General features: G+C 45.1%; 2 protein-coding genes and 1 long non-coding RNA gene across 18 annotated transcripts; 1 reads left to right on the top strand and 2 right to left on the bottom strand.

Annotated features, from left to right (window-relative positions):
* Positions 1-22,089: 22,089 nt before the first annotated feature.
* Positions 22,090-130,743, bottom strand: ADD3 (adducin 3). 12 transcript variants are annotated; one of them, XM_075423707.1, is made up of 17 exons: positions 130,710-130,728; positions 123,567-123,664; positions 88,117-88,161; positions 49,702-49,925; positions 36,777-36,915; positions 35,152-35,303; positions 34,948-35,028; positions 33,728-33,877; positions 32,683-32,826; positions 32,496-32,594; positions 31,265-31,447; positions 30,185-30,442; positions 28,958-29,077; positions 27,549-27,638; positions 26,215-26,338; positions 25,174-25,269; positions 22,090-24,469 (listed from the first exon to the last, which is right to left on the bottom strand). In XM_075423707.1, the coding sequence occupies exons 4-17, from the start codon at positions 49,894-49,896 to the stop codon at positions 24,171-24,173; spliced, it is 2,130 nt and encodes a 709-aa protein (XP_075279822.1). In that variant the 5' UTR covers positions 49,897-49,925; positions 88,117-88,161; positions 123,567-123,664; positions 130,710-130,728; the 3' UTR covers positions 22,090-24,170. The 12 variants fall into 12 exon arrangements, with proteins under 12 accessions (XP_075279822.1, XP_075279820.1, XP_075279821.1 ...); XM_075423705.1 differs by lacking the exon at positions 130,710-130,728 and adding an exon at positions 130,447-130,534; XM_075423706.1 differs by lacking the exon at positions 130,710-130,728 and adding an exon at positions 129,022-129,042.
* Positions 130,744-133,601: 2,858 nt separating this feature from the next.
* On the bottom strand, positions 133,602-142,350 carry LOC142361661 (uncharacterized). 3 transcript variants are annotated; one of them, XR_012764292.1, is made up of 5 exons: positions 142,186-142,350; positions 141,707-141,884; positions 141,312-141,433; positions 136,317-137,030; positions 133,602-135,344 (listed from the first exon to the last, which is right to left on the bottom strand). It is a non-coding gene; the product is annotated as an uncharacterized LOC142361661 (long non-coding RNA). The 3 variants fall into 3 exon arrangements; XR_012764291.1 differs by having other exon boundaries at positions 133,602-137,030; XR_012764293.1 differs by having other exon boundaries at positions 133,602-137,030; positions 142,208-142,350.
* On the top strand, positions 139,618-185,721 carry XPNPEP1 (X-prolyl aminopeptidase 1). 3 transcript variants are annotated; one of them, XM_075423702.1, is made up of 23 exons: positions 139,618-139,777; positions 144,687-144,830; positions 146,179-146,260; positions 153,466-153,561; positions 156,279-156,409; positions 162,085-162,152; positions 163,889-163,989; positions 164,281-164,373; positions 165,295-165,438; positions 165,820-165,915; positions 168,161-168,242; positions 169,201-169,411; positions 172,938-173,027; positions 174,354-174,404; positions 176,457-176,515; positions 177,206-177,283; positions 177,824-177,895; positions 179,669-179,729; positions 180,939-181,008; positions 182,206-182,379; positions 183,250-183,326; positions 184,033-184,131; positions 185,161-185,721. In XM_075423702.1, exons 5-23 carry the CDS (start codon positions 156,293-156,295, stop codon positions 185,287-185,289), a joined length of 1,872 nt encoding a protein of 623 aa, XP_075279817.1. In that variant the 5' UTR covers positions 139,618-139,777; positions 144,687-144,830; positions 146,179-146,260; positions 153,466-153,561; positions 156,279-156,292; the 3' UTR covers positions 185,290-185,721. The 3 variants fall into 3 exon arrangements, with proteins under 3 accessions (XP_075279817.1, XP_075279816.1, XP_075279818.1); XM_075423701.1 differs by lacking the exons at positions 139,618-139,777; positions 144,687-144,830; positions 146,179-146,260 and adding an exon at positions 151,862-151,963; XM_075423703.1 differs by lacking the exons at positions 139,618-139,777; positions 144,687-144,830; positions 146,179-146,260; positions 153,466-153,561 and adding an exon at positions 151,912-151,963.
* Positions 185,722-217,433: the final 31,712 nt, after the last annotated feature.

The following is a 217,433-nucleotide window of genomic DNA, read 5'->3' as shown; positions in this document are numbered from 1 at the left end:
GAAAATTTGGAAGCCGGGGGGGGGCATGAAGCATCAGCTGGATTTGGAGGTGGCTTGGAGAAGAGCGGGGCAGGCAGCGGAGAGAGCTGGTGTGCCGGCAGCGGAGCGGGACGGCACGCTGCTGCGGGGCCGGGGCGTGCGCGGTGCCTGTGGGCATCCCGGCACCCACGAGAGCAGGATTTCGCCTGGAGGAGCGGGGCCCGACCAGAGCAGGGGTGGGAGCCAGGCTGAGCCAGAAAGCCCCCCAGGCAGGCAAAGAACTCAAAATCTGCTCGGCTTTTATTAACCCCACCAACTAGCAGAGATAAGGCACCGTTCCCGCTTCACAAAGCGTGTGCCGGCAAACACACCGTCAGGCGGGAAGTCTACGGCTTCCCAACCGCCCAGAGACCGCGCCGGGGACGCGGCTGCACCTTAGCCAGAAACGCGGGCGTGAGCGGCCGCCCGGCTCGGCGCAGTGCTGAGGGCGTCCCTCTGCTGCTCACCCACAGGGAGAAGGCTCTCTGCCGCCTTGGCTCAACGCACCAGAAGTCGTCGCTGAAAACGCTGCGCAGGCAGCAGTCAGGCAGCATCGGGTTGCTCAGCCGCCGCGTGATTTAAAAATCTCAGCCCCTCTCCCAGGAGAAGGCGAGGATGCGTGTGGTCACCCGGGTCCATGCTGCGGCTCCTCTGCCTGACGCAGCACCCGCTGTCCCCTGCTGCACCTCGTGGTCCTCCTCCCGCACCCGCACAGCCCTGCCGTGATTCTTTGGATGCTCGGTGCCGACGCAGCCCTCGGTAGCGGGTGCTGCTGTTCCCCATGTGACGTCCCCAGGCCTGAAGCCGGAATAATCATAATGTTGGTTCCTTTCCCTTCTAGCTTAGTTCCGGGATATTTTTGCTTTAAAGTTACTTCCACAGAGCAAAGCAGTCTGAATTAGAAGCCTCCCCGAACAGCTTGCCCTGGAAGGGTCCCAGCAGCTCTGCCGTCTGCAGGATGTCCCAGACTCTCCCAAGAACCATGGTGGGTCTGGTCCAGCTCTGAGCCCAGCTGCCAGCCCCAGAGCCCCTGTCTGGGCGCAGGCCGTGTCCCAGACCCTTTGATGCTCTGTTTCTGCTAATGTTTCTTCTCCGGGCATCCATCCTTGGCTGCAGTGGCGGACGCTGAGTCGGGCTGGCTGTCCCTGCGCCGCGCCGTAGCAGCCCCAAATCGCAGCTCCCGTCTGACCCCTGGGAGCCCGCGCACGGCCGGGCCTCTGGCGAAGCATCAGAGGCTGGGGGTGCACTGCGAAGAACAGGGGTGGGCAGGGGAAAGCACGCGGACAGATGGGAGAGGCGACACAGACAGAGCGACACGGGAGGGGTCATGCAGCATGGCCAGCTCTGCGCACCCAGCAGCCGTGGTCCCGCGCCCCCACCCACGGCACCCGTCTGAATGCAGCCGGTTAAGGGTGCGATATCTTTATGTGCCTTCCCTTTCACTTTCTCTAACCTTTGAGCTCACCCTGCAGTTTGTTGTCCATTTTTTCTCTGCAAGGCAGTGGCAGAGCTGCTCCTCGCACAGAAGTGGACGTCTTGCTTTTGGGCTTCATTGCCGGCTGCTGGGTTAAACCGCGACGGCGGAGGGTGCAGCCCCGTGGGCCTGTGGGAACGGGAGACGGGGTCAGCCGGGGCGAGCAGCCGGCACATCCCCTCTGCCCACGCCGTCGGCACGGCCACCGCCACCTGGGCTCGCTGGCAAAGCGTCGCTCAGCACGTGGGAGATCCCGGACCTCTTAAAAGCGACCCGCGGCCACGTGCTGCCCTCGGTGCGGCACGGCAGACCCTGGGGTCCAGGGGTCGGCTGGCTGCGGTGCTGGTGCCAAGCTCGTACTCGTGGAAACCGGAGCAACACCCACCCTGTCGCTTTGGGATGGGGCCAGGTCAGCGGGAAGATGGCCAGAGCGCTTTTGTTTCGCAGCGCTCCGCAGCACAGCCAGGTGCGGGTTTTGGTGAGAAGCTGCGCGGTGGTGGGAGTTGCCCCGGTCTGCAAAGGCTCCTGGAGGCATCTGCTCGCTCTCCTGTTGCGTTAATCCCATTATAATCCTTTTACAAAATGTCACCTGCCTTTAAAAGTCTGCTGCTGCCCTTTTGGAAGGACGAGCCTGCGTTCCAAGAGATAACTGCCCTGCCCGTCTGCCAAGGGCAGGCATTTCTCACCACAAAGAGTGAGATCAATACATTAAAAAAATGTTTGGAGAGCTATCACCTCTCTCTTTCTTTTTTATCAACACGGTTGTTGTGGTGATGGGCTAGAGCTGGTCTGGAGGAGTTGTACCCTGGAGGGGGAGCAGATCTCTGACAGGTCTTGGGGGACGCTGAGCAACTGATGTCATCCACCTGGACTTGAGCAAAGAATTTGACACTGTCCCACATGACATCCTTGTCTGTAAATTGGAGAGACATGGATTTGATGGACAGACCTCTCAGTGGATAAGCAATTGGCTGGATGGTCGCACTCAGAGAGTTGTGATCAATGGCATGATGTCCAAGTGGAGACCAGTGATGAGTGGTGTTCCTCAGGGGCTGGTATTGGAACTGGCACCATTTAACATCTTTGTCAGAGACACGGACAGTGGGATTGAGTGCACCTTCAGCAGCACTCAAGCACAAATACAGGCTAGGCGGAAAATGGATTGAGAGCAGCCCTGTGGAGAAGGACTTGCAGGTGCTGGGTGACGAGAAGCTCAATATGACTTGCCAATGTCCGCTGGCAGCCCAGCAGGCCAACCATACCCTGGGCTGCATCCCCAGCAGCATGGCCAGAAGGTCGAGGGAGGGGATTCTGCCCCTCTGCTCCTCTCTGGTGAGACCCCCTCAGGAGTCCTGCATCCAGCTCTGGAGCCCTCAGCACAGGAAGGACATGGACCTGGTGGAGTGGGGCCACAGGAGGCCACAAAAATGATCAGAGGGCTGGAGCACCTCTCCTGTGAGGACAGGCTGAGAGGGTTGGGGCTGTTCACCCTGGAGAAGAGAAGGCTCCAGGGAGACCTTACAGCAGCCTTCCAGCACCTGAAGGGGCCTAAAAGAAAACTGGAAAGGGAGTTTTTACAAGGCCGTGTAGTGATAGGACAAGGGGTAATGGCTTCAAGCTGAAAGAGGGTTGGTTTAGATTAGATACAAGAAAGAAATTCTTTGCTATGAGGGTGGTGAGGCACTGACACAGGTTGCCCAGAGAAGCTGTGGATGCCCCCTCCCTGGAAGTGTTCAAGGCCAGGCTGGATGGAGCTCTGAGCAGCCTGGTCTAGTGGAACGAGTCCCTGCCCATGGCAGTGGGGTTGGAACGAGATGATCTTCAAGGTCCCTTCCAACCCAAACCATTCTGTGATGCCGTGACTCCTAAATGCTCAACTTTACAGTTAGTCCCGGGAAATTTACGAGCTCAGATTCGAGCCAAGAAGCTGCTGCTGCTGCAGCTGTCGGGATGGTGATCCCAGCAGTGCTGGTGGGCTCCGTTAGCCCTCGCAGACCCTTTGGGTGCCCGTGTGGGATGCCCAGCAGTGCCCCAGAAACTGCTCTGTGCAGGCTGGGATCTTCCTGCACCACCACCTTCACTAGGACGTGCTGCGGGTTGCAGCAGGGAAGAAGAAAGCCTCCACCCCTGCTAAGAAGCATGGCTACAAGGAACAGCATTTTGGTTTTCAGCATTTCTTCCCCTGCTTTGATACGAACCTTTCTGCTTCCAAATATCCAGGTGCTCATTTTTTCATTTGCGACTCGGTTTGCAGAATATCAGCCCCTGGGCTTGGCACTCAGTGGTGTGTCGGGCTGCAAGAGTTTGCTTCGCAGATGAGCCCTGTCCCGGGAGGGGTGTTGTTGGCATTGCTATTTGTGGTCAGCCAAGAGGTCCCAGCCCGATGGCGAGCACAGGTGGGGCCCAGCTCCTCACCTGGGTCCACAGGCGCAATTTCATCAGGGTACAGAAACCTGCCACCACAGAGCAATGCACAGAGGTCAGTGAAATCTTGTCTTTCATCTTCTCAGTTTCCCAACTTTCTTGGAGACAATTGGTGATTCTGCTCGGGCCATCACTGAAAGTCTTCTCCATCCTCACAGGTCCAAAGCACGGTCTCTATCGGGTAGCCAAAACCAGCCTTGGGGTCTGGCTGCCAGCAGGTTTGGGCTTCAGGAGGTCAGGGAGGATGTGGTTACCAGCACTGGGCTTCCCCGCCAGCCTCTGTCCCCCGTGCACCCGCTGCAGACCCGTGGCACAGCTCCCAAGCCCCGGGTGCGGGTGTGACGCTCCCTCCAAGCACCAGCGTTTCTCCAGGTGCTGGGGACCAGCTCTCGGACACTTCCCAGCGCTCCCTCCTTCCCGGTGACACCCATTCTGTCGGTGGGTTATTTATGGGGAAGAACCCAGCGTTACTGGTCGAACATTTCCCTTGTTCAAAGGGAAAAGGGAACAGGCTCATGGCAAGACAGAAGACTTGAGGAGAGGTTTAAAGACGACGTATTTCTTGATGTTGCAATCAGGCTATTTTTTTCACTTTTTCGACGCACAGGTAAACCTCAAGGGCCATCAAACGCCCATCCTCCTTTTGAAGAGGAAGGGCAGAAGAGGAGCAATGTTGCCATTTTCCTTTCCTCTGTGATATTCCTTTGATTCGTTTCAGACTTTCAGGGGAAACTTTCAAACTCAACCTGCGAATTTTGCTGAGTCAGCCGGGAAGTTTTGCAGGCAGCGTTTGAACGGCCTGTGAGTATCCCCGCTCCTGAGCATCCTCCGTTAGTGAGAAGCCGACAGACCCAACCCTCCCCAGCGCTGGCTGCAGGCTCTCCCGCCAGGCCCCTGGCTGCCACCCGCTATTGCCGCCTGTTGTCCCTGGTCCCTGAGGGTCAGATGGGACCGGGACTGGCAGCAGGGCCACACGTCCTCCCGCCAGGCAGGCGGATGTCTGGAGCCAAGGGCTGTGTCCTTGCTCGGAGATGCCGTCAGCAGCGAAGTCCCACCCGGCCAGACCTGGGGGGAAGGGGTGCACCCAGCCCTCTGGTACGCAGCCATCACTACCACGACCTCTTGCTTCCCCAGTTGCTCCCTAAATTTGAACTGGACACCAGAGCGACTTGGAGGCAGCCCGGGAGCAGGTGTATCCCGCGCTGCCCGGCGCGGCAGCCAGCTGGGAGGGCGCAGCGCCTCGGCGAGATGTCCTCCCGTGCTCTCCTTCGGCGCGTGCTAGAAATAGCTAAGCTGGAAGAGGTGGTGGTGTTCCCACTGGGCTGCTCCCCTGCCCAGCCACAGCCACACCGTTCCTCTCAGATCCATCTACACTGCTGCTATTTAAAGTTTCATCCTCCGAGCACCTCTAAAGCTTCCACTTTATTTCCTTCGACGTCCCTCCCTACAAGCCCCCAGCCTCCCGCTCTCCTCCAGCATCCATTAAGCCTCCTGAGCCGCGATCTCTCCTTTCACAACGGCATTTTTTTATTTCCCCTCAGCCTGCGACTTCCCCCCCGGCCCTCCAACTTCACAGTAGTGTTTACCTGTAAGTTTTCTGTCTCGGAGGCTGGGAGCTGGCACCAGCTCTTCTTGGCTCTTTCTAGTTCTTCGCTGTTTGTGCGTGGCCTTTCACAGTACTGGTATAAAAATAATAAAGAATTTTTTCTTGCCCGCCCTTAAGGGAAAGCACCCATATGGTCTGAAATTGCCTGGTGCCAGCAGAGAAAAGCACATCTCCTGGTGGGTGGATTCACTGCTGAATCTTCCCTGGGCGGCTCTGTGCGGGGTGGAGGGGGTCTGCCGGGGCGGGCAGGAGGGTGGACGTGGCGAGAGGCCCGAGAGTGTGTCCCCGGTGAAACGGGCCGAGGGGAGGATCGGCTTCTCCGGCTGCTGAACTGAAAACTTCACACCACTCCCAGGAGTACACCGACCGATCCTGGAGTCTGGGCTGGCGGATGAAGAGACGGCCGTTTGACACTGCTCCAGGCAGAAAGAGCCCACAGTACTCACAGTGCGCGATTTTGCGTGCTCTGGCTGCAGGATTTTGTGTAAACTCGGTATCCGTGACACCACCGCCCTGCTGAGATCCGTGCTCCCTGGGCTGGGGCCAAGGGGCCGTCAGGACGAGCCCCGCAGTGTGCCCTGGGGGAGAGCATGGAAAGAGGGACCCCACACCTCCCCATGGATGGCACTTTGAGCCGCTTCTTGCTTTCGAACACCTGGTGTCCCTCCCCACCGCCAGCCTTTTAACTGATTTCACAGCAAAGCCTCCCAGTCCTGCTGTGTTCTGATGCCTTAGTGCCTTCCCGAGGCGCTCACGGCCTGGGACCACGCACACGTTTCAGCTGCTCGGGTGCCTCATTTTTCCCTTTTTGCCTTGGGTCTCGTGCCCTGGCAAGCCGGCTGCAGAAAATCAAGTATAGAGGAAGACAAAGGCAGCAGCTTTACACGGAGAAACATCGTGAGAGGTTTCCAGCCACTCTCCCACAGGGTGACGGAGCATGCGGAAGGGTGCCCAGGCACCTGGTGGGGCAGGGGTTCAGGTTTGCCCTCCCGAGGTCTGTCCCTCCAGCAACACAACGAGAGGCTGAGGGAGCTGGGCTTGTTCAGCCTGGAGAAGAGAAGGCTGAGAGGGGACCTTATAAATGCCTATAAATATCTGAAGGGTGGGTGTCAGGAGGATGGGGCCAGACTCTTTTCAGTGGTGCCCAGCGACAGGAGAAGGGGCAATGGGCACAAACTGAGGCACAGGAAGTTCCGTCTGAACATGAGGAAGAACTTCTTCCCTCTGAGGGTGACGGAGCCCTGGAACAGGCTGCCCAGGGAGGTTGTGGAGTCTCCTTCTCTGGAGATATTCAAGACCCGCCTGGACAAGATCCTGTGCAGCCTGCTGTAGGTGACCCTGCTTCGGCAGGGGGGTTGGACTAGATGACCCCCAGAGGTCCCTTCCAACCCCTACCATTCTGTGATTCTGTGAATACCTGATTTCTGCTTTTCCAAGGCTTTCGGAGCTTGGTCTTGCTGCACGGTCTGTACGAAGAGGGGATCCCAGCACATGCATGGACAAGTTATTTTCCTTGGACTTTGCTGCTAAACTGGCTTTTGCAGTACCTGGGGCTGCTGTCAACATCGAGAACAGGGCACAGCCGACATTTGACTCCAGTAACGACAGCAACAACAATGACCCGCTGCCCTTCGTAGGGGCTTCCCAGTTGCTCCGAATAAAAGGCTAGCTAAAGAATTAATTTAAAAAATTAATTAAATTTTAGGACAAATGTTGCTTGTTAAAGGGGTCAGGCCCAGACCTGGCGTTACCGCTCACTGGCAGCCAGGAGAAGGGGTCAGTACCCAGGGAAATGCTGGAGGAGCCTGACAGGCATGGGCTGCTGGGGTGGTTTTGGGGCCGGGGAGACACAGGGACACTGCCCTTGGCCCTACCTGGCAACGGTGGGCAGGGGAGAGCAGCCCCTGGCCGCGGTGCCAGCAGTGACGGAGACCAGCGGGGGACGGGAGCACATGGCTGGGGGTGACAGCGCTTTAGTGAGGGGCTCCGCACAGGGAGGAGCCTCGGGAGCAGCCAGAGCCACCAGCCAGCGGCTCTGCCAGGCTGCTGTGCCAGCGGTGCGTCGAGAGGCAGCTCGTGAGTCTCGCAGCATAATTACCGTTGCCTAATGATTTCCTTCGCTTCTCACTGGCGTCTCCCTCCAACACCCCCGTGGCCTGCGGCACGGCTCGCTGTGCCTCTGCGGGACGCTGGCAGGCAGGCTTTGACCTCAGGAGCTGATGCAGGAGGGTTTCCTGGCACATCCCAAGAACAGAACAAGCGCAGCAGCGCTTGGATTCAGTTTTCCTCATCTTTACTTGCTTGGCAACCTAATATTCAAATACAAACAGGCTGGCCCCGCTGCTCCCCAGAGCACCTGGAGTGGCAAGCGGAGGGGGAAACCAGAGGGGATGTGCTGGGTCCTTTAGTCCAACTCCTGCTGTTCTGAGCAGCCACGTCATACAATCCCCGTCACAAACTTCCCGGCCTCCCGGCAGTCCCCACCAGTTAGTACCCATTTGTTCATGTGCAGATTTTTCTGCAGTTTAAAAGCTGTTCTCTCTCCCCAGTGTTTCCCCGGGTCGTCCCCCTCTCACTGTAACTGAGGAGGAGGATGGTGCACCCCCGGCATCCCGCCTCGCCCCAGGCATGGCTGACCGGCTCCGTGGGCACATTGCGGCGACTCAGCTCCCAGTTTGCTGCCCACCACTGTGCCACGCTGGTGGGTTCTGGTTTCCTTCCGACCGACCGAGAGCCCTGCATCTCGCACCCATCATATCGCACCAAAACCCACTGCTGCCGGTCCTGACTCCCCTCTCATGCGGGTCCTGGCTCCGCCGAGCGGGGAGTGACGTCCCCAGCCCCTCCGCTCCCCTCAGCCAGCGCGTTGCCCACTTTGCAGCTCATTTACTAATCCTCACCTGCTCTGGTTCCACGAACAACTTCTCGCTTGGCGCTGTCAGATACGTGTCTGAAGAAGAGATGTGATCTGTTGCACTGCTTGGCCTAGAAAAATCACTGATTGTAAAGGAAAAAAGTCAGTGTGACCTCTTCATGGCACTTGTAACCCTTTCCCCATCCTCTCCAGGCCTCTGGTTGTTGTTTCCCCCAGAACCCCAGACGCTGTAGGACCCCCAAAGAGCAAACTGCTTGCAGAGTAAAACCACACCAAACGCCTCGCAGTGGCCCGGCTGCTCCCAGTCCAACATGCGGGACAGGAGGGGGTGACCGAGTCCAGCAGAGGGCTACGAGGATGATGAGAGGACTGGAGCATCTCTCCTACGAGGAAAGGCTGAGGGAGCTGGGCTTGTTCAGCCTGTGGAAGAGAAGGCTAAGAGGGGACCTTATAAATGTTCATAAATATCTGAAGGGTGGGTGTCAGGAGGATGGGGCCAGACTCTTTTCAGTGGTGCCCAGCGACAGGACAAGGGGCAATGGGCACAAACTGAAGCATAGGAAGTTCCGTCTGAAGATGAGGAAGAACTTCCCTGCCTGGATGTGGTCCTGTGCAGACTGCTGTAGGTGACCCTGCTTCAGCAGGAGGGTTGGACTAGATGACCCACAGAGGTCCCTTCCAACCCCGAACATTCTGTGATTCTGTGACTGTGGGTCCCCGGCAGGGCCGGCCAGGCAGCACCTTCAGCAGGGACACGTTTCCTCCGTGTTATTGACTCCCTGCCCTGTGCTGGGTGTTTCCCAACCCTTCGTTCAGAGCTCACAACACCTGCGGGTGTTGACTCTCAGAAAGCCAGTGACAGAGAGGAATAAAAATTATCTGCTCTGTTTTGCAGACTGCTGAACTTGGTGGTGGATGACTCGGCCTGCTCCAGCCACTTTAAATCCACGGCTGCAATGAGACGCCGATGCCGACTTTCCCATCGCCTGCTCCAGCTGCCAGACCACTTCACCAGGAGCATCGCTTTGGCAGTGCTTAGAGAGGCTGTTTGCAAAGGCACCCCTCTAAATCTGCCCAGAAAAGCTCTCAGCACCTGCAGGAAGCTGATTCCAGAGATCATGGTTCAAACCTACCCATGTTTATTCATCTAACATGGAGAAAATGCTCCAGCCCACAGGGAAATGGTCCCACCCCTCCAAGCACCCACAGCCTCCAGGGAATGGAGAAGGGATTGCTTGGGGTACCCGGGATTAGGGGTGGGATTCGTTGTCTCCAGGAGACGTGGGGCAATTCAGCGCTGGAGGCTGCGGGAGGGAGACGTGGACGCGCTGTGGGTCATGGAGGGTGAAGCAGGACGGGGACAGCAAACCCTGCCTGGGGACGGCGCGAGGCTGCCGGTGGGACAGCGCCGGCACCAGCTCGGTGCCACCAGCCAGGGCCCAGGGGCACTGAAGAAGACGCCATAGAAAACCAGAGTTGGTCTGATGGGCAGTGGGGCTGCAGCATCAGCTCGTACGGGAGAGTACAGGACGTGGGCACCGGCGCTGATGCCAGCAGGAGCAGCCCGCAGGGCTGCAACGGCCGGGGAGCAGCCAGAGAACGGCAGGGACGGGGGCTGCAGGGGAAAAGCGAAGCGTCCCGCTGACGGGCACCGCGCAGCGACGGCATCGCCGGCTGCTCGGGCTGCAGCTGCGCCGGGGGGAACTCGCTGCGTCCAGGGGTCAGCCCTGGGTGGGTTGCAGCCAGCCGGGCGGCCAGGCACGGCCGAGGCTAGAGCACAGGCATAAATCAGAAGGTTCTTATTTTCCACCCGTCTCTCCCAGCTGCCACGCAGATTGCAGCTGTTTCTCCCTGGCCACGCTGGCCACGGTACTCGTTGGGTTGGTGTTTAATTGCCTCTCCCTAACGACGCATTAGGCAGGGTGTAATTTGCCAGCGCTGGTCAAACAACACCGATGAACCCGGTTCGCCCGCACAGGCAGCGGAGCGGGGAAACCTCGGCGCTGACTCCGCTCCCCTCTGGAGCTGGCGGCTCCAGGCCCGGGCGGGATGCGAAGCGACGGGTGTCTCGGCCTTTGGGAGGAGGAGGGAAAATGTCAAATACCGGGAGACAGCCGCTCGCGCTGCGGTGAGCCGGTGTGAAGCCGTAAGAGCCCCAGCCTCAGCGGGGCTGGGCTGCCGTGTGCCAGCTCCATGCCTGGCTGCGTGTTGTTACAGCTCAGCCCATCCCTCTTCCTGGGCTTTCTTTTCTTTATCCCGAGTTTCAGGTGTAAGGATATTTTAAGATTTTTCTCTTTGTTATTCTTTTAACCTTAGTGGTGCAAGCACATATACGGGAGATGGCAACTTCACTCTTGCTTGGGAATCACTCAGCTGGAGATTAAAATCCCAGCAGGTCTTTAACTTCGCAGGCGGAGGGGCTGTCACAACACCAGCGCGGGCCCGCAGTGTTTCTCAGAGTTTACTTTCGGCAGCAGCGGGTAAAAAAGGAACAAAAAAGGGAAAGCTTCACCCCACAGCCACAACTTCTCACCTCAGCTCTGCAGCACCTGCAGACGCTTGGAGCATCTCTGCCCTCCCCGGCTCCCCTCGCGCCCCGGGCTGGGGGAGAGAGGTTTCACCCAGACGCTATAAATCAGTCGGGAGGAGACAGTTAAAAATTAGCCTGCCCTCGCGACGGGAGTGCTGAAAAAGCAAAACACGCCCTTCCTTGTACTGGCCCAGGGTATGAACCTGTGTTTATGAGCATGTCTAATAAATACAGCCACGTGCTATAAAAAGCAGATAGAAATGGGCAATCCCCAACTTTGGCACAGAGAGCAGGGCGGTTACACCGATCACAGGCGGATTTCAGTGGTCCTTAAATCCTCACACAGGCTACGCTGCCGGCGAGCGCTGCTTTGAAAAGACTGCAAACCTCCAGCATGCAGCGAGCTACAAAACACTGAGAAATGAAGTATCGTCATCAAAATTAATTGGGGAATCACCTGGTTTTGGACACCCGGAGTATGTTTGGGACGGTGGGTGTGCGACCCTGCCTGCGCAGCGGGGGCTTCCATGGGGCACCCGCTTGGTGCGCAGCTCTGCAGCAGCCCGGCCGCTCTGCCTGGCCCCGCAGCGGGGAGATTCGCTTGGGATGGCACCAGGGTCCACACCCCACCCTGGACCGCTCCGCATCCTCCTCGCGTCGCTGCCACTCCACACGCGCGCGATGAAACCAGCTGAGTCGCCACCAAGTCGCACGCAAACACCCACACCCGCGACGCAGGGTGATTTACAGGAAACCCTCAGATAACGCTGTCCCGGTGCCCGGCATCCTGGCACCTGGGAGCTGGCACCCGGGGCGTGTCCGGCGCAGGGGCCGCCACCAACGCCTGTCTGGACACAAACTGGGGGGAAAGTCTTGTTCAACTTCTTCATCACCTGGATGAAGAGTTAGAGTGTACCCTCAGCAAGTTTGCTGATGATACTAAACTGGGAGCAGTGGTGGATACACCGGCAGGCTGTGCTGCCATTCAGCAAGACCTGGACAGGCTGGAAAGTTGGGCAGAGAGGAACCTGATGAGGTTCAACAAAGGCAAGTGAAGGGTCCTGCACCTGGGGAGGAACAACCTCATGCACCAGTACAGGCTTGGGGTGGACCTGCTGGAGAGCAGCTCTGCGGAGAGGGACCTGGGTGTCCTGGTGGACGACAGGTTAACCATGAGCCAGCAGTGTGCCCTGGCTGCCAAGAAAGCCAATTGTATCCTGGGGTGCATCAAGAGGAGTGTGGCCAGCAGGTCGAGGGAGGTTCTCCTTCCCCTCTACTCTGCCCTAGTGAGGCCCCATCTGGAGCACTGTGTCCAGTTCTGGGCTCCCCAGTTCAAGAAAGATGAGGAGCTACTGGGGAAAGGCCAGAGGAGGACTATGAGGATGGTGAGGGGACTGGAGCATCTCTCCTACTAGGAGAGGCTGAGGGAGCTGGGCTTGTTCAGCCTGAAGAAGAGAAGGCTGAGAGGGGACCTTATAAATGCCTATAAATATCTGAAGGGTGGGTGTCAAGAGGATGGGGCCAGACTCTTTTCAGTGGTGCCCAGCAACAGGACAAGGGGCAACGGGCACAAACTGAAGCACAGGAAGTTCCGTCTGAACATGAGGAAGAACTTCTTCACTCTGAGGGTGACGGAGCCCTGGAACAGGCTGCCCAGGGAGGCTGTGGAGTCTCCTTCTCTGGAGGTATTCAAGACCCGCCTGGACAAGGTCCTGTGCAGCCTGCTGTAGGTGACCCTGCTTCGGCAGGAGGGTTGGACTAGGTGACCCACAGAGGTCCCTTCCAACCTCTACCATTCTGTGATTCTGTGAAGCAAACAAACAGCAGCACAGAGCTGGGGCCGTTTGTTGGAAGCTCTCTGGAATAGGAGGAAATCAAGGGTGCGTCAAAATGGAAAAGCACCAAGTCAGCAGGGAAACAGGGTTTATTTATAAACTTCTGGAGGATGGCCGTGAACAATGGGGTGGGCGTTCTTTACCCACCCAGAACTGGAACAGGAGCCCAGCTCTGCTGGCCCGGCGGGACAGGTTCACTGGGGAGGCCTGGCCGAGGGCTCGGCCCTGGGACTCCGGGGGTGTCGGGGACGCGGCTCCGCTGCACACCCTCATTGCTGACGATTTTTCCCTCGGGTAGAGCAGAGCCATGGCCGGCGGCAGGTCGCACGCCCGTGCTGTTTCCCAGCACAGGCCCGAGGGACAAGAGGGGCACGGCTGACGCCCAGCACAGCGGTTAACCCGGTGCTTGCGGGCGCGGGGGTAAAGCCGAGCGCCCAGCCAGGAGCCCTGCGAGTGAGGCCCGAGCAAAGAAAGGTTGTGACTGCAGCTCCCTGCTGCCCAGGGCGATTTTATACACATACAGAAATTAAATCTCTGTAACAGAGAAATTCTTCTACAGACTCTTCTTGCTTTATAAATGTTCTTTTTTTTTTTTTCAATGACATTTGCAGTTTTTTTCCCTGCCAGAGGTGGCTGAGGAAGACAGCGATCCTGGAAAAGATGAAACGAAAAATGGAAACGACAAAGATGTTTCTGCTGAGAGCTTTAGAAGCTCTGATGCACACATACAGGTATCTGCATACACACGTGTATACTCACCCCAATAGCCTCACACTTCCATTTTTCCTATCCCAATTAAATGCTCCCTCTGATGATCGCCACTGCCTGCAGTGTTAAGGAGACCGGCAAGGTAACTCGCAGAGGGCAGACACCGCGCCAACGGCAGAGCGATGGGATGAAAGGAGCCGCCAGGAACTCGGCGCTATCCCTGCCACACCGGGCATCGCCGTGCCCCGGCTCCAGAGCCCGGCTCTCCGGGGAGGCAGCCGGCTGCCGGCGAGGAGCATCCTTCCCAGCCCGGAGCTGGAGCAGCCGTCCCAGCCCCTGGCTACAGCCCTGGCAGGGCTTCGGTTAACACAGCAGCCAAGAGGTGCTGTCATGCTGTTAGGCCTGTGGGAGTTACAACGTCTAATCCTAAAATCAATTTGTAATCACATCTATCAAATTAGAGGCAGCTGTCAAAAATGGCCCGTACGTGTGTGCGCTCCATGAAGAGCCTGGCTGGCTTCGCACAGCGAACGCTATTTAATCCATACGCTGGGCACAGGCTGACACGGGGGAACGCTCCTGGCATGCCAGACCTCCGTCCTCCTCTTTACAGGGATATGCCCCATTTAATCTGAATTTTCCAGATATTAAGCCATTTGTGGGCTTCAGAAAGTTGGACATTAGGGCAAGTAAAGCAGCCTTTGTGGTTCATCTGGTGGGTGAAAAGCTTGCCACTGACCCACGGATCTGAAGAATTTGCCCTTTTAAAACCCATCTAAAAATGGGTTAGTTCTGGCTGCCTCTGCCTGCCCGTGCCCCAGCACAGTTCGGAAAGGACGGCAGTGTGTCCAGTGCTCCTCCTGCAGTGGCCAAGCTTTGGCTCTGAAGTCCATATTGGCCAAGAGACAACGGCGATGGGACCCGGGCACAGCAGCTCCTGCTCCAACGCTTCTCCATCCTTCCTGCGTTAGCCTGGGGCCTCCCAGACCGCACCACGCTCACACGGCGTGCGAGGCTCAGCCATCCCCGACAGCTCTACTGCAGATCGCAGGCTTCTGTCCAAAGGTATTGAATTATGGCAAGAACCACTTTTCCTCTCAAAGATTGCCGGAGCTGGGATCACCAGGCAGGGATAATTTGCAGCCTCTCCTCCAAGCATGGAGAGCGGCACCAGCTCCCTGCCCAGCCGAGCGGGAGGAGGTCTCCGAGCCGCCTCTCGCAGCATCCCCTCTGTTCATCAGCAACGAAAGTCAAAGCACTAAAGGTGGGCTGGACGATCTTCAAGGTCTTTTCCAACCTCAGTGATTCTATGATTCTAATCTATGATGAGAAGTTCATGTTAAAACATAATGGCATTTTGTGATCTTCAGCTGCAAAAAGCCACTTAAACTTACTGACCCACGGAGACGAGGCTGCTTGAGCCTGTGCCCTTGGCCGGCTTGGCGCGCCTTTGCGTCGCACACGTGTCATGCACGCCTGTAACGCTCTGCTCAGCGCCTGGGGCTCTGTCGAAACAGGTGCTGCTCTGCGTGCGGTGTGGACGGCGTTTATACAGATGCTGAGGGAGCGCGGCGCCGCGTTTCCGTTGGCCCAGATGCCACTTTGGTTCCATCACGTGGTATCGATTTCTCAAAGCAAATGGTTTCTCTGAGCATCCCGTAGATCAGCAACAGTGACAGCCTTGGCTGGATCTCCGTGAGAGCAGGGATGTATTTTGGGGGCTGCAGCAGCGCTCCCCCGCTTTGGGGGGCAGCCCCCGGGGCGAAAGGCCGAATCCTGATCTCGCAGGGGGTTAACGCAAGGCATGTGCCTTCCCAAAGCCCCCCCGAAAAGGCACCGGTGGTGCGCAACCGGCCTCAGTGAGCCGTGCCACGCCGGCACGGGGCTCAGCGGGGCCGGAGGTGCTGGCTGGGAGCCCGGCCCACGAGCCCTCCGCGGGCTGCAGGCTCCAGCAAGGTTGTTTTCATGGAGCTGGAGGTGCTGAGCCCCTGTGCAGAGCACAGCAAGCTCTCCAGCACACGCACGGGCGAAATCGGAGGAAGAGGCCACAAGGAAAAGCAAAGGCTTTTGCAGCTGTCCTGTGCCTTCCAGCCTCAGACGCCCAACGCAAGGAAGTCGTCAAGAATACTTCCCCTTCCACTGCCCGCTTGCACAAAGCTCGTTTCACACGAAGGGAAGGGACGCTGTTACTCGCTGAAGCGCCGGCGAGAGGCCCGGCAGCCCGCAGCGAGCGGCTGGGAGCGCAGCATCCTCGCCCGCCCGGCAGGCACGAGGGCGTGGGTGGGATGGCCCGGGTGGCTCTGGCATAGCACCTGCATCCTCGCCCCGAGAAGGCAGACAGGGCATCTCCAGCACCACAAAGCAACCGGAGAGGCAGAAACCCGGCCAAATGGAGTCACTCAGCCCAAAGCATCTGGTTGCAAGAAAAATCCCTCCAATAACCACATATTCTCCCATTCCACAGGCCATGGCAGAGCGAAGTCTGCCCGGCGTGACCCTTCCAGGTCACTTGTGAAGCTCGCCCCTCTAAATAAGCCCCGGAGCGACCCGCTGCTCCAGCTGAAGGTGAATGACCACACGTAGGTGACAGGCCAGCCAGGAGACCAACGCTGAAACCGATGCGACTACTTACTAGGTACAAACACTGCCGAATAAATATAAATAAACTCCAATTATTTACACAGTGTGTGTCTAATGCTGGTTGAATGTTGACTTTCACCAACTTTAAAATAGAACTGAAACCAAACAGGGTAAATGATTTAATGCCTCAGTAAATATAATTAGTATGTGTAATATGTATATACAAATACACATAATATATGTGATTATAGGTATTGGCATTTGAGAGAGCTGTCTAGCCAGATGGAAAGATTACGTACTGAAAACACTTTGCTACTGCCTGCTAGAGAGGGAAGGATGCTGAAACTCACTGGAATAAGAAACAGACAGTTGATAGTTGGGGAAGGGAGTTACTGCCCCACGTTCCCCTTCTGCCGAGTGGATTTGACAGCCAGCTTTTCTGTCTTGTCCATCCATCTAAAGAAGAAGTGGGGCTGGAAGTGTCCGATGTCCAAGGGCAAAGCACCCTCTATAAACTGCAGCTGCTGCAGAGTATTCAGGCCACCTTCCATCAGTCATTTTTGGCACCCAGTGAAGGCGCCACTCAGGCAACGAGGCAGCTTTGGTCCTCTGAAGCATCCCTGAGGCCTCAGCACAGCACCTGCCCGGGAACACGTCTGCACCCCCGATGCGGGGCTGCGTTCACCTTCCCTGCTCTGCTGGGCTCCTGCCTGGCCCATGGATCCCTCTGCACAGGCCGCTTGTCCTGCAGGTCCTGGAGACGCTGTCAGATCACCAAGCCTGAGAAAGGCTTACCTGCCACTACCGCCTTCCCTTCCCCACCCCAGACCCCTGGCTGGTGGTGCACAAGGAGCTCAAGGTGAACATCCTCCACTTCACAACTCACCTGGGCTGCAGGCTGGGCAAGGCAAGCATCAGTCTGCACGCCCGGTCTTGCGGTGGGGGAGACACCACGCAACCGCTTGTGCGGCCGGTGCACGTGCAACTGCGCGTATTAAACGCATTCCTTTTCTCGTTTTCTCCAGGCACTGGCTGCAATTTCTCCTTACTCAAGGTTGATGTTTGGACGTTGGTGTCCCAGTGAGCGGGGTTTCACGCCCAAGGAGCCTGCAGGCAGACGGTGCTTCAGTACGTGGAGGGGCTCGGTGATGGACTCCAACATGCTGGCAATGGCCCAGGAACATGGCAACGCCATCCCACCGCCTCAGGTTAGAGCTAGATTTCTTTGTGAAAAGTATCTTAAAAGCAAGCTACCTTGACAGGCAGGCACAGCTCAGGCCTGAGCTTATTATACAAGTTTAATGAAGTTTTGGAAGTTTGTAGAACCTCCGTTATTCAGCTTTTACGACAGAAAAGGACAGAGGTGATGCCCCACCAGCTGCTTTATCACACCGCGTGGCCTTGATGTGTCCCCAAGCCTCAGGGCCACGATGCCGAGCGCCAGCTTGCGAGACATGCTGGAGCAGGTCCCTGCACCGCCGTTAACACCTGCAGACCCTTAATACGAAGGCACCTTCATCAATGGTCAATCAGCTGCTCTCAGCACCCCGGAGATGGCAAACCAGCCACTGGCAGCAACCTCCCCTTCCCCATCCCCGCTGGGGCACGGCGGAGCAGGAGAGGGCTCACCGGGAGACCCGATCCCTGCGGGGTCCTCAGGTGCCACAGCCGGTCGCCACGCTGCGGGGTTTGGGGGCTGCTTTTCCTCCCAGCAGCCCAGGGGTTGTTTGGCTCTTGCTGCACCAAGCCGAGGGCTGAACAAGCAGCTTGCTCTTCCATGGCTCTCCCGGCATTGGCAAGCGCGCTCAGGCCTTTGAGAAAAGTCAGGCCGTTAATTCAAGCACCTCGTTTTTGGCAGTGTTTGACCCTTCCACACCTTTGGGAAGAGAGGGACGAGCACCGGGCCCGACGAGGAGGTCAGAGAGCAGCCAGCAGCAGACGTGCTGAACGCCAAAACCAGCAGCAGCCGGCAGCATCTGCCGGGGAGCAGAAGGCTCCTGCTCAGAGCCGTGCCCAGGACAACGCCGCCGCCCCAGAGCACTGCATCTACTCCTTACAGAGTTTAACGACTTGCCCTCCTGATAACCCAGAGCACAAGTTTCGTTTTTGCAAATAACATTTGCAAATTAAAAACTTGCAAAAGCTACAGCAGCGCCCAGAGACTCGCAGCCACACCAAGCTACCGCCGCAAAGGCGAAACGGAAGGCGCCTGGAAGTGATGACACTGAAGCAGGCAAGACAGAAAGGGGCAGGATCCTTCGGCACTGGTGGATACTGGGTCTCCACCTGGAGAGATGGGGAGCCCTGGGAAGGGCCTTCAGCACCTTTGACCACCATATATGAGAGATATAATATAGTATGTAATACAACAATACGTCTGTATTATAAATCTATAATATGCATAAAATATAACATATCCATCTCCATTCCCCCCTGCTTTTCTCCCCCTTTCCCCGATTTTCCACGCACAACAGCTAACAGCGCAAGAAGCTACGTCCCTCCCTTCCCAAGTTTGACTGACACAGAAAAATAACGGTAACAAATCACAAAGAAGGTCCAACTTGCCCAACATTCTGTTTCCCACAAGGGAGAAGAACTTTCCACACGTGGAGCAGAGCGCCAGAGCAGGGTGAGCACACAGCGCTGCTTCCCGAGACCTTGCCCTCGGCCTCCAACCGCGTGCAGACTGCGGCCAAGACCAAGCTGCCAGGCGTGCCTTCGGCAGAGTTCTTCTGCTGGAGAGCAAGCAGACACAAACAGGTTGGCAGTGGCAAAGTTGCTCTAAAAGAGTTATGAAAATTTAGTACAACCCTCCAAACTGGCACAACTGAACTTCCACAGCAGCAGGTTTTTCTAATACCTGTAAATATCTTTCTTCACTGCAGATCCTCCTAGGAGACACAGCTGCCACGAACTCTGGTGCTCCATTCCCACACCTGCAGCCCACCCGGGGGGAAAGCAGCAAGGCTCTGAACATAAGGATATTCCTCTGCTCAGGGGAGTGAGTTTACAAGTGCAAAAAAAAGAAAAATAAAAAATCCTTAGCCAGTTGAGGAAGCGCAAGAGGATCGAGGGGAGCGGAGCAGACTTGCCTCCCGGACAAAGCCCGCTCCACTGCTGGATTTTGAAACGAATCAGTAAGGAAAATGAGTCCGACAGCCAGATGTCTCCTTTCATCTCGCTGCGCTGGACCTGGAATAAAGCCCACAAAATCTCCACCGAAATACTTGCTTTGAAAGCTCTTTGTTAACGGCCTTCCGACTGCAGGGAATGAAGGCAGCAGACGTGAAGGGCTGATGCCATCTGATGGCCGCCTGAATTTTCACCGGTCAAAGGCTGGCTTTGACTTTAGGACTCAACCACGTTTTCAGAGCGTGAACTCTTGAATTTACTTTGCTCCCTGCAGGCACAGAAAGAAGAACGGCGCAATCAGTTGTAAAGGGACATTGAGAATGCATCCAAGGAAATATTTTCTTCCCCCGGCTTAGCATAATTGCCTTCTGCAGCTCCCACCACAGCTGAGGTAGCAGTGTGTTTGACAGATTAAATAGACGGGTAACACCAGGCTGGGCTGCAGGCATGCGCTGTGAGCAGGTTTGCCCTCCAGTTCTCATCATCAGGCTTGGTTTTGCCGGCTTACAAGTTGATCAGGCTTGACTGAAACTTCCCATGCCGCGTGCTGGTCCAAGTGAAAACTCTGTGGGTGCGTTTGCACGTACTGCCGGCAGGCATAAAATGTAAAGCTAGTCCCACCAAACACTTCCCAAGAACCGGGCTGTAGAAAAGCACAAGTTTCCCCACATTACATTCTGGCAATCTTTTCTCTTAGAAACCTACCTTGCCGCTGGCTTTGCAACTGAGATTAGAAGTCGCGGCAAAGGGCTGAGCAACCTTTGTGTCAGGGATGTGCTTTCTACTGTGTCTCCAAGAGCCTGTGCAACTTCAGCCAGTCTGCAGCTCTCTAAAACCAGGAGTTTATACAGGCTCTGTCACAGCCCAAATGTCAGCAGCGCCCACCTCCACCGAGCACCCTCCCAGCCTTCCCTGCTGGGCTGCTCGTGCCGTCAGAGCCACGCACAAGGCAGTGCCCACACAGGCTGACTGCGCTCCGGCCGCCCGCGCATCACCAGGCGGTTTCTAATCAGCGCTTTTCCATGAGTCCTCCACCTCATTTAACACACCGGATCTCTGACAGAGCACACGCCAACCCACGCAACAAGTCCCTGGGTGAGGGGATGTGCTCCCCTGCCAGCCTGCAAGCAGGGAGAGGAGGAACCTCAGCGCTCACCTCAGAAGTTTCCATCAGGCCCACGTGCCCAGTCGGGGATGCCATGGGCCTTTCTCCCTGTCCTCGGCTACTTGGCAGCCCATTGTATCTGAGAAGCTTCCACAGCTGAAACAGTGAAAACTGAACAGTTTTTCAAACTGGGCTTCCAGAAAATAGAAAATCCTCAACTACCGAGCACCAGAGAAAACAGCAATTTATGCTATGTGCTCTACAGTGTACAATAACTCAGCTGGCAAGGCAGGAAAATATTGGTCAAAACAGGCTATGACAGCCTTCTCCATGACATTATCCTGTCTCCTTGCAGGGTCCAAAGCCTGATCTAAAGTAAACCTCGTTCTGCAATTTTTGCAAGTCAAGCAAAATCTGGTTTGCTACATAACACTCCTCTCCGGGACAGGTGAGAGTCTGTGAAAGAAGTTGGCAGTGATCACCCAGATCACAACACTGATTTTAGTATGGCCATACATAGAGAAAAGTGGGGCAGAAAGATGCACAACTTTAAAAATCCTTTGTTTTCCTTTATGAGGTTCTCAGGGTGTAGCATACACTGCTTCTTCCCTGAATTGCTCTTTCTTGGGTTAAGCATCCTAATGGTAATAACTATTTCCTATCATGTCAACGATCTGTTTGGAAGCTCATCTTTCCAAGAGCTCTTACTTCCCAAGGTTTCAGCTGTAACGTATGTTTTGCCTGCTATGAACATCTACTTCATTTCCACACTTTGGCTTGCAGAATCTCAGATCCTTCTTGTGACACTGTGAAAGAGTAAAACTCGAGTGAAAATGAAGGGTCTGCTGTGGTTCACACACTCTTGGGAATAAAGAGAATTCAAAGAAGAAAACTATAGATGCACCTAGTCTTACAGTGTAATCTCCTCCATGCTGATATAGTGCCCACTGTCTTGTTAGTGCAGCACTAAGCAGACTGCAGATGCTCCTGGAGACAAGCGATAGCACGAAAATTACTTGAATCTTGGTAAAGACTTCTTAAAAATGCTGAACCAAACTTGTCCTCCCACATAAGAACCAAGTTCATGAAACTGTCACCAGACTTGAAGGGCTGGATTTTTACTTTCTTGTAAACAGAAAGAAAAGGCTGATTTGTGGAAGGACAATGAAAATAAACACTTGTGGAAGTCCTTAAATACATATCACAGAGTTGAGACAGCTATAAAAACACAACACTGCAACTTCTGCAGCCTCAGAGACTCTGAGGTACAGCACATGCTGGCAGGGCACGATACAGATGTCAACAAATAACTTTGCATTAAAAGCCTTCCCTACAAAAACAACTCTGTTTTCATTAATAAAGTGAAAAAATAGTAATTTCCACAAGCTATTTCCCTGCTCTGTACTTACACAGCACTTAAGTCGCTTGAGTCGTGTGTCTCCGGCCGGCATACGAAACCCATGCTGCAGAGCAGAAGACACAGACCAGGAAGATGGGGAAGCGTGCCCCAGGAGAGGAAAGCCTGCAGCACAAACTCAGCCGGGGTTCAACACAATGGCACGACAACACCGTGTATTTTACCACGGGCCTGTCCTCTTTCATCTCCAGGATCTGTGACAGAGAAAACAACTGTTCTCTAATAAGACCAGACCATTTTCTTGCACAGCTTTCCAAATAAGCACAAGCAAGAAGCCATCTTCAGAACAAACTCCTGAGAAGTAACGTACACAATCAAAGGATCTTCTCTACCAGCGCGAGATGCAAGAGCACTGTATAAACAAAAAGCTGCTATACAAAACCCATCTATTTAAAATACTGTTTATTTGTGATTTAACATTAATTAGCATTACATCTATGAGCAATTTCAGATAACATTTATATATTTTCCACAGGACACAGGAGTTGGCTGGCTCATTCTTTATGCCAAAGCAAGTAAATAGAGGCATTAGCAAAAGGTGCAAATAGTTCATGGTTGCATTTTAAAAAATATTTATGCACATTGCATTCATTTAGATATATTTTTTAAAAAGTTATGAAAAGCGTAGTTCACAGGTTACTGTTTCTACATATGTTGTAATACAACACAAATAATGTAGAACATAAAAAACAAAGTAAGCAACTGAAAGTTTCCACTATGATTAAAAACACTGATTCCAGTATTTAGTGATAGCTAGAAAATTGTTTCCAGGATCCATTTCAACACTGCATTATCACACTTACACGGTCAAAGCTAACCAGCCCCTGAACATGCTATAATCAACATTTTTGCATGCCAAACCACTCTCCAGCCATATTTAACAATTATATATTGTATAATATCTCAACTGGCAATTTGGGAATCACATGGATCTTTAAAATGTACTTCTATTGCGTTGACTGATTTACAGACAATTTGACATAGCGAAGAAAACCCTATGTTAATTTCTATGCTTAGTTTTTATTTACAATACAGTAAAAGTACTAAAATGACAATATCAGTAAAAATGAGTAAGTGGAAGTAGCAAACTTACCCATGGCACTAGGCTCTGATTTGCTCTGGGTTCATCCAAAGGACAACACAGATTCACGAGACCCTTTTACAATTCAAATCAAAGTGAAGAAAAAACCAAAGTGTTGCACTCTGTATGAATCCATACAAACTATTTAAAACGTCTAATATGGAAATGTCGCTTTGCTGATTTAATAAAAATATCCCACAATCCATATCATATATTTAAAAAAAATAATCACCAATCTTTTACTTTCTTTGTCTCCTCCTGTTTTCTTACTATTTCACTTTCCCTTTTAACAGCTTTGTTTCCTTCATTTGGTTAAGAGATTATTTTTCTTCATTGATTAGCAATACCACAAGAGAAAAAAAAAACAACAAACCCACAAGTAATTTTTAAACATGAATCCAGTTCAATTTTATATGCTTTTATCATTTGATTTCTAAGTCCCTGGATTCCTGAATAATATTTAAGTATACTCTAAACCAAGCACTCTTAAATACACTCTACTATTTAATGCTTGGTTTACATGCTTATAATACCTTTATACTGAATGGTATACAAACACTTGAACATATAAAAATCTTTTTTGTTTTGCCAGTTAAACTAAATTATCAATGTTAAGTGTATAAAACCCCCTTTCTTGAAAAATAAGGGTCCCCCCCCAACTGATAGAATAAAAAAGAAGTCTTCAAAAATTATATTTCACTAAAATGAAATATTTGGCAAAAAAGTTATTGAAAAATGGAATTCTTTAGACCTTTTTGTATAATTCCAAATAAACTTTCTCTTACACAGTTTTCCCCCTAATATTATGTGCCAGTGTATAATATTTCTATATGATCTAATCTTAAAAAGATTTAAAGGTGTGCTGTTAATGTGCACCCACTCAAACAGGGGTACAGAAACATAAAATATATGGTCAAAATCACAATACAAAAATGTATGATCTGGTTACCAAATGAGACAGCAGTTTTAAAAAGTCAAATGATCATTCAACAGTAACTTTATTAAAGACTTTAACTGTACTGAAAACTTTAAGGTCTGCAAAATACACCAAGGAGAACTTGCTGCTGCGTACTGTGACGGTATTCGATCTTGCTATGATGGTTATTAAGCACCTGCCAGTGTAGTTCTACACGAAACTAATGAATGTTTCCAAACCTCATAGCAATTTTGGACACAGTTAAGCGAGAGATGAATTAATTTTGAACTCACATGAAAGGGTTTGTGGGTTTTTTTGTTTGTTGGTTTGGTTTTTTTAAAGCAAAACCTCTTCCAGTTCCTTTTTGTTTAGGTTAAAAGTCCAGTTACTGCACACCCCTAACACTATGCTGTTAATGGTCAGCTGAAACGTCTAAAATGTGCAATTTCTCCTTGCAACAGAACTGCACTTACGCTTCTACTTTCTCCTTCTTTTTACTCTTTTTCAGGAAAGATGGGGTGCGAAATTTCTTCTTCTTCTTCGATGGGGATTTGGAAGGCGACCCTTCAGGGGACAGGGCCTCTTCTATCTTTTCAGAGCTTTTGATCGTAATTTCTACACTCTCCACAGTACTAGTGGTTAACTGACTGACCCTCTTGGTGAGATCTTCTTCCACATCATGTGCGTCTTCCTTGCCGTTCACCACCACAACTGGCAACTCCACAGATATTAGGTTAGCATTCTGAGTATAGAAATCTTCATGATTTTCTGAAAGGACAGACAATATTGCAATTATTTATGTACACTATCACGAAAAAAACAGTATTGAAACAAAGTCTGCGAGTCTGGACTGTGATACAAAGAATGAAACCAGAAGTGCTGAGATGTGTTTTTTTAACTCCTTTATCTGCACTCTTACTTGTTGTAAACAGCCAAATACTGTGATACGCTAAATCAAAATGAGCTGAAAAAGCTAACTTTATCTCTGCCAGGTACATATACAGCTCAAGCTGTATACAGTATATACAAGTACAGTCTACACAGCACATACATACGCAGTCTCAAGCACACTCAGAATTACACTTTACTGCAAGAGACTAAAAATGCAGCCATTTCATACAGAAGTCTTTCGTGAACTACCCTTTCCAAATGCCTTCTTAGACTTCGCTGGAAAAGTCTTAGGCAAAAAATCTATTCTTAACACTTTCAATAAAATCCAAATACAATACCTATTTCCTCCACCTCATTAATATCTAAGTTTCAGTATGCCCTGGGTTGTTTTCTGTTTGTGAGAATTACATAGTAGAAAAAATTGGGAAAAACAGTTTTCTGGACAGACTCCCATCCAGACTTGGTAAAAGAGGGCTCTTTTTGGTTCAGCTGACTTCATGTGAGTGTAAAGAACGCAGCAGCAGAGTGGATGACTCAGGCTATCGGAGCCATTGGCATTGTACAGAAACCGCACGGAATACCTTCTAATTTTTCTGGGACATTTTGCGGGGACTGAGTTTGTGACTGAATTTGTGACACGGATGAACCGTCATCTGAGAATAATTCCTGTTCAGCATCTGCAGGACAAGATTCGAATTAGTAGCCATGCAAAAGTAAAGAAATCAAGCAAGAATGTCAGTGCAAGTGCCACAAGATTTACAGCTCTGCTAGCATTGTGTTGCTCATGCTGACAACATCAAAAAGTTACAATACGCAGTTTAAACTCTACAGAATTATGGATTTACACGTTTTATCTGCTAACAATCATTATATATTAGTTCTTTAATACAAAGCATTAAAAAGCATGGCAGGGTTGCATTCCAAGTAGCACGTCCCATGGTTTTACCTAGCCATAAGTCACACAGTTCACTGTTTTAGTAAGCTATTATGCTATGCCCTGAATGTGATATATAGCAAAATTGGTTTATTACACAATATTAGTGAAGAAGAATGCATAGTAAGTGCTATTGTTAAAAAAAAAAAAAAAAATCAACCCTGAATTAGTAATTCCCTATGGAATAATATTATTGGAAGATGATGTAAAACGTGAAAGTAGATGAGTCTTGCACATTGGGAGACTAGAAGAAAAACTAAAGAAGCCAAGACCAAACATCTCAGTCAGCTTTTGCTCAGCTTGGCACAGACCTGAGCAACTTCATCTACTCTGGTATCAAGTTTGAGGAGGAGGCTGGACTAAGCTGACCTTCAAGGGCTCTTCCAACCTAAGTTATTCTACGGTTCTGACAAAAAAAAGCCATTATGTTGAAGTGTGTTTTTGTCAACCCCATTTCTGCGCAAACCTTTCATTGCCTTAATTTTAGCACTAACAAAAGTGAAAACAAACAAGAAAACACACCTAAGAAGAAATTCTACAGTCTCAAGGAAAGATTAGTTCTAAAGTAGCTGCCAACAATATATGCTAATAATTAACATGCATACAATTTTTAGAGTAGATATTTTAAAACTAAAAATGAACTCATTATTAAAATGTAAACTTCAACATTGAAAAACACACCACTGACCTTCCAACCCCTGCTGCTTGCGCTCAATTGTTTTCTTGTACTCTTCCAGTTCTTTTTCTGTGAGATGACTGAATGGGTTGGGTGGTGCTGGTGGTGTGTGCTCATCATCTTCAAACTGCATTGGCTGGAAAAGAGAAAACCACAAAATTTAACAGTTAAAAAAAGAAGCAAGCAAGATGTACAAAGTTAATGTCTGTATTTTGCCCAAAGTTTAGCGACTCCAGATTGGCAGGGAATACAGAAGAAAAACACAGATGCACCCAGAACAAAATTACCCCATTTAATAGGCATTCACATAGTAATGAATACTGACTACCGAGCTGTAAATCACCATCCTTTCGCAGCAGCACAATCATTATTTGAGGTGGGGTTTCTTTTTGCATCGAGGGGGACAGCTTCAGAATAGAAACCTGCCTTAGCATCTTACACTTCAGGGACTAACATACAGAGAAGTGCACGTCTTTTAACAACAGGGATTCATAAATAAGATTTTCTGTATTTTCTGCAAACACCTCAAATTATAGGAATTTTTTTGTAGGAAAGTAACTGTGCTCCTGCTCCAGTTTAGGAGTCTAACTGGAAGAGCTGTTCTGAGATGAATCTTAGAATGACAAAATTAAAGTTATTCTCATGTTGCAAGAAAACTCATTTGGAACATATTCTTTTTCGCCTGATATAAATAAGCAAACTCAGTGTTATCTGAAAAGAATATTGGAAACCAAAATGAGGAAATAGATGTACTAATGCATGGATAGTTGGAAACTGTTAGAATTATAGGATTCCAATTACAATTCACCACAGTTTGCTATCTAAACTTGTCAGGGATATCTGTACTGTTTGGAAGTAACTGTATTCTGTCCAAGAAAAGATTAATGCAGATAGGTAAGAAACTGGAAAACCTGCCTCCCAGTAAGAAGCCTGTTTCTAATGAGAGCTACCTTCTACATGGTCCCATCCCACCTTTTAAACTTGGTTATTTCTGGGCCTTAATAATTTCCTTCAGCAGCGGTTCCACAGAGTGATGAAAAGATTATTTTTGGCACCTTGCATTGCAAAGTTCATCACTCTTTAGCTTAAATGGTCTTAGACAGGGGTCCTACTTCATTAATTTTAATGGCAGGCAAACTTACCATTCATATCTCCATTTGAAACTAACATTTTAAACCTCTGAAATGAAACATGAATAAAATATATCACACATCCAAAATCTGGCATTAAAATAATCAGTTCAAACAAAGCATTTAGAAAGAAAATGGCCCAAACTGATGTTTGAAGGACAGGCAGCCAAATTACTCAACTATTTGTAAATCAATTATTAATTATGTCCTACTCACTGGACTCGGTTTTTTATCCACAACAATCCCAGCGAGCAGCTGAGACTGTGGTCCTGCTGTCTTTAGGTCATACCGGTTTTGCTCCCTTATCTACACAGAGAAAATAAACTGGGTTAGAAACAGATACTTCTCTTTAACAAATCCTATGCCTACCAGCTTTGCAAAGCCAGTCACACAGGCAACAGTGAAAGGCTGAAGGACCAAGCTGTACGCTGCTGCACCTAAAAATTAAGATCTCTCCTTCCACCTCTGAATGCACTGCATGGGTTGTTTAGCCCTCCAAGTACTCCCAAATATCCACTCTAGTCCCAGCTCCTGCACTTCATACAAGCCAGTATTTAGAAATAAGCTCCAAGGAACAGCATGTCTCTGAACCTGCCCTCTCCATCCCCCCAAAATAAATGACTTGTGTTAAGCTATTGGAAGGATCTCTGTGATCACAACGGTTGTTAAACTTTTTGCTTCTGTGAACATCTCATCATTTCCCCCAAGCCAACAGCCCTAGCTCCACATTGGCAGTGCTGAAGCGATTGACAGATCAGATATAAAAGTAAACGCAAATACAGATCATATTAAAAAAAACTTAAAGGCAGAAAAATAGGACTAAATTATTTAATGAGAATGACTTGCATGAATTTAAAAATAATTGTCTGGGATTTGTGTTATTAATCTCTAGATGATTAGTGAGTGCCTTTCCAGTTCTAAGGAAGGGAGTTGCTCCTTCTGACTCCAGTTCAGTCCCCATGGATACTGCTGCGGTGCTTTCCAAGAAAGAAAAAAATACGTACTCAAATGGAAAGTGTCCTGAATATCTGTTAATACAGTTATGCCTAGGGTGGAGTATTTGGTCAGTCTGACAGTGGGTGTCTAATGTGTTGGAAGGGAAAAGCAGTGAGATATTTGTGTTTACAGAGAGGTCCAACAGTAATATCTCCTTTTCTTTTTTTTTTTTTTAATTGTCATTAGGAAGCAGACTGGACCACAGAAACTCCAGCTTAAGAATGCTAGGAGACTTAACACAGAACAGAGTGAGATTACACTCTGAGACAGAATCATGCTGTAGATGACGCACAGCAATTCGGTTCATGTTGATGCCTAATTATCCACTAACTATAATGCTAAATAGCAGGGACTACCATTTCCAATCTGTTATTTCCAGAGTCAATACTCATTCTTCATCAAACTATCGCATTCAAAATTTATATACATTGCATATGTATCTACAGACTTCATGTATATCATACATTTAAATACACGCTTTTTAGTGACAAAAGTTACACACAATTTAAGAAACTTCTTAGTAAAATCAGAACACTTGAAAATGCTATTTTATTGCTGTGTTGAATCATTACTTGAACAGATAATTTTATTTGGAAATGTTAAAGTTTTCATGGTTACACTTCTTTTACCTTATTTCTCTTTTCCAACACTTCACTTGGGTTTGTGTTTAGAGGAACAAATTGGTTTGGATCTTCAATTTTGATCGGTGTTCCTCCACTAGTCTTGGAGGAGTCATCAGCTTTCATCCACTTCAAGAAAAAAAAAAAAAGGAAGCTAAAAACCCCAGCATGATGGGGAGGAACAATTCTCAGTGCTGTCTTACTGCTAAGGAAGAGATATAAAGGAAGGACTTTCTCACTTTATTCTCAATTGCACGACCCCCACAAAATAATCTCAACACCTTCCAAGTTTTCATGTTTGCCCACGAGGATCTGAATTGCCTTGAACACATATCATAAAGACTACTTTTTGTAAACACTGAAATACATTCCTGAAAAATGCAGTAGTGTGGACTAATGAAGTCATATTTAGAAAGGGTCATGCTTCCTAGTAACTGGCATATTGATCCACCAGCTCCAGAGCCCTTGTTCATGCAATCAACTTCCGCCTCGGCTAACCCCACATCTTTGTCTGTAGGTTTTTTCCTTTCTAAGCAGGGTTTTAAAACGGTTGCCGAGGGTGTTCCTCCCAAACTTCAGAAACTCGGTAGCCTGCCAGCAGGAGGAGCTGATGCGTTTACAGTTGTACTATGGAACTGGGAGTAGTCTGATAGCAAATAACATGCTTTGTAGTCCCACGAGAGGCACCTCTCTCCAGGCTGCTGAAACACAGTGGAAGGATCTCGGTGAGCCGAAGGAGGAGGAAGGATCTCGATCATTAACAGTAGAAGCATAAGCAGACTCCTCGAAGTCTGTTTTCAGTAGGCTCACAAACAGAAAAGAGGCAGTTCAAGATGAATTAGAGCTTGTGTCTCCCTCACGCAGAGAAAAGAACAACCACCCACGGGTGACTTAAAACTTTACTATGTTTGGAGGACAATTAATAGCACAAAAAGATATAGTAGAAAAAACTTTTTTCTACTCCAGGAACTGGAAGAGCTAGTAACAAAAGAGAGATAACTGTTAAATTTTATCATAAACTGTTACTCTTCCCAACAGTTAAACCCCTCTTCCCCAAACAGAGGGAGCCCTTAGTATTAATAAGTCATTAAGTTTCCACAAAGCCTATTTTTACTTGCTTGATAAACCTATTTGCTAATGCTGCTAAAGATTTCCTCATACAAACCGTGTGTAATTTACTTTCTCTCAAGTAGTGGAAAAACTAAGCAACTGCCTTAAGTACCTAAATCTACCTACCGTGATCTTAGTCCTGGGACTGGTTTCCCCATTCCAGGACTCCTCAGGCACATTGACTTTCAAGTATGTGTTTGGAGAGTTCAGCCATCTTGTCTTTTCTCTCTGTTGCCTCTGCGCCAGGAATTTCAGGGGGGAAAGCGGGACTGTATCATCTTCAAAGGAAAAGGCAGTCACAGTGGCTGGGATCTCAACGTCACTCTTATGTCTGGGTTTTTCCCTGACTAATGGCTGCCTATAGGCATAGCCAGTTCTGTATCCCTGGGGAGAAAGAAAAAGAAGAAAAAAAAAATGTTTAAAAAAAAAAACAAACAGAAAAAGGTATCCAAAGAAGTTACAGAAGTTTTGCACTGCCCTATATGCATCAAACAGGTTTACTGATCTCTTCAGAGAACAGCCTAGTGGTGTCATCAATCATTCATTCATACTATTAACATTCAAGAGACTCATTTAAAACACCATACAGTAGCAGCTGGACAGGACCTCACCCACACCTCACCTCCCTCCCACCTTTGTAAATGCATGACCACCTAATGACCCCTGCTCAGTTTACGACCTAGGTAGCATTCATAAGGGCATTTATCCGTCTTGCACAATGGCACATCCTAGTTTATGACACTCCCCCATTCCTCACTCTATTTGTATTGAAGGCTGTTCCAGAATTCATAGTGCAGTGAAGTGGACATTTCAAACAAATAATAAATTATCATCTTATTTCCCAACATTAGAGTTAATAACAAAATACAGAGAGGAATCTGCTATGTCTATTTACTAGGTGGCAATTAAAACACATTTTTACTATTAAACTACTATAAAGAGCAAATACGTTTGTGAGATGGGCTGAACAAAATTTAAGTTCAAAACATTATAAAATCTTACCAAGACAGAATAGTACTGTCAGGTACACTAACATAATAAAAACTAAACCAAACAAAAGAGGTTTCATATACAATAAAAGTTACTCTGTCTTCATTTTCAAGTGCACAAAGAAACAAGAAAAAATCGTTTGCTTTACAGAAGCTAATCCTACACTCTCAGCAGCTTACAGAGACTGTATGGACAAAGCCATCAACGTGCTCTCACCAGGTTGTCCAGCATCCGCATAAGCGCTTCAAATTCTTGCTCCCCAACTTTCCACTTTTGCTGGGAAGCCGTATTAACTCCACCTCCTCCAGCTGCTGCCACAGCATGTGTAGAAGGTTTGAACTTCTGCAGATCCAGTAGTAGGAGATTGTCTATCCCACCTGCTCCAGCTAATGCATGAACCTAGAGACATCGATAAATGTATTTCATTTGTGGAACAGCTTTCAGATTCCCTGCTTTTCTGAATTCACAGGAGAAACATACTTAAACACATGCCACAGTTCTTCCTCAGGCTAGTTTTCCACTGTGCAAAAATGTATTAAAATATATAGCAAGTGATTCTTATGGAAAGGATAACAATACCTGCCAAGAATTGCACTTTAAAAGGAACAGACTCCAACACTGGCTTTCAGAGTACCTTAAAAAGGTCTTCCTGCACCACAAGACTAAAAATTTTTTATTTTTATATCTGTTTCAAAACGAATGGGTGATCAAACTCAAAATGAATAGCAAGGCAAGGGAGGAAAGCAAAGGAGTGGGAGACTGCCATTTGCACCTCCAAATGCCTACTTGGGAGGACAGGATCACTGGGGAACAAGTAAGAGCAAAGCGATAAAAGTTTCTGGGGATGGTCTTAAGAGTTATGGAAAGTAAGGACACTTCCAGTGGTCTCTCCCCACAGGTTATAGAGAATACCTAGATAACCCACTAGGTAGCGTTAAACAAAATGGTAACAACTGATTTTGGGACTCAAGTTATTTTTAAATATGCTACCCTCTACCATTGCTCCAAAGACCTTCGTTTATTTGGTTTTACAAATCTTTGTGATCATAGGGAGAAGCTTCTTTCCTTGTCACACCATTCATCTTTGATAAACGAGCTGGATGTCGAGAGATCTTAAGTCCCACTTCCACATGCAGCAAGTACCACTGAAGCTATTATCTGACAGATTCCCTGCATCAGGCTCACCCTCCACAGCATGGAACAAAACCTGTACTCTTCAGAGTCTAACAACACTGATACTCATTCTAGGAAGAGCGATACAGTATTTATGCTCTTCCTTCTATGTTTTCCTGATTATTCCAACTTCTCTGACTTTGACCTGGCATATGATTACTGGATTCCACAGCCCCAAGTATTTTGTAATATTAGAGGCCTTCCCATCTGCGATATAATCTAAAACTCAGCAGTATAAGTGTTTGAAATGAAATACAGATAAATTCTCTCTCACCTGTGTTTCACAGGCCAGTTGCACATTGAAAATATAGTGGAATGCTTCTTCCAGTGTCTCTCCTAGTGCTACTACACCATGGTTTCTCAAGACTAATACCTAGTAAATGAAGACACTAATGTTAAATGGTAGAAACTGGCACAGTACATGAAAATTGTTTATTATGAGCATGCATGAGGTTGAATACCTTGCAACTGGGTCCAAGAACTTTCTGAAGCTGAACTCTCTCCTCCTGTTCGTCAAGAGATCCCTGGTAGTTGTAATAAGCAACATCTCCCAGAATCAGAGCCTCTTGTGATATGGGAAGGATGCCACACTTCATAGATGAAACCTGTTTCAGCAAAATGAAGCACTGATAATTAGGAAAGAAAAAAAAAAAGTCTAAAAGCCCACATCTCAACCACCCAAGCTGTAGCAGGATATATGTTGTACCTTTGCTAGAAGGGAAGCAAACTCTCCACAGTGAAAGCGTGGAAACAATACCTTCTCGCCCCCCAGTTTAATTTGCAATAGGGAGACAGAGCTGCTGCTACCCAGCCTAGGGACAGATGCATCATAGGAACAGACAAATTATCCCAACTAAGTTAACTTTTGTCAATTTTATCCATGTTCAATTCTCAGCATAAGCTTACTCCATGGTTTTTCCTTCTTTCCCACACTTATAACTTCAAAAAGCTAATATAAAAGTTACCCCTTCCATTTTTTTTGTCTGTAGTCAAGCAATGCATATATATGCATTTATATATAAAATATGAATTTATCTGTTTATCTCAAGCCAATTCTTTCAAGTCTCTCTACATTTTTATCACTGTTATACAGACCATTTTTAACTTATATGTTAACTATGACTTTTTGATAGTGAGGTAAATCCTAACTGAACCTAACTACTAATTAAGCCACTTAAAAATAGAGTTGCATAATGCAAATGATGATGTATATAGCATGTCTTCTGGTCTAAAATGCTTTAAATAAAGGCTATGTAAACTATATACTCTACTATAGCCTCCTCAATCGTATCTGAGCATCAGTTTATTCCTATCCATTTCACTGCGGTGGCCCAGCCCTCTCCGTCTGCTTACTCGATAACCTCACACCTTTCATTACCAGTGTAGAGTTGATGTTAAAAACAAAAATAAAACTGCCGTGAGCAGTGATTCAGATTCAGAAAGGTGATCCAAGTTCATAAGGTAAACCTGCTTTCTTCTACTCTTTATGCTAGAAGGAAGACTTACAGCTGCTGTTGCAGGCGTATGTATGTGTATTACACATCTGACATCAGGGCGTGTGGAGTAGATGGCCACATGTGGACTGAATCCTGCATTGTCAATACTTAGAGTCGTACTTCCCTGGTCAACTACATCTCCTAGGATGTTCACCTTAACCTGGAAAAGTCAAACAAACGAACAATATTCAAAAAGCATGTGATAACTGCCATTATCTAAAAACTACCCTCCATTTCCTACTTGGTACCAAATTTCCCCCCCTCATGTTTAGGGCTCAGAGCATGAAAAAACAGTAGGAGCGCAGCCATGAATCTGTGTGTCCATAAACCATCCTGCTGTCCAAGCCCTTGACAGTTGTTGCAAGTCCAGCCATGGAAGAAGTAAGATCAGACCCTGATACAATGTATATTCCTCTTTGGTCTAGCTGACCTTTCCTTGTTTCTGACTTTCAGAAATGAACTTTGTTAACACTTCCTACATTTTAAATATGAAGAAAATTCATCCTCTGAGAAATTTCCAAAAAGAAAATTAAATACATAGGGAATTTTCATTTTTATGGGAACATTAAAATAATAATTCCAGGATCAACTTAAAACAACAGCAGGGTCATATGAGGTCTTGTTCTCATGTTTGTATTTTGGTTCTGTGTTTGCTGGTGCAATGCTCTCAATCTGTTACCCCTTCCAACTAGAGGTAGTTTCTTTATGGAGATGTACTGACACGAAGAACATATGGCAAGTTCTGCACCAAAAGATGCGTGATTTAGCAGCTACCATTGCCTGAATGCCAGCCTGTAACTTCACCCAGCTCCCTTGCTGGGCCTGGGGAAGATTATTCAGCTTTATTTCCCCACTTGCAATGATCAGAGCTGATTCTACTAACACTACTCCTACAGAGTCATTTCATATATTATACCATATTGTCAGGTTATAAAAGGTTGCTGCTACACTGAGGCTATTTGATGAGCTTCATCAGATGGAGTCAAAACTTTGCTGGTCCGTATTGAAGCTGAAGACAAAGCAACGGAAAGCAAAGCTAAACCCATAAAGAAATGCTGAGGACAAAGGATGCTAGTATCTAAACAGTTCATCAGCTTTTCATCTAGTAGGTAAACATTAAAAAACAAACAACAGCATGGTTATAGATTAAAAGTCCAACTTAGCAGCCATAAAAGTCTTTTAGAAACCAGGTTGAGCCTTGGTGGTTATTACAGCAGGTGAATCACGTACCAAATTAGAAGCTGAAGCTTCAGAAAAGGACAGACCTCTTGGAATGATTAGAATATGGTCGTGTTCTTTGCTTACTCTTACCTGCAAAGGAGGAACAAAATGGATTACTGATCTGGTTTTGAATTTGTATTATTCGGGGGGAAAATTAATTTGAATGAATAGGTAAGATTCCAAATAAAAGTTTTTATTGTCAAAAATACTTACTGTGATATATGCATTTGGCAAATGTGCCCACCCGAAGAGGTCAGCCAATCTATATAAACTGGCTAACTTGCAACGTGTAAGTTTTTCTCCCTTAACAAATGAGGAGGTATCTATCCCAGGTAGATCATTGATAGGTGTAATCATTCCATGGCCTAAAAAACAGATGAGAAAAGATGATGGCCGGACAGACAAACAACTTCAAGCTATGCCATGATCTTCCAGAAGCAGTGTATTTAAATTGTTAGCACAGTAGTACCAGCAATTATTAGACTCGAGCCACCCTGCTGGGATTTCTAAGGTCTTTACTGAAACCTCTGTTACTTTAAGACTGTAGCAACCACACCCTGAGATTAAGTCTTCATCTCTTTTTCAAACACAAGAGAGATGAAACAGATTTCCTTTGAAGTACCAATCAGATTTTGAACTCTATCCTGATTTAAGATCCTATGTAGTACTGAAACTGTGCTTTAACACATTTGGCACTAATGAAGTGTTTTCACATCTTACTTGGAAAAATACAGGAGAACACATTCTTGCTGCACTTTTGACACTGGTATAACTAATTTGAAGAGACATCTCAGTCTCGGTGCTTTAATTTAGTCCTAATGAAGAAATCAGGATTAGTGCAAGAGTTCTCAAACCCTCAGACAGATCACCTCTTAACAGAGAAATCACAAAGATCAATTTATCTCTTCGACTTGTGACTACACAAACACACTTTCTCCCCTTCACAAATGCATGGTAACTGTTTGAGAGCTACAGCCTTTGTTTTCAGGGAGATACACCCAGAAGAGGTAAAAGACATTTTGGTTTTCAACAAAAAGAGCATGCGCTTTAAGATTCATCACCCTGTCTGAGTCCCTGGGCAAACGCAGCAGACACAGCCATCAGACCCAGGGTCTTGCTAACCAACCAGAGATGTGGAGGTGAGATTATTTGGGCTCTGTTGTTCTCTTCCACTTGTTTTGCTAAACGAACACTGAAGAGCTATTTTGGGACCAATTCTCAAAAGATGCTGAATGCTGACAGCTGCTGCTGTACTTCAGGCTTGTAAGCTCCCATATGATGTCCACCCACAGAACTTCAATTGACTTTTACGTTTCAACGCTTCATGACTTGGAAAGAAGAACTTGGGTGTTAACTGAAAGATCCTAGTGCCTGTTTTTAACTGTGAGAACTGTTTGTGTAATGATTCAGTCTGCAAGGCAATTCTCCCCCCTCCTTTTTTTTTAATAACAATTTATATGCAAGAGTACAAAAATAAACAATCTAAATGGTTATGTATTTTACAACTCCATTTATGCCCATGTTAAACAACTAATAGTAAGGGGGCACAGCATTTTGTTCCCTATCTCAGTTAAACCAGTTAAACTTTTATTAGCAAATTCTAGAGTAACTGAGCGTGATGCCTCCAAACATTTTAGAAATCATTGCACAAATCAAAGAATTTGAGAGAAAGAAGCCTAAAAAGGAAAGTTAAGGCCACCATCTGTACTACTACACAGCTGAAGCAAGCTCTGACAGAACTTTCATTCAAAGAAAGAGGAGATCCCACCATTGCTAAGCCCTGGTGATAATAAAAAAAGGAAGAGAAAAAGTTCAACATATATATGTAATTCACTTACTCAATGAAGATGAGGAAAAACCTGCAAAAGAGCTGGCTGTAATGTATTCAGCAATCTGCTGTAACGCAAGCAGTCCAGTGGGGTTATTGCCCTTCTTCATCTGCTCTTGAATAAGGCATTCCAGATCTTCTCTAAATGCCTGTAGAAACATTTGAGAATCATCAAGGAAACCTGGCTTTGATAGAAATAAGATTATTATAGGTGGGGCTGGTAGCTTTGCCTGTTATTAATGTTACATGAAACTTCCCCTTAGACTTTGCTTTTAGCTGCTTATAACTTTGCCAAACTTTAAGCATCTGACCTAAACTTTGTATGCTAAGTACCAGCAATTTGGGGGGTGGAAGGAAGGAGTTTGGTTACAGAGGGTTAACTATTTCCCAGAATAAGACAAGATAAAATGTGTTTTTGTAAATGATAACAAAAAACGTTTTTATCACTAATTAAAGAGTTCTCCATATTTTGTAAGAGGTACTGGAAATTCATCAGGATGTGCTGCTTTTAGTGTTATTTTTTAACTCTGTAATCCTCTGAAAAACCATCCAAATTTGATAAAGTTGTAAACAACTGGAAAACCGGAGTTCATCCATTCTCAAGTAGCATCAGAGACATGCAAAAACTAGAAGGAACACCAGGATGTCATCTCCCCTCTATTTCTTTCCTTCTCCCAAAGGAAAAAACCCTTTCCTCTTCTCCTGCATAAAACGTCTGCAACCCCAAGAGATAAACTCTTGTAGAATATATCATGAAAAAGGCTTTCACAGCATCAAATTTAATATCCTATGCACTCTGGACAAAGCCTGTTTCTTCTAGATGACACACAGATTAATCACTATTTACAGCAAACGCCTGTCCCAGGACTACGTCAGTCCTGACACTTCTAGACTGAGTAAATTTTGTTCCTTCAAACTTTCCTTACAGGTTATATTTTCTAACCCTCTTGTTATTTCTTGGCAGCATCTCCCAGCTTTTGTCTGAACCAGCAGTACGCAAAGCTGCACACAACATGAGTTGAGGTGTATTGTGAACCCTCGTGCTGGCTCATTCCAGAAAGACATTTGGTGTCTTTACCACGCAGCTGACTCCTATTACAACTCCAGGCTATTCCCTGTACATAACTGCTCCTTTCAGTTTGCTTTCCTTAGCAGAGCACTTGCTCTCAAAAAAGAAAATAGTTCTATATGGCAAATGTAATTTCTTCACTGAATTTTAATTCAGTCCTCCAAAACACCCACTCTGTTGGGTAAAATCCATCGATCTCATGACTGCCTGTTCATCAACAGGTTTTGACTCTAAAAGAGAGAGTGCTACCAGATGCCCCAAAAACATCCTTAAGACTCTACTTGATACGGCCTCTCAGTTGGACAGCTGAGCATCCATAACTACACTTTAATTTCCAAGTTTTTAGACACCCATGCTCTTCCTTAGAGTAATTTTGTCATGATCATGTGTACCTGGGACTTGCCAGATTTCCACAAGTAAAGCCTCTAAAAATACACATGGACGGACTATGCAGTGATCCGTTGCACGGATCTCTCTGTGTAGACCAGACTACGCATGCAGCACCCCCCAAACACCTGAACAACCTCTTGCTACCCTGAAGATATGCAGGGAAAAACAGATTTTTCTCTTTAGTGGCTGCTGTAGGTAAGATCTATGCAGCAAGGGAAGGGAGCAGATGGTGAAGAGGAAAGAAGAAACAGGGAATTGAGTGACGAAAGGAACCTAACTGGGACTGGGAGAAAAGAAAGAGAGATATGGGAGGTGCATCAGCACTGGGAGCCCACACGGGAAACTAATGGGAGGTAACTGTCCGAAAGACAAACAAGGATTTGTGGAAATCACAGCAAGTGTTTGGAGAAAACATCCACACTTTCATCCTTCATCCATCAGCAGATGACTGAAACCCACTCACTTCAATTTGATTCAGCTCCAAGGAATGGCCATTATCATCATCACCATCACCATGTGTTCCAATGGCAATGAGGGTGCCACCCATACTGACAAAAGTAACGAGCACCATCACCAGCCTGGAACCCGAATGTGGCCACTAGCCCAGACTGCTGGAAGTTAGACATACAGAGGGTGTTTCTTTGCCCCTCTTGCACACAGCTAATCACCTTTAAGTGTACCACAGTAGTCTTGTGCCCATACCTCATTAGCACACAGTGGCTAGTTCTCACTAGCAAAGAAATTCAGTAATTTTTCTTCTTCTCATGGGTCAGCACATGGACCTGGTGCCTTTTTTGCATGCTACTTATACTCTGTTGAGATGACAATTATTATTTATCTGACAAGATTTTCTCTGGGCAGATAATTACAGTAAATCTAAGTGCTTCACAAGCATTAACTTACTAATCCCCGAAACATGCCTTTAAGGTGCAGCAGGGCCCTGTCACCATTTCCACAGAACAGCAGCGAGGAGGTCAAGGTCAGATGCTTCCCCCCAGACACACAAGACAGACTTCCAAGCACCAGCCAGCCCAGCGCCAGCTCGCTTCTCTGCTAATGGCTGACCATGAGGCCATGGCTTTATGGCACTTTCTCCTTCTGTTACTGTGATCTGTTAAGATTGCAGAGATAACAATCGTCCAGTATATTTCCTCAACAAGCTATACTAGCACTTATTCTCAAATCCTGTCATGCCGAAATTTTTTATTACTTCTCAAATACCCCAGAAAGAGGCCCCCTGGAAGAAGGCTCTGCCATTTCACACTCTGCAAGGCTGAAATGCTCTTTCACTCTTGTTTACAATCTGTATATAAGGAAACTGCACATTTGTAGTCTCCCGGGGCCATGTGGAAGACAGAATTCATGAAATTTATGGAAGTATTTGCTGGGGAGGAGATGAAGAAAAACAGTTATCTGTATTGTATTAAATCACTCTCACTTCAATTCAACAAGGACTATAAAAAGCATCTGCAAAAACATTCACAGTAAAGTCTTATTAGTCATATTCAGACTTTTTTTTTTTTTTTAAACCTGTACGAGTAATGTTGCTTTTATAGCTGAAAAAAGGTAGCGTAATGCATTTCGGGCAATTTTTGACAGGAAGATTTTATGGTTTATTTGTTACTGTATTTTTAACTCTTCTGCTTTTTGATCATGCTATTTCGATTCTTCTGAACTTAGTTTTCCTCTCTAATGCTAACAGTAGTACATTATACACTTGCTGAGGCTACTACAAATGAAGATTGAGTGTTGTATCAATGATTTTGTTAAACCGAACAAGCAGCTTTCCTTAAAAATAATTTTAGAAATAACAGAAGATAGGTAAAAGCTAGGGCAAGTAGCAAATATGGAGGTTTGGGATGAGCAAAACAGAGGTGAGGATATGGATGAAGTGCATAAAATTAAGTATGCAATTTATCCACATGCCAGCGAGCAACAATATTTTCTAGCAGACTGCAACCTTCAGTGTGTCATGCGCGTGACTCACGTATTCCTCCATGCTTATTTATGAATATTTCAATACTTTCTGTTCACTGCTACAGACCTTTAAAACTCGGATCTGCATGTCCTTAGATAACCATCCCACATGTGCTAATACAACCTTCCTCCCTTTCTGATAATTCCCCAAGGGACTTGTATGCAGGTCATCACATTCTTCTAGACAAGAATTTAGGTTAAATATTAGCCATTAAATGAATTATATTTATTGGACCTTTCACTGCACAGCACTCATTTCTGCAAAACCACTACCGTATAGGGCTCCGATTTTGGGATCTGGCCCATTCAGCTGCAGGAATCTGCTTCTCAAAACCTAACTGCAGCCTGGAGACCAAGTGCTTTGGTTCTGCTGTAATGCATGAGACTGCAATATATATATGGCATTACACTGCAACTGCCCACAAGTGACCAAGTAAAAGTCATGCTTGAGAGAGGTGTTTTCAAAAACCTGACAAATACTCTGCTCTGGCACAAAGCAGACATTTTTCAAGCAGAAAGGTCACTAACAATTTCAGACATAGTATTTGACAAAACAACTTTGACAAAGGAAAAACTGTACTGTCAGATCAATGAAAAAAATATGTTATTCAGCTATATGTTCAGCACTGCTCAATAAAGAGAAAGTTTCAGCTCTGAGATTTAAATAGCTTTACCTGTGGCTTTTTTGGTTTGTTTGTTCTGAAACACTAAAGCTTTAGACATAAGATGATACAGTAAGAGCAGTGACTTTTTACAGTGGGGTACTGAGTTCCAAAGCGAGAAGCACAGCACCTCATGGCTGCCCACACTGCCTGTCAACATAGCTGCCCCACTTCTGCACTTGGTCAACTCAACTGTGCCTACACTGGTGCTATGGTGAGGCTGCCGCCTGGATAACCCACCCCACTGCAGCTGAGAAGCCTGTCCTGTTTGCACAAGTATCCTTCTGCCTTCAGTGAGCTCATCTGCCCAGTCAAGCACCAGCATCCCCCCTTGTTTGTGCTGGAACAGCACTTCAAGGATCCTGCTGAAAGTTTGCATAGAAACAGCCCATGGTACAAAAACTGGGCCCATGACAGCTATGGGAAAGGAGGCAGAGCAACACTTCAGACAAGATGCACAACTAGGAGGATGCTGAGCAGAGCTTTTATTCACCTGGCAGCAGACAGCCACCTAAGCGAACAGCCTGACCTCGGTATGCAGCAGACTGCAAACTCCCTTTCCACTACTGCCAGCTGAGGCTGTTCTCTTCAAAACTGCAGTGAGCTGAACGCCACTAAGTTACACCAGAGGAAAACACAGTTTTACACTTAGGCCTTGAACCAAAGCATCCCCTGCACAGCCAAGCCTGCCAGCTGCTGACATGACTGCCCTGAGCTGGCGGTGCTTGGCTGCTCTGCTTCCATCTGACCCACCTTCACAGAGACATGAATTTCCCCACCAGTAAAAATATACAGGGCCGCTCAGCCTGTTCCTAAACTTCCTGTTTATAAAGCTCCAGCCAGCTCTTCTACACTGGCTTAGATAGCCTTAGACAGTACTGCAGCCTGCAGAACAGATACAGCTTTTCTCAATGGAGTCATTAGTTGCACGATTAGGTCAAGGTCTTCCCAATATCATAAAACTCCTTGTCTAGAAATATTTGCTGTTATCTTCCAAATACACATCGTAAACTCAAGCAGTCTAGATGCAAAAATCTTTCAAATTAGACCTGCAAGGGCTCTCCGAAACACAAGTGAAGTTACAGCCTCAGTTCTGACTCGTTTACTTCCATTTGCTTTCAGAAGGACAGTCTTAAGCGTGAGCTGACAGTGTAAACTGGGGCTTTTAAGAATCAAAGCAACGTTTGCAAGTACCAGTTGACAACTGGTATTGTTCAGTCAACATAAGCAGAAAAACTAGAATAACCAACTTGCTACAATAACCTATTTTACTTGTATACATATCTATATATAGCACAGAACAATAATGTTGCTAGAAAATTTTAGTTACTAATCTCTTCATCTCGGTAGGCAGCTCTGAGGATGTTAAGCAGTATGCAGGCATACAAGTATTTTGACTATCTTTCTATGCTGTTTCTTCTTTGATTTCTCCATGTAGTCTTTATCCACTCGAAAGAAGCAGAAACAAAATAAGAAAAAAATTTTCCCTGTAAATAGAGAAGAGAGTGGTACACAGGCCATCTACAAATACGCCACACTATCACAAACCTTTAAAAGGAGAAAGCATGTGCTTGCATCATGACTAATTACAATAAGGTCCAAACAGTTTGACATGTCAGTCTACAGGGAATTAGCTAGACAAGATATCTGAGGTCTCTACATTTAATAGCATCACTGCTGTTAGCCTAAAAGCTGTAGAATACTTCAATAAACCCCTTTCACCCATTTTCACTTTAGCCCATTTTTGATCAGAGTTTATATATCTTAAATCCATTTTTAAAAAGGGTCTAATTCAACTTACCTACACATAAACGCACCCACACAGAGTCTCTAAGCCAAATCACCACCGCTGACGAAAAGTTTCAAAACTTAACTGGTATTTTATTCCTGAGAGTGAAGAGACGTTGAAATCAACCCCTGTGCTGTGAACACAGCTGCCCGTGGAGAGGAAGACCTTCACCGAAACAGCCGATATGGTTTTGCAACAGGCTGTTTCAAGACTGGAGTTTAGATACAAACCACCAGTGCCCGAAGTGAAAAAGGGTGGAGCTGGCCACAAAAAAACCGCCAGCGAGTTAAGGCTGGCGGTGAGAAGATAAGAGTCACCGAAAGCATTTGCTAACGCCATGAAAAATAAAAGGGGGAGCTTCTGTGTTAAGACAGAAAGAAATAGACTCAGTATTAAATATGGGGAATTAGGTGAAGTTAAAATAATCTCTTTACTTGCAGTGAAGTGTGTGGGTATCCGGGCTGGATTCAGCGACTTGACTGACACCAAGCCAGTCCCCATATGGAGCTCAGCCTGCACCAGTTTTTCCAGCTCCTCTAACCTGGTACACACTAGCTTTTCTGCGTGAGCTGAAGCTGTGTTTACTCCTGCGATAAGCAGCCGAGAGACACCCTATGATTAAAGCAAAACCTGAAGCAGTGAACTCCTTCACAAAGCCCATCTTCAGCACACCCAGCTCCCAAAGTCCCAGCGCCAGCGATCCCCACGCTCACACAACTGCTGCTGTGAATGCGGGTGCCTGGGTCCCTCCCTCATGTTTTTTTGTGGTGCCCCATACATCTTGCTGGGTGGACCATAACCGCAAAAATTTAAAATGCTAGAAGAATTCAGATTTCAACTTGTCAGGGGTCTTCCACATTTCTGAGCATAACCAACTGTTTTTTTTCAGTAAGTGCAGGAGGAGGGAGGGAGGGAGCACACGCAGTGGCGATGCACCAGAACAGACGACGGGCAGAGCTCTCGCAGGGTGTTCTGGACACACGGGCTCCTGCAGCCAGAGGGAAAGTCATCAGTCACGACTTTCCAGGGTTCTCCAGGCACTGTTAAGAGCTTGCACTAAGCCAAAGGATTATGTAACAGCTGGGGGGTGGGGTACGACTTAAAAATGAACACAGCTAAGCAAATCCTTTTAATCGTTATTCATTACGTGTACTGCAATGGAAACCCATTCTTCCTGCTCTCACCAGACCAACTCGATGACTTCATTGGACAGAATTTACAAGGCTACTGAATGACAGAAAAAATGGTGGATTTCTTTACAATGCATTTTATTTTACATCTCCCTAAACGCTTTCCTACAGAATTAATCCACAGTATTATTTACAATCAATAACTTGAAATACATATAAGACCATAGGAAAGCTGTCAGGCAAAGGAGGACGGATCTGATTGTTTTGTGATTTGAAAAATCTAAAAGAACACTGTACCAAAAGCACAGCAGGATCTGCAGACACTCCTCAAGACAACAAAAACCCAAACCAAAGAGTTCAACAACCAGCAGGAAGACAAGAAATATCAATGGGAATTGGTAACTCTTGGCATTTATATCTAATGAAAACCACAGTTCAAACTAAATGGAAAGCAGTAACATGGAAATAAGTGAGGAATTAAAGGTAACTTTCAACTTTAATGTAAGAAAGCAGGGAACAGCACAAAACTCTCAATCACACTTGCAGCGCTATCATGCCTCAGAACATGGATATGAACTGACCTGGAACCATCGTAGCTAAAGAAATGGAATTCAGGCAATGGGATTGCTTGGTGTCTCAGAGATCTGGTGGGGGGCCTTGAATTAACACAGCATTACACTGAGCAAACTTTCCCCTTCACGTAAACACTGAATTTGTCCAGCCCGCCTGGTCTGCCCGGGGCTCAGTGGGATATTGGCACGGCTCAGAGGAGGTCTTTAAAGGATCTTTAAGAGATATTTTCTGACGTGTTAAATGATGCGCCGAGTTGAGCTGATCTCCCCCGGTGAATGAAAAGCTGCGCAGGCTGCATGACGAAAGCATGTGATTAAAAAGGCATCGCACTGAGAGGAGGGCCGTGACTCCCCATCAGGAAGCCATGAAGATGTCAGAGAAGACCGAATCCAGAGGAGGGAGCTGCAATGCAAGAGGCCTGCCCAGCGAGGAGGTCCGAAGAGGATGTACGAGGTTGCGAGCCCTTCCTGGCCAAAGGGTGATGCTCCTGAAGGATCTGAAGGGCTTTTGAACTTGTGGGCAAAGAGCAGTGGAGGCTGAAATGTGAGGAACTGAAAGGACTTTGATATTTTAAGAAAATAAACTGCCCCAAAAGGGAGTGGTGGTGTGAAAATACTGCACATTCACTCAATACAAAATAAAGCTAGACAACTGCAGAAGCTTGGGAAAAATAAATCAAACCATCCTTCATCTCTGTCCTGATGGTTTGAAAATAACATAGCCGGAAAAAAATTCATGTGTGGGTGGGTTTGCTTGTTCTTGAGGAGAAAAATCTGCCTGTGTGCTGCATGCTAAGGCAGACCTCTGAACAGAAGAGTTGCTAAGCAGGACTGTTATCTCCTCAGTTTTTTGGGCAAGATCAGCCAGCGTGGGAGGCCGGGGCGTGTGTGTATGTACAAAGCAGGAAGGAAGAGAGGCACAGGAGAGAAGTACATTTTTAACCTTGGCATAAAAAAAGCCTGATTTTGCGATCTGGATGGCTAGACCTGAACCAGTGCCCTCACGTAACGGCAGTGTTGAGCCAGAACCGTCCCAAGCACCGTGCAGAGCCACGATGGATTGGTAAGCGCTCCCTACATCCACCATGAAATTAAAGCAAAGCATGATGAGACCCTGGCAGCAAAGTGCTCAACTTCAAACCAAACAAGCTGCAAATAACTGTGTGTTTCATATGTAAAAAAAGGCAAGTACACTCTCAATGGGTCTCGACAAGCCACACAAAAATTTCACTGGTAAATTCAAAACATAAATACCAGACATTTAAATTCCAATACTTGGGCTTTTTTATGTTTACATATTTCATCTGTGCAACTCATCACTTTATACACAAATTTGTCTTCTCCAACTTTTTCTTACATCACTAAAAATAGTGAAAGATATCTCATTTAACAGTATATATTAAGTATGAATTAAATAAGTGAATGCATCCTCTCTTCCATTTCCACTCCGACTTGTAGGTCTCTTTCAAATACAGAGATACAAAGTAGATGTAAGGTACTCCTCAACGCAGTTTAAGCAGTGATCCTAATTTCCTGCCAGGTTATACACACAGTCATGCTTGCTAAAGCCTGCAGTCAGCTTTCCAGCTGGTTAGATAATTGTTTCACATGGTCTCACCTCACTGGAATCACCGTGGCACAGCTGCCTGCCCGCAGAAACACCCAACACCTTCCCTGGCCGCTCTAGGAAGGCCGCAGGGAGTTTCTCCTGGCTGTATGTTCATGCATCTCCCCAGTGCTGAACTGACTTTTCAGTCTCCACACACCATAACTGCATAACCATTGCCTTTTTTTTTTTTTTTTTTTTTTTTTTTAAGAAAAAAAGTGTTTTTGAAGCTTCTGGTTGCCATGGTGAGGGCACCAGAGAAATGCCAGAAGGAAATGAAGGCCAGGAGGACTTGCATACCATAACTGAGGTAAGGGTTTCGATGACACAGCAAATAAATGTTTACACATTGAAAGAGGCAGTTACTCTGTGTAACAAGCAATATATGATAGTTGAGCATATAAAAAGACTAAACTGTTTTTAATTTCAGAGTTAAGCTCGAAAATCTAAAAAATTCTCATCTTTTAAAATTTTGGATGTATTATAAGTCAAGTATCTCTGACCCAATGTAAAGCAATAAAATTATTTCACTGAAGAAATGTAGTACCTTTCCTTTAAAAATAAAAACACTGTACCTCAACCTTCTGAACATGCAGACATCACTGAAATAAACTTAAATAGCTTCACCTCAAAGATTGGCCAGCAGTACCTCTGGATGCTACCAGGCTGCTCAGACCCAGCTGATTTTAATTTCTTTCCACCTTTCTAACAGACACAGAGCAACAAATATGCAGGTCCTATCAGATTCTCCAGGCTGCCAGATGCTCACGGGTTACATGCAGTATTAAGCAAACATGTCTGAGAATCCACTTATAATGTCAGGACCGTCTTCATGGGCAGTGGTCATAAAACTCCTATAATTTGTTTAAGACTTATTATGAACAGACTCTAAGACATCAGCAAAGATCAGAGGTAATGAGAATAGCTTTTCAGTAGCTTTTAAATTATTTAATTTAGGAAAGAGAAATTGCACATCAGAGAGCAGTAGTCAGATTGCACATCAATACGTGCATCAAACGGCACATCAGAGAGATGGAGCAGTTTGATGTCTGAAGATGTCTGGTCAGGGCTGTAGCCCTTACAATAACATGCACTGCACAAAATATACCATGGTTCCTGAAATATATTCTCTAATTTATTTTCTTGCTAAAAGATTTAGATTTTCCTACTTGAAAGAAGGAAAAAAGCTTGTTAATAAAACAGATTAAATCAGTACCTAAGCTTCCTAGTATATGACAGTAATTAACCCTTTAGTTTTACACCATAATCCACTGCTCAGAGAACTGCATGTTCAAAGAAGCTCAAGTCCATACATGTTTGTGTATTTTTGAGAAAGGTATTATCCTTGCTACATACACTTCACGTTTACTAATACTTGCCACAAGATGAGTCAGTGACTATTCCTCTGATCTAAATGCATATATCAAGACTGGGTGAAGATACGAATGCATGTGTCTAAGACTGGGTGAAGATTTACTAGCGAGCAAGGTCTTCTTTAAAATGTGTCTGATAACCTCTCTTCCTCTTCTTGCAAACACCTCCAAACTATTTCCTCCTTGCCGACTGGAACAAACCAGAGAAACAACAAAGCTCTATTGCAAACTTCCAATGCAATGTAATTCTGCAGCTACAGAAAAAAAACCCCATTATGCACAATACTCAATCCTGAACCTGCGGTACTCAGAAATGCCTTCTGGCCTTTTTGTGACAAATATTGTATTCAAGAGGAGGAAAGGTAATCGTTTTCAGTCCTGAATCTCAAGAACACTATGACACATCGCAGCTGGAACCTGGAAGAAATAATGCAGTTTCTATCCCCAAACCTGGAAGAAATAATGCAGTTTCTATCCCCAGATCAGTTATGAAATTTGCTTGATGGACATTCAGTCGCAGATACTGTATTAAAAATGTTTTTACTTCCTCACTCGAGAAACCATAGCAGGGTTCCTCTAGATTTTCTACTTCAAGAAAAGAGACAATAAAAGGAGATACTTAAGTGAGGAGAACTGGTAGCTCAGACACCTCCTCTTCGTGCCTGATCACCCACTGAGCTCCCTCGTTCCCATTTCCCCGTGGCAGATGCCAGGAGCCGAGCAGGTGGCAGGCCCCTGGCTTATTTGGACAACCGGTCCCTTACACAACAAAAAGTTGCAACTTGTTGGCAGCTCCAAACAGTAACTTTCCAAAATGTCCTAGGTTCAGCTTCTCTTGTAGCAGGACACTAACAGCAGCCCCGCAGCCCTCTGTCCTCCAACCTTCTGTTTAAAACAGTTACCTAGACTCAGGGGTTGCCCCTCTTCGTCCTCATTCCTAAAATCTGCATGCCGACACTGCATCTATTAAAAAAAACCCCACAGAGGCTGCAGCAAAGGGATATTTATTACATTTGGCAGACTTAGCAAAAGGTCCCCTAAAACGTTAAGAGAATAGTTATGCTCATCAGATCAACACCACCATCAAAAGGAACGAAAAATAACACACATACAAACCCATACAAGGTCTCTGTAACTTTTATATGTTACGCTAAAGATCTAGTCTTTGCTGTGAGTCCTGGCTACTCATAGTGTGAATATTTTAACAGGAAGGAGCAGACTCTGATCACATTTTACAATCAAGTATTTAACATAAAATTATCATGGTTAAAGCATTATGCAATACCTCCTTGGAGTATTTTCTTTATAAAAGAGCTTGGCTGCAAAACCAAGCTTGCACAAATTGACTTGAAAGTAATAAATTCCTTAGTCAACAGGTTCACATTATACTCAGAGAAACACACAGATCCAAGAGACACTCCACAAGTACACTTTAGCAAACAATCCTGTTATTCATGGACGACTATAATAGGGTGATTACTAACAGCTGTTTGCAATCTCATTACATATGAAAAAGCTTCAAAAAATTACAGAAGAAGCACCCCAACTTACAGATGAACTGAAGAGAGAAGGCTCTGTAAAGCTGCTTAACCCCTTCCCAGTCCTGTTACCCTCATTACTCACATTACACCCCAATACCTCCAAAGGCTCACCCTCACACAGCCCTTACTCAGCCCCTATGGCTTCAAACTACTCAAGGCAACCGTGTTACTTTCCAACGTTTTCCTCAGGTTAAACCCAAGGAATGTATGTATTAAAATATAAATTAAAAAATAATCTGAGGGTGGTTGAGTAAGTTTAATAGTTTTATGTGTAGCCTACACAAGTACTGAACTTACACAGCCAGTAGGTAAGTGCTAATAATGGTCAAGTATAGGTATGATTACCCCCAAGGACATGAAAAGAACACATAGTCTAGCTTTTAAACAAATTTATCCCAATTAAAAATGTTAATTAAAGCATTGCTGATGCAAATGATAGGTTAATATTCAAACCCGGAAAGCAGAACACCACGTAATGCCCTAATTTGTTCGTATTTGACCGGTGACTCCTTCCCTCTCTTCCCTGCCCCGAAGTTTTAATTAAGTACTTTGCAGCCAGCCAGATCTTCTTGCAATAATGCAATGAAGCATAAGAATATAAAAGCATCATGAGAAAAAACAACACAATAAAGGCTGCTTGTTCACAGACAAAAACACTAGGCAAACAAAAAGTTGGATAATCTGTTTAGTGAGTCTTCTTAGAACACAGTCCAGAGTTCTTCTAGCTAGCTGTGATGTAGATTTCTTTCTTTAAGCCTCAAAAAGTCATCAGCAATCTCAGAAAATAGCACACTCTCATTCTTATCCCCCCCTTAAATACACTCACAGGGCTCTGCAGTATCTGAGTGACCCTCTTCCTTTGCTCCATCATATTGAAGTCCTGTCTCAGGTCAGGAGACATGTTCCTCTCCCGGATGTACTCGGGGTCATTCTCATTGATGCGATCGAAGTACCGCTCTTTGTGAGGCATGGTGGCCGGGGGAGGAGTAGTGATCACCACCTGACTGGCATCAGCACTCATGCTTCAACACTGGGGATAGCAGGCTTCACCTGAAACAAATAAAAAAAGAGGGAAGAATAATTAACAATTAAAAGGAGGGCATTGAATATAACTTCCAAGTCTGGACACAAATAACATTCTTTTTCATCTCTGCAGAACAACATCTAAAATGAAAGGAGAACAAGTGAATAATTACCACAATCAGAAAATTAAGGAAAAGTTACAGAAAACGTTTTCTAAAAACATTAATATTTCCTGATACTGCATAGCCATCTCTATTCAAGTTAAAATAAAAACCAACAGCACACAATTAAGAATTATAACATTCTAAATGCCCATAACATATTTTATGACAAACTTTCCTGTATCATTTTACACCGTACTCATCACCCCCCCCCCGGATTTGATACAGCTCTCCTTCCCGACATGTTTAGCCAAACACACCCAGAAGACGGGGCCTCCGTCTAACATCCGCTCAGAGTTCATCTCCCAGCTCCAACGAAGACATTCCTCAATTACAGCACTTCCAAAGCATCTCATAACCCCAGCTTAAAGACGAGGCGCCGGGCTGCCCGAAGACTGCCAGGGGATCTCTGCAGAGTGCTGCCTGACGCCTGCGCTTTCAGGAGACACTCCGAGGCACCGAGAGAAGTGCAGAGAAGGTCGTACGTTGGGTTGCACAGGATTGCCACGGCATCCCCGAGCTGAGTTTCAGCTTTTGTCCTCTTATGTGCAATTGTACGCAAAGATCCTCACTGAAGCATGTTACATTTGAAAAAAACGAAGCTCACCACATTAGGGAAAAAAAAAAAAAAAAACAACAAAAAAACTTTCGTATTTTGGCAGAAAACTATGCTTAAAACTTCATTTAAAAAACCTGATAAGCATTTGTAAACACAAACAGAACCAGATCAAAAGCAGACACCTGAATTTTCATACAAAGAATCCAGCTCAGAAGCACACTCAGGAACACCATTCCTCAAACGCGTACTGAAGAGGGACGGTTTCTCAGGTTTGAAGAACAAAGAGAACCACGATTTGTAGGATGAGATAGTGTATTATGAAAACAGATTTTAACATGCAAATATCTACATTCAATAATATATTTAATATAAAAATATTTGCATGCTAATATATTTGGTATGTAAATAATTCACCTCTTCAGAGGAAAACAAGCCAACTCTTCTTCCTTCATGTTTGTCGAGCAGTATTAGACAGCACGGTTTGACATTATGGTACCAGTGGTTTAAAGTGTCCTTGATCCATGGCAAAGTTCACGCACCTCTCGTATGGGTCAGTGCAACTACTGTCTGGGGCGTTCTGTGAATGGTGAACTCACGTGGAGCACTGCACCTCTTCCAACCACAACCTCGCAGACTTTGCAGATGAAACATTTGCTAAAACCAGCTTCAGCAACCTAAGCCGCCCTCCTGTCTTTCGGTCCTCGTGCTGCACCCTCCGCTGCGCAGCCACGCCACGAACCAGGCTGGCAGGAGGATGCAAACTGGTTTTCAGACAGTTTCCCACACTGACACCCAAGTGGGTTTGCCGGCACGCTGCAAGGGAGAGTGCAAGGATGAAACCCCAGGCAGAAAACAAGACAGATACCACTTAGAGATTAGAGAAAGCATTAACAAATTAGGTAGAAGAAAACCACGTATGACTTTCTTATATATTACAGATTATGATAAAATTTGGGATTGAGATGAAATACAACTAGCACCCTTCTAAAATCAATCACTACAGGTTGTAACTGTCTTTGTTCTCTATGCCCTCTTTTTTGTTGTTTTTTTTGAGGGAGAGAACACGTCCCGGGATGCAACATTATCCATCTGGACACTGAGAGCTTTCAGGAGGTACCAAGCATGCTGGATGAATGTACCATGATCCGGCACATTTAATTCACATCCTGGAGGCAAGCTCCGTGAACTCTGTCGGCTTCGTTATGGAGGTTGGGGAAGCATATCAGCAAGTTTTACATTTGCTGCTCAGGTGCAGTCCAAGTTCTTTGCTACATGTGATCAGTTTGGGGATGCTGGGGAGAAGACAAGCTTCAAGGAAGTGAGAGTTTGGCAAAAACCTAGTAGAAGTATAAAAGGAGCTTAAGTTTTTCTAAAGAATGAACTATTGCCTTTTCCAGTTATGACAACTGAAGAAGAAGGGTAAACTTCTTGGGACAGCGTTTGGGGATATCATCACAGCTCAGCTTGCCTCTGTTGAGGTTAGAAGAGATACCCTTATAAATGTAACCATGTATTACATTTCCCCTCCTCTCTCCTCTCCTTCCCTGAAAAACAGTGAGGTTGAAGAAGAGAAGAAAAAAAGCACCATGAGAAGACAACACAAGACCATGAGCTCACTCTCCAACTGCCACAAGGTATGAAGAGGTTGAGACCAAACCTCTCAACCTACACTGTTCTCCATCTGCGTCGGGGTAGACACCTCTATCCGAGTCAGAACTGACACCTTCCAGGACCTGCTGGTACCTGAAAGTAGTCCAGAAATGCAGACAGCAAGAACCTTGCTTGAACTGGCGACCAGCTGCGATTCCCGCTCTTCAGTTACTTCTTTCCAGGAGTTGCCTTGTCCAGCTGTTTTTCCTGAAGCGCTCCTGAATCCTGTTAACCCCGAGTAGCAAACTGTTGCTCAGCTGCTGATCCACTCGGTTGGCTGGACCAACTACATGCATGTCTGAACTTCAGAAAACTTTTATTGTTATTATTATAGGTTTACAGGACATAATTAGTTCAAGTCTGTTACTTTACAATTCATTCTTACAGTGACAGAAAAGCCCATTCATCTGTAAAAAGACAGAAATGTGGATGGCAATAGAAAAATCTTTTTTGTGGATTTTAGGTAATTGCTTTGGACTTAATTTCTTCCTTTTTCCTTTCAGACTGGTTTGTTACCTCTAGCCATTAAGACTACAACATTAAAGTCCTTGTACTACAAAAACCCCTCCGTTACTGAACATAATACGGGTATTGGGTCCAGTTGTTCTTATTAGGTCTGGTTCAATGCCCGCTCTGTTGGGCCCAGGCTGACTCTCATATAACCCCTACTGTGTGGCTGGAAAATTTTCAAACAAATCAGCCATTCTTTTATTATTTATTTGCATCTTGCACTGATTTTTTTTTTAAAAAAAGGGTCACTTGTTAAAAATGTGCTCAGCATTTGGGGATCTGAAAATCTGTACCTCCTTCTCAGTACAGGACTGGCAATGACATAGAAGTAAGTATTTACAGAAAATCCTGATCTCAAAAGTTATGAACTGTGACAGAGGATTCTCTCCCCCTCCCCACCTTTTTGTGAGATTCTTTTGCCTACAAGAAAAATCAGCTTTGCTTTTTGGCTTCCAGCCCTTTCAAAGACATTAATGAATTACAGAAGGTGAGCGATCATCTTCCTGAAGCAGTACTCGCTAATGTTTCTTATGCATGCTACACTGCGTAAGTATATGTGGTTCCAGAGACTAAGGGCACAGGTGGGCATGAGAGACTGTACACCCCTATAGCAACAAGACACTATATCCAGACTGGTCAGAAAGGACAAACACACAGAGAGAAATCAAACCTGAACAAGGATCTGATTCTGTCCTGGTAAGAGCCATCACTTTTGCTCAGCTGAGACAAACATTCTAGGCCACATTTCTGCCTAACATGCACATGCTGTCATGCCAAAAAGATATTAAAAGTGTGCATAAAAGCAGTTTTCCCACTTACGGTTCATCTACTCCAGTGGGGGGGGGGAGGGGGCAAAAGAAACTAAGAAGAATAAGTCAGCATGTGTATGCTTTTTTTCTACAGAGTACCCATCTCTGCTGAAAACACTTTTAGGGACCTGTGAAACAAAGCAGCTCAAAAGCTCTTGCTACAGGGTAACTTCTTAATCTAACTCTGCTTCCCCCCATCTAGTTATGCCCTCCTGGTTCACACTGAACTGAACTCTGGTACTGCTACAAAAGAAAACAGGTCGTGTCCTCCCCGTGCTTTGATGCCTTACATAGCTCACGGGTTTGGCCTCCATATTCTGTTCTGTATTTTATAACCGTAACTGGGCTACAGAGAGAAAGTAGAGCATTCCACCTTTGTCAGGAGGATATGCATCTCTCTACTTAGAAGTAAGTTTTATTTAACAAAAGCTTCCAATTTATTGCAGGAACTTGGAACTGTTGATTTTAGGTGCAACATTAAGTACTGAGCATCCCCATTTGACACACTTTGTAAAGTCTAAGTAACATGCTATGCTGCTTTAGTTGGAATAACTGTTTTCAATGCCAAATCACAAAAGCAGCTCAAAAATAATAATGAGGTAAGAGAAACAAGGAGTACTGAAGGAAAAAAAAGCGCAAGAGACCAAATGCAAGAAAAATTGATCTTGCCACAGAATACCCCAGAAAGCACTGACTTGATATATTTACATCTTTCATAATGTACAGAATGTATATAAAAATAAACACCACCATAAGAGAAAGACAGAGCAACAGAAAAGGGATCAAATCATTAGATCACCTAGCAACGAATCATTAACCTACCTTTTACGCTGATTTTTTACAGCTGGTTTCAGACATTGCCATTTTCTCTAAGCAGTGCAATCCATCTGTTTGAGAGTTTCCAGCACTGCAAACCAGCAGCGCGTGCACCGCATCAGTAACCAGTACGACTGATTTCGGGTCTGAGCACTCACGCTAGACTACACTGCATCTGAGCATTTCTTTTTTAAGGAGCACATTGTGTTACTCTGCTCTTGCTATTTCTTGTCTGCTTGTTTTTAAGGAACAGTCTGCTCTTTCTTCCCCCCCCCCCCCATCTCATCTGCCAGAAGACTTGTTGGAAGCAAGCTGGGTGTCTCGATCTCAGTTCCAGCCTCCCTACGAAACAAGCAGGTTCCAGTCTGAATCAAAGACTTGGCTTTAGTCAACACTGTCAGCTACGTAAGTGAGCTGGGAGAAACACACTTAAGGAATAGGAGGGAATGGTTAGGAGGGACAGAAAAATATGTAGGAGAATATGGACTGAGACAAGGGTCACCATCGCTATCTTCTAGCATTAGAAAGTCAACTGTCCATCCTTCCTCTGATAAATTTTACTAATGAAGTATAATTGAGGAATTGCATCTGTTCTAGGGCAAAAAAATTATTTGGATAAACACCTCAAAATTCAATTCATTTTTTTATTCTCCTGGTCAAGACAACAAATACCATAAACACCCGACAATGCACTGACAGATTTTTTTTTTTTTTTTTTTAAATGTTACAGTGGGTTTGGGTTTCGCCTGTCAGTCTCACCATACAGACTGATGAGTAAGATGCATGTTCAGATGTTAGCATTTTCTAGATGCGATTTGTGGAACTAAAAATACTTCTGCTACACTAGATGGGTGGCATTCATTCAAAATTGTATTAACTGATTTCACTAATGTACAGTGATTCTGTACACTAGCACTCAAGTCAAACTGTCAAACTACGCCCTTGAATTCGACACAAGGTAGTATTTCCATTAAAAAATAAAGCAGTCACACCTTCTCCCAACCTTCCCAGGCATTCAATCTTTCTCCCTGTATCATCTCTTCACATTCATGCCAGCAGATGTTTGTATGGTCAGATGGTAGCATGGGTAGGAGAAACTATTCTTTGGCTGAGTTCAAGTTTCTGTTTTGTTTGGGTTTTGTTTTGCGGTTTTTTTGGTGGTTTTGTTCTTTTTTTTAATTTTTTTTATTTTTTTTAACTTTGGGGTTTATTTAAATGGATTTATTTTCAACTGTATCAGTTCCCCCAGCCAGTTAACCACGTATCTACACAAATATTTGTTCTGAAACAAAGATGGTGATGGGGATATCTAATACCATTTCTTCCAGTAGCAACACAAGCATAAACAATTTGTCATACCACAGCCCAAACTGGTTACAAATCAAATATTCTAATCCAGTGGTGCATATTAAATGTAAGTCCTTCTGCTTTAAACAGAGCAAGCTAAGGAAATAATCATCATCTCCTTTCAGACATCACACCACATTAGAGACTATGTGGCGGCAGTATACAGTTTTCCTAAGAAACAAGAACTTGAGCGTATCTGAACCTTGGTTTTGTGTTTCTGTGTTGAATCTAAAGCATTATTTTTGCCGAATTATACAGTGCAATATTAAAGTCAACATAATTATTCAGGCTGTGCAATTCACATTTAGCGTAAACTGGAACTGAGCCAGCTACTCTTTACTGTCAAAAAGTGAGATAATGTCATGGGTTGCTGACAGCCACCCCAAGCGTGAGGGTTATACCTTTACCTTTAACTGAAGATGTGACATTTTATCTGTTGAGGAAGTCTCCTTTTAATGCACCCAGCCTGTAGCAGGTGCAGTCTGCACCTCCACATCTGCAGGCCTGCCTGCCAACATTTTGCAGCACAAGTGGGGGGGGTGGGGGTGTAACCCTAGCCTAGAATGATGGTTTGATGTATCCAATATGCTCTACCACATGGCCATAAATGCTATTTGCATAAGTTAAGTCTCATAAATGACATTATATGCTTAACCTTGTAGACCAAAACTACTTTAATCATTCATGTTTTGGTATTCCTTCACTGCTACATGACAGTTTTTAAATGATGGAGAGAACTCCTGATGAGCGACTTATCCAGTTACTATCACCCAATGACAGGATGACACAAGACAAAACCAGTCTCAAAAGCACAACCTCTAGTTCAGATTCAAGGTCCATCTTGCCCAGTATCAAACGTCCTGTGCTGAGGAAAGGCTGTATTTAACTGGGCTGCTTCCATCGCTGTACTGCATGACCCTTAAGTAGCCAGCAGCATGAGGGCTTCCTTGCATCACTCCATGAAATAATGTTTTCTTGTCGTACTAGTGAATTGTTACGGCTGCGCAGACAATATGAACATTTTAAGATAATATTGTTCTTTACAGAGAACATCTAAGTCAATACAAACCCAGTCACACAAGCAAACTGGTTGTGGACAAGTTAACAGAGGAGGAATTCATCGAGTTTGTTGGTGAAATGATGCACACAGGTATTGCTGCATCGCACCAAGAAGGGGGTGGCTGCAGTGTGAGAAACACAAGAAAACACCGAGATGCCAGAGTGGAAAAAGGGGATTCATGTCACGTTGATTATTCACTATAGATCCTTTTTTACTGCTGGACACAGTTTGCCACACCAGTTATCTGTAACTGTAAGTATGACAGAAGCAAATATGAATTATTAAGTTGTAACTTTAAAGAGACACAAAAGATTGTGTCACTGAAACCTCGCCTTAAGTGAAACAGGTCAGTCACTCACAGATACCACATTGGTTCATTTTTTCCCTTTTCCTAAACTTGTTCCTTTATAACGAAATTTTCTTTGAAGTAGTTATATTTCCTCCTTTTATTTATTTGTTATTTTTAACAAGTACCTGATTCATTGCAATTTACCAGAAGCAGTTTTAAAGCTGAGTTATATTTTGCTCATATGTTAAGTTTTATTTACACTTGTAAGCTTTACTTACATATGTAAGCATATGTGTATACTTTGAAACAACACCAAGCTGCACTTTGAGTGCCCATAGTTGTCACCTCTGCTCAGGTGCACAGGGTGAGTGGTCCTATGAAATGGTATCGAGTCCGTGGATGGGGACTATTTTCAAGGCAATTAAAAAAAAAAAATCACCTCCTTAAATGGAGTAAAAACACCAGAACAGCTAATAAAATAAATTATTTGGTGAACTGTCAATTGCTTCTGCATTTACTAGACTTGAAAAGCGCGTCAGTCCTACCTCACACCCACTTTTCCTCTAGTTTTCTTTCATCTTCTATGTTATACTGAAGTTCACGAAAAAACAAAGTAAAAATGAGCTCTATGACAAGAACATAAGTTTCTCCTGGTTTAAGCTGTTTTTCTATAGCAGCATTAAATTAAAATTTCACGCACATGATATAAGATCACTCAAAAATGTCCAAACGCCAAGCTTAAATTACCTGCTTCTACCCAAAGGCAAGACTGCTGTCCAGGAGGAATGTCCCCCCTGTAGCAGGAAGCTAAGGAGACATACAGGAGCTGCCAGGGAAAAGAAAACCTCTCCCTGTGGCAGATGCAAAAAGCTGCTTTCACACAAAGCGCAGATGCCCTGAATGACAACAATGGAAATGAACTTACTTCTCCCTCTTTAACATTTTTCTCCTCATTCCCACTTTGCTCCAGGGTAAAAATTTGCTTGCCGCTCACAGAAAACCCCCTCCCACCTCCACTGCTCCAGAGGATTTGGTAAGGACCAGAGCAGCATGAATTGCTGCAGATTTTCAAGCTGCAAGCTTTCTGAAGCTGTATTCCCTTACAGTGTATAGGACTTCTACAAAGAGGCAGGGTGTGAGAACAGCAGAGCTCTGGCAGAGGAGCCAGCCAGCACAGCGACGGCAGCAGTGCCACTGCTTTGGGTGCCGCATTTGCTCGTGACCACCCCGGGCCAGCTCACGGGCAGCAGGAGAGCTCCACCTTCAAGAACTCAATCACGTCTCCTCTGGAAGTGGTTTCTTTTGGCAAATCCAAATGAAGATAAAAGCACTGGCTCTTTCCCAATGCCACCTCGAAGCTCAGGCATTACACACAATAAACTACGCATTCAAATTTAATCACGTTAAAAATTATATTAAGAACATGCCTATTAAAGTCATCTCTGAACAGCAGTTCTCGACGATGAAAGCACACAAACACGCACGTAACTCCAGCGTGTCAGCAGGCCATGGGACCACGGGAAGGTCCAGGCACCCTGGAGCAGCTCCTAGCAGCACAGCCCGCTTCTCAGAGCCGGCTCGTGGCCCAGCGCAGCCCTGATGGGCTCTCCAGGACCAGCAGTGCCTTTCGGCTCTCACCGACCCTGCTCTGTTACCCATTTTACAGGTGACAGCATTTACCCACCCACATCAAACCTGTTAGGATGCTTCGAACAAAAGTCATAATTATTATTATCAAATACTTACATATTTCAAAGAATCCATCAGCAATCTCAGCAGTTACTGGGTATTGATGTCCTGTCTTTATCCATTCCCGACACTAACTGATACCCTGCAGAGTTAGCATCAATACAGGATACAAGTAAACTATACTTGAAGAGCAAGAATCAGATTGTTTTTCACCTTAACTTCAGTCAGGGAACCCCTCAGAATAACATCAGTGAGTTTTAACCCCAAATGTGTACTTCAGTTTTATTTTAAAACCAGAAATGATGACATAATACATAAATATTAGTTTTGAATAGAAAAAAACCGCTTGTCTTTTTTGGTTTTAAGGATTCTGACGAAATGCAAATGCTGCAGCACCAAAGCAGCTTCAGCTTTTGGTTTTCACGACCTAGCTTTTATTCACGCTACCAAGAGACAGAGTAGAACACAAGTCAGGGGGATGGCGGGAGTAGGACAGTATTTTGAATTCATCTAGTTTCAGAGATATCTGGGATGCTGATAATGAAAAAGTAAGGTATTATTTTCCAAAATAGTGCAACTTTAAGAAAATAAAAAGCTTTTCTTTGATTTTTTTTTTTTTTTTTTAAGACTTATCTCTGCTTATCTACGTAATCACTTCTGGCTAAGTTACCTAAAAATATTTCACAAGTCAGTAGACAACAGAGAGCTAAATTAAAAGATTACGTTCTGTTAGTACTTATCCGTATTAAGCTGTGAAAGTACGCAAACACAAAACCCCCACACATGCACAAGCAATGGCTGAAAAACCTCCCTAAGTCCTTTGAAGAAGATGAAACCTAGGTTCCTCTAAAACGTAAGAACTTAAGTTTATCTGTGAGAAAAACCATGTAACTGTAAAACCTGATTGCAGTCAAAACCTTTCACGTTTTGCGACACTGTTCCTCTCCCTCTCCCAACGTGAAACCTCCAACTTCCTCTGATGACTTTTTTTCTTGGTCTTCCTCCGAACTGCACAGATGCAGGGCGAAAACAATTTCACTCTTTATACAGGCCTACACAGAGTTATGGGGCAGAACAACCAAGTTTCTTATGTAAATAATTGTTATAAAATCTCACTGATCTACACCAACCTGGAAAGCACCCTTTGGAATCACGAGGGCTTCTCCTAGCAACCTGCAAGAGTCCTCCTCGGTCACTGGTACAAGGTGTGACATTAGATAGCAAGGAAAACTCCTACAGAACCCAGGACACATCAAAAGCCTTCTTGATTTATGGCAGTTTGATTATCCTGAGTAATGTCATGGCGAAAGCAGCTGTCTCCTGGGTTTTGCTGGAGGGTCAGCGGCTGCGATGGTGGGCAACCCAGATGATCGACACGAGGCAACTGCTGGATTTTACAAATGTTTACACGAACAACCGATCTCGTGCACAGCAGCATGCAGCCAAACCTTTTTATAGTGCAAACCCCCAGAGTTCCTCCTCTTCCCATCAAATCCTGACCTTTACCACCACCGGCAGCTCAGTGCAGACCCCGTTTAAGACCACCACCATGCACTGACCACACAAAACTGCAGCTCAACACCCTCCGTAACTCGTAAGCGAGGAATGGGAAACCCAGCCAACAGCTAATCTCGGTGGGGACATTTGTAACTGAAGACTTGAAGAAAAGATGAAATTGTGCCAGGACTTCGATCATAAAGTCTTCAGAACAAATTGGATCTTTATTTATATTATGCACCACACCCTGCACGACTTCCCCCAGGTCATCTTGGGATTTCTGAATCACTCCACTATAAATTTTAAATAAGGAGCAATAACGCAGGTCACATTAGTACACTAATATCAGCTTGACCATGTCAAAATAAATTGGCTAGCTTCTCAAAAAAGGAATTTTATCATTTTACTGACCTGTACATACATTCTCACATTAAACAGAAAACTACAGTATTTCAAAAAAGCTGATCTATGATAGTTAAAGTCAAAAACTAAGGATGTTTTAGATAAACAACACAATTGCATATACTGATTTCACATACGAAACACGGAGATAGTACGAATGTTACAGTTTAAAACCTTAAGACAACCGTAAATTAAAAATAGTAATTTTAGGGATCAATGAAAGTGTGAGACAAAGGATGCTAGCCAAGCCCAGGCCTGACTGTGCAGAAGGCACGTTGCCACTGATTGACCATGAGAAGCATGCAAAAAAACCCTAGGCATCTCCAGAAAAAAGCTACACATTTACTCTAGTAAATGCTCAAAAAAAGCAAGCTACAAATCGAGGTGTAGAAGGAAAGCTCTGTCGGTAGGACTTTAATAGCTTGTATCAGCCATGGGATGGCACAGGGGACAAAAACCCGCAAAACACTATTGCCAAATTCCGCTGACAGTGTGTTTTCTCGCCTCGTTTCATCTGCAAAGTATCTTCCTTTTTTCTCCATTACTGGAGTTAGTTTTGCCTTAACATACAGGACAATTTTTCCTCTCCTTGGTCCATTTGCAAACATAAATGTTCATGTATGTTAAAATATAACATGAAAAAAATTGGCAAACATGCAGAATTTGATTGAGGTTATGATCACATGCTTAATACATACAAAAATATAATCTTTCGAGGACTTAAAGTTAAGCACACCTTATGCTACAGTTTTTCATGTTTTCCTGGCTGGCTTGAGGCGATCCTTCCCCTCCTAGCTCACGTGTTTCAGCTCCCCCTCTCAGAATGCCATCCTCTAGCTGTGCCACCACACCTCCCCATGAAGCTAGGGTCCAAACTGGATACACAGAGATATCAGGGTTACAAATCATATGGGGGAGGAGGGTGAGGGAAGGTATGGAGCAGAGAAGGGCCACATGGAAGTTCAGGGGACAGCCAGGACCACCTCCTTGAAAGTTTAAGAGGCAGCTACTTAATTAGCTGCGTTCAAAGCATGTTGCTTTAATTATCCTTCCCAGGGAAATCCCTAGGATTTATGGTGGTGCAACAACACTTCTTCCACTGCTAATACTGTCTTCGGCTTACTTCAAAATAATTAAAACCCCCAACCAACTACCTAACTAGTAAACACAAAAAGTTTCATCTGCAGTCAAAGTTTAACCTATATAAATATGTACTTTCATCTTAATTGACTTGACTAGCATCTGACCTGCTTCTCGTCTCTGCCACCCTTTGCTCATGCTACTAGAAAAGCAAATTGAATTTCGAGAGCCAAAGGTTTTCTATACCTTCAGGGATGGAAAATTACTCCACTGAATTTCATGCAAGCCAGTCTGAAGTCAGAAGGTCATTTTGGACTTCACCACACCACTGAACAGAGAAGCAGATGTGCCCAGACCAGTAGCCAGCAGATCCCTGACCAAGTGCTGAAGATTTACTAACAAAAGCTTTGGTAGGACACGCAGTGAGGGGTATGGTGAGTCAGCACTAAGCACAATAGAAAGATTAGGTTTTCAGAAGTCAAAAGCGGAATACATAAGTATTTCATAATTAGGTTACCATTGTTTTTCAGTGCAAGCATGCAATTATCTACTTTCATCCCATCATTCTCCTCCTGCATCAGCACTCGTAAGCACTGGAAGTCTGGATAAAATAAAAGACACTCCACAACAGACTGCTCCAGTATCACAGAGCACGTGTCCTGGCATGCCACACAAAATCCTGGGGCTTGCGAACATCTGCGATGGTTGTTTCTAGAACGCAAAACCAGCCTGACACTGAACATTTCTCCTCGAGATTTAAACCACCCTTACTTTCGTCCTAAGCAGTTGCACGAAGCTTGAATAAAAGAGGCAGATTTTCACATCTAATGGGGAGCTGGTCCAAGGTACTGGGGACAGAATTTCCCAGCAGCCAAGGTGGCACAAACAAACACCATCCATCACAGACAGCTTCAGGAGACATTTAATTTCTACTAAAGCACTGTCATACAAATGAAGTAAAGCTTCTTTACGTTTCTCTTGGAAGAGAAACAAACCAGACATTCGAATGAGTTGCAGCACCAGAGTCAGAAGTCCAGTTGCAAAGACCTAGGTTACAATTTTGAAGGCATGTGCAGCCTTTGATCTGTCACACATGCAGCATGAAAGACTCTCCCTCAAATCCTTCCAGCTTTGACTTCTACTGTTTTTTTATTTGTAATTCAAGAATATTTTGAAGCCTACGAATATATTAGATGGATCTGTGTCTTAGACAAAACTATTTCAATATAATGTATTATGAAAAAACCCACAAAATAACATATAAGTTGTTTTATTTGAATTTCCAAAGCTTGTTTGTAAACCTGGCCTGAAAACAGTATTTGCCTGTTTGCAACTAAACCTGCTTATGTTTATATTGAATGCAAGTATCAGACATGTTACACATGGGCTGGAGTTCAGAGTCTGAGTGCAGAGAGATGTGGGGGCACATTTTTTTCTCAATTATATTGTTATGAATCAAAAGCAATCAATTTAAAAATCAATTAACAATTGCTGAAAATTACTGATGACAAAAAAAATGTCTGAGGCTATACGGATTACACCTGCTGGAGGAAGGAAAGTAAATCACATCTTTTCTGTGGCTTTAAATTATCTTGTTCATTTATGTATTGGGTGGTTTGGTTTTTTTTTCTAAACATCTGCAAAAACCTAACACTGCTCAAGGAATTAAAGATCTCTGTATTAATGTAAGAACATGCCAAAAAATACCACAAAATTTGATTAATCAAGTGCTGAATAATAGGTGATTAGATGCCTGCCAAAGGCTCGCTCACGACAGCTTCCACAGACGTGCTGGAATGCTGGAGAGGACAACACTGACCCAGGGCAGCCAGAGCTCTGCATTAGCCATAGTGGGGACGCAGATGAACTGCATCTTTTTTGGAACTCATTTCCTAACACTAAAAAGAAAAAAGCAATCTCTAGGGAGAATCTGATCTCAGGAGTCTGGTCTCAAAGGTTTCTGGAGGACTAGCAGTGGATGCTGCTTTTAGAGTTGGGCAGTACTTAGATTTTTTTTTTTTTTTTTTTTTTTTAAGATGCATTGTTCTAATTTGCTAATTTATTACATTATTTTGGGCAGCGAGACAGCTGGACTTCTATTTTTTTTTATCTTAATTATTGAATGATGCTTCCAGTATGCACTGGAACAAGCATTTAAGATGCCATTTGTGGGTTGCTGTGGGTTTTTTGTTTTACTCTTTTTAATGCTCTGACAAATTGCTGCGGGATTTTGATTTCTGCCTGCCTCATCAGTATTATGTTCTCTCTCTGTGATGAATTATCAAAATTGACCAGAGATCATACTCCAGAGCAGTCAGGAAGAAGGGATGAAAAGCATGTAAAGTTCTGTGCTATATGAACAGACTTTTTCCTGAGACTTCCAGCTTCAAATTCAGAAGGCTAGAATTCATAATGAAAAACACTCCTACCTGGTGCACAATCCCTGTCTCTCGCAGAGTGCAATTATCCAATTAAGCTCTACGAAATCTGAAGATAGGTTTTCATTATGCCTATCCTATGTTCATTTTCATGTTACATTCAAAGTGTTGTTTGTGATCGGGTGATATTGGACTAGATAACTAGTGGTTTTTAGAAGACTAAAATGATGGAGCTACTCCAACAGGCTTATTTTTTTTGAAGTTTTTAAATGTCACGTCAATGAGGCACTGAATGCAAAGCTTTTAATAATTATACATCCTATACCTAAATAACAAAACATGAGAGAGAAAGATAAATAAGTAAACAAACAAGTCCGTCCCTGCCTGGCCCCTCCTGGCATCGTGCAGCAGGTTATGGGCATACCCAGCTGCCCAAAAGGCAGTCAACAGCTGTCCTGAGCTAACGGTGCATTTCACCTTTTCCTCCTGTATTAGGAACTATTGCCCACAATAGTAGGTACTCCAAGTCAGCTGCTTCATCTTTGTATGGGACATACACAAATATTACTAAGTGCTGCTTCATGTATTGTGACGGCACAACTGCGAATGCTTTCAAAACTACGTTGTTTGGAAACGCAACTAATGCCTCTAGGATTACTTGTCTATATTAGATGGGAACATCTTATACACCTAACAGGTTTTTATACTTATTGCAGCAAAGTATAAAACACTTTAAAATCGAGAATTTAAACTACCTCTTGGTTCTGCAAACTTGATCACAAGTTCAATTAATTATGTACACTTACACTGGACTTTTTTTTTAGTCATTGCCCTGTGATCTAACAGAACGAGCAACATGTACCTCTGTTCAACCTCAGCACCAAAATCCTACACCTTTCTCTTCTAACCAGATATCAACTTCTGCAATGCTTAAGAGAATTATTTTTCACTTTTCTACCAAGTATGGCTTATAGTAAACCAATAGGTTCAAAAGTTAAGTGAGCGGAGTGAATACGTGCACAGTGTGATCAGGTCAGATCTCGTTTTCACAGCGCAGCAGGTGAACAAGCCGCAGGTACCCGGACCTCTCGCTGACATGTGGCGTGAACCCAGACACGAGCTGAATTCAGTCATTTAAAAAAAACTCTCAAGATAATTAAGCTGAACATATCAACAAGCACAATTTTGCAAACATGGACAGTCAAATGGGAACTCAGATAATCATACAGGAGAGCCAAGAACTCGCTTTCTTTTTATTAAAAGATAAAAAATAAGTAGCATTTGTGCCCACAGTGGTAGTAATCCTAACACATGAACAAACAAGCTAATAGATATGTTTGGAAATTTAAATCTGTGGTATAAATTTAAAACCACCATGAACCCTCAAAACATACTAAAGGCTAGCCAGTGTTAAAACTGATATCTATAAATAGCATAGGTTCCTACTTCTGCAAGGAGATGTGCATTCAAAATCCCGCAAGCGTCAGTGAATGATGACCTGAAAGAGTAAGTTCTACCTGAGCAAGAAAAGCACTCAACAGAATTCAGAATTGTACTAGTAGGGGTAGAACAGCTTGAATTTTTTTTCTTTTGTGCCCTGTGCTTTTTCAGTTGTACAATTATCACTAATGAAAACATAAATCAATTCTAATAATGATACTCGAGCGATTCTATGTAAAAAAAATAAAAATGAAAAACACATTTTCATTGTTATTCTTGCAGCTCATCTGACCTCCTCAGTACAACTATGACAAATGCTTGGTTAAAAAAAAAAAAGAAGAAAAAAAGCCAAAACAAAAATCAGAACAAATCGTTACATAGGCTCAGAGTATCAGTTAAGAAACATAGCTGCTCTGAAACATTTAACAAGAATACAAAAGGGTCTCTGCAATAGTATAACCTTTGCCTCTGTCTGCTAGCATCACAGTTTACACGGTTTCCATGGAAACCCTCTGCAAACATATGAATGTTCTTGTTGCGTTAGATGTCGAACAGAAAATCCTTTGTGGCAACTCCGGAGGGCCATGGCCAGTGCCAACCTCCCAGCAGAATAATGCCCTTCACTATGCCTTGCCCAGCAGGCTCATGACACACTTGCTCACACAGCACAGCTGCTGCCATCGCTTGTTTTTCCACAACTGATTAAAAAAAAAAAGAAAAAAGAAAAAAGAAAAAAGAAAAAAGAAAAAAGAAAAAAGAAAAAAGAAAAAAGAAAAAAGAAAAAAGAAAAAAGAAAAAAGAAAAAAGAAAAAAGAAAAAAGAAAAAAGAAAAAAGAAAAAAGAAAAAAGAAAAAAGAAAAAAGAAAAAAGAAAAAAGAAAAAAGAAAAAAGAAAAAAGAAAAAAGAAAAAAGAAAAAAGAAAAAAGAAAAAAGAAAAAAGAAAAAAGAAAAAAGAAAAAAGAAAAAAGAAAAAAGAAAAAAGAAAAAAGAAAAAAGAAAAAAGAAAAAAGAAAAAAGAAAAAAGAAAAAAGAAAAAAGAAAAAAGAAAAAAGAAAAAAGAAAAAAGAAAAAAGAAAAAAGAAAAAAGAAAAAAGAAAAAAGAAAAAAGAAAAAAGAAAAAAGAAAAAAGAAAAAAGAAAAAAGAAAAAAGAAAAAAGAAAAAAGAAAAAAGAAAAAAGAAAAAAGAGGTGCACATCATAACTACCAAACGTTTCTTCCAGTATGAAGAACTCCTTTTTCCTCCCATCCAGCTGATGGCAAAGTCTCCAGTACCGGACTCTCAGATGCAACCTAAGAGCTGCAGAGTGAGGGCACTGACTGGGAGTCTTCCAGCAGGCTTCCAGGCAGGACCCTGGGGAATATATTTACATAATCAGTAGAAAAGGAATGCCACATTTCTTCATTATTACATATTTGGAGAAAAACATGTTAAAAAATTACACATAAAATTCTCAGCATGCGACAGGTACACCAGTCCAGAAGAGAAAACCAGTTTCATCAACTTGTTGTTTCTCTTCATGGAGAGATGAGCTGATCTACAAATAACTCACCTACTGGATGGGCTCCTCCTCCAGCCATGGAGGCAGGAAAATTCTACCCAATTCTACAGTCTAAAATGTCATCAGGAGGGCTGGTTTCTTTTTTGATTGTTAAGCATATGCATGCAAGTGAAAGCTGAGGGACTAAGTACGCTTGTTCCTGTTTTACAGAGGAGGAGCTTCTGGCAAACATCTGAATGCTGTGTCCCATCAGGCTTTCCTCAAAACGCATGTCCACTCTGCAGCTCTACACACTCTACCAGCACTGAAATACGAGTGCTTTCAATAGAAGTGCACCTTTAAGACTAATCGCATACATAGCTCAAGCGTACCTTGTTTGTAGATTAAAGCATTCCCCTATAGCCTTATTCCTCTGACACAACGAACTCCTAGTGCAGCAAGTTTGATTCTAATTTCTGAGATATCAATGGCATAATTTACCTAATTACTTACAGATGTGCACAGTCTCGGGAAAGACAACAGCTCCAAAGGCTGCACTCCAGATAAAATCAGGTCTGCAGACTCTGCATGGGAGGTGGAAGCCTGCCTGTCCCGTTCCACACCGAACTGGGGAGGCTGGCATCCTTTTGCTTGTGATTGGACACTTCACCTGCGATTCCGCCATGTCCAGCCACAGTGACAAATAACAAGGATGTAACAGTTTAGCCTTAAAAGCTGAAGAATGAAGGAAGACAAATTTTGTACCAGGAAGAAAAACCAAACACTTCCACTGTGCCAACACCCTGTTTCTATGTTCATTTCTTTCCCTTTCAGAGGGCGCAGCCCCCCACGCTCCCTCATGGCCACCCTCACCTCACGCCCACCACCAGTCCGGGCCCCATATTAGCTCTCAGGGTGGCCGACCTCTCCTTTTTAGCCTCGCCTGCCCAACGCAGCAATGAGGGGGTCAGCGGCAGCCCGCGTTGTTCTCATGCTCTAATAGCCCATTGTTCTCTTGCGGTCGCCTCAGCGAGATAAAACGAAAGCCGGCGTTTCCTGATGGGAAGCGAATTCCCACCGTGTGTCACAGGAACTGGGCCAAGGGCTCGGCTTCCTGGGGGGCCAGCCCGCCCCAGGACTCGGCAGGGAGACGGCCGGTTTGTTTTTGTTAGCGAGCGGTTTGCAGGAACATCTGCTCAGCAAAGCGGTGCTGTGGCTCTCGCCCATCACCTCCTGCCGGCCCTTCCCTGTGGATCTGTGCAAAACCATGTTTACTCCTTCCGCACGTGGCTACCACTATAAAGATACTACACTGGCAGTCTCACAGCTAAAATTTGGCTCCTAGCTGATCAATATTTACAATCTGCTCCCTGCCTTAAACTGTAGAAGGACTGAAAATACAACAGTTGCTACTGAGCTGCAGTAAGTTTCCAGGGAGCGGGGAGCCATGGCGTGGGCTCAGGGCAGAGCAGCCCGGCAGCGGGGCTGGAGCACCCCCCGCATCACATCCTCCAGGTTACAGGTGATGATGTTCAAGCACTGGGGTGGGAGAAAGAACGCAACAGACAGAATTAATCCAACGATACAGGAAATCTACCAGAAAGATTTGTGAGGGTCTGCTTTCCCACTGACACAAACACATGACTCCCCATCAGCCTTAATAAAGGACGAGCGCGTTCAGCGGGAGAGAAATTCCCCACGGTTGTGTAACCGAACTGTGGCAGGCTGAAGACACAGTACAGGCTGCTAAGAGAAGTTAGTTGTTCCAGCACTACAGTGACAGGCCAAATTCTCTCATAATTTTCCCATTAATTTGTTCAGGTTTTATCATAGTGAGAACTTCCTTGCTTTAGGCCAGCAAAAATATTCAGAACTTTTCTTATGGCAAAATTCTGGAAAAGCAAACCAGATAATGGGATGCTTAGGTTCTATTTTTATGCTGAAAAACATAACTTCAAATATGCACTTTCTTTTTTATCTTTAAGCATTGTCCCTGCATACTATTCTTGCCTCCACGGTATATAAATTCTTACTTCTATAACAATGCAAATTTGTTGACAGGATGATAGGCTAAAGTTTATCTTTCAGGCTGCTTCCCTTGCACCAGTCAGAAAGATCTAGTTCTGTCAATTTATGTCCCTTTCAGTGCTCAGCGAGGCGAGGACACAAAGTGGAATGCCAGAATGTGGAAACAATGGAAAAAAAAAAAAACCAACTTATGTCAGAACTGAATATCTGACTCCCAGGCCAAGCTCCGCATGCCCTGACAAAACTTTGCATATCTCAAAACTGTGTTTAAGAGAAACCTTAATTCCAGATTTTGAAAACATGATTAACTTACTAAAACTTAGCAGCTTTTTTTTCATCTTTTGTCCCCAGTTCAAGTTTATGTATTTTAAAATACTTGGATGCCTTGCCTTTTTTGTTTCTTTGGACATCAGAAAATTGAATTTCATAGGCAATTTAAAAATAGTTGGTCATGTGTTTATCATAAGAAATCTATCTGATGTAATCTAAGTCATTCAATGCTATTATAGCATACATTAACAAAGGCTGCTTCATGCATTCTGCTATAGCTTTAAATAAGAACAGACTTCTCTATTATCTCCCACTGCAACGACTAATACAGGAGGATATCTAGTCTGCTGCTACTTGTACACATGACAAAAGTCCATTAGCACACATACTCACAGAAGTTGAACTATTTTGATACAATAAACTGAGACAGAGAACCACAGTGCAACGATTGCTGTAACTGTCTGACCAGCGCTTCCCTGCATTTTAGACCTGCATGTTAAAATGTATTTTCAAAATTAAATCAAGATCAGGTACCTATTTGTGCTCAGCTTTAAACCAAAACAAACCCAACCACAAGCGAAAACCAAACATATTCGATTTACTTTATTTCACAGAGTTAAAATTAAAACCCCAAAGGCCAGTACAGGAAACCATGGTACTGCACCATGACAGAATCAGCGCCGTGCCCGACGTGGCTGCGCTTACTTTAGCTGCCAGCATACACTAAAAACTGAGTCCAGTGCTACCAAGGCTGGCTTTCTCCTTAAGTGGAAGCAAAATCAGATCACATACTCATCAAAAAAGCGTAATATGCAGAACAACTGAGGCAAACAGAGTAACTGATTTATGGATTACACAGATATTAACTACACTGGAAAACCCCACTCAAACACAAATTGTAACTCACCAGCCATGTCACGACATTGACGACAAAAATCACGCAAGTCTGAAACAGATGACAATCAAAATACAAGACAACTTTCTGCAGCATCCATCCCCAACCACTCTGTCAAATACACAACGGCAATAGCACAAAGCATCTTTATGACAGGAATAAAAGGCTCTTTAAATGCTCCTTTTATTTTTTATTGAATGAACCCCCTCTTACACAAAGTTCACGCAACGATGTCTCGAGCTTTAGTACTGCCAAATCGTGTATCTGATTAGTCAAATAAGGCTTGTAAGTCACACGCAGAACAATTTGAAATATTTATTAATTACATGCAACTACTCCATGTAGCAACTCAGGTGGTTGATGAAGACACTTTACTTTTTTAGTATGTTGAAATACATAGTTGTCAGGAAGATTAAAATCTTTTAAATGTTTCACCATAACTGACCAAACACTCCTCTGCTCCAAGTCACTGCCAAAACCCAAAGGGAGTGAAGAACCAAAGCCATGGGCTCCTCCCAGCTACAGTATCAGCATTTTATGCGGTTGCCTTTTCTCAAAGAATTAGTAATCTTTACTAACAGTGTTCCTCCCTCCGAGGAAGCACATTGCACCACACCTCCCAATTGTCTTAGAAGTACATATATACAAAGACTGTAGTTGAAAAAGATATCATCAGATGTGGCAAGTCCAGAGAAATCTTGTCCTAAATATTTTTCAAGTTTATTCATGAGAAAAGGGTGGAGAAAGAAACCACAGCTACAAGATTCACAAACACACTCATTTACAGGTTTGCAAAGCAAATCACGCCACCAACCTGTCACGTAACCCACAGGAAAATGTGGTTGCAGTCTCTCCAGATCAATATATTCACTGGTAGCTGAAATTAAATTGTCCAGCTACTATATCAGTTCTTAAATACTGGTTGGGTTTTTTTGCTACTTTTAATCTCTCAGTCAGATAGGCACTAGATTAAAGCAAATTAGGAAATAACACGAAACCAGAGTAGAAATCAACCAATTTCTAAACTTTAACTGCTTCTTGTACTACAGGGTAGTTAAGAGCACTGTTCCCATACATTGTTTAGTGCCTTGAAATGGACACATTTTGTTACTGGCCACAAAACAACTGCAGCTCTATCATTTCTTAAATATTTACTAATAAGATACACCAGAGTACAAAATCCAGAACTGTATTCCTGATACAGACCTTTCTGTCAAAACACAAGTTGACAAAAAGACCTTCTTGTAAAAACACTCCAGAAAGCTTTTACACTTTGGTTTTAAAGTACAGATGTGCCTTTTTTTCCCTTCTCAAACACCACCCACTCTCCCAAACAAATAAGTAATCCAGTGTTACAGAGGAATTTTAATTGTTTCCATAACTTCTATTACCTGCCAAAAAAGTACTTAGCATGACATATACAGGACAGGGTGCCTATGAGACATGTATATTTAAAATAAAATATGAACATACATATATATACACATATATACATAAATGTATAACATATGACTTATGTAATAGTTCATGTTTGTATAGTTATAGAAACTAGAAGGCTTTGAAAGAGGCAGCCTTTATTCTTTGAAGTAACAGCCACGGTTCAAGCGTACTGACTCTGGCTCAGATTTACAGCTGAGTTACTACAGCTGAACTTCCTGCGTGCCACGTGAGCCAGCCTTGGCCTGGCCTCTGCTTGCGCGCTCGTAGACACGACAGATGCAAGCTCGCAGCGGAAATCCCTTGCATGAAAGGCTAAAGTAGGATGCACTCCTCCGTCTTTGCTGCAAATACAGTCACACAGATGCCTGCAGCAGTCTCTGCAAGAGCTTGGCTGATGCTGGTGCTGTGACTTCAAGTCTGGCTCCTTCCAAGAGTTGTGTAACGTCTTATTTTATTTTTAATTTTTGTATTTATTTTTTAAGATCTTGGTCTGTCAACCCTTCCTCACTCCGCACAGTATTTCTTACCACAAACAATGGCCCCGGTTTCATTGGGACCTTTGAAATACTCATCTTGTGGTAGAAGTAATTGCACAACACAAGCCAGTGGGGGCATTTTCAGCATATTTGTACAACTTCATTTCTTTAGTTATTAAGACCAGGTCTTAAAACAACAAAAACTTTCTCTAGCACTTATTTAATTAAACAATCCATTCTACGTATCAAACTATTTGTAAATATACAATATGCAATTACTTTTAACCAGCAAAATCCCTTGGATAGTTTTAGTTATTTTGGCAATAGAGCTTACAGATGTTCCCCTGAGTAAACTGCATGGCAGCATAAGCTTGCTAGTAGGGGAGGCCTAACAATTCCATAAAAGAAAATGCACCTAGAACAGTTTAATAAACAAGGGAAAAAAATATCTGTGGGATTTACAGGGTGGAAGCTAACAAAATATTATCTTCCACAACAGATACTACACATTTTTCCACTGATCTTACAACGAAACTCAGCATGCTGCAGCTTCTGACACCATTAGTGCTCAGAATCTACTTTTGACAGCATTTTTTGATTTGTGATGGGTGGTTTGTTTTTGCATTGTTATGGGCTGGGTGAAGCCTCAAGGCAGACATGCAGCCCTGTTGATAACATGGGTATTTTCCAACCCCGTGATAAATTTCCCATAACTGCTGGCCTGGAACATGACTTTCAGCAACTTGACTGTTTTCACATTTGGCTAAAGCAGCATCAGTCCATTTGAAATAATAGCTCCAAGACTATAGATGGAAGACAACCATTTTCAGAATGGATTACTTTCAAGGCTCAACTTCAGATTCCTATTTTCAGAAAATACTGACTGCTGCTTTCAGAAAGCCAAATCTCCTTTAGCAGATTTTTTCAAGCTGGAAATCCAAAGTCAGAAATTACTTTTGAAAGGTGCAGCTGGAATGTGAATACTGACATCAGCAGTGCTGGTTGTTACAGCTTAAGAGAGGTTTTATTTTGTATGCAAATCCTAACAAGCGTACATACTTCAGTACTTTTGCATCACTACCGCTGAGGTCTGCGCTGTTTTCAAAGCCTAAAAAACTTGCTTTCTGCAGCTGCAAAGGAAATGACAAGAGAAGAAAAACACAGCCAGTGTATATCAGCAATTAATTCCATCCACAACTGCCCAGCTGTTTGCGCACGGAGGAACCGGCCTGTTTCCTCTCCGAGCTTTGGCCACTGAAAGCTGATATGGCGCTTTCAGAGACACAGGCTGTTGGTAACGCATTAGGAATGCGCCCGAGATCGCACGGAGCTGCAGAAGAAGAAATGAAATCCAGACCAGCGCGCTGCGTATCTGTGTCATGAGGATAAAGCTATCTGGGGGAGAGGGCGGTGAGAGGGGGGACAGGGATGGGGAGCTGCTGGCAAAGCCAGGCTCAGCGCGCAGGACAGACACAACTGTCACTGGCAGAGACAAGGTAACCGTCTTGTATCTTAGAAACCCGTGTGTCTATACCAGCTCTGCCAAGATGTTTTTACGTTGGTTCATGCCAAACCAGTAAATCCAGGGGCACTTCACAAAAGCTGTTACTTTTACTTGGGATCAGTGCTTTTACAATAAAGTTGCTGGAGACTTGGCTCCGTCTCCATATTAACTAGAGTAAGACTTATTGTTAAGTAATTACTACTTATTGGTACTTATTAGTAAGCAATCTTCCCAACACTTGCAGCCCTGAAGCTCTGGAACTTAAGGCAGAATTCAACCCTCTAGTTTTTCCTATGAATATAATCCCTTCATGCCATCCTTGGGTTTTCAGGAAAGGTACAGAGTATACAAAAGGAGGATGCTACGGGTAACATCTACAAACCCCACCCTGCCGAGCACCTGCAAATTTCATCCCACTCTGGAGTAAACTCACCAGGCTACATGCACAGCTCATCATTTTCTTCTAACATATTTAAAAAACAAAAACAACAGGTATTTTTTCCTCCCTTAACCCAAGACAGCCCCCATTTAAAAATTCCAAATTGTCCATATGGATTCCTTTTTGCTGGGCAAAGCCACACACAGCAAGACTCTTAATATATATTACTGCCATTTTTTCTTCTGCTTCAACACCACCAGTTAAAAAGAGCTCCTTTGATATCTAAAGTAACAGCAGGTCACCTTTTCATTTGCTGGACCACTCAACCAGGGGCAACCTCTCAAACTGCACAGGTATTCAGAAGAATAACACTAATAAGAAAATATTCACACCCGACAATTTTCAAAGACCTGTACCTAAGGTAAGAAGTAGCTATTGAACAGCTACTCCCTTTACGAAAAGGCATGGCAAAGCACCATCTTGCATATTTTGCTGAGTATATTGGGTTTGCTAAAACTACAGGCTTGTGTCCCAGCGAGTGGAAAGAAGAACACTCTGCAGAAATAAGACTGTGATATTGTGTTCATACAGTAATGAAACAAACTTCAGAACAATATTATTTTACCAAACAAGATTGATTAAATATTTAAACATTACCTTTTTAAATATGGACCTCTAAAGTTTAGATCTATGCTTCAGGAAGATTGGTATAATCTCTGAAACACCTACACAAGCACGCAGTGTTATCACTGGGAAAATACAAAAGTAGAGGACTTTCAGTAATTTACAGTTTCCCAAGGAAAGTAAATCCAAATCCTATAGCTGACTGGAAAGTATGAACTTATACGAATGGCTTAAAATACCTTCTCTTTTTAGTCCCTTGGAACTAGTGGCTCAGTAATGGGTAAACAGAAGCCGCATAATTTTTTTAAATCTGAAGTACAGTACACTTTAGACTGCAAGTAATCTTGCTATATTGTCACAGGAATAGTTCCACTGCTGCTTGAAAGCAAGACCAGCACTCATCATTCTTCCCGTAATTTCACTTATAGCTGCTCACTACCAGGCAAATCCATTGGGAGATGATTTCTTACATTGCTTACTGTCTGCCACAGCAAAACCTGACTCTCATATATTAGAAACATACGCAGAAAGCTTCTGTATGTGATCAATCCAGTTTTACACTTGGGATGGAGGCACAGGCGGAGGGAGGCAGAAGCAAGGGTAGCCAGCAGCAGTTGCACTGAGCAATCCCGTGAGCTCCAAGGCACACAGGCCAGCTCTCCAAGACCGTTAGCTCTTTTAACGTGAAGTGCTGCAATACAAATAATAATATCTTGCTTATACATTACTTAATATATTGTTTATCCTAAATATTGGGCAATACAAGGCAAAACTATATTTAAACAGCAGAACAGTGGGAAGTTTTACATCTAAAAATCCCAGAGCGATTAAAGACTTTATTAGACCTACCTCAAAATCTAAGATATTTCAGCTAACTAAGGGATGGTGATAGTGCTGTAGCTGCCTCTCCAGACATCACATAGCTTAGAAATTACTCTTACTCTACCCACAGTTATTAGAATAGGTATTAAAACAATAGCTGTTGATTTCAGAATTGTTTCTCAGGGTCAGTTTTCAGTAATATCTTGACAGAAGGCTATGAAAATATTGATAGATGTTAAAACTGACAACAGAGTAAATTTCACTGCATCAGTTAAACTTAGCTGAGCACTACGAATAGAAATCATTCGAGAGAATCTTGCAGGTGCATGTATGACAACAGGCTAACCAGACACAACTGTTCACAGACCAGTCTCTTCTCTTTCTACTTTTTCTTCTCCAAAGCAAAATTCTTTCTTGTGCAGCAAACCTATCCAGATCTACGCACTGCTTAAAAGCATGGAAGATGTGTTCCAGAAATACATACCACAATTCTTCTGCTCTTCAGGAATTAGCATTCAAATTCAGGCACAATGCTTCAAGCTGGAGATAAATTTATGTGACTAAGGCTAAAACTCAGCTGCAGAGATGGCTCCAAGCCTGCGTATCACTTACATCCCAAAATAGACTTACAAGTGAGTAGTAGTGAGGTTTTAAGTGGTTCTTATATTTGCTACACAAAGAATTTCACACTAGAGGAATGCAAAAGGGGTTTAGGAAATCCCTAGTTTTCACATTCAGCCGTAGCATGAGGAAGTTGCATTTACTCATACTGAGAAAGTGCCCACATAAATGAATAGGCAATACGTATCACAGACATTGGAATAATTACCAAAATATGGGAGGTGCTTCGTAGTGCCTAGAAATACATTACATAATGTTTAAGGATCAATAGCACCCATCTGAACTTGCAAGAGGAGTTCAGTGTGTGAACTGCCACATTTCATACTTTATCATGAAATAATTTGTGAGTCACTTTGGATGATTTTTCTCTCTCTGGAATCTGAATCAGGAACAAAGCTGCCCAATGTCTAAAAGTTCCCAGTCTGAAAGGAAAATTCCTAAGTCCTAAAGTAATAGTTTATTATTCATTTTATGTATGAACCACTGAAACTTAACATCTTCATGTTCAGCATGTGTGTTCATGAATTCATTAGGTCCTAGAGTGCAATTCTTTTTGCCTAACTTAAGATATTTACATAAAATTTGAATTCATCATCTAATTAAAGTGTCTCTCCAGGATGAAGTGAGTAATTTTCTAGACTTCATTGGCTGCACTGTAGACTTGCAGTGACTGCAACAGAGGTACATCATTTACAAGCAGACGTCTCAAGCTATGCCAGACGGATGCTCTTCTAAACCACTAGCAAGCTACATGCAAGACCTCAGAAACACATAACAAGAGATCACTTAGCTATTTTAAATACCAAGGGGAAAAAAAAACACCTGTAAATGCTGGATTTAAAAACAAGACCCTACTCACTTAATTCTTGCAATTCACACACCATGACGGGTAGTACATTTTGGCATGTGTTTCTTCTATGCATGTCACTAACTTCAGAGGCAAAGGGGCCTTTGACATTGCTCCAGTCAACAAGCTATATTACATACTAATTTTCTGCACTGTGATACAGCACAGTATAAAATGAGTACCTAGCAGTACCAAGCAAATACCAAGATCTGGCAACAGTAGTGTGAATGTACACTAAAATATCCTGTGAGAAAATGTAACCAGGCACATACAAGCTTTCAGAATACCAAGTGCAGGAGCTGCTAATACAACAAACTAAGTGAAAATACATGTCTGATTCCTTAAAAAAAATACATTAAAAAAAAAAAAAAAAATCAACATGCAGGGAACAGAGCAGGAGGAAAAGTGAGGGGAGGAGGAACAGGGGAAATGTAGCAGATTTAAATTTTATTTGGTTTGAGATCAAGATACAAATGTACTTGGTTAGGAAAACGTACATCCACAGAGACTACTATAAAGCAAACAAGTTTAAGAGAAAATGGTCTATAACAAGCTCCATGAAAGATTTTTAAAGCAATGATAATGCTTTCTGTTCCCCTCCCAGTAAACCCTTGAAGCCAACATACAGCTCAAAGACTGCCCTTTGTATTTTCTTATTGCTGTCAAGCAGGAAAAATGAGCGAAAAGTTGGCAAATGCATTACACAATTCACACTTCTGGACACCAATGTGGTACTAAAGTCTTTACATTTCAATGTTAGCATGACATGTAAATAAGCAAAGTACTTTATACTGGAAATCCTTTAACAGTCCATGTTGAAAGTTGAGTTAAAGTAACAAACCCCTCGCATCCATCAGCCTGCTACAAGCACCTTGCTATACTCACTGCAATACGAGTTTATTGCAGTGAAATGTGTTGAAAGTATTGCACTGAAATGTATGCGGTAAAAGCCAATTTAAACTCATCTCCTTATACGACAGCTAGATAATCTGGGGTTGAATTGGCAGGATTCATGGCAAACATGCAACACTAAGTCACGGTGAAGATCAAAAGATTTTTGAATATTTTTCTAAACCATGCAAACTTATCCGTACCCACCTACAAACATATGTTTTCTTCCATATGACACAATGTGTGCAAAATAACAACAGTGCAAACTTGGTGTTTTATGCTTTAAAGAGAATAGCATAAATTTATCTATAGTGTATCTCCTCAAAGCCTGAAGGATAGACTTGGTCAAAGAAAATGTTTCCATGGAAGTAATCTGACCTCTTTGGCAAACTTTCCTCATTTTTTGGTTCTTTGTTACAAATTGGTATATAGCTGACAGATGCAGGAGCAGACCTTTCAGCTGGTCTAGTAAATCTCTCTCACTTTAAAGCTATTTCACCACCATTATGGTATTAAAACTTTTACACAAATCAGTATGTTGGGGTTTTTTTCCCCTCGCAGTTACTTATCTTTTCAAATATTCACAGGTCATCAGCAACTTTATACACATATGGTCAAATGCAAGTTCTTCCTGCTTAGGATGAGAAGTAGCTGAAAAAACTCCTTACAGCACACAGCCTTATTGCTTTGTGCAAGCATTTACTCCTTCAGGGGAGATGTCATCAAAACAAGTGTATCAAACAGCTCACTCTCTTAATCAGGTATTTCTCTCTTGAAGAAAAAGTGAAGTTTGTAAAATGCCTATTTTGTCTTTCAGTTCATGAATTCATATGCTTAGGATGAACTAGTAGGAAAAAAATGATGTGTAAATTCAATGCAAACTTTGTACACAGAAGAAACGTAAAACATATTTGGTCTACATGAAGAATTAGACAACTTAAAGAGGCTGTACCCATGGAATAACTTGCATGAAGCCACTGTTAGTCCAAAGAATCTTTTTTCCTGAACCTTTGTATCTAATGCCAGGATGACACTACACCTTCTGCATTTTGTATCCTCTGACAAAGAACCATGTGTTATCAGCAATGTAAAAAAAGTCACGTGCATCCAGTCTGATGCGTGCCAATCACGTACGAAGACAAGGGAAAACTCAGACTTGGCAGATTTCACAGGACTCTTACTGACCACGCTACATTCACCACAAACTAAGCTTCACCTACATCTTGTGCTTCGAATTTGACCAAAACTCAAACATTCACATCTAAATTAATGTACATCGGCAGTCACAGATTTTGACTAGATACAGGTCACATAAGTGAGCTTGACACAATACAGTTAATTTCAGTCCACTATTTCTTATGATCCAATTATTTATTGACACGCATCTAATTTAACAAAAAGTTACATTGTGGTATAGTATACTGTTTCTGGTTATTAATTAAGTATATTTTTCACAGTTATATGATTATAGAACAAGTGGTTGTTTTTTTTGCATTTGACACCACTGGCAGTTTTAATTCTGGAAGCTGAAGGAGAGGAAAAAGACGAGACCCAATTAACAGCACGTCCCACCATAAGGCTTACAGCCAACTATTTGAAATGTACACGTGCAGTTTTCTCAAATCATGAGATAAACGATGTATGCCCACATTGACCAATTCCGTGGTCTTTGTTCCTAATGAAACATATCAACTTGCCTGTACAGACCTGCTAGTCTGTGGTACCCCGACTATTTCTGGAATGCTTTTAATATGTTGAAATTGCATTTGCCTGTTTTCCTGCCTCTGATCCTGTGGCAGTTTTAAGTAACAGATCACAGCTGCCAGATCAGCATTGTCACATGCAGTTACGTTAAGATCGCTTGGGCAAATGTTGTCTACTCCTGGCAATTTGCTACCTTTTTATTTTTTAGTTTATTCTTATTGAGTTTCTAAAAATCTTTCCTACCAACATTTCAATTTGAGACCAATTCTCAAAATATCACCTACTAAGCAAAGTTCCTGCATTAAAATATCTCGGGAAAGTCCACTTGGATACCAATGATTTAGCTTTCATTCTGTGCCTTATCTTCTCTGAGCACTTCTTTTACACTTCAGTCATCTATCAGCTTTCCAGTCTGTCTGGCAGGATGTTCATTTCTGATGTACTTGAAATGATTCAATTTAAATTATTTGCTGTAGACTTTCATATCTTTAGCAAATTGTTTCTCAGAATATCTTTTGGCCAGACTTATTATACTTTAAAATTTAATTTGCAAGAATGTGGTTTTTTCCCCTTTATATTTTCTTTGGAGAAAGCTTCAACTTTTGAAAGATGTCTCCTTATTTCTAAAAGATTGCTTAACTGTGCTATAAAACCCTCCTTACCTCTTAAAAATAAAAAGTAGCAACAAAAAAAAAGTTGTCCGTCTTTGATGGAGGGTATATATTTTATCCAGCTTCTAACTGACAGTCTTACAGTGCTGCTTTATCACCTGCAAGCTTCAACTTCCTTCTAACAAGCACTTTTATGACTAGCAAAGGCAGAAGCTGGCATGGGAACTATAGATATTACCAGCGAACTTTCAGTTCAGCCATACAAACATACTGGGAGCCAGGTAAGAACCAGCTCTGCTATCCCAGACCCCACACGCCAACGTACTGAAAGAGACACTGATGCTCTCTGAAGTCATGGCCTTCTGGAAGCTCGAGAGTGATATCCAGAGGCTTCCTCCTTTGAAAATGCTCATGAAATTACCTTTTCCGTACCTTCAAAGGTAGCAGGTTACTGCTCCAGACATCAAGGTGATCTGCTCAATGTATGATAACCAGGATTGGAACTCTCGTGAATTAGTGTTTCACAACACCATGTTGTCTTGGTTTCGGCTGCCGCCGGCAACAAAAGCGCCACGCGGCCGCCCCTCCCCCCGCCGGCGTGCGGAGGAGAATGGAAAGAAAGAGGCAGAAACTGGTGGGTCGGGATAAGGGCAGTTTAACAGAACAGCAAACAGAGGGAAACAGGAACAACAACGATACAAATAAGGAGAAAACACAACAACGAACCGTACAACCCAGACGGCCGCTCTCCCGAACAGCACTGGCGCCGCGTCCCCCCAGGCCGCGAGTGCCTTCCTGCTGCGCCCCCCCCCCCCCCCCCCACGAACCCAGCGTGACGTCACATGGTATGGAACACCGGGCTCTGTTTGGGCAGGTGGGGTCAGCCCCCACCCCCCGGCTGTGCCCCTTCCTGGAGTCCGGTGAAAATTAACCCTGTCCTGGCCAAACCCAGGACACATGTGTTTCATAATTATTTATTTTTTCTTAAGGAACTCATATTCAAAGACTGCAAACAGAACGCAAACAAAAGGTTTTGTTTTGTAGTTGTTAAATTGTAATATTTGGGGGCTTGACTGCTTTGGCTTATTAGAAGAATTAACTCGATCTTAAGTTACCGCTTACGTCAAATATAAATGGTCTACTGCCATCCTTACAATTAAAGGTGGCTAGCTGAGAATAAATACATTTGATTTAGTGATTACCATTCACTGATTTGTGTAGCTGCATGACTCAATGCAGAAATATGGATAAACTGACTTAAAATTAAGATGACTAATTATAGGTTACTCCAATTACTTGTACAGACAAACTTCAAACTGAACTGACGTGAAACCCTAGATATCTCTCTCTACGTTGAGGTGTAGACACTGGGCAATAGCAGAAACTGTTCACCGCTGAAAACAGTCCCTGAATGCAGACAGAGAGTAAAGAAATCAGACTCGCACTTGCACTACGTTAGCAATCCCCTCCTTCACCAGGGCTCTTCTCAGCCTAAAGCTGACACAACACAAACCACGTTTCCAGCACTCCACGCTGATAACCAGAGGGGACTGCAGTGTTGGAAAGTTTCAGCTAAGGGCATAAGCCCTTTAGTGGGAATAGAATTAGGAGAGTGTCAGCTGCAAATTACTCCACCGACATTGTTTTAACCTGACATGCCAAGGTACACAACTAAGCCAAATTTTAAAACTAGTTTCACATTTAATAGATTCATTTCTATGACAAGTCACTGGTTATTAGCAGGCAGAGAAAACTCTCATGTTATTACAACTGAACTGTGAAGAAGAGAATCCAGCTTCAGCAGAGGGGCAACAAAAAGCTGCATGTTTATTAAACTGACTTTCTAAATACCAACATTTGCTAAGGAGGTCATCATTCCTGAATACAGTTCAATAAGTGAAGGGGAATAAAAATCCTAAAAACACAGCCTGTTGTTTAAATTATTCAATCAGTATTGAGTGGAAGAGAGTTTTAAGGCTTATAACTACTTCGGAAAAAGTTCAATTTTTAAACACTTCTTCATTCACTTTTGCATTTGGAAACAATATTTGATTTTAAGCTAGATATGTTCTCTTGTAATAAGCTCATTGATCTAAAATACGCCAGTCTGCAATCTGAATCATCATTTTCACCTTGAATCCAGCATCACATAGAAAGATCTGAAAATCTGATTACCATGTCACAAGCTACTGAACAATTATATCAACTCTTTTTTTTCATCTGTTCTTCATTAATTCATAATTAACAGGATTTGATAACACAATCTGTACTACTAACTTGTAACAGCCTACTTGTGTCAACTGGAAAAGGACAAGTTTTTTTTTAGTGAACTTCAGACCTCCAGTGCTTCTCTTCCACACTTAGCAGCACCCATCCCCTACAACTCCCTTTGGAGATGCCTGCCAAGCTCCTCCAACCCCTGCTTCAACCGGAGACTTCACACAAATGTTGTCCTCTTCCTCCTGCCTCACATGAAACTGCTTTATCACACAGACCTTGGGATTTGACAGGGAATGAGATATAGAAACTTATCTGCTGCCAGCAAACTGCTTCCACCATAGGGGCATCAGAAAGGGAAAACAGCAAAGAGCAATCCCACACTCTTCAACATGTTCCAGGCACGCGGGGTGGGGTGGAAGGGAAGGCAGCACCAACAGCTCAGGATTTTAACATAAGGAAAATAATGCCTTCAAAAGATACGCTGTCTGGGGAAGCCTGAATGTGTTTTTCCTAAATCCATAACAGAAGTAACATCCACAGAAATTCTGCACAAACCCAAGGATCAGCAGCATGCCTCAGGAAGAAGGATCTTTGTGTCAAGCACCCTACTCATTTCAAACTGGATAAGCCTTCCTTACTACTACGGATCACAGAAGTAGTACCAATTCTGAAAGTATCCTGGAGTGATGTTTTCCTGTTTTACTTAAAAAGCTTCCTCATCCTCTACTACTAAGCTCTCCTTCTACAGCTTTCCATCACAGTGAGACAAGCAGTGCAAGGGCTCAAGCTAAGTTTTATCACACCAGAGAAAATTCAGTTTTGGTTCTTTTGGGACAAGACAATCATCATACTGGTGCTGAGGATACAGAGAACGAGATTCTATTTTGTAATGGCAATCTACACTGAAAATTATGGAGTTTTTAAAATAATAATTAAAACCTAAACACAACCAACAACAACACAACCCTTTCACACGTATAATAAAGCAACATGAGCTTCACATGAAGCAAGAGCTTTTCCAGGAGAAAGGCAACAACTGTAGAAACGTTGAACAGGATCTCCTTTTGTCTTTTTTTATATTCTTTTTGATTACTTTAGCTTGTACAATATATATCCCGCATTGTATTTCATTTGTTTATGAGTATCTGGGCAGAGCTCCAGTGCTTTGATGCAGCTGGTCGCAGTGAACTGCTCAGTGCAGCCTGAGCACTATTGCCAGCAGGGAAAGCTGGAAAGGGGGGGGAGATAGAGCACCATTGTCACCTCCTGTACAGGACAGGGTTGAGCAAACAGGAACCGAGTTCCAGAAAGTTTCTTCACCTCAACATGAAAGAAAAAGTCCAACAAATGAAGGACTCCAGAAAAATACAATCATCTTCACTGTGAATGTAGTTATCTTTTTCCAGTCTGAACGGGAAAAATGCAGAGTGCAGATACAGTATGAGCAAATAATACCACCTGCAACTACAAATATTTAGTGAGAAGATTAAGTCAAAGACTCAGACTTATCTACACTGAAACTTCTCATGCTAGGAAGGAAAAACAGCTTCAAATTGATTCACTGTAGAGAACAAGGTATCAGATTACATTATTTTATGAAATGTACATGAGCTCAACTGTGTTTAATTTTGTTTTTGTTATCAGACTGCAAGACCAACCTCTTTTTATGAATATTTACTGGAAAGAGGTATTTAAGGCAGAAATACACTTGTATCACATATTCTGCTTCATCATTTGTGCAGACAGGATTATCTAGAGTCACTGACATTTGAAGAGCCCAATCTGGGCAACTTAAAACAGTCCCAGTTAAAAAACTGACCAAAATAAGAAAGTTCACCTTGACCATAGGGCTCAGAGGGGACAAATAAGTCACACTTAACAGGAGAATCTCAGGTCTCTAGGATGCTAAAGTATGGTTCCATCAGGGCTGGTAACTGATAGAAGACAGAGAACATAATCTCTCTATGTTTGCATGAAATGCCTTATGTCCAAGAGCAAACACTTATTACACAGTTTCCCTGGCTCAAGCCTAGGAAGGTGCGTGCCTAAGTGCATTTCGAGCCAATGTTCATCCCAATTTCTCCTTGCTGGACGGGAAGGGTGAAGGCTGGTAGGAAAATGGAGACAGACATGTTGAAAGATGCATGGGGTGGGGGGAAAGCACTCGAGCATGCTTAAAATAGTCCCACAAACAACATCTAGCTTCTCTCCAGGCTTAGAAAGCCCAGGGGCTCAGCAGCACCAAAACTACAGCAGCCTGGCTAGAAACATATCCTTGATTAGTACTGCTACAGTCACCCTGGAAAACAGGGGTGAAAAAAAAAACCAACAAAAAACAGTACTCCTGTACTGTGTGTGGTTGTGCACATGGTGGGGAATAGGACACTAAGCACTGACACCAAGTAGGGTAGAGATAAAAATTCTGGTCAACTCTACATTGGTAATATGTAAAAATACTTCGGTAACTGTCCTACGATGTCCTATCTTGACCTATTCCTCAGTGCTATGTTTAAGAGGATTTTAAAGGTCTAATTTCCAGCAAAATGAATAATGCTAACTGGAGTGTAGAAGTGTGCTTCACAGAGAAAAGCATTAAAAAAGCATTAAGAAAAAGTCAACTTTACAAACTTGCTGAATCTTTAAGTAGAGTTTTGTGAGATGGTTTCAGAAAACGGCCCCAACAGGTCCCTTGAATGTTTTATCAGTTTAAGCTCTGAGCCCAACTCACACGAATCACATGGAACAGAAGCTGAAGGGAACACAGTTTACCCAACAGCTAAGGGCCAACACTGAATTTTATTTAACCAGGTTAAATGGTTGGGGGTAAGGCTGCCAGCTTCTCTCTATTTCAGGCAGAACTTTGGGGTTTTATTATTATTTTTTAAGAAAAATCAATTCAGGTGATAAATCTGAACACAGATTTAGATTAATCTTCCATATTACTGTACTTTTGTACCATTTGGTTTTAGACTGCTCCTTAGACAGAGCAGGAAATAGAGAGGCAGTTGTTTTACTGTGTTCTTCCATCATTATAATGCGATGCACCAGATTGGAGTTATTGAATAAACTCATAAACCCCCAGGTTACGTTCTTCTTCATCTGCAGCTTTGCCTTTCAAGTGAGCTCTACTCTTATTAAAAGGATCAGAAACTGCCCTCGGGCATACCCTGTCTTTGAAGATGAAGCCCCAGCTACATTTTATGGAAAAGACCTCTCCGTTCGTACCTTCGCCAAACTGTGTAGCAGGTTTAAACAATTACACAAGACAGAGGATTTCAATTCCAGGCTCCTCTTACTCCGTCTCAAGTTTTAGAAATAATATCTTTCTTCCTGTTAGGGCACTCCTGAAATAAACATTCCAAACAGTGACGATCCAAAAGCATTAAAGAAAAAAGTTACAGCTTAAAACAGTGTCACACAGATTACAAATAAATAAACCCTCCCTACATGGAAAAGTTTTCAGAATTTGACATTTCTTTTCAATATGCGTTAATCAGAAAGACAGGAGTGAATTCTGATTGCTTCAGACAGAAGAGAATCAAAACTCTTGGGATATATTACACAAAAGAACAATTGTAAAGAATCCTATATTTTTTTAAATTTTAACGATTAACAGCATTTTCTCAAATGGCTGGGAAAGTGTGCAGTTTGGAGCCAGCCACATGTTACTTATCAATGCTTCAAATGCAGGGTGAGTAAGAGAGGCCATGTCTGGTTCCTTTTGCAATAGGGAAAAATCTCTTTTGAAGTCCTTCTGAGGGACTGACGGGGGAGAAAGTGTCAGGAAAAGGATCTGACAGTTTTCGCACAGTGAGGGGCAAAAAGATGTCTGGAGTAAAATCTCTTGTCTAAATTGGGCAGAGAGACAGAAAGCTCTCCTTCAGCACTGGAGACGCCAGATAAAAAGTCTGAGACTCCCTTGTATCTTTTTTCCAGTTACACATGAATTTCTTCTTATACTTTTTGCCAGCTTCTCATCTTACCAGAAGCCTGCAGGAGAGGCCAGTCCAGCACTGAAGGGGACACAGCCACCCTTGGGCTCCATGTACAGCAGACGGTCTCCCAAGTTTCCAGGAAGACAACATGCATTTTAAACACCCCAAGCATCACAGAGGACCTCACTTTACAGGTGGAAGTGATCACCTCAACAATCTTAAACTGAAGTCAAAAGACTACGAAATTACTACTTTCTTGAAAGGCATTATTGATGAATGTATCACTGCCAATATTGCTGTTTTACTCTGGGACACGATTTCTCTCCTGTATTTTCAATTCTGTGCAGATAATTAACCTGAGAAGTTTGGCATCGTCTGTAATGTAAGCGTAATTATCCACCAGTAGGTCAAGAACTAGAGACGTTTCATTTTTACCATCACTGCAAGTTGCTCTGCCCTTTCTTTTAAATTTCCACACTTTTGAAGAGAAAAACCAAAAAGAAAACATCCTTTTTTCCCCTCAGTCACAAAGATAAAGCAAATGCTTGACATAAACAGTCTCCAAAAGCTGTATTAATAGGAGAAATTTGAGACACTACTTCTATATAAATTGTATTCTTATCTATAGCAAACTGCTTTTGCATGTGTTGCGTGAACAACCTGCACAGCTAAAAATATGCAAACCTAGCATTAACTTCTCAAGGGTACAGAAAGCTCCGGAGTTCACTACATCATCACTCACAAGTAACAATTTCATGCGCTCTCAGTGGAAGAATGCAGCTCAGCACTGTTCAATTTGAAGTGTACAGAAGTATGCCCAATTTTTTATTAATAAAATCCATTGTCTCTACATTTTCATAAAGTTATATTGTTTTGACTCTTTCCTCACTTCTGCCTCCTAGCATTGCAAGGTACGTGTAGCATTTCACAGGTAATATTTCACAGCAAATAAAGGAGAAACCTTCTCCAACTCAAAAAATTCCCCAAAAAGAATCCTAGCCAGGTGTTAGCAACAGGATTATTTTTATATAGTCTTTTTAATTACAAAACAGGCATGCAAACATAAGGTGTAACACTCTTATTTTAATGAAAGACAATCCCTAAAAGATTGCACTGCAAGAATGTTTGCTGCCTGTTATTACAAAAATCAAGACCTCAACGCAATATATGCTAGCTATACCACAGTAACACTTGTGTAAAGTAACCGTCAGAAGTGTCTTAAAAAGGTATGAAGAAACCCAGTTTCTCACCTGTAAAATACAGGCTACTGCTCAGGTTTTGCTGTCTTCATACTCTGCTTTTTGCATCTTTCGGAACTGTACACATAATGGTTAAATAACCTGCTGAAGTCTGCTAATCGCCATGATGAATGTCAAAACTGCAAGCAACACATTCACACATCTTTGATGATACTCATCATCGGCTGGTCAGTTTACGCGGTCGTACAGATCAGTAACATCCACCCCGCTGTGGCTGGAACTTGCAGGACACTGATATCCTCACACATAAGGAGTTCCATTACGTACTTCTAGCAAATATTATGCAGTATTGTTCAGACTCTTGCACACACACCAAAGCTAAGGTACAAATTCATCCCACAAAAGTCTTTTGCGCAACATTAATCTCATTAAAGTTATTGTGGAGGTTTTTTAGTCTGTGCTTTTTAATAAAACCACTTTAATGTGGCATTTGCTGACGCAGTTCTCCCCCTCCCCCTTAAAATCGTTACACTAAATGACAAGCAAGAACACAGCCAAGAATTCGGACAGTAAAATGTTTTAGGTACCTTGATTTTATCCACAGCTCTCCCTGCTCTAGTAGTGTAGTTGACCTGTAAAACAGAAGAAAGTGATTACTGACTCCTCGTAGGCTTTTCAATATGACTGGAATATACTGTACACTTAAAACTTCAGAAAGCATTAACACAACAGTTAGCTTCTTGAACTCTTTTTCAGAGTATTTCATTGAATTACATTGTGCTTTGTTATCATAAAACGCATTTTTCACACAAAAAAATCTTAAAGGGAAGTCTCATTTAAGACCGTCTAGCTGGGAATCTCACCATTTTGCCTCACGCATACCAAGTTATAAAGCAGAAAGTAAAATCCAGCCTACCTGCTGCATTTTAAAAATAGAGTACAACAGCCACAACCCACAATTCCCCTTCCAACCCAGCAGCAGTTGAACTCTCGAGCAGCCGCTGTGCTGCTGAGCGGGCAGGCTCCAGCCGGGTGGGAGCCGGGCAGAGGAACACAGCACCGCTCTCTGAAGGCTGACAACTGCTGGTGTGCCAAGCGCGTAAGGAAACAACGGCCTTGCTCTGACCCTTCCCCACTGCTGAGCAGCTATGGGTTTTCTTCTTGCCTTTATCTTCTAACATGAAAGTAAAATGAGTAAATAAAACAGCAATTGTTTACTTCCACCACCTTTTGTCTTCTCAGCCTTTGAGCACAAGTTATCTTCATTCAAACCTGACAAATCTGTTTCTGTGATTTTCCCTTTTCCCTCAGCCACTCCTCCAAGCAAAAGCAGTTACTTCCTGGGGGACAGGGGCCAGACTCCTTGATTTCATGCACACATATAAAACATATGCTACATTTTCTTTTTTAAGACCTATACATTGCAAATTAGACATTTTATGCATCGTGAAAACACTGAGCTCAGCCTACCATCAGGCACAGGCAGTACTTCTCACCAACCTGTTAACCTGTTTTTATTCATCAGGTCGTAGCAGCCTCTTTCAACCATCACCAGCTTCTCCTTGTTACTCTCTCATGACTTCAGTACAGTACCCTAAAGCATCACTGTTTAGGTCTTCTCAGTATATTGTACTACAAATACTTCAACATGCTGGCTATCCCATTCCCCATCAGCATTAAAGGCTGGATTATTCAGTGTTTTCTATGAATCTCAGCTGTGAAGAACTGACTTCCAAAAAACCAAAGTGCACAAAAAAGAAGGCAAGTAGAATTATACAAAATTAATGTAAGACATTATTGTCACAAGATACTCTGAAGCAAAAACCAAAACTTCCAAGAGAATCACAGTTAAAATAAGAAGTTATTGCATGAGTACTCAAATTGTCTATTTTCTCTGAATTACTTTGTTACAGAAAGTCAGCTTCTTCCTCGCTTGAAAAATAAATGTTGCAATAAATATGGCATTATTTTCAGCAAGTTTGTATTTAGGAATCAACAATGTACTTATACTCTGTATTAATACAGGTAAACCGCCACAAAACTCTTTCATATACTTTTAGACCTGACAGCAATACAAATTTAGGGGACAGAATCAGCTTTAGCCAGGTGCTCTGCATGGGGCTTGGGCATATTTGCTTATTTCGCTGCCCTGCCCACTGCTCCCTGGCAGAGCACATGAAGCAATGGCAGTGACTGGGGAAGGAGGAGGAAGTGTATTGGCATCAAAATGTCGTGTTAGAGCAGGAGCCCTCCACAGCGTCAGGAATTTAAACACTTTAACATGACTATTCTTGGCATGAGTACAGTTTATTTTTCATCTACTTCACACTAGTAGAGATAAGGGAATGCTATTTCTATGCAAGTTCCTGATATGTTATTTTAAGTGTAGCCGTCACCCACAATAAGAGATCCCATCTTGCAGGCTAGCAGCTACTGTTTTTAGAGGGCATCAGCAGACAACTCTCAGATGTGAAAATTTAATATTCTCTCCAATTTTGTCAGCTCTGGGTCCAATAGCAGTGGTTGGCAGAACGTAGTGGTGCCCATTTACGACAGCGTCTAACACTGCTTTAGCCCGCCCCGGAGCAGCACAGCGCTGCTCGCTCCCACGGGTGCCAGGTAAGCAACAGCCAGCTTGCTGGGCTGTGTCCCCACCTCTGGGCACTGGAGAAGCTGGAGACCCTACAGCTCTCAGCAAAAGGAGGCAGTGGGGGGAACTGCTGAAGCCCGGAACTGTGACACTCCAAACATCATATGCTTTTGAGTAGATTTTCTTCTGCCCTTTGTCACGAGCTCTTTCCTACAATCCCTTTCTTCTTCACTTCCCTTCTCCCTAGTATCACACAATGCACTTTCACAGGCTTTTCCTTCCTCCCCAATTGAAAATTCTCATTATTAAAAACAAACAAACAAAGAAACTGAAAACCACACAACAAAAAACTCTTGACAATTGTGAAACTACTATGTCATTTGGTGCTATGACCTCATTCACTCTGCTTAATCCATCAAGGTCTTCTCATCCCACTCTACCCACCCCTCGAGTATGGGCATGAAACTCTTTGACGTAGGCACTACCCAGCAGTTGTCTTCAGGGTGCTTAGCATGGTTTAGGCTATATTCTCAGCTCTTATTCATTAATTAAATGCCTGTATGTCAAAAATAAAATATACATGCAGTAACAAATGATGCAGATGGTACTAAGAATGGGAAAAATAAAACCTGAAAAGGAGTAACAGTTACACAGTAAAGTACCAACTAAAAGCCAGCTCTCTGATCAGGGAAAACAATAACTGAAAAACATTCTTGGATGAATAAATTAGGAAGAGATGGATTTTAACTCAAGATATGACAGCAGTAAGACAAACATTGAACATGAGCAGCTTCCAAAAAATTGGAATACATCTGAATTAATGCCTATGTCAGAAATCTGACATATTACACAAATCCTAACAGGATATTGAAAATGCAAGTACAAATTAAATGTTGAATGAGGGCTTCAGCCTGTAGGACAAAAGGATTTGTGTGTTAGAGATGTTGTTTCTTTTCTTTAGAACTAAAGTGGCAAAGCCACTTTGTTATTTGAGAACTAGCTCTCCCCTGCTCAGAGAAGCAATGTTTTAAAGCTGCAACCAGAAACTACGAGTAATCACAACAGCGGATAGTCAAGGAACTGACCAAAGAAACACCTCCTGGAATGAAAATACAATCTTCGTCAACTACTCGTATTATAATGGCTGATCAGTGTGTATTAGGAAAATACACTTCTGGCTTGAATCCAATCCTTGAGTATAAAAAGCAAAGCCCTAGTAAATATTTAAGAGAATTTCGAGTACCAAACTGAAGAGCTGGCAACTAGTTTCTTTTTTTAACAAACAAAACCATCAAAAGATTGTGCAACTCTAAGAGCCCTTAAGGAAACAATTGGGAATTTTTCATAACATGGTATTTCCTTATAGCACTGACCACAGGAATGCAAACAGTTCCACCAAACAGATTTCTTCATTGGAAACAACTGACAATCTAACCATGTTTCCATCTTTTCCACTCTCAGCGCACAGCATACGAAAGAGATGCTATAATAGAATACAGAAGTGTCGTACCAGGGCCACAAGATATCTTTACTAAAACTCAGCACCTGAGAGGCTTTACAAGAATATATTTCCTAAGGGTTACAGGAAGAGAGAGAAAACTTAACATCTACTTATCAAGCGTCTTTGTCTAATTAAAGTCTATTTTTCCACCACAGTTTCTACTTATTTGTTGGATTTTCCCAAAATACTGTTAGTGTTCCTACCTACCACAAACAGACCCCTAGCCCCAACCATAACTCCATACATCAGCAACAAGTCTCTGTCCTGCAGCATTCCCTGACAGTAAGGCAGGTTATGCTAGCGAGGAGCACTGGTACGTAAATGTGAGTTGTTACTCAACTTGCCAAGCAACAGAAAAAGCAGTACTACTGGTACTTGTACCTTGTGCAATATCCCCCATGTTAGTCTAATGAATATATTTCCTCCCCAACTTCTCCGTTTGGGGTTATTCTTCAAGCAAGGCCAAGTGACACTATGAATCCCCCCAAAGGAAATGTTGGTGTATTGGTATGGGCAATGGCACTCTTAACACTCACAGTCTACAGCCTTCAGACCCTACATGAGGAGGCCAAGTATCAGAGATACCCCAAAGGAAAGGCAGGACAGGCCTGACAAAGAGACTTAATTTTCTTGACAGCTAATTAACTAGCCACTCTATCAGGGAGAAAGCAATTTACACCCTGTGCCGAGCTTCATGCTGCAAAGAGAGAAAAAGAGAAGCAAGGGACACAAGCAACAGTAAAACCAGAGAGTATTTTCGGAATTCAGGAAGGCACCAGGAATGCTGAAAGGTACTAATCATCGGCACCCTGACAAATATCTGTCATTGCAAATTTGCAACTCAATTAAGCCAAGATTTTAATCAGGGCTACAACTGTACTTAATTCTCTCCATTGCAGCTGAAGGAAAGCAAGGGGAATAAGTAATAAAAACAGAACAAAACTGAAATGTGCTAGAAAGAGGTGAAATTGTTTTCCGAAGGAAAAACCAAAACAAACAAAACCCATGAAAAACAAAGCTTTATGGAGTTAGCGTGCCAAACAAGTCAAGACTTTTGGACGGTAGAAAAGACAGATAAATGTCTTAACTTCAGATAGAGACATTAGAAGACTTCTCTTGTGCAGAAAAGTGTTTACAATCTACAGCAGAGGGATTATTACCCTGGTAGTCAAGGAAACCACTCTTACAATTACAAAATCTCAGATTTTGGAATTCCCCTTTTAGGAAGGAACATGGAAGAATCCTCCATGCTCTTCAAAAAGGAGAATGGGATATGGCTTTGGTGTGTCTCATGTGCAGACAAACCGGGCTACAAAGTTTTGACAACAACTTCGTCCCAATAGCACTGTGGAGGAAAAGGTCACCATCATAAATGAACTCCGTCTACACTGTACCTTAAGCTCCCGAGATGTTAAATGATAAAATAGCCACTGCAAGTCTCCCATAATATTTTCACACACAAAACCATTTACCAGGAGTTACTGAACAGGAAGCCAAAAATTACCATTTAGGCTTTATTTGAACTATTGCATCTCTTGATCTTTTCTTTCCAAGAGATACACACTGAAGTCTCACAGTGCTGACCTTTCATCACAGCATGTTCTTGGTCTTGGAGAATTCAACTTTTGTAAAGTTACAACCATATGAACCCTCCCCTCCTTTTTAGATGATGCTGAAGATCTGAACATAAATTATACAAAGAAGCAGCTTGGTTTAATTACAAATAGTACAGCAAAAAATATTTTTCCAGTTATCAGCTTAACTTGATAACTAAAAAACTACATGAGCTGATATTCCAAAGTCTATGCTGAGATTTAGAAGACTTCTCAGAAACTATTTTTTATTTTTATTACCATCCACATCCTAGAGAAAAACATGCACCAAAAACTTTTCCATTTAATCTTACTGCTGATGCTACAGAGAACTACCCAAACTTCGCAGACTGTAAGGCAAGGCAGTAGCTAGAGCACACCACATATTTCCACAATTAGAACATAGTAACATCAAGCTATGCAAAAAATTATTTGCTGGTTTTCATTAAAACACAGTTCATTTTTATATTTTTCCCCCCACAGTCACTGCACAAAGATGCATGTTCAGAATGGCAAGCAACCACTAGGCAGAGTCTATGCAACATTCATACTCCAGCTGAGTTGGCACTACAGTCAGTGGAAGCTTCGGTGTCAATAAGGAAGCAGAGACTGATTTTAGAAAAATGCTACAAATTAAAGCTACTGAAGAGTATCTGAAAAGCTTTAGTTATGACTTCTGGCTGAACTATATACACATGAAAATGAAGATGCTAATTCACACTTACCTTATGGTTTGTAGTTTACAGTAATACTTGTTATTCCATTTTACCTTCATCATCTGATGAATCCCACTACTAAAGGCTCAGGTCAACAATTCAGCGTTGTAAAGAATATAGCTGCTGTCTGGTATCTATTCTAATTACTGTTTCTCAGCAAGACTGTAAAAATAGTTTCACCTGGGGTATTTTAAGTATTGCATTATTACATTTTCACATAAATACACTCCAAGCCATGGGAAATGGCAGTTTCAGAAATCATCTGAACGACCTTATGTTTTGGTTTCGGCTGCCACCGGCAACAAAAGCGCCACGCGGCCGCCCCTCCCCCCGCCGGCGTGCGGAGGAGAATGGAAAGAAAGAGGCAGAAACTGGTGGGTCGGGATAAGGGCAGTTTAACAGAACAGCAAACAGAGGGAAACAGGAACAACAACGATACAGATAAGGAGAAAATACAACATCGAACCGTACGACCCAGACGGCCGCTCTCCCGAACAGCACTGGCGCCGCGTCCCCCCAGGCCGCGAGTGCCTTCCTGCCGCGCCGCCCCCCCCCCACCGGAACCCAGCGTGACGTCACATGGTATGGAATACCGGGCTCTGTTTGGCCAGGTGGGGTCAGCCCCCACCCCCCAGCTGTGCCCCTTCCTGGAGTCTGGTGAAAATTAACCCTGTCCTGGCCAAACCCAGGACATTATCCACCCCTTATTCCATACCATCTACGTCATGCCCAGGTCCCCCATTGTCCAGTTGATCACCACCACTTCTCCTGTCTCCAGATATCATTCCCTTAGTCTATGGATCATCACTCTAAAGTGTCCGTTGAGTTCATTTAATCCATGACTTCAGGCTCCATCTGTCGTAATGGTCTTCCGTGGCAGGGGAGGTGATGTGTGGTGATGGGCGGTCACTTGCTGCATCCGGAGCTCACGGCTGATGTATCTGGTGCGGCCCGTGCCCACAGTCTGCAGGAGATGTTGATCTTGATGAAGTTGCTGGGTGCCAGTTGTTGAAAACCAGGTCCAGTTCCATCATCGCTGTGCTCTGCTAGGTTTTCATCGAAAAAGTCCATCCTTCTTTAATCTGGATGATTCTTACTATGCTACTACTGGTACAAAATATAACAATTACAACAGTGATAACAGACAGTGACAGGGTTATTTAACAATTAACTTTATACAATTTATTTATGGACTATTCTCGCCCAAAATTAAATCCCCATGAGGTACACATCGGACTTCCCCATCCTTCCGCATTACCCACCAGGTACACCCAGGTCCTTGAGCAAAGGCAATCCCGCAGATGGGCTTGCCTTTGCCCGAGGCAGGACCAACCCAAACCGTCTTCCCTAACACGTTCCGCATGTGCACTACAGGGACTTTATCCCCTTCTACTGGGCGCTGAGGTTTTGACTGGGCAGGACCAGCCCGGTTGGTGGACCCTCTGGTGTTAACCAACCAGGTGGCCTTTGCTAAATGGGTATCCCAATTTTTGAAAGTCCCACCCCCCATTGCCCTCAAAGTGGTTTTTAGCAGCCCATTGTAACGTTCGATCTTTCCAGAAGCTGGTGCATGGTAGGGGATGTGATACACCCACTCAATACCGTGTTCTTTGGCCCAGGTGTCTATGAGGCTGTTGCGAAAGTGAGTCCCGTTGTCCGACTTGATTCTTTCGGGAGTGCCATGTCGCCACAGGACTTGTTTTTCCAGGCCCAGGATGGTATTCCGGGCGGTGGCATGGGGCACAGGGTAGGTTTCCAGCCATCCGGTGGTGGCCTCCACCATTGTGAGCACATAGCGCTTGCCTTGGCGGGTTTGTGGCAGTGTGATGTAGTCAATCTGCCAAGCCTCCCCATATTTATATTTTAGCCATCGTCCTCCATACCACTGAGGCTTTACCCGCTTGGCTTGCTTGATTGCAGCGCATGTCTCACATTCATGGATAACCTGTGCAATAGTGTCCATGGTCAAGTCCACCCCTCGGTCACGAGCCCATCGGTATGTCGCGTCTCTTCCTTGGTGGCCCGAGGTGTCATGGGCCCACCGAGCTATAAACAGTTCACCCTTATGTTGCCAGTCCAGATCCACCTGAGCCACTTCAATCTTAGCAGCCTGATCTACCTGGTGGTTGTTTTGATGTTCTTCAGTGGCCCGACTCTTAGGGACGTGGGTGTCCACGTGACGGACTCTTACAACCAACTGCTCCAGCCGGGCAGCAATATCTTGCCACAATGGGGCAGCCCAGATAGGTTTGCCTCTGCGCTGCCAGTTGTTCTTCTTCCATTGCTGCAGACACCCCCACAAGGCATTGGCCACCATCCAAGAGTCGGTGTAAAGATAGAGCACTGGCCACTTCTCTCGACTGTCAATGTCTAAAGCCAGCTGGATGGCTTTCACCTCTGCAAACTGGCTGGACTCACCTTCTCCCTCGGCTGTTTCCGCGACTTGTTGTGTAGGGCTCCATACAGCAGCCTTCCACCTCCGCTGCTTCCCCACAATGCGACAGGACCCATCCGTGAACAGGGCATACTGTTTCTTATCTTCTGGCAGCTGGTTATACAATGGGGCCTCTTCAACACGTGTCACCTCCTCCTCTGGCGATGCTCCAAAATCTTTGCCTTCTGGCCGGTCCATGATTACCTCCAGAATTCCTGGGCGACTGGGGTTTCCCATTCGGGCGCGCTGGGTGATCAGAGCGACCCACTTACTCCACGTAGCATCGGTGGCATGATGCGTAGAGGGGACCCTCTCTTTGAACATCCAGCCCAGAACCGGCAACCGTGGTGCTAGGAGGAGCTGTGCTTCAGTGCCGACCACTTCTGAAGCAGCTCGAACGCCTTCATATGCTGCCAGAATCTCTTTTTCAGTGGGAGTATAGCGGGCCTCGGATCCTTTGTATCCCCGGCTCCAGAACCCCAGGGGTCGACCTCGAGTCTCCCCTGGTGCTTTCTGCCAGAGACTCCAGGTTGGGCCATTCTCCCTGGCTGCGGTGTAGAGCACGTTTTTAACATCTTGCCCTGACCGGACTGGACCAAGGGCTACGGCATGAACTATCTCCCGTTTAATCTGTTCAAATGCCTGTCGTTGCTCAGGGCCCCATTCAAAATCATTCTTCTTCCGGGTCACGTGGTACAGAGGACTTACAATCTGGCTGTAATTTGGGATGTGCATACTCCAAAAACCCACAACACCCAGGAAGGCCTGTGCTTCCTTTTTGCTGGTTGGTGGAGACATAGCTGCTATTTTGTTGATGACATCCATTGGGATTTGATGGCGCCCATCCTGCCATTTTATTCCCAAAAACTGGATCTCTTGCGCAGGTCCCTTGACTTTACTTCGCTTAATGGCGAAACCAGCTTTCAGAAGGATCTGAACTATTTTCTCCCCTTTCTCAAAAACCTCCTCCGCTGTGTCGCCCCATATAATGATGTTGTCGATGTACTGCAGATGTTCTGGAGCTTCACCTTTTTCCAGTGCAGTCTAGATTAGTCCATGGCAAATGGTGGGACTGTGTTTCCACCCCTGGGGCAGTCGATTCCAGGTGTACTGGATGCCCCTCCAGGTGAAAGCAAACTGTGGCCTGCACTCTGCTGCCAAAGGGATGGAGAAGAATGCATTAGCAATGTCAGTTGTAGCGTACCACTTGGCTGCCTTTGACTCCAGCTGATATTGAAGTTCTAACATGTCTGGCACGGCAGCACTCAGCGGTGGTGTGACTTCATTCAGGCCACGGTAGTCTATTGTCAGTCTCCACTCTCCAGTAGATTTTCTCACTGGCCATATGGGACTATTAAAGGGTGAGCGAGTTTTCGTGATCACTCCTTGACTCTCCAGCTGGCGGATCAGCTGATGAATGGGGACAAGGGAGTCTCGGTTAGTACGATACTGTCGCCGGTGCACCGTTGTGGTCGCGATTGGCACCTGTTGTTCTTCAACCCTCAGCAACCCCACAACGGAAGGATCCTCCGAGAGACCAGGCAAAATGCACAGCTGTTTAATTTCTTCCGTCTCCACAGCAGCTATGCCAAAAGCCCACCGATACCTCTTTGGGTCCTTGAAATAGCCTCTCCTAAGATAGTCTATCCCAAGGATGCAAGGAGCCTCGGGGCCAGTTACAATGGGGTGCTTCTGCCAGTCCTGCCCAGTGAGGCTCACTTCAGCCTCCAGTACACTCAGCTCTTGGGACCCCCCTGTCACTCCCGAAATGCAAATGGACTCTGACCCTTTGAACTCTGATGGCATTAAAGTACACTGTGCACCAGTGTCCACTAGAGCTTTATACTCTTGTGGATCTGACGTGCCAGGCCACCGAATCCACACCATCCAATAAACACGGTTGTCCCTTTCCTCCACCTGGCTGGAGGCAGGGCCCCTCTAATCCTCGTCAGAGAAATTGCTGCTCACTTGCTGTAAGAATGACTTGGAGGTCCCCTCCAGAGGTTCGGAATCAAGGTCAAACTGTCTACCTGGTCTGGAGAGCTGGCTTTTGGAAACTGGAGCGGCATTTTTCCTAACAGAATCCCCTTTTGTGATTGTTTTACCTCGCAACTCACGGACTCGTGCCTCTAGACTTGAGGTGGGTTTTCCATCCCACTTCCTCATGTCCTCTCCGTGGTCACGCAGGTAAAACCACAGGGTGCCCCGTGGTGTGTAGCCTCTGTATTCCCTCTCCTGAGCAGGGAAACGCTTGCCCCTAATAGCTGAGACACTGGCCCGTACAGGTGGGGAGTAGGACATGTTCTCTTTGATTTGCCGCACCTCCTGGGCCAGTTTCTCCACAGCTGAGACAAGGAAGGAAGAGAGACTTTCCTCATATTGCCGGAGTCTGACAGCCACCTCATCCACTGTTGGTGCGTCTTTACCTTTCCAGTTTACAACTGCCAGTGAGTTGGCATATGAGGAGGGTGCGCTCCACACAAACTTCCTCCACATGGATTGTGAGCACTGGAGTTCATCTGGGTCTGTGGGTACCTGCTCATCGTCTGTGTCACAGTAAACCAGCTCCCGCACAGCTAATTCCCTCAAGTACTAAATACCCCTTTCCATATTGGTCCACTTGCCAGGATAGCATACAAAATCGTCACTGAAGGGGTACCTCTCCCTCACGCCTGACAGAAGTCTCCTCCAGAGGCTGAGGATTTGTTCCTTTTTCCCAATAGCCTTGTCAATGCCCCCATCCCTGGCCAGTGATCCCAGCTGCTTGGCTTCCTTGCCCTCTGACTCCAAGCTGCTGGCCCCATTATCCCAGCACCGCAGCAGCCAGGTGGCAATGTGCTCGCCTGGGCGGCGGCTGAAATCTTTGCGCATGTCTCGCAGCTCGCCCAGGGACAGGGACCGGGTGATGATCTCTGTCTCTATCTCCCGTGATGACCCTGGCTCATCGTCATCCCTCCCGGAGCGATCTGCTCTCTTTGCGTCTTTCTTTAGTTTTACGGGGGCGACTGCTACTGGCACAGGTTGGTCATTGGGCTCAGCTGCGATGCCTGCAGCTGGAGCTGGGGCTGGAGCAGCTGCTGTGCCCGCTGGGGAAACCAAGGCAGACCCTGCAGCTGTGGCAGCGGTGGTGCTGGCTGGGGGGGCTGTGACTGCCTGCTGGGCTGGAGGGGCTGCAGGGCCGGCTGGGGGGGCAGCGCCAGTCACAGTGCCTGCTGCTTCGTTCCCCCCCCTTTCCCCTTTAGGGCTCTGAACAGTGTTGAACAAGGCAGCTCGGTAGGCGTGGACCAGACCCCAGCACATTGTGGTGATCTGTGTCTCTCTGGAGTTCCCAGGGTGGCAGCACACTTTTTTCAGATATTTTACCAGATTGTCCGGATTCTGTATCTGTTCAGGGGTGAGTTTAAAACACACCGCAGGTACCCACTGCTCTAGACACCTGCCCATGCTGTCCCACACACCCAGCCACTCACAGCTATCCGGCCCCGGGGCAGGCCTCTGCACGATGATCTTAACGACTTGCTTAACCCTAAACAAAAACCAAAACCCATTCAGGAGGCATAACAAAAGGAGAGTGCTGCCCTGAGCATCCCACGGGTACTCGAAATTATCAAAAGCTGTTAGGACCAGCCTGAAGGAGAGAGGGGGGGCGAAAGAGTGGGGGAGGGTATCCCCTTCGGTTTTCCCCACAGACTGGGTTTGATTATTAACAAATTCTAAGACATAGGATCCGAGGTATGGAAATGACTGCAGTGCCGCATGCAAATACAAGCCTAATTTCACACACAGTGATGCTATCATGTCATAAGTCAACATCGTACAGTACAGCAAAATTATCATCCTGATCTTTTTCCCAGCGATGATGAACAGCACGGCATTGAATACATAACTGCAAATAAGGATTCAAAAACCACAGCCATCTGATCAAAGACAGAAACATTTTTACCGGCAACTATTTAACCCAGAAAAATGCGTATAACAAAATTTAACAAAACGTAAGAAGGCAGTTTTAACACCCGCTGCTCAGCCCTGCCGTTATCCCTGCCCCACGTCTGGGCGCCAAATTAATGTTTTGGTTTCGGCTGCCGCCGGCAACAAAAGCGCCACGCGGCCGCCCCTCCCCCCGCCGGCGTGCGGAGGAGAATGGAAAGAAAGAGGCAGAAACCGGTGGGTCGGGATAAGGGCAGTTTAACAGAACAGCAAACAGAGGGAAACAGGAACAACAACGATACAAATAAGGAGAAAACACAACAACGAACCGTACGACCCAGACGGCCGCTCTCCCGAACAGCACTGGCGCCGCGCCCCCACAAGCCACGAGTGCGTTCCCGCCGTGCTGCCCCCCCCCGCCCCGGAACCCAGCGTGATGTCACAGGGTATGGAACACCGGGCTCTGTTTGGCCAGGTGGGGGTCAGCCCCCACCCCCCGGCTGTGCCCCCTCCTGGAGTCTGGTGAAAATTAACCCTGTCCTGGCCAAACCCAGGACACCTTAAGAATCCGGATGCTGGGTACAGTTCTGCAACAGGCATCCTAACTGGCCTCGGGAAAATAATTTCAGCATTACATACTTCTGCTCCCCTCACCCCCTTAAAATGAGGCGAAGTCCCTGCTGAGATCAGCATTAGTCAAGCTGTATTCATTCTTGTTTATTGATTTATTGCACCTCTTCCAGTGACAGGTACTTCAAGCCAGACAAAATACAAGTGCTAATTATGGCTTCAAAAAGCCTGTCAAGGAGAGGTGGACAGTGCTCCTTTAGCCTTCATTATGAAAAATGAAAAAGCATATGTTAAAGCCACATACGATATATTTAAGCAAAATACTTCTCAAGCTGTGTCCAAGGTTTGGGTAATTGTGAACAATAAGACACCTGGCATTTTCCATCTCTTATTTCATGAACTTGCAGCCTAATCTTTTTTCCCCCTCTACTCTTCTTGCTGTACTCCACATGTATTTTGGTATTTAGACCCATCAGATTTTTAATCTCTAGTGGAAAAAAATAAATATATATCTTGCATTCCTTTTTAAAAGGAAAATAAAATGTGAAAGCCCAGTATGACTCCTTTCTCACCTTTTGTTAGCATAGGTTTCCTGCTTTCTTCTTGTCCCAGAGATGAAACCTCTCTCATTTTCTAGTAGTCTTTTAGTGCCAATTCCAACTCTAACTTTTGCTACAACCTCACTACTGTCAGACTCCACCTACTAATACGTCACAATCGTGTCACATTTTAAAATTTGCTCTCAGATTCTCACAGAAGCCATCCACTCCAACCACTCCTACCTAGTGGTCTACAGGATCCCACCCTCGGCAATACCTACTGGTTCAAAAATGCCAAGACTGCTAATGGCTGTAAGAATTCCCACCCTCCACCCGTTGCAGCTCCCTCCTTTTGTGCTTCGCTCCTACTTCTGCACTCAGTTTTCAGCACCAGCCCCTGCACTTACAACACTTCATCTTAGGCCTGCTCCTCCACTTCCATTGCCACGAGTACTCCTGGTACGAGATCTGCACATAAGCACTACTTTGGCTAACCTCCTATACATCAGAAATACACTAGTTCACCACTAGGAAATGGACCTGTACCTATCTAGTCTTTTGTATTCTCAATTTAACATCCACAGGAGAACATTCTTATGTTTTTAATCACCTCTCATTCACAATCGGAAGTAACTTCTCGGTGTTGCACGCAGACCATCTACTTCCTACTCTGCCCAAGACACCCACTACAGCACAAAAGCTTCAGGAAAGGAATGGGCACTTCAGGGAGCAAGACTTCTACTCCCTTGGGCTCTCTCTCTCACACAAGCAAACAAGACCAACTTCCCAGCTCACTCAGGTATGTGCATTTGACACACCATTCTCATTAGACTTGTGTGTAAAAAATAAACATTTGCAGTTACAGAAATGGTATAGCAATAGTGGTCTGCCTAAGGATAAAATGCAAGGCAAGTTCCATAGCGAATCTTTCCATACTTTTTCATACAAAGTAACAATAAGATCTAGCACATTCTCACACTATATTTCATAGCCTTTTTTCTGTTGTTTTTTTGGTTTTTTTTTTTTGTTTTTTTTTTTTTTTTTGCAAATTGTCTTTGCCACTTCACTCCTAAAAAAAAATCTCCATTCAGGATGCTTTTACTAAGAAGCCATGGCTTGCTAACTTGATGCTTCGACCACCTGAGCAGCCACTGATTCCTTTCTAATAAAGTGTTTTCCTTTAATAGTATGTTGTTTTTGTTTCTAAGCCATCAAATCTACAGCACCTCTACACCTGCACTAGCACCGAGTTTTCTCTTTCAGCTACAAAACTGAAGCATTACTCCTGTCCTACTTCAGCAACATTACTTCTGAGCATTGCCAGCAAGGTTACCGGCATTCTGCATCTCTTTCTGACACTGTCCAAATTTGCCTCACAATGTGCCTGAAAACAAGAAGAGAAGAATGGAAATAAAAAGGAAGCCCTGCTACTGAAGTTTTGAGGGGCTGGAGAGGATTTTCCTCACGCTCCCAAAAGCGAATGCAGCAATCGGCCCAGTCGCATCAAGGCACGGCACAACCTCCCACAAGGAATCTCTGTGCCTGATGACAGGTGATCAGAAGACATTTCACAATGTAAATTTCAAATGTATGATATTATTTTCCTCCAGTATTAATTTATGGATAAAGTTATAGCTGGATTCACGGCACCACTATTGCTGCAAAACTAAATGATCCGTGCACATACAGGTCTTTAAATATTTTTCCTCAGCTACAAAGCACCAAACCCCTTATTTATTGAAACAAGCTGTATTTGGAAGTTAAGATTATAATTAGTTTACAAAGTGGCCAACTCCATTGGTGAAAGAAGAACAGATTTTCATCAGCATTCTTACTACTTTATTCTTTTAATATAAACAGAAGCTTTACCTCTTCAATATTCCCTAATTTAATCACTCTCATGAAAGGCAAATCCAGCCCCCAAAATTTGAGAAAGAATAGAAACCAACTACACATTTTATTATTTTTTTCAAACTCTGTATCTCACTTGCTCACTTTTGACTTCCACAAAGCTTAATTCATCCAAACTCCACCCTAACCCCTGGGAGCATCTTGTGCTTTCCAGCCATCTGGACTGTATTTACTTAACTAAGAAGAAAGTTGAATTTGTTCATGAACAAAGAAAACCCCGTTACTATCTTCCCGTCTTGTCTACATAGTTATTTTCTGAGTTCTTATTTTCACAGAAAAAATCATTATGAACTCTGGGGAGCTCGCATAATCTTCTTTGTGAGCTCTATTGACGTCATACAACTTCTTAATTTACCATTTTCTAGTGATGCCTATTTTTCTTTTTTAAAAAAGAGAAATTATTATTTTCCCCTCAGTTTTCAACTTCTCTTCACAAAAGCCCTTAAAAACAGCACAGTTCATGTATGATGGATTAGGATAGTAGCAATGGTACCAAAGTGTTTATTTAGACTGTAAAAGTCACAGTTTTGCAAATAAAATTAACCACTGCCAAACTAAGATCTGAGACAAATTTTGAAAGGAACGTAGACAAACATTTATTTTTGAAGTCGTACCATTTTGATAGTATCCCTTCCCCTGGTCCACTGCAAGCGCAGGACTGTTGCATCGCTGTTCCTCCATTTTTCATCAAAATATCTGTGCTGCGGCCCCCCCTCCCAAAACTGTGGACACAAATGTGCTGAGAAAGACTTCCACGAAAGTGTAAACTGCAGAAGACAAGAACTACCTCAAAGTGATTTTTTTACTTTTAACCACATATTCTTAAAACCCACTTACTTTTATCTGATTTTACCTGAGCTGCTGTATAATCCATCCTTTTTAGTGCATTTTATAACCCTGTTTTCCAAGGCACACTATCTCTTTCGATCGTAGGTAGTGAACTATAGCTTATCATTAAAAGCTATTTTGCAGCTTTACTCTGCTCCACTTGATGCAGATTTCTGGGGCATGTCAAGTTTAAATGAACGTCAGATTGGTCCCTTTGTTAAGGGAAAATTAATCAGAGCAATGAGCAACGCATGACATACAGCTTTTTAATTAGGAATTGAAGGCTCTCGATGCTTTGTGATGGTTGACCCAAACATCTGATTAATTTCAAAACTTAATTCAGTTTAATGAGCTAATTTAATACCTGTGAGAAGGGAAAAATGCCAGTGTAGAACTATAGCGCAACATAAATTAGAAAACACGTACTAGAAGAAAAACACCATTCTAGAGGGATGACAGCTTAAAGAGAACTACCTGCTGTTGTTTATTTTCAAGCTGAACCTCTGAATTTAATTCAAAGAAATGACCCTTCAAAGGCATAATGATTTTTAATGATCACGTCAAGTATCATCTTGTCTCTGCAGTGGCTCTTCTGGAATACCAAGGAGCAGAAGTTCAATTACAGATGAGCGGAAGGCTGCATACCACCACCACAGTAAATTGATTAGAACAGAAAATACATGGTATAGAGGTAACAATTAATTAAAAACTTAATTGAACATGTCCATGTGAAAAACAACTGCTGCAACAACTCTCCCAAATCTAAAAACACACAAAATAATGCAACATAGATAATTAAAATCTTGCATAAAGCTCTGTGGCCACACAAATGCTTGGACCAGCATAATTAAGCGCCAAAGCTGGGACAGAAACACTTCTGTTGTCAATATTTACCTCTTTCACATCTACCAAGTGAGGACTTAATGTAACATTAACAAAAGCAAACACTCTGCTTCCTTGCGTTCGTAGTTGCTCGTGTGCAGACTGATTCAACATTATCCCTTCCCAGTTTTTCCCTCCTCATCTCCAAAACCCACAAAGGACCATCAGTATCAATAAACACATTTTGTCATTAAAATTAGCTGAAGCATAGTGAAGATGCAACACCTCTTTGCTTTAGGGAAGCTTTGTCAAATTATTTATCAGAAACAGAACCCCAGGAGATCTGTTACCAGCTGAGCAATACCTCCTCTAACAAGTACTCCCCCCCCGCTGCCCCGCCATGTGATTTCAAGCTGTTCAGTATTTATATTTTTTTTCTTTTAGCAGTGAAGACATGGACAATAATCAATTAGACAACAGAACTTCCTTCTTGAGACACAAGCTGAATATTTCACACAAGCTACTAAAAGCAAGTTTTACTTCCAGCAGTGGCAACTCCTTCCAGCTTAATCAAAGGAACAGCAAACCATAGCCTAACAGGCTCTGTTCTCTAGAGCATATGAGTTGGAAAATGATCAGTAAAAGAAGATTCACTGCATAGAAAAGAAGAATCTGCAAAGAAGTGAGGACCAATATATATGCACTTAGTGTGCATCAATTTGATCTTCCATGTTTCTAACGGAGAGAACGTGAAGTGACTTGATTCTCAGTCTGCAGTTACGGTACAAAATTAGTTTCTAAGGAAACAGGGCAGAATTCAAAGGAACAAAATTCCTGGGTTTGTGCTGCTTCTGTAGCGCACACAGCATCAGCTGCAGAGGCATGTGAAGCAAAATCCCTACAAACTGATTAAGGAATTGAATCTTGAGCATCCTGGACTAGCAAATCTAACTAGCAACCTCGCTGGCAAGGCAAGTCCCTCTGTTCGAGGGGGGAGAGCAGAGGTGTAAGCAGGACGCACACCCGTACCACCAGCACCAGCCCCCGCCTCTCAACAGTGGTGCAGGAAGAGACACCAAAAATAATCTGTAACAGTTGGCAGTTAATATAGTCTGCTCGTTCATGCGTGCCACAGTTCCTCTATGACTTTTTAAAAATCTGACTGCCCACATCTCCTGGTTCTTCTTTCAGATGGAAAACAAATTTTTAACCAGTAAGGCAGCAAACCTTTCTTTCCAAGAACTCAAAGGGGGGGAAGGTAAAAGGTGCTGCTTTTCAGGCAAGGTTTCCACACCATAAACCCGCAACAGGTTTCCCTGCTGCAGTGAGTACTGGACTTCGGGGCTGATGGCCCAGGGCTGCTTCGGATGCTCTCTGCAGCCAGCGCTGTGCCCCACATGCAGGGATCGCACTCGGGATGTGGACAGACCCACAGGCCAGCTACGCCAGGGAAATCCATGAGATGAGGTCCTCCAGGCCAAAATAATCAGAATTCTTTGGAGAATTTAAAACTTCAGAGGTATATGGTACCCTTCCGAAATGCTGAAATGAAACATTCCTTTTACCAACCAGCCACGTAACCCCCTGCTTAGCAATGGAGGCTGCAGGTGTGTATGTGTCTGCAAGAGGCAAAACAAATCTTATCCATCGTTCTCACGACACAGCAAGACAGTTTCTCTCTGGATACACACAGGGTTTTAAAGAAAAAAAGTTATCTTAAATTCACATGTCAAAATGAATCCAGGTCTCCTTTACATTCAACAAAACTGGACCTCGAATTGAAAAAGAAAATCTTTCTAAAGCAGTTTCAGTACAGGTGTTCGAGTGAGGTTAATTTCAGCTGCAGAGAGAACGCTCCTCAGCTCGCATACGTGCTGCGTTGGTTTGGGCAGCGGCAACTCTTACTGCATGGCTGTCTACTTTTCAGAAGTCAGACGCTCATGCACCTCAAAACATCAGTGTTAAGAACCTACTTCCAAAAGTGTTCGCCTGAAGGCCAGCAGCCCAGAGAATCCTGAAATCCTGAATATGTTACCACAGGCCAGGATATTATTTCACTATGCTATTCCACTGCAGACCATGTCAATACCCAGCTCTACCTATAAATCAACGGAACCTGTTATAGGCACAAACGCTTCAAAATAAATCTTTCTGACCAACCTCCCAAATTAATTATGCAAATGCTGTATGAAAGTGCACAGATCATTATTACTTCAAATGTTTAAACCCCTGCAGAGATACTCTGAAAGAGAAAGAAAGTAAATTCCTAATTATACACGTTGAATAATCCAGATAATGGCCTGTCACATGCATCACTCTGAATGCAAATCAGAATGATGGTTTTAGCTGTAAACACAATGCGGAACTGTCAAATAACTTTGATCTCGTCTTTGGCAAGAACACGCTTCTTTAAAATATCATTCTGTATTCAATGGGATATATACAATTAGCATTTTTTTCCTGTTATGTTTCAAAGCCTTTCCTTACAAAACTTATCCTATAAGATATTCCAGTAGAGATAAATACATGTATTTCCCCAAGCAGAAGAATGCTGCCACTTATTGCCTTGCTAAAAACACCAGAAACAACAATACTGTGTTTACCACATTATTGTCGTTCAAGCAGAGTGTGATTTGGTTTGTATCCAAAATGTCCACAAAGGAAGTCAGTACTCAAAAAATTCCTGTGATGAGGGGCATTTACCACTTCAGAGAGAGGAAGAAAGGCATACCCACAGCAACTGGGTAACCTCCTAATGCCTGTTGTGGAAATCAGTCCCTAACATGAACTCCAGGCATGTTTAGCAGGTAGGATTTTCTTCATTTCAGAGCACATCTTTCTTACACAAAAAAAAAAAACAAACCATGCAGAAATTGAGAGACATATGAAAGGAAGGGCTAAAACTGAACAGGTAGAAGTCGATGAGAATGTCCAGGTCAGACATGCCGGGAAAACAGCAGGACCTACTGCCGTCCTCTTCGTGCCTGGTACCAGAGAAACTCCTTACACCACTGCCCATGCTGTCAAGCCAAATTTCAGCATGTGTTAAAATGCATTTCAAGACAACATTATTAAGGGGAGATTAGGCTTTTAATGAGACAGTTTCACAACTCAAGAATTTTAGGCTATCAGCTGGAAAAGAATAAATAATTTCAGTGGCTACATGATGACAGTAACTCTTTCAGGTATAAATGCAACAAGAGCATCTATCTGCTGTATGGCACAGCAGCCTCACTTCCCCGCCAGGCTTTGCTTTCTCAGACCTTTTGCCACTGATTGGTAAAACACTACCAAATCTCATTTTGAGATTGGACTAGTCTTAAGATATGAAGAAATTCTATAAAAATAACAATACAACTTCTCAAATAATAGATAACTGGAATACTTTTAGGGGTCAATCCAATGAAAATATTGCTGCTGCACAGTTTTGCCTGGTTGGATCACCACGTTGAGACAAAAGACAGATCTTGTCAGATATTCCTGCAATAGCTACTACAACAAAGTTTACTGATGCAATCCTTGTTTGTCATTCACTGTAGAGATTTCAGTTTTCCAAAGAGGAAAATAAAAAACTAAACAAAATAGGACCACTAAAACTATACATAAGTGTTACAGCCAGTTTACACAGAACATGTAAATAAGGAAACTGCCCACGTTTACTTACATTCAGAAGACAAATGCTTACTTTGATGAATGCCTGGGCTGTGCGAAGCTTCAGAAGATTGCTCAATTTTACTTATTTTGCTACCAAGAGCAAAAGGAAATTCTTACATTCAACTCAGGAAGAGCTTTCATTTCACAATGCACTTATTACTGTCCAAGTCCCATAATCCCAACTCCAGATCAGTATGAACACTGCATTTTAACACGTCAAGCATTCACAGAATCACAGAATGGTAGGGGTTGGAAGGGACTTCTGTGGGCCATCTAGTCCAACCCCCCTGCCAAAGCAGGGACACCTAGAGCAGACTGCACAGGACCTTGTCCAGGCGGGTCTTGAATATCCCTAGAGAAGGAGACTCCACAAGCTCCCTGGGCAGCCTGTTCCAGTGCTCCGTCACCCTCAGAGTGAAGAAGTTCTTCCTCATGTTCAGACGGAACTTCCTATGCTTCAGTGTGTGCACGTTGCCCCTTGTCCTGTCGCTGGGCACCACTGAAAAGAGTCTGGCCCCATCCTCCTGACACCCACCCTTAAGATATTTATAAGCATTTATAAGGTCCCCTCTCAGCCTTCTCCAGGCTGAACAAGCCCAGCTCCCTCAGCCTTTCCTCATAGGACAGATGCTCCAGTCACCTCATCATCCTTGTAGCCCTTCCGCTGGACTCTCCCCAGTAGCTTCTCAACTTTCTTGAACTGGGGAGCCCACAACTGGACAGAGTACTCCAGATGGGGCCTCACTAGGGCAGAGTAGAGGGGAAGGAGAACCTCCCTCGACCTACTGGCCACACTCCTCCTAATGCATCCCAGGATCCCATTGGCCTTCTTGGCAGCCAGGGCACACTGCTGGCTCATGGTTAACCTGTCGTCCACTAGGACACCCAGGTCCCTCTCTGCAGAGCTGCTCTCCAGGAAGTCCGCCCCAAGCTTATACTGATGCATGGGGTTGTTCCTCCCCAGATGCAGGACCCTGCACTTGCCCTTCTTGAACTTCATCAGGTTCCTCTCTGCCCAACTCTCCAGCCTGTCCAGGTCTCGCTGAATGGCAGCACAGCCTTCTGGTGTATCCACCACTCCTCCCAGTTTAGTGTCATCAGCAGACTTGCTGAGGGTACACTCTGTCCCTTCATCCAAGTCATTGATGAAGAAGCTGAACAAGATTGGGCCCAGTACTGACCCCTGGGGGACACCACTAGTTACCAGCCTCCAACTAGACTCAGCGCCACTGATGATAACCCTCTGAGTTCTGCCATTCAGCCAGTTCTCTATCCACCTCACTGACCACTCATTCCAGCCCACACTTCCTGAGCTTCCCTAGGAGGATGTTATGGGAGACAGTGTCGAAAGCCTTGCTGAAAATAGAAGTTATCAGGGTGTAAAAATACAAACAGTTAACCTTCCCCCCCCACCCCCAAACCAAGTTCACTCCCCCCCCCCCCCTTTTTTTATTTCTACTTGAGACAGACCATTATTTGTAACTTAGTCAAACTGACTCACTTCCACAGGCACCTCTCCAGCACACTTCTAGCAAAGCCCTTTTGGGAGGGGATGGTTTTTGCTCCTTCAGAATTCTAAGTTGAAATGATACTCAAGTGCACAGTTAGAACAGTACAAATGTAAATTATTGCTATGCAAAAAGGATGCTGTTTATTTTGATATGTTTGTCCCTCAAGAAAGGAAGGATGAGACCTCACTTGGTTTCTATTCCACCCTCCCAGCTCTTGCAAAATTAAATCAAACCTTGCTATCCCCCTCCTCCCAGTACCTGTCTTTAACAAGATCCTCAACTTTAGCTACAGGCATTTCTTGCGCCCACTTTGATCCCTTCAACAAAAATTATGTAAAAAAAAGGAAGAAAACATGCACCAATCAAACAGAGCACTACATAAAGTGGTGATGCAAGACTGCATGAGAGAGATGTCGAAGGGCACCAGAATTAATCCAAGTCCAGGTCTAAAATAAAGCAGTACTACAGAAGTATAAGGTAACGTGAGTATATGCGCCTCAGTCAATTTACACAAGCCCTTACTGATCTTTGCAACTCGCTTGCTTCCACTGCTAAAACTGCTCAAGAAACATAAGAGTCACTTTTATATGCTGCTTCTAAAACACTGCCATGTTGAGAAACTGTACATCAAGTTCAGATACAAAAGGACAGTAAAACTAGGACAGAATTAATTGACATTCAACAGTTGGACTCAAGCTAAAGATGTTTTAATGATTCAGGTCTAATCTTGAGGTTTTATCCAAGCTTTTCTTTTTACTCTTTTATAGTAATATTTGCCTATTCAGATTGGTTTGGAAATGTAAACGGAGGCTTGTTACCTAGTTAAATAGAAATCCTATCCAGTGTAACATTTTATTAAGTCAAGACACCATTTAACACACCATCCATATTCTCCCCTCACTGTCTTCCCAGGCATCCGCTCCTTCCTCGTTTGCTGTTCTGTTCAGCACACTCTTGTTGCCTGTTCCACTTCTGTTCGGCAAAATGCACAACTTTGGGTCTTTGCATGAAAAAAAACATAACTGCTTGACAAACACCTTAGGAACTGCACGTTGTAATATCATAACATCTCATGAACTTTCGCCTAGGTTTGCACCAACCTATAGGCTTACTAGCAAAGTGCAGTCATGTATTTACATTTCCTGTTTCAATATTCCCCCTCCTCCTTTTTTAAGCAAGACTATTCTCATCCTTAGAAACAGGAAGTCATTAAGTTCAAAATGTTTATACTAAATGAAAACACACATATTGCCATGACTGCTATTCAGTGACTATGGGGTGGTCTCAGGCCGAATCCCCTTTCTGACCAGCAAGTGCTTTCCTTCAAGAAATTATCAAACCGCAGTCTCAGAGACCAAGGATTGGAAAGGTATAAACAATCAGTTATTATATTACAGCTCAGGATTTTTAAAAATTTTAAGGACTTTAACACACCCACAGAAACAGTCCCAAACATCTGTTTTCAGTAAGTATTTAAATAAATGTTTTCCCCAAATTATACCAGAAATTGGTTAGTGCTGTACATTTCCTGGGATGAGGTCAGTAACATGCATTAATGCAGCACCTTCGCTGCACTAACCAGCATGTTTATTTGTGCCAGAGCGTGGCTGAAGAGGCAAATTCATAGCCCACTGGCATCCTCCACTGACAACCTTCGAAAATCGTCTGCAACGGCCTGTGACCACTGTCTCCAGCATGCCAACTTCTGGTCATACTGTTCTTATTCATAAACTCCTAAACCATTTCAAGTTTCCCCTTAAATTTGACATGCATTAAAAAAAAAAAAAAATCTTCAGTTTAGTACTTTGATAATACATTAACGGGCAGCACATAAAGACTTCCCATACGCAGAACATTTGACTATAACTGTCCCGAGACTCAGACAAAAATCTGTTACTTGTGATTCAAGTTTACTGTCATACTAATCCCAATTTACTACAGCTCACCTTTTGCGGATATAAATTAGATTCCAGGAGAAATCAAACTCCAGTACATCACCACAAACCGTCAATTGCTTTTGCAACACCATCTGTCCTTATTACACAAAAATGTACTTCCCCCCAACCTCAAGATTTTAATTATTAAATAATAGTTGGAAGAAGTGAAGAAGTCTCTTCTCAGAAGAGAGCTGCAAGGCAGTTCCTCAGTAATCACGCGCACTTTCAGGAAACTTGAATGCTCCTCCAGCACACCCACTTGCTTCCCGCGAGCAAGCAGTGTTCGGAATTATCTGGAGAGGTCTTCCAAAGTGCTGAGAACATAATTTCTGCACATTTTGATGCTCTATGAATCACCACAAACAGAACACTAAGCCAAGAAACAGTAAAACATGCACGTGTACAAACAACAAATAAGACCGGCAAAGACTAATATTAGACCTACCAAAATATACCCTGAACATATCAGGAAGAGACCAACAGGAACTTACACATTACACCATTTCCACGTGAGACTCTTTACTTTTGTTTGAACCCACAGATCAATACGAATGTCAGGAATTAATAAAGCTAGCAGTACAGACCAGCTCTCCAGAGACCAACCACATCTGTTCAGCAATGCCAAGCTGCCAGCTGGATAGAGTCCCAAAAGCTGCTAAAGGGTCACACACACAGCGAAAGCTTGTACTCAGCTAAAAACCTTTTAGCCTAGCAACTAAAAAGGTAATAGGTATTCTGTTAATTACATTAAATAATTAAGTCATGTTTAGCATGTTAATTAGGATGCCTATTTTTAAAAGGTCTAACAGTCACAGTATTTTAATTCCTGTTTTGTTCTGGTATTGCAAAAAAAAAAAAAATTTTTTTAATCCACTGCCATTCTCATGGCTGAGGTAAAAAAAAGTTACGCTGCTAGAAGATAAGCTCATCAGTTGAAATGGAGTCAAAGAAAGTATTACTTGTTGAACACTGCATATTCTAGGCAATTTAATGTATGAATAATCAATTAAAAAATCCAAAATGAAAGACACCCTGGATCTCAGCTAATACTGTTAACCACACAGGACATTTTCTCCAGACACAAATTGTCAAAATGTCCTTTCCTTGTGCGTGTTTGATCGAAGCCTGTTAAGAGAAGAAATAAACTCTTCAGTAGATGACATTTGCCTCTCTCCCCAGTATGTCCCTCACTGACACACACTGTCTTGCAGGGCATAAAAGCACCCATCAAGTCTTTGACAGACAAAGCTATTTCTGAAATAACTGTCTGTTGGCCTATATGGAAATTGCTCCTCCCATATATCTCAAAATCAGAAGTACAGTACTGTATATGACTGCTTAAACACTGCTTCACCTCCAGCTTTTTTCACAGCTGCATGTGCCCCAACTTTCATGAGGGAAAGACAGGGCTGACACCCTTAAACACCTTGGTGGGCACATGCTGAAGAGATCTGTTGTTTAGGATTACAACAGCCGAAACCCCACTGCATAGCTCCCCTTGCTCCGAGGGCATCGCAACCCAATACTCTTTTTATTACACTAAATCATGTCTCTGATGCTCATGAGGTATTTCCAATCCTTATCTTTCAGCTGTTCCCAAGCTGAACCCAAAGGGCGAGTCCAGGCTGGACCTCTTCACAAGCCCCATAGAGAGCTCGTTTTGTAAGCGACTTTTAAGCGCATAATTAAGATCAAGCTGCTGAAATTAGCCTGAACAATTCCTGCGAACGACTGCTTTGCAGTCTATTTTATTAATTTTTACTCATAGCAGTGAGCAGTACCAGGGGTTTGCTGCTTGTCCTAACAGGCATCGCATCTGTCAAGGTTTGTCGCTGCACAGCATTGCTCTTTCTGACTCCCCGCAATGCTTCAGGAGTGGTACCAGCATCACAGGGCCTCTACGGGATGGGGACACTACCCATGCAGGCACCTGGAATTATTAGCCCTCATTTGATTAGCAGTTCAGCTAGTAATTTTATATCCCTTTAAGCAGGGCTTATTAACCACACTGCACAGCATCCCAGACTGGCCATCTGGAAATGCAGATGTCATCTGCTCACCTCTGTAAGCTGCTGTAAGGTTTTTCAGATGAAGACGTATTTCATCTCGTGGTGCAATATAAACAAACAAAGTATTATAAACAATCATTTTTATCTGACTGGGGTTAGGTCATACGGTTTGCTTGCTTTATAAAAGAAAACACGTACATAAAGTGCAACCAGATGCTGTTGGCAGAGAAATGACTTAATATGGACTCATTTCTAAAAACATGATTACAGATGTGGCCTACATCTTGAACCCAATGTTTAAGGAAAAATTCTCTCTATGTATAATCATTTCACTCATCTTCTGTTTTCTAAGTCTCTTAACTAACAACAAATGTCCCCTAGAACTAAACAAGTTACACACCCTCTCCTTTCACATTTCCGTCACAAACATAATTCAAGCATACCCTTATCTAAGAAGAGCTGAACGCGTTACTGAGGAAACACTGCTTTGCAGCAGCTCATTGCGAGAAGGCAATGTTGCAAGTTAGAACAAAGTCTAGACTCAGCTTTTTTTACTACAAACAATGCTTACCTAGGTCTGGACCTGGCTTGTAATTTGATTTTCAAAGTACAAAAATAGTTACTACAACTCTACTCACAGTAGTGGATAAACTGAAAGACGTTTTAATGAATTATTTTTAGTGTTTTCTGTTAAAAAAAAAATCAACTGATACACATCCCGGTTTCTGATCACTAATGACATCCTTAAAATCTCTTACCAATTTATAGAGCTCTCAGTAAGGTAACTAAAGCATATATAGAGCTCTCAGTAAGGTAACTAAAGCATATTATAAAGATTTAGTTGGTGCGCTCTAGCATTGCTTAGAACATAAAATCTAGTTTAATCGATAAAACCCTGATCAATCAACAAAATTAATAGAAATAACAAGTAAATTTTAAATTCAAAATTAGTAAAGTCTAAATGAGAACTTGGTTCTTTCATGTTTTATGACTTATAAAGCCTATCAACTTACCTCAAGAAAGCTTGAATAAAATTTAAACACTTTTCAGAACAGCACAGAAACAGCACAGAAAGACTGACTGCATCATTCCACATCTAAATCCAGAAGATTTTCACCATATTTGATATTCAGGTATTGAAGTCTTTAAGAACAGTCCTCTTAAACACACTCCTGAACGAGATCAGACAAGTTCATATTCATATGCATAGATAACATCTTATCAATGTTTAAGAAAAATTCTATATATACACACAATACATAAAACTCTCTATATAATCATTTTAGTCTCACTCTACTTTCTTTGTTCATATACAGCTAAACTAGTAAGACTCCCAAACTGTTCATGGTTACTGAGGTTATTGCCTTGGTAATGTATTTATTGAAGGAATAAAAGTACCTGAAGCTAGGTTAGCTACCTATCGGAGACATCACTTAAAATCAACAGTCAAAAAGAAAACAACCCTCTTCCCCAAATTATCTTTTGGTTAGACCCTTGAAAAATAAAACTAAATAACTCTTTCCGAGGTCATCACTCCCTATGAGCACCTACATTTACTGGTAAAACTCAGATATTTGACTAATCTAGATTATCATCTCTTCCAGGCAAGGTATTAAAAAAGTCATATGAAATGATGAAAAAGCTGAAGAATAAAATCAAAGCAGGGAAAAGTTTTATTTTCATCTAAAAAATATGTGAATGGAGCTTCAATTTTAAAATCCTCTCATGACCAGGCAGTTTCTAATCAACATGTGCATAACCATATTTGCTTCTGGAGGCAGGAAGATCGGACAACTGGATTCTTTCACAACTATTTAAAATGTCCCAAGCAACCTTTAACAAGAACTTTAAATATCTGTTACATCTGAATTAAGCATAATTTTCAACAGGATTAAAAATACATTATATATATAAAGTCGTATAAAAACTCTCTTTAGTGGTGGAATCAGATTGATTTAAAATGCAGTTAGACCTAATGGCTTGTTCAGAGAGGAAACTTTGGCAAGGAAGCATAAACAAGGCAATCTGAGCCCAGAGGTGAGCAAAGCACTTGTTTCTGCTCCACGAGGAAAAGCTTGTTTCAGTGACAGAGGCCAACAGAGCGTCCGAGCGCGGAGGCTCAGCTATGCTCTCACCCAAGCCTTTCTAACAGCTTCGGTTAGGGTGGATGATGCAGGTGAGCAGCTGTACCCACATGCAGTCTATCTACCCAGTTCCTAAAAATTACTTCCAAACTTCAGCTGCTACAGCCTCACTTAAGAATAGCCCGGCTGAGTAGGTGCACTTACCTACTATTTATATACACAAGCATTGCTAGCAAAGCTTTCTCTTCAAACATAAAAGAACCCCCAATTTGAGAATATTTTGATTTGACTGATTCTGAAGCCCATCTATGGATGCGGGGTAGGAGAAACAAATGAGGATGTGTGTGCATTTGTTTATTTTCTTAATAAAGAAGACAAATTGCTTGAGGACCCAAAACATACAGGTGGTTTCTGGACACATTGATAAATCAATGGCAAAACCTTCATTCATTTACTAGGGGCCAACCATTTCACATGAAGGGCTTCATTATCCCCAGAAAGGGTGAACACCAGCAGTTACCGCATCAGTATGGGCTAAAATCTCATAAAAGGAGAAAGATAACATAATGCAGTATATACACAGCTTGTATCCAAAAGTTTAAAAAAAAAAAACATCTCACAGCTCAAGTCTTTCCAGAGGTTAAGCCAATATGCAGACGGGATATTTAAATATGACAGCAATCTGAATAAGGAGCTGAGAAGAGAACAAAGAATTGTTACCCAGGTGTTATCTGCGTGGAGCTGAGGGGATCCACGGAACCAGGCCTCACTGTACAGAGAATTTGTATGCCCATGTAATAACTTAAGTGTGCTATTCACACCACTCTACCATGGCATCTTAATTAGCCAGGCAAGCCTGAGTTGGGTTTGCCTTTTTTTAAGGCTTCTGGCATCCACAGAGTTCTCCAAAATGCAATTCAAAGCAAGAAAGTGATTAAGGGGAAAGCCTCAGCTGGCCAAGTCGAGTGGTGTGAATACCTCCTGCCTTTCCTCCCCCATACGGATCAAGCCAAAGAAAGATGCTGTGGCTCAGAGTCCAGTGCAAACTCCCCTCCAAGAGATGCTACAAGGAAATCGCTGCATCTCACAACCAAGCCAGTTCTACTTTTCTGATTTTATGATGCCCCTGATCTACCAAATATGCTAAACAGAGAGCTCTGATTAATTAGAAAGCTGTGCAATTGCATGCTTTCGGTCAAGTCTGTGCTAGTTCAGTTTACTGCAAGGAGCAACTAGCAGATCAGATCCTCATACATTAAATAATACTGTCACTCAGACTCCTCAGAAAAGTTAACTGCACACAACTGCAAGACAAACAAGCAATTTGAAGACGTCAGCTGTAACCTTTTATGTTTTTCACACCAAGTTATACAACCTTGCAACCCTCAAAATCCACAGGCTCCTGCAGACAACTATGATTTTACAAGCATCTATACGCATCTCGCCTCTGGTCATAAGTGGACACTGCAATAAATTTCTAGACAGACAAATGCTACTTTTACAAATGCTTTAATAATTCAGGCACTTCAGGGCAAACTTTTTGTTTTCTTATGTAATACCCATTGCTGTAGCCCACAGAAATATTTCCAAAAGTTTATCCTTGGGGCAATACGTGGTTTTACCCCTTCTGTCAGCTTTCTTTTTTCATCAAGTAAATCCTATTGTACCACATACATATTATGGTACAAAAAAAAGGACTAAAAGTGCTGTGTTCATAAAATTTGACCATAATGCACAGTGCTAACGCACTGCGAGCGCTAATCTCAAATCACACACAGCTTTTTGCTCCATGAAAAATCGTTTCATCTTCAAAGTGCTGCACGATTAGCCATTGTAAGGGCTTTCACTTTTATCAGAGAGAGCAGCTTCTAACATGGGTAGTAAATAAGAGCAGAAAAGGAGTTAAAGCTACACAGTTGAGCTTCATTAAGAAAAAGATCATCAAGAAAGTCTCTCCTAGATTCGTATGAATAAAGCAGTGGATAAGGTATGTTGAAGAGTGTGTGCAGAAATAGAGGGGGAGAGGAAACAGTTTTGTGTATTGAATACGATTCAATCGTTGCACCAAATTTCACCAGTGCGCAAACACACAACTGAGAATAACTACAGGGAAAAAATACCCCCAAAACATTCTAAAATAATTAAAAGGACATTAAAAAAATGGCTACAGTTTTGACTTCAGCAGCTTTACTGTGGTATCCATTAGTTTGCAAATGTCAAAGCTAACATTGTGTTTCTCCCTCCTCTCTCATTGAGAGGTACCTGCAGAAACTGCAGTACCACACACACTCTACCCTGAAAGACCAATGTTCTGGCATAGCAGAGGCAGTGAGAAATGGATTCAGCATCATTCTTCTTCTGGCAGTGCTCAACATCAGAAAAAGAGCAAACCACCGGCATACTCTGCTGCCTTACTCCGCACCGTATTTCTGGCTGAGAGGCACAGGCATGTATTTATAGAATCTCTCAGCAAATTTGCTTGCACCCTGAAGTACATTTTGATGATTCTATCCCTATTTTAGCATATCACAATTAATAATATTTTCTAACTGTAGTAGAAGGCGAAAGACACCATTAACACCTATCAGACAGCTGCAGCAAGTCAGAGGCAGCAGCAAGGAAAGTCTGGTACTCACTGTGCCAGAAAGCAGCACTGCTTCTCGCTGACCATGAGCTGAATGCTTGGAACAAGGTTTCAGCAACCTCAGGCACAGCCAGGTCTATTATACTGGCTTCAGTCAGAGTCTTTTCACTCAGTCTGGATATCTCCCATTGAATTTACTGTTCTAATGGCATTTGAATCAAGGAGACTTCCTGAGTAAGCCAGAGTTCAGAATAAATGTGTGAAGATAGGATACAGCAATTAGAAGTATTGCCCAAATCGTCTGCTATTGGTCTTTCAATTACTTCAGGCACTCAAGCTGCCTCAGTTTTAAACGCTGCTTAAAGCAAAATGAACAAATGACAATAAAAAAATTTGATGGAAAATCCAAAATCAGCCAAATCCGGCATTGTTTATTTCAATTATATAGAATCATTATGTCCGGTCCTCGGATCCTCTTTATTATACCCTAATTTCCCCTGACTGCAGAAACTCTGTACCAGAAAACCCTCAGGAGCCATAATTTAACAAAGACAGCATCCAAACTTGATACAACGACCGTATGAATGAAGCCAGTAATCTGGCTATGGTTAGAGTTTTAAAAAAAACAACCAATGGATAAAATGAAAAACTATATTTGTTAATAAATCATCTTTTTATGAGTAAGCTTAATACCCTTCCTCTTGGTACAAGAATGTAATACTATCTTCCTTGCCAACAAACAAAAAAGGACAGAAAACCCACACAGAACAAGAACCATAACAAACAGAATAAACATCAGACACACATAGTATTTTGAAAAGTTTTAGGTTTTTTTTTCTCTGCATATGGCCTATATCTCATTAACCAAGACTTTTTAAGAATACCAATGCTTGAAATGAGTCTTCAGAAAGGCAGCAGAAGTCAAAGCCAAACCAGGGCTGGGGGTGAGACGAGAGAATTGTATGGGAATTACTTACGAGCTCCTTCACACGCTTTACTATAACAAGAAAGCAACAGCCTACACGTGAGCAACCACGGCAGTTTCACACAGACAGATTCCGGGCTGGCAGAGTACACACCCCACCTTTTTCCTACAGAAATCAAATGGTGGAGAACCCAAAACTACCGAGCTTAGATGAGGACGGTGTCTGTACCCAAGCCCAGACACCACCGTTTTGATGATGTGAACAAGAGCAGAAGTGCTGCTACTCCTCTTCATCCATTCAAAAAGTACCCAGCATAACAAGCTCTCTCTGAAGCCATTTGGCTAATCTCATTTAAAATTCAGGGGCTCTGTTTTGGTTCATCTGACATGGAAATATTACCAACAGAAAACAAGTTCACACTGGGGGCAATACATGCAACAGGCAAAGTAATTTCCAGAAGCTCTTTTTGTTGGAAGTCAGTATCAGGTCGTCCAACATGCTGACACAGCCAGAGCTGTTATTTTTAAACACAGCCATAGTCTATTTAACTAAAGCATCTTTACTCTGACTGAGCCAGTATTACTTTGATAAGACTCCTTAAGTATCTGCACTGAAGCCTGCACATCACATCAAACAAAGAAAATACAAACTTTTGAAGACGATGTTTCATTGCAGCTAGGAAAAGAGAAAGAAGGAAAAAGAGAGAGGTCCAGCAAAAAGCTAAGAGGACCCGGCACTGAAGACCATGAAGTGCTGTCTGCAGGACCACTAATCACACTGTGAATTTGTACCATTCACCACCTGCACAGAGTAACTGGAACGATTTTAGTCAACGTAAACAGCAAACAGCTTTCTGCTGTTGGAAACTCAGCACTGCACTTCTAAAACAATTCTTCTGCCAAATTTGTTGGGTTAACAACAAATTGCGTTGGGAAAACGCTAGGTTTTCTTACACATCATTTAACTGATGAGAACCTGGATGGAAGAGAAGAGAGGCAATACCATTTACAAAGGCATGTAAGAGACTGCAAGTTATAGTTACTCATGGGAGGCAGGATGAGCTATGCTAAACAACCGATTTGTATGCATTTTACTCCATGTAATCCTTACTTCTTTATACATAAAGTTGTCTTGTAAACTTATGCATAAGTTCATTACTACAACCAAGTGCAACCCCATCCTTTCCTCTTACCAAAGAAATAATTTGTTCTGTATGTTCCTGAACATAGAGACACTGTGGTTTGTGGTCTACATGACTCAATGACGTTTTCCTATGGCAATATTTAACCTCCATCTCTTATACATAACTATGAAATACAACCAAAAAAATAAAAGCAATGGTACACACTGTTCAACAGTGAAAACCTTTTTATTTTACAATAGAAAATGCAGTTGTGCGTCTTGTGCTACTCATGTATACTGCAGGCTCTAGAGACAAGCGAAGGCTGTTACAGAAAGCAACCTCAAGAACCCAACACCTCCATCCACCCCAGGACTGTCACTCACTGGCAGTCCCATGGAGCTGGGATATGGGTGCATGACACGAGCCAGAGTAGCTCAGCCAAGTATGCTGAGATTCTTTTAATTAAAATAATTTTGAAGTCTATGTAGTTTCTCCCTCCAAAACATTGTATTTATGCCAAAGAGCCTCCCTTTAAACACGATCATACCCTCTCAGATTTTGAGAGTTCTGGAGGGTGGGCGGAACCTCATAACCTAGTGGCTGCCACATCATGTCTCAAAGCCTAGAGAAACAGCTTTTTCATTCTCACCTTCCCACAAACAAGTACCCTTGCAGAAGGCTCAAGTCACAAACACCTTCCACTTACATTTTTACGTTGCCTCCCAGCACTGCAGGAGCTGTCACCACTGAAGGATTAAGACCTGGAGTCAACCTGAAGCTCGGCACTGACAGTCCTCCATGTCTCTACTCCCCCCTTTCCCCACTGGTTCTCACCGCTGCCTTCGACACCTTGCACCCACTGCAGTGCTCACTCCACCCTCTCGAGCTAATTCAACTTGAAGACAGTCAATGCAGACAAGGGGGAGAGGAAGTATTCTGCTGCAATTCACGGTGGATTGCCCAAGTCCAGCAAGCAGCAGGGCTTACACAAGAGAGGATGGGGCAGGACTACTCAGTCCGGAGGAAAGAGCAAGAGGTCCCTTTAGCTTGGTCATAACTTACAAACGAAATACTTTAATCAGATGGAAATCAGAGTCCTACGGAGGAGTGATTGTGTTTAAGAGGTGAATATATTTATTGAAATGGTGACACGCAGACTTCTTATTTGACTGAGTTCTTAAACAGGACTACAGGGCTTTAATTTGTTTCTTTAACTTGGTTTTGGGGAGAGAGAGTAACCAACAAAAGTTTAGAGAAAGGGTGGAATAACCTTGGAAGGAGTACACTACATTATGCCATGTCAACCATAATAGTTTCTGCAGCACAAATATATGCTAGCACACATTCTTCAAGTTAACTAATAAACAGAAGAGTCATAAAAAAAGAATTACTTACACTATGCACTTGCACATTGTAACCAGTAATTCTGTAGCTTTAATTTCATATTTGAACTATCAGTTATATTGACAAGTAACAGTGGCAGCATTGTTTATTACAAAAGCAGTAAATAAATGACCTTTATCTAACGTTAATAAAGTAATAAAGGGCAGACTTTTTTTTTTTTGAACTTTCTTCAAAGAGTTTTATAGCTAACCACCAGCAGGGTGTGGACTGAAGCTAAAAAATTTGAAATAGTTCCCTGTGAAATCTGAAACCAAAACACAGCAAAGGTCACCCCTCTAAAGAACCATCTTGTCTATATGTATACTGTAAGCAAAGCTCTGCTAGCTCAGCCTCAGTAATAATGTAATTCAACTTACCCCCTGGGAATAGCAACATCAGGTTTCTACTACAAAGATAAATTTTCTGCACACAATACCTGTTACTATACATTTGCAGTATGTTTGATAGTAGCCAGACACTAGCGTTACATGATATACCTCAAGCTATTTTTTCTTGTTAAAGGCTCCTTTTAGTCAGCATTTCACACAGAGTCTTATGCAACATACTAGCCAATATTAATAGGAAAGGAAGCAACACATGCTATTTTTTAAAAATTTTTTACTATTTTTTCCTCCTAAAGAAGAGGATTTCAACCTTTTTCAACAAGGGAGAGTTTTTCTAGTGGAAAGACAGGATCTCCTAACATAAATATTGGGACAATAGGGCTACTATACTTTGTCCTGCCTTGTCGGCTCCTGTGAAATGGTTCATGGACCCAAGCTTAGAGGGTGAGCTTGGGCAGCCGCTCACTTTCCCTACGGGACAGAGCACTCCCTCCCTTTCACTCCGACTTAAGTTGCATGCGTTTGCCAACTGAGGAGAGATTTGACAATCTTTGCATCTAAGCAAAGATTTCACAAAGTGTCAGACTGAAGAGTTGACCACCCTTGCTGCAGGACACTCCTCTGGCATAGAAGACATCCCACCGCACTTAAGTCTCCATTGGCCACTGAGTCCATCTCTGAAGAGACCGTGTCTTGATCCAGGCAACTGGAGACTTTCGGACTTAAGATATTGTGAAGGACCCAGGGTCCCACCTGGCAATACATTAAAAGTCACTCGATTTGATTAGAAGCACTCATATACAATAAAACACTCATGTTAGGAATGGCAAGAAAAAGAACATTCTCTGCTGACCAGACAGCAAAAATTTCTGTTTTGAATGGTACGATGATTGAGAATAACCAAACAGTCTTTGAAATCTAGCCCTTAACCAGGGGTTGTCTTAGAGCTTTTAAAATTACCTACAGTGCTGTTTAAAAAACATCTAAGCTTAAGCAAACACACACAAAGAGCATAACGTGTATGCAACAACCATTTAAAGAGGAAGCAGTACCTCAGTTTTTCTTCATGCTTGGCTCACCGGAAAACATCTGATGTAAAACGGGAACCCACACTGCCCCTCTGCCACCTACGGGCAAACTATCCAGGCACCTATAAAAAAAAAAACAAACCACCTCCTCACATTTTACAGCTTCAATGTTTTACATAGTTAAACTGAGCTGTCTTGAGCTCACATGCTATATGTTTTAATTGGAAGCGACCCGGATCCATTTCAAGATTTTGATGCAATTTTTTAAACTAACTGGTTTTGAGTACAGACTCCCTCATGCTAGCACTACATAGATGTATTCAAACTGTTTGTATGCTGCAGAACTCTTTAAACAAAGTCTGAAACAGGGTAAAAAAGGAGGGGGGAGCCTGACTGCCAGACTAGTGGGTTTGGTTTCTGGTTTTGGTTTTTTTTTTTTATTTTTTATTTTAAAAACCCACAGATTGCAATATATTTGCAAGCTCTTCTGCACTTTTTTTTTGCTCAATACCAGACCCACAATTTTGAGCAGGTTGATAAGGAATAAGCCAAACATATAAAGAAGGCTTTGCTAGTTACAGGCATACTTTGCTTTATAAAGCATTGTAGTAGCCATTACTAAAGCATATATCACAACTTCATTTTTTTATTTTTCCTCAACTGCTCAGGATTAAATCTTTGCAATAAAAGTATTTATGAAAATTTGACTGAGCAATCTACTTTGGACATTTCGTCTTAGAAGATGGAGCTTTTTGTTCCAAATCATGCACGCGCGGAGGTATCTGCCAAGCTCTCCAACTGTATCACTCCAGTCCTTAAGCTCTGTAACACAGAACACACACGTGTCCTTTGAATGCCAAGTCAGCTACATGTCAAAGACAAATAGTTCTGGATAGTCAATCCATAACAATCAGCATATCAGTGAGAGATCTGATTTGTATTCAGTATTATTTCATCGATAGGAATGGAAAAAGAAAAAAAAAAAGAAAAAAAATTAACACATACCCACAGATTCTTTCACAACCTAAATAATTTCAGGATTAAGAAAATTACACAGCCTTTGGTGTGAAAATACCCAGTTTTCCCTAAGAGACAACAGCTTCCATTTAGTAAATTCATTAAAGACCATGAACATCTTTGCTTTCTGCCTTCTACTCTGACTCAAATTTTTTTTGACCCAGCTGAGTTTTGCCTTTGCATATACTTTTAGACAAATAGGCATTTAAAGACAGCTGCCATTGAAAGCCAGAAACTGTACAGATTAACTGTGAACATTACAAAGACAATTACTCCTTAACTGGGTATTCAGTACAATGCAATGTTTATGCAATCAAGTACTGAAGCAGGATGATGGGCCTGTTGTGGGCACTATCACGAATTAATCATCACAACAGAAATATCTATTTGACTAGCTATTCATTTATTACAGCAGTAATATTACATCAGAAGGGCTAATGTTGTATTCTGTTAACATGGGAGTGCCAGGCATTAGTTTTATACACAGCTTCTTGCACCCTATATTTCAGCACCATCATAGAAATTGCAGACAATACAGCTGAAAACAACCATAAGAATACTCGATCTTACCCTCCACAGGCTACTATATCATGCAATCACCAAATAAAGTTTGTATGTTCTAAGAATTCAGTGGTTTGATTTGGTTTTGGGGGTTTAGGACGCACAGCAAATACCGTATAGGTTGTCTGGTGTATAGCAGTAATTGGTATATTAAAAGAGAGCTGGCTTAAATTGTGTTTTACTCCTGTTTTAGCATTGACCAGCAGCCTGGAGAAATTGTCATACAATTCACCAGCACTCCTAAAAACAGTTGTGTATCTGCGGAATGAAAGCGCAAAGGTACTGGCGAGGTCACTATTTTTGTGTCATTGTATTTGGTTCTAGACAGAGCTGGATGCACTGCCTAGTATTGTCCGCTGTTTCGGTCCCAAAATCTTATTTTCAGTTTCACCTAATTTTTCACATTAGGCTGAAGGTTGCCTCTGCTAAGTGTCTACTAGATCTAAAGCATCTGAGCCAAAATTCCTGACACAAGGGCTCATAAGTATACTTTCCAATACTATAGTTTAATTTTCATTATTAAATCCACAATATTTTCTTTGGAAAGCACTATCCAGCTTTCAGGTACTTGACTTTGTGGCCTTACTGATGCTCTTCATAAATACAGAGTTTTTTGTATATAAACCCATAAAGACTAAAATGTCATGTGGGTTGCTAAGCAAGTACTGGGATACTAAATTATATGAAACAACTTACATTAATACCAGCAATCTCTCTGAACCCAGCCAACTTATAATTTTCATTGATCTAAAAATGATTTGAATCATACAGACAACTTCAGTACCAAATCAGTTCCACAGCATTCTGTCAAGACTTCTAGAGCTGTCAAAAAAGCGTTGTTTCAACAACAGCCAGTCCACATTGGGAGGGGAATTTAAATTATATTTTTACTTTCTTGTTTTTACTATATTAGAACAAGTAAAACAAGCTTTATCCATTCAGCAAGGTTTTCTATTTACCATCAGAAGAACATGCACAGGAACGCTTGGTTGGGTGGTAAGTTCCCTGCTTCCAGAACTGACATTTACTGTGCATCCGCAAACACAAGATGCAGATCCAACTGGCCTCTAAACTACATCATATATTTAGCATAATAGCTATGGATGATATGTATAGGAATGCTCATTTTCTAAAAAAAAAAAAAAAAAAAAAAAGCCCACAAAACACAACACATTGTGTAATAATGAAATACATGCAACAATTGAAAAAAAAAAATCTTGCCACCAATTATTACAGGTGTGGATGAACTCGAGAAGAACAGATTTTCAATGCAATTCAGCAGAATCCTCTCACTTTGGCCAACACAGCAGACCGTTCAGCTCTTGACTGAAGTGCCAGCCACCATTAACACCAGCGCTGTGCTAGGTACCCTTCAGGGCAGCGCAGCAACAATAAGACCAGCACTAAGCTGCCATCAGCTCTACGGTACTCAAGATTGCTACGTACCTCAGCTGGAGCAGTAACTTCAGGAGGTACCGACTGCACAAGGGAAAGGGGATTTCCCAGCTGTTAGCTGCTGCGAGTCAAGAAAACACAAGGTGAAAAGCTACAAAGCAAGCTGGGGCTCTCACACCAGTTTGCGATTTACTGACCCTCACTGCAATCTGCTAACTCACATGAAAACCACCTGCTGCTTTGATGTCACTAGGATTTTAACACATTAAACAATACAAGGCAAGAAAAGAGTTTCTTCCTAGCCAAGACCAGCACAGTTTAAGAGACTGGAACAATGAATGAGGCTATTACAACATTTCCCTAATTAGCACTTTGTAACAGCTGATTGCATCCTTGTCAAGCAGAATTGACACTACTACCATAAGACACACACTACCTTTAATTTGCTCCCAGAGTCCTAACTAAACAGACACCTGCATCACATTTACCAAACCGTGAAGATCTGGGGGGAAGGGGCACAGGGGACAGGACGATGACACCAACCAGGAGCCATCACCCTCACACTGAGGTCTGCAGCTCTCAAGCCTCCTTTAACCATCTAACTTTTCAATGAATCTGAAGGACACCTCAACTTTTTAGTACTAAACATCTTCCAGCCTACTGATGATTTTGAAGTTACATCCCCACCGTAGCCTAGATTAAGAGCATGCCCTAGCTGAAGGTACTGTCTTATCTAACCAAATTTCTTAAAATTCGTTTGTCTTAACTAATAACCCAGACCACAAACTATCCACGAAACAGCCATGTGCTTGCTAGGATATCTTTAAAAGAAATACCTCAAACTCACATTTGTGATGATGTACCATGCCTTGTGTTATCCTGAATACAGAAAAGAAACAAAAGTGTTTCCCTATAAGCCAAGCGACTCAAAGTTAAAATAGGAAGCAGAGTAGACTCCATGGCAAACAGATTGAACATTAACACACAATGCCTAAGTTACTGCTTGTTCCCTAAGGGCCAGGTAACTTTTACGCATGTTCATCTGCCAAAAAATGCTACATAAAAGACAACTACCCCCCCAAGAACCCTACCAGAAGCCTCACCACCATCTACCCCTATCTCTCATACAGCAACCAGCATTTCAAAACATAGCTTGAAGAAAACCCTGTGATATAACAGGAACCAATGTTATTAAATAATATAGATTGCATTCTTCCAAGTCAATAGCAAAACAATGACCGACTCAGTTTTTGAAATACCAGCACTACGAAAATGCAAAATTGATTTACAAGGGAAATAATAGCTAGAGGTTGCTACGGCTGCTAAAGTTATGGACATTTTTTAAAGAAACAAAAATATTTTATCCAGTCTAAAAAAAGATAGCAAAGGGAATTTTGTGCACCAGATCAAAATCATACAAATTATTCTCCTAAATTAGGTTTTTTAAAGTATTATGACTCCAACACCATCCACAGTGTGGCACGGACGTTTGTTCCGTTTTAACTAGCAACAATGATTTCAGCAAGGCAAAAACTAGCAGGCCTCCTGCCTTCTTTCATTTCGGTTTTTAATCTGTAAAACATTCCTTTTACAAAAGGAAACAAACTAACATTGGCCTGTCTTAAAATGTTTTTCATTTTTTGTCTCTTGTGTGTTAATTTCTAATGATTTTCACGGCGAACAGTGTGTTATGCCAGGTCATTCAGCCTGTAACAAGTTGAGCTGAACAAAAGCAGGCAGCCCCGCGTGCAATGTCACCTCTAACATCACATGCACCGGGACAGTTCCAGCACAGCCACAGTGAACCCAGCTCGGTTCATCCAGCCCTGTCCAACAACCGACGCTCATTTCGTAACCAGCAAAGGGCAGCCAGAAGAGCTGCAGTACACCTCACTGACTGGCAGTGAAACATCTCCGTTCACCCAGATCACTCAAGTCCACCCTCCCTGCAAGCAACACAAAGCCTCTGGCATGAGACGCACCACCTGGACCTCCTCTTTGGGTTAGGTGATCACAGTGAACACAACAATCTAACTGCACCACCCTAAAATCATCATTTCCTTAAATAAAAATGTCAGCTGCCTCAAATCCTCAGGCAAGAGTCAAGGATAATGACTGATTTAACCAAGAGACCATTAAATCCCCAGATATCCTAAAGCACAGCAGCACTCCATCTATTGGTCAAGGAATAAGGACGTGCTTAATCATCATCATCATCGTACACTAACCTTGATCATTAAACACTCAGCCCCTAAATAGACCACCCCTTCCTCCCTGCTTAGAGCTTCACATTCTCCCAGCAAAAACCAAACACAAGTAGTAATGTCTTCTGAAAAATAACACGAGCATCGCGAGAAGTGTTAACGTGAAAATTTCTAAAGTTAAACTGGTATATGCTATCAATCACACAATTATCATTTTATTTCATTGAGGAGCACATGCACTCCTTACGCAAAGTAGCCTAGAGGAGCTCGTCTCATAATAGCTGAAGAGCCCACAGCCTTACCAGAGTTCACACCTTCTTTCCCCATAAGTACTGGACGTCACCAAGGAGGCTCCAACGAGGAGCTCACACGCTGTTCCCACCAGGCCGGTTGTGTGACGGGGTGTGCAGACCAGAGAACTCCCCAGTACAAGAGACGTGCTGGCAAACCCCGGCAGGGAGGTGAGAGGGAGCCTTTCACCGCAGATCTGCTGCCATAGCAGCCACGCGCAGAACTGCCCCGCTCCCCCCCAAAGCCCCCACCGTCCCTCCTGGCGGATCACACACAGGCGCACGTCTGCCACACCTGCGCTTTGCTCCAGCCACCGGCAACCGGACCAGGAGGCAGGCGAGACAGCCTGAAGCTGCACCAGAGCTGATTTAAGCAACAGCTTCTCCCACACAATTAGTGATTCAGCGATTTCATACATTCATGTTTTATAACCCTTGGCTAATTCTTTTTTTGTTTTTGCCCAGATCTTCATTGCCATTGATTCTATCTATTTGTTTTAAAACTTCACTCTTCCACCGAGTGGCACTGCGGGGATGAGGCACGGTCCCACGCATTCTCCCTCCGCTCGGTATCGCGCCGCTCCTCGCCAGACACGGCCCACCGGGCCCTGCGGCTGAGAACCGGCAGAGCCCGCCGCAGCCCGCCGGGAACTCACGGTGCGAGGGCAGCTCCGCGCCCCGGCTGCGGCGGCCGCTGCTCCCGCGGCGCGCTCCTCCCTGCGGAGCCCGCAGCCCGGCCCCAACGCCGACTGACAGCCCCGCTCCGCGCTCCCAGGCGAGGGGAAAACCGCCTCCGGGCGAGGCCAAAGCCGAGGCCGCGACCCCGCCGAGGCCCCGCCGCAACCCCCGCTGCCGGGGCCCCGGGTCCGAGCCGGCGACCCCGCACCCCGCCCTCGCGAGCGGGAACCCGGCGGGAAAAGGGCTCCCGGGCGGCGGGGGCGAGGAGCCGGAGCCGCGCGCGACCCAACACCCAGAAAGCCCAAAGAACACAAATTTGAAGAAGTTTTCCGACAGCCGCAGGGACTCCGCAGCCTCGCGACGGACCAAGGGCGGCCCGTAATTACGCGGTAATTACTCCCCCGGTTTCTCTGCGGAGCTTCCGAGCGGAGGCGCATTATTTAAAGCCCGGTCCGCCGCGGCTCAGCGCTGAGGCGGCACGGCAGCGCCGCAGCATCTCCCCCGGCCGGAGGGCGGGCGCGGACCCACGCAGGAGTCCCCCTCAGCCCCACGCCGACCGCAGCCCGCCCGCTCCCGCCCCCCGCAGCCCGCTGGCGGCCGTGAGGCGGCTGAGGGAACGGGGGGCGCGCTCCAGGCCTCCAACCGCCCCTTTCCCCTTCCTCAGCAGCGGCAGCGGTTCCGCTACGGCCCGCGCTCGGCGGGGAAGGGGAAGATCCCCCCGCCCCGCTCCTCTCTCCCCGCACGCCGCGGGAGCGTTACCTCGGCGGGCCCGCGCCTTTGTGCTTCAGTCCATCCCTCCTCGCCGGCGGCGGGAGCCCCAGCACCACCGCGGCGGGCGGGCGGGCGGGGAAAGGGGCGGCGCACTATGTGGCAGGAAGGGACACCTGGGCTCCTCCCCCCGCGCCCGCCTGCCCGCAGTGGCTCACTATCTGGCAGCCAGGGGGGGACTCGCCCTCCTCGCCGGCCGCCCTCCATTGTTAACGGCCCGGGCCCGGCGCCCCCCGCCTCGGCCGCCCTTCTACCTGCAGTGCGGGGCGGGAAGCGCCGCTGGTCCCCGCCGAGGCATCGTCCGGGGAGGGCCATGGCTAGCGGGTCTGGCGTGAGGAGATGGACTCTGCAATGCCCGGTGCGCAGCGTGGGGGGGGGTGAGGAGTGAAATGAGGCGTGTGTGGGAACAATCAATTAAAGAAAAAGACCCAAACCAAAAAAGACCCGTTTCGAAATGAAATGCTGAGGGATTTGAACGGTCTGCGGGGCTGAAAGGCAGCAGAAGACTTCTCCAGACGGCTGGTGCCGCCGAGGAGAGGGATCGCGCGGGGAGAAGCCGGCCCTGGCTAAAGAGAGCTGCACCAGACGCAAATCTCATCCTGGCAGAAGCTGTCCTTTCTCCTTTCTTTTTTTTTTTTTTTTTTTGGCTTTCTGCAATTGTTGCGCTTTGCAGCTGAAGTCATCTCTGTCTTGGTTCCCCACCCAGAGTTACTGGTGTCTGGGTTTCGGGACTGGTTTGCTTCTATCCGAGCGTTTCTGACCACCCGTGGAAAGCTACAGAAGGAAGCACTGTGTGACAGTTGTCCTTTATATGCAAAAAAAGTCTATTTTTTAGTTACATTTTTAATGATTTCTAAAACTCGGGAGTTGTCTAAAATACGCTTGAAAGGCTTAAAAGTTCCCTTTGAAATCAACAATATTGCTTACAGGTGTAAAATTACTCACACAACTAGCTTCATCTAGGTTTGGGGACAAAACCTTTTAATTCCGTAATTCCATGTGCTGCTTGCTTTTAAAGAGCTCCTCGGGGACTGGGGTCACAGAGAAATGAGCAGGGCCGGGGCAAGGGCAGGGTGAAGACATCATGTACCCGAGGCCATATTCTGATGAAGCCACCAAAGAGGCTCCAGCCCTGCTGGCTGCTGCCACCGCATCGGTGTCGGAGCTACAAGTCCATCTCAGGACGGTGAGCAAGGCCCCTTGGGAGCTAGAGAGGTCCTCAGAGAAAAAAGTGCTCAAGGCACCAAACCATCCAGCCGCGGGGCATTTGATTTGAATAGGGAGAGGATGCAGAATGTGTTTTAACTTTGCAAATTTATAGCCATCACTGCGATGGCTCCACCTGACCAGACCAGCGCTATGGGAACCTTGATGTCTCAGGAGCTTGATTTGAGTGCTAACCTGTATGGGAACTGGCCAGTAATAATGGGATGAGGTGATACAGCATCTGTTATTTAGATGTTATAATTATTTATTATTATTTAGATGTTATAATACAAGACCTCTAACTATCTGGTGGTTGCAGGAAATTAAAACTTACCTTGGGCACAGGAAGAATATATATATGCGGAGTGCGCTATGAAGGTTGAAGCAATTGGCTTTCTCTGATTTGCACATTTATTCAGTATAACACAGAATTAGTAGGGCTGTTCCTTGTATGTTCATCCCCTGTTTTTTATTTCCTTTTAGAAAAAAGTTACAGCTGTATCATCTTTTAATAAACTTTCAACCTGAAAAGGCTGAGAAATGACAAACTTGAGGTGTGATTCTGAAAGAGAGTGATACTACAATGAAATCAGTGGATTGGGACTTCTGCGCCCTGGTCCAGACAACTGCTTAGCTAGAGATGTGGCTGGCACAAGAGCAATTGGGTATGAACTGGCCATGCACAAATTTAAGCTGGAAATTAGAGAAGGGTTGTTAACCATTGGAGCAATCAAATCCCACCTTTTCTGGGGGGGGGGGGTGGGGTGGGGGGAGGGGATGTGTTACTGGAAATGGAAAAATATCACTGCTTTCAAGATGAAGTTTATTAAAGTCATTATATGATGCATTGTCTGCAACAGCAGGGGACAGACTTGATGTCTCAGGAGCTTGATTTGAGTGCTAAGGTGCTGCATGACATTGATCATACATCTTGAGATTTGAATTTCAGAGGCAGCAGTTGCTTATCCCAGCAGAAGGCTTTCAGGCATTTAAAGATGCCCTTCGTGTTTATTGTAGGGTGAGTTTTCTTCTCCTGGGCATGTGGATGAGTTTTCCTTTAGTCCTGGAAATATCATGGAGATGACAAGTCCTCATGATTCAGGCCATAAATGGATTACAAGCCAAATCAAGGAGAAACTTTCCAGCATGGGAGGGACTTCTCCCATTAGTTCTGGAGGTTTTGTTCCCTCCTTCGAAACAACTGCCAGGTGCTGCTGGAGAGTCCCTGGCCTCGGCCGGTTCTAGTTCGGCAGGTCTCCGTGCTGCAGCTCCTGCAGGTGATGCAGAGAATGGAGATCTCTGCCTGTGCTGCCTGCCTGCGGGCTCCTGCGGTGCCTGGGGGCTGCTGCACAGACACCTTTCTGCGGGGCAGGAGAGGTTATGTCTGGAGCAGGGAGGACAGGTGATAGCCAGGACTGATCTTTTGGGGTCTGACTGTAGCTTAGTATTGAAAAACCCCCACTTAATGAGTGAAACCAACCCCATAGTAAGCTACCACAGCACTGCATTTTTGGAGAGTGGGTCCTCAGACATACATCTGGCTCTGTTACTCTCTCTGGGCCTCACAGTGTTGCTCCCTGTCTGCCGTGTCAATGAAACCCTCTCTCTGTACATTTCCTGCTAAATACGTTGCAAAAATTCCACACAACAGGTAAAGCGTTTCGGTTCTGGGGACCCGATCTGGCAGAAATACTTTGTCACTTTACAGAGCACTGCAGCCTTTTCACCCTCTGTAAAGCCATGTGTCTAATCAGTGGACCTAGCTGAGCTACTCACTAGAAACTTGGCCAAACCACAAACATTTGTTTCCTTGCTTTGTGCCAAACTCTGAGAAAGGAGGAGGGAGTGGCATGGAGCTCATGTTAATGAGTTCTTCATTCCCCACAGAGAGATAATCAGAGCACTGCTCAGAGATTCATCAACATTTTTTATTAGCACTTTAATGACCTACATGTTGGGTTTTTTTTTAAGGAGTTACTTCAGCTAAGAGCTAGATAATTCCTCATGCAGCTGTGGTTTAGGAAGCAGCTCAGGGGACGTGCATGCCAAATTACTTTAGCTCTAGTTAAAAAAAATATGAATACCACAAGGTTTCCTGGGTGCCTACGTTTTCAATCAAGGGCATTATGTCCTCAATCCATCTCTTCTGGGTTATGGGGGGGTGGTGGGAGGTGGTGTTGGTTTCTTTTGCAATCTTTGCAGCTTCAAGAGCCGTACAGCAAAACACCAAACACTGGTGGCACTCCATGTTCCTCACAGACAAAGGACCGTAACAGCTCCCTGACCCGGGTCGCTCCAGGAGGCAGGCTCCCTCAGGAGCGATGAAAGGCATTTCCAGGGACCACTTCAGCTCCAGCTGGCTGTATGAGGAACAAAGTTTCTAAACACTGAGGGCTGGAGCCTTTTCCACTCTGCTGCAGGGTGAACCTCTAGCCAAGGGATGCCCCAGGGGCTGCTGAGGAGGCTGTGGCCCCATGCACATGATGGCAGACCTCGCCGCAGCCGTCTATAGATCAGGCATATACACCAGCGAGAGCCAATGGCCAGAGAGCACTCTCATGGGCTTGGCGGAGGCTGCTCAGAAATTCCCCAAAGTTCGGTATTTGCAGTTCTCCTCCTGTAAGGAATTGCCGTGGTGTCAGTCAATAATGGCAGCTGCTCTGGAGTCCCTTTGGTTTAAAAGGGAGAGAGTCGCTGGACTTCTGCTGTCGCTTAGGAGGGCTGTCGGCTGGAAACTGCTGCACAATCTCTTCCCATGCCTCCCCCGCTCCCCAGTGGCCAGATTTCCTTCTGGTCTGCTGGAGAGAGCTGTGAGAATATATATGCTAAAGACAGGGATGTAGTCAAATACTGCAGGACAACCAGGGTTATGAGAGTATCATAAACGATTACTATTTACTTTTTCCTGAATCGAACCCCAAGTGTTTCCTGTCAGGCCTCGGTACAATGGGACACAAATGTACAGTCCATTACGTTCACATTTCCTCCAAACAGCCATCTCTTTCCTTCGAACGCAGAGGACAGGAAGGGATGCTCTCTGCCGCCACTCATGTCTCTCAACTGACTTTATCTCATTTGAAAAGGGGTTTGCAACATTCAGCATTCGCTGTCTTCAGTAGGTTGCTTCTCTTCTAATGCCTGCTGCCTTAGGATGAGAGAGGTTGTAAATATGGAGGAATTCCTTTGAAATGAAAGCTTCACTGGGGTAACATCAGCATGAATTGCAGCAAAATGAGGTCCATGGGGAATAAAATGCTCAGGCTAGGGGGAAAAAAAAATCAAGATTCACAGCACTAGTCCAGAAGAATAGTAGCTCATATCATATGAAAACCCCACAGTTCTCATTTCCTCCTTATCCCTTCAGGACAAGAAAGAACATCCTGCTCTTCTAATATGAACAAAATACAAGTTATTTTTGGAAGCAAAAACTCATGTTCAGAGCACATTTTTAAAAAAGACATCTCTAATCTGTGATTCTGATGATGCATTTGGAGCACAGCACATCCTTTTGCATCAAGAAACCCACGTTTGTCGGCTCAGCACCATCTACGCTTGGGCAAAAGGTTTATGTTGGTTGAACAACAAGTTGGGAATTCTTCGTCAGCATGTTAACTGTGACTTGGGGCTGAACTGCTGCCTCTGACAGGGGTGTGCTGTCGCCAGACCCACACCTGGAGGGAAGCCTGGGCAAGAGGAGCACAGAAGGACGGGAGCGTAAGGCTGTGGGCTGAGGGATGTGGGTGTTCAATAGCTCTGAAAAAGGCTTTCTGTACCTATCCTGGACTCCACCGTAAGCGTCCACTTTCTGCTTTGTTATGCCAAGACAAACTGGGCGTATGACAAAGCTCGAGTCACCCCCCGCCCTCAGTGGCGACGTATCTTTGCACGTTGCGCTTGTTGTTCTAACTCTGGACCCACAGGGGAGCATGTGGCGTAATTTCCTGGACAGAAGCTTTGAAATTTAGAGGATCAAGTCAAATGGTGGGCCTTTCGGGCAAACTGTTGCTTTTCATATTTGGTGGATCACTTGAAAGGACAGCACAGAGATGAAATCAACCTCAAATTTGTTAGTATGCATAAACAACATTAATTCATGAATAATGTTTGATTTTGGATTCTACATAGGCAACTGTTACTCCCAAAGCCTCTTTTGAAGCAAATAGGATCGAAGAACATATGTTAGCACAATCTCTAATGATAAGGATAAACAATTTCTAGAGGAGTTAATCATTTACCAATTCACGATTAACAAACTGCTAATGTACTGTAAAAATAGTTCCACTTTCCCTTTAAAAACCATTCACAGAGTATAAAATTTTAGCTCCGCTCAGTGTCAAGGGCCCCAAATACCTAAGCAGACTCTTGGGAATGACCTCATCTGTAGTTTCTGAGTGTGCTCCCAGGGATGCGTAATGCTGGGAACGGGCGGGTGGGAAGCTGGGGGGCCGGAGCTGGCTGCCCCAGCGCGGCGGGGCTCCCCGAAGAGCAGCGCGGGCCGGCAGCGCCAGCGTGGGCTCCCTGGCACTCGCCTGCAGCGTGCAAGCGTGTGCTCGGCGCAATGTCCTGCTGTCGCTGCAGCCGTTGAGAGCGCCCTGAAAAGTTCTGAAAAATTCAGAGGAACGTCCATGTTCCTCTGAAGGCAGTGGATTACTCACATACTTAAAGCACTGATCTCTCTGGCGGGACAAATTGTGTTCAGTGGTTTTCATGCTCAAGGACGTGAGGTTGCTTCTGCTGGCCGTCTCGGTTTGTTCTCAGACAGGAAGCGCAGGGCAGCAGGACTGATGATCAGGTCTGTGCAAACAGGCGCTGGAAACTCAAATCAGTCGCAGAGGCATGTGGATAGTGTGTGAGACAAAAATCTTTGCTCGTCTTTGCCTGGCAAATCCTGGTAATTCTTCAGAACGTATTTTAATCATCTCCAAGTCTGTCTCTTTTCCTGCTGATGACTTACCCTAAATTGCAAAGTCAGGGGTTTTAACTGGGGTATCTGAACTCTCTGGGACTCCACAGGGGAAAGATAAATGAATCTACACAGCAGACTTCAGTGCCACAGCCATTTTGCTAAGGGCAATAAGGAAACTGTGGAGGAGTAAAAGCACAGATTCCCTTTAACAACAGTAATGTGTAATTCTATGTATCATCACTTATATACTAGAAAATAATATGCAGATCCACTGTCTAAGTGGAGTTCTGAATGTGTAAGTGTTACATGACAGAAGCAGCAGCTCCAGCTACTGTGAAGAGAACAGACCTTGAATTGTCTAAAGATAGATGGTAAAAAGATGTCAAACATCAACAGAGTTGCCTAGGCTTCACCAGAGTGGGAGATACGTCAGTACAAATTGAGTCTCTGGCCCGCTGTAACTCTGCAAATCATCAAAAAAGACATTAATGTCATTAGCAAAACCAACAAACGTGCCTATACTTATTACTTGTTTGTAATAAGATTTGACTAGTGTATAATTAGCAGGCTGAAGAAGTCTTTTACGACCTCTGAGAACAATCTCTGCCATGCTGAGGTTCACCGGAAAATTCCCTTTCTTTTTGTAGCTACAACCTCCCCATCAGTTTCTACCCCCTCAGATGGACTGACATTAGCATATGTGACATGTCATATAAATCCATGTGAACTATATATATATACACACATACGCATTAGTTTGGTTTGATTATTTATCCTACAAGGACAGTCTTTGATCAGGAATGCTTGTTTCCCAAGAGGCAATAACACTTTTCTGCCAAGCAGGACAGTGAGTTATGTTGTGGATTTATGGTACTTACACACAGGATTACCCATTAGCTGGCTTGAACATATCTCATTGTGTATGGTTGATCGCGCTGGTTCCCTGTCCTTCTGCTCGACACTTTTTTCTCAAGGCCTAAGCATGCCTGTAGTGAGTTTTTTAAAAATGTGCCTGACTAAGGGTATGCACAGCCCAAGGGAGCCTGGAATAGGACCTGTCCTTTGGTAGCTGCTGAACTGGGGTCCTGATTTGGATCCCAGTGTCAAAAATATGAATTGGGTGACAGCAAAGGAAACTGAACAAGACTACAATTTGTGTCTCCACTCCTCAGAAATTTGGGGGGACTTCAGTCTTTCGTATAGGCTTGGATGGTGCTGAATGGGAAAACGGCACACAAAGCTTCAGCCAACATTAAAGCAGATGAGAACAACGGTGTTGGAGTTGGCCCTCTGTCAAGCCAAACTGCAGCTACGGATCCAGCATCCTGCCTGGCTTTTGGGTAGGAAACCAGCTCCAGACCTCACAGCTCTGCTCCGGTTTCCAGCGACTGGGGGTCTTTTCAAAGCTGTTGAACATATACATGAGAACCAGCTGTTTCACTTCCTTTTCCAACACCAGAAGTGCAAAGAGGCCAGCACACAGCCAAGAAATGGGGCTGTAAGTCAGCTAGGAGTTTCTGAGCATCTGACTGATACCCTTACTCAGATCGAGCACTCCAGCTGCCGGGGCCGGCTGCTGCTGCTGGGGGCTAGCTCTCCGGTTCCTTTATGGTGTCCTCTGCGCTATGCTCTGAAGCTCAGTTCAGTGATTCAAGTGCTTTGGGAAGCTGGCATGGAGGGACCAGTTTTGTGATCCACCTGCTGTGCCTCCCACGCTTTGAGAAAGCTGCTCCTGGTTTACTAAAGGTGTAACTCAGACCTTGCCTCTCTGCCCTGCAAGCGGGTGCTCAGGACAGCAACATGCTGGGACAGCGGGAGTGGTTCTTGCCCATCTCATGGATGAACAATACGGTCCCTTCACTTGTGATGTTGTTATCAATGATTCAGAATGAGATAGCCAAAATACTTTCCATGCTGTGTAACTAGCTTCCTAGCAGAGGGATCCAGCTGCAGATATGATACTCACGCTCTCGTGCTTTCAAGGATTATCAGTGTAATTTTGGATGCTAACGGAAAGATAACACTGAGTGTTAAAGAAACCACAAACAACAGATGTAATAAATGACACCGTAGTTCTGTCGCTGCCATGATCTTTATGTATGAGCATGGGCAGGTCTGCAGGAGGAAACATCAAACTTGCATCCCCACCTATGAGAGTCCAAGTTTTCAGATGTCCTGACGGACTTAATATCTTGTCTTTCAAAATTCCAGTGCAGCAGATGTCATCATAATTCATAGCCTCTCTTCCACCTGGGTATTCTTTTTCTCAGCCATAGACTGAAGCATCCTGAGCCACTGATTTCTCCAGCTGGATTCGATACTTTGTGATTTTGTCTTGAAGCCTGGTAGCAGGCAGGCAACACGAGCCAGCTTTACTTGCAGAGTCCTGGTTTGTGGGGAAACTTTCATTTCTCTCAAACAAAGTCAAACTGGTGATTCAAGACTAATGAACTGCTGTGAATACTCTGCTTTATCAGAGGAAATAGTTGGAGGCTGAAGTCTTGGTCCCTAACAAGTCTTTGCGAGGATATTAACATGTCTTGCCAAGACCTAGTAATTCCCTCGCAGCCAATGCAGCATTCCTCAGAGGCCGTAAGGCAAGGCTGGAAAAGGGGATCATGTGGCTCGGTCCAAGCTGAATTAGCTATTCCAGAGAAACACCCTGAGTGTGTGACTTCTTTGCAGACACAGATCTAAGCTAACAAAACCCACCAGATTTTAGTGGATACATTCAAGACATCTATAGTCAAGATGTCTCATGTAAGAAAGAGAGGAACAGATTTTCAGAAAGGAAAGTAAAAACTGCCCATACAATGTGTTATTCTTAGGAAAACAAGTAGCCTTGATGACTGGGGTTAAAAAAAGGAATCGGAAAAAAAGGAATCGGGGAAGAGGATATTGCACAGCTATGACTAGGTTTGTTTGCCTGCTCTCCTGTGAGAAAAGCGTCAGGAGAAAAAAAACAGAAAAATGCTAAACATATTCCCTGCAACGTAACTGATTATGCAAAATACTGTCCTTCTGGGAGCTGCCTATGGGAGGTTAAGCCTGACTTTCAGAAGATGAACAGCAGGTTTTCAATTACGGCATTTGAGACCTCCAGCACCGGGATTATGAGAAGATAGTAGAAGTCAGACAGCCCTTTTAAGACACGCTTTTCATTCAGCAACAGAACAAGCTCTCAGACTGGTACTCCTGCAAGCACTCCAGGTATGTTCAGGAAAGGGCAGTATTAAGATCCCCGAAGGGGCTCCAGGAGCGGTGGTGCATGGTCTGGGCTGGGGGGAGGGGCAGTGCCTTGGCAGCCAGGGTGTTACCATCACCATGCCCCTGCTGAAATGCCATGCGGCTAATTATTTGTGGGAGTAGCCTTGCTGCTGGCTAGTTTGGTTACCTCTGTGCCACATGCCATTGCTGGGCTATTTCTCCAGCCTGAAGGACAGTGGGAATTTTACCAGCAGCTTCAGTGAAAACAGGCCAGCAGGCAGCGCTTTGCACCTGCTACGCTAAGGATCTTTACTTGGTTCACCACTCATTGTTCTGACAGTTGTCTCATTTATTCACTTTTTACATCAGAATCCATTCCTCTGAAGCTAATGTTCAGTCTTAAGCTTCAGCATGTGCTAATAGTATTAATCATTCTGGAAATAGCTCTGTCTACTCTGCTATCAGTAGCGATCTTGATGACACACTGTCCCGGCTCCACGTTGTTTCCCTGCTCTCTGGGGATGGCTCTCAAGCAACTTAATAGGTGCAGAGCAGGGGAGGGGAGGGGTAGGAGACAGGAGACAGCAGAGGGGGATGCCCTTGGGTTGTGCCCCTGTGTTTTGGAGCGTGTGCCAAGGTGCGCTTAGCTGCAGGGCGATTCGGCCACGGTTTCCTCTGGGGGGTCTGAGCTCCCTGTGTGCATCCCATCTGTCCTGGAGGAGACATCACACAAAACCCTCAGGGTGGTAAAGATGGTCTAGAAACCTTCCAAGAAGGGTTCTACTATCACAGGCGTCAAGGGCAGATGGGACCTGCAGATCGGAGAGCCGGGTCTTGGAAATGCTCTGGGATCCTGCAGATCAAGTAAGTGTCGATGTTGCTGCGTGACCTGCCCATATGGCTTTGCCTTTTTACTAGCCAGGCTTCTGTCTGTGCATCTCTTCAGAAAAAGGAAGGATATTCTGGAGGCTTTGAAACCTTCTCCTGGATATATTCAGAAGTAACACCATGCGTGGAATCTCCAGCAGGGAAATTTAACTAAGATTAAAAATAGAGTTTCTTTTTGCTTTCTTACTCAAAAAATGCTAATGTCCAGTTCTAGGATTTTCACGTTTCTTTATCTAATGGACAGTCTTCACATAAAAGCATCCTCTGGGGCAATGCCATGTTCCCTTCACAACTGCCTGAACCAGGTTTTCTCTCCTTTCTGATCATATAATATCTCACAGCTAGCTATGACGACTGTGGAAAAATGCCAGTAACAGTAGTAAGGTTGCAAGTAACACATTGCTAGCTTCTTTGAATATAATTTAGCTGGTGAAAACCAAATGATGGTTACAAGCATATGACCAGTCACCTGCTTGCTTCCTGGCCCAGAGCTAAAGAACTTCAAATTAGTACAAAAATTTTTCACAGTTAATTAAAAGCCTTACTTTTATGAAGGTCAATAGAGATGGCTCTGCCCATGATTGCACAAAAAATTTCCAGTACAATTTGTTAGTTTCCCATTTTAAAATAGTACAAAGTGCTCACAGACCTGACTTTTCCAGAATCCACAGTAGGTGCCAGGAGAACAAACTGCCCCTGGGGCATTTGGTGGTCTCAGGTATGCTGCTGTACGCTGCTGCTGTACTGCAAGATGCACATACTGAAATAGTCCTTGAACAGGAAAACATGAGGTCATTTTTAGCTGTTGATAGTGCATGAAAATGTAAAATGCATGAGACATGAGTAGGAGTGGATCAGAATACTGCTACGGTAATTGTTTAAAAAATGTGCTTTTCTTCACAAATAAGTAGACAAGTCAGCAAGTTCATCTGAGATCTTTGTGTATCTATTTGAGGCACTTCAGTAGTACTTGCATTTTAGTAGCCCAGTATCCCATTGCACATGTCAAAATATTGTATTGGTAGTTGAAATTAACTTAATTACCTGACTTCTTCGGCATTGATCATCTGTTTTGCCTCTGTGGTCCTTGGGGTTGTACTCTTCCTTCAACTCAGATATCACTATCAACATTAACAGTGAATCATAGTCAGGGGAGAATAATCAACTTGCAGCCTCATTTCTTTTCCAGTTAACATTTTCCTGTGAAGCATGTTTAAAAAGGCTGGAAATGAACACAAAATTGAAAGTTAACCGAGCTACTTCATGGCTTTTACTACAGCAGCAACAATACCTGCGTCACTGGACAAATTTACTAAGAAAATGATTTTTGCTGTCAACACCATTGGGAAAAAGCCAAAGGTCCCATTCAAGTTACGGTAGTACTGTCCAGGTTAAGCAAAGGCAAAAAATGAGAATTTTGCGATGTTTTTTCACTCCCTCCAAAACTGTGGCCCATTTCTTGCATCACAGGCTAAGACATCCTATTCAGCCACACTGCTTTTTAATCGAAGACTTTCCTTTACCTGTTGCTTGACATTAACCCACCACTTCTCCTCTGGATCCTTTCCTCCTTCTCCGTGCTCCCCTCTCCCTTCTGCTGCTGCTGTGCTATTTAAGTTAACATTACTTTCAAAAGTTCCGTTTTAGTCAGACTGAGCCTGCTGGCACGAGCTGTCAGCAGTATTCATTTCTCTAGGCTCTTGCCTTATGTTGCATTGCCTTGGCAACAAGATTTAGCAGCAAGGCAACAGCCTTGAACTTGTCAGAGTCTGTTGCAACGCGCTGAGCATGTATTAGTCTCTGGCACCTCGGGTTGCTATAACAACTACTAACAATAAAACTCATCTCCCAGCTTTAAATGCAGGAACTTTTACAGTCTGTTTCCTGGCAGAGCTGCAGCAATATTATGTGAATCCTGGCTGTGCTTGTTTTGCCTTCTTCTTCCTTTTTGCACACGATAGCAGGCTCCGGGAGCGAGGCATGGAGGTGCAGGAAGGAGCTCAGCGATGGGCAGTGCAGCCCGGGCCAGAGAGCGTGGGCACTGCCAGTGCCGAGAGCCGGGCTGGGCAAAAAAAAGGCTGAGTGACCGCAGGGACAATGCGGGGCAGAGAGCCCCAGCAGCAAACCCCAAATGATTCGGGCTGCAGGCTGCACCCGGTGATGCTTGGCATCTGCCCGCACCAGGCCTTTGGCCGTGGCATTTTGATTTTCCCTTGCTCCAGCAAAATACACCCTGCACGGCTGACAACGGCGTCTGGGGGAGGAGACTGCAGCCATCAGAGAGGCACTTTGGTTCTCTGTCAGCACAAGTCTTTTCTCCCACTCTTGCTAATACTCAGCTGGCATTACTGGTGAGAATAACGGAGTGGTGCTGGTGTGGAGAGACATGCAGGGGACTGATGATTGTCCCCATGTCACCCAGCCCTGCTCAGCACAGGTCGTCATGACACAAATGTCACAAATCAGGTCAGAATCACTGGTGTTAGGTATTTAAGAAAAAGTGCCTTAGGAGAGACAAGGCTTTCAGTGCCAGAGGAGCCCTTTAATAAATGAGGAACATTTTCAGTCAATGGAAATGCAGGGTGAGGATGTGAATTGAGCCAGTGCAGCATCAGGAATTGTGGAAGTTTCCCAGCAGCTCGCCTGCTGCCCTGTCACACCTCCTTCCTGTGGCTTCATTCATGAGGACAGTGCAAAGCACTCATCCTTTTCCTGTATGTCACAGCCATGAGTATCTCGTGCAGACTTAGCATCATTCTCACTTTTCCGTAGCACGGGTCATATTTCTTCAAAGGGACAGAATTCATGACCAGTGACCCAAACAATGGGAAGGCTTGTGTAAGAATAACTCAGGATACAGCACATTTTCAGTGCAGTGAGTGATGCAGACAGGAACAGGAAAGAAGCAGCAGATCTTTCCTCCTGTATGAGCGAAGCTCAGCTCCTGGAGCCAGGAAGCACTGGCAGTGATACGGCGCTTGGCAAGATGCGGGAGGAGGCAGAGCTCTGTCTGAGCGAAGGTCTGTTTGTTTAGACAGATTTAAAAATGTAAAAATGGTGCTTTTCATTTTCCGCAGTTGCTGCCAGCTGAAAGATGGTGGCTGGAGGCGGCAGGAGCGGCCGGAGGTCTGGGCTCACACTGCTTTCCGGTGACTGCTGCCCTGCAGGGCCGGAGGCTGCGATCCCTCAGGGACCCCGCGCACAGAGCGCTGCCCAGACCCCCAAGTCTTTTAGAGCTGACCCCAAACAGGACCCGCGTGGGCAATGATTTCCTGCTGACAGTAACAGAATTAGTGCATGGCAGAAAAGTTGCAGGCAAGGAGCGTCCCTGGACACGCGCCGTCTTTCTGCAGGAACCCTTTCCATTGCTTCATTTGATTTTTCAGGCTCATGCTATCTCCTGCACAGAATTTTGAGTTAACATTGCCTGTACTGAGTGCTAAGAGCCAAGCAGCTGACCTGACAGGGACATCCCAGCCCCCAAACTTCTTGGGACCTCCTCACATTTCATGTTTCATTTGGAAAAAAAATCAGCCCAGTTTTTCTGATTCCTAATCTAGAGTCTTGGTTTCACAGATAAAAACAACTAATCAAACATAATGAGCCTTTGTTTTAAGGAAAACAGCTAAATTGGAAAGCCGAGGGCTCAGTTCTGCAGTTAGATCTCAGGGTGGCGGTGCCCAAAGACCTTAAATATCACAGATAGGGTCTCAGATGGTCCCAAACCATGGGCTATGAATCAGCCTCTCTTGGGCATGGGAGCTAAAAAATGTGGCCAGACACTGAACTAGAGCACCCAAACAACCCCCTGGGGTTTGGTGCAAACCGCAGGGCACATGCCAGCGCCGGGGCTTGTGCCCGAATGCTGACTGCAGCCTGGGACTGCCGCGTGAACTGCAGGGGTCACTCCCGCATGGCCAGTTATGGGACCTGGGCAACGTTTTTAAGGTTTACAGTTTCCATGTGGGACACACATAGAATGTTTAATCCCGATTTTTCTGCTTTGTCCTGTTATCTGAGACAGAGAGAAACCCAATACTTTGTGTCTGGACTCCTGCACCCACTGGAATAAACATCTGTTTCTTGCACTGTGATTCATTTAAGACATTGCACAGCACGGGACGCCAAATTGTTTCAACACGTTCAGGCCCAAGGGATATTTCAGCAGGTGAGTGGGCCTCGCTCACAAAGGCGGTGACTTTGGGTGGGAGTCGGGGCTTGTTAAATGAGGCCCTTGTATACATATTTATAAATAAATCTTTACTATACTGCAAACGTTAATTAGAAACAACAGCCACGTCTGGTCCCTCACTGGCGATCCAGACCGCAGAGAGTCAGGTTAGCGCTGCCCAGCGGAGAGGTGCCACTGAGCCAAGCCCTGGCAGGAGGGCTCCTGCTAGCACCCCGGGCAGACGGGGAGAGGAGAGGGGCCTAGCAGAGTACCGAAGGCAAGGACACCTGGGTCCTTTAGTTTTATTGCTGGAGCAGATAAGGAAACTTTGCGCAATAAAAATGCTTCCCAGGTGTCAGGCCAAAACACGGGCAGGTCACTGCACCCTGTTAATGTTTGTGCTAGTGAAGACTTTGAGGAAGAATGGGACCATATGAACTGAATAAAAGCTGTGCAATAAGCATGATTTTCATATTTAAATATAGAATATATCCATAAATATATCCAATTCATCAGGATATATTTCCTTAGCAGCATGAAGTTTTATGCAAGCTGAACAAATGATCTCCTACGGCACTTAACAGGGCACCAGTGACCACCAAGGTCTCTTTTGCATGCATGAGAGCTGGCTTTTTCCATATTTTTTCCTGCTACAGCAGACAAGGGAAAACTAAGCAGTCTTGGAAATCACCACGAGGCTAACATTTCACTTGCAAACAGGCGAGTGCAGGTGAGGGATGTGTGTGCCTTGTTTGGTGTGGAAACAGAGCCAGGCAGAGAACTCGGAAAACATTTCATTTTCATCCATGTTGTTAAAAGTTTACAAGTGAAGTCCTAACATCTGGTATTTAACTGAAAAGAGCAGACACGGAAGAGCTTGGATATCTACCTGGCCTGCTGCTGCCTCCCTTTCCTTTCCAAATGCAGCTGCTGGGAACCACCCAACCATGATCAACTTCCAGTGCTGGCTGGATAGATTGTCCTCCCAAGAAAAACTAAGATAAGATCTCTAGATATGCTAGTTCCTTCTCTCCCTGCTATCTTTTCCCCCAAACACACCATTTGTTGTTGCAGTTTCTAGTTTCAGTGTTTCCAAACATACAAAATTTATGTTAAATGTGATCCAAAAGCACTTGTGCCACGTGTTTGAAACCTCCCTTTAGCTCAGAGCTGAGAGCTTAAAATAAAAGTAATTTTCTGCTGAACCGTTCTCAGGCCCTTCCTTGCCTTGGCACATGACAGCGCTGCTACTATATACTACCAAAACACTGGCATTAATTGTTGTTAGGTAATTTTCTAGAGTGGAAATAGATTAAAATACTTGCTCTCTCCCACATGGAGACAGGCGTGCCTCCAGGCTGGGAGGATGTGACCTTGCTGAGCTGGCGCAGAGGCATGACCGGGACCAAACTCGCTGCGGGGCTTTTGTGAGTAGAACAACTTGCACGTGACGGTTTGCAGGACAGTCCCTGCGAAACACAAATACAAGTGGGTCGGTTATTGTCCGGGCAATCCCAGTGCTGTCACGTGGATGGAAAGGGCTGTTTAGCCATGTGTGCAACCTCGTACAAGCGTGTTTTTCCTCTGCTCCAGGGAAAGTGATCCCCCTCCCCACCTCCAAGCCTCCACGGGTCTCCTGAGATGTTCCCTGGCTTGCAAGCGGTGCCAGGGCTGCTGTGAGACCACGGCAATGGGAGAGCCCAACAGCGCTAGCAGCCCCAGTCTGCATGGTGGGAAAGTGGGGTTGAGAGCATTCTTTAGCCTGACTGGTGTCCAGGAGATATCCCAAGCCACTGGCAGGACGCTGTGGTCCAGAAGTCAGGTTCAGCGTGAGCTAAGACGTAGCATTCCGTGTCCTCGGTGAGAGCTGTGCAGATGCTCAGGCCCCTGCTACAGACCCCTGTTCCCTACTGCGGTCTCCCACAGCACCCTGCACCACGACCAGTGCTTTGAGGGGAAAAGAGATGTGTCCCGGTCACAGATTGTTCACTGGGTTGGCCTCCGATACCATGGTCTCACCAAGGTGCCAGATAGCTCCTGCCATGAAAAGGCTGTGGCCTTGCCCTGTGGGCAGGGGGCATCTCGGGAGATCACATTGCAAAACAGGAGTCTAAATTTCACAGGTGCCCAACTAGAGAAGGTGAATGAAATGAAAGTTACAGCCGTAATAAAGGTATCACGGGTATAGGAGGGTTGATAAGATAACAGGTGTTCTGTGATGGCTCATTTCCTGGTCTTGATCACTTGATACAGACCGAGATTACAGCGGAGTTAATGGCTCTGTCACTTGGTGAGGTTGGTCTCAGGCAATTTTGGTTGCTACCTGTCGCCCCTCTCTTTTGTCATCTGATGCAAATACAGTGCTATAAGATAGCCCAGTTAGGACAATTTAATTAAAAGCAAGGTATATTGAAGTACTTCCATAAAACATCTTTGCAACAGAACTTGCACCATTTTAGTCATGATCAAACAGGTTCTTAGAAAGTACAGCTTCATCTTTTTAAGCATTTTAGATTACATATCATAGACAGCACTGCCTGCTAAATGAATTATTAAAGTATTTCACATTATCTACATTGGCAAGTTCATTATGGCCACTTCAAAGCTTCCCAGGGACCCAAAATGCCCGGGAAACACGCATCAAACGTTTTGGCCTAACCGGAAAGCTCATTCCTCTTTCTCTTATTTAACTTATTACTCATGTATTATTCAAACGAAATAAATAGTGCTGCCTCCTGTGTGCATCCGGGCCAAGCCTTTAGCAGCAATCCTCCGCTGGCTCGTTCAGCCTGGGCATCCAGCAACCTCCACATGGGCTACATCTCAGCACCAGACCCCCCTGCATCCCAGCCCCCCTCAGGGCTCACCCATGGGCTTAACGCTGGTCCCACTGGGCCAGGCAACTGGTGGTACTGGGATGCTTGTGGTGTTTGAACCTCGGTCCCTGCAGATTGGCAGGACGCCAGCCCATGTGGCACAGCCACAATTTCACCTGTAAAATGGCTGTTCTACTGCAGACGGCTTGTCATGAGGATAATCAGGAGATGTCTGCAAAATGCTTTCTGGCCTGAATACATCTTTTCTTACATGACCGTTCCTCTTCTGGAACGAGGTTCCTATGCAGAATATCCATCAGTTTGTCATTATTAATTCTACCAGGAAGGGAAGGAAATTAGTCTAAATTTTGGTGCTGAATGACTCAGAACCAGTTGGAATTCACCTCTGGGTACAGAAGCTTTCAGAACGTGGCTCTGCAATACCAGGTGCTCAACAGCAACTAAGAAGCTCTTGCAGACATTAATATTTTCCCTTCTATTTTCTGCTTCCTTTAGCACATTTTTGGGAGACGGGAATGCAGACTTTTTTTTTTTACCTTTATTAAATCAAGATCTTGATCAGGAAGACAGAATGGGGACACATTTTGGTCACCAAACAACATAGTAAGGTGTTTTCTCTGGTGGCTTAATTTATTTCATTTTAAATAACAGAGAGACATCAATATCGCATTGATAATCTGTCCACAGTGGCGCTCGTTATTTCTGCCCTGAGCTGGGACCAAAGCAGAGGAAGTTAATCAAATTCAACCCTCCTGGTTTGCTGCCCTCTCGCTCCGGGGCTGTAGGGTAGCTAGAGGAGGCAGGACAGATCTGCTCTGATGCTGTAGCTGCTCTGCTCGGAGTGGCTCCCAACAGGCAGGGCGATGCCTCCACATGTGGAGGAATTAATGAGGCAAGATCGATGGAGATGCTGAGCTTTCCTCTGCCCCGTCCTTCCCCTGGCACGCTGGGCTCTGCGAGCAGCCTGGTTATATCGTGCTGTGGATGCTCCCCAAGTCACACTCCCACATAGGAGATGTATTTTCTTTCCTCTCTGTATTTGATTGCCGCTGCTCCCACGGTCCGTTAGCTAACCCAAACAGACTTAATAATGATTCACTGGCAAAAAACAATCAAACAATTTCATTGGCACAGGCACTAGGATTACCTTGCGTTTAGCCACTGTCCTAATTTCAGCCAAACCAAAATCTCTGCAGAGCAGGAAGGGAAGAGGCCAGACACCCTTAGCTCTGCCCTGGGAGGCCAGCCTGGAGCACGCGGACCAGGCCAAGGGCTGGCTGGAGTCTCCTGTTCCCTTGGGTGCAATACGCACAGGCGAGGAAGCACAGGGGAGGAAAAGGCATCCCCGCGGTGCAGCACTACTTGGTGAGCTGGAAAGGCACGTGACAAACATGTGAAATGTTTCGGACCGATCCATCCCCCTTCCCTGGGATGGCGCAGAGCTCCAGCAGGTGCAGCTCTCCACAACCCTTTATTAAGAGCCACAGCCAACTGCAGAATCTAACCCCGCATCATTATTATGAGTCAGAGGAGGCTGAAAGGACCATTTCACAACCCTGATTGGATTCAGCTGCAGAGTTCGCCATCGGCAAATGATCTCTGTGATCGTCGTGCCAATGCTGCAGCGCTTTTAAAACATCCTGACATGTGCTTTAGTATGAGCAGCGCTGGATTCTGGCTGGTTTCCAAGAAATGAATCTTCTCAGCAAATATTCTGCAGGGTGAGCATGATGTGGTGTGTAGCACAAATGCAAACCACGGCTGTAGTTTACCCTGAGGGGGACATTGATGTGATGATCTAAATGGGCCTTTCCAGTCCAGACCGAGGGGACTGTATAGGTCCCTTATGGGCAGGGCTGAGAGATCGGGTGACAATCATCAGGAAACAGCAATTAGCTTCACCCAAGGAGATCAAGGAGGAAAGAAAACTTCCTGCTGTAACAGTTGTGGTCACCAGTCTCCCCCTCCCCTCTCTCCTGTCCCTCCTCTGGGACAGTCTGCATGCCCAGCTCCATCCAACGACCCTTCCCAATGCCAGGATGCTTGCTGTAGGACAGACCTTTTATTGTCTTCTGTCGGATTACAAGTTGTGCTGTGATGCTTTGTGCCCTAGATTTTACCCCAGAAATGTATGAGACGGAGCTCCGTAACGTGGAAAGGGCCACGAAGGGCAGCAGTTGCTGGCCAGGGCTGGCTGCAGGATTTGGGGCTGCAGGGGGGCTGGAATTGCTCAGCCTGGAGGACAATCGGAGAGGAGGGAGCCAGACCTTTTCCAGATGTGCACAGTGAAAGGGCAAGGGGCAAGCTGCAACAAGGAAATTCTGCTTGGATATTGGGAATACACCTTTTCGCTCCAGGGTGGTCAGCACTAGCAGGGGCTGCACAGGAAAGCTGTGCTTCTTGTTCCTTGGAGATACACGAACCCAGCAGGATGCTCCCCAAGCAACCTGCTCTAGCTTTGAAGCTGGCCCTGCTTTTAGCACAGGGTCGGACTAGGGACCTCCAAAACCCTCTTCTGCCCAACATTGTTCTGTATTTCTCTCATCCTTTTTTTGCTTTGTGCTTCCCCTGGCAATACATGAATAGTCACAGAGCCCCAGGTGGTTTAGTAACAGCCTGGCTCGTGTTGACTTGCTAGATGCAGCAGCAAATATTTGGCTGGTTTGTGGGCAAAGCTGTGCGGGCTACAGCATCGGTGTGGACTGAGGAAGGAGGAAGGGCAGAATAGCTACTGGCTGCACTTTCCTTCTCCTCTGGAAAAACGCGTACAAATTGAGGCCCAGGGACCAGTTTCATGAGCTGGCTGTGTGCCCACACAGTTCTCCCTTACCAGTGGGATGCTGGTGTAGCACCCAGCCTGTGCACCTTCAAGGGCCTGGTCCTGTGCACCATGCAGCCAGCCGAGTATCTCCTCTCCCACTGAGTCCCCAGGATGTGTGGGAGGCCCTGAACTACAATGGGTCCTGCTGAACACCACATTTTCCTCCTCTCTTCACCCTCTGTGGAACCACGGTTACACTGGGTGCAGTAACAAACCCCGTGGAAGAGGGGTGGCTGCACAGTGACGCAGTGCAGGGGCTGGAGGGTCCCCAGGGCACTGAATGCCGCAAGCAAACCCCCCCAGCCCAGATGCAGCTACAAGGCAGATCTTTTACTTTTGTGGTATCCTGTCTTGGTGGTGATCTTCTCATTTCTGCCTTTCTGCTTTTGTCCATAGGGTTGACTTCCAGCCCACCTGTAGAACACTGCCAGGGGCAGAGGAGAGGCATCACGCGTGGCAAGCCCCCAGATTTTACCAGAGTTGCACCTGCTGTTGTCATAGAATCATAGAATGGTTTGGGTTGGAAGTGACCTTAAAGATCATCTGGTTCGAACCCCCCTGCCGTGAGCAGGGGCATCTTCCACTAGACCAGGCTGCTCAGAGCTCCATCCAACCTGGCGTTGAACACTGCCAGGGAGGAGGCAGCCACAGCTGCTCTGGGCAACCTGTTCCAGCGTTTCACCACCCTCATGGTGAAGAATTTCTTCCTAATATCTAATCTAAATCTGCCCTCTTTTAGCTTACAGCCATTCCCCCTCGTCCTATCACTACACACCCTTGTGAAAAGCCCCTCTCCACCCTTCCTGTAGGCCCCCTCAGGCACTGGCAGCCGCTCTAAGGTCACCCCGGAGCCTTCTCTCCTCCAGGCTGAGCATCCCCAGCTCCCCCAGCCCGTCCCCGTAGCACAGGTGCTCCAGCTCCCGGATCGTCTTTGTGGCCTCCTCTGGGTCCGCCCCTCCTCTCTCCCAAGCAGAAGCCCGAAGGTGTTCCGAGCAGTCAGACCTCTTCTGCCGGGGCTGGAAGCGAAGCCACGGGATGCCGACCTTCCCCCGGGGCCGTGCCCAGCGCCAGAACGCGAGCGGGGGGCGCGGCTCCCCGGGCCGAGCTGCGGGAGAGGAGCGGGCGGCCCCGGCCCCACCTGGGGCAGTTCGGGAGCGAAGCGGCCCCAGGCGGCAAGCATTGGGGACAGGCCCCGAGGCGGCAACGGGGGGTTCGCTCCGCGCCGGCCCTTCCCCGGGGGAAGGGGCACCGGCAGCCGCCAAACGCCGACGGTTCTGGGCGTGCCCCTGGGGACGGAGCCCGGAGCCCGGGGCTCGGTGCTGGCCCAGCGGGCGCGCGCCGGGCTCTCCCGCTCCCCGTCCCGCGGCCGCTCTTCACCCGTGACGTCCGCCGTGACGTCAGCGGCGGGTGGCCGCGGCGGCTCACGTGGGCGCTGACGTCGCGGCGGCGCGCGGCGGGCGGGACGGCGGCAGGTGAGGAGCGGCGGGGCGGGGGTGGGGGCAGGGGCCTGGCCGGGCCGGGTGGGAGCCTTGACGTTCGTGGCAGAGAACGTTCAGCGTACGCGGGGCCGCGGCCGCGCGGGCCTCCACACGGCCGGGGCCCGGCCTCCCCCGCCGGCCCCGTCAGCAGGGCCGCGGCCGTGTGCCCGGGCCTGGTCGGGGGGTCCAGGCCCTGTCAGCCGGGCCCTGTCCGTGTGTCCAGGCCCAGTTCGGGGGTCCAGGTCCTGTCAGCCGGGCCCTGTCGGGGGGTCCAGGCCCAATCAGGGTGTCCAGGTACTGTCAGCCGGGCCCTGTCTGTGTGTCCAGGCCCAGTTAGAGGATCCAGGTCCTGTCAGACGGGCCCAGCTCTGTGTCTGGGCCTGGTCAGCGGGTCCAGGTCCTGTCAGCCCGGCCCAGCTGTGTGTCCAGGTCTGGTCAGGGTGTCCAGGCCCTGTCAGCCAGGCCCTGTCCATGTGTCCAGGCCAAGTAGCTCTGTCAGCCCTGTGTGGGGCTGGGGAAGACTTTTGCTCAGGGGGAGGCCAGACCGGGGGTTTCGGTGAGTTTGGGGTGCAGGTGGGTGCTGGGGGGCAAGCGGTGGGGTTTGTCCCTCAGCGCATGGCTGCAAGTGCTTGGGCTGCCCTGCGTGTGGCCAGCCCAGGCCAGAGAGGCCTGGCTTTGAGGTGCTGTCACTGGTTCCTGACAGTGCAAGCTTACATGCTTATTTTGAACAGATTTATTCATAAAAGAGAAAATGAAGAAATTGTCAGGAGGATGAGCGTATCTGAAGCAAAGAGGACATAAACATTTAGGGCGGTCTAATGCAGCAGCCACAGGCAGACCCAGATGCAGCCTGACCTCTTGGCCTCCCCTCCCTACCCCGCTGTGGCACTGACGCGCACCCTGACAAAGCGGGCCCAATGTCCCCAACCCTCACCATTGCTGGAGCCCGGGCTTGCAAGCAGCCCATTGCTCCGTGTGCATGTGGGAGGCAGGAGGAGGCGTCTGGTGCCTGTGGCAGCATTTTCGTGGTTGCTGTCTGCCCCGAGTATCAGATGGAGGTGCTCTGCAGGCAGGATCTGGCCTGGGCTCTTGGAGAACTGACTCCTGTGGTCTGAGTGAGGTGTAGATGATGTATGTCTAGACAGTGACAGATCTTGGGATCCAACTCCCATCGTGCTGCAGTGATACCTTGCATGTTACTTCTCCTCTGCCTCAGTTTACCCGTCTGTAAAATGGGGAATGGCCTCTGACAGAGTGATTGTGAAAACAAATTGGGGTAAAACAGCACACGCTTGCAAGACTTAATCGTAAGTCTTGGCAAGCAAATGCCTGGCCCTTGAGATTCACTGCTGCCCCATGGTTCACCCTCAGTGCATCTCTAATCTTGCCAGTGGAATGTAGCATTAATACATTTTCAGCTCTTTGCTGGGGGATGAGAATGTTTTATGGGGGACAAAGTTTGTTAGCCTTTTCAGTTTCGCCCTTTGCTTTCTCAGGCACAGTGGAGCTTATGAAGGCCAAGCAAAGAGCTGAATGGTGTTTTGTGTGAGCAGAGACAAGAGGCATCCAGACGTGGGGGACTGCAGAGGCAGGTAACATGGCAGTCTGATACCTTTGAAAAAGTGAAGACAGGGGATGGGACTGTTTCTTGCACTGCTAAATCCGTTACCTTTGTTTCAGATGTGTTTGGTTTTAATCACTGGAGTGATTAAATAATGATAGAGAAGCTGTTTTAACTTTGTAGAGGCTTATAATTATGGCCAGGAAAGGAAAGATCACCTGTTAAAAGTTATAGGGGGACCGGAGTAAATGACTACCAAAGATCTGGAAATTTAAGACACTTTTATTGGAAAGTTTGTGGAGGATTTTTTTTTAAGTGATTTCTTATACTCTAGGGGTTATCTAAAATAGATGTCCTCCTTAATATGGGTTTTGTTGCTAATCTAGCTTTGGTATTGTTTTAATACTGCAAGCAAATCTTTCAACAGTGAGAGTACATTTTAATTTTTATTTTTTTGTCCTTGGAAGAATCTCTTGCTAGGAAAACGGTGGCTTTTCAGCAAGGAGGTTTATTAAAAGGCAAAGCCTTGTCATTCCTTGCCTATTTAAATGAGACTTTCAGGCTCCTGGAGACAAAGCACAGGTCAAGAAAGGAAGCTGTGTCCTTATGAGTTTGTAGAAGTAGATTCTTTGCTGCTGGCTAGTCACTGTGTTGTTGCTCTCTGTCCTTTGTGTTTTTCCTCTGTCTGAACATAAATCACCAGCAATGTTATGCAATGTTACAGCAGCTCATTACAGAGGACAGACAGAAACAATCACTGTATAATGACGTTCAGTGTAGCTTCCAAACATGATATAAAACTATGAAATTTGTCCTGGAAATAAATCTGAGGTGTAATCTAATCCCAGTGAAGGCACTGGAGTCAAGATGCCAATTTGAGGATTTAGTGTATGGTTCCTCTTGAGCTTGATTTGCCCCTTGTGGTCTGGGTTTTAAAACACAGGGTACCTATGGGCAGACAGTCACACACAAATCTGGTGTGCTCTAAACGTCCTGTGATGAGACAGGCGGATGGTGGTCTTGGGCTGAGATTTTTACACCTGAATACATCAGATCTTGGTTCAATTCCTGACTCGGTCATGGCGTTGCTGTGTGACCTTGGTCAAATGATGTCTTCCTATGGCTGGTGAAATGGAGGCAGCTTTCCTGCCTTCCCATTTAGATGGCAGACATCACAGGGCAGGGACTGTGCCTCATTGTGTTTTGGCGTAAGACCGTAATGTTGCTTGGCGCTCCCAGTAGTTACTGAGGTGTAAATAGAATAAGTGCCTGGATAAGCAAAAAATGTCTGAGACTTGCATGCTATTTGCTTCTCCCATCAATGATCGGTTTGTGGGCATGGCTGTGAAATGAGCTGTGAAATGAACTGCTCAGAATAAAATACTGCGTAGCATGGCATTCAGGCGGCACAGAGCCTACCCACCTTGTCCTGGAAAGTGACAGCATTAAACTTGTAAGATCCCAGCATGTTCTTAAAAATGTGAAAGGAGTGGTTAGAGAACCGAGAAAGGGATTATCCCGCTTTGGGCACTCTTTGGAGATATGAGTGAGGAAAAGATGGAGACAACCTCTGAAGAGGTTCAGGTTACTTGATTTTCATGGGCTTTCAGGCCAGGCCTCCTCCACAGCTTGAACATCCTCTGCAGTCAGCTGGTGCCTTCCACTGCAGCCTTCGCTCATGCCAGCACAGCAGCATGGCCTGATGCGTCACCGTGCGTGGTGCTCACAGCAGGCTCTGGCTATTGGCGGTTTCTGGGTAGCGAACTGAGAGGCTGGTGTTCACTATAATGCCAAAGATACATTCAGTGCAAAACCACAGCAAGGGAGGGTGATTGCCCTGCGCCCTTGTTTTGCCTGCTGGTCCACTGTCCCACTGTCTTCCATCCAGCCTGTGCCCCACTGCTGCCTGCCTGATCCCAGCCGAGATCTGCAGAGCGTTTGCCAAAGATCTTCAGAGGACGTTCCTTTAAGCATCCCTAGTTGTCCCCTGGCAGTCACTCAGGAGAGCTCAACTGACTGTTCCTCGTGTTGTAGTTGTGTTCTTGCTAGGTGAACTAACATGCAGCCCAGAGGTAAATATGCCCAGTGAATGCATCCCTGCGTATGTCCTTGGGAGCAGATTTCTTTTGTCTGAGTTAATCTGATGACTAATCCACCATGAAATCCTGGGCTGTAGTGAAACTTCTGAAAATTATATTCTGAACTGGGCTATTTCTGGGTTCCTGACTTGCATGGCTTGCTCTCCCAGCAGCCTGTGCTCCTGTGGCATATAAGCCACAGTATCTCTGCTCCCAGAGTGAAAAGACTGAAAATTTCTCTCCGTGCTCGTGATGGGTGGGGTTACTTCTGATCTGTGGGTACTTGGGACTTTCAACATCACATGCCAAGACCTTTCCTGGCTGTCATAGGGCATGTCTGAGGTCCTCTGGTTCCTGGTGCTGTCCACATGCAGGAAGGGTTGGCAAGTGTGTTAAGCTCGTGTGTATCACCACTGGGCATGCCAGTCCTTCACCAGGTGGGAAAGGTCCTTTATAGGATAGACCAGCTTTGGGTCCCTGGCCTCAACCTGATCCCTCATTCTCAAGCAATGTGAGCAAAGTGACCAGACAGGAGAAATTCTGGGGTGAGAGGGATGACGTTGGCACAGTTGTCCTCAAGGGAGGTTTCCAGTGGTGACTGCCTCCAGCCTGTGTGCATGGGTGGCCCGGGACGGCTGGAGAAGCTCTGAAATTTTGTGCTTTGTTTTAGTTACAAGTAGGAAGATGAGTCCAAAAATTACAACAGAGCTGCTGAAGCAACTGCGTCAGGTGATGAAGAGTTCCAAGTATGTCCAGGAGCCTGTCCAAGCCTACATAGTGCCCTCTGGAGATGCCCACCAGGTATGCATGGGTGGATCATGGGAATGATTGGACTTTCCTTCCCTGCAAAAAATACAAGCCAGGGATAACTAAAATCATAATTCATTCACTCGCTTTAATGGTTCTAGCGTAAAAGCCTGGGTAACCTGAGAAACATCATGTTGGAAGAAGTTTCTGGATTCTGTTCAGGAGACTGAGGTTTTTATGTTCTTGTAACAAATCAGCATGGATGTTCCACCAGCAACTTCTCATCAGATTGTCTCCAGGGAGCTTACGCTGCAAAAAATGGAGCTTGCCAGAGCTCTTGCTGTCTCCATCCTGGCTGTTGGGAAGAGTGGATTTGCTGGGGTAGGAAAAGGCATTATCTAGGCTATAGTTTCTCCATTAGCACCTCCTGATCAACACATACTCTTAAGCGAGATGGGAAAGGATTAGTTGGAGACCTTTCCATTTGCTAGATCCAGTTCTTGCTGGAATTTACTGCCCTATGCTAAAGCCCTTCAGATTTCACACAAAAAGGCCTTTGGACAGGCAGGAAAGGAACAGGCCATAACACCACTTCCCTTTTGATGCTGCTCTGCATCAGCTTGTTCTGTGCGCTAAAGACAGGAGGGGAGTCTGGGCCCGGGGTGGTAACCCGCGGCAGTAACTGTGTTGTGTGCTGGTTCCACCATTAAGATTTTTGTAGTAAATGACAACAATTTTAAATTGCTGAACTGCATTTTATCTCCCCTATCTTCTCGTATGCTAGTTTCACTCTTCTGTCCACTCTGTTAGGAGACCCAAGAACTGCCAAGGGCTTTTCCCTCCTCAGCCATTTTCAGGAAACAAAAGACCTGAAGCTTTCCTGGCTCTCATCCAAAGCTCTCTTTTACCCCAGGGTGCACGAGAGCAAAATGCAACTGAATCGGAACCTTTGCCCTTGACTTGGCACTGGGGTGAGCTGAGTCCAGACTTGCCTGTGCTCTGAGGCTGTGTGTGCAGCATCATGTTTCCTCTTTGGGGGATCCAAACTTGGGCAGGTAGAGGGAAGGCGTTTTCTGCAGCTGCTATTGTCTGCTGCATTCCTGCCTCAAGCTGCCTCTGTCCATGTATAACTCTGGTTTCATTTCACTAGATGTTAAACGCTGTCATGTGAGTTGAAGAATGTGACCCTCAGGACTTCTGGGTTTTTCTGTTGCTCTCTTTTCCTTGACAGAGTGCAGTTAAGCAGAGAACCCCATGTTGCTATTTCCTGCCGGGCGAGTTGGTCAGGTTTCTCTGCAGAGCGAATCTATCTGAATGGAAATGATTACTAAAAGCTGCTGATTCTGGCGCCTCCTGACTAGCTAGTGCAGGATTTTGTCAGTGAGGTTTGGGAATTGGTGCAATTCTAGGCATCTGATCCCAGAACAGGCCAGGCTTACTGTTATCCGGGTAAATTGTGATGAGCTGTGATTTGCAGCTTCCCCATGTTCCAAGCAAGAGTTTGTTTCCTGTACGACAATAAGAGCTTTACAGCCCTGCAGTCAGATTTTGCTCTTAGGCAGCTCCATCCATGAGTCAGAAGACTGCGGTTTAATGATACCCAAGCTTTTGGTGGCTTGAGCCATTTCCTTCCCACAGCCCAAGCTAGTTACTGCAGTCCTTGCCTCGCTCAGCTGTTCCTGAGGCTGAACTGAGATCCACATCAGAGAACATGTCAACAAAGACGGCTTTCCCTCCTGTGGTGTTTACACAGGGTTTAGATCGGGGTAAGCTTTATTCCCTTCTGGGTTGCAAAGGAACCCCTGTATTGGACTGATGCTGACACACCCTGATGCTGCAACTTGCTGACTAATTTCTCTTTGTAACAATGGCAGTGTTTGAGCTCTGAGCTCTGTGATGCTTTTAATATTGGTTTTCCTGCCAAAGCTAGAAGGCTTAGATTATAATACTGCCAGGAGATTTGCCACCAGTTGTGTCCTTTGCTTTCCATGCTTAGTTGTGTAAGAAGCCAAAAGACTCGCAGAGCTTCTCAAACACAACTGGCTCTGACTCTGGCTGAACCAAGGCTGCTGATACCTTGGATTTGTGGGTCTTGCAGATCTTGCAGCCAGCCCTGAACATTGGCTGCTTTGATTTTTTAAACTTTTGATGCTGGTGGTAAGAAGTCATAAGAAACGGACTGTTTCCTTGGAGACCTGGGTGATCCAGAGGCTGGTGAAAAAGAAGGCCGTCCTAGCCAAAAGTGGGCTCAAGTCCATACGAAGAGCCCCACTTCCTTTCATGAGTGCTGGTTGGGTCTTGTGGCTGGAGATGTCAAAGGATCATGAAGGGGTGAAATGCTGTGCTTTTGGGAATGAGACACCCAAGTCCTGTGTGGTTCAGCTAAAAATGCTTGTCTGAGCTTTTAGGGTGTTGTAGTGGTAAATGCAGGATCCATTTTTATGTTGAGTCTCCCAGTTTACATTGAATCTGGAGTTTGCCCATATGGGAATATTCAGAGGTTGGAGGATCTTGCTTCTTAGTGGAAGGGAATGATGTTTGGATTAGAGCTTGGGTTTGGAGCCAGTGACACTTCAAATGGGGCTGGCTTCCACCCCCAGGCCTTGACTCAGGGAAAACAAATTTGGTCAGACCTGGCTGGTTTTCCACATCGAGGAAGCACCTGCCCAGCTCAGAGTGCCATGTTTGGGTTGGCAGAGATGCTGCCTTCTGCTCAGGGCTGGCTCCTGTGACACACGCTTATTCTGAGCTGAGGAATCAGCGGAGTTATAAAGCAAGAGATGGCCTGTGCACAGGTTGCACTGACCTGTTCCAGATCTTACCAATGCAGTTAGGTTTTTGGCAGTGAATACCGACCTCCCTCCCAAGTGCACAGCAGTGTTTGTTCTTTAATGGCATCAGAGTTGTAGCTCTGAGGGCAGAAAGCTGCACTTTTTATTGCTGACCTTGGTTGATGTTAGGATAGAATAAGCTGTAGCATGTTAATAGCCCAACCATGCAGGCTCTGGTGATAAAGCACCACTGATTTTTCTGAGTTCTTTGTGGCTTAGCTGAGGGTTTCTGTAATGCCGCCCGCAGTTCTGCCTGCGTGTCAAGGACTGACAGGTGTTGGGGAAAGCAGAGGTGAAGGGCCTGAGGAGGGCCAGGTTGAAGGCCATCGGAGCTGCAAGACAAGCCCCAGCGAAATACTTTGTTCTGACTGTGCTGTGGCCTGTACTTTGTGTGGCGTACACAGATGTCCCCCTTGTAATTTTAGCTTGTGCAAAACATGGGCTCATCTTCACACAGTGGGGGTTGCTGCATGGAGCAGAACAGGTGGGTGTGCAAGAATTCAGACTGACAGATGAATGAACCATCTTCCCCTCCAGATCCCTCATACTCCCTCTTAAAGGCCAGGTGCCTCATTGTAAACTCTTAAAACATTCCCTGGATTTGTCTCTGAATGAGACAGCATGAGGTATTTCCCATGCAGTCAAGGTCTTTGTTAGCGTAGGTCAGCTTTTACCAGATCTAAAACTGATAGACTTCTTTTTTTCCTTTTAGATTTTTTTTTTACAAATTGTTTTAAACCATTTCACTGTTCTGTGCTGTTAATGCAGCTAGCTCAGTGTTAACCCTTCCTGTGAATGTGAGATTGCTTGTCGGCACCAGCAAACTAAACTGTAATTTCTACTGCATTAGTCAAGAGAAAGGAAGAGAAATCATTGGTATGATTTGAGATATGCTTCGTGATATGATCCACAGTAGGGAATTTCCAGCATCCCCTTTAGGTGTCAGACCCTGGAAGATGGTTTCCCAGCTTGGAGCTGAGAAGTGAAGGAGAGGGAGAGTCGTAGCAGTCAACAGGCTGAATAGTCATTAGGAAGTGTTGAAATGGGGAATCCTCCTCAGGTCCGGCATTGCTCTGCTGTCGTGTTCTGTCCTGCTGCTCTGAGACAGGCAGCCAGGGAAGTGGGTGCTTAATTCTGTTCCCTGAAAAACTTTGTCGTCTCTACCTGCTGATGCCTCCGTTGTTAATTTAAAGGGGGTTAGCAGTGATGGTGGTGCTGTGATGGTCAGAGGTGGGTCCACCCCGTCAGTTAGGGGAGTGCAGAGGGCAGTCATCCCTTTCCAAAGTGGGTATCCCGACCCCCTCTCCTCCCCACGTCACAGCCCAGTGGGGCTGGGCAGCAAGAGGCACAGGGAACCAGACTGGCTCAGAGATGAGAGCACCCATGGTCTCAATACCTGCCCCGCTTCTGCCAGCTTTGGTGGTTGGATAAAACACAGGATTCCTTGGGACTGTATCCCAGGAATCTTCCCTGGCAATTGGGAGCAAAAGCTACTCAGCCAGATCCTCTTTTGGGCCATGGGTTTTGCTGGCCCAAGGCTCAGTTTCAAAACGTTAGTGGTGAGTGGTTGGTAGCTGCTGCCTAGAGTGTCTCCCAGGAGGGGAGAGACGTAGCTGTTCTGGAGAGGTTTTGACCATGGGGTGATTGGAAGCAGAAATAAAGCGTTGGTCCCAACTGCTGCAGTTTGTGCTGCTCACTCACTCCTGTGCTTTGAACCCTCTGCCTTGTTTAGAACAGTGAAGAGTAACAGATTTGAAGGGAGTATTTTCTAACAATCAGGTGATTTAAAAACAGCCCTGGCCAGAGACAGGGAAATGCAGTATCTGTCACAGTAGGAACTAAAACCACTGGAGAATTGGGCTGTGATTTCTCAGCTCAGTCCCCAAAGTCTTTTGGCACAGCACAGCTGGGGGCAGACCAACTTTATGGGCAGAGAGAAACAGACTTTGGTTTCAGACCATTTGTAAGGTACAAATCCAGGGGTTTTGCAGCTCAAACATTGGCACTGTCAGCCTGGATTAATCTGATTTGCTGAGTTGCACTAGTTAATTAACAGGCCTACTCAGCAGTTCTGACCTCCGAACTTGCCAGAATGAGATCCCATAAAAATGGTGTGTGGGCCATTTCAAGGTTCTGTTAATTTTGGTAGCTCCTATGGATGTTGGGTAGCCTGATTCTCAGGCTCTTCTGTAATGCTGCCAACAGATGTGTCCACAAACACAGGTTGTGATGGGTTTAGGATGATCGTGGACTAGTAGTCTTCAATTCTCTTTCACCCACCAAACCATAGTCTAGCGGTTTCTGATCTAGTCGGGTTTTCAGTAGGCAATGAAGAAGTGAGAGGATCAGCATCCAATTGTGAAAGGTCCTAAGGGTTAAAGTTTTTACAGTTTTACCACCTTGATGATTTTCTTTCAATGTCATTGTTGTGGAAAAGAAAGTCTAAAGGAATTGTTATAAATGCCAGTGAGGGGACTTCACTAGAGATAGTGAATTTTACAGATTTTATGCACTGATTACTCTGGTCTCCAAGATCAAGGGGTGCTTCTGGTTTCTCTTCCATTCACATTGCCGCTTCAAAGGCAGCATTGTTTGTTGCCTAAAGGGGAGACTGAGTGTGAAATAAACATCTGAAAACTCTGAAGCACTTCAGTGTTTACAGAGGTTTGTGGGAGAAAAGAGCTGCAGCTTAAAAAAACCCAACCAAACAGTTGGACATAAATACAATATAATCAGAGAAGATTAAATGTTCCAGTGGAGTAGAACCCAGGATTTTTTAACTCATTTCTTTCTTTCTGTGATGTCCTTTAGGAGAAAAAGCTTATCAAAGTATGTCATCAGCTGATTTCTTTTTTTTCCCTGCTGCTATAAATAATTGCTGCCTCTTTTGTTTTCTAGAGCGAGTACATTGCACCCTGTGATTGCAGACGGGCGTTCATTTCTGGATTTGATGGCTCTGCAGGTACCTTTCCAGAACTTGGGCTCTTGCTGATGTACATAATTCCCATGTAAAGAAATAGTCTCATTCATGGCATAGAGGCAGGATGGAAAAGGAAACCTATCCAGCTTGTTTGGACTGTTTTCCTCCCATTTCAGCATTTGCAGAATTATGTCTTGGCTACCCACTGGAATTATGTAATATCAGCGCAATAACAAGATTTCAGAAAATGTTTGACCCCTAAAGGAACCTCTCGTAAAGTAAAATCCTGTTAACTCTTTAAAGTGGTGCTTGTAATGTACAGTCGTTTCTTTTGATGTGCAGCCAGTATGAACAGATTTTTACTTTGCCCGTTTGGGTTGGGTGAGTAGTAGATGGTCTTTAGCTAGCCCTTCTGTTTAAACAGAGCCAGGGCCAGAAACACTGCATTTGGAAACTGAATGCTGTGGAAAAGTTTGCTTATCTTGCCGAGACAGGATGTTTTCTTGGCTGTAGGATAGGTCTGCATTTCAAGAGACCTAGTTTTTACCCTAGCTGTACCCTAAGCTCTGTAACTTACTTTGCTGTTCCAACTGTGATTGTTGGAAAGTCACTAAAGTTTGTTGAGGTTTTTTCCTCCCTCTAATTGTAAATTGATTTAATAAATATTGCTACCTATGTGTTTGGGGGGTCCATTCATCAGTTCCTGTGAACTCCTCTGGGACCTCATGTGGAAGGTGATAAATCCAGGGCTGTGGGCTGCTGTTAATGGATAACATGAACCCTGTATTAATTTCACGCCTTCCGCATGGCCTCTTCATAACCTTTCTCACTATTTTGGGCCCTTGTTATGTACTTGGAAGGTCTGTGTTCCCTGGCTAGCTCTCAGCAAATCAGTGAGGTTTCACACAGGGGCTCACCTTGTGATTCTTGCTTCATCTTTTCAGACTGAAGCAGCTTAAAATGAGGTTTGTGTTGGGGGGAGTTTGGTGGAAGACAATGTATTCAGATTTGGAAGCTCTGCTCTGCTAATCTGGGATTCAGTTTCTGGTGACAGAGTATGGTCAAGATGCAGGGACTCAAAAGGCTTGGATTCAGTTTCTGTTTGTGCCTTGTTTTTGTGGGTTTTTTTTTTGACTCGCCAAGGGCAAGGCAGCAAGGCACTCTAGCTGAGATGTCACTGCCCCTCAGCTGTCTGCTTGCATTCCTCCATCTGGAGTCAGTGGAATGGGACAGACACTGAAACCAGCAGAAATTTATGTTCATATTTCCTATTCAGCTGTGTCTGCTAGAGCTGTAACATTTGGGAAAGGGGTGCAGCTGACAGCTGGGAGTGATACCCACGTCTGCTAACCTAGTAACAGATGTTTCATGTGGATGGCCAGAGCCCAAGCTTTGTCCCCGTAAGAAGATGGGATGGAGTCTGGGGATGTACAATATGTGTTACTGTGACAACAGCCAAGTGGAGACCACAGTCTCTGCTACAGAAGGTTTGGAAAGCCCCATTTACCTAGTTCCACTGACTGGCTGAGATATACTTAAGCTGAATTCATCTGAGGCAATCCATTAAGTTGCACCCTTGTGCATACCGTCTCTGGTAGGATTTGGAAGGTCATAGTGCAGGGGAAACAGTGAATAGCTCCACTGAAACTGGACTAACTTCTGAACAGTGAGCAGAGGTGCCTTTTGGGGAACTGGGGTGTGTTTCAAACACTCCCCGTGCTGTCTGTGTCTCTGTGTGGCGGTTGTCCACCTCTAAATCGCCACATCGTTCTGCCTAGGTACTGCGATCATAACTGAACAGCATGCAGCCATGTGGACGGATGGACGCTACTTCCTGCAAGCTGCACATCAAATGGATAACAACTGGACACTCATGAAAATGGGTATGCGGGAGCCTGGGATGCTGCTCTGCTGGTAAACAGAGAGCAACCACAGGCTGTTTGGTCACTTCGCACATGTTACAGCTTGGGCTGTAGGGGTACCCCATCACGCAGGGGCTTAGGGACGTTTTGGATATGCTGCTGCTCCTGCCTTAGTGCCCTCGGCCCATGGGTCCAGATATTCATTAGTAGATGTATCTGATGTGTTATCTTGGATGTTTTGGGTAGTGTGGGACCACTTTGTAAGACTTCTTATTTGAACACCTTTTTCTTTTTTTTTTTAAATTTATGGAGGTCTCAAAGATACACCAGCTCAGGAGGATTGGCTAGTGAGTGTGCTCCCAGAAGGCTCGAAGGTGGGAGTGGACCCTTTCATTATTCCGACTGGTTGGTTTTACTTTATTTTATAACTCTGGGTTGGGAAACTAGATTTTGGTTCCTTGCAACTCTGGCTAAGATGTTGTGTGATGGTATGTAGCTAACCAAGTTTCAGCCCAGATGTGGTGGTGGGTTAAACTGTTACACAAAATGGGTTGGATTTTGGTTTTAGGTGTGTATCACGAGTGCTCCACAGCAGTACATTGACACCAAAACACAAGGGATGAGAACTGCTCTCTGGGCTTGGAGTGACCTTACCTGAAAAGCAGGGTCCTGATCCGCCTCCTTTTGTCTGTGCTTGGCTTGTCAGGGGCACTTCAGCACAAAGTTGCTGAATGCCTTGGCTAGCACGTGAGCCAGAAAACCCAGGCAAAACTCACACTGCTACTCCTTCTTAGTGGTCTCAGCATCTCTGCAGCTCTCCCTGTAGGAACCACATTCCCGGAGAGGTACCATTTATATTGGGTGGACAACTATCCATCTACCCATGCTTCAGAATATGGGGCCCAATCCAAAGGTCACTGGAGACAAAGGGAGACATTTCCTTGATTCAGGTGGGCTAAGGATCAGTCTTGTGATTATGTGGAAGCCCATCTCATCTCTTCTCTAGCTTAGATCTGGCATGGTTCTGCACTGGGGTAGAGGGCACCCTTACAGCAGCCTCTGGGTTGGCTTCTTCCAGTGACTTCTGCCTCCCAGCTGAAACAGTTCTTCAGCTTAAGCATGAGGCTTCAGGGTACCTGGTGCTGGCTGTAGCAGCTGCATTTGTGGAACTGTAATTGCAATAGCTTTTCCTTTGTATTTTAAGGGAATGGGAAGAAGGAAACGAGGAGACTCAGATTCTTGAGTTTTCCCCCTGTGAATGGGGCCGTTGTTGAACCAGTGTGCGTTCTTTAAAGCCGTCACTCTTGACTCTTTTCCCTTTGGCAGACCAGTGGAAGAGGATGTCTAAAGCCTTGAGAAGTGCTGGCCACGACCTTGTGCCTGTCAAAGAAAACCTGATCGATACAATCTGGACAGACTGTCCTCAGCGCCCCTGCAAGCCTCTCATCACACTCAACCTGAGTTACACAGGTGAGAAGCTTAACTCCTGATAGACAGGGACTGTTTTTACTGCCCTATCCCCCTTCGCTTTCCTCTTACAAACTAGTGAGAAAAACACCACTGCAGCACAATATGATCCACTATGAACAGGTCAAGAAGGTGATTGGACCTCAGCTAATGACCCATTTGTCCTCAAAACTTCAAATAACCATTTGTTAGAGGCTAGGTAACTTCAAAACAAATCCATGGATGTCTGGATGGCAGCTTGTTTGAGATAGATAGTTCATATCAGTTATTAGAAAGCAGTGATGAACACAATCTGATCATCCAAAATCTGATGTGTTGGTCTGTGTTTATGTCATCATCCCCAGTAAAGTTGTTGACTGTAGCTTTTCATATTGTGTTTTGCAGGGGTCAGCTGGAGAGACAAAATTGTAGCCCTCCGTTCAAAAATGGCTGAGAGGAAAGTCCTTTGGTTTGTGGTAACGGCCTTGGATGAAGTAGCATGTAAGTCTTTGCATCCCCTCTCTCAGTTCTTCCTACAAAACAAATGTCTTTCCTGCCTTGGAAAGGAAGAACCCTGCCAGGGTGAGAGGCACTTAATGACAGCCAACGTGTCTGTTAGAGGTCAATTAACCTGCATCAAGTGCAGTGGCAATAACAGGTCACAAACAGCGAGCCTGTATTTCTGTGCAGTGTCTTTTTACACCAGTGCAGCTCCTGAGGACATTTTTGGCCCAGGAAACACAGCAAGTAACCACCTTTGAAAGACAGCCTAGGCAAAGGGAAAGGAATGTTATATATAAAGCCTGAGGCAGTTTGAAGGGAAAAAAAAGACCTGTGAGATTTTGTGGCTGTAAAATATCCTGATGCTGCCTCACCCTATGGGAAGATGGAGACTGTTTTCTGCTGTGGCGGCTGGACTATAAACAAAGCAATGCAACTCGTAGCTTTGTATACAGAAGGCAAGGGTGGGGCACACGGCATTCACAGTAATCTTCCTAATTGTCACAACTTTTTAAGTCAGTCTCTACCTCTCAAGTGTTTAGAAAATGCTTTGGTTAAAACAAGTAAGTCAGGGCTCAACTTGTGTTTTGAGATCATTTCAACCCAGGGTCCCACTAGAGAGTCCCCTCCGTGTTTGGGGCCCCAGGATGACTAGGTCTCCATACCCTGGCTTCCAGCCCAGTGTGTGGGAAGGGAGAATGGCCAGAAACAGCAGTGGTTTCCCCGGGACTGTTGTTGCTAGTGCTGTGTATCTTTTGTGCAGAAATCACCAGAGCGCAGACTGGTGCAGTGGGAACACAGTGCTGGCAGGGTGTGAGAGCTGCTAATGCCTGTGCCCCGTGTCTGATCTGAAAAGGTGGAAACGAAGGTGGTGTGTTCCTGGCTCCAGCACTGCCCAGGTGTGTTCCTGGCTCCAGCACTGCCCAACGCAGTGTCACTGGCGCTGTGTGAAGCCAGCTTTCTGAGGTCTGTGGGCTCTCCTGGATCTGGGACACTGAGCAAAGAGCCTGTTTCGTGAAAGAAGTACTTCTGAGCGTGGTGAATATGACTCCTCCCTGGGGAGGCCTGTGTGAGCAGAGATTGTGTGTCTCACCTTTTCAGGCGCATCTCCAATTAAATTAATGATAAATTGGTGCCCTGAGGTGGTTTCAGATTAAATGTCTCCAGCAAAGCCAAGCTTGGTTGTGAATCAAGGATTTTAAGATGGACCAGAGGAGATCATGAGAGAAGCTTATTGATGGGTGCCTGGTTAATTTCCTGTGCTGAAGGGGGAGAAGTTGTCTTTAATTTTGTCTAATTCAGTTCACTGTATTGAACTCCAGACAAGTTTATGGGGACAGAAAGAGCCACAGAGGAGGCTGTTGCCTCCTTCCTGCACTGGGAGTCGGCTGAGTGAGGAAGTTTGTACCCATGCAGTAAAGAGTTCTTTGTGGCTCCTTCCTGCTTTCAAGTGACCTGCTCCTTCCCTGGGGAGAATCAAACTCTATTTTTACTTTCGCGGCAGAATTTGCACAGTTCGATGAATACAGTGTTGGGTTGTGATTTAGGACATCTTGGTTCTTTTCCCAGCTGTCCTGCTGGCTGGCCTTATTGCCCTGAGTAACTCATTTCAGCTAATTGGATACCCTGGGGTTTTTATTTGACCCTAAAATCAGGAATTTGGAGCTGCTGAAAATCTGCTTCCCCTCTTGACTTTGCCTGGAGTTGTGTGGAATAAAATCTTTGTGAAAAAACCCTAAGACTATGCAGTCGGAATCTGAGATGTTGGAGGCACCCAAATGAGAGGCCTTTTTGGAGTATTTTAGTCTTGCCTATTGTGTCTCACTCTTCCCTCAAGTATCAAAAGAAGGACTGGAATGCAATGATGACTTTGAAGTCTTCTGGCTGTTGAGAAGTGAGCTTTTATTGCATTGCACAGACCAGAAAGGGCAAACACTACTTTTTTTCACGTCTCCTTGTCTTTTTTGCCTGTATCTGCTTTCTTCTAAGCCAGCCCTCCTTTAGAAGTTAAACCCCGATTTCCTTGCCGGATGGGAGTGTTTAAGCTGCAGTTCTGGTGCCATCTCCTGGCAAAGACTTAGGATTGCTGGAAAAGTAGCAGGACGTGGGACAGCTGGGGGGGAGCTCTACCCACAGCCTGCACCCGTGACAACTCACTGCTTGACTGTGTTTTGCTGAGATTATTTTTGTCTTTTTCTAATGTTGCAAAAGATGAACTGTGATTCTTGACGTTCTTATTTTCCAGGGCTTTTCAACCTCCGAGGCTCTGATGTTGAGTACAATCCTGTGTTTTTTGCATACGCCGTCATAGGAATGAACACAATCAGGTGCTTGTATTCCCCTCTTCTGTCCCCCAAGATGCATTTTTCTGTGGGAGAGCTGTTCTGGCAAAGTATTTGTCTTTTCAAAGCGCCTACACTCAGGCGCTTTCATGTCCTTTCTGAGCACTTTTGTCTTCAACATTAATTACTCCGCTCCCCTGATCAGAGCTGGAGAGGCAGCCAAGAGTTCTGCTGTGCTCCTCAGCACCTCAGCTGACTTGCTGGGTGACTTTGGGCATGATGGCTGACCCCTCTGTCTGTCACCCTGAGATAACACGGAGGGCCCTCGGAGCCCTGGGTGAAACATGGGTTGGAGCCAGTGCTGGCCTGGACATTGGAAGACTTTCCTCTAGTGTCATTGATGAGTCCCGTCAGAACTGCAGGGACTGTGTAGAGAGGTCTCAGGGCTGGTTTATGACAGAAGGCTGCTTTCATGTGACTGCCCTGTATATAATGGCCCACAGCAAGCACGTTTTAGAGGCATCTCCAAGCTGCTAGCTAGATGCATCTGAGATAAAACCTGCCTGGATGAATGCAGGTTGTATGTGAAGGTTGAACTGAATTTCCAATTCAGTGGAAGCGAGAACAGTGTGGTACTTAGAACAACAGTAGCTTTTCCATTTCCAGATGTTGCCCTGAAAAATTAGAGAATGGGCATTACTTGTCTCTGTTTCTCTCTCCTGCTTGAAATGCAGTGAGGGGATGCAGCCATTTTAAATATCTCACACAAACAAAAATGCAGTCAGCTCCTTTCCTCTCAGCAGGGTGGTACATCTTAGTATCAAAGCAGGATTTAAGCTGTGTGAAGGCCAGTGGTTAAAACAACATAGGACAAAGTATAGCGCATAATTAACGAGCTGCTTTGTCCCTGTAATGTCACCAGAATGGTTTTTCCTTCCTTCCTTTACTCCAGCCACTGTCAGATGTGGTCCCACATACCTGCTCTGTCCGATTTGTTTCTCAGGCTCTTCATCGATGGTGACCGGATGATGGACCCAGCTGTGAGGGAGCACTTAAAGCTCGACTCCACCCTGGAGCCTGAGTTTAAAATCCAGGTGATGCCCTATGGATCTATCCTGTCAGAGCTGCAGGCTGTTGGTGCAGGCCTCTCACCCAAGGAGAAAGTGTGGCTCAGTGACAAAGCCAGCTATGCTCTGACGGAGGCCATTCCCAAGGTTAGTGGCTCTTGCAAGGGAAAATACTTTTCTCCTCTCTGCTCAGCGTGGTCAGGAACGGTGTTGGTGAGGGCAGCTGGTCTCAGCATCCCCTCTGCAAAGCATGGTGCAGGCTGGAGCTTGTGCGGAGGGGATACAGCCATGCTGAGGTATCAAGAGCTTGTTAATCCAGGGGTTGCTCTTGCTGGAGCTGCCCTTCCAACTCACTAAGCTGATTTGCCCAAAGAATTGTCAGCTTGTGATAAGACAAGTACAGTGAGAGAGGGGAGGGACAGAGGGAGCAGGGTGAGCTCGGGTCATTCTGCCCATGGCTGGAGCATCAGCCTTACATGGATGAGCAGTAAGAGCTGGAAACTTGCAGAAACTGAAGCAGGGAGGTTGAGCAGGACTTTCAGGAGGGGGCATTGGGCTTGGTCTGAATGGCTGAAGATGATTCCCTTTATTTCAGTGGCTTGAGGATGTCAGGCAATATGTGATGTCTTGTACCGAAAAGAACAGGGACAGGGTGACAGAGTTGTTGCAGCAGGGAACCTTGTGTGGACACGGATAACCTGCAGGCACTGGTTGTCCATGCAGTGAGTGCATCTGCTGAGGGACAGTTGTAGCATCAGAATAATTTCTGTGCAGCTGCGTTTGCTGTATCTTACCCTTGTACTTGAACTTGGCTGTCCGGGAGTCCCGCAGTCCACCTAACATTCCAATAGTCATGAAAGGAAACACCTGGGGAAGGACACAGCAGCAACTGTGGACAAATAAGCCGATTTCCATGCATCTTGTGTGCATATATCTGTTGTTTGCTAGAGATCACATTCTCTAGAATGCCGTCCACTTTACGGAGATATCTAGTACCTCACAGATACTGTGAGTAAATATGGCTGGGAGCCAGGGACCAGTGGGTATTTTCCGGATGTTGTCTTGGAAGACCAGACCTGCTGACAGTGCACGCTTCACGCCTGAGAATCATAGGGCTCATATGATGGGGTTGCTGAAGGAAGAACTAAATTGTAAGAAGTGTTTGGCTGCATGTCTTCATTCACCTACCACCAGGTTTCTGCCTCCACTAGGCAGGCAGATATCTGCTGCCTGTTTCATATACTGCATGTTTGTGCTGCAGGTGTGCGTATGATACAGCCATACCTGTGACAACAGAGCTAACTCATGGGGCCTGAAGGCTGCTTCTGTATGCAGGAGTTTTAGGAGTGGCCTCAACTTTGTGTCTTCCAAAAGACAAAATCCTAAGAGCAGGGTCTGTTTGTGTATCTGCAGGCTGCCACAGTTTGATACCACACAAATCTTTGCTTAAACGTGCCAGCTCTCATGGCCAAACTAGCAGGAACCATGCGTTATTTTTCTCCAGTGATGACATTCACTTACATACCTTAGAAGCTTCATTGCACTTGATACATCAGGAAAGATGGTAAAATCAAACAGGTCTGGAAAGTTTTGTTGCTTTCAACATACCCCTTTAATACAGGATGTGGCTCTCTGTGCCTTTGCACTGGCTTGAGGGAAATGTGCAGTTTGTTTTGTATGGTTTTGTTTTTTCTTTTAAAAACTAACAAGACATGTACATGAGCAAGGTAGAGAGTTTTTTGCTGCTGCTCAGGGTTAAATCTTCTGACACTGTCAATCCATTTTTAGGTGCAAATGGCCTCTTAATACAGAATACTGACATTTTGCCCACTCTCTTTTGTTCAGGGTAGCAGAAAGCATAGAGTCTATGGAGCATTCGGGGTAAACTGTTGTTGCTCTTTTGACTTCAGAATAGAATACCCCTTGCTGTAGTTGGAGTCAATGGACTAATCCCAGTTTGGGTAAGTTGATGTAGATGATTTACGCAGAGCATCCATATGGAGAAGTACAGCAAGTCTGGCCTAGATTAAAAAATGTAATGAGTTATAGTGACAGTATTTACTCTGTCAGCACTGGAAGTTTTGGCTGATACTGAGTCATTACAGTGCTGCATGCCCTCTATACACACCAGGAGAGTCCTTGCCTCAAGGAGCTCTGTGCAATAGAAAGCAGGAGAGGAAGGACTGAAATGTCTTGATTAAAATCCACTTAGAGAGTTGCTGAAAGAGCCAAAGGTTTCCCGGTTCCTCATGCTGGCTATTTTTCTCCAGCTCTGCAGCACTTCTGCTTTGAAGAACCTCAGTGCTGGAAGACATCTACTGCCTGTCTCCATCAAAGACATATTGACACTGTCAAAATTCTAGTCCATTATCTGCAAACCCTTTACAGATTTGCCTATAGCTGCATGTAAATATGCTTTTCACAGAAGATTAGTATAACCTACCAGTATTTGTAAAAGGCAAGCCAATCTAAGAATCTGACCGTTGAGAAGTTTCATCCTGACTCTAATAGAAGGACTTTCCTGACTTTCTTGTGGCTTCTTCAGTACTTTAGAGTCTGCATAATGTAGTGTAAATGTTTTGCTATTTTTAAGAATTTGGAAACTGTAAGCCTGTAGGATCTGTGTGAAATTGGACTTTGCTGAGAGTCTACCAGGCCTTTCCCATGAATTTTAGTGGTGTGTATTTGTATGCTGGTGCTCTGAGAACAGGAAAACAACACATTGCTTAGGCTGTACTGGTGTAGGTGCTCATCCCATCTCCTGATATACGATGGGTAGAGCAGAGAACTATGGGCCAAAAGACTTTGTTTTTTTTCCTTCTTCTGATGCCAAGTGTGATGAGGCTTGGGCAAGTCACGTCACTTGGTGAATTTCCGGAGACATCCTCAGAACCAGCCAAGCATTCCCGCTAATCTAAGGACAGTTGACTTTCAGGGAAGTGCACAGTGGTAAGGGATCAGTTACTGGTTCTTAATGCAGGACCACCCTTCCAGGCACAGGAAAGCTTTGTCTCAAACAGCTGGTGTAAGCACCTTTCAGAAGTGGACAGCATGTAAAGCTCAGCTTTGCAAAGGCCTTTCACGTTTCTTGGGGCCTTGATGTGTTTGTCAGAGCTGCTGATCATTAGAACTGGTGATGTTTAGTGCTGGAGGAGCCAGAGCCTTGAGGGGCCCGCCAGGTTCAACTCCTGTGCTCAGTACCTGGGCTGGGTATCCTTTACTCACTGCTACCTGACGGTGACCGTCAGGTAACAAGTCAAGGTGACTTTTTAAAGTCTGTTGCACAGCTGAAGTTCCACCTTAGTCCCTGGGATTGATGTTTCTCATTGTTTGTCTCTGGGCCTTTAGTGTACATCAGCAACAGGAAACCAGACACTGGCTCAGACATTGATATGTGTGGTATTTAGGATATCCAGATCTTCACCTGGCTTCATGACGAGCTGCTGACCCTTTAGTTCCTTGGATTTCCCTGTGGCTGTTCTGCATTCCGTCAGGGACTGTTTCTCCTGTTTATTCCCCAGTGCACTTAGCTGACTACTGGCAACCAGTATCTCCCAGTGCTGAAGGTTGAGAGAGACTGCCAAAGTACAAGATGTGGCCAGGCTGAGTTATTAAACCTGTAGGATTATGTAGTCTGACTAATCCACAAGTAATCCCTGTCCTTCTGCTGCAGGCTTACCGATACCTCACCCCATATACCCCCATCTGCACTGCAAAAGCTGTGAAGAACGCATCGGAGACAGAAGGCATGAGGAGAGCACATGTAAGTGAAGCCTTGAGAGCCCCCTTGCACATGGCAAGAGATTTGCTTTTCGTTTAGGGAAAGAAACTACATTTTCCTTTCAGTTCTAGTGTTTTGGCTTAAAAAGAAAATAAGAATTTGGATGGTAGCATAAAAATGGTTTTCTGTCAGACATCTAATGCTGTTGAAGCAGATTTTTGGTTGTTTAGCATTCCCATGGAGTGAAGAACAACATGTGTAGTAGATTGAGGAACCAACCTTGCTCTGTTGGAAGACCATGCAGACTTGAGAAGTGTTGTTTAGAATGCGGACCCTCAAAGGGATGTTCTTTCCCCTTTGCTAGTTCTGTTGTCTTTCTCAGTGGAGCCTTCAAATTGTTGTGACTTGAATAAACACAGCTCGAAGAACACAGAAATTCTTTGACACATGGTGCAAAACACAGGCCAAGATGCTCAGAAGCAGCCAATGTCCTCAAAGCACTCTGTTTTTGTGTCATCATCATGACACTCTGGAAATGAGGCTGATTTCCCAGGAAGCTTCATATTTTCAAGCAAACAAGCTGCCTGTGAAACAGGTTCATTGTGTGGCTGAAGCTTTCTCTTTTTTATTTCCTGTTAATTTTCAAGCAGCAGTTTTCACAACAGGAGAAATGTGCCAGTTAAAGCAGGTCTAGCAGTTCTGGAATTGTCCCATATTTTCTGCTAGCTTCTTGGGAACTGCTGCTCTCTGTTTCAATGCTTTTTTTCCCTGTTAGTTACGGGGAAGTAAAAATCCTTGCACTGAGCAGGGACACTTTGTCACCTGAGGACAAAATTGTGCCTTGTTCTTGTACACTTGTCTCCTGCTTCTTGCCCCTGCATGCTGCAAGCGTGTAGAAGAAAGGAAGAAAAATAGGGGTCCACAGGCAAGAGAGAAGCCAGAAGCTATGGGACAGAGACTGTGCAGTGCCCGTGTGCCCGTAGGGTGTGTTCCCCTGTCGCATCACCAGATGTGTTGTGTGGTTACCTTCCACAATCTGAAATGCAAGATTTTGTGTGTTGAAGCAATGAGACTTGAATGTCATGTGTGCGGTAAAGCCAGTGTTTGCTGAGTACTTGGTAATCCTTCACAGTAAGATACATCCGAGCAGTAAATCTTTATTAATGTTTATTTAAATATCCAGATACATTTCCAGTGCTTGTATTAATTACAGAATGCAGAACCTGTAAAGACCTCTTACATCATCTCTTAGTTTGTGTTTCTGAATCTTGCAGGTTGAGCTATTTTGCATCAAAACCTGTTTATAATGTGGCTTAATAAATCTTTTTTTCTTCTCAATTCCTTTTTCTTGTGCCTATTTTAACATAGATTAAAGATGCTGTTGCCCTGTGTGAGCTTTTTAACTGGCTGGAGAAAGAGGTAGTGTATTAATTTTCTTTAACTTGGAGATTTTACTGCTGTGTAAAATTCTTCATTAGCATGAAGTTTTTGGTAGTCTTTATAGTGCCTTTGCTGGAAGTGGGGAAACAATTGAGGTTTTATCTGCTTTTTTGGGAGGGATTTCAATCATGCTTTCATCCAAGGCTGAATGATATTTTTTAAAAACATACGCCCATTCGTTTCACACAGACCAAAGCCAGAGTAGGTATGAAATGACCTGAACAGGCTTAATACTGTGTTAAAACTGTCTTGTGCTGGTTTGGTAGTGTAAACCATGAAATAATATCCTGTTTGCTTCAATAGTTTGGAGTTATTCTCATGATAATCAGTGTTGTCTGGCAGTATGGACAGATTTGGCATTTATGAATGGAGAGGTGCAGTCATGCCCGTGTGCAGTGAAAATAGGTTAAAGACAAAATGCTCCTGTTTTCTCTGGGTTGGAAGTACTCTGTGAAGGTGCAGAGTGCCAGGTGTTACTCAGCAGCTTACTAAGCTGTGCTCCTTCTGTGCTACTGCAGAGAATCATAGAATCATGGAATGGTTTAGATTGGAAGGGACCTTAAAGATCACCCAGATCCAACCCCCCTGCCATGGGTAGGGACACCTTCCCCTAGACCAGGTTGCTCAAAGCCCCATGCAACCTGGCCTTGAACGCTTCAAGGGAGGGGGCATCCACAGCTTCTCTGGGCAACCTGTGCCAGGGCCTCACCACCCTCCTAGTGAAGAATTTCTTATATCTAATCTAAATCTACCCTCTTTCAGTTTAAAGCCATTACCCCTTATCCTATCACTACATGCACTTGTAGTAAGTCCCTCTCCGGTTTTCTTTTAGGCCCCTTCAGGTGCTAGAAGGCTGCAATAAGGTCTCCCTGGAGCTTTCTCTTCTCCAGGCTGAACAGCCCCGACTCTCTCAGCCTTTCCTCACAGGAGAGGTGCTGCAGTCCTTGGATCATTTTTGTGGCCTCCTGTGGACCTGCTCCACCAGGTCCATGTCTTTCCTGTGCTGAGGGCTCCAGAGCTGGATGCAGGATTCCTGGGGGGGTCTCACCAGAGCAGAGCAGAGTGGCAGAATCCCCTCCCTCAACCTGCTTGCCACACTGCTAGGGGTGCAGGAGGTCGTAGAGTCTCCTTCTCTGGAGATATTCAAGACCCACCTGGACAAGGTCCTATGCACCCTGCTCTAGGTGACCCTGCTTCGGCAGGGGTTGGACTAGATGACCCACAGAGGTCCCTTCCAACCCCTACCATTCTGTGATTCTGTGATATGGGTGGCCTTCTGGGCTGCAAGTGTGCATTGCCAGGTCATGCTGAGTTTCTTGTCAACCAGCACCCCCAAGTCCTTCTCCTCACGGCTTCTCTCAAATCTGTTCTCTTCCCAGCCTGTGTTTGTGCTTGGGATTGCCCTGACTCATGTGCATGTCTGAGTCCTTTGACTTGACTTATGGAGATGGCTTGATGACTTCCAGGAGGTGCCTTTTTACATGTCTGAGTACCTCAAGAAGTCTGCCTCAGGGATTATGAAACCTAGCTCTTGCTCCCCTTTGCCTGTTGTCCACTCCTGGGGAAGCTGTGTCACAGGTTTTAATTTATCAAATGCCTAAAGTAAAATTTAACATCCTTATTTTTTTTCCTGAAACTGCTTCTGTTTCTGATTTAAAAGCGTAAAAATTCTGCTAATGCCATGGAGTGTTGGAGAGAACTGTTTAAGCTTAGTGTAACCTGTCTGTGAAGAGAGGTTGCCTTGTGAGATGTTACCTGTGTACAGATCTCAGTGAAGTTAATACCGCACTAACTGATCCCTAGTCAGGGTTCAGCAATCCTGCTGTGACCATCTATGCTTGCTGCTTCTCACATCCTGCACAATATTGCTAGGTTTGTGTTTGTCATTACTGAGGAATGAGGACAGAAAACCTGGAAAGAGGCCAGTTCAAGACTGGGGTTCATAATGCACAGATGAGGCCCAGTGCTTAACCGTATAGTATTTTCTTTGCTTGTTGGTGTACTAATTCAGTCTACATCTTTGTCCACCAGGTTCCAAAGGGAACAGTAACAGAAATAATGGCTGCAGACAAAGCAGAGGAGTTTCGCAGGTACAAAGTAAATCCCCTGTGAGGATGTTTCCTTGGTGGCGTTTTTATCCTTTGTTTTTATTTTATTCTTTAGAAATCCAGCTTACTCGCAGATATTTTTTACCTGAGGACAAACCATTACTACGGGATTTCTTTGAACACTTGAAAGAGTTGGGGAAGAATTGTGTCTCTTGGGAGATAGAAGTCCCAGCCCACTGGATCCTATCAGCTTTCCTTTTGAGCTAGCAATGAGGAGTGCCACAGGTTAGGACACTTAAATACGAGACAGTTGCTTTCTTACCACAGAGGAGTTGATGTAAGAGTTAGATTTCTTCCTCTTCTGATGGTGAATGAGCACTAGTTGTATTGAGAGATACTCCCATGTGTACATCAACAGGACCTCTAAAGATGCTTTTGAGTAAATAGGTAACAAACAAGAAATTGTTTAGGACATTTCTTCCCTGGGCGGTCTGGGTGGTGAACTTGCTGCTTGTAAGGAAAGGGTAGAGACAGAAGGCAGATTTCCACATGGTTGGGACGATAGGGCTTTGATCTGTACAGTTCTTCTAGCCAAGTGTGCTTCCCCAGATGGCTTTCAAGGCTAAGGGGAAGGCTGAGGTGTGTGAAATTGAGGATGGGCACTCCAGGTGCCCCAGGTGCCTGGTGTGCTCTGCTCACTTGTGCTGTAGTGATCACAGTCTTCTCTTTCAGCCAACAGAAAGACTTTGTTGAATTGAGCTTTGCTACCATATCAAGCACAGGTCCAAATGGAGCCATCATTCACTACAAGTAAGAGAAATGCAGCTTCTCCTTTCAACCTTCTGCAAACATAGCTGGAATGAGCTGTCTAGCTTCTCTGTGGAGTCACAACAGAGTAGTCCAGGGAGTTGTAGACAGTGTTGATTGATTGCCATCTTACTTTATTCCACCAGAGCTTCCAGACTTACTAAATAAAAATCTCTCCCTGTTGGCAGCATGCATGTATTATGATGCTGATCTGCTCAGTGGCCATAGAATAGGGCTATTTTGGGGGCAGAAGTCTGGGAAAGATGAGTATGAAGTCAGACTGTTCTGAAATATGTCCAGGAGCAGATGTTGAGGGTTTTGCCGGAAACAACAAAGCTATTCTCTGTACTGTAGTGCTATTTACTGTAGACAAATTCACTCCTCAGTACGATCCCTGGCTCAGCATGTGTGGGATTTCCATCACTGCCACAAGAAATCGGAGTGAACACATCCAAGCTTGCACTTAATATGGTTTCTGGACTGCAGACGCGGGTTGGAGACCTTAAAACTGTGGAACAAAAAACTTTGTGTTTAACTGAACAGGCCAGTTCCTGAGACCAACAGAACGCTGTCTGTGAACGAGATCTACCTCCTGGACTCAGGAGCACAGTACAAGTGAGTGGGATGAATGGCGTTGAACCGCTGTGTTTTCTGCTCCTGGTGACCACCTGCAGGCTCAGCTCACAGTTGCTGTGGCAGGCATGGCAACGTGTAGTTTTGAGTGCAGTGCCATTTCACGGAGAGCCTGCTTATTGTATCCCCTCTGGAGGGAGTTTGTGGGATTCTGGATACAGTCAAGTGCTTCAGTCAGTGGGTGACTGATCCATGACAGGAGGCCCTGAGCTGGGCTCAGGACAGCAGACCACGGCTGCTGACAAGCCTTGACAGGGGTAGGGGACAAGGTCTAAAAGTACAGTTCTCATCTGAGTCCCTTTACTAGTGTGGTGGTAGCTGCGCTCTAGCTGGTGGTGCATGTTTCTGTCTGTTGCAGCTCTGCTCACCTGGCAGGTTGGTGTTGGAGCTGCAGGGAACAGAGAGCAGGCCTGACTGCCCTGGTTTTGTCTTGGGCTGCCTACACAGCAGCCTGCACAGCCGAGTGAGGCGCCTGCCCTGCCAGGACCTGCCCTGTGGGCAATTTGACTGATGTTGATCAGAACAAGATGGGGCAAAGGAGCAGGACAGCACTGCCTTGTGGTGTTCTCTGCCTTTCCAGGGAGACTCAGAGGCAAGGTTTCTCATCCCAGTGGCCACTTGAGTCTCAGGTGTGTTTTTGGGAAGGTGTCGTGTCTGTTGACTCACTCAGTGGTGTTTTGACAGTGCCATTCAGTGGCCTCAGTCTCTGCAGCTGTTTACTGTGGAACTCTGATGCTGTGGAAAATGAAACAAGTGATGTTTTTAACCAGTGTAAATAGATGAGAAGTGGCTTGTTCAGAAAGATGCAGGACAGGCCTGGCTGCTCCTTTGAGATGAGCTCTTTCTTTTGAGCTGTGATTTTTTGTTATGTCAGTCAGGAATAGCTTTGAAAAAGAACTATACAGACATCCTTTGATAAGATTTTTACAAGGCGTTCTTTTTTTTCCTCCCTTTTGATGGCCTAATTAACGATTTCCTTAGTGCCACTATGAAAAGCAGCCCTTTGAATACAATATAAACTGGACATCAATGGCACTTACCACAGCATTGTGACAGGGATGCTCTGGTTGTCCCTGCTGAGAAGTTAAACCATGAGTTCTTTGTGACCATGGCTGGTGTGTGCTGGGGAAAAGCGCAGGCACAGGAGCAAGTGTTTCAAAGGGACCTCATTATTTCAAGAGCCTCTGTGTTTTTGACAGTAGGCTCAAAATGGTATTCTTAGGAGGAACTTAGAGCCAGTTTCTGATGTCTCAGACTAACCCCTATCCAAATGCTAGATAGCTTCTAGATCTCGTAGCACAAGACATCCCGAGGATGAAAGGGACACCATACCCCCTTGCACTTCCTTTTCCTGAGCTTGTAGCTGTCATTAGTGCATAAGTATATATTTTTAAGCTGGTATTGAATCATCTTCCATACAAATAGACTAAATTTGGCCTTCTCTGTTCTGTTGTCAGTGGGCAGGTACCAGTTGCTAAACCTCAAATTAGCTTCATTTTTGTGAGCAGTTTAGATTCTAATTTGCAGAGAGCTTTGGGATGCTTATGGATGAAAGATAACATTTTGAATTGTAAATCATTATTGCTACATCTGGGACGTGTATTCAGGAATTTCTGAGATTAAGAACTGTGACTTTACCCAATTATGAGTTTGGTTGGTTTGCTGCAGTGTGACTGAGTTTTCTGTGCATCCTCACTTTGATCTTTCTTTTTCCTCCTATCCTTTCGCTTCCTGCATCTTCATCTGCGTCTGAAGAGATGGTACAACAGATGTGACCAGGACAATGCATTTTGGCACACCATCAGCCTATGAAAAGGTGAGTTGTTAGCATCTCAGTGTGGTTTGTAGTCTGACCCTTCTTATTAGACATACTTAAACAAATTAGCAATGTGCCCTATTGCTGTATAGTCAAAGTGCTGTATCAAGTATCATTCATTCAATAATGTGTGACAGCGTTTTGATAAAGACTGAAAAGGAGGCTGTCAAACTTCCAAAATGTAAACTGATTTAGAGAATGACACCTTTCTATTTTAAAATGCACACCTCTCATCTGCAAAGTGACACGTCTTCTCTAAGAAATAATAAAATCGGTGGGCTGCGGATAAACATTACTGGCTTGTCTGGCATGGGAGTAAAGGGGGTTTAGTTTAGCGCAAAGCTCACTGTCTAATGCAAGGCTTCACTAGTGGTTTGTGTCTAGTGTGCTATATCAGCTGTTCAGCCTGGAGAAGAGAAGAAAGGCTCCAGGGAGACCTTATTACAGCCTTCCAGTAGCTGAAGGGGGCCTACAGGAAAGCTCGAGAGGGACTTTGTACAAGCCCATGTAGTGATAGGAAGGGGTAGTGGCTTCAATCTGAAAGAGGGTAGATTTAAATTAGATATAAGGAAGGAATTATTTGCTGTGAGGGTTGTGAAACACTGAAACAGGTTGCCTGGAGAAGCTGTAGATGCTCGCTCCCTGGAAGTGTTCAAGGCCAGGTTGGATGGGTCTTTGAGCAACCTGGTCTAGGGGAAGGTGTCCCTGCCCATGGCAAGGGGGTTGGAATGAGATGATATGTAAGGTCCTTTCCAAGGCAAACCATTCTATGGTTCTATGATTCTGTCAAAAAATAGTCTCAGACTTACCTGAGAAGGTCTATGTTGGAAGTTCAGCAATTTATTTTTGTTTATTTTAAATTGCTTCTTTAATTAAAGCTAATTTCATCATTACAGTTCACTCAGTGATGAAAATACACTGTAGGATATGCTCAGGATACAGCCACAAAGAAAATCAGTCATGTAGGTCAGGTGAATCCTACTGCAGCCTGAGTTTGTGACACACTCCATAATTAGCGGAGAAGGATCTTTGGAGTAACCTAAACTCTTTCTTCTCATGGTTTGCTTTGGCATTGCCAGCCATAGGAGAGCATGAGTAAGTCCTTCCAGATCCTCTGCAATTTGCTACAATGCAGTCTTTCATTCCGTTCCTGGGGAAGACAGAGTTTTGCCTCGCCTTGTTTACTTATGGCACACATTTTTTTGACAGGAATGCTTCACCTACGTTCTGAAGGGACATATAGCTGTGAGTGCAGCCATCTTTCCAAATGGAACCAAAGGTAGGTTGGTGAGTTGCAGTGTTTTGACCACAGCAGTGACCTCTGAAGAACCACTAAGTGGTCTGAGAGCAAAGTTATGGTTGACAGGTCCAGATGTGTTAGGCAGATGTTGATGTAACAGTCTGTGTGTGTTTCCATCACAGAATTTGAGTTCTGGATTACTGATGCCTTCTCTCTCGGCATCAACCAGTGCTGAAAATTCTGAAGGGGACAAGTCTGAAGGGTGTTCAGGGTGCTCTGGCTCTAGGGTGACAGTGACTTTCATCAGTAGGGCGCTCTCACACATCTGTGGTCTTGCTGTGCTTGGAGGTTGTCTTTATGCTTTACTCATGGCGCTGTCAAAGCGAGAGGTCACTTTCCAGCTTCAAAAGGACTGGCTATTTCTCCTCCAGTTAATGTGGAATCTCTTTTATCAGGAAGCAGCATGGGAAAATGACGCACAAAGGAGCTGTTTTGATGTTGTGCAGGAGAAGCTGTGACATGCATTCACCCCTGGTGAATTTGTTGCAGAGCTATTTTTTCCCTGATCAGACGCCTTACACAAAGATGCCTCTTTTTAGAGTTTTCTGCAGTTTGCATTCTCTGGTAGATGAGGAAAAACCAGCTGCACAGTGGTACGAGAATCCCCAGCTGAAATTGAAGGGTGCCTGAACTTGGACATGTGGGCTTGGTGTGAAATCCTCTGCATTCTGGTTGAAACGATCTGAAATGACTGGCCATCCAGGCAAGAAGTCTGGCTGGTTAATTCACCAGATAAATTGGCAGGTCTTCTACTTTGAGTTCACTTAGTGCAGCTACCTTTATAAAGGTACTAAATTCTCTGGGGGACGTTTGCTCACTGGATTCTTTCTTGAAAACCCCAGTGGAGCGAGCAGCAGTGCGATGTCTCTGTTGCACACCATCTTCAGAAGAGCTGTGTAACAGGAGACAGAGAGTGGCTCTTTAGTTGGGAAAGGGCTTGAATGTCAGACTTGCCAAATCTGCCCTGTAACTTCTAACAACCCAGGAACTTACTTTCTTTGGTTGTTGGTGCGTTTTTTTTTTGAGGGGGTGATGGTGGGTTTTTTTGTTTGCTGGGTTGGGGTTTTTTTGCATGTTTTCCAGGTCTGAGCCTTCAGTGTGATTATCAGCATCTCTGAGGGAGCCTGACTTGATCAAATTCTCTCTCCATGTCTGTTTCTTTCCCTTGGCCTGCAGGTCACTTGCTAGATTCCTTTGCCCGCTCTGCGTTGTGGGACTGTGGTTTGGATTACCTGCATGGAACAGGACATGGAGTTGGCTCTTTCCTAAATGTACATGAGGGTCCTTGCGGCATTAGCTACAAAACCTTTGCAGATGAGCCGTTGGAGGCTGGCATGATCGTCTCTGATGGTATTTAGCATTGGTGATTCTCTTTCATTGCTTGGGGAGGGACCAAGCTCTTCAAGATGCAGAGGGAATAAATCTGACAATGGTATAAAGGTGGGATTATAAGCTCTGGTGCTGCCTCCTCAGTTTGTTATTTTAATTATAATTTAACCTTTCTAGGTAAAAACCTTCATTTTAGCTTTTTCACCTTCCGTGAACCATCTTTGCAGTCTGGTGCTGCAGGCTTGCTTCCTGCTCTCTACAGTGTAAACCTCAGCAGAGCTGTGCTGCTGACCAGCCCAGCTCTGGCATGCTACCTCCCCTTCTGCAGTGCAAGAGCTGGCTACAGTACAAGGTGGACACCAAGCTTTCAGGAGCTAATCCTGTCTTTGCTATGGGCTATTTGAGGCAGCTATTAAATCTTTACATGCCTTATTCTTTCAATAGTAAAGTAACAGCCTGCTGGGGTTTGCCGAGAGACTTACATTCCTTCAGGGCTGCAAAGTCCTCTCAGGAAGTTGGAGGAGCACTCTAAAATAAATATTTTGGGGAAGGGGTGACCCACCTGCCTTTCATAAAGACATTGATATTTTCAGAGTTTCTGGTATTTGGAACACATGTACTCCATGCTCTCTCTTGACTTGCAAAGAGACTCTCTGAGCTCGAGGGCTGTCTGTCTTGTTTCTCCTCTCTTTAAGAAGTTCTGCTGTCACCTTGCTTGGGGCTTCTGTGCAGATTAAGTAGAGTCATAAATTTGCCACTGTGGATGCCTGATGTCAAGATTACTTAGTGAATTCAGTGGACTAAAGTTGTGGAGAGGAAGTTTGGCTATAGGGAGTAAGTATTTGCACAGTGCAGCTGTGTGGCTTAGTTAACTACTGTCTGTTTCTGCAGAGCCTGGGTATTATGAAGATGGGTCCTTTGGGATCCGAATAGAAAATGTCGTCCTTGTGATCCCTGCTGAAACCAAGGTGAATGACCTGCTCAAGATGCACCTTTGTCCATGACTCACTGGTTGTAAAACTTAAAGCGCTGGAACTTGAGGTGGGACCATGCTGCAGACAGTTGAATCCTACTCAAGAGTCCTGGTCTCCAAAACCCTGTTTTGGTGAAGACTGGTTCCAAGTCTTCCTTGCTAATGGGGGCACAGAAGACAGTTCTGCTTCTGCAGAGTTTCCATAGGTTGAAATGTGTATGTGAGAGTTGTTTTAGAAAGCTTTCTGTCTGGATGTCAAAGACCAGAAACATCTTTATTCAGCCCCCTGGAGTCATTGCTGTAGAGCTGGTTGATCTTCTCAGGTTGGGGTTTTCTTCCTTGATAAAGAGTCCTCAGGGGCAGTGGAAACGAAACTACAGACAGATTTTGACATTATAATTGCCAGTCTGGGTAGGTTATGCTTTTAGAAACGCCAAACTGAAAATGATGATATAGTCATCAAGCTGAGTCCTGTACAGTTGTGACCTGGGGCATGGCCTTTAAAAAGTGACCATTGAAAGAAATAACAAAGGTTTATATTGAGATTCTTTTCCTGAGCTCTAAGAGAAATGTTATTGTCAGTTGCTACCCTCTCATCTGAATGTTACATGGGTATAGTGATCATGTCAACCAAGGGGTAAGTGTGATCTGGCTAGAGCTGTTTCTAAAAATTTGTAACCCTGTTTTTTTTTCTGCTGCAGTACAATTTCAAAAACAGAGGGAGCCTGACTTTTGAACCCTTAACCCTGGTTCCAATCCAGACGAAAATGATTGACGCTAATTTGCTCACACAAAAAGAGGTAAGTGAAACAGTAGGTTTGCGTTGCTGCCTTTGCACTAGAACCAGCTTGTTATGTTCTGTTTACAAGAACCACTGGCCTCTGTTCCATTTCATAGATCCAGAGAGCAATCCTAAGCAGTCTGACTTAAGTTTAAACTTGGTCCACCTTTCAGTGGGGGGCTGGGCTAGATGAGCTCTCCAGAGGTCATTCCAATCTAAATTATTCTATGATGAAGGCAGTGAGGACCCCTCCGATGATGTTGTTTTGGTAGTTCCCTGGATATGATATTTGCTGCTATCATCTCTTCTTGTTTCCTACTCATTCCTTAATTTGCTTCTGTCAGACTATCATGCTGTCACCTCAGAGAATTATATGAATTACTGTCCCATGTTGTTGTCTGTATCTACTTGTGACCAAGCCCATTCAGCCACACCACATTCTGCAGTACGTACATCAGTAATACCTGCTCAGCAACATTTACTTCCTGAATAGCTTTGTACTCTGAACTTCCTGTTCAGGTCTCCCGCTACTTTGCTCCTGTTTTGCTACCATACTCTTTATTTTGCCTCAACCCATCCTCCTTTTCTGAATGATAATCCTATTTGCATTTCCTTTTTCTGAAGAGGACTGTGAAGAGTACCAAGATTTGCTGTAAGGTTACCTGTTCAGATCAGTAGGGCAACCGGTGTCTCAGGACTGCCTTGTTCAGTTACAAATTTGCAAAGCTATTTACTAGCCTGTGCCAAGGTAGCTATTCTGACTTGCTGGAGGCAGTGATTTGCAGAGACTTTAAATACTTGTCAGCTGAACTGAACCTTGGCTCCTCTGAAAACCCAGACGGATTGCTTCAGTTCCTCACCTCATCAGATTTACGAGTCACTTCCATGTGTTAGAGGTCTGTCTCTTTGGGACAGGATCCCGTCCCAGCCTAGCAGCTCAATCCCAAGGAGCCCAAGGGCCTACAAATGTCTTTGGCTGTACACAACTTGTAAGGGCACCAACTCTTCTGCGTTTGTACTGAGTGTCATACCTTCTCCCTTTCCCTAGTGCAACTGGGTGAACGACTACCATCAGAAGTGCAGGGAAGTAATTGGAGCAGAACTGGAGAGGCAAGGCCGGCATGAAGCTCTTCGGTGGCTCATCCGGGAGACGGAGCCTCTCGTCAGAGTTCAGTAGCACCACAGTTGTCTGCGGTGTGTGGAACATCGGGATCGCTCGGTGTCACAATAATCGATGTCGTCTTGGCCCTTGACACCGCTGGGAGAACCTTCTTCAATAAACCTTTGGAAATCAGGAGAGGATTTCACATAGTGTTTCTCTCCCCGCAACACATGCGGGTAATGTGGGGGTAAGGAGGGTTACTGCCTGAACAATTTTTTTGTTTTTGGAGGGAGAGGTTGAGAATAGAAAGCAAACGAAATAAATAAGCATGTTGCCTTTGAAACAGGGGTCTTACCGAAATAATGGTTCTAAGAGGTAATACTGGAATATTTTATACTGTCTGGTTTTTAACTGTGAAAACTCAGTATTTTTGCATACTTGGGTTCCAGTTGCTAAGATGCTGCCCACACAGCAGGACTGATTACTGAATAAAAGATTCCAACCCTCTGTTTGCTCCGTCTGCCTTCTCTTGCAGTCAGTGATGTGTTGGGTTTGACAGCTTGAAGTAGGGCAAGAACCAGGTAATTCCACCTTTATGTGTGCATCCAGCTCAGACAGCAAAGAAATGTGTATAGGGCTGCCCTGTGCTAGGCGCTGGGCAGATGTTGTGGAGAAGCCCAACACGAGCAGTCAATTCTGCCTGTGGTTGGTGACAGATCGTGGAAGGGTTGTGGTGACACTCAGCAGAGGTGCAGAGCACCCAGGCCAGTACCTCTGTCTATTGTTATGACTTCCTGAGGACTGTATAACGCTTGGCAGCGCAGGGTGCGTGGGCAGTGTCATGGAATTACAGCTCTTCCTGGAAACAAAGCAATTGTTAAGTTAAAAAAAAAAAAAAAGCATGCAATGGACAAAAGAAGGCCTCTGCAACTTTGCTTCAAAATGAGCCTGGCCTTGGCCGCCCAGAACTGTGCTCTGGATTGCCAGGCGGTGCACCAAGACATCTCGTGGTTAAGCGAGCTACTGCAAGTTAAACAGGCAACGAGGGCTGCCCACCGCTGAGGGCGAGTTCTCTGCTCCGCAGCCTGCTGGAAATCACTGCGTGCAGGTGCATCAAAGCGTTGTCCGTAATGTTACACGGTGTGGTAGCAATATGTGTAGGAAAAGAGGAAGTTATTCTGAATATTTGCACTGAAAGTGTTTTGATCGAACTCAAGTTCAATGTTAGATCTAAAAAGAGCAATTGGGAAACGGCAGCTCAAGTTCCAGATATTTTAAAGAAATATTCTGTGCAAATTGAAGTGTTCGTATACCTAATTTTCTCGCCCCCTTCCCTCAAGAAATTCTGAGAGGGAATTACTGATCTCTGCTAAATGGCATAAAATCAGTATTTCCCTCAAGAGCTCCGTCTCACACACTCGGTGTTGTACGAGTATGTGCTACCGACTGAAACAGGTCAGGGAGGAGATCCCTGCCGAAGGTGGCTGTTGCCTCTGTAGGTGCTGACTGTGCCACAGGACCGAAGGACACGCAAGGGATCTCTGAGCAGGTCGTGCTGTGACAGGCTGGGACTTTCCCAGTGAAATGGATGCGCATGCAGCAAGGCTGAGCGGCTGGGGAGCTGTGAGCCGAGCGCCGCAGGGTCCCCGGCCGGAGGGAGCCCGGCGGGTGGCTGGAAAGTAGCCGTGCCCCAGGGTGACGGTGGATGTTCAAGCAGATGATCTGCCGGTTAGTGTTGACCTGCGGGGGGATGCACTGCTGAATCATAGAATCATTGAGGTTGGAAAAGACCTGTAAGATCATGAAGTCCAACTGTCAACCCAACACCACCACGCCTGCTAAACCACCTGACCGCAGGTGTTGCCAAGAGCCGTGTCCCAGATGTCCTGGCAAAGACCCAGCCTGGGTAGGTCTCTCAAACTCGAGGGCAGGTGTTTCCCATGGCAGGGCAGAAGAGGAGGATTTCTACCAAACAGTGAAACACAACAGCCAGGGAAGCTTTAGTCCTCCTGCCCCAAAGCCACTGTGGTTGCCTCAGGCACCTCAGTGGCGAGGGGGGACGTGGCACCGAATGGAATTGGTTGGGTTTGAATGACCGTGTTAGACCTTTTCCCCACCTCGATTCCCTCTTTACGGTCAGATGCAAACCCGGGGTCGTTCCCACCCAAATACCCGAAATTCATGGTCCTTTCCCATCCCAAAGTCCCCTCCAGTGCACAGGGCCGGAGGTGGGGCAGTCCATACTGGTCTCGTCCAGGCACCAGCTCAGGGAGCCTTAGCAGATACCTCCTGCCCTTCATTCCCCAGCTCATCTCCCCATGCCACCTTGATGCTGTGGGGTCTTGTTGCAGGGAGTCTGCCGCTGCGGCTTGGTCACAGCTTGGAGATCTTTACCCATTTCTCGGTTTTTGGCACCTCAGCAGAGGGAGACGGGGTGTTTTGCAGGCTGGGGTTGGCTGATGTGCATGCCTGACTCTGAGGCATTTGTCTCTCTCCCTACTCACTCCTTGAAAACACAGTGACATTTTATACCCTTTCCTGACTGAGCTTCAGGTTTCCAACGGAAATTAACTGGGCTACTTTTTATTTCTACTTCTTCCAGGTTTTGATTTATTCCATCAATGCCTGCTTTCCCTGGGTGGTCTCTCCCTTCTGCTCTCCTGAGGAAGGAAAAAGTTAATGGAGAGAGGAGCAAGGAAAAGAATGAAAGGAAAACAAGTTCCTGTCAGGTCTGTGTTTTATTTTTATGTGAGTGCCATCCACAGCAATGACCACAGAATTATGCTGTTCAAGTGATAAGTGTAACTTTATTTGATTTAAAAAAAAAAAGAAAAGATTTTTCCATAGAGCCTTTTTTGGTTGCTGTGGGAAGGAAGGGGCATCTTCAATAACAGCATGTGTAATGGTCTATTTTCAAGCCATTTAGTTTTGGAGCATTTTTAACCTAGTGGGTGTCTCACAGTTTTAGACGATGCTGCAAAGCACATTTCTGCTCCCTGTACAGCTTCTCTTACAGGGGCACTTGCTGGGGTAAGCCCGTCCGGTCCTATCACTTCATCCAGCCCAGGAGCTCGGCGGGTAATTGTACCTCCACCAATGCCGCCACCTCCACCTGATCCTGTTTCTGCCCATGGGACAGGACTGCAGCAAATGCAAACCGTACTCAAAAGTCCCTGTGGCCACCCTGATTTATGTCACCAGAGCATTTCCCTCACTGTCCCCTGTCCAGCGGTTTGTCAACGTTTCTGCTAGAAATCTCCAGCTATGCTGTTACTGTGTTTGAGAGCTCTGAAATTCTTTGTTTCCCTTGGAATAAAAATGTTACAGCAGGAGACAGACCCTATTTTTCAGTGAGGAAAATCCACATCGTCTTTGCCGTTCAGTCACGAATCATGACGTGTGCATTGGCAATGTGCCTGTTGGTGTACGAGACTTTGGAGGCAAATAGACCATTTCTCCTTGAGCAGAGGGATTCATATTCATTCATCACCAGCAACAAATGCTCCTTCCCTCCATAAGCCAGGTGACTGCTTGGCTTCTCCACAGTCACCCCTCCTTCCTCAGTCTGTGGGTATTACCTTAAGTGTGCCTGGCAGCAGTAAAATCCAGTTGTTTTTTAACTTAAATGGTTCATAACTCACCTGTAATGGAATCCCCACTATTGTTCGCATGACTATTAAACTCATCACTTTCCACGACATCTATTGGAGCTAGTTTTGATTTACCCCAGCCCAGCCTTAGAAAGAAAAAGAAAACTTCTGAGGCCATCGTTGCCGAAGACCTTCTCAGCAAACCCATCAAACCAGCCTGACGTTGAGGCTGCCCAGTAACAATAAGGGGCTGGAGTGTGTGGTGGGGCATGGATGATTATTTCTGTGGTTGCTTCAGCAGATAGCAACAGTGAGAGCCAGGTGGCTGGAGTAGCCAAACATTAAAGCTCTCTTGAGGATCAGGAGATGATGTCTTTCCTTTGCTTCCTCTTCTCTCCCCTGTCTCGTGGTGCTCTGAAGGGTCTCCTCCGGATGGTGTGTGGCTGAGGACAGCGTGGAGGACACCTGCATTTTGGAAGATGCTCAGCAAAAGCTGAATGAGGCTCCTCAGTCATTCAGGAGACTGCCTGAAACATGCCTGTGTGCTGGCGCCTGATGCCTGGAGAAGACCTGTTTTTGCCCAACAGCGTCTCCTTTTTGTACTCAGTGGGGGTCAGTTGGCTGCGGGTGCTAAGGATTATCGCCATTTATTTTTGATGACTTGCAATTAACACCTTGCTCCCAGAGTCCTCCATCTTCTTTTTGGAGAAGAAACTGCAAGTCTGGGCATCTAGTGGAGGTTCTGGAGGTCAGGAGTTAAACAAGTTGCTTGGTGTCACTGCCCTCAGCTTGTTTTACGTGATTAGGACAGAACTCCCCATGGCTTTGGATGTAATGAGAAAAAAAAAAAGAAATTAGAGTCTTTAGAGGGTAGAAATGTGAACTGGGTTTGTGCTTAATTAAGTTGCCTATTAACAGTTGTATAGTGGCCTGGAAGAATTTTAATGTACCAATTAAAGAAAGGAGATATCTCCTTGGTTTTTCACCACCTCTGGGGATGCTGTCAAGAACGAGGAGCTTGCAGATCAAGTCCTGTTTATTTCGCTTCTTCCAGCTTGTTAAAAATCATTCTAAATTTGGGATGTGGCAGATGCCCATGGATACATTTGTTTCTGCGAGGCAGTGGTGTGACGTCTGTCTGATGAAGATTAGCGTGGGAATGAAACGGGACCACAGTGCCATCTGACACCACAAAACTCCTCCTGTTTCTTAGAGTTTCTTTGCATCACTCCATGAGGAGAAGGGGGTTTGGCGGCCGCAGGGCAGCTCCACACTGACTGTGGGGTGTGTTGGCTTAGCCCGTATAGCCTGGACAGCCAGTGTGGGCTCACAGCATGTGGTTGGAAGGGTTGTGCTGGTCAGAGAGTGTGGCTGCTCTGATGAGTAGCAACCTGCTGATTTACAGCCAGAAAGTACTCAAGGCCATTTTAGTGCCATTTGCTCAAATTGCTCTTTCTCCCTGGTTGCTTACCCTCACAAACGCGCTGCCGGGGAGCGGTTGTACCTCCTGCCTCTGACCAGCCCAAACAAGCTGACCTTGTCCCATTGCTGAGCCGAAGACCCCGCTCATGCTCCAGGAGGAACTTGTGAGAGGACTCATTAGCAAAACCAAATGGGCTTTAGCCATCACATTCCTTGCGAGCTGGCTTTTTGGAAGAAGAGGAAGAAATTTAGCCACGAGGTTGGTATGTCATGTTATATTCTCACTCACATGTAATGTGTCTTGAATTTGGACAAGCCAAGCTTACCCACAATGCACTAAAAAGGAAAAACTGAGCAGAGAGGGTAGATGAAACCTCACTGTCTGCTGGAGAAGGGGCTTAAAGACAACAGGAGCCATCGGCCTCCTCTAACCCAGATGGCACATGGTCTGGACTCCTCTGTGGTGTCTCTTCGAGGGGGGAAGGCTGCAGGGGGAAACACCCCAGGAACCTGGCCAGGAGGAGGGGTGGAGTAGCTGGATGACTTCAACCCTCAGCAAGACGGCAGGGTGGCAAGGCCTCTGCAGGCACCCTGGCACTTTGGATGGGAAACGAACAGCTTTCATCCACAGTGCTGTGTGGTGGGCTTGGCCAGGGGGGCAGGGACACAGGCAGAAGGGTCTGAGGGAGATTCATGCTGAACAACCCTGCTGATGGACAAGTCGGTCTGTGCGATCGATCATCTCTCTTCTGCCGGGTGCTCAGGCAGAGGGTAGGAGAGGCAATAGCAGGGTTTAGAAACTGGGGTCAGAAAAATGTGAAGACAGAGGTCTGAACTTCTCTAACAAACCTTCAGCCTGATGAAGAGGGGACCCTGTGCCTCCCCACTCCCAGCCCAGAGTTTGATCCAGGGGTGAATGTTAGTGCACGTAACGCTGATGGTGATCCTGGCCACAGACACACAGGGAGCACACAGAACCGGCAGAGAGCAGCCTAAGTTGTATCAACAGACAGAGAGAAACCCTTTTTTTTAATTTAAATTGCTCATTTTTTAATGGCCCAAGGGCTGGTGAAGGCTGCAGGGAGTTTAGTTCCTTGGGGCTGCCCATCCTCAGCTCTCTGGGGAGTGCAGGCTCCTGGCGTGGGTTGCTGCCTGTCTCCTGTGATGCACCATCTGCAGAGCAATTTCCACGCTCAGATGATATATGAAGAAAAAAAATCCAAACCCATCCTTCATCGATTTTTCATGTACCTGCCAGTGGCTTGCTCTGGCTCCTGGCATCATGGGACCCTTTTGCCCACAGAGCCTGAACATGGGTGTCCTCCTGTGTGCGTGCACAGCTGTGAGCCTGTTCTTGCAGCAGCCTCTGGGGCAGTTGGTAAGGGCCAGCAGCCAGGTCTGCCATGAGCCTGCAATATCCACCCCCATCACTCCAGCATCATGTCAAGCAGCCCTGGCTGGGCATCTCTAGAGCTGGAGCAAACCCCCGCTCTCCACGCCCCATCCCTCTGTGCATCCCCTCTCCTGTGCAGATGCTGCTCTCTCCTTGGCGTTGGCAGGGGACTCAGCGAGCATCCTCTGTTTCCATTTGCATTTGGAGCACATCTTTTGATAAACACCACTGCGTTCCTCTTGGGGTTTGAATGGAAAATGAGCTGGGGAATTTCAGACGAAGGTACTGTAAGCTCGGAGGGCCATGGTCTTCTAAGAGAAGGTTTAAGGAGCTTGGAGCTGTTGTGAGAATATCTCTGCTCAAATCCAAACAGGCAGCTCTGTAAGTGCAAAGTTGTGGAAAGTGTCCTCTTCCCCTTGTATGCTATTAATATTTAGGGCTGGCCTTCAATTATTCATTCCTTCAGGGTGTGCTTTTATCATCGCGGTGCTACAGGATTAGCTGGTGCACCTTCTCTGGGCACTCAGAACAGACCTTTTCATCATATTTGCAAAATTTTGTATCTGAGAGGCCTTTTGCAAGCAAAATACATGCCATGCCATTAGTCAGAAAAAGCAAATCTTCCCCATCCGCACCCACAATGTCTAAGACCGCACAGAGTTTAGCATTAGTAGATGCACAGGATCTGGCCTTTGCTGGAGCAGGGATAATCCAGCATGGCTTGGGTAGAGGTTGGGTCCATTATTTCTTTTTATACACAAGAATGAGGAGGGATCTAATGATACTAAACAGACCCAGAACAGGTCCGTACGCATCCATGCCCCTTGGCACAGCCAGCTTGTCTGTCTGAGCTGTGGACAAATCGAAGTAAGCTGTGATTAAATACTCCAAATTATTGACATCTGTGCTATAAATACCTGAATTCTTCATAGCCCGTCTTCCTGCGGGCTGGCAAAGCCAGACAGTCAGCTTGCTAAAGAATGGATAATCAGACTGCATGTTTCTGAACACAGCTTGATCAGGGCAGAGTCTGAGAAGAATTCTATTTTATCTGCCCAAATATTTTAGTTAATTAAGTAAAAATTCAACCATGGGATTAGCATTTCCTTTGTCCCTTCAGGAGCCTGAGTGCCTGTGGGAGCTCAACACAGCATCAGTCACTGCAATTTCAGAGTTGGCCAAAACAAGGGACAAACAGGAGATCTTTGTTTTTTTGCCTTTTGGAAGTATTTTGTAGGGTTATTCTGTTCTGGGGAAAGAGGACAAGGTCATGATAAGATCATGAAAAATTTTTGCTACCAAAATCTGGAAAAATTATTGCGCCAAGAGAGCGACATCCATCAAACCATTTAGTTTTCATTGTTTTAGAAGATCTTGTGTAAATTCTGGCAATTCTAATTAAACTTAAAAGTTTGGATTAATTTTTAAAGCAAAAAAGAGACTAAGTAGAAGTTGGGATTTTTCCATTTAAAACTTGTTGGAACAAGGCAGTCTGACAATTTTTGAAACTGTATTAAAATATTTTTTGACATAAACCTGATGAAACCTGGCCCTAATCCCCTGTGCGGATTGAATTTTGAAGATCTTGAATTTTTCAGGTAAGAAACACAGAATCATAAAAAACCCTTCAAATCAAACATTTTGCTGAAAAATTTCTGCTGCAGTGATTGCACTGTCCTGAGAAACAGGAGTAGCTGCGAAGACTCATCACAGTCTGTGTTCCTCCTATCAAACAGAGTTAATACTGTGTGTTTACTTTCTCTAGTCAGTGCAGAGAGATAGGTAACCCCAGAAAAGATGTAGCATACTTGAGTTGACGCGTCCTTTTGGGGTTATGGCTTTCTCCATTGACTTGCCAGGCAGACAAGGAGTCTTGCTCAGCCGTCTCAGGCACATGGTTACAGCTAGGTGGATTAAATAAACCTGTATTTGTGTGACAAAACTCAGGAGTGCCATGCAAACCGCTCCTTTGCTTCAGGCAATGCTTCCCACTTAGGTTCTTCACGGACTCCCCTCTGGGCACAATGCTGTGTTATCATTCCTGAAGCGCTCACGGAGGGAGGGCTACGAGGATGAAGAGGGGACTGGAGCATCTCTCCTACGAGGAAAGGCTGAGGGAACTGGGCTTGTTCAGCGTGGAGAAGAGAAGGCTGAGAGGGGACCTCGTAAATGCCTATAAATATCTGAAGGGTGGGTGTCAGGAGGATGGGGCCAGACTCTTTTCAGTGGTGCCCAGCGACAGGACAAGAGGCAACAGGCACACACTGAAGCAGGAGAAGTTCCAGCCGGACATGAGGAAGAACTTCTTCACTTTGAGGGTGACGGAGCTTTGGAACAGGCTGCCCAGAGAGGTTGTGGATTCTCCTTCTCTGGAGATATTCAAGACCCGTCTGGACAAGGTCCTGTGCAGCCTGCTGTAGGTGACCCTGGTTTGGAGGGGCAGCTGGACCAGATGACCCCCAGAGGTCCCTTCCAACCCCGAACATTCTGTGATTCTGGGATTTACAGAGCTCTCAACTATTCAGATTCAAAAAATTATTCAAATCCAGACCAACGGCACTGGGCAGCTCTGAATCGATCAGATTTTGAACACAACTGGATGAGAAATGCCACGGTAAGCATGGGCTGAGTTGGGTGAGCAGCTTGATGGACCACACTCGTAGCCAGTGGCCATCTGGTCGTCCTCACTGACGCTGAGACCTGCCGCGGCGGCCGTGGGCAGGCAGCACTGTATGCCAGTACAGGCTAGCGAGCAAACTGCATCCCACCTCTGCTACCCACAGCCGAGCTACGGTAACATGTGTTTCTTCTAACCTCTTGTCTAGATTATGGCAAGGCCATTTAACAGGGCTCACCGCCCGGGGCAGAGACGTCAGTTGCTGTTACCATCTTTGGATTTCCCACAGGGGAACGAGAACGCGGGTTTCCACTTGGCAAAGCAAATAACCCTGGGCATTGATGCTTTCGCAGTTCCTTCGCTGAAGGCCGCGGGTAACAGTACCTGCGCGCCTTGCAGCGCATGGGAAGTGAGAGAGACGTCCGGTGGAATTAAGTGCTCCTCGCTGCTCGCCAGTCGGATGGCATTGCCCTGCTTCTGCCGCAGAGCGGAGGTGACAGGAGGCAGGTGCATGGGCCATGGCTTAAAAAATAGCCCCTCTCCACAAGCGCGCTGTTTAAAGACACCTTTTATTATTACCACAGGAGCAAAGTTAGCTATTTCTGTAACACCCCATCGTGTGTTTGCCCCACAGCACCAGCGAGTCAGCAACACAAGCTCCTGCCTGAGCAGGAGGCAACAAGTAAGACAGTTGCTATTTTGGGATAAACAGCCCGTTACGAAGCCCAGGCTGAAATGTAACGTCTCCTGCGAAACACTCCCCTGAAAGCATTGTGAGTTGCGATAGGGTGAGCAGCCTGATCAAGAGATACCCGGCTCCTTCGCCCTTCCTCACGGGGTCTTTCCACCAAAAGCTGCAAACCCATTTTATATTAAAGGCTCAGCATAGCTACAAGGAGGCTCAGTAGGACTCAGTTTTTAATTGTGAAATATTGATAGAGACAGCTTTTTTCGCATGCTGCCTCTTGCTCCCGCGGCCCTGGTTATAATTTCTTATCAGCTCTGGATTCTGCAGGCGGGCCCAGCTGAGCGCCAGGGAGGTGCCGGCATTAAAGAGGGGGCACCGCAGCCCCAAGACGGGGGTGGAGAGCAGGAATGGTAGCTGGCAGTAAAATCTGACAACCAGAAATTAATGTTGCTTGTAACTGTCAACTCTCAGTGAAAATAAACCTTGAATCCTACCAGGCCTAGTCATAAAATCACACGGATCTTGCTTTAATCATTGGCTGAGCACACTGCACTCTGCTTCTGTCTCAAAGAGGACTGCGTAATGCCTGTCCGGCTCATTAAACCTGACGTGGGCTGAAAGATGGAGATTACGTGAATCCAACATTCTAACAAGTGTTGGTGAGGATGTTGGCACTGCCAAAGTGTGGGCTGTCCCCAGGGAACAGCCTTGTCCGGGAGCAACCCTACTCATAAAAGCGTGGTCCTACCACTCCTGTCCCAGGATGGAAGATGGGCTCCAGGGCAGGGCTCACCCACCCTCCTCTGACTGTAGTTTTCCTCGTAAGTGGTGTGAGCCGTGTTAGGAATTGCTGGAACACCCGTCTTTTCCTGAGCCTGAAGATACAAGGTTGTCTTGCAACACGTGTGATCACAGGCTGTTTTGCATGATCTGGATAAATGGTAAAGCTCCTGAAAAGGTGGGAGGCTTTTCTACAAGGGCAGAAGGTTGAGTTAATAGCACAGAGGAGGCTTTCTAGAAGAAGGCATTCTGGCTCTATTTATTCAGTTCTCTGTGTACATGAGGGCCACTGGTCTCTTGGTCACAGGTCAGATAGTCTTTGTAGGTTAAAATATCTGGGACACAGTTTAACCTACAGCAGGAGACGAGGGTGGGTTCCCAAAGCAAGGTGGAAGAATTGTAAAACTCTAGAAAAGATCTAGCTGCTGAATCGAGGGACGTGCAATGGGATCAGAAAAGCAGCAGAGTCACAACTTACCTGGTAATGACCCTGCAGTAGAGCAGGTTTCCATTGCCTTTAAAGAACAAAGCAAGTGAGCTTTATGCTACTATGGTCAAGCATTTAAAAGTGCATTTCATAATCATAGAATTTTCAATACAAGCCATCCCACCATTAATAACAGTCTGCCTGGCATTAAAAATTGTACTGCAGATGCATGATTTTGCCAGTTTTGAAACATAAGCAAATTTAGTTTTAATCTGCTGTAGATCTAGAAATAGTAACTGTAACGATGATATTGTTTTGCCTTTGGTGTGCTTATTGACATGAGAAAATCAGCAGGCATTACTTTAACGTGATTAATTTGGGAACATGCAAATGCAAAGGCTGGATGGAAGCACAGAAACCACGTGTTGCAGGACCGGGGTTTGGGTCCTTGGTTTCCCTGGGTTCACCACCTCCCAGTAAGCCATCTGTGCCCAGGGGCAGAGAACATGGCCTGAAGAAAAAGTGCTGGTACCAATGAAGGATCCAGGATGAGTTTTGGGCTGGCACTCAGCTGCCTGGGTGGCAGAAACCTGGCAGGAAGGGAAACCTACAGGTGGCAGTGGGCAGTCAGTTGGACATGAGATCCTGGCCAGGTGGGTCAGTGTGGGCTGGAGACTTCATGCGCAAAAGGCCTGAAACAAATCCTACCCAAAGAGAGTGCAGGGGAGCTCCTTGTACAAGCAAGGCAGCGTGACCTGTCCCTGCTCCATACATTGCAAATTGATTAAGACTCTCAGCTATCCATGACATTTTCATGCCAGGTGACAGTGTGAAAGTGCTTTTAAAAGAAAGGAAACAGCCCAGGGAGCAGAGCCTTTCCACAGCTCTCCTCATCTGGTGGAGAACAGTCAAGGGACCTACCTAAGCTCTGCCCCTGTGAACGGGGCAGGAGCAGATTCAGCCCAGCACAAATTGCTCCTCAATTAGCACTTGTCCCCCAGACTCAGGAGGACTTTTGGGAAGATGGCAGCCATAAAGCTCCTCCATCTCACTGGGATGCCCCCACAACCCTGCAACAAAGAAGCCACTGTAGTGATCCGCTTTCCCCTTTCGAGAACCAAACACTGGCTTAGTCAGTAATACACCCTTCCCAGCTGGCAAAGACAAACTAGATCATTAAGGCAATAGAAACAGTGAGTGTACAGAGAAACATGGAAAAATGACTCTGAGATGCATTCGCGTTTTATGCATTTACTGGGATAAAACCTTGAGTCTGTAATATTTAATCAGAATGTCAAAGACATAGCTTATGCTAATTTAATTAAAGGCAGCATCCTGGTGCACATGGATAAGGAACCAAATTAATATTGTGCACCACCCACTCATTTGCCTGCCGTGGGTGTGCTGAGCTGGGATGTCCTGATGTGCCCGCAGCGCTATTTGGTTTTTCGGACAGGATGACTGCCCCCTCCCCGGCCCCTCTACCAAAATTAGGCAGGGTCAGAAGTTACGCTTTTCAGTCCCAAAGCTGATGAACTGCATGTAGATGCCATCTCTGGGCACCTGGGCACCAGTTCATCCATCTGTGCTGGAGAGGTGGGAGTCCTTACTTGCTTTTGCTTCCCACGGGGTGGAAAAAGAGAGAGGTTTCTCAAGGAAGCCTGAAGTGAAGGGCTATGAAGAGCCCCTCTCCCCCTGTTCCTAAGTATGAAACAGGATTGAACTCTTCTGGAAAACAAACCAACTTGTTAATGGAGTTTGAAGCTATGGTCATAAAGGTGCCATAAGCCTTCGGCCTCACACTTCATGTATTTATATCCTAATTTTGTTTTGGATATATTCTTTTCTTTCATGTGTGTGGGAAAATCATCCTCCAAGAGCTACAGTAGGATGCGCCTTTGGAAAGCTTGACCTTTACCTGGGTGCCACAAAGGAGCTTCACCAGCTGGCTGTCAGGGCCAGGGGATGGCCAGATCTGCCTGCTGTTGGGCTGTCTGCCACTGCTCCCCCCCTTCCAGCCGTGTCCTCCCACTCCTGGCAGTTAGAAATGACAAGGGTGGATGTCAGTGTTACTTCTACAACACGAAGGTCTTAAATCCTCAAAGCAGAAACAAACACCTCACCTGCTGAACCTTGGCAAGAGCTAGGTGACTCTTCAGGGAATTGTCCCTGGGCCCAACTCAAGCCTCAGCCAAGCTAATGGGAGAGTTTTGGTGGATCTGAAAGAGGTATGGATCAAATGTTTTGCTTGTCTGAGTCTGATGCAGAAAAGAGTTTACAGCTTCTTTGTGCAGCACACTGCAATGTTTTGAACTTGGCATACGTGTTGAAGTCCCTCAAAGTTTCTTGGTAGCACCAAAGCTGACAGACAGCTTCTGATAAGTCCATGCTGCTTCATCTTTGGCATGGCAGTGCTTGTGAAACAAGCTTCAGATCTTCTTTCCCAGCTTAGGCTGGGAAGAGGGAGAACAGGCAATTAAAACGCTGTTGTGTAAAAGCTGGTATCAGTCTGTAATATTGATTTCACACTTAGATCTTTAAATCTTCTCGCAAGAAGCTGTGTGGATGCTTTTGCCCTCTGCACATCAGGCAAGCAGTCTGGGTCCACTGCAGATGGAGCGACACAGTTTGGGGCTAATTTGAGCCCATCAGAATCAAAGTCAGTCTGTCTGTCTGTTCACATCAGTGGCACTGGCTGGCTCCTCCAAAGTGCTTGGTGGTTAAAGGTGCCAAGAAAGTGGAGAGTTTCATCACTAACTGCAAGAATTGTGGAGGGAAGTGCCTCTCTTGCCTTGCTAGGGAATAAGGCTGTCATTATAGGCAGGACTGGATGCAGTTTTAATGCGAAGAAAGTAAAATAAGAATAAATCGCAGCGTGAAGATTCTTCTTGATGCTGTTTTTCCAGGCAGAGGAAGAACTAACCATAAGCACACCAGACAGGCAACAGAGCTCTAAGACGGCACTAATACCTTCTCCTGGTAAGTAATAAGAAGAGCAGAGCATTCCCTGGGTGGCACCTGCAACTCCTTGCTGCTAGGCCTAACGTGGCACATGGAGTGTGTGAGTGCCCTTGCAAAGAGCACGGCTGGTAGGCAGAGATGTCTGCGTCCCGTGGCAGACTGAGACTCTTGGTCACGAGGCCAGCTCTGCCCATTAGCTACGAACCTACTGAAAATACTTATCGTGGAGCAGAAGTATTCAGCCCGGCACGAGGTGAGAAACTGAGCTCTTAGAGAGTCCAGGTGTCAGTGAGCAGGAGGGAGCATTGCTCCCCCGGGGTTATTCAGACAAGGCCTTTCTGGAGTCTGTCAGGGCTGAAACACAAGCAGGGCCGTTGTGTGGTCCTTCTGCTTCAGCAGAGTTTGCTGAGCCACTGTCCTCGCTGGTTTATAAAACACCTTGCTGTTGCCTCGTAGCACTGGCAGAGAGCTAGCAGGCTGCCCTCTTAAAGGGTGCAGCTGGAAACATCTGCATTCTGCAAACAGGAGGGCTAAGAGGCTCACGTTCTTCCTTCCATGAAAGCTGAGCTTCTGAGATGATAAACACCTACTTATGAAAGCTGGAAAAAATAGGACGCCAAACCAGGCATGAAATTTGCAATAGTTAGGACTTGGATTTGCACTTAGTTCTGCTTCCTGCTAAAGGACACGAATGAAGCAAGTTAATAACTTACTTGCCTGAGGAGTATGTCATGTCAGACCCCCAGAGGAGTTGGAAGGACTGCTCTCACCCCTTGAAATTTCCTGCTGGCCCTCAGGTATTCTTTTATCACACTTTAAAGTGAAAACACTCTACATTTTTCTCTATGACTGCATTGCAGAGCATGACTTGGGAACGGCCTGAGTTGGAAGGTCTGGCAGATTGCTGTTTTTAAAGGCTCTTTAGGGAAAGGAGCAGACATGACCCTCTGCTAAATTACACCTGTGTTGGAGTAATGCATTGCCACCGCTATTGACAGCATCGCAACTGGCTAACTGGGTGTGAGAGGAGGACTGGGACCAGCATCACATTATTTTCCACTTAGCAGAGCTGGTATGGTCTCCCCTGAACCCAAAGGGCCCTAGGAAAACCTCCTTGGATCTGACCCCCCCCTTCCCCCAGGCTTGACAAGTCATCATAGAGGTGAATCAGCCACATCTTCACTTCAGTGGTTTGGGGCTCTTGAAATGTGGCTGGATTTCAATTTCTAAAGAGGATTCCATTATTTGGACTACATCAGTGGGAACATGCTGTAGGTGATTTGTCGGAAAGGCATTTGAAGCCAATTCGTCGGGTAAGAGCTGCAGCAATCAGAAAAATCACTTCTGGCCCGTCCTCTGCCCGCTGCGCTAAGATCATCCGTCCTTACCCTTTTCTCCCCAAAATATTACAGGTGCGGGATCTGGGCCATGTGACCGTGGCCCTGCTTTCCAGGTGGAGAGGAGGGGACTGTCGGGTCGTTTCCTTCAGCGCAGGGAGGCACAGCGTCTCTTGTTGGTAGGCGTTTGGACTCTGTCATTATCTGGCAGCCTGGAAGAACTGGGCTGCGCTGCGGGGGTGCCGTGGGGCCGTGCGCCGGGAGCCGGGCAGGGCCCTCCGGGGAAGAGCCCCGCGGGGCTGGCCGGGCGGTCGGCGCTCGGTACCGAGCGGCAGCGGCAGCCCCGGCCCCGCTCCCAGCCGCCGCTGCCGCGTCCCGGCAGCAGAGGGACCCCTCGGGCCGGCCACGGGGTCCCCGGCGCGGCTCGGCCGGGACCCGGCGGCGGGCGGGGGAGAGCCCGTCCCCGCTCCCCGGGCGCCCCGGGAGCTCGGGGAGAAGGACAGGAGCGGGCAGGGAGCAGCGGGCCGGGCGCGGAGAGGCCAAGCGAGCTGGGTCCGCCTCCGCTCCTCCGGCCCTGCGCCCGCTGGGAAAACCTGCGGGTGGCTGCGCGGCGGTGCGGGGCGTGGAGAGCTGCGCAGGGAGCCAGCATCGACCTCCTGCTCCCCACCGCGGCGAGTCGGCGTGGAAAGGAGCTACGGCTAAAAAAAATGGGGGAATAAAAGGAAGAGAATCATCGAGCCTTTCCTGTCACCTGCGGTTTGCGTGGCACTGTTTTGCTGCTGACCAGTGCTTGGAGTGATGAAGGTAGAGGAGCCTTGATGAAATACAGCTCTGTTGCTACCAAACTTGTTCAGTGGGTGGTGAGAGCCCACCCGGAGTCCTGCGTCCAGCTCTGGAGCCCCCAGCACGAGAAGGACATGGACCTGTTGGAGTGGGGCCAGAGGAGGCCACAAAGATGATCCAAGGACTGCAGCACCTCTCCTGTGAGGAAAGGCTGAGAGAGTCGGGGCTGTTCAGCCTGGAGAAGAGAAAGCTCCAGGGAGACCTTATTACAGCCTTCTAGCACCTGAAGGGGCCTAAAAGAAAACTGAAGAGGGACTTACTACAAGGGCATGTAGTGATAGGATAAGGGGTAATGGCTTTAAACTGAAAGAGGGTAGATTTAGACTAGATATAAGGAAGAAATTTTTTACCATGAGGGTGGTGAAACACTGGAACAGGTTGCCCAGAGAGGTAGTGGAGGCCTTGTCCCTGGAAACATTCAAGACCAGGTTGAACGGGGCTCTGAGCAACCTGATCGAGTTGAAGATATCCATGCTTGCTGCAGGGGGGTTGGGCTAGATGACCTCTAAAGGTCCCTCCCAACACAAAGCATTCTATAATTCTATGATTCTATAATAGTCTTGTTCATGATTTTGTGGGCATGAAGACACAATTAGGGGGTGATTATCTGTGGTTTTAGGTGAGAGCAGGATTTTGGTCTCTTTTCTTGGGGGACCTCATATGCCTCTACATATACTGGTAGCTCAGCATTAAAGGGTGAGTGTTACACCCCTCTCCCCCCCCCATCCTCCTCCTCCAGAAATAAAGAAATGGACCATGAATTTTTCTGAACAGCTTCATGAAGGTAGCAAATTAGCAATAGGAAATAAGCAGAGCAACCAAAGGGCATCTGCTACATCCTAAGAAACTGCTGGCCTCCGGTATGCTAAAAGCTGCAATTATTAATGTAACAGACAATGGAGCTGATTTGAAAGCTTAGTGAGGTCAACTGTAGCATTTTTTTCACCTTATCAGGGCTAAAATTTGGATTAGGGCCTTGCAGAGAACAGTTTTCCTCAAAGCAAGTGCAGCTCCTGGGTTTGAAGGAGGTCATGAACTCCCTGGCCTCAGCTCGCTGGGAGAGGACGGCCCTTTGCAGGGGAGTTTGCTGAGCGCCTGCGCTTGCAGTGCAGTGCGACGGCTGCGTGCTCGGGCTACGCCAAAATGTCCTTGGGTACCCCTACCAAATCTGCAGGCGAAAATACTGCAGAAAGCACTTGTCTTTCTGCTGTCCTTCAGAAACTGCCAGGTGGAGGGGGAGGACTTTTTAGTACATTGATCAAGACTTTTTTTGGAAATCAAACACTTTTTTGTGTTCATCACGCCTTTCTTTTTGCAAAGGATTTCCTTCCTTTCGTAATTACCCAATGCAGTGCTGCGTCCAGGAGATGCCAAATAGAGGTAGACAGACCTTGAGTCAGAAGCTTTATACCCAGCTGAAGTGGAAGGACAGGTCCCTGCCCTGGCGGCTTCAGTCATCTGTATTCATCTTTGCTACAGTAGTCCTTCCTGCAAAGCCAGCCATGTGCCTTCGGTACAGCTGTGTGACTAATCCTGAAGTAATCGTTTATTTGGGGAATGTCACCTCTGGGTGTGCTATTTGTTGGTTCATAATGGTACATTTTGCAGGGAGCAGGCTGAAATAATCCAGTCAGCATTTCCTGGAGGGGGATATGACCCCTTCCCCTTTTCTCCTTGTCCCCAGCAGCGTGCAAGAAGCACATGGTGTGCATATGAAGAGATGGGAAGGTGTCTCTCAAGGAGATGAGGCGTGTCTGGAGGCTAATTACAGTGTGAATGGTAGGTTTGGAGGAAACACAGAGTGAAAGAATTTGGGAAGAGATGTTTTGCCAGGCTGTTGGAGCTATCTGCTGTGGGGCAGTGGTGTCCCAGAGCGCTCTTTGAAGACATGGTGGGAGCCATAACACTGTGCTTCACAGTGGGATGCTTCATGGATGGAAAACATCCGGGCTTCCACATCTGAGGCCACTGCATGGCCACACTGTGTTGTATGTGTTACAAGCAGCACAAGCATTTCTAGCACTCCTGAAATGTCCTGGTCATGATCCTCCAGGGTGCAGAGTTCTCTAGTGCTGGTCCCTTACGAGCTTTAGTGGGCTGGAGGAGTGTAGTTGAGGCTAGATGTGTCTGTTCTGCCACAAGCTGGTATGTTGTGAAGCTCACAGCACAGCCAGATACTCTTTAAGGGTGCTGGCAAGACTGAGGGCGAGGAAGAATGTCATGTCTGGAGCCAGATCTCATCCCAGCAGCTCCCATGGAGTGGAGAACCCGCCTTCTCAATGGTCAGCTCTTGAACATAATGCTTCAAATTTATTGTACTCCAGTGGAAAGAACATTTTCAGTCCAAATTACTCCTTTTTTTCCACTTCATGTCTTTTTTTCCTCATATAAGTCAACCCAGGAACTTGGCAGCTTCAAGAGGAGGGTGCTGGCGGTCCCTGGGGCTGGTTCCTTGCTCTGGCTTGCATCCTGAGATGTGGTCAGAGTTCTTGGCATAACTCAGGCAAAATTCAGCCCATTGCAGGGCTCGTTGCTATGACACTTTGTAGATCACCATATCGCAAACGAGTGGTGCAAGAGTAACCTACATTCTGCCTTGTGTCTGATTAAAGCCTTTTTGACAGGAACTCTATGTGTTTGGCTTGAATACGTATGATTTGGGCTTTACAAACCAGAAAAATCTCTATTAATCCAGTGGTGATAAAGGATAGCTCTTCTGGGACAGCTCTGGGATCATTATTCCTTTTAAGGGATAAGTTAAAAATAAAACTGTTTTTTATTCATCTGTTGCTTCCTTTGGCAGTAATACTCATCACTTGCGTTTTGGTATAGCGACGAAGAATTTCTAGGTGACAATTTGATTTGGAGTCAGAGGAAACGCTTCTAAAGAAACTGATTCCCACAAAATGAAGAGAGGAGTGGGCTGGCTTCTTCCTCCAGTATAAGATACAGAAGTCAAAACTGGGCATTTCCAAACAAGGCTGAACTTCCTGCCCTGCTCACTGAAAACTAGAGGTAGTCAATGGGCCAGTTGTCCTGGGGGCATTATATGTAGGATATCTTTGATAGCTTTCAGTCAACCTCCTTAACATTGCTGCAGTGAAGGAAAAAAAAGCTGGTTCAAATGAGGACCACAGTCTGGATGTCTGGTTCCAGGAGCATTTTTAAGGCAATGCAAATGTTTCCTAAGGCTATTTTTTTGCATTCTAGTTCAAACTGTTGTCTAATCCTGTCTAGCATCTGGTGCTTCAGCCAAAGGAAAGGAAGAATGAAATGAAACCTCCCTGTAGACCCAGAACATTCAAGTAAACTGCAGTTTTTCTTGTCTTCAACAAGATCAGCAATCATTAAAAAAAAACACCTCACAGAAGAACAGTGCTGGGTCATGGTCTTTTCCATGCAGATATCAATATGTCCTTAGGGGTGAAGTCTTCGTTTTCAATGCCTGCTATTAGACACCAGCTCAACAGGGTCATCATGGGGTTGCTGACATTATGTGAATTGGTTACTTTTCCCAGCTGATGCTACTACCTATTTCTGGCTTTGCCCTTTGGCTTGCCTTTGGCACTTGAACTGTATTAACCACTAGCAATACGAATCAGTGCACAGGACTGACAGTCTCACAGCCACTCAGGCAAGCTGGAGATGTGCCGAATAAATAATCAAAGCTACTAATGAGGCTGCATAACGCTGGGGGCTTGCAGGGAACTTTCTTGCAATGTAGTCGTGAGTGTCACAGTTGTTTGAGAAGAAGAGGGAAAACATAGTATTTGTTACAGCAGAGACGAAATCCGACTAGAATATTTTAAGTTAAGTGAATAGCAGCTACGATGTTGTTTAGATTTTCTTGCTACATGGTTGAGTATGTTCATTGCTCATAATAGCATGGTCTCCATATACCACTGCAGTGGTATAAGGAGAAGGGCAAAATGATTTTTGTAAGGAGAAGTAATAGCTTTTAATTGCAACAAAAGCTATTGCCGCTGTCAAAGCCCCCTTTTGTTCAGTGTTTCTGTATAGGTGTCCATATCTGGGTAGTGATCGTGCAAGCTGCAAGCTCTGCTTTTTTGGCTGGAGGAATTGTTCACCAGAGTGTTTGCAGGCTGTAGGCTTAGCTCCTCCAGGAAATTCCACGTGTTGATCGGCTGGGACTCCTGGCAACCTACTGACTGCCAGGTCCACTAAAGAAACTGCTGCCTCTGCGCTTCAAGTTTACCGAGAGAGAGGAAAGAAAGGAGATGCAGAGCCCACATGCAGCATTGGGAACAAACTCTAGCAATCCTCAGCAACCCCCACAACTGGAATCTGGTGTCCATCTTTCCAGATGTGACGGCATAGTTTACCTAGGGCAAACATTATCAAGCCTTGCTGTCACAAGTTACCCCTGAGAACGTCTTTCCTCATCTGGCCAGCCAGCTAATCTCTGCCCATCCTCAGTTGTGTGCAATCTTGCTGTAGGTCATGGCCAGGGGAGGAGGAGTGAGTAGGAATCTTGTCCATTTCTGGCCTGTGCTGTAACCTCAAGTTGTGTCAGGGGAGGTTTCGATTAGATATTAGGACAAATTTCTTTACTGAAAGAGTGGTCAGACATTGGAACAGGCTGCCCAGGAAGGTGGTAGAGTCCCCATCCCTGGAAGTGTTTAGAAAACGTGTAGATGTGGCACTTCAGGATATGGTTTAGTAGGCATGGTGGTGTCGGGAGGGTGGTTGGACTTGATGATCTTAGAGGTCTTTTCCAACCTATAATTCTATGATTCTATGATTCTATGATTTGTTTTTAGCTTCTTGTCTCTCTCCCCCACAGAACTAAAGGGTAGGGTGGAAAATCTGATTTGATAGAGATAACTGGAACAGTTGGTCAAGTAAAAGCCTAGGAGATCTAAGAGACAGCAGTAGCGCTTCACCAGTTCTCTGCAGGAACTTCTTATCGCATTTTCAGTATTTCAGAGAATCCTTTCCTCCTCCTCCACCCTTCTAAATGCTGCACATGGAATTTTTAGCCCCTCCTCAAAAAAGAAAGGTGTGTGATATTGTCCCTTCTCTCAATTTCTTATATTTTCCTTCAGTCAGAGGGGACATTATCCCTCCTCGTCTGCCCTGCTGGGACCCTGCTGCAGTGCTGTGACTACTAAATCCGCCTTGGTTTTTCCATGTGTGAGGAGGGGATGGAGGACGTGGCATCTGGGACAGCATCCTGGGTCCCTCACAGCCCTGGTCTCAAAGGACCTGGATACATTTTGCCTGACTGCCTCAGGACATACTGCTTTCGGGAACACCTTGCATAGCCCAGACAAGCGAGGCAGAGCTACCGATCACTTTAAAATCCTCAGGCATCTTATGCAGAACTCAATTCATTATGCCCCAGCTCCCAAAATCATTAGTCAGCAGTGGCCATTTTTTTCAATTACAGGGTTTAAGGGATTATTGTGAGTCACTACCCTGAGGTATTAATATCTGCATTGCTTCTGAAACGGTTCAGGTAAGGGGGTGGTACCGCAGCTGCACCCAGGATGGCTGGGAGCTGGGAGCATGACCCCTTCTTTTAGTCTCCAGAGCAGAACTGAAATGAAAACGTGCCCTTGTGTTAAAAATTAAACTCATTCCACAAGCTTTTCACTTTGTCTCTCAAGGGGTCAATTAAAGCTTCACGGTCTTTCCTGCCACACTGGCAAAAAAAATCTTCATCCCCCCTTCCTTTGATTAACTATGTTGTTATAAACAGACGATGCAGCACAAGCCAGGGAAACTAATATGCTTTCCCCCCTTGCCGAGGTCCTTGTAAATGAATCAATTAATTTGAACCAGTGCACCCCTGAGCTTGAAAAGCTGCAAAGCTGGCACACAGCTAAAATCCTGCTGAAGTCTCAGCGTGGTGGGGGGGCGAGTGGCCTCGGTGGTGGGAAGCCACCCCTGCACACATGGACTTCACACATGCGCTCGGGCATGGGCTTGCTGGAGCTGTTTACTACTGCAGATCCCTCCCCCAGCTTAAGAGATTTTCTTGGCCTCTTACATCCACGAAAAAAGACGCTCGTAGCAGGCATTTAAATTTTTATGAAGTGCTTGCTTTATTATCTTAATAAATCCTTGTTTGGTTTGCAGAATGCATCCCCATTGAAGTTAAGAGTTTATATGAAAATTAAACCGGCACTGTATCTTCTTAATTAGACAAATGTATAGATAAAAAGAAACAAATGTCAGCTGGCAGTGGAATTTAGCTTTGCTGGGAGGGCCCTTTTTTATTTCTCTCTGAAGATGCCTGCAGAGGTTAATGCTGGCGCTGCAGACATTCAAAGGGATAGCAAAACTGTCCCTTATCAAATGGCAAAATACAGGCTCAGCACATTCCTCTGTGTTGTGCATCTCATCCTTGCTGATTTGTTTACCTCCAAAAATAAGTTACATAATTATTATCACATAAAAATTAAGCAGATTTTATTTTTCACAGGTGAAGAGCCAAGGGTGAGCCCATGAGGTATTTGCTCTGGTGTATTAATGCACACTTAAGTACAGGCATAATCGGTGAAAAATTGTGGGACAATATTGATTAATTAGTTTTTTATTCAGAATGTATTTGGCTTTTGGAAGCAAGACATTTCAGACTGTGCAAAGACTGTAGCTGTAAATCAGGGGGAGTCATCTGATGCTCTCTACAAGACAGCTTTTTTTTTTTTTTTGAGAGGACAAGAAGCAAATTTTAGCTGAATTGTGAGAATAGTTTTGTTCTAGCTTGGAGCTGGCTGCCAGGTGGACCTCAGACTGCATTTGCTCTCTTAGCTACACATGGCAGAAGAATTTCTGGTTCTTGTCATGAAATATAGTGGGAGAAACTACTGGGTTTTAAAGTAAACTCTTGCAGTTTCTGTCTTTGATGTCCAGGGTTTTGGTGATGGGTTTTGTTCCACATAATAGGTTGGGATAACTGCTGCTCTGCATCAGGTTCAGTGCAGCAGAGATGGTCCTGCATCTTCCTGCTCCTGTTGAGGTGGATGGAGACGTGGCAGGAGGTATCAGCTTGGAGATCTCCTACTAAAGCATTTCAAGATAGATCCTGTTTCTTCTGTGACTCTAACATTGCTGGCTGCAGGAGCTACCTCCCCTCCCCTCTTTTCTCAAGCAGGACAGTACACTTAAGGAAGTACCCGCTTTGCTTTCAAGGAGAGCACTGATTTTGTAACCCTGCCCTGCAGCACGATGAGCCAGACCTGGCAAAGCTGTCACTGCAGTGGCTGGAACAGGGGTAGAAATCAGAGGAGGAAGAATGTAAAGCAGAGTTTAAAGATCTCTTCTTAAAGCAGATCAAATACTTTCTATTCATCATACAACTTAAAACACTATTGCCAATGAACTCTGCTTAAAAGGCTTTTCATCTTGATTTCTCATGCTTCTGCTAAAACTTTCTAAATTAGGGAATTTGTTCTGCTTTTAAAGGGAGAACGACAGACTTGAGGAGACTTTCACACTTACTGAAAAAAACCAAGACCATCAAAATAAAATCCTCGGTCGGGGCAGTATTTTTGTCTATGGCAAATTGCAGACAGGCAGTTTAAAGCAGTGCTGATATTTGCAAGGTGCGACTTGCAGACCTCACTGTGCTGCGAGGCGCGTTGGTAAATCATCAGCCTCTTGGGAACCGGAACCGATTCCACGAGCGCTGCGAATCTGTGGGCACGTCATTAATCTGCCGGTGTCTGAGCGCCCCTTGTTTTGCTGATGAGCTCAGTCACTGCCGAGTGGGTGGGCAGGGGCTGGTTGCTGCTGTGCGTCGGCACAGAACTGCTGCAGGACACGCTGCTGGGCTTGGGTCTGCGTCTGGGTGACGGCGTAAACGTGCTCGAGGAAGATTTTGCAGGAAAACAGCTCAGCTCAAATTTTGAAGCACTGAGCTGCGACAGCTTGAGATGTGCGTTGGGGCCAGGCAGGACCTGAAATTACTTCCTGCCTGGGTTATCTGACCTTTGTCTCCCCTGGGAAAGGCAGGAAAGGACCAGCAGCATCCTAGGGAGAACAGCCTGTTGGGGGAGAATTGCTTTCCGAGGCACACAGCAGCAGCCATCATTAGTTATGTTGCGAATGTATCTTCCAAATGCAGAAATCAATTCTGAATATTTTATGGCTTTAATTACACCACCCTGCATGTGCTGCAGAGAATGGATTATTAGGCTGCCGGATGCTAATTTCCTTCTAGGATGAGGGTTTTTTTCTCACGCTTTTCCTGCTTTGGATAGCAAAATATTGCATGCAAGAAGGCAAAAGTTCATGGCAGCACTGAACTAGCAGTTAGGCTTGAAGCAAGAGCTGGCAGAGCAAAAACTCTCCACTCTTTTCCAGTACAATTCAATAGTTGGGCTATCAGCAGCATATAGATTTCAAAGGGCAGGGAGGGAGTGTTTATCAGAAAGTCATTCGTATATGCTGCCAGGTAGATTCTTCTGCAGTTCAATCAAAAAGTCCTTGAGTCACCTGGTTTTAGTTTAACACCCAGGATACATGGATGGGGTTCAAGAGGGGGTAATTCAGGCCAGGGGTGCTGCCTGGCCCTTCTATGTCTGGTTCAAAGAAGGGGACCAAACTTACTGCTGTGATGTGCCACTAGACTCACTCTTAGCAGGAACAGCCAAAGCCTGGGCGTTGGAGCTGAGTGTAGCGATATTACAGCTCTCACAGACAGTCTGGACTCTCTTCATGCCTTCTAAGCTCACCTGAAGGCAGGTCAACCAAGACACTACGAGCACAATGATTTGTGAGCCTTGATGAAGAGTTTGGCTTCTTCCATCTAAGCCATCTGACTGTATCTTCCACCAGCATTGATCTTTCCAAGTACTTTATTTCAACAGTCTGCATGTTGACATGATATAATGGATGCTGTCTGCTCCAGCAAGTAATGAGTTCAGATATTTTGCTTCATATATGCATGCAAAAGGCCATTGCCCTCAGGTAGTAAGGCCTTGGTCTATCATTACATCGAACCTCATAAAAGAAACAGGACTGAGCTGACTTCATCTTAGCATCTTCCAAGGGAGTGGGTCTGGTGATTGAAGGAATGATACAATCTCAGCAGAAAAAGAATTCCAGGTCTTGGGCATCCTGAGCATCCTGGGAGAGGCTATGCAAGCACTTGCATTTGTTCTGAGATTTCCAGATGTTAAAATATATCCATATATCTTTGGGCAATGATGGGCCAGAGGGTCAACCAGGTAATGGTACGTGCTCTTTACCAATGTGTGAGTGCTTGAGCCGCTTTTGTTGCTAAAGCAGATTGTGCTGCTGTACTGCATTGTTTATGAAATCCATGTTCTGCCTCAGCAGAGGCTGCGTTTCAGAGGACGTTGCTTTTAGCCTTGAGTTGCACTTGGCTGAATTCAAAGGAACTGGTTAAGGCTGGAAAACAGCTCTCCTCAGTTCCATCATTTATCAATGACAGAAAGTACACACATTTCACTTATCTTCTTCGGGACTGGATTTATGGTCTGATAAAGTCAATGGCAGCCTCTTCATTGATTTAAGAGGATTTTGGGGTTAGTTTCTCAGTTACCACCCAGTACAGTGAAAGTATACTGCCTTTGCAAGTCAAGGAAAAATAATCCACGTTACACCAAATTTTACTCTCCTAAACAGTCTGCATTCCTTTTATGGCATTATTTCCTGCAACTATGCTGTCTCAGGAAGCCTGTTTTGTTATAGTGCAGAAGAGATAGTTCTCTTCTTCTCCAAACAGCTTCCAAATACATCTTTCAACTGAGTTTTTTGCTCTTCCTTCAGTGCAGCTGAAGGCTTAATACATGTCAGCATTTAACAGATCTGCCTTCTGCCAGACCTGTCTGGCTTCCTTTGTGAGTATTAATGGTTGGATTTGATGACCTTAAAGGTCTTTTCCAATCTAAACGATACTATGATTCTATTCTGTGTGGGTCAAGGAATGGCACTATTCTTACATCCCCTCCCATAATAGAAATTTCTTTGAAGCGTGGGGTTCCTTTCCCTTGCTATTAAACCTGTGTGTCCTCCTAGGCCCCTGTAAACACTGAGAAATTCTGTGTGTACATCAGGTGTTTCTCATCTACCTCTTAAAAATCCTCAACCTTTGTCTTTTTCCAAATGGTATTTTTTCAGGAGTTCTTGACACTGGTGTGAATTTGCTGTGCACTTGGAAGGTGAGTTGAAAAGTTTTGAGTGAGTAAATCTCCAACAACTCCCAGTCTGAGGTTCTCATCATGGTTACCATGTCAGTGGTGGTGGTGGTGAGATTACAATCAGTGTTAAAAGAAACTTGAGAAGTTTTCTGAGAAGGAATCTGAACCAGTCTCTTCCTCCCATCCTTCTCCTCACCTCCATAGGGCTTGCTATTTTGGTGTCCATGGGAAAGCCCTGGTTATTATTTGTTACAAACAGGTAATCAAGGCAAGAGGGTGGTCTGGCAGTGTTCCTCATTCCCAGAACCATGCAAATTTCTCTTGCATGTGAAATAAAAGATTGTCTCTCCCTGTAACTCTTCCCCTCTCATCGATCTCCTGTTGCGGTACAGCCAGAGAAGAGGAACAGCTGCATTTGCATTACTGCAGATCATCTTCTCATATCTTGAAGGTTTTCCCATCCCAGCAGAAGAGGTGATGTCCATCTGTGTTTATCTTCAATCTCATTCCATTGCCTATGCTTCCTTATATGATTTCATTAAGTGTCCCTTATGCTTATCTTGGAGAAATTTAGAAAAAACAGAAAGATCTGTGTGATGAGAAGGTGATGAGAAAGTGTGCTCTCAGAGGAACATAGCAGGTAGGAAAGAAATAATGATTGCAAGATATGTGAATGCTATTGCTATGGGGGTCAGAGTTAAGGTTAATTAAATGTCTTCATTGTACATCGTCTTCCCCTTAAGGCGTTTGAGAGCCTTCTAAGAGAACTATTAACTCAGAGCAGCCAGGGTTTTTAATGAATATTTTTATTGATTTTGCTTGCAGCAGGTTTACTCTTAACTTACCTACATGTACTCTTCATGTATTTTGCCTTGAAATTATTCAGTGTTACTAAATTGCAAATTATGAATTAGATATAGCATGTAAATATTGCTACTTTTTAAGACAAAGCCAGCAAAGTGCATATAATCCATTTTTTCAGTCTTTCTACAAACATAATGTGAATAAAATAGTCTGGAAATTACATCCAGCTAACTAATGTGGCTCCTACCAAACTAGGCAATTAAACCATCTGAATATGAACAACTTGGTTACATGCAGAAGTATATGTTTTAACATTTCATACATTATACAGGATTTAAGATTAAAAAGAACAATTTTGCATCTAGCTAAAGATCCTGAAATTATTAGGTCTCTTGTTTGTAACCTGCATGTTAGTGTTAGATATTTAAACAGCTATTAAGTATGAGCATTCGTGATTCATTCCCTCTATACGTATGAGCATTTCCTTGCAATGTGCCTGCTTCTCAGCTTGCATGAGAACTGCTGTTTCGCTGCCATGGAAATGAGAAGTGAGAATTAATGGAATGATGAATCTCCATTTCTGGAAGAATTTCAATCAAGGCTGGCAGTCTTGGAGAGTTACTGTTCTCTGCAGGAGGAACTAGAGGAGGTAGTGACCTATGCCTTTTTTTAAGGCCCTTTTCTGGCATTAATATGATGTCTCTGATGAAAATTGCTTTTTTTATACTCAGTCTAGCCAGATCTTCTGGAGGTCTCAGCTCCCACTGAGAGTGCTGAATGTGTCTTTGGGAATGCTCTTGACCCGACATTGGTTTGGTTAGAGTTCACTTGGGGCAATGCTGTGGATCTCCATGATATTTTGGTTTCTCACTTTCTGCAGATCTTCAAGTAATTGTAGTCTGTGTTTGGACTGTGGGTCAGGTGATCAACACAGAGGTCTCCAAAGTCCTTGTCTCTGATTCTTCAAGCTGGGGACCCACCTGAAGTATCCCTGCTGGTCTGTGTGCCTATTCAAAAGAAAACCTAGCTGAAGGACAGGAGAAGTAAGTGATGTGTGCTGACACGGAGTTGGGGCATAGGCTGAGCAGCTCTCCTGAGTGCCCATGTTAGTCACAATCGTGACTTAAATACACTGGCACCATCTTCTCCACACAGTGGTGGCACTTCTTCTCCATGGGAGTCAGGGTGGTGGGGACAGCTGTGTGTGTGTGTTGAGTGGATCCCAGGTTTGGGGTACTGCAGGTGGCACATGCTACACAGGTATGTCCCTTCCTTACATATGGAGGCACCTGGGTGTGGAAGCAGCTTAGTCCTCAGGGAACCTCCTACCACTCGTAGGTAGGGAAGCTTACTCAGAGAAGTAGGGGAGATAGGATCTCCTACCTACACCCTTCCACCTGGGCAGGGTGGAAACCCCAGTCTGTTGGCTTCGTGCTGGAGGAACTCTTGGAGGCTGGTCAGTATTTACTGCACAGTCAGCTGATCCCTCTACCATCTGTGAAAGAGTAAGTCAACCAGGCTGAAACATCTCATGTGCTGGTATGGCCTCAGACAGACACCCACTTCAACTCTTTTTAAATGAAGAACCAGCACTTTGAGTAAGGCTAAAGGATGAAGTAGTCTGACAAAATCTAAGAAATTCTGTGCCCGCTGAGAGAGGATTTACTCAGCCACTGCTTACAAGGAGTGAGAGTCCAGTCTCAGGAGTGATCACTGACCTTGCTCGGATTCTCACTCTTTCCATGAGCATCTGCTGCTGGCCACTGGTAGAGACCAGAAAATGAGGGAGACCAGACTGTGGTCTGAACTGAAATGGTGTTTCTTATGTCCATACTGGGAGTTATTTTTAACAGTTCATATTTTACCACTGCTTGTATGAACAAAGATTTAAGCTTTCTGCAGGTCACAACTCATTTCATCTACGTCAAGTGGTATTAAAATTCCAACTTTAGTATGTGTAGGCCAGATTACGTGTAGCAGCAGGTGAGAAATGTCCAGTGGTTTGAATTTATAGCTAACAGCTTCTTGGAATTCAGTACCAGTACTTGGAATAGAGACCTACTCTTCACATGTAACATGTGTGAAACAGGGGATTGTCCATGTCATATTAATAAACAGATGGAGATGAAGCAGGCAAACTGGAAGGGTTCAGCAGGCCAAATGATTTAAAAGCTAGACTGTATGTTCATGTTATTCTTATATTTTTCCTGCATCCCTTCACAGATGCCTAGCTTACAAGAGCCTTAAGCTCACTATTGGTGTTCTGTGCCTTACCACTGCCTGTTGTTCATCTAACAAAATCTCTCAGGTCTCTTTTGCTTTTACAAAAGATAATATTCAGTGCTGCTTCTGTGCAAATGATCTATTAGCTCTGCATTTTAAAATACAACAGTACAGATCTGAGACCATTAGTTAAAGGCATAAAGAATCACACCCAAAGTTGTAAACGTAAATTTTGGTGAATTATTTTTTATTGAAGTAAGTTCAGGAAATTTACATATAGATTAAACCCTAAATATACCAAATGTCAGTCTGTTTACATCCTGATGCCTTCTCTTCGCTGCTGTGTACGGGCTGGGTTCAGAGCTGGAGCATTCTCCTTATTGCCTCTAACTAAAACATTACAGCGGCGAGGGTTAAAAGAGATGCTTACAGGCCACAGACGTGCTGGGGAGGTGTTTGAGTTGTTTGGACTTCGGCATGAACTTGTCAGAATTTTAATGTATACTGCCTGAAAAGCTAATGAGCCTCCATCTGGAGACATATAATTGATTACAGGCTCAATTATTTCTCCTACCTGAACAGCTCGGTCCTTTGTTCATACTCACTTCTATAAAAACAACAGCAGCAGTGGCTTCTCCTTGTTGAGAGGAGGTAATGTTTGCTGAAGGCTGTTATTCCACAGACTTGTACCCCATGCAGGCAAATACCTAATTTCTTTTTGTCTCTGACTTTTTTCCCCTCTAAATTTCATTCTTGGACATTTTGAATGCCTCCTCCCTGAAGGTGCTCTTGTAGTGGCTAGCGGCTCCTCAGGATGGACGTATGGATAATATCGATATCCTCGTCTTCACGGATGGGGCAGTGCAACCTCATAGGTGAGGCACCGGAGGGGTCGGAACAGTGCGATAATGTGGCGTGATCACTCCTAACTAAAATATGACAGCACTGAAGGAGAAAATCAAAGCTTATGGAGCAAAAGAAGGCAGAAGGTGCTTTTGAATTGTTTGGATAGTGATATAACACAGCAGGAATATGTCCACAAAACCTTACCGACAGAGCCTGGCCGTCAAGGCGAAGGATCTGAAGTCTGCCTTGCAGACTCACTGTTTCCCAGTGCAGTCCCCTTCTTTCACCTTTCTGTCTTCATCTGGAAAATAAGAAATCAGGTTGTAATCTGACTAAATAGACATTGTGCAACCAAGTGGGTCTGTGTGAATTTGGTGCTGTTTGGATCTCTAGGTCGCTAAAGCGAGGTTGAGCAGAGGTGGTCGCTGTACCTTGACTATCTGGAGCGCTTCAGTGCAGGATTTGGAAACAAAAGGGGTTGGAGGAGGTTCCTAAAATGGAAGAACTTATTTGTGAATGTCAACTGATGTATTTATTCCTCTATCAGTTTGAGGGCTCAGTTTTTAGGGGCACTTTTCCTTTACGGAGTACCCACATTTTTCTTCCTCTCCCTTTTGCTTCATTCCCATGAGGTGAGGCCAGCCAGCTGGAGGTGACCAGGGTCCTCTCCTGTTCAGTGGGGACAGAATGAAGTCACTTTTGTTATGATTTGGGCAGGGCTTATATGAGCCTGCTCTGCTGGGTGGTACCAAGACCACTGTACCATGGGCGATAGCCTGCAGTTAGCATCTGCTTCCAAGTCACATGGTAAAGATTAGAAGATCTGTGTCAGTGAGAGAGCAGGATCTAAACCCTGATGAGACAACGGATGCAGCCACACGATAATGAGGGCATTAGGATCTCAATCCAACTTTGCAGGAATGTAAAAGCCACTTTTTGACTTGCTGGGGACTGGAGGAAACAGTTCTGTGCAAGCAATAACTACTTTCAAAGAGATGCAAAAAAAGTTTTCCTTATTTGGCTAAAATATCTGTCTGAGATGGTAACTACCTGCGCCTGGCTTTTGCAGGCAGTCGGAGAAATGTCCCCAGGTTTTCAAGGCAGCTGTGAAATGAAAACTCTCTCCTAACAGATGATACATTCCCCTGATTAGTTACAGGCCGGTGGCCACTGTCAAACACGTATTAATTATTCCTCTATTTTTTCCTGTTTAGCACCTGCAAGAAGATTTTGCCTTCCATAAGCAGCTCTTTATTGACCAGCAGTTTGTTATTGATTTCTGTATTCAATAAAAAGTGTGGTAACTGAGGACATTAAATTACTCTAGAGCTCTCACTTTTAAAAATGCAAGGGAAAATAGGACACTATGATGTGTTTTGTACACATCACACAAGGTAGAGGGAACAACTTGCTGCCTTATATTTGTCTGTTTTGGTAGCAAATAGGCAAAATTTGGTCTGTTACATGCATGGGCAAGCACATGTGCACACATGTCCACGCACATATGTGAGATGAAGCTCTTCCTCTTGAGACAACTGGGAGTTATTTCTCATTTGAAGCTCAGGTCCATTCATTCTCATTCTCAGTTGTAAGGCCATATGAAGACATTCGTTAGGCAGAACTTTGGGAACAGTCCCTCTAGCTGTGGTCAGACCAGACATAAAACATGATATGGGGAAAGACTCGGGAGTAAATTTAGTTTAGGTTTGTGTAGGTTGGCAGGGCTTGCACGAATTGATGGAAAATCTTGTCTCTCCGCCATTGACCCCCTCAAAATTAGTGCATGTGCATTTAGTTGTGAGCTGAAGGCCTGGGACCCGGGTCTTCGGTCGCAGAAAAGCTTGTGAGATGTGTGAAGCATTGGGATATCCAGGTTTCTAATATTGAAGTCAGTATCAGTAATGTTTGAGAGACTCCTCATTTTGGGGTTCTTGCAGACAAATATCTCAAGGGTAAGCATCCTTCCCCGCTAGAAGTAAGTGTATACGATAATTTGCTCACACACAGCTTGCCTTGACTTGTGACAAGCCTGAAGTTACAGTAGCTTTAGAACAGCTGTGTGTGGTTTTAACCTAGTTAGTGAGGGTGAAATCTGGTACAAGGAGGAAGGCGGGAGGAGGTTAAGTCACTGTGAAAATAAATGTCACACCAGTCC

Source organism: Opisthocomus hoazin, chromosome 6 (genome assembly GCF_030867145.1).
Source record: "Opisthocomus hoazin isolate bOpiHoa1 chromosome 6, bOpiHoa1.hap1, whole genome shotgun sequence".
Classification (NCBI taxonomy): Eukaryota; Metazoa; Chordata; class Aves; order Opisthocomiformes; family Opisthocomidae; genus Opisthocomus; species Opisthocomus hoazin.
Note: the sequence above shows the minus strand (reverse complement) of the source record. Positions and strands in the feature narration are given on the sequence as shown.

What these genes read in the sequence shown, in the direction of transcription:
- XPNPEP1 (XM_075423702.1), top strand. Translation starts at nt 156,293, where the DNA reads ATGAGTCCAAAAATTACAACAGAGCTGCTGAAGCAACTGCGTCAGGTG. An exon ending in GACTCAGGAGCACAGTACAA is followed by an intron (nt 177,896 to 179,668) that starts GTGAGTGGGATG and finishes CTGCGTCTGAAG; the next exon opens with AGATGGTACAACAGATGTGA. An exon ending in ATTTGCTCACACAAAAAGAG is followed by an intron (nt 184,132 to 185,160) that starts GTAAGTGAAACA and finishes CCCTTTCCCTAG; the next exon opens with TGCAACTGGGTGAACGACTA.
- ADD3 (XM_075423709.1), bottom strand. Translation starts at nt 49,896, where the DNA reads ATGAGTGCTGATGCCAGTCAGGTGGTGATCACTACTCCTCCCCCGGCC. An exon ending in AACTGGCCTGTGAAACACAG is followed by an intron (nt 31,448 to 32,495) that starts GTGAGAGAGAAT and finishes CGATGTCTCTAG; the next exon opens with GTTCATGCATTAGCTGGAGC. An exon ending in TGGATAAAAAACCGAGTCCA is followed by an intron (nt 26,339 to 27,548) that starts GTGAGTAGGACA and finishes TCTCTTTTCCAG; the next exon opens with CCAATGCAGTTTGAAGATGA.